The sequence below is a fragment of the Callospermophilus lateralis genome, chromosome 16 (assembly GCF_048772815.1).
Source record: "Callospermophilus lateralis isolate mCalLat2 chromosome 16, mCalLat2.hap1, whole genome shotgun sequence".
Classification (NCBI taxonomy): Eukaryota; Metazoa; Chordata; class Mammalia; order Rodentia; family Sciuridae; genus Callospermophilus; species Callospermophilus lateralis.
This window is the reverse complement of record NC_135320.1, coordinates 91376967-91603884: the sequence shown is the minus strand read 5'-3', so window position 1 is coordinate 91603884 and position 226918 is coordinate 91376967. Positions and strand designations below refer to the sequence as shown.

Below are 226918 nucleotides of genomic sequence, written 5' to 3'. Positions count from 1 at the left end.
TGCACCCTGCAGCCCTAGCCTGCAGCCTCTGGTTTGGTTCCTGGTACCCGCAGGTGGAAAAGCAGGAGACCTGGGGCTTCCCTGCCTATGGCATGGTCGTGGGCCTGTGGCTTATGATCTCATCGTTGCCGCGGCGCCGCCTGGTGCTGAACCACACGCGTGGCATGTACCACTTCTCCATCCAGGGACGCACCGTGTGCCAGGGGTCCATGCACCTGGTCTACGTGCGCCTGGCGCTCAGCTCTGATGGTGACCTGGGATGGGTGGGCTTGGGGAGGGTGTGTGAGGGAGAGGATAACCACCTGGGAGTGGGTGGGGGCAGGCAGGGACCTGCTGCTCTGCCCCAGAGACCCAGCCCTCAGAGACTCAACCCAGCTGAGTCGCTCACTGCTCCCTAGCCTACGGAAGGTGCTTCTTTCAGCTGGTCCTTTGCGGCCATAAGCTGGAACCGCTGGTGCTGGTGCAGCTGTCGGAGCGCTATGAGGTGGGTTCTGCCCTAGACACAACTCCCTTCTCTGGACATAATGACACAGACCACTGTTTAGGGTCATTGGATGGGGGATTTTGCCCGCAGAGGGTAAATATAGCTTGAGTGGCTGGGGGGCAGGGTTGGGGATACCTAAGGGCCCGGCACCACAATCTGTTTATACACTCCCACAGCAAATGGAGTACCTGGGCCGTTACATCGCTAGGAAACTCCACATCAACTACTTCGACTATCTGGCTACCTCCTACCGACATGTGGTCCGTCACTGGCCTCTGGGGGCCTCCTTTAGCCCAGGCATCGTTCTTCGCAAGAAAGGCGTCTACAGCAGGCCAAGCAGCTCTCAGTCTGACCTGGAGGTGTGACCCTGGGCCTGCCCCCTACAGTTATGGTCCTATCCCCTACACCCTCCCATCCTGCCTGTGGCTCATTCCACCCCTGCCCTTGGGTGCACTCAGGCCAGTCTGCTCACTGGTCTTTCTCTGAATAGAGCTGCCTCTAGCTTCCACCAAGTTATTTTTGTCTGTCTGGTGGGGGGAGTCCCTTCACAGTCTTCCCCTAGTGCAGGCTTCTCAGGGCCTCAGGGATCAGAAGAGGAGAGCACGGGTAGCTGAGACTCAAGGAGGCTGACGGTCACTGGTCAGGCTTAGGACTGTCGCCCCTCTTGGCCAGCAGCACTTAACTGGTCTTGCCTGGCTACAGACAGTGGGATCCAGGAGCCAGTCTGGCTAGGTGGCTATGGGATGTGGCAGAGGCAGGGAGGACAAGCCCTCAGGTACGGGTGCACCCTGAACTGCAGTGCAGAGATATTGTTGCACACTTCCTAGGGAATAGCCTCCAGAGTCCTCCCCTAGAGTGAAAGACTTGTTGACACTTGCTCTCTGGGCATGCTGGAACCCCCTTGCCCAGCAGAGCACCCCAGCTTCTACTTCAGGCATCTGTGCCTCTTGGGTGCTGGGGCTGCTTGGGAGCAGAGAAGGCGCTAGACTCATGCACCCAGGACGAGTGGTGCTTGTCATGAGCATGTGCTCTCTGTTCAGCTTTTTTTTTTTTTGGGGGGGGGGGCGGGGTACTAGGGATTGAACTCAGGGGCACTTGACCACTGGGCCACATCCTCAGCCCTATTTGTTATTTTATTTAGAGACAGGGTCTGGCTGAATTGCTTAGCGCCTCGCTTTTGCCGAGTCTGGCTTTGAACTCGTGATCCTCCTATCCTCCTGAGCTGCTGGGATTACAGGCAGTGCCGCTGGGCCCAACTCTGTTCAGCTTGTTTTTGACTCAGGGCTTGGGCATTGTGTCCCTGGAACCCAGGACCAGCTACTTAATTTGTAGGGTTCCAGACAACGACAACGTGGAGACGTGTGGTTCCATGGTAGAGCACATTTTTAGTACATAGGAAACCCTGGGTTCAGTCCTCAGCACTCCAAAATAAAGAGGGAGAGGGCCAGGGGAAGGAACCTGGGGTTGAGAGACCCCCACAGCTAGTCCTTGCAGTGGGAAATCCCTGGGGATTGTGAGCAGAGATCCAGGAAAAGAGTGATCAGGAAGATCCAGAGACTGTAGGAATTATGATTAGAAAGAAGGGACCAGGCAGGTCAGAGGGGGAGGATAAAGATTCTGCTGAAAAGCAAAGCCCACAGAATTTCCTGGCTGGATATGGGCTGAGAAGCCAAGCAATTCCCTGGGGCAGCAGGGTGTATGGCCTGGGCTAGTGGCCATGGGAGGCTGGGCTGGGAATTGGAGTTCTGAGCTAGGAGGTACTGTTTATTTTGTGGTGATGGGGATCAACCTCAGGGCCTTACACAAGTTAGTCGAGTACTCACCCTCTGTGTTTAGTTGTCATGTGGTCACACAGAACAGACTGTATTTTCCAGTCTCTGCCGCAGATTCATACAGGTGTTTGTAAAAGTCATTCCTGGCCCATGCAGTATGATAAATGTATGTGATTTCCAAAAGTGTCCTTAGGAGGAAAGTTTTCCAGTCCTTACCATTGCTTCTTTTTGTGGGCTGGAACCCCCCTGACGACTGCAGCCCAAGCAGCCAGCTGAGCCACGATGTGGAATGTTGCTGAGGATGGCAGAACAGCAAGACAGATCCGTGGAGCTGGGCAACGGGGGCTGCCCATAGAGCTGACCCTGGAGGGCTCACACTGGACACTCTGTGAAAGGGAAAACTTTCCACAGTTTAAATTGTCATCATTTGGGGGTTTTCTAGTAAGACGAGGATAGCTTTGAAGGTAGAGGGTATTAGAAGGCATTGTTTTTCTTCCTGGTGCGGGATGAAACCCAGGGCTTTGTGCCTTCTAGGCAAGTGCTGCACCAGGGAGCTACACCCTCAGTACTTTTTAAAACTTTTATTTTTTTGTAGTACTGGGCATTGAACCAAGGGGTGCTGTACCATTGACTTACACCCCCAGCTATTTTATATTGCTACATTGGTTGACCTTGAACTTGTGATCCTCCTGCCTCGGCATCCTGAGTAACTGAAATTACAGGTGTGTGCCACCACACCTAATGCATTAGAAGAATTTAAGCGGGGAGGGGGAAGAAGATGTGAAGCAGTTTTCTCGAGGAATGGGGGGCAGCTGGTCAAGGAGAGTGTAGCAGGATGGCCTGACAGCATGGCATGCCCGATGCGATGTGCTTCATCACATGAAGGGCTGTGAGTAGGGTCATGGGTTTTCTCCAATAGAGTTCTGCTGTTTAGATGCTGGTGCTTGACAAGGACTGTGCTTAGCCAGGACGATGTGAGAGTGACTATGATTCTGGCCCATGGAAGCCAATCTAGGGGAGCAAAGGGCTGGTACCAGCTCTCTTACCACATCAGCAAGCACTCTGAACACAGGGTCTTGAAACAGCAAGGGTGGTCCTCTGCCCTAACCTCTTGTGCTGGCATGGCTCAGATGGGTGGTTCTACTTCCCCTGTGGGGCTGGGATCCCCCTCGTGGCTAAACCAGCTGGAAGCTCATTGGGTCCATGATGTCCAACACAAGTCCCACCCTCCAGGGCCGCTTCCAAAATGGTGTCATACAGCAGACCCTCCTGGGCTGGCTTCCAGAGGTGTGGGACCAGAAAACAAGCCCCAGCAGGAAGCTGACTGTGGATGCCTCAGGTCAGCAAGTCCACAGGAGTGGGCTGCAGGTCTCTGCAGGGTCTTCAGGTGCAGAGACCTGTGATCCAACAGCCAAGGCTCTTCCCTACACACTCTGCGTGGATGGGGTGTCTTCCCTGCACACTTCTGTGGGGACAGTGGGGATTGGATGGTGTAGCTGGCCCAAGTACAGAAGAGGAAAGATGCTGCTCACAGTGGACAAACCCAGCAGGTGCCACCTTGGCCAGGGGTGCAGTGAGAGCCCACTCCACTGATGTCCTGTGGCCTCTTCTGTGGTGCAGTGAGAGGACGTTCCACACTGGTCTCCTCCCCAAACCCTTAGCATTACCCCTAGAGAACAGGGACGTTCGACAAAAAACCCCTTCATTCTACAAGGTTGAGCATCACTCCTCAAAACCGCCAAGGCCATGAAAAATAAGGGAAGACCGAGAAACTGTCACAGATCACGAGAGACATGACGACTAAGAGCAGTGTGCTACCTGGAGCTGACTCCTGGAACAGGAAGAGCAAAATGGTGGAAACACCAGAGAATTCCACACACTAAGTCCAGATTTTTTATTATTATTATTATTATTATTATTATTTTGGTAGTCTTACATGGACAGCATGCCTTTATTTTATTTGTTTAGTTTTGGATGTGGTGCTGAGGATCAAACCCGTGCCTCATACATGCTAGGCAGGCTCTCTGCGGCTGAGCTACAGCCCCAGTCCAGGGTCCATATTCTTTTTTTTTTTAAGAGAGAGTGAGAGAGAATTTTTTAATATTTATTTTTTTAGGTTTTCGGCAGGCACAACATCTTTGTTTGTATGTGGTGCTGAGGATTGAACCCAGGCCGCACGCATGCCAGGCAATCGCGCTACGGTTTGAGCCACATCCCCAGCCCCAGGGTCCATATTCTTGACCCGCTTTCTACCTACAGAAAGGTTGAAGCTTACCTCCCATTTTTTGAGGGGCATACCAGGGATTAAACTCAGGGGTACTCAATTACTGAGCCACATCCCCAGCCCTGTACTGTGTTTTACTTATAGACAGAGTGAGGCTTGGTGCCTCACTATTGCTGAGGCTGACTTTGAACGAGTGATCCTCCAATTGCAGCCTCCCAAGCTGCTGGGACTACAGGTGTGTGCCACTGCACCTGCATCATTGTTTGAATGATCTGTGTCCTGGTTAGTCTAACATACTGTGATTCCTTTTAGAACCATATGGGTTTCTTGTGTGTGGTGGCATATGCATGATATCCCAGAGACTTGGGAGGTTGAGGTGGGAGGATTCAAAGCAACTTAGTGAGACCCTAACTAAGAGAGATCCTGTCTTAAAAAATAAAAAGGGCTGGAGACACGGTTCAGCGGTAAAGAGTCCCTGGGTTTAATCCCTGGTGTAAAAAAACAAAACAAAAAAAAAAAAAACAAAAAAAACCAGGATTTTGATGAATCAGATAACTGGTTAATCTTTAGGTGTATATCAAGGTATGGTGGACAGTGACCCTGAGACTCCCAGAAGCCCTCAGATTAGCTGATGTGGTCTGTGAGCACTGTCTCACATGTGAGTGATCTGATCAGGAAGTTTTAAGTAACACCCTAGATTTAATCCTTTTTAATATATTTTTTGAGAATGTTTTAATATTTATTTTTTAGTTTTTTCGGCGGACACAACATCTTTGTTTGTATGTGGTGCTGAGGATCGAACCCAGGCCACACACATGCCAGGCGAGCACGCTACTGCTTGAGCCACATCCCCAGCCCCTAGATTTAATCTTAACACCTAAAATACAATTTGCTGGTGATGCCGTGGATTTGATCATTGTCCAGAGGCTATTTCTTACTCTGGAAAATCTGTAAGCTGGATAGACTGGGAATGAAAACTATTTTACTTCCAACCTGTTAAGTCCTAGATAGGAAACATTTTTTTTCCATATTTTGATTCTTTTTCTTTTTTGATCCTGGGGACTGGACCCAGGGGACCATGCATACTAGGCAAATGCTGTGCTACTAAGCTCCATCCCTGGCTCTTGTGTGGCAGGTGTTGAGGATGGAACCCAGCCACCCTACTGTCCCTAGTGTGTTTCTCCCATACTTTCAAAAACCCACAGAGCACTAACTTATGCATCCCCTTCCTCCTATGTGACCCCAGGTCACTTATGGGGAAAGGCACATTGATCAGACCTGGGAGTCTGTGTCCCCTGAAATTCATGCACTGAGACAACCAACACTGTGATGGGATCAGGAGACGGAGCCTTTGGGAATCTATGTTAGAGTAAGGCACGATGTGCATGCCTGTGATCCCAGCAAACTGGGAGGCTGAGGCAGGAGGATTGAATGTTTGAGGCTAGCCTGAGCAATTTAGTGAGACCCTATCTCAAGATAAAAAGGACTAGAGCTGGGGATGTAGCTCAGTGGTAGAGTGCTTCCCTAGCATGCATGAGGTCCTGAATTCAAACCCCAGCACCACCACCAAAAAAAGATAAAAAGTGCTGGTTTTCTGTTCTCATGGTCATGCCAGGTAAACTGGGCTAACTGGGCTGCGCAAAATAACTACACGGGAGACACAAATACCTTTTTCTTTGGGGTCACTGTGATGGCTCCTCTGACCTTAAGGGTCCGCAGGAAGAAAGAGAGCGAGAGCACGTGCTGACCCGTTTTATTGAGGAGAAGCTATTCAAATGAGACCAGGGGTCAGGTTTCAGGGGGCTGAGTATCTTCATGATGTCCACTGTCAGCAGGTTGACTGACACCTGGGTTGGCCACACCCAAGGGCACAGTAAGAGGAGGGGACACACACAAGGCACTTCCATGGAAGATTCTATCCTAAACAGGGCAAGGGGTTAGATTACAAAGGAACAGGTGAGCGTAGCTCCACCATGGGGCTGTAGCAAGACACACCCATGCACGAGGCACTGTCCTTAGAACCCAAGAAGGGTGGGGAAAGCTCTGCCACATTTCTGTGACTGAACACCTCAGCACCCAGCCAGGGAGTGTGACTCAGTCTCATGCAAGGTTGGTCTCCCACAAAAAAGGACTAGCAAAATAGTTCAGAATCAAAGTATCCCTGAATTCAATCCCCAGTATCATGCATACATGTGTGCACTACACACACACACACACACACACACACACACACACACACACGGGATTACTCTCTTTATAGAAGAGACTCCAGAGAGCTCCTTGTCCATTCCACCATGGAAGGACATAGTGAGAAGAGTCCATCTATGGGCCCTTACCAGCCATTGAATCTGCAGGTGCCTTGATCTTGAACTTCTCAGCCTCCAGACTGTGATAAAAAAAAATACAAGACACTCAGCCCATGGTACTTTGTTCTGGCAGGCTGAATGGTCTTGTCCCGGCACTCTCCACGCTTCACCTCTGGCAACAATGGGACTGGGGGAGCAGTCCTGCCTTCAACCCCACCGCCAGCCTTTTCCTAAAACCAGCTCCTGTTGTGGGTCCCAGGGAAGGAGTGTCTGAGACAGGTTCAGTGAAGGATGTGCCACTGGGATAACCCAGTGGAGGGAAGAGAGGAAACAGGCTAGTCCCGCCACCTACAGGCACTCGCGAGTCAGAATGATCTGTTCAAACTCTCCTGAGCAAAATGGCTAGGCCTTTCAGGTCCATTGGAGAGGCTGCTGGATACAGGTCGAATCTAGAAGGCTGCAGCAGTGGGCTGCAGCCTTCAGCAGGTGAGGCAGCTCCTGGGCATCCAGCTGCAGCTTGTCCACACCCTTCGCTCCCAGCAGTTACCAAGTCTTTCCTTAGAGGGTGACATGGGTCACACATCCACTACAAAGGAAAGCAGCAGTGCAGGATAGGAAAGAGGCCACCTAGGACTGAGTGGGCAGCTCCTGGTGAGGCGTAGTCCCCAGGAAGTGAGGAAGTGGAAGGGAGGCCAGAGGTGGTGGCCATGAGTGTGTGGTCAGTGTGGATGTCTCTTGGGGTGGAACTGGGGGACCCAAGTATGGGGCTGAATAAATGCTGAAAGTGTACAACCTCCAAGGAGGTGGGGATGAGGGAGGGAAGGCCACCCTGGATTAGGAATCTGGGTGATGTGGTCAGGCTTCCATGCACGCCCCCGTGGAGTGCAGGTAGGTAAGGGCCTTCTGTCCTGTGTAGGCATGTAAATATAATATATATAATAAATATAACATATAGTATATATTATATTTATTATATATATTTATTTTTCAGTTTTCAGTAGACACAACATCTTTATTTTTTTATTTTTGTGTGGTGCTGAGGATCCAACCCAGTGCCCTGTGCATGCCAGGCAAGCGCGTTACCGCTTGAGTCACATCCCCAGCCCCTCAAATATAGGATATTGAAAGGTCACCCTGCCAGAAGCAAGAAGGGAGCAGGGTCTAATCACATCTGCTGAGCTGACTCAGCAGGCTGAGGGCCCACTGGGCAGTTCCTGAGCTGTCAACCCACATACCAACTTTCCAGGTCTCCGTATTTCCCATGTCTTTATTCCGAGGGGGGAAAAAAAAAAAAAAAAGGCATTTTGTGATATTGAAGCCAGATTTAAAATTAGGTAGTCAGTGTAGTTAGGTAAATCGGGTCTAATATCAAGTGAAATCTAAATGGAGGCCATGTTGAGAATGAATTCCCAGAAAAGTTGAGCAACTCTCCTGGAATGTTAATGAAGTCCAGGAAAAAGCCCAAGGCCAAAGTCCATCCCAAAGAAATATTAATGAACAGAAAATTTGAAGATGCTGACTCGGAAGTGCCCAGATTACTTCTTTGGCCCACCTGTGTCCCAACCCTTCGGGCCTTCCCACCTACATGCCATCACTATAAAATGGGAGACAACCGCACTTCCACGGATTCCACCTCTTGGGTCCCCTTCTTCCTCTGGGAGAAGTCTTTTCTGCTGTCCTTTAATGAACTTCTAATTTTCCACTCTGACCTTGCCTTGGCGTGCTTCTCTGGTGTTATTCAACATTGGGGAAGCAAGGACTCGTCACAGGTCAACAGCGGTGACAATAATATGATTTCTGGGATTTCCTTTAAATGACAAGAAGTGGAGGGATTGGGCTGTTGGGAGCTGATCTTTGGCAAATGGTATGGAGATCCTCATTATCTGGATATCTCCACTTTCATGCGTTTTTAGGGAGGGTACTAGGGATTGAACCCAGGGGCACTTTTCTACTGAACTACATCCCCAACCCCAAACCCTGCTTTTTAAATTTTGAGACAGGGTCTCAATAAATTGTCTTGTCTGGACTCAAACCTGTGATCCTCTGCGCTCAGTCTTCTGAGTCGCTGGGATGACAGGCATGAAGTACCACACCTGATGATTTGGCTCACATTTGACAATTTCTACAGTAAAGCCATAACCCCTGAAATTTGCATTTTGTCATTTAATCTTTGGAACTAAATAATGTCTTGTACTCCTTGTGTACCAATCATCTGTTAACTTCTTTCGGATCCTGTCATCTTTTTATTTTTTATTTTTTTTTTTTAATTGTAGTTGGACACAATACCTTTCTTTCTTTTTGTCAATGGATCTTTAATTTTTTAAATCTTTATTTTATTTTTAAATTCTTATTTTATTTTTATGTGGTGCTGAGGATTGAACCCAGTGCCTCACACATGCTAGATGAGCGCTCTGCCACTGAGCCACAACCCCAGCCCATTATTTTATTTTCATGTGTTGTTGAGGATGCAATCCAGGGTCTCACACCTGTGAGGCAAGTGCTCTACCACTGAGCTACAGCCCCAGCCCGGGATCCTGGCATCTTTGTCCTTTAAAATGTTCATTTATGGGCTGAGGTGGTGGCTCAGTGGTAGAGAGTTCGCCTGTGCAGGGTGAGGCCCTGGGTTCCAGTCTCAGCACCACGTAAAGATAAATAAAAATAATAGCATATTAAATTAAAAAAAAAAATTTAAAGTTCATTTGAGGGCTGGGATTGTGCTCAGAGTAGAGCACTTGCCTAGCACATGGGAGGCCCTGGGTTCAATCCTCAGTACCACATAAAAAGTAAATGAATAAAATAAAGCTATCAAAATAAAGTCACCTCATTTAAAAAAAATGTTCATTTATGCCATTTTTTTTAATAACCAGAATATTAGCCTGATAAATTTAGTGCAAATGTTTTCCACTACTTTGGTATATGTTCTGTCTATTCTTTAAGTTGCAGATGGATACAATACCTTTATTTTGTTAACTTATGTGCAGTGATGAGAATCCAACCCAGTGCCTCCCATGTGCTAGGCAAGTGCTCTAACACTGAGTCACAGCAGAGTCCTTGCTGGTCTCTTTCATAGACACATCCTGATTGTGTTGTGACCTGAACTCTCTTCTGTGACTGTGGTCTCCAAAGCTCATGCCCCACTAGGACCAAGTCCATTCTTTTTTTTTTTTTTTTTTAATTTTTTTTTTAAGAGAAAGAAAGGAGAGAAGAGTGAGAGAGAGAATTTTTAAAAAATATTTATTTTTCAGTTTTCGGTGGACACAACATCTTTATTTTATGTGGTGCTGAGGATCAAACCCAGCACCCCGTACATGCCAGGTGAGCGCATTACCGCTTGAGCCACACCCCAGCCCCCAAGTCCATTCTACCCCTCACACTTTTTAAAGCAGAGCCCTAGTCCCGAAACTGCCTCCTAAGACTCGGGCTCCCACTAGAACCCTCCATCCTCTCCTTCCCTTCCTGCTGCTGTTAAGCTGGCCACCCTCTCTGGGGGCCGCTCTCTCCCCACCTAGGCCCCTGGCCTGGAAGTGAAGCATCAGCTTCCTTATTCTTCACTGGGATTGCAGGCTTTGTCCTTCCACTTCCCCAAGAGTCGTAGCTGGGCAGGAGTCATTGCTGCAGCAGCCACCCAGCAGCACCTTGGTACTGGCATGCCCCGTGGTGGCTGTGGTGAAGTTGCTGCCGTTGTTGGTATTCTTATGGATGATTCTGCATCTCCTGCCCCTAACAGTCTTGACCTCTTCTTCCTGCTAATGACCTTCTCCTCTGTCCCAACTATATGCTCCCCCACAGAAACTGTGTCCTCATTTCAACACAATTTCCCATTCTCTGCCTATCACTTCCTCTCTGCCCAGCAGGATGGGTGAACACTCCAGGCTAGGTTGTTCAGTGATTCCTAGATGGAGCCCAGCTGGGGCAGAGAGGAATGGGACCACAGATCTGAGAGTGGGCACACCAGGGTTTCTTGTCTTGCTGGTGATGGGGGTGCTGAGAATACAGTAGCGGAACCCCTCTCTTAAGCCTTGACTTTCTGCTATGGGGGCTGGGTGGGGCTGGGTGTGCCTGTACAGGAGAGACAGGGGGTCATAGAATCAATGCTACAACAGGAAGAGATAAGAAGCTGGGCAGTGCTGCAAGATAGCCAGGACAGCAGGAAGAGGTCCCCATAGGAAGACCTGCAGGGACTGACTAGGAGACCAGGTGCAGGCAGAGCCTGGCACATCCATCCAGCTGGGGTCCCTGACTAGCTCCTCTTTGGCAACCAAGCCTCCCAAGACCCCAGCTCCAGTGGAAGAGACACAGGGGATCCTTATGTTGGGGAGACTAAAAAGTAGTGTCATCTGCTGTCCTCTAACCTCTCCTGGTTGCACCTCCGGTCTGTGCCACCACCACAATCTCCAGATGCAGAGGGCCTAGGTGACGATGGGAAAGGGATTTTTGCAGGGAGGAGAGGCAAAAAGACCCAAGTAATTACTGCGGGGCAGCATGTGCTCTCAGTACCCAGGTCTGGGCGGACTGATGGCCCAGGCCTGGGCCCAGCTGCCTCTCCCCGCTGGGCGCCCCGGGCGCGGGGGTGGGGTGGGGGCTCAGGGATCCCCCGAGTGCGATCAAGGCCCTTCAGAATGGTACCCTCGGGAACACCTGGTCGCAGGACACATGCGTTCACGCTCTGACGTGTCGTTCATCAGGAGAGGGACCAAAGGGGCCGGGAGATGGACAAAGAGTCAGGGATGTGGACAGAAAAAGAGGATGTGGGTACCGAGATGTCGGATGGAGACAGTAGGGTGAGCGCGTAGTGCCACAGCAAAGGCATGAGAGATGAGGGAAGGGCAAAGGACCAAGGCGAAGGTGAGATAGAGGAAGGGAAGAATGCGGTGACTGAAGGGACACAGTACCAGGACAGAACGATGGGGTGACTGGGTCAGTGGGATGGGGACAGGGAGGGAGTCAAGGACAGGGAGTTGGGGGTGGAGACAGGGTCCAGGAGGATGCAAAGAGCTCCGGGTAAGAGGATGGCGCCCGGCACAGCACAGCAGCGCCCCGAGGGTCCGCCTGGTAATTAGGCCTCCTTCCAGATGGGCCCCCCAGTCCCGCAATCAAAATGCTAATTGGCCCCATGCCTCCTGCTGCGCCTGTGCCGGAAACCCCTGGGAGAGAGCCTGATAGAGCCACACGGCCGAAGGGACCCTCACCCCGCCGCGGGCCTCGCCGGCTGCTGCTCAGCGATAAGGAGGCGGTCAGGCCCGTGCCCGCCTCTTGGGGACGCCTGCCATGCAAGATGAATGTCGGGCCAGCGCCGGGCCAGGCCTCTGGCAAGGAGCCGGCGGGAGGTCTCCACGCGTCCTGCGCAGGTTGGGTCGTTCCCGCGCACTCCAACCCGGCGTCAGGCAGCGCATGCGGGAAGCGGCGGGTCGCCTGCGCAGGGGGCGGGCGCTGAGCTCAGCACTCCCGGCGCGCTTCCGTGCGCGCCCCCGCCGCCCCGCACAAGGTCACTGCGCGCGGCGGCCAGCGCGTCTCCCCGAGGCAGCTCCCAGGAGCCGCCCCGCGACCTTGGTTTCCAACTGAAGCAGGCTGTGTGAAGCGCGTTTGGCGCAGGAAGACCCCAATGCCGGGCAGGAGCGGGAGAGGGGACAATGGCGACGCCGGGCCCTAATTGAGGACATATGTACCCTCGTACGGCCATTGTGAGGCCCGAGCCCCGCGCCCCGCCATTGGCCATTGGGCCTGACGTCATGTGGACTGCAAACTCCGGGCCGGCGGCCGCGGGAAGGGTTATCCGGCTGTTTGCGGGGCCTTGAGGGGGGAAGGGGAAGCTGCAGCCGTGCGGAAGGGCGGAAACCACCAATAAAGCCAAATTTAAAGCAGGGGCATGGCTGCCCCTCTCACCAAGCACACCCCACTCGTTGGGACGCCGCAAAGCTCGACGTCCGCCTCCCAGGAGTGAGGTGGGGGCGGGGAGGCCCCTTCAGCGGGCATGGGGTCAGCCCGGGTGACCGAGTGGCCGGAGACACTGCGGCACTGGGCACACGCCGCGCTTCCACACTGCGCTTTCGCTGCCTCAGCATTCGCTTCATGGTCTCCTGCTTCCCTTCCCCCGCCCATCCCTCGCCTCAAGGCCGCAAGCGAGGCGTCCTGGGCCGGCATGGGGTTCACCTGCGTTCCCCCTAAGTGACCCCGAGTTCGGGATGCGTGGGTGTCGGGCGTATTCCCACTCTCCCCCATGGCCGATAGTGCCGCGGATCGCTGGCCCGCCATTCCCCCAGCTGCGCGGGGAACTCCCCGCACGCCTAGACGAGGCATCCCCAGGACCCTTCCCAGGAGACCCTGGCGGAGCCCGACCCAGCGCAGCCATTCCGTTGGCCTCTTCCCCTCCCCCAGCTCCTGGCTTTAAAAGCCAGAGGCTGGGCTCGGCCACCGGCAGAGGCGGCTTCGGGCTCAGGAGGCCTGCCCGCGAGCTGTCCGAGCTCCGAGCCCCGCCCCCGGAGCCCGGGCCCTCCCTCCTTCGGCCCGCCCTCCCTACGCACCCCTCCCCCCCAGGACCCCCGCCCCCCGCCCGCCGCCGCCGCCGCCGCCGCCGCTCGCTCGGGCTGCAGAACAATAAAGCCAGCCTCCTAGGGACCCCCGCCGAGGACCCCCGCCCGGCGGCCGAGCCCCCCCGCGCCCCGGGCCCGCCCCTCTCCGCCCGCGCCGGCTGAGCGCACCCGGGCGCTGGCCGTGGTGCTGTCCTGGCTGGCGCTGGCCGAGGTGCTGAAGCTGCCGGCGCTCCTGCTGCCGCCGCCGCCACCGCGTTCTCCCGGCCTGGTGCCGCCGACCCCCGGGGGCATGGGGGGCCGCTGACTGAGGCTCCGCCGCGGCGGCGGGGGGGGAGGGGAAGGGGGCCGCGGGGCCGGGCCAGCCCTGCACCCATTCGCAGCCTCCGGGCCCGGGACGGAGCCGCTCCCCCCCTCTCCGCCCCCCCCAGCCTCCTCCCCCGCCTGTCCAGGGGCGGCACTGCGGGCTGGGAAGCCGGGACCAGAGGAGGAAAGGAAGGAAGGAAGAGGAGAGGAGAAAGGAAGGAAGGAAGGAGAAGACGAAGAAGAGGGGGGTCCGGAGGGGCCGAGGAAACGCAGGGCAGGAAGGAGGAGGAGAGAACCGCACTCGAAGGGCAGCATTCACAGGCCAGAGTGGGGACGGTGCTGACTCCGCTGCTCCTCGGATGGTGACCGGGCCCCGCTGCAGCTGCAGCCCCCTCGAGCCCCGGCTCCACAGGCCCGCCGCGCCGGAGCCCCGCAGGAATCATGCCCAGGTCCTTCCTGGTCAAGAAGGTCAAACTTGACACGTTCTCTTCAGCAGACCTCGACAGCTCCTACGGGCGTGCCCGAAGCGACCTCGGAGTGCGACTGCACGATAAAGGTATGAGCTGGGCTGAGGCTGGGGTGAGGGGCCCAGGGCTTTGCTGGAATGGATGGGTGGCCCGAGTGTGGGTGTGGAAAGGGAGGGTCGGGGAAATAGAGGAAGGAACCAGAGCGGGCAGGAGGCTGAGACTGAAGCTGGGACTGTGGAGGGGGTGGGGAAAGAGGATCGCAGAGGCAGGCCAGATCTCAGCCAAGGCTGGGCAGAGAGTGTGGATGCAGGAGAGAAGATGGGGAAGAGGTGTCAGGAACAAGAAGCATTGAAGGCACACACTGACCCACACACTGACACATGCAGAAACAAACAGCACACAGCACATGGACACCTGCTGACATTACAAGGACCCAGCCATACCAGTACATGCAGACTCACACCCAGAAACCTGGACCCGCCTCACTACCCTCTTCTCTTCCTTGGTTGCTCCTCCAAGCTCCCTGCTAGTGCTAGCTGGATAATGCTGGGAGCTCCAGGGAGTAGGCATGGGGTCCATCGGATGGCCCACCTGTCAAGGCCAAGGTACCAGCAGAGGCAGCAGCAGTATCTTCCCTGAAGTCAGGGTCAGGGAGGAAGATATAGGAAAGGGAAGCCCAAGCTGCTGGAGGCAGGGAAGGCTCTTTGTGTAAGTGTGCCCAAGTTCAAGGACAACTGTTAGCATGCAGACAAGGGGACCTGAAGTGCCAGCAGCATGGGGTGGAAGAACAAATGTGACCTGCAGGAGCATGAGCCTGTGTGGGCCCATGTGACTGCGTGTGGCCATGTGACTATGTGCGCTTGTGTGTGACCCTGTGTGAGTGAGTGTGTGCCTGCCTGTGTGCCACTACATGGGACCATGTGACTCTGAGGCCGCTCTGTGCCATGTGACCCAAGAGTATGTCTGGGGTGGCTGTGTATGTAACCTTGCATGAATAGGTGGTGAGAGCCAGGGTCAGTGTCCCCCTTTGAGGGGACTGCAGGGCTGATGGTGGTTGGGATGCTGGGTATAATCCTGAAGGAGCCGGAGCCTGCATGATGAGGGGTGTGCGTTTGTGACTTTGAGGTTGTGAGATCCATCTTGTGCCTCGGGAACAACTGCAGTTGCCGGCATGAATGATGCCATTCTCCTGCTAGTTCCTGTGAAGGTATCCCCCCATGGATGTCCTGGCAGTCTCCTCACCACAGCTAGTTGGAGCCGGGTCAGGAAGGCCCCTGCAAGGAGTTAGAGTGTGGGGAGAAGAGGGCAATGTAGAACAGGGTAGGACCCAAGGGTGCAGGATGAGGGAAGGGAGTGCAGGTAGAAGAAAGTAGATGCAGGGAGATAGGTTCCAGCTGCAATGGCATGGGTCAAGTCCAGTCAGAGAGTGGGAAATGAGATGGAACTGCTTATAAGAGCTAGAGGAACTGGGGGAGGTAGCCGTCTCTAGGACTTGTTGGGAGACCTAGGGAGCCAGAGAGAGCCAGCATCAAGGCTGGGAATGGGTTCTGGGGGCTGGAGAAAGGGCCATCAGGGACACCCGAGAGGCGGGACCGCCAGGGTCCCTGAGCTGGCAGTCCCGCTTTGTGCATGGCGGGTCTGCAGTGTGTTGCATAATCAGGAAAGCTGCTGAAGTGGGGAGAACCCGAGGGGGAGGGGAGTGGAGGGGAGAGGAGGAAGTAAGGGGAAGCGCCGCCCCTCCCCCCTGACCTTGAGGCTTGGGAGGAAGGGGGGCAGCCGCGCCCGAAGATGCGCCTCTCTCCTCCCCCAGCAAGGGCGGGGCGCTCTGGCGGCGGGGGCGGAGCCCAGCCCGGCCGTGTCTCACCCTCTCCTCTCCTCTCTTCCCCGCCCTGCCGTCTTCATCCTCTCGGCCCTGTGGTCCCCTGGCCCCTTGTCCTTTGTCCTTCTTGCTGTTCGTCTCCCGCCTGTGTCTGCTGTCTCCCGTAATCCTCCTGGTGTGTCTTCCCCATTGCCCGGTTCCCCTACCTCTGTTTGTCTGTCTGCCTTGGTCTGCAGGATACCTCAGCGACTATGTGGGGCCCACGTCCGTCTACGATGGCGACGCCGAGGCGACGTTGCTCAAAGGGCCGTCCCCGGAGCCCATGTACGCTGCGGCTGTGCGGGGAGAGCTGGGTCCAGCGGCCTCAGGCTCGGCGCCGCCACCCACCCCGCGCCCAGAGTTGGCCACTGCGGCGGGCGGCTATATCAACGGCGACGCCGCGGTCAGCGAGGGTTACGCAGCTGACGCCTTCTTCATCACCGATGGGCGCTCACGCCGTAAGGCCACCAATGCCAATGCTGCTGCTGCCCCCTCCACGGCCTCAGCGGCTGCCCCCGACAGCGACGCAGGAGGCGGGGGTGGGCCCAGTGCACGAGGCTCCGGCTCAGGGCCCGGGGGCCGGGGCGGCACGCGAGCGGGGGCGAGCTCCGAGGCTCGTGCGGGGCCGGGAGCCACTGGCGCTGGTGGTCGGCACGCGTGCGGCGAGTGCGGCAAAACATACGCCACGTCGTCGAACCTGAGCCGTCACAAGCAGACGCACCGCAGCCTGGACAGCCAGCTGGCGCGGCGTTGCCCAACGTGCGGCAAGGTGTACGTGTCCATGCCGGCCATGGCCATGCACCTGCTCACGCACGACCTGCGCCACAAGTGCGGTGTGTGCGGGAAGGCCTTCTCTCGGCCCTGGCTGCTGCAGGGCCACATGCGCTCTCACACAGGTGAGAAACCCTTTGGCTGTGCGCACTGCGGCAAGGCCTTCGCCGACCGCTCCAACCTGCGTGCACACATGCAGACGCATTCGGCCTTCAAGCACTTCCAGTGCAAGCGCTGCAAGAAAAGCTTCGCGCTCAAGTCCTATCTCAACAAGCACTACGAGTCGGCCTGCTTCAAGGGCAGCGCCAGTGGCGCCGGAGGCCCTTCAGCCCCCGCGCCGCCGCAGCTCAGCCCAGTGCAGGCCTAGGGCTGCGGAGCTTCTGTCCGCCAGGTCGGCTCTCAGCAATACGAGCCCCCAGGGAAGTCTCCGCTGGCGTACTTGCTGAGGGGCTGGAGGGCGGGCCCCTCCTCACAGCAATAGGGGGAGGGAGCCGGCCCCACCCCGCCCCGCTCGCCAGGGGCCTTACCAGCCCCTTCAAGCAATAGGGTCCCGAGGGGAGACCCACCCTGAACCCCCTCCCCTCTCCTCCAGGGTGCCCCAGGCTTTCTCCCAGCAATAGGGTCGATCAGACCCAGAACCGAACCTCATCTCTTAGTTGGGTCTCTGTAGACCGAGGGTGGGGTGAGGTAGGGAGCGCCCTCCTCCCTCCTCTGCGCCCCTGGATCGAGTTGCAGAGACTCAGGTCTTCCCTATCCCTTCCCAAGCCTTCCAGGCTGGGCCTTTGGCCCAGACGTCCAGGGAGCCAGTCCCTCCCGGCAGCAGGCCGCGGGAAGAGCAGGAGAGGGGGCGGGCCGCAGAAGCATCCAGCCCTACAGGCTTCACCAAACTCCTGGGAGTCCTAGACGCATTGGGGATGGGGGAGGGAGGCTGATGGCGGCACTCCTCTCCCTCGGTTCTTTCTGGGGCCTCAGTCCGAGCCGCCCTCCTACCCTCCCCGCGTATCCTCTGCCAAATCCGAATTCTTCCAGCCCAGTATCCCGGGCTCTGTCCTCCATAACGAATAATAATGACGCATATCAACTCGCATGGACTTATCCGACCTACTCAGATCCCGTTCCCGCCCTGCCCCGGGGCCCCCTCCCTCCTACCCGGGCTTTCGGTGTTGGAGGACAGATTCCCGATCCGGTCCGGCAGGCAGGCGTGCACTGCCCTCTACACACCTCTGTATTCGCTTTGCGGGTAAAGCCCCCGGGGGGAAGGGGTTGCGGACGCGTCGGGTTTCTTTCTTTCTGTATTTGTACGTTTTATTTATTAACGGATTGCACTCGGGTCAGGGAGGAGGCATCGAACCCCTAACTTTCCCGCCGACTCCCGGGACTTGGGATGTCCAGGATCACTTATTCCGCCTCTGAGCCGGGACCCTAGTTGGGCTCTGCCTCCTGGGAGCCGAGGACCCCGCCTCCCAGAGGCCGACCCCTCCTCCGAGGCCCTGGCCCCATCCCCACTCAGTTGCCAACTTTCGCCCGTCTATGCCAAAGCCTCGGCGGCGACCCTGCTCAAGGGCCCGCCCCATTGGCCGCCGCCTTTGTGACGTCACTGCATGCAGCCCCACCCCTCCTCCCAACCCTTCCCGGGGCTGCCCGCTCTCCCTCCCTCTTAGTTAGTCCGATGCCGACTATAGAGCAATAATGCGCACTGCATGCGAAGCTGCCGCAGCCTCTAGAGTTACTAAGAATCAGGTATTCCCCGCCCTACCCAACCCATAGGCCCCTAGATCAGGGATGCTGCGCGGGGCCGGCCGCGCAGACTTTCTTTTCCCCCTTCCCGCCCCGCCACGGCAGAGCCCGCTGGGCCGGCAACACAGTTCCGCGGGCGGGGGCGGGGTGGTTGCACCAAGGCCTCTCAGTTATCAATCACTCACCGGCCATTTACTGGGCACCTACTATTTGCCAGGCCCGTTGCTGAGTCTGCCAGACACGGTCACCTTGGGGGAGGTGCTTGTCCGCGACAGGAGCCCAACCGGCTGGCGTGTGTCAAGGATACACGCAGATGCAAAGGGCAGGGACCCTGGGCCCAGATGGCCTCACTCCTCCTCACCTCTGTTCGGTCCGTGCTGGTTACAATGGGGCTCTGCTTTTGACTTGGGCCTTGAGTTCCCAGCTCAGGCGGGACAGAACCCAGAACCCAGCTTCACTAGGGTCGCCCACAGAAGCGCCCAACCTTTGATTCCCTGGCAAACGCGGCTCTGCCGTGTGCGGCCAAGGTGCAAGCTGGAGTATATGATACGAACAGCCTCATCCCCAGCACCAAGCGTGACTGCCCACAGGGGCGGACCTGCCGGCCCAGCACAGCTGTGCTCCCATCCCAAACCCCCTACACCACCCGGGGTGGTGCCTGCATAGTTTCCCAGCCCAGGCCTGCCCGCCTGTGCCGCATGCACACGCACACACAGGCGCCCTGCCCCACCCCACTCCTGTCCACCTACCTAAGGAGAATACCGAGGGCCTTGAGCCCGCCAGGTTCTCCTGCTTCCCCCACACCCTGCCGCCGTGGAAAGCCATGGGCCCCCTCCTGCCCCCATAACTAAGCAGCACAATAACCGACTTAGCGAATTCAGGTAGAAGGAACGTTTAGGTAGCACCTATTTTGTACTGATTCTACAAGTAGGGCCCGAGGTGCGGGGCCCTCGGGTGGGGGCTGTGGCCGCCGGCCCGCCCCGCCCCCACCCCTGCCTGCGCCCCGCCGCCTTGTACATTTTCCCTGCCCTGAACAGGCTGGGATTTTTACTCGGGCCGCGCCCCTCTTCCGCCCCCGTTTGGGGCCGGGCCGGCCGGACAGACGGACGGACGGACAGACCTCCTTCCTAAGCACAATAGCACCAGCTCCCCGGAGCGCCGCACCTCCACAAGGAGAATAAATGCCACTCTTGATAGAATTTGTAGTGTTGGCTGATGTCATGTGTCCTCTCTGGGGAGCTGCTGGGGTTGTCTGGGAGCATCTTCCCCATGCTGAAGGTGCAGCTCAAGCAGCTGCTGGTCCAGGCCTTTCTTCTAGTGAAGAGGACCTACTTGGCTGGCTGAGCCATAGGAACACCTTTCTGAAGGCAGAGCAGTTGGCACTTCCCTGTGGCAGGGGAATCTACACCAGGAACTGAGGGGATAGATGGGCTCTAGCCCAAGGTCAGGCTCAGCCTAGGCTGATCCAAATAGTCAGAATATGTACAGCAAGGGGTGCAGTTCTCTGCCTGAGATGTCTCCACTGCCTTTTATTTTCCTTATAGGGGCTTCTGCTGCTCCATAGGCCTGACCTGAAGGCAGCTTTATCAATAGCTCCAGGTCCCTCTAAGTTGCTATTGGAAAAAAAGGAGATGGCAGAGATTCTGCAGTGTAGCTCTCCTTGTGGCCTGCGGCCCTCATGTTGACTACCAGACTCGGGTATGTTCCCATAGCACTGGAGAAGGCAGAAGGGGCCAAGATGCCAGCAGGAAGAAGTGCCCCAGGGCCAGGGAGGCTTTCACAGCCACCCCCAGACCTTGGGCTCTAGACAGGGAAAGCAGAGTTGAAAGGGGGTGCAGGATTGTGCAGGGTAGAGAGCAGAAAGGCAAGGACCTAGGCAAGGCCTAGCAATGGCACCAGTAATCAGGTAGACAGTCATGAACTGAGTGGCTCAAAGACTTTGTGCACATGTGATCAAACTAGGTTAGCCCTAGACCAGAGTCAACACAGCTGTCCACATCCTGGCAAGGCCAGGGACCAGACCTGCCCAGTGGAGATATAGCTCTAGCAGGTAATAGCCTATGGCCTGATTCTTAGATGGGGCTATAGTAGGGGTGAGCATCCCCTTCTGGGGAGCTCCACCAGCAATAATAATTGTAGGAAGGCATGCCTGGTACTGGGAGGAGTGAGTGGCCAGGGCCTCCTATAGAGGGATCCTCACTGTCACTGCCCCTGGGCTGGGTAGGCATAATTGTCCTGTTTGCAGATAAGGAACCTCAGGGAGGTGATAAAGAGCTTCTCTAAGGTTGAAGGATCCAGGGTTGCCTTTGACACAGCCCTGCCCCAGTGCTCCACATTCCCCTATACCTGGATCTACACCATGGCAGGGAGAAAGGCTTCTAGCTGTCCACTCCTTTCTGATGGACTGATCCTACAAGTTCAGCGTCTTGATGTGCTGCTTCTGCTTCTTTAGGATTCTGAGGGTGATGGGGGTAGGAGAATGGAAGTGACCTCCCCAAGTCCTGGATGAGCCCATGTCCCTATTCTTCCCAGCTGTCCACAGACACTGCTTTCCATCCCAGGGAATGGGTAGCACAGGCCTGTGAACACGACTGACACGTACTTTCCTCTCCACACACCTGGTTGGTTTCCTTGGTCTGCCCGTGACCCTAAGGCACTGGGGTCAGCCTGAAACCATTTTTAAACCTCAAAACCCTCCTGGTCCTCTTATTCCACCAGGATTGCAAGGTTCCCCATACAGCTTGGTCCCCCTTATTTGTTGCTACTCCAGGCAAAGAGAGCTGCACCAAGATTTTCTTGCCAAGCCTACCACACCACTGTCCCAACCGACCTCACCTACTCTGACCTTTCTCCTCTTCCCTGCTGCCCTAGGCCACACCTTGACCTGGATTTCAGTGTACTGGCACTGTCTGCCAGATAACCTATCTCTTCCTGCCTCAGACTTCTACCCAGCCCCGCCCCCCTACCCAGGTCCTGCCTCCTCACCACCATTCTCAGCTCTACACATTTGGCAGGCCAAATCTTCCTCCCTGGTGGCTCTGACCCCTCCTCTGGTAGTCTCAGTCCCCAGGCCACTTGCCAGCTAATAGCTTTGAGCCAGGACATGGCAGAAGGCATCCACCTCCAACACCACTCTCCACTCCTCAGTGGCTAATGTACTGGGCCTCTCGTGGCTTACTGGCATGCTCAGAGCTCAACCTTCTCTGCCCATCAGCATAGGCACAGGCACTCTTGTTATTTCTTAGTTCCAAATTGGAGGGTGGCAGGGCCAGAGCGCAATGGAGGCCAGGATGGGAGGATTCATGGGTTCGTGGAGGCCTCCTGCTAACTACCTGAAAAGGGAGTGGGTAAGGAGTGGCAGAGCTCCCATGGCTCAGCCCTGCGATCCAGGCTCCCAAGGGGTCACTTTCTTTCAGCCTCCTTTGGGGTCCATACTCACAAAGTCCCAGCCCTGCCTGGCTCAGCAGGCCACAAGGCAGTCGCTGGAAAGGGCTGGTTCTGACCCACCATGTCTGAGAGGCTTTTCGGCCCTCAAGGCGGCCCTCTGCAGGCTACACGAAGACGCCTGCTAGGTAGTCCAGGTCTGCCTGACGCCTGGGCTGATTTCAAGCCAAGAAGGTCAGTGGCAGTAAGAACACCGTCAAGGGCGATCGGCCCTCCATCCACCGTCGGAGGAGAGGTGGAGCAGGGGTGAGCTCAGTGGGAAAGGTGTGCCCCGTTTGCTCCAGAAAGGCGCTTCCTGGCCCTCCCCTCCCTTGGGAAACGAGCATCTGTGCGTCCCGCTGCTAGAAGCTTTCCTGGGGAAGTCCCGGGGAAGTCCAGGATGCGATCACTGAGTGCCGGGTGCAGGACGCGTGTCTGCCCTAGAGGGCGCCCCGAGCAGCCGTGGTGGATGATTAGTTACTTCACTTAAGGGTCGGGCGATGGGACATGCCCGTTGTGACTTGACCTGGGCATCTCCCCCTTGATGCTCAGACCTGGCCCTTGGGGGAAGTCCCCGTAAGTCCACTCTAAGCGGTCCCTGGGTGGCTATTAGAGGGCTCTCGGAGCACGACGGCATTAGCTTCCGTCGGGCGCGCATTCGGACACCGGCTGGGGCGGCCGGAAGGTAGCGCACAAGGCGGCTCCTAAATGACTGCACTCCAAACTGCTCGCCAGGCTACAGGATGGCGAAACCCTGTGTTTACAGAGCGGGCCACGGGCGAGGCGAGAGGCCTGGGGAAGTGCGCGGCTGCCTTGGCTGGGCGCTGGCGCAGCCCTCTGGCCTCCCAGAAGCCGCCAACGAAGGAGAGTGGCGCTTCCAACGTTCTCGGTGGGGAACTGGGACCGTGGCTCCCAGCAGGCCGCGCGTCCCGGCGACCGCGGCTCCCAGCGTGCCCCGCGCCGCTCGTCCCGGCGACCGCGGCTCCCAGCGTGCCCCGCGCCGCCGCCTAGGCCCCGCCCTTGCCGGCTGTGGACTACAAATGGCCGCGCGCGGTGGCCGCCGGCCAGTCGGCGGCTTCGAAGAAGGGCGGCCGCGGGCTACGGCGGCCGGCAGGGGGCGGCAGCGGCCGTTGCCCAGGGTGCGGAGGCGGGGTCGGGGGCCTGGAGCACTGTGAGCCCGGCGGGCCACGACTGATACGGGCTGAGGCCATGAGCGACCGAGGCGGCACGGTCAGCTCCCGGCGCCGGAGGACCAGTTCGCGGCCCTCCGGCCAGGGTGGCGGCGGGCCGGTGGGAGCGGAAGAGGAGGTGCGGGACGGGGCTCCGGGCCCCGACGTGGGCGCTGGGGGCGACGCGCCGGCCCCGGCCGCCGCCTCGGACAAGGACGGAGACTCTAACGTGGGCAGCGGACACTGGGAGCTGAGGTAACGGAGCGCTTGACCCCTCGCCTATGACCCTAGGCCCCTGGACTCTCCCGGTCAGAGTGGCCAGATCAGTGAGTCCGGAGACGTGTCCCTCTTGGGCACCACGGGTGCACTGAGACTTTCAGGGGGAGGGTCACCTGCCAAGGTCACCCAGGTCAGGGCCAGGAGCTGGCCTTCCTGGCCAGACAGGGGAGAAGAGGAGCAGCCCCTTTTCCAAAACACTTGGGCTTGTGCACAGTCAACTGGGTCCAAAGGCCCTTTATGAGGGGCCAGCTGGCGGCCTGGTCCCCTCCTGGGTTGGTCCACTTTCTTCTCTAGAAGGGTGCATGGGATGGGGGGCCTTGTGGTGAAGGGGTCTCTTTTGAGGGCTGTGAGGAATATGTGCCAGTAGGGAAGGCTCCCCAAAGAGGATTGGTCTGCCAGGGAGGGTCTGGCTGGACTCGGCCTGTCTGAAGACAAGGGAATGGGTGTTCCCAGGCAGGAGTGAGTGCAGGAGACCTTCTTGTTGTTTCGGACCCTCCTGAGAGTGGTGGCCTGGCCCATCATCCCTCACCCAGTGGTTAGGGACCTGTTTACGGTACCAGAATGAGTGCTGCTATGGAGAGTTGGGTCTTGTGTGAGGACTTTCATCCCCTGGTTGTAGTACAGGAGAGGGGTTTGATGTGAACACACCTACCGGTGGGGCCCTACTTAGCTGAAAGATGGACAGGAAGGGGTGGAGGACTTGGCCTGCCTGAGCCTGGGTCTTCCCCAAATCTCCCTTTCTTGTCATGATCCTGAGATTCTCAGGGACTCTGGCATAGGGGGCAACTAAGGGGCTAGGAGGAAGGGCTGATTGGCAAGGATTTGCTTTCTCAGTAACAAGAACTGTGGCTTTCTTTATCTAGCACTCTAGGGAGGGGGGCTGAGGGAAGGCAGCTGGGGTACAGGCCCTGTCACTCTCCTTGGTGGTGCTCACAGTTCACCTGGGAGATAAGATAACCTCAGTGTGAGGCAGACATGGCACACTGTGAACAAAGGTCGGATAAGGAGGCCATGAAGATACCATGGGGGAGGAGGCTGGCCCTCTTAAGAGGGGCACTGGCTTCTTGGGGCCTGGGAATGTACTGAGGGAGGCTGGTCCAGTACCTCCTGCCTGAATAGGAGTTGAGGGCCCTATTCAGGCTCTATTCTCTGTTAAATGCCCCCAAGTTGCCCTCCAGAAGGCTGGGTGATGGCTTATATGATTTCCAGAGGGGTTGGGAATTGGGGTTATTTTGTGTGAGATTGATAGGGAGGTCCCTACTGGGCCAAGCTACAGCCTAGGGTTAGGCAGGGGAGAGCAGTCACATATCTTCTTTGCACTGGCCAGTGAGCCTTTTCTGTGTCCCTGCTGTGTGAAGCTAGTGGGAGAGGAGGACGGTCTCCCTGGGAAGAGGAATGGTAGATGGCAGCAATGGGGCCATCCAGGGCTGGAAAATGAGCTAGCTGATTATCCATTTGTGGGTCTTCAGGACAAGTAGGCTCTCAACCCTGGAGAGGCAGCAGGGCTTGAAGATTGCTGGTTGGGGTGCTAGACTCCATTCTCCCTGCTGTCAGGCCAGTCCTTGCTCTGGCTATGTTCCCTGAACTTGGCCTGTAGCTCACCCCTTTGTCACCCTTTTCTCACCAGTTTTGTTTCCTACTTTTGGCCTATCCTAGCCTTCCTCTCCCCCTTCCTTCTGACTCCTTGAGCTCTGGCCTCTTCCCCTCCCCAACACTTCCTGCTCACCTGAGACTGGGCAAGCAAGCTAGGCTCTGGGTGTGAGCTCATTTCTTCTGCCCTGTGGCAAGGTGAGGCAGTGAGGCAGGAAGGGGAGGTACTCCTTGCTCTGCCTCCTGTTTACCCTTCCAGGCTCTGCAGACTCCCACCAGTCCTTGGTTCACAGGCACCCTAGGCATGATCTTGTGGTTTTGAGGTTCTCCTAGGGTGTTTGTCCCTGGGTGTCCTACCTACCTCTCCAGCAGAGTGTGAGAGGCATGGGGAGCCTGTCCCAACCATCTGGTACTCCAGAGGTTGTTGGAGAGGAAGTGCTGAAGAGGTGGCAGCTGGAAGGGAGCCGGCACTCTGCTCCCCTCCTTGCTCTGCTTGGCCCTGGAGCTTGACTTTGTGGTTCAAGAGGTCCACACTTAAAAGCTGTCTTTGGGCATGGTATAGACCTTGGCAAGTGCATCATGGGGATGCACAATGCCCATGTGATATTGAGGGGCAAGAAGGAGAGGGCACCCCTTCCTGCTCTGCTTGCAGTTCACCTGGGTGGGCTTGGGCTGCAGGAGGGAGAGAGGGCTGTTACAGGTCCTCTTGGTCCCAGGGAGTGGGCATAGGACAGTTGAAAGGTGCATGGCATGGACAGGCTCTCTAGCAGGTGAGAGGAGGGAAGAAGTATCTTGGGCATAGCTGGACAGCACTCTCCTGCTTTGTAGCCTGCCCTCTAGCCCATTTGCTGTTGACTACACTGGCAAGCCTGGGCCTTTGTGGGCATTGGAGTAGGGGGGCTTCCTCCCCTGGGTCAGGGGCCTGCAGCAGGAGATGGGGTCCCACCTGCAGCAGCTGGTGGACCTGAGATAGGGGTGTGTGCCCTTGAGGAAGGCCTTGAAGCCCAACAAGAGGGATCTGAAGAAGCCCTTGTGTGGCTTTCTGACATTGGCCTTGGAATCAAGACCCTTTCCCTGCTACTGTCTTCATCTTGGTAATGGCCACAGATAAAGCAGCATACTCTTGGTGGCCCAAAGGGGGCAGAGGTCACACTGTTGTGAAACAGCCATGATGGTGTGAAGACAGCTCGACATTTGGTAGGTTGTAGTATAAGGAGTCTGGCCAGGCTTTGGGATAATTCTGGTGAAAGTGAATGGGCTCTAGCTTGCCAGAGAGAGGGGCAGTTGAGAGGTCCTCTCCAGTGGACAGGCCCAGAGAGGCTATCCTTCTTGCCTCATGGTATTGGGGCTCTGGGGAGGGCAGACATTTGAGTGAAGCCAGCTGGGGGGTGCCCAGGGGAAAACAGTCAGTTGGAAAAGCAGATACAGACTTTGGGTGAAGAAGGGCTCAGGTAGAGACCACAGCTTCACTGTGTGGCTTAAGGTGGATCTAGTGGGTAGATACAGGAAGTCCAGGACTGAGTTTGGGAGAGAGTGTTGGATAATGGCAGGGGCTGAAGTTGGAGTGGAGCTGCCTTGTATTCCTGCCTGAGACAGGCAGTAGGAGAGGTGTTACCACCCTCCCCGTGTCCAGAGGCTGCCAGGGGCTAGTGTGGATGGTACCAGGTGCTGAGCAGACACCTGGGGGTGCAAAGGTTGAGCCTGTTGGCACTGCCCCTTAGCCTCCTTGGTCCCTCTCCTTCTAGGTGGGGCTGTCTGATCACTGCCTTTGATCAGAACCAGACTTGCTTCTGGGGACTTGCTTCTGGGGACTGAAGCAAGCCAACTCTGAGAGGGCATCCGTGTCATAGTGCTGGTCACGGGCTCCTCTATTTTCTCCCCCTGCTTACATGCCCTGAGAGGGAGATTGTATTGGGGGAGGGAAGGGGAGGCTCTGGCTTCTGCTCTTACAAAACTGAAGCCTTACTCAATGCCACATGGGGCTTCCTGGAGGCCTAGCAGCTGGAGGGCAAGGCAGGGTCATAGTTGGTATGAGTGAGCCAGGGTACTGGTTCCTGGGGTGTGGGCTCTGGCCTTGCTCGTGTTTGTTGTTGCCAGGAGCTGGGTCTGGACCTTATCTCAGCCATATCACCTGGCCCCTTTGCCAGGGCTAGGTACTCCTCTTCACAGGCAGGGTCTTTTGGGAGTGTCTCCTACCCTAGCACTTGGTGGAAATGTTCCTGGTTTGAGGCCTGCTTCTGCCAGAAGCTTCTCTGCCATCAGGTCCTGGCCCCCCTAGTGATCTCCTCTTGGCATTCCCAGCCTAGGCAGGAACATTGCATTTTCCATAAGCACATGAGGTCTGACTCACTGCCCCCAGAAAGGTGCACGTTAGGCTGGGAGGCTGGGCTGGCCATAGGACTGGGTCACTACCCACTCAGGCTTGGGAGTCTAAATGTGGGGAGGAGGCTCATCTGGGCTCTGGTGTCTGCAGACCCCTTAGTTTATTGGGTGGGTAGAATGGGTGGACTGAGCAGGGTGGACTCCACCCCCACATCTTTTTTTCCCAGCAGTGCTGGGTGGGTCCACGGATCCCCAAGTTGTATTCTTCTGGTGGCCTGAGAGCCTGATTTCAGTCAGGGCCCTCTGGGGAGCAAAGCCAGGCTCTTGACCCAGGGTGCTCAAGCCCCATGTAACCTTGGTCAGCTCCTTCCTGTCTTTTATGAACCTTCCCTGCCTAGAGGAAAAAGCCTCTGCATGGTCCTGAGAGTTTTGCCTACTATAGGCCATATGGCTGCTGGCATACCCTTTTCTGGGTCCTTCCCCTGAAGAATAGGGCACGTGGGCAGAAGAGACAGTTGGTGGGGGATGGGTCACAACAGTGAGCCCATCTCTGCCTTCTGGCATCTGCTCACCAAGGGGCCTGTTCCCTACCTTGTCAGGTGCCATCGCCTGCAGGATTCTTTGTTCAGCTCTGACAGTGGCTTCAGCAACTACAGAGGCATCCTGAATTGGTGTGTGGTAATGCTGGTGAGTAGGATGGGGTGTGGAAGCAGGCCCACCTGTGGCCAGGTGTGGCAGAGCTTTCCAGGTGGGCCTTTTTCTGAGCTCAGGCTGTGCCTCAGGCATGTGGGAGCTAGTGCTAATGTGGGCTGGGGTGCCTGGGGCATGTTGCAGCTGCCCTGAGAAGGCTGCTGCTCCATATAGCTTATAGCCCTGGAGAGTGCGGGAAGCAAGGGTGTTCCCTGCAGTGGCCACACAGAGGTCCTGTTGGGTCCTAGGTTAGCCTTTGGAGGCCATGTGGTTAGTGGGGAGGCTGAGCAGTGCACTCTGGGCAGAAGGACTCTTCACTGAGAAAAGTGCCTCAGGAGTACAGATCCCCCTGGCTGTACTGGGGTGACATGGGAGGGCAGAGAGAAGAAGGGGAGTGTTGAGTGGTACCAGGGCTGAGAGGCTTTTGGAGACTGAGCATGGGGTGCTCTATGGGTACAAAGCTTTTCTGGAAAGGTGGAGGAGAGGTCTTGCCAGTCCTATGCCAGTGGTGTCAAGGGCATGATGTCTTTTCCTGGCCCCTCTTCCTTAGCCTTGGGTCTTGGTGAATGAAAGTCCTTTGCCATATCCAAGGTCTGCTGTCTCTAGGACCTCATTCCATTACTTTGTGGGGTCAGGCCAACAGCCCCACCCCAGAGGCTCAAAAGGGCAGGCAGCCTGTAGGGCAGGTCAGGGGCAAGCTTCCATAACTCGGGGCTGTTGAGGCCTGAGGCCTTCTGTTCTCATTCGGATGTGAACTCCTCTAGTTTGGGTACAGCTCTTATGGTTGCCCATGTGGGAGGGCTTTGTGTATACTATACCCAGCGGTGTCCTGAACTTCTAACACCGTTAGCCTGGAGAGGGCCTTTGTCTCAGTCAGCTATAGGAGGCCACAGACTCCTATAGGGTGGGTGAGTAGCTGGTACCACACTGGGGATGTGGGTCCAAGGCCAACCTGATCCTCAGGAGATGAAATGTCCCACTTATGTCCCAGGCTGGGTCTGTAAGAGTCATTTCAGCCAGCCTGGGTAGTACTGTCCGTTCTCTTGCAACCCACTGGGCCTGCCTGGCTCTTGGGCACAATCCACAGCCTTTCCCCTGCTCTGGGCCCCCACCACCTCCTCCCTAAAGAAGGTCATGCATCTTGGGCTCCAGCTGCCTGCTGTGGCCTCTCAGGTGAGGTCACGCATTGCAGTCGATGATGTGGGGTCACGTGTGTTGGGGCAGCAGGCTGGCTGTAGTTGGGGGAGGTGGCTCCTGTGTCCCCGAGCTTGTCATCTTTGTAAAGCCTTCCCTGACCACCCAGGCAAGGACTCCACTAGTGTTCCCTTGCCAATGTTGCTGTTCCATTTACACTGTGCAGGGCCTGTTCTCTGGGCAGATGGCCAAGTTGATGGCATCAGGGCCCACCTCCTGGGGTGCCGGCGGTTCTTGTAAGACAGATGAGCAGGGAGGACAAGCACCTAGTCCCAAGCCAGAGCTGGAAGCCTGTTTCAGTGGGGCTCAGCCCTGGGAGACACCACTAGGGCTGAAGTATTTCGGGAAGAGCTGAGGCAGGGGAAGGGCTAAGTACCTCTACCCTGCTCCTCAATGCCTGCACTTGCCCTGCAGGAACCAGCCTGGCTTGTGGGGTGGTGGGCAAGGATGGGCAGCTCTTCCTCTCAGCCTGGGCTGCTAGTAGTTAGTGGTTCTTGGAGATTAGTTTTGGGCAGGTTCCCTAGGCAAGCAAGTATGGGCTTTGAGACCATCATAGTAGTGACAGCCCCAGTGTGGGGTAAGCTGGGGCTTCCTCACCAGCTCAGCTAAGCTGGCAGTATGAGGGCTACTGAACATTGGGTCTGAGCCCATCACTCCAGGTGCTAACCAAGATGTGGGCATCTCCTAGATAGTGTTAGTGGGGTTGCTACTTCTCTTTGCTCCCACACAGATATGTGGTAAGGTAGATGGTGAGTTTCAGAGCTTGGCATGGAGCTGGGTCTATAAGGATGAGGCTGTTGCCTGCCTAGGGCCTCTGGCCCCAGAGGTGCTGTGGGGAGTTAGAAGGTGCTGGGTGGGTGGGTGGGGTGCCCTGGTGCCAGTACCACCATGCTGATCTATTGATTATCTGCAGATCCTGAGCAATGCACGATTATTTTTAGAGAACCTCATCAAGTGAGTATTTTTTCTCTAGGCCCCATATAACCTGCCACCAGACCAAGGCCCCACCCCCATTCAGACCTCCTTGCCCTACCCCCAGGTATGGCATCTTGGTGGACCCTATCCAGGTGGTGTCTCTGTTCTTGAAGGACCCCTACAGCTGGCCTGCCCCATGTCTGGTTATTGGTGAGCTGGGTTCTGAGGATGGCCATGGGTGGGGACCAGGCTGACCTATCCTGAACCTTCTCTATGGTATTTCTGTCCTCAGTGGCCAACGTCTTTGCTGTGGCTGCATTCCAGGTTGAGAAGCGCCTGGCCGTGGTAAGTAGTCCCTTGTGACCTGCCCCCAGGTCAGCTCTCGACTGCACTTATAGGGTGAGGGCCCTGAATGACTGTTTGCTCTTCACAGGGCACCCTGACGGAACAGGCAGGGTTGCTGCTGCATGTTGCCAACCTGGCCACCATCCTTTGCTTCCCAGCAGCAGTGGCCTTACTGGTTGAGTCCATCACTCCAGGTGTGCCCCCACCCATCCGTCCCAGCCCACACTGGGCTCAGCCTGTATGGCATGGATCCCTCATGGTGCATGGGGGCCATGGCTGAGCCTGCCTCTCCCACAGTGGGCTCTGTGCTGGCTCTGGCAGCATACACCATCCTCTTCCTCAAGCTCTTCTCCTATCGGGACGTCAACCTGTGGTGCCGCCAGCGTAGAGCCAGGGCTAAGACTGGTGAGGCTGGTGAATGAGAACTTGTCTGGGGGTGGGCCTGGGTGGCAAGGGTCCACCCTGGTGTCCCTTCTGTTTTGCTTGCAGTCTCTGCAGGGAAGAAGGCCAGTGGGGCCACTGCCCAGCGCACGGTGAGCTACCCGGACAACCTGACCTACCGCGGTGAGGACCTGTGGGGCCAGGTCCCAGGGGTGGGGGTCAGGGGCAGGGTCAAGTCTGTACTGGTTCCAGCTCCTCTCTTCCCTTCCAGATCTCTACTATTTTATTTTTGCTCCTACCCTGTGTTATGAACTCAACTTCCCTCGCTCCCCCCGAATTCGAAAACGCTTTCTGTTGCGGAGGCTCCTTGAGATGGTGAGGTTTAGGGCTGAGGGAGCCACTGGGGGTGGGAGGGATTTGTGGCTTGTGGTGCTGGGTTCTCAGCTGGCTGCTCTTTGGCTCTTCCCCCCAGCTGTTCTTTACCCAGCTCCAGGTGGGGCTGATCCAGCAGGTAAGTGGGTGAGAAGGTGGGTGGCAGGGGCCAGATGCAGCCGGGTACTGATCTGGTGTCCTCCTTTGCAGTGGATGGTCCCCACCATCCAGAATTCCATGAAGCCCTTCAAGGTGAGCAGCTGGGCTCTCCTGTGGCTGGGGTAGGTTGGGTGGGGGCCACAGCCGCTGAGGCAGCCTGTCTCTTCAGGATATGGACTACTCTCGAATCATTGAGCGCCTCCTGAAGCTCGCCGTGAGTATTAGCAGTGGGCAGGGTGGGGGAGCACAAGTGGCAGGTGGGCATCTGGAACCTGGAGCCCCCTCCCTTACAGGTCCCAAATCACCTCATCTGGCTCATCTTCTTCTACTGGCTCTTCCACTCCTGCCTGAATGCTGTGGCGGAACTCATGCAGTTTGGAGACCGGGAGTTCTACCGGGATTGGTGGTGGGTGGCCTTGAGGGTGGACCTGGGGACTGGGGTAGGCTGCAGCATGCCTTGCTCACCCCATTGTCTCTCAACCCTAGGAACTCTGAGTCTGTCACCTACTTCTGGCAGAACTGGAACATCCCTGTGCACAAGTGGTGCAGCAGGTGGGTGGGTGCTGTGTGTGCATGTGTAGGATGTGGGTGTGCCTGGGCCTCTCCCTGTACAAGGGCATCATCCTGTAGCCTCCTTCCCTTGCAGGCACTTCTACAAGCCCATGCTACGCCGGGGTAGCAGTAGGTGGGTGGCCAGGACAGGGGTGTTCCTGGCCTCAGCCTTCTTCCACGAGGTCAGTGCTGTGAGGGCATCCTGCCTCACCTCTGGGCAAGGGTGTAGCCACTGAGACATTGATGCCCTGCTCTCCCCTCACCCTAGTACCTCGTAAGCATCCCGCTGCGAATGTTCCGCCTCTGGGCGTTCACAGCCATGATGGCTCAGGTGAGCAACACCTCAAATGCCTCACCTACCTGAACCCTGTGCCAAGCCCCATTCCCTCTGGTTACTGCCTGCTAACCTTGGTCCTATGTGTCCTCAGATCCCATTGGCCTGGATTGTGGGCCGCTTCTTCCAAGGCAACTATGGAAATGCAGCTGTGTGGCTGACACTCATCATTGGGCAACCAGTGGCAGTGCTCATGTATGTCCATGACTACTACGTGCTCAACTATGAGGCTCCCACAGCTGGGGTCTGAACTGCCCAGGCTTGACTGCCCACAGCCAGGACAGCCAGCCCTCCCTGCCTGTCCAAGCCTGGAGGGAACCTGGCTGCTGAGCCTTCCTCCTGCCCCAGGAGGCCTCTCTGCCCCTATGGGGCTCCCTCCTGCTCCCCTTAGGGATGGCAGCAGTAGAGTCTAGCCCAGCTGGCAGGAGCCAGTGCCTTCTTTGGGAGTCTGTGCTGACTTGGGGAAGAGGGTGCCAATAAAGTGCTGTCTAGAGTGACTCCCCTCAGCCTCCTGGGGGCTAGTGGGACGGATGGTCCAGCATCAATTCTGTGGGGGCAGGTACTCCAGGGGTTCAAGGCCCTTCTGGTCCTCAGGCAACCAGATGAGGCTCTGGTGCTCTGTGGGGGAGTGTCTGGGTTCTGATGTCCCACTCCATTCCAGCTGGCAGTCTCCTTGTGTGCCTACAACCTCCTGGGGTGTATGGGCAAGGCCACTCAGCTGTATCAGGATAGGAGACAGCAACCCAGTTTCAGCTTAAGATAGTGAAGTTCAGAGGTAACTGGGCAGATCCACTGCTTAGGAAAACACAGCTGAGGTCACACTTCCTAACCCAGCCCTACCAAGCTGATCTTATGTGGGGCTAGGGCTCAGTGCTCCATAGGCCCCAGTGGACAACTAGCTTGCTTGGTTAATCAGAGCTCATCATGCACAGCCACAGCCTGGGAAGAAGGTGCTCAGAACTTTCTGGGAACGGGGCTTAGTCTGGGACAGGTCAGCCATCTTGTTATTGCCTTCAGTAGGAACATGAGTTAAGATACCCAGAAATGGGGTCTCCTTTGCCCCTGAAAGCATACTTTCCACGGGAGGGTTAGGCCTAGGGCACCCTTTCACCTGGCATAGAGGGCCAGGTGAAGACTGGCAGCCTCTGAGCATCCCCCCCTCTTCCCACCGCACCAGGACAGGACAGCTCAGCAAGGTGGAGTCTAGGATGCACTACAGACGGACTAGCCTGTCTTCCTCCCATCCCCATAACCCACTTCATGACACTCTGGGCATCAGGAGCTGGTCTTGTGACCCTGAGGGATGCCTTGTCCCTAGACCCTGTTACATAGTGAAGTGGTGCAGAGGCCACTTTAGTGGCACACAGAGGTGGGGGGTCATCCCAGAGCCTGTCTTACCATGGAAGGGAGGCCTTGTGTCAGTTAAAAACTTAGGCTATCGGGCACAGCCCTCAGACCTTTGAGCCATGGTGCCCAACAAGGTGGTTGCTTCTCGTCTTGCCAAGAAGGGCAGGAGCAGTCCAGGCCTGTGCTATCCCTTCTGCATTAGCAAACTGCTGGTTAAGTGGGGGCTGCTCTGTCCTGGCTGGTTCCTCTTCCAGTGGAAGCCTACAGACAGCATCTCTGTGGCCTCCCCAGGACAGTGACTAGTGGGTGAAAACCTGGGGGAGGTCGTTGGAGCACTCTGGACTCTCTCACTGTATGGGCTCCTGTACTCCCCCCAGCCCTCAGTCAGCAGGTCCTGACCTAGGAGATCGGGCATGCCCCACAGCCACTTGTGAGCTTGCCTTCCCTCTTCTGCCCACACCCATGGAAACTACTGAAACAGCGGGAGCATGCCGTCCCTGCCCTCAAATCAGTCTGTGCCTTGTGGATAGAAGGGGTCAGCCTGATGCTGACAGGAGATATGTGGAGCATGCTTACCTGTGCCCTGTCTCTGAAGGGACACCTTAGGAAGGGTTGTCTTGCTGGCAATCAGGGCCAGACAGGCCCAGGGTACTGCCACCACCATTCAGATCTGCTCTGGGCCTTTCCCCGTATCCCCACCTCCCTAAAACCCCCAGGGCAGGAGGAAACACATAGGAAGCCATAGCATACAGCTTGTCGGTTTATAGATCTCTGCCCGTCTTGTCTGTCCGTCTGTGTGTATATATTTCTCTGTGAAGGGGAAAGGGGGACCCTCATGTAAAAATCCAAAATACAATTCTATGAACAACCTGCAGAATCAGTCCAAGTGTGACTGTGAAGCCCCAAACAAGCCATGGGGATGCGGGGCTGGGCGAAGGCAGCAGGTGTGCAGGCCCAAGGGCCCTCACTCTGGACTGGAGGCACTGTCCAGCCCTGAGCCCCTCTTCCCACACTGGGGCCGTGGAGGCTGTGTGCCTGTCCTGCCTCCCCCAAACCTGTCCTAAGGGTGGAAGCAGGCCACAGACCCTCCCAGTCCCTCTTGGCATCTCTAGGAGACAGTAGGGTCCTTGGCTTTGGGGGGCTCAGAGCCCGTCAGCAGGGAAATGGTGGGATCATCTGTGTAGTCGTCTCCCTCGGAGAAGTAGGAGCCCTCCCCCAGCTCAAAGAGCACAGGTAGTTCACTGCTCCCCGTGTCCACGGCGTCCGGGTCCAGCAGGAACAGAGGCTGTGCTGTGTACTGCACCAGCTGCTTCCCTGTGGGTGGGTGGGGGTCAGGGCCATATGGGTGGTGGGAGGATGGGGGGCAGGCACAGGGCTTGGCTCACCTGAGTCAGGGCCATTGTTTTCTGCCTCAAGAGGCCTGGGGGGCTCCTGGGGAGACAGGAGCTCCTGTATCTGTGGGGTGGAAGGGACATGGTGAGGACTGCTGCTGGTGCCCCCGCCCCCCACCCTGCCCGCCTACGCACGCTGGCCAGGCTGCTGTCAAGGTCAGGCAGGCTCATGTCGGGCATGGTCACGGAGGGGCTGAACAGCTGCAGGAGGGAGGGAGGGAGGGAAGTCAGGGCTGGCTTACAGAGAATGGGGTGGAGCAGGGAGAAGATAGGGCAGACTCACGTCCAGCAGGGCGCTGGTATCCACACTGAAGCCATGGCTGGTCAGCATGGTCTGCAGGTTATCCAGGTTGGAATCCATGGCATCCAAATGGTCACTGAGCTCATTCCTGGCCCGGGGTGAGTGGGCAGGTGAACCAGAGCCCCAGACTCACTCCTGTAGAGAAGGGCTCTCCCTTGGCTATACCCATTCCCTAGACGGGGCCCTCAGCAACCCCAGCATGGGCCGGGGGACAGTGTGTGTGTGTGTGTGTATATATACACACAAGTGGAAGGTGCTGGAAGGGCAGTGGTGAGCTCTGTGCCCTCCATGACTACTGAGGGTAGGGTGCAGCTTGGCCCACAGGATACTGGTACAAGGCTGGAAGGCCTTGGGGGTGATCAAGGCTGGGGCAAGAAAGCACCAAGGGAAGAGGGGTTCAGCTCTAGTGCAGTTTTTAGGCTTAACAAGGTCTTGCCATAGCACTTGGAAGAGTGAAGAAGGTAGACAGGCTATCCTCAGCATGACTGGGTCTGCACCTCCCCTGGTGCTACTGGGTGTATCTGGGGACCATGGGAAGGACAGCCAGGATGGCTCTACAGGTGCCATGGGGCCCACCCCACCCCGAAAGTAAGCGCAGCACAGCAGCCTGGATCCTGCCTGCACTGGTGGCGGGGCCAGGTAGGGTTTTGTCCCAGTCACAGCCATTGGCCCATGCCTGGGAAGTCAGTGAGGATGCAGAGCCTGGGAAGCCCTCCCCTGCACCCTTGGCAAACAGGGTGAGTGCTGTGCACAGGGCAGGGTCTGGTTCATGGCTGCAGGAGGGGCCCGAGCTCTGACAGAGCCCTCCTCCCTCCCCAATGGGGGCCGCGCTAACCCTGGCTGGACTCGGCCATGCAGAAAGGAAGAGGAGGGGCAGGGGAAGAGGTGGGCGACCCCAGACATCTGTGGAGCGCGAGCCAAACTGCAAGATACAAAGACAAGAGCCCCCCCCATTGCAGGTGGGGGCCAGAGGGTGGGCTCTGAGCCCACCATCCTCACTCACTCAGCCTCTGGGCAGGGCCAAAGGGGTCAAAGCCAGGCCCGGCTCACCATCTCTTGCTGCTGGTCTGGGCAGCATGACAGGCAAGGGTCCTATGGTTTGCAGGAGAGGGCGATGGCAGCCAAAAGGGTGGCCAGCGGGCAGGGGCCCCAGATTGTAGAGTGATCTGGCCAAATTCAACTCCCTCCCTGGCCCTAATCCTGTTTGCTTACTATTTGCAAATCCCATACCCCCTGCAGGGCCGGGGGGTTCAGTATCCCCACCCCTCAGGACAGTCCCAGCACAGGTTCAGGCTGTGTCCTCAGGGGCAGCACTCACTTGTCCAGACAGGCTACGCTGAGGCACTTCTCGGGGGCTGAGCGGGGTGGGGACGAGGGGACGCGGCCTCCGGCATCAGTGGGGGCTGTGGCTGAGGTGGGGGCAGGCTCGCTCTCCCGCAGGATGGAGTCGATGAGGGCAGTCGGGGACAAGGGGGTGTCCACAGAGGACGGATGCCTGGGACTCGCCTCCTCCACCCGGGGGGTCCGAGGTGGACTGGGGGGCTCTTCCTTGACACGCACCAGGGGACTGCTGGACAGGGGCCTGGACATGTTGGGGGACACGTTAGCAGGAACCTCAGCGGGCACCACTCCCTCCCAACTCTACCCCAGGCTCATATGGGCTGGCCCAGTGAGATGACAGGAGGGCTGGGGGGGGGACGACACAGCCCTACCTCTCATCTATGCTCCTGCCTGGGGAGGCCAGAGGGCTGACGGGAGCCAGCTCAGTGATGTCGGAGATTATGGGTCCAGAGCTGGTAACAACGTCTGGGGTATAGAGGCTGGAGCTGCTGTAGGCTGGGGATGGAGCCTGCGAACAGAGGTAGGGGCTCGGTCACGTGTAGGGTCTGCCTGTGGCCACCCTGGAGCACGCAGCAAGCACCCTGCACGACCTGTGGGGGCCGTCCTGCCCAACCTAGTGCTTACCGAGTATGGGCCTGGACCATGCACATGCTCCAGGGAGTACTGCCGGCCATACTTGGGCACCGAGTGTGCAGAGCTGCTGTCACTCAACATCAGCGGGCTGTGGGGAAGGGGTGGGGGTTAGCTGCTCGCTAGGATGCAGCAGATGGAGCAAGGGAGGGCCCAGGGCCCTAGCAGAGGGTACAGGCACCCCCAGTGCCTCACATTTTTCTCTTCACCCCCAGGATCCGGTTGGACTGCACCAGCGAGATCAGGAACTGAATGAGCTGTAGGGCAGAGAGGATACAGTCACTCCAGCCCTGCTGTGGAGGGACCCACCACCGCCAGCCCTGCCCCACCTTGTTGACGACTTTCTGCTGCTGGGCATGCTTCTGCCGCAGGCTGGCCACCTCTCGCCACAGGGCTTCGTTCTCGCTGCAACACAGGCTGGGTCAGGCAGGCCCCCCAGCAGTCTCAGCAGGGGTATTTTGTAGCCTCCCCTGCCCTAGGCAGGTCCAAGGGGGTGTGGGACAAGGGCCGGGGCCAGGCGAGGGCTTGCACATTGCCCCCCTTCAACCTCTGGTGTGCTTCCCAGAGGACAAAGGTGGGGCTTGCAGGACACCCACTGATGATGGGTGGGGTCGAGGTGGCGACTGGGAGGTTCTTTGAGCTTGAATCCAACCCCAGTCATCTGCTCCCACCAAGGAATCAGGTTTCAGAAATACAGATTCCTCAGTTTGCTGAGTGACACCTGGGGGTGTCCTGCACCTTGTAGGGGCTGAGGGCCCTGCACCAAGTGTGGAAGTGGCCTGGTGGGGATAGGGATGAGCTGCCAAAACATGGTTCCCCCACCCAGGTAGGTAAGCATAATCTGGTGCATTCCTGATGCTCTGGTGGGCTAGTCCTGCAAAGCCCATATCTCCTTGACAAAGAAATGGCCCCTGGGCCATACTGTGAGAAAAGCCACATCCACTGGTCACAAAGTCAGTGGCTTCTGCTAGGCCTAATGTGGGGAGTGTGAACCCAGGGCCTCTTGTGCCATATGGGTAGAATTCCTGAGTCTCCAGGGACCCAAAGTGGAAAAGAGACCCGTGCCTCAGTTTCTTAAGTGCTAGGCTGCCTGCAAAGCCTCTAGAACCCTGGGTCCTGGTTGAGGAGGGGCCCCAGGTGGTCAGGTGTGTGCCAAACATACATAGGCAAAAATTCAAGAAAGATCCTATGCTGCTTCCTGCCCCAGGCCTGAGATGGTGGCAGTGGTGGGGATGTTGACATTGCGTTGAGTGATACTGTGGGCAACCAGGGGAAGGAGAGAGGCTGACCTAGCCTTGGGACTGTCCTGGTCAGTTTCCTGCTGCCCTGGCCCTCAGGGAGGGAGCTGGAGGGCAGAGTCTGTGCACCCAGATCCTGTGGAGTGGAAGCTCATCTAGCCTGTGGCTTCAGGAACCAGGCAGAGGCCTATCTTTCCGGGGTGAAGGAAGTGACCCAGCAGGATGCCTCCCCCACAGTATGGATACAGAAGGCCCCAGAGCTTCTGCCTCAGAAGTCACAGCTGGACGGTGGCTCTGCAGGAGGTCCTCCTTTTCCCATTCCCTAGCCCACAGCACACATCCACGTTCCAGAGCCACCCCCTGGACATGCAGGACCTACTGCTTCATGGCCAGTAGCTTGGAGTCCATGCACTCTTGCTTCCCCTTCATCAGCTGCACATCTGTCAGTAGCTTGGTGACGCTATCCTGGCGGATCTTTATGTCTTCACTCTTTAGTGTGGATACCTGGGGGTGGACAAGAGGCTCTGGAGGTCCTAGAGTGGGGCTGGCTCTCATGCTACAGCTGGGCCCCAAGGAGAGTGGGGAGGCCTGAGGCACAGTAGAAAGGGCCAATGGGGATGGTTAGGGGTGGGTCAGAGAGGGACAAGCAAGGAGGGACGACAAGGAGAGTTGTGTTTAGGGCCAGCCACTCACGCTGGTCACTTTCCTCTTGATGTTCTCCAGGAGCTGCTCCTGGCCACGCAGGAAGCATGGGTGCTGGAACTCAGTGTCATCCCTCTCAGGTTTAACCAGGCCTCCCTGCTCGATGTGGACCACCTTCCGGAAGCCGTCTGCACACATAGGGGTGGGAGAGCTCTTCCTGAGGGCCAAGTGAGGGAAGGCCCCTGGAGAAGGGCCATGCAGGGCTGTGGCCAGAGCCCATGCCCATGGCAGCTGGGTGCTCTTGTTATGAGGGAGACCCCATTCCCAACAGTTCCCCATCTGTGAGGGAGTATGGCTAGGGCCTCACAACTCTTTCCTCCCTGGAAACCCCAGGTTCACACTCCTGAGGATCTTCCAACAGAGAGGTACTTTGCCCCAGTCCTCATGTGTAGTGGATTCCAGGCCCTGCCCCTGGCCAATCCAGAGCATTGTCTGGGGGTGAACATGCTGGGGTCTGCCTCCCACAGACTCCTGGAAGGGGGCACCCGCCCAGCCAGAGTGGGCACTCACACATGTTGAGCTGCCGCACGAAGCTGGCCATGTTGTTGTGCTTGAAGTACTTGGGTAGCACCTCCTTGGCGAACTGGCCTTGGTCAAACACATGGAAGCTGTTCCCACTCTGTCAGGAGACACAGCAGGCCACATGTAGCAGTGACAGGGATAGTGGTCTGACTCCCTTCCCGGTGTAGTGGGCAGTGCACACTCCCACCGTACGGGGCTGCTGGAAGGTAGAATCTACCCCAGTACGCCCTGGCCTGCTTTCAGAGATGGGGTTCCCTTGACCAGTGGTTCCTGGACGCCAAGTTCACATTCATGCAACACAATATACTCTAGTCCACTCTCTGCAAATGGCATATAGCTATAATCAGCAAAAAATTCCTTAAGAACAGCTAAGAGCAGGGGCTGGAGATATAGCTCAGTTGGTAGAGTGCTTGCCTCACTTGCACAAAGCCCTGGGTTCAATCCCCAGCACCACAAACACACACAAAAAACAAAAAACAAAACAAAACAACAACAACAACAACAACAAAAACCTAACAGCTAAGAGCCCAACTGAGGCAGTCAAGGACATGAGAACCAACCAAACCTCCATTACTTTGGATGAAGGTACAGCTGGGCTCAGAACAGTCTCATCCTCTGGCAGGTGAGACAAGGACTAGATTGTCACACACTGCGTGTACTGACCTTCCTCTCCCAGTTCTTTCCTGAACTCAGCCCAGAACCCATCAGGAAGGACTGATGGGGTAGCCATGGTGGCTCAGAGGAGGCATCAAATATGGTGGGGGTCACACAGTGCGAAGGGGGTGGCGTTTTGTTGGTAGTACCTGACCCCCTGAATCAATCCCTTCAGGATGGTGGGAATAGGCTTCTCCTAGTCAGGGTCAGGAAAAAACCAAAAAGAGCCCCCTGGTGCTGGGTTGGCACTGGCACTACTTTCTTTCTTTTAAATGTTTTTTTTTAGATGTTGATGGACCTTTATTTTACTCATTTATTTATATGCGGTGCTGAGAATTGAACCCAGTGCCTCACGAGTGCTAGGTAAGTGCTCTACCACTGAGCCATAACCGCAGCCCCCTGGAGCTGCTTTCTAACATACAGAGGCATGAAAATAAGCATTAGTTAGCATCAACAGTAGCATGAGGGGAAGGGGTGGAGGAAGGGACACCAAAGGAGCAGAGCAAAAACTGGTAAGAAACGTGAAGTCAACTTCTCCAGGACTCTGAAAGGTAACCAAAGAATGGTTCACGCTGGAAGCAGTTTCTTCAGGAGGAACAACTGTGTCTTGCAAGAGCACTGAGCTCCATGGCTCTTAGCCTGCCCTGTTCTACTCCCTCTCCTGCAGCCTTGAGACCAAGGGCCGCACCCACTAGTAGGGAAGCAGGGGTGTGGGCGGGCCTGCAGCTGCTTTAAGGCCTATGAAGGCAGCTCCCTGGAAGACTCCTCGTGCAGGGAGGGCTCTGACCAGGCTAGAAGCTCTCTCTGGCTAGAAGCCATTTCCCCCGGGAGTGTTTGTTGGAACACCCAGGGGTGACTTTTAAAGGATGTGGCTGCTCAAAGCACATATAATACTAGCTAACCAGACAACTGAAAGGAACGCTGAGCTGGGAATGGTGGCACACACTGTAATCCCAGGAGGAGCACAAGTTCAAAGCCAGTTTCAGCAATTTAGGGAGACCCTGCCTCAAAATAAAAAGGGCTGAGCATGTGGCTCAATGGTTAAGCACTTCCGGGGAACCAAAATGTACAAACAAATCCCCAACCCTAACAGCAGCAACAGTGACAACAACAAAAGGAACAGCCGGTAAAGGAGGGATCATGAGGGACCCTGAGAAGACCTGCGTGTCCCTAGGAATCTGGAAGCCATGTGTATGTGCAGAGCTAGAGCTATACAGACACTCCATGGACCCCAGAGGCCCTAAGTGGTCACCTCTGGCTGGCCTTGAGGTGGGGCCTTAGCAGGAAGTGAAGGATGAAGCAGGGCTGCCCACTACTGTCTGGGCTGAAGGTGTGTCCTAACACACAGAGGCCCTGGGAGACTGGGAGACTTACTGGTTCTAGACACAGAGGTTTTTGCTCTATCCCCTGACTATACTAACTGAACAGAGACGGCAGTGTCACCAAAAAAGAACACAGGCTTTACAGATTAGTTCAAGAAAATCACCAGGCCAAAAATAGCAACAAATGCTGGGGAGAGGGAGAGTCTCACCCCAGAGGTGCTACACTTCATTAACTGAAAGTCTACTTTTCAGGTTGGGGCTGGGGCTCGGTGGCAGAGCTCTTGCCTAGTAGCATATGTGAGGCACTGGGTTGATCCTAAGCACCACATAAAAACAAATAAAGGCATTCTGTCCATTTAAAAAAAAAAAAAGGCTACTTTTCAATAAAAAAATCATAAAACATACAAAGAAACAAGAAGTTATGGCCCATACATTTGAACAAGTAGTCAATAAAAATTGCCTGAGGCTGGGTGTGGTGGTGTAGGCCTATAATCTCTGTGGCTCAGGAGGCTGAGGCAGGAGGATCCCAAGTTCAAAGCCAGCTTCAGCAACAGCAAGGTGCTAAACAACTCAGTGAGACCCCGTCTCCAAATAAAATACAAAAAAGGGCTGGGAATGTGGCTCAGTGTTCAAGTGCCCTGAGTTCAATCCCTGGCACCCCCCAACCCCCCCCAAAAAAACCCCAAAAAACAAACTGCCTACAAAAAAAATTTTTTTTTTTTTTTTTCCAGCACTGGGAATTAAATCAATGGGCTACACTCACTGAACCACTGAGCCACCACATCCCCAGTCCCTTTGATTTTTCCTTTTGAGACATGGTCTCACTGGCCTCAAACTTGGGATCCTCCTGTCTCAGCCTCCCAAGTTGCTGGGATACAGGTGTGTACCACTGTGCCCAATGAGAAAAGGATTTTAAGTTAGCTATTTTAATTACTTTCAAAGAATACATCTGGAGAACTAAAGTAAGAGAACTATATCTCACTAATGGAGAATTTCAGTAAAGAAGTAAAAATGATAAAGAAGCATCAAGTTGAAATTCTAAGGTTGAGAAGTACAACTCAGTTTAATAATTCACCAGAGGGACTCTGGTGAGATGTGAGTAGGGAGAAGCAGGTATTAACAAACCTGAAAACAAGTCAACTGAGATTACAGTGTGAAGAATAGAAAGAAGAATGAATACAAATGAACAGAATGGCAGAGACCTATGAGGCACCACTGAACCACAGTTGGGCTGCAGGTGAGGCTCAGAGGTACAGCACATGCTTAGCACCAACCCCCAGCACAGGGGAAAAAAAGTATAACTTACACATAACGTGAGTCTCAAAAGAAGAGAGAAAGAACAAAGAGAATGTACCTAAGGAAACACTGCCAGGATCTCCCTAAATTTGATGAAGAACATCCAAGAAGTTAACTGAATTACAAGTGGGATAAATAAAAAGGGATTCAACTGATATACTTTCATGAGGGAACTGCCAATCACAAAGACAGGAGGAGACGACAGACTTACCAGAGCTGAGAGCCAAAGGCAGTGGACACTAGTAAAGCTACCCTTTCAAAGTGAAGAGGGGATTCCTGATTCTTGGCCGGCAGTGTGAGGCACTTCATGGAAGTCTCCCCAGTAAAACACTGGGGAGTCTCTAAAGGCATCTAGCGAGTGAAGAGACATTTACTCCATGACACCTGCTACAACTTGGCAGGCAGTGAGCATGTGGGGAGAGCCACACCACCAGGATTTCTTTACCCCAGCACTCCAGGTTGAAGAGATCACATTCCTGCTTAGTGTGGCCAAGAGAGCAGTTGGCTCCTCCACCATGCCCCACAGATGGGGACCCCATTCCAAGTCCAGCAGTAAAGAAAATCAGTGGCTACTGCCCAGCCAGAGTAGTAGTGGCTCTAAGTCTATGCCTGGAGACAGTGCAGGAGGAAAAGCTCTGCTGCCACCCACTGGGAAGCACACTCCCTGTCCAAGTGTGGGCAGGCCGGCCTCAGTGAGCCTCTGCAGGGAAGGGGAAGCTGAGAAGAGCCTTCCAGGGCCAGAGCTAACCCAAGGCCAACCCGAAAACAGCCACAGTTCAACCAACAAACCCACCTGCCTTCTGCGGAGAGAAGGCCGTGCCCTCTCTGAGTTACTCCACAATGTACAGAGCAGCAGTTTTCAGGCTGTGCTTTCACCTTTCTCACTGCATTTTGTAAAGCAGTAGTTTGCTGTGAGCTGTTCTATTTTGAGTTTAAGGCTGAGATGCAATGAAGCCATACCTTGTTTGTACAAGTGAACCACCACCATCTGCCTGGCACAACTAAAGGCATGAATTGAAATAAGTTAATCATGCTAATGAAGAATGACCACCCATGAATTTACCAAATTAATCAAAAGCATGTACGGGCGTATCAAACTAACATTGGAAAACCAGGCCCATGAGATTACTGAATATACTAGATCACCAAATAAAACAAACCCCTCACTTGAGACCCATAAAAGGGGAGGTACCCTAACCCTGGTCACTGGTCACTAGCCTTGCCCAAGAAAATTGTCATAGCAAAGAACCTTCGGATCTGTTCTTAGGCTTTAGCAGAGTGTGGTTTCTTCTGCCTATGATGACCATGGAGTCCCACTCCAAGCTGACATGGTGAAACTGCTGGACCTTGGCCTAGAATAAGCTCCTGCATCCTGAACAAGCTCTTCAGCTGGTTCCTGATCTTACCTGACCGCCTGCAGGGACTCCGCCTTTGCTCTCAGTCCAGTCTCCCTGACCCTGTGGCTGCCTTGACCCCTTCTTATGTGTGTCACTGTGTGAAGTGTGATGTGCGACTTGAGTGCCTCAGATACTAGCAATGAAGATTGGGATAAGAACCTGTGGCTGCCTGGCTTATGACCACCAGGTGATCTGCACGTCGCCAGGGAACTGCCCCTGCTGAACGGTGCAGCCTGTGACTCGACTGTCATTCAGCAGATCCTGACCTAGTGGAAAGACAGGCACGAGTGTGGTCTATGCTGAGGACAGGGCCTGCTCAAGACACTACCCAATCAGAAACACCTCCAGAACAACAGCTGCCCAACCACCTCCCCGAGACCAGACCAAACCAAACCACCTCACCACTGGTCAGATTTAACTGCATCTGACTGCCCAACCATCTGTGCTCCAGGGCATTACAAAAAGAAACAAAACAAGACAAAACAGAACAAAACAAAACAACCCCAATGGCAGAACCAGGCAGCCAGGCAGTGAATAGAGACCAAAGAAAAGTAGTCTCCCTCAAGCCACCCAGCCAAGTCACAAGCAGACAGGAAAACATGAAGGAAATAAGCTCAGGAGGAAGGCAGAGCCACCCCAAGTCCTACAACATACCAGCTAAAATGTTTACTCCTTAATGAACAGAAACAGGATAAGAAGAGTAAAAAGGAATGAGGCAAAGCACTCACTGCATCAGCAAACAAGGTGAGGGAAAGAGAAAAGATGGGGAAACTTTTGAAAAATCCCACATCTGTGAATTCAATAGTAGATTGAAAAACAGAAAACAAAACAACAAAAAACCAAACACATTTTGAAATGATATTTTCTCTAAATTCATTCTCTCTCTCTCTTCCTTGGGTGGAGGTAATGTTGATTGAACCCAGGCGTGCTTAACCACTGAGCCACATCCCCAGCCCTTTTTATGTTTTATTTAGAGATAGATTCTCCCTAATTTGCTGAGGCTGGCTTTGAACTTGAGATCTTCCTGCCTCAGCCTCCTGAGATGCTAGGAATAGGTGTGCACCACCGCACCTGACTTCCAAAAATATTAAAAAACAAACAATCAAAAAACAAAAAAAACCTCTATTGAGGGTCTGGGGTTGTGGCTCAGTGGTAAAGGGCTCGCCTAGCACATGCGAGGCCCTGGGTTCGATCCCCAGCATCACATAAAAATAAATAAAATAAAGGTATTGTGTCCAACTACAATTAAAAAATAAATATTAAAAAAACTCTACTGAACATGTAGAGACTTTCACTTGTCATGATTCTCTAAACAATACAGTAGAACAACCATTTACATATCGTTTACATTAGGTGTTATAAGTTATCTAGAGGGATGGGGCGAGGCTCTGTAGTAGAGCTCTCAACCTAGCACCCCTGGGTCCCACCCTCAGCACTGCTTAAAAGCAGGGGAAAAAGAAAAATATGATTTGAAGTATACAGATGTGATGGCTCACACCTATAATCCTTAGAGTCACAGGAGGATCCAAAGTTCAAGGCCAGGGGGCTGGGGCTAGAAGCTCAGCAGTAGAGTGCTTGCCTCACACACGCGAGGCACTGGATTCGATCTTCAGTGCCATATAAAAATAAAGATACTGTGTCCATCTACTACAACAACAACAAAAAACAAAAACAAAAAACCCCACAAACAACCAAGTTCAAGCCTGGGTAAATCAGATCATTTCAAAATTAAAAAGGGCTGAAGATGTAGTTCAGTGGTAAAGCATCCTTGGGTTTAATCCCCAACAACCCCCTCCCCCACAAAAGTATATGGGTGTATGGCAGGATGTGTAAGTTATATGCAAACACTATACCATCTCATACAAGGGATTTAGCATCCTTACATTTTGGTATCCAGGTGGGGATTCTGGAAACATCCCCTGTGAATACCAAGGGATGACTATTTTTAACTTCCTTGAGCAACTGTAAATGGTATTTAAAAAATTGATTTCCCATTATTCATTGCTAGTATGCAAAAACAAAATTAGATTTTGTGTTGACCTTATATCTAGTGACCTTGCAAAACACATTCCTTAGATCTAGGAGGACTTCTGTGAGTCCAGGGTTTTCTATGTAGACATTCTTGTATCTATGCATACAGACAGTGCTCCTTCGTCCCCTCCAGTTTGCATGCCTTCCTTTTCCTGTCTCACATGGGATACTGGACAGAACTTCAGCAAGAGGCTGAATAAGACCAGTGAAAAGAGATGATGCACCTTGTTGGTCTCCAGGGAGGGAGAGCACTAGGTCTTCCACCACTGAGTAGTTAGTTAGGTGTGCTCTTCTTTTCCTGGTATGGGGGTGGAACCAGGGGCCTCTACCACTGAGCCACATACCCAGCCCAATTTTAAAAATTTGAGACAGGACCTTGCTAAATTGCTGAGGTTAGCTCCAACTTGTCACCCTCTTGCCTCAGCTCATTGGAATTAAAGGTGTGCACCAATGAGTCTGGTGATGTGCAGTCTTTTTCTGTAGACACTTTGTATCAGGTTGAAGAAATTTCCTATTATTTTTAGTTTTTTATTTTTTTTAAATGCCACAAATTACAATTTGATCAACTTATTTTTAGACAAATATTCTGATCATGTTTTTCTTCCTTATACTGATATGGCAAATAATGTAGCTTGATTTTCAAATGTTGACCTAATCCAGTGCTCCCAAGATAATCTCACTTGTGATTTCATTCTTTTAACATAATGCTGAACTGATCCACTATGTTTTGTGAAAGATGTTTAAAGAGACAACACTTTATAAGGGGTAATGTTGTCTGTAGTCTTCTTGGACTATTTCTAATTGTCTAATTGTGATATCAGAGTAAGGCTGGCCACATAAAATGAAAAGTAAAGCATTTCTGCCTTTGCTAATTTCCGCAAAGATGGTTCTCTTTATTTTTCAATTATTGGACTTAGCCAGTGAAGTCTTTTGGACCTGGAAATTTCTTTTACATAAGGTTTATAACTGGGAACTCAATTTCGTTAATTGTTTTTTGGACTAGTCACACGTTGCTATTCTGAGCATGACTTGAAGTTTGAGGTTTAAAGAATTAGTCCATTTCGTTCACATTGCCAAATCCTTAGTATTTCCTCTTCATCTTACCGCCTGTGGAGTCTGTACTGATGCATCTTTGCTCCCTGATATTACTAATTAATATATTCTTTTTTCTTGTATCATTTGTGCCATGAATTCATTAACTTCTTTATTATTTTTTTTAAAGACTCGGCTTTACAACTTCTAGTCACACTGCTTTCTTTTGTTGTCCTCACTTTCTTCTTTCTTGCTTTGAGTTTACACTGCCCCCCTTTCCTGTTTTTTTTTTTTTAAATAACTTTATTTAATTTATTTATTTATATGTGGTGTTAAGGATTGAACTCAGGACCTCACAAGTACAAGGCAAGCGCTCTACCACTGAGCCACAGCCCCAGTCCCCCTTTCCTGCTTTTTAAGGTGATTGCTTAGAAGTCCACTCTCTTGTAGAACAGGGAATGAACCCAGGACCCCATGCTAGGCAAGCGTTCTGCTGCTGAGCTACAGCAATGGCCCCTTCTTCGCTCATGATTCCCCCTAAGCACTGCTTTACTGTTTGGAGTCTCCTACTGCCAGTCTGTTCAATAGTTTCCAATTTAATTCCTTTATGTTCAGAAAACACGTTAGTTCTCCTGAGCTTGTTTTCAGGGCCTTGAACACACTCTATGCCGGCACAGGTCCATGGGGCTGAGAAGAGGTTGGGCTCTGTTGCTGGGTGGAGTATCTTCAGCTGTTAGCAGGTTGAGCAGCTTGATGTGTTCAAGTCTTCTCTATGTGGAAATTCTCTCAACCTCAATCAAGACATTGAGAATTGTTGACACGCATGACTGCACTTGCAATCCTAGCTCTTCTTTCAACTCTGTCCAGCTTTATCTCATTTCTTTTACTGCTTTGTTGCCAGGTGGACACAATAGACTTCAAGTCTCCTTGGTGCACTCACCCTTTATTCTACCCGAGTTACAACCTCAGTCCCAATAATAATGCCCCTCTTTAAGGTCAGCTTCTTTGCTCTTAGGTCTATTTTATTTTATTTTATTGTTTAATATTTATTTTTTAGTTATCGGCGGATACAACATCTTTGCTTGTATGTGGTGCTGAGGATCGAACCCGGGCCTATTTTAATTGATAAATCATTTTGCCTTTCTTTTGGTTCGTGTTAATAAGTACAGTAGTCGCCTCATATGTGTGAGGGATACATTCCAAGACCCCCAGGGGATGCCTGAAACCACAGACAGAACTCAACCCTACATACACTATGTTTCCCTCTATATACACACCTATACTAAAGTTCAATTTATAAGTTAGGCACAGGAATAGATGCATAACAACATATAAAACAGTACACTCATAGTGCAATAGGAGTGATGCGCTCCATCTCTGCTTGTACTGCACCTAACTGATGGAAACAACATGGGGTGAGGTGAATAAGCAGGTGTGTAAAGGAGTGCTGGGCTACGCTACTCAGGCACTGTGATATATGACGGTTGGCGTGGCACTGCAGATGGCAGTGATAAGCAACTACTGGGCAGGCCGCATGCATGCTGCAGACCCACTGACTGAAGGGATCGTTGGCATCTTGGGGGGATAGTGTGAGGCTGCCTTACACTACTCAGAGTGGTCTAAACAAACCCACGAGTTGCTTATTTCTATAATTTTGTATTTACTATATTTGGCCTTGACTTGACCATGGCTAAGGGGGAGCCACTGTGCTTTTTTCTTTTATTGTTTTGACTGACTGACTGACTGATTTTGGTACTGGGGATTGAACCCAGGGGCACTTCACCACTGAGCTGTAGCCCCTAGCTCCCCTTCTTTTAGTTGTAGATGGACATAATCCTTTTATTACAGGCGTGCACCACTATGGCTAAATTGACAAGTTCCCTTTATTGGTTTAATTTCCTTTTGGCTTCCCTGTTTTCTTTCTTTTTATTTTTATGTGGTGCTGAGGATTGAACCCAGGGCCTCACACTTGCTAGGTGAGCGCTCTGCCTCTGAGCCACAACCCCAGTTCTGGCTTCCTTGTTTTCTGATAGGAAATACAAAGTCACAGGAGTCATTGCTACCAGATGGTGCCGTTTTTTTCTCTGGATGCTTTCAGAATCTTTAGTTTGCCTCTAGTTTTCAGGAGTTTGGTTACACCTTGGTTTCATACTTCTTTGCAGTATATTGAAATTGAACTTACAGGTTTATTATATCTTTTGCTTAATTTGTAATTGTTTATTTTTCTTGCAGTTTTTTACTCTCCTTCCAGGACTCTGATGACATGAAGCAGACCCCTGAAGCTGTCTCAAGTCTGTGAGGCTCTGTTTGTTTTCCCTCCCTATTGTTAGATTGGGGACAGTTTTTGCTGTCCTATGGCCATATTCACTGACTTTCTTCTGTCACTTCCATCTTACACTGACTCTGTCCAGTGTTCCTTACTTTGATTACTATAATTTTAAGTTCTAAAACTTCAATTTGGTTCTTGTATGTAAGTTATATTTTCTTTTGGTTGTAGATGGACACAATATCTTTATTTTTATTAGTTTATTTTTATGTGGTGTCGAGGATCGAACCCAGGGCCTCATGTGTGCGAGGCAAATGCTCTACCACTGAGCTACAACCCCAGCCCTAAGTTATATTTTCTTGCCAAGACTTACTTTATACTCATTCCAAGTGTGTCTACCTGAGTTCTTGATGTAGAGTTTACAGTCATTCTTACCTCTTGTTCTATTGTGTGCAATTTCCTTTCTCTTTCTGCTTGCTTTTAGAACATTTTATTAGTCTTTTTCGGAGATCTGAACATGCTAGGCCTTGATATGGCTTTCTTTGTTCCTATTCTGGTTGGGATTCATTGCTATTCTTAAGTGTATGGGTTTACTGCTCTTCAAAGACTTGGGAAAAGAATGCACTCCTATAATCCCAGCTATTTGGGAGGCACAGGTAGGAGAATGGCAAGTTGCTGAGGTTGGCTTTGAACTTGCAATCCTCTTGCCTCAGCCTCCTGAGCTGTTGGGATCCCAGACCAGGTCCGTGGCTTTATTTTCTATACCACTGTTGACAACTTGAAATGTATACAAAATTCTCCAGGTATACCTTTTGTATAAAGCAGATTGGTGACTCTGCTTATCTTCTCAAAGGGGTTGGCTCTGTGGTACCAAAAGGCTAACAGCCATATATTTTATGAGGTGGCTTATCTGATCTTTTCAAGTTACTGCCCAGCCACAATCCCTCCCTGTCTCAGCCCCCCTGCAAACCCAAGCACAGATGGAGCTTGTAATGTACTCAGGTTTCCTGGCCTTAGTTGCCTGACCACTTTCTGTGTCCCAGGACTGGGACTAGAGCAGCAGGAAGTCTGTGGGCACTTGGTCTCATTGGAACCCATAGCTGGCCTGGCTTCGTGGTCACGAGAAGATGGAGTGAAGAAATACAGTCTGGAGGGTGAGCTTGATGGAGGGTCCACGAAGGTACAGAAGAGCAGCACCCCTTCTGGGCCACCTCCCCCAGTCCTGGTCTGCTACTCTCTGAGGGTCCATTGGTACTTTTCCCAGGGGTGCTTTCTTGCTTCTGCTCAGGTTAGCTTTGGAGCTCACACCTGCAAGTCAGGAGCCATGACCAGCACACACCTCCACATCCCCGGTGCACTGAACACATGCAGGCTGCTCAACTCTGCTCACTGTGGGGCCAACACAGTTGGAAGGGGGTTACTGACTACAGCTACTAGTGCTGCTAGGAACAAGGAAACCATTGGGGGCTAAGCTCCTCGCTTTTTACAAAGGCCAGCCTCTTCCTCCTGCCAGACCTTGGTTTTGCTAGGCTCTAGTTTTCCCTGCACACAGGCCAACTCCTCTGAAAACAAGCAACCCCCAGGTGCAGATTGCTCTCCCTGGTCCCTTGATAAAGAGTTATGAGCCAACACTGGTTCTATGGTGTCAGATGGGCCTAGGTTGCTGTGGGGATCTACTTTCCTCTAGACCAAGTCTACCACAACCCAGGCCTGCAACTCCCTCAACACCTCAGGGCAGGAGGAAACACACAAGAGGCCACAGCATAGAGCTTGCTGGTCTAGTCTAATTTTTCTCTGTGGATGGTGAAAGATGGACCCTTGAGGTGTGCACAGCTGGCAAAGCCAGGCAGTTTGCAACATCTGGGTGATTCTGGACTTACTCTTACCATTTTCTAGCTCTTAATTTGTTAAGATTTTGATGTCTTTGAGCCTGAGTTTTCTATTTATAAAATGGAACTTAGGTCACCCACTTGAATGACTGTGGGCAGAAGAGTGAACAGGCAAGAAGCACAACCTTGTCTGTAACACAGAGACACCAAACATGCTGTGCACCATTCAGTGGTTAATGACACGGCAGCACACAACACAACCAGCTTGAGGTGTGTGGCTTCGAACACTTGGGGCCCACTGCCAGGTCTTCAAGGGTGGGGCCAGTGGGCCTGTCAACTCTTGTTGGCTCTCTAAGAATGAGCTCACCTGGCTGAGAGAGCTCAGAGAGCAGGGGTAGCCGTGGGGGTTCTGGACACAACTTGTGGCTGAGAGTTCATCTCCTTTCAATTATAAAACACGTTTACTTTTTAAGAACTAGAAGAAAAACTTAAAATAAAAATTAACTGTAATCTTACTAGCCAGATATAACCAAGATTACTTTTCATATTTCCTTCTAATCTTTTTTAAAAAAGACTACATGATCTTATACAAAATTGGCATTATACTGAACCTGGGCTATGAGCCTTCATTTGTTTGGACATTTCTCTCTGCTTTGAGGGACTGTAACTCCAGAGTTGTCCTGAGTCCTGTAAGGCCCTATCAAGAGCCTACTGGGGAGGACAGAGGAACCACTACATGAAGAGGAGGATGCAAAGGCTGAGAGATGGTAGGAGGGTGGAAAGGTCTCATGCTTTATTTATGGAGCTACCTATTTATCCAGGTATTTAGTCCCAATCTTCGTATCTCTGGGTACTGGATCCAGGGGCAGCTTTGGGACAACTGTTGAGAAGCTGGCTAAGGGAAGATTACCCATGCCTACACTTACATGCTCTTGTGGTTCCTACTTGGATTCTAACCTGGGTCACCAAATTCCCTTCACAGGGCATATGGAGCTGCACCGTCCTCCAGGACCTGTCTGGGGAAAACTCAGATCTCTTGTAGCCCTTCCTGTTTGGGTAAGGGATTTGGAACTAAATAAGGGCTTCAGGTGGGAATGAACACAAGGATAAACAGTGCCATAACCTCCATCACAGTTTCCAGGTAGTGACCTATTCTGTCCCCTAGTAGTCTAGCCAGGGTTCTGAGACTGGAAGGTCTTCCCCACATATTCAGCCTTGGGAATTAGCCAACATTCTCCCTACAAAGGGAGAGTACTTTTTGGCAGAATAAGGAGAAGACTTCCAGCACCAAGGAGAAAATAACTGAGTGGGGGCCCCCAAAGCCTTCTGAGGCATCTGAAGGCTGAGTCAAGGGCAGTGAGCCTATAGGAGCGTCCATGCTGCGCTTTGCTGACAGAGGCCACAGGGCCTGTATGGGTGCCTTCAAGGTCATGGGGACAGAGGCATCATCTTCTTTCTCTGGGCCAGGCAGTCAGCTCCAAGAAGCTCTTCAGCCCCTCCCTGATCATGCTGACAGGGGCTTCCTTCCATTCCAGAGTCAGAGCTTGTTTCTGTACTTGTTTCATGATAGCACCCACTGCTATGTCCTGATGTCCTGCACCAATTACAGCTGCTTCACACAGGAAGAACCAAAGCTTGAGTTCCAGTCAACTCCCTGTCCCTCCCCAGGGAAAATATGTCAACAGGTAGTGTGCTGCTGTGGATGGGAGACTGTTTACAGGTTGAATCAGACCTGACTTCCAACTCAAAGGCCCTCCCCAGAACACCCTATAGGTCCTGGGAGAATGCACACTGGAACTTCACCCACAGATCTCTCAATCAAAAAGCAAAAACACCAGGCAGATTACCAGGCAGAATGGACTTTCCTAGCAGAACAAGGCTCAGAATATTCCAGAGGATCTCCGATGCCCTCCCCCACCTGGGTAAGATCACTTCCTATGAGTTAAGGGTAACAAGTCAGAAATGGAAATAAGTTAAAGAAAGTCAGAATGTGGTGTCATTTCCTGGTGGTCAGGAGAGTTCAAAATCTAGAAGAGGTGGCTGAAAAACACTGCTCCTCTCTGGATCTGGGGAGCAGGGAAGGCCCACACAGAGGAGGTACCATGGGGACAAAGTGTTTCTACCAAGAGTGAAGGTGCATGGTTTCTAATCTTCTCTTTATTTCCACACACATTTTTTTTTTCTTTTGGCACTTGGGATTGAACCCAGGGATACTCTGCCACTGAACTACTCTCCAAGTCCCCCCTTTTTAAAAATTATTTATTCTTTTGAGAGCGTCTTCTCTTGCTAATTTGGTTAGGGCCTTGCTAAACTCCTGAGGCCGGTCCTGAAGTTTCAATCCTCGGACCTCAGCCCTCTGGGTTGCTGGGATTACAGACATGCACCAACATGCCAGGCATATTCCGAAAGCTCTTTACAGAGGGCACACCATCAGTAAACGCACGACCCGGAGGCAGAGAACCGGACCTCCAGATCGAGCTAGATTCACGTCCAGGCTTTTCTTCTTTACTGACGGGCTGAAGGGACGCGTGTGCGATGGGTGTGCTCTCGGCACAGGCTGAGAAGCCCTGAGTTTTGGCTTGCAGGAAGTCAAGCAGGTTTGGTGGCACCACGCCTGTCACAGTTCCTCTAAAAGCTCCCGCTGGATCACTGTGGCCTCAGGCCACCATGTGCCAGTCCCGGGCCCTGACCCTCTCGCGGCGCGATGTCACAGCCAGGATGTGAGCAGGAGGCGGGAGTGACCTCTGCAAGCTCGAGGTCTGCGGTATTCGCAGCCCGCTCCGACAACTCCAGAGGGCCCAACGCGCCCCGCTGCCCTGGCGGTGGGGCCAGCCCGGACCGTGCGTCCTGCCCGCTGCCCGCTCGCCCTTCTCCTTCCCACCAGCGCACGCCCTCCGATTCGCGCCACGCCGCGATCTTTCCCCGACGCGCGGGCTGTGCACCCGGCCGTCGGGGCGCGGTCCCTCCGCGAGCCACGAGCGGAAGCACCGGAAGCCGCATCCACCGCGTCCCAGGCAAACTAAGGCTCTGGGTCCGGCGGGTTCGGACCGCGCGGCCCCGGGTTGTGAGAGGACGGCGGCCGCCAGGCCCTCCGCGGCAGGCCCCCTTCCCGTGGCGCCCTGCTCCCGCACCCGCCCCTACCGGGCTCCAGCAGATGAGCGCGTCGGTGTCCGGGTCGCTCACGAGGGTCCAGAGCTTGGTCAGGAAGGCCGGAACGTTGCTGGGCCCCGCCGCGCCGGGGCCCACAGGAAGATCCATCTTAGGCTCAGCGGAGGCGAAAGTGGCGGCCAAGAAGAGGGGCCTAGCCTGGGTTAGCGCCGTCGCCGCGCCTGCCCCCCGGGCCGCGTCGCCGCCCGCTGCGCACACACTGCCCTGGAAGCTCGCATGGCAGCCGCCATCTTGTGACGGGCGCGCTCCCGCAGGCGCCCCGCCCGCGCGCACTCGCGTGCGCAGGCGCCACAACTCGCGCCGACGCCGGCCCGCCCCCGGGCTATATGCCTCGCTGCGCGCCTGCGCGGGGTGGCCCCGTCCCCGACGCTCACCAATCAGAGTTGGAGGGGCGGGGCTGGCCGCGGCTCACGAGGCGCGCTCGCTGCCGGAAGCGGCGGTCTGTCGGGAGCCCGGAGCCGCTCGGCATGGCTGGGGAGAGGGGTTCCAGGCGCGAGCAGCTGAGAGTGCAGCCCGGAAAGCGTCGTCCGGAGCCCGAGCCAGAGCGCGAACTGGAGCCGGAGCCCGAAAAGGTGACTGCCGAGTGGCCGGGCGCATGTCGCGAGGGCCGGGGATGCACGTGGCAGACGGCGCGGCTGGGGAGGCCGAAGTCGCTGGGGTGGCCGGGCCGTCTGTCACCCTGGGCGCGGCACCGTTTGTCCTGCGAATCGCCTGGAGGCTCGCGGAACTAGTTCCGCCGGGGCCTCAGTGTGAGTCTCAGTGGATCTCAGCCTGAGCCAAGGGGCACGGGAGCCCGGGGCAGCTCTGTGGATCGAAGAGCCGTGTCAGGCTGGAGACTGGCAGGGGAGCAGCCTCCGAACCCTTGAACTGAGTCCCATCTTTGGGAGGGCTTGAGCTTGCACCTTCAGTATCACTCGCCTTTTGTACATTACCTAGTTGTGGTACTGTCCACTGTGTGAGATATATTGCGAAGTTAAAAGTGGACGTGAGAACATGGAAGTCAGCAGTGAATCCAGTGCCCTGTTGTAACGGTTAGGGTTGTGGAGTGCATCAAGTTTGGTAGAAAGCGAGCACAGCCGAGCCTCTCTGCCCACTTTGCTTTCCTGGATCCTTTAAACTGTCCCTTTTTTCTGAGAAATGTTCTGAAGCTGCTCCCCATGATCAGCTGAGCTAGCAGTCTGGATTCCAGGTCCTGAAGAGGCAGTGAGCCCTAACCCTTTGCCCGTTTTCATTTGCTGTTGTAATCATGTAGCAACTGAATATTGGTGATACCTCATGATTGCGTGTGTGTGGGGTCTCTTCTATGAAAAAACTCAGTTGTGTGCTGTAGCACAGTTGGTAATGTGATAAGATGAGGCTTATAATCTATTAGAAAAATAGTGAAATCAAGAATTTTGCCCTCATATGCTTCCTGAGAGTCTTCAAATTCTTGTTCTACTTTTTCAGAAGCCAGTGCACAGTGTGTTGTGTGTCATGTTAGTTGGGCACGAAATGGTCTCCAGTCAGCAGGGCTTTGCTGTGAATAGCCATGGTTCTGCTCCAATAGCAAACAGGTTTAGCTTGCTTATAATTAAGTTTGCCTCATTTCCATTACTCTTCAACTAACTTTCCAATTTGTCCATTAACTGTTGGTCCTAGTGTTGTAGGGACAGACGAGGCCAGGCACCGAAGACTGCAGGAAACAGTTTTATCTGGCTGCAGCCAGGTTCAGAGGGCACAGCCTTTGCTGTAATCAATCAATCCCCTGAACCCCGAGTTCAGGGAGTTTCAGAGTTTTATACCCAGCATGTAAGGGGAGGGGCGCAGAAGTCCACAGTCTGCAGAAGTTCACATAAAAGCAGCGTTTTCTTTCACTGTTCTGGGCAAGTTAACTCTTCAAGGACAACACCTGAGAAGGGGAGAGCTTCTTCTCCCCTTCTTTCCTCCCCCTGCCAGCTGTTACCATGGAGCCCAGTTGGTAGCTTATCTTAAAAATGTAGGCATCTCTGTGAAGCCCAGCTCAAGGCCAGAGGCCTTGTTTGCACATTTCTACAAACTACTATACGGGATACATGTTTGTGAAAAACTAGTAAGGGGGTGTCCAGCACCTGGAGTGCTGATACCTTCCCGGTCAGTGGCCAGGTAAAACAGGGCGACATGAAAATAGGAAGTTTATCTTCGCAGAGACTCCTTTGCTGACAGTCCTAAAACCAGCCACGGTAAAGAGGGCTTTTCTGTGGAGAAAAGAGGGTGCCACTTCACTAGTATTTTTGGATGAGGTGACTTCTCCTCAGGGATTCTGATCCTCTTTGGCCCCCAGCTCCTTCCCTAGGTAATGCCCTCTCAGCTATGGAGCCTTAAGTGCCAGGTTGGGTACAGTGTGTCTGTCAGTAGAGGGAAGTTGGTTTGGGTAATGCAGTGGAAACTGAGCTCTAAAATGGGGGTGTTGTCCTTCAAAATTTCCTCCCTTGTGAGATACTAAGATTAAAATGTAGGTGGCTGTGCTGTGTGTAGAGACAGAAGATGGGGCCCAGGTTGGATGGGTGGTTTTGGTAGAGGTGGAGGCTGTTTTGCAGAATGCTAGGTCAGTTGCCCCCATGGTGTCTGCATAGTCTCTGCCTTGGTGAGCCTGTGGTGTTAGCAGTCACTAATTTTGTGCTTCCTTGTAGCCATCCCTTCTGTGCAACCCTGCTCCCAACCACAATGATGGCAGTGATTCCGGCCTTTCTGACAGCGAGGAGAGTGTATTCTCAGGTCTGGAAGATTCTGGCACTGACAGTAGTGAGGACACGGAGGAGGAAGACAGAAGCAGCTGTTGCGAAGGCGAGGGCAGCAAGGAGGAGACCTCTGAGGAGCAGGCACAGGTGGGTGAGCAAGGAACCCCTCGTGGGCTCCCCAGTGTGGGCGACAGTGGCCAAGAAGAGGAAGCACTCGCTGGGCCATTGACCCCCTGAGGGGTGTATCATGCTCCCTTCTGCAGGGTTCCCTAAGGAATCCAAGCCTTGTCTCTCCTTCACTGCATCTGGGCCACATTTGGGCTCTAGGGCATTGGGGCCCAGGGTACTCCAGCGCTCAAGGGCACCCGGGTGTGTGCGCCATTCCTGAAAACTCTGAAAACCATATGCCTGGGTCTTCTCCCCTCAGATGATTTTTGGGCCATTCTCTATGGGACACTGCCTCTCAGCCTTGCTATAGGCTAGTCCTTCTCTTAGAGCCCCAGACGGGGATTCTGTTGCATGGGGCATTGGCAGGCCATGGTTGCAAGGGAACATTCTAAGTGGCATGGGCAAGGTGGCTGAAGTCCAACCCAGCCACCCTACATGGCCTAGGAGCTACAGAGACCCATGGGTTGCACTGGTGTTGGGTAATGTTGCACCCACTCACTAAAATGCCAGAGTTATTTAAAGTTTCCTGGAAACTAAGGTGATAATTTATACTTGAATGGCTGTGGTATTCTGAAGTCATGACTTTGGCTAATAAAGTTGGCTGCCCTAAAGAAAGCCAGAAAGCCACGGTTTGTTTGTGTTGTGTTGTGTTAGGTTGGTTTATTTACTAGGAAAAAAAGTTTTAAAGCCAGATATAAACCTTATTTAAGCTATAATTATAACTTTGATATGCACAGAGAGGATGTGTTCACTGTGCTGAACTTGATTTATAAGGTTATGGGCCACTCTTTCAGTTTTTTTAGTTTTTGATATGAGAGATTGAACCCAGGGGCACTTTACCACTGTGCTTTCAGGGTCTTGCTGAGTTGCTGAGGCTGGCCTTGAACTTTTGTTTCTCCTGCCTCATTCTCCTTAGTTACTGGGGCTATATCCACAGTCCCCACCCAGCCATTTTTTAGGTTTTTTTTTCTTCCCCTTTTTGGTACCAGGGTTTGGACCCAGGGACATTTTACCACTGAGCTACATCCCCAACCCTTTTTATTTTTTATTTTGAGGTAGGGTCTCACTGCTTAGGGCCTCACTAAACTGCTGAGGCTGTCTTTGAACTTGAGATTTTTCCTGTCTTGGATCACAGTTGTACCTTTTTCTTTCTTTCCTTTCTTTTTTTTTTTTTTTGTACTTGTAGATGAACAGAATGCCTTTCACCTGGCCAACCTGTTCCCCCTCCCTGTTCCCTGTCCTTCTGGATGTTGTGAGTCCCTTTCTCTTGCCAGCTGTGTAGGTCGAGACCCTGCTAGTACTGCCTCTTGAGTGTTCTTAGCTTCCCATGAGCTTGGCTTTTTTTTTCTCTCTCTCTCTCTCTGTTTAATATTTATTTTTTAGTTGTAGTTGGACACAATACTTTTATTTGTTTGCTTTTTTTACGTGGTGCTGAGGAGTGAACCCAGGGGCTCGCACATGCTAGGCAAGCGCTCTGCCACTGAGCCACAGCCACAGCACTGAGCTTAGGTACCCCCATGTTTCCCTTGGCATCCTGCCACACTCTGCATTGGTGTCTTGTCCCAGCCATCTGCCACCCCTAAGGATGCTACACCTGCCATGTTGGGGGTGTTCCACTGAGTCAGGGCCCTTTGGGGGGGTCTGCTAGCCTGCCTTCACCTACCACAGGAGCAGCTTGTCACTTATCACACCACCTGCCTCAAGTCCTCATGCCAAACCCTCCATGAAGCAGTTTCTAGAATTCTTGTTTTTCCACCCTGGTAACCGTGGAGAACTGCCAATAGCACTTCGTAGCCCCTGCCCTGCCTCTGCTAGGTGGTCTGGTTCTTTAATGGGAACTCAGGCTCACGGGTGCCTGGTGTGGTCTTGTGAGTCCTCCTTGTCTTAAGTGAGGCTCTGCAGGATGAGGAGAGCACTCTGTGAGGCAGAAAACAGGCCTGCTCCCCTCTCCTCTTCTAGGCTTTCTCCTGAAAAATAGTTTGGCGCCTTGATCCCTCCCAGCTCCTTACCTTGGCTGGATTGGTCCAGCAGCACACATGCTCACATGGACCTGTGTATGATGTCGGGAAAGCCACACTCAGCCCTGTTGTCACTTTGGCCTGAGATGCTGGACCAAGAGCCCTTGCTGTCTGTTACCTGTCACTGGGAATCTCCTGCCATGGTGGCCTGGGAGGTGTAGCAGGGTTGGGGTCACCATGCCAAACCCCTCACCTACCTGATGCCAGGAGGGCTCCGATGAGGAGGATCGCAGTGTTTCAGGGCTGAGAGGTGAGTGGGAATGAGGGGTGGACGTGGGCCTGCAAAGGGGGGCAGGTGCGGTGTCTCCCTCCCTGTCCCTGGAGGAGCTGGGTTTTCAGGGTCCAGCATGTTCAAGGAGGCCTGCAGCACTGTGGGTGCAGCCTGCCTACAGGCAGTGGGCTTTGTTGTTTGACTTTGTGTGTAGTTGTGGTGTGGGTAACCTGTTCACTACTGAGTGGACAGGCAGATTTGTTGTGCTCCTCATTTAATGATGTCACCTCGTTAAATGTCAGCTTGCTCCCATGGTCCCCCATGCAGTGATTGGACCCTTTGCCTTCTCCCTGAGTGCCCACTGTATCCAGCTGTAGGGGGCTGCTCTGAATGACCACGCCTTCCAGTTCTCAAGCACAGGGCTTTGACCAATCACTACATTTCATGGTGACTTGGGCATGGTCCCACCTTGGATAGCAAAGCAGGTCTTCAGGTGTAGGCCTCACCCGTGGGGATTGGGGTACACTCACCTGTTCCTTTGTAATCCTAGCCTTTGCCTCATTTGAATATCTACTTCCCTATAAAAGAGTTCAGCACAAGCTCCTCTCTCTCTCTCTCTCTCCACATATCCTTAATATCAGAGCAGCTATCACAGGACCCAAAGAAAAAGGTATTTTCTATCTCTGTGTGATCATTTCATGCAGTCCAGTTCACTGGAGTGACCCTGAGTGCCTCTTCATCTAGGTCCCCTCAGAACTGATGACCCTGACCCTTGTTCCTGTCCCTCTCCACCCTGATGATGTGGTGCCTGTGTCCCAGTTCCCAGGGCACCCTCAGCCCCTCATTGTCTGCAAGCCTGCCCTAGGAAGCCCTGCTTCATGCCCCCCGTGCTGCCAGGCCTGGTTCCTCTAAACACAGCTTGGTGCTCTCCACTGCCACCCTGCCAGCACATTTGTCCCCACCCTCTGCCAGCAGCTCAGGGAGAGGCTTTGCAATTCTTTCTGGACTCATGGTTAAGAGGACTTACCTGTCATGATGCCTTTGCTGTCTTTCCTTTCTTTCCTTTTATTTTCGTGCTGGGTATTTGATCCCAAAGTCTTGTGCATGCTGGGCAAGAGCTCTGCCTCTGAGCTACCCCTGACCCGTGCCTCCTCCTCATTCCTGGTGTGATTGGTCAGCTTATAGCCATTTCTTCCCCTTTGTGCCCATCTGACCCATTTTTTTCTTATTGTGCTTGGCTTTGGTTGTTCCGTAGCTTTGTCTTTTTAGTGTTGGTTTTTTGCTGTCTTTTGTCTTCTTATTTCTTTGTGTAAGAGTCCCAATTCCACCCACTCACCTTGCTTGCCGTCTTCCAGAATGTGAGGATGGGCCTGTCCTGGTCCTGTATGTAAGAAGCATCTCTCCGTTCATTTGAGCAGAGTTTTGTCTGTATCTGGACTTGATGCCACTTTGGGTGATTGGGATCTCAGCATCACTCTGGGGGTGGTAGCTTCCAGGAGGTGATGCAGAGGCCATGTGAATCTTGGACTGGCTGAGGTGTCCCTGTGGGCTCTAGTGTCCAGGTGTTGATGCCCTCTGATGAAGGATGGTATGAGGGCCCTAGCTCCCCAGGGTTGGGACCAGGCCACCCAGGGCTTTCCCCAGCTAGTTGATGGAGTGCATCTCAGGTAGGAAGGGCCTGGGTATATGCCAGAGCTGTGCATGGGGCCCAGAGTCCAGACTGGAAGGAATGGCCTGCCTCTGTCCATGCTCTTGTCCTGGCTTCTCCCACCATTGAGTTTCTCGGGCTGTTTCCTGGCCCTCCCAGTGCTCGGCATCAGGGCCTCTCTGGGTTCTGGAGCTCACCAGGGGTGGTACATTTCACTTTAGGAAGGTGGTCACTCAGATTGTGTCTACTGTCTTCTGGGGCTTGGTGATGGTGGGGTCCTGGGTGAGGATAGAGGGGCCTCTTCACTAGTGTCTGGGCTGGCCCTGAATGCTGGTGCCACTGGACGTCTCTGTTTGTCCCTCTCTCACAGGGGTCACTCTTCACAGAGTGGCTCAAGGGTCTGAGGTGAGTGGTCCAGGACACTGGGCAGGGCTACAGAGCTTCTATGTCCTGTGCCCAGATCACACACTGTCAGTCTGGGCTTGCCTCCCTCTGATGGGTAAAGCAGCCACAGGCCCCTCCAGATCTGGACAAAGGGGAAAGACTTATCCTCTTGATGAGAAGAAAATAAAGGTTTGTAGTCTTGTTTTTAAATGGCCACAGTAGCCGGGCGTGATGGCACACACCTGTAATACCAGCAACTTAGAGGCTGACGCTGGAGAATTGCAAGTTCAAGGCCAGCCTCAGCAACTTAGTGAGAACCTGTCTTGAAATAAAAAATAAGAAGGGCTGGGGATGTGGTTCAGTGACAGGGTGTTTGCATACATGTGTAAGACCCTAGGTTTAGTTCCCAGCACCACAAAAATATGAATAAAATGTCCAAAGCCATATTCCCACAGTGTGCAAGTACTCTCCTCCCCCAGACCCACCAGACCCTCATGACACAGGTATGTGAACTCTGGGCCAGTCCCAGGATCTCATCCAAGTGAGGCTGGTGTGAGAGGGGGTCACTCTCTGTTCAGGTCTGGGGGACAGGAGTGCAGGGCAGGCACTTTCCCTAGTGTTTGTGAGGCGTGCATGGCCTGCTGCTTTTCAGGGCAGCAAGCGTGCCGAACTCAGGCCCTTCTAAGACTCTTTCCTTCTCCCTGAAAAACAAAGACATTTTCCATCCCATGTGTGTCTGTTCTTTTGGTCTCTAAAGAATTCTCTTCTTTTAATGAGACTGGGTGTTACCCTTTCCCCTTGTCTGACCTTGAACTTGGGATCCTCTGTTCTCAGCCTCCAAGGTAGCTGGGTTTTCAGGCATGTGCCATCATGCTTTGTTCTGACTTAATTTCTTTAAAACCATACTGGTTTCTGAGTATGTTTTTAAAGAAATCACTGGACCTCCTCGCTCACCTGGCTGGTAGTGGCATATCAGTTTCTCCATCTTTCCTACGGATTGGGCCATGTGTACAGAACTCTATGATATTGACCCTTTCCATCTGTGTCCAACTACTGAGGCTGATGTGGGCAGTGCCCCGGGAAGCCTGTGTTGTCCAGCACAGGGGCCTGCAGGTATTGCTTTCTTTTCGTCTATCTTGTGCTTAGGGTCCTTTTTTTTTTTTTTTTGGTACTGGGGATTGAACCCAGAGGCACTCAACCACGGAGCCACATCCCCATCCTATTTTATATTTTATTTAGAGACAGGGTCTCACTGAGTTGCTAAGCACCTCGCCATTGCTGAGGCTGGCTTTGAACTCACGATCCTCCTGTCTCAATCTCCGGAGCCACTGGAATTGCAGGCATGTGCCACTGCCCCTGGCAGCATAGGGTCTTTGTGTTACCAGCAACAGTCTAGATTTGACCTTTGCCCGACGATGTTAGGGATGTGCTGTGCCTCACGTTGACCTGGGTGTGCAGCAGCAGTGCTGCCTTGTGCCTCTGGAGATGTGGATGCCAGAGGGAAGGAGTGCTGAGAACAAGGTCTGGCTTGCTGTCCCAGGCCTGCTTCCCAGAAGACAGAGGGACCTCCCCGCTCATCTGGCTGGTAGTGGCACTGATGCTGGACAGAAGAAGCTGCTGCCCCGACAACAGGAAGCTTGTTCACTTGAGGTTGTCCCAGGCTGTCATGGTTTACTGCAGTCCCTCTTTTTGGTCCTCGTGATGCATTCTAGCCCTAAGGCTGGGCAGCCACCCGTAATCCAGGATGGGAATCACCTCTCGTGGGCCTCCTAGGCACCCACACTGCTGCTCCTTTGTCCAGGTGCACCTTGCTAGCTCCTTCTGGATGTCTTCCTGGCCTGCTGCCTGATCCTAGTGCAGCCTGCCCTGTGGTCAGCCTTCCGTGCCCCTCCTTGCCACTCCATGCTCCCTCCTGGGCTCCAGCTGCTTTGCCTCCAGTTGCTGTTCTACTGATGCCCGGTGGCCCCTAGGTGGGTGTGGCTCCCTGTCCACTGGTCCTTCAGTCCTGCTCTGCCTCTGTTCCTATTGTGCACACCATGCTGCCCCCAAGGTCTTTGGGTTTTTCCACCCCATCCTCTGTCCTTCCAGCCGCTGGGCCTCCTATGGGGCTGCAGGTAGCAGTTAGAGTTTGAAGCTGTACACTGCTTCACCCACTAGGAGGTACCTGTGTGGGATTCCTGGCTTCAGATCTCTGTCCCCTCATCTGGAGAGCTTACCACAGAATCCCATGTTCCTTTGACTGGCTGAGGTCCCTGCAGTCAATCTGCCTGTGATCTCCTTCAGGGGCAGCTCAAGACAGGGATGACCCTTTCCTCAGGTGGGTGTTTGCGGCCTGTGGTCAGCTAACTGCGTGGGTCTGGGCAGACCTTGCCACCTGGTGTTTTCACCTGAGAGTGAGGGGTGCAGACATCCAGGCTGCTTAGGGTCCCCTGTTCCAGAGAAGACAAACTGCTGTGAGCAGGTCACACCTACATTCCATTTGTGTTTTGGATATTTTAGCAGTTTTTTTCTTAAAATTTAAGTTAAAAAAAGGTGTTCAATGACCAACTGCAAAGCATCTGTCTCCAAAATTCAAATGGATGAGGCTTTCCTAAATCTGCTATTCCAGGGTGACCCCTGTTCAGGTGGCCCCAGTGCTGCATCCTTTGGGAGCTGGGCCCAAGGCTGTCATGCACATCGATGCTGCCATCTGGTGGAAGCCAGGTGCCCTGCAGCCATTGAGTTGAGCGGGAATGCTGTTCCTTCAAACCCTGTGTGCCCTGGAAGTTCTTCCACTGAGGCACCCCTCTCTTTGCTGAGGGCTTGCCAGCGCCAGGTTCCCCTGGTGTGCCTACAATGCTGTACTCATGGTCTAGCTTTGCCCAGCTTGGCAATAGTGACACACAGTGACAGATGATAAGCTTATGGTCTCCTACAGGACTCTGGAGGCTTGGGGGCGTTGACATTGGGACTCATGGGGTGTGGTGCTTGGCAGGGTACCTTGGGCCCAGAGGGCCCCTGGAAAGAGATTTGAGACATCTGGGGCCTGGCCTGAGACCAGAGCTGTAGATGCATGCATGCTGACTGAGGTTGGTGTCTGACTGCCCCCATCCAGGGGTCTGCTGGCCCTGGAGGTGGCCTACCAGATGCTGCCTCTGAGTGTGGGGGCCCTGCTCCATGCCAGTCTGTTGGGGGGGGGTGTTCTGGGCCGAGGCAGGAGCTTAGGACTCACCCACCCTGTGTCCCATGCCAGTCAGTGCTGACCCACTTTCAGCAGGCAGCAGGGAAGTTGGAGGTGGAGAGATGTGGAAACTGAATCCCGCCTTGTTCCTGGCCTGGAAAAAAACTTACTCTTCCATCTTTCTTTATATTGAGGGAAAAAACAGGCGAGTGAAGAGCCAGGCCTTTGGCTCCTGCCCTGGCAGGAGGGAGAGGGGCTCCGGGTGGGGGGCGCCCGCGCACAGGGGTTCCTGCTCTGAGCACTTTACTGCCCCCAGGGGTGAGAGGTGGGCCTGTTTTCCCCATTAGCCCTGGATCCTCCAGTAAACCCGACCTGACTGGAGCCGTCGCCTCCTCGGTTGTGGTGAATCTGTTTTCCAGGTTAGGGTGTGGATCCTCTGTGGCGCCCACTCTCTGACCCAGTGGGATGGGGTCAGCCTGGGGTCGTGGACATGGTGGGTGGGGAGGGTACCTTGGGGGGGCACACAGCTGGCCCTTACTGTAGCTCCAGGCATTCTGAGGATTTGGGGAACCTCTCTGGGCTCTTGGCACAATTGAACATGGCTCTTAGCAGCTACTGGCAGTGGCCAGACTGCCTAGGGGCGAGGGTCTCACCCTGAGGAGTGGGCTGCCTATGGCCCATGTGACAGGTCAAAGGCATGTAACACTTGTGCCCCCTCTGACCATTGCCCCCAGTGGTGGCTTTGCCTCTCCAGCAACCTCCTCTGCTGGATCTGGGCCCAGTGGGGGCCAACATGGGGCAGATGTGACAGGGGCCCTGCAGCAGGTTTTCGAGGGAGGGGGCAGATGGGAGTGAAGCCTTGCTGCCAACTGCTCTGGGAGACTTGCTCCTTTCCTAGTCAGGCACCTGGTGTCAGCCCTTCTGTGGGCTACAAGAGGGTGTAGACTGGACCAGCCTTGAAAGAGAACCAGGGAAGACCCCTGTTGCCAGCCATGGCAGCTCAGGTCCCGAGAGAGCCACTGGGAACTGGGTGGCCTCCATTCTGCACTGAGGTCGAGGGCCAGGTGGAGCTGCTCAGAGACTGGGGCAAAGGGCTTCCTATGGCTGATGTCCCAGGCCTCAGCCTTGGGTGCAGATCCTCCCAGGGACTAGGGCTGCCTGATGTTAGAGGACATCTTGTGCCTCCTGAAGTAACACTCTTCCTCTTTCTCTGCAGTCTCACGCCCCTTGCCTGATGACAGAGATGGCCGGAGTGTCATGCAGGGACGAGTATGCAGAAGACAGCTCTGATGAAGAGGTGGGGCTCGGACTTGCTTTCCTACCATGGCGGTGGAGGGGGGAGTGGGGTGGCTTGCACCATGCTCAGAGTGGGCGCTAGGTTTCGGGCCAGGGTGACCCTGGAGTCTGTTGAGGCATTCCCACAGGTGGGTGGTGCTGCCTGGGGCACAGGAATCCAGGGCCTTATGAGGCTGCTGGGCTGTGTGGGCGTCCTGGCTTGGGCCCTACCCCCATCTGGAAGAGTGATTTTGGGGTCCAAGACAGATGATTACAAATGTGTCATTGCAGGGGATGGGAGAGGAGGGTTGGATGTGGCTCAGCAGCCCAAGCCTTGTCCTGTAGACAGGCCCTGTGACTCCTGGGCATATGTGCCTCAGGGTGCTGGTGCTGCCCTCACCCTATCCCGGGTGCTTCCTGAGGGCTATGCTTCTTATCCACTTGGGTGTGGAGGGGCCAGGACATGGCTTGAGCACAGACCCCAACTCCCGTGGGTTGGGTCACAGGAGTGGCAAGGCTGAGGGCAGCAACTGGCTCTGGCCCTCCCTTCTCTGGTGGCTGTCGTGACCGGGCCACTGCCTTTGACCTCTGATTGAGTTCCAGGGGCTCTCGGGAGAGGCAGGGAAGTCTGCTTGTTTCTCCCACAGAATTTCAAGGGTAGAGGTTAGTGTGGTGCCAGTTGGGGTCAGTGGGAGCTCGAGAGACTGACGGGCTGTGTCCAGGAGACCAGGGCCGGGAGAGTCTGGCAGCTCTGAGGAGCGCTGAGCCCAGAGGTGGTGGGGCTGGCAGCCAGTCCCCTCCCTGGTGTGGCCTGGCCACAGGCAGGGCGGTAGCCCTGTGGGGAGTTCCAGAAAGTGAGCCTAGAGCCTCCTCTATGCCTGGGGGTTTTGGTGTGAGGCCTACAGGGACAGGCCCTCCTCCTCAGGAGCTCTTCCTGCCTGCCTGCCTGTTAGGAGCTGTCCCCAGGGTCTGGGGGGGACACGCGCCCCTCCATGGCTGGGCTTCCTCCCCCATCCTGTGCTCTCTTGGCAGTGTCTGCAGGAGCCTTGGCTGCCGGCCCAATCCCGTCTCTGCTGCGCATTCAGAGAACAGAGACAAAACAAAATAAATTGGTTTCCTGGCCGGAGCAGCGGGTGTACTTGGAGAGGGGGCCGCGCGGCGCAGCTCCCTGCCTGCCTCCCCTCCCCCAGGGGGCTCTGGCTGTCGGCAGCCACATCCTGTCGGCTACTTTTTTATATTTGGTATTTTGAGAAATCAATGATGATTGTAAATGGAGTGCAGAGGCCATGGGAGGGCCTTCCAGAACTGGGCAGGACCTCAACCGGGCCTGCCTACCCCTGCCTGCCCCTGCCTACCCACAGGGGGCATGCCTCACTGGCCTGTCCAGGACCTGTCCAGTACCACTGCAGAAGGGTTGGGTGGCCCCCACTGTGCCTTGAGGAAGCTCTGGACTGCGGGGGCTGCTTCCTCCGGTGATGACTATCGCATGTGTCAGTGTGAGTGACAGCTTCTGCCAGCACAGCCGGCCAGTGGCTCGAGGGGGCGGCAGAGCTCAGCTTTCAGGAGCTATGCCCGGCCCAGACAGATGCACCGCCTCTGTGCATGAGGGGCCCGCCCATCCCATGGTGCACCTGGCCTCCTCATTCAGCAGAGCAGGGTGCTGCAGGTGGGCTGTGGATGGCCGTGCCGGGCTCAGGGCCAGGCCAGGTGAGGAGAGCCTGACCCTCTCCAAGCTGCGCACCTCAGCTCTGCCCTAGAGGCCTGTGCTCTGCGTGGCCATGCTCTGGTTGGCTAGGACCCACGAGGGCTGCAGCCTGCTGCTGAGGGTAGCCCCTGCTTGGACTCCCAGTGGGTGGCCCCTTCTCTTTTTTTTTTTAGAATTTTTAATATTTATTTTTTAGTTTTCGGCAGACACAACATCTTTGTATGTGGTGCTGAGGATCGAACCCGGGCCGCACGCATGCCAGGCGAGCGCGCTACCGCTTGAGCCACATCCCCAGCCCCCGGGTGGCCCCTTCTCTTGACAGTGTCCTCAGAGGGGGCTGGTTATAGCAGGATCCCAGGGCATCCCCAGTCCCCAGCCAGCCACAGGTACCTGGCAGAACTGGCCAGGTAAGTGAGTCCTGTCACCAGAACTCTAGAGGGCTCTGGAGGGGGCAGAGAGGGTCCCCCAGGAGCAGAGGCCTCAGCAGGCACGGAGAAGGCTGGCAGCCACACTGTGTGAGGGAGGCCTGCATGGCTGCTGCTGGGGCTGGACGTGCCACCTGACCATCCCTCCCCACTTCTTCCCTGCCTACTCCCTGGGTCGCGCTTCTGGGCCCTCTGACTACAGGCATCTGCCAGGGCCCCCTTCAGGAACATCCTTCCCCTTGGGACACTTACTGGGGGTCAAACCCAGAGGTGCTCTACTACCAGCTCCATCCTCCAGTTCTTTTTTATTTTGAGACAGGGTCTTAGTAAATTGTGGAGATCGGCCTCCAACTTGCAGCCCTCCTGCCTCAGCCTCGGAGTTGCTGGACCACCAGCCCCACTGACCTTGCTAAGTGTGGAGCAGATTCCTGGTCCTGTTCACTGGGCCTCTGGTTCCCTCCCCCCAGATTCACAGCCAGGCTGCCTGGAGTGTGGGCTGAGTGCAGGCAGGAGGCGGGGAGCCCCTGGATGAGTTGCTTCTCCTGGCGGGGGTCCTGGCGTGGGGGGAGCCCCTGAGGAGCCTCTGCACTGCGCTGCCCCACCCCCGCACAGCCACCTCACCCCTCCCCACAGCACCCGGGTTCTGTAGACGTGATCTCATCCAGCGTCGGGACCCCTGGGAAGGGGGCTGGGGTAGAGTTCGGGCAGATGGCCTGGTTTCGTCCTTTCTTTCTCTGCATGTCAACCACTGGGAGAAACTGAGGCTGGGCCTCCTGGTGGAGGAGCCTCCAGCCCTCCTCTTTTCCTGTCCAGCAGGCCTGTGGCCCTGTTTGTCTAGGAAGCCTGGCTAGGAGGAGGGGTTGGAGGCCCTGACTGGGAGGAGCCATGCCCCTCACTAGTTTACCCATCCATTCCCCACAGGCACTGGCCTGGGACCATCCACTAGAACCCTCTGGTGGACCTGGACCTGGGGCTGGGGGCTGGGCCGCAGCCCTGCCTGGCTCCCCAGCACCCCTGGCTCTGCCTGGGCTATAGCTTTGGGATCCCGCGGGGACGCGCCCTGCATGTCTGCATCCAGAACCCGCGATCCCCTCTGCTCTCTCGCCAAACACCGTTAATGGCTTCTCCCAGCTACTGAACGGCAGCTGCCTCCAGTGCTGGCGGCCTCCTGCTCCTTCGGGGCCGCCCCCGCCCGCCTGCGTCCTGGCCACCGCCCCACGTACTCTGGCGTACTCTGGCGCTTGCTTCCCTTGCTGCTGGCAAGGGGAGCCTGTCGGCTCGGGTTTCCAGTGAGTGAGCCAGTGAGTGGCCCTCCCTGCTCTGTTCGTGGAGGGCACCCGAGCCTGCAGAGTGCCCTGGCGGCCGTTCACCCAGGGCCAGTCTGTATGCCTGCCTCTGAATGGGGTTGCTGCTGGGCATCAGACCACCCCACTGGGCCTGGTCCCTTCATGTACCTGGGCCAGCCTTGCCAGCCCACTGATGCCAACCCAGGGGCACCACCAGCAGCCCAGGGCATGGGTGTGGGTATGTGGCTTTGACTGTCCTGGGCCAGGGAGACAAGACTGCCAGCTCCCACTCTTGTCCTCAGCCTGGTGGTTCCCAAGAGCCACCCTTTGTGTCCTAGTACCCCTGCTGGCTGAGGATTGCCATTTCAGGGGTGGTCAGTGAGGAGGGGTAGATGGTGGAAGCCAGCTTCCCCTGGTACTGAGTACTCTCTACAGGGTTCCTGCAGTGACCTTTAGAACTGCAGAGTTGACCTTTAGAACTGCATCCTGGCTTGTGCTGGGCTTGGTGGGGTGAAAGCCCTGGCCTATCACACTGGACTCAGGCAGGGCCAGTTTCTTGACAGCAGTCCCCACCGAGTGGTGGTGTTGGTGCGGGCTCTTGAGGAGGACATCTGGAGAGCAGGCCTGTGGAGCGGAGCCGGGTGTTGGAGGGTGAGGGTGAGGGTGAGGGTGCTGGGGCATAGGGCAAGGGCCCATCCAGGAGGCGGGCATCTGGAGCTCTGTGTATGGGGGTGCTCAGGGTTAGGGTTTTCCAGAGGAGATTCAGAGGCCTAGAGCCAGGGAGTGGGCTGAGCAGGTGTGGAGCTAGAAGCAGCACTGTGTCTCTGAATATGCCCCTCAGCTCACAAAGACACATGAGGACGGCCTGAGCCCATGTCCCCCAGCCCAGCATTCCTGCAGAAACACCTGGGACGCATCTGCTCTCCAGAGTAGGGGTGTGTGGCACAGGAGCACCCACTGGACCTGCCTAGCTCTGGGAGAGGGCCAGGCTGACTGGGCCTGGGGCACCCCCTAGGTGAGGGGTGCTTCTCCCTACCCTGCAAACTCATGTGTGGCTCACTGTCCCCACTCCCTAGCGGGAATCTGGGCAGTGGGGCCACATGTGCCTGATGACTGAGGGATGGGCCAGCAGATGGTGGGAGGAAGAGGGAGGCCAGGGTGTCTGGGCACAGACTGTGGGGCAGTCTGACAGGAGGTGGGAAGGTGGCTCCTCCTGCTGGCCCCAGCCCCTTCTGGGTTCCCTTGACGGGTTTGGACTTGGGTCAGGAAGAGGTTGTCTTCCCTCTGGTCTGTCGCGAAGGCCTCTGGTGTGGGCTCTATGGCCCAGCGTCCCTACTGGAACCTTCATGGGGTCAGTGCTGCAGGTGAGAGAGCTCATGGCGGCCCGCAGGCCCTGAGCACTTTGACAGAGATAAGACACCTCGGGAGGGGGAGGCAGCAGCAGAGGCACAGGAAGGCTGTAAGCTCCGAGGCGGGCGTTTTGTGCAGGGGGAGCTGAGTGAGCACTGAACACTACCCGCATTGTAATCGGAGAGGGGCCAGGGGAAGAGAGAGACTGAGCAAGGCTGCTGACCCCGAGCTCCCGGGGGACAGGTGGGAGAGGCGGAACGAGGAGAGAGTGAAGGATTCCAGAGGTGGGCCGGCTTCCTCTCTCGCAGACAGACACGGGAGGGAGGTGGGCAGCGGGCCAGCCCCGTACCTGCAGTTCCAATCTGCGGTCCTGACAGCTGCAGCCACTTTGGGGAGGGGGAGGGGATAGGGCTCATCGAGAGCGGAAAAGTCCCAGCCGACACATCAGCTAGTTGCTGCTGTGTCCGGTGCAGTCTGGGGTGGGGGGACCCCTGCCCAGCTCTATTCCACAGGCCTGTCTTTGGGGCTATGTTGCCCCCAAGGAAAGCCCTGGGCTTGTGTCTGTCTGTGCCTAGGCCAGCCTGGGCCGGGGTCTTGTAGTGTGGTGCCTGACCCAGAGGGGTCACATGTGTTTCCTGGCAGCCTGCAGGTGCTGAGCAGGGCGGGGTGGCTGGTCTGGGGCGCAGGCAGCCTGGTGATGAATCATGTGGTGCTGCCAGCGGCTCGTTCCCCAGGCTGGGGACGGGGAGCTGACAGCCGATGCTGGACCAAGCGTTTCCAGCTCAGCTTTGCTTGAGGGGCCTCCCGTCCTTGCCAGCTGCCTCTGTGGGGCATATGCAGAAGGAGCCCTGAGTCCTCATCCTACAGCCCCCCAGCTTGGTGGAGGGCAAGGCCAGACTCTGGAAGGGAGCCAGGGTCCGAGGCAGGGAGCACCTGCCATCCTTTAGCTGCCAGCTGTGCTGTGGGACTCGTGTGGGGCCACAGGCTGGGGAGGCCCCCGCCACCCCCGGTCTGGCTTGAATCTGGAGTGGTGGAGGGTGATGGAGTGTTCCTCCCAACCCCTCCCTTCCTCCTGCTGGCTGTTGGGCCAGCCCCTCGGCTGCTGCTACCGGTGCAGCTTGGGGAGCAGCCGGGCCGGCTGCCCAGACCTGAGGTTGGCCAAGCTGCAGCCGCTGCCGGAGTCAGGCCCCACAATAGAGGCCTTGGCCGGGCGCGTGCCGCACCCTGACTATCTGGGCCCCTGGAGATCCTTCCAACCCAAGGCCTGTTGCTGTCCCTGTCCCCTTCCACCTGGCCCTGCTTAACCCCCCAGCCATAGCCCTCCACTCAGCCTTGCTCAGACCCCATGCCTGCACTCCCTGTCCTTGTGCTGTGCCAGGTCTTCCTGCCTCGGCTGGCCCCTCCTCCTGTACTTGGCCCAGGCTGTGTGGTGCCCACTGGTGCCAGACATCAAGCCCCCATTGCTCCAGCCCCTGGCTGCCTACACAGTCTCCAGTCTTGCCTGCTGTGTAGGCTGGCAGTCTCTGCTCTCCAGGGCTGTGCCCCTTTGTGCCCCTGGTTTGGTCTCTGGGGGCTTTCCCTCTTGTCCCCCTGGTTTGGTCTCTGGGGACTTTCCCTCAGCGCTCTCTGCAGTACATATCCTCTGGTTTATCCCGGACACTGCCCAAGCCACTCCAACCAGAGGTGGCTGTCTGCACCCCTGCCTGGCCCAGATCTGTGTGTGAGAGGGGAGGCAAGCTGCAGTGCTCACGGGACCTGCAGCGGGGACTGGCACCTCTTGCCAGGTCATGCCCTGCACTCTGCCCAGCATCATACAGTGATCTTGTTGTTTGGGAGGGCGGCTGGGCAGGGTGCTGCATGGAGAACACATGGGAGGGAAAGAACCTCCCTCAGCCCCCAGCTGCACCCCTGGTCCCCCGGGCCTGGCTTCCCTGGGCAGGCAGGGGTTTCTGCAGCAAATGTGCCCTCTCCTCCCCCCTCTGGCCAGCTGTGGGCTCCTGCAGGATTAAGGGGAGGAAATTTGGGGTTGGGTTTCTCTCTGAATGAAACCTGCCGCTGAGACTTTTTATCCTGTTATATTTCTATCACATTGGACACAGCCCACCCCCCATCCGTAATGGCTCTGGCTTTGAGAATTTCCTACAAAATTACACCACTGCTTCCTGCTCCATGTTCCCTGGAGCCCATCATACAGAGGAGGGGTAGCTCTGGCCCTGCCCTGTGATAGTGCCCAGGGCTTCAGCACCTGGGCTCCCCAGGGCAGGGGTACAGCAGTGCCTGTGCTGAAGGCCAGGAGGGCAAGGGCCTGAGGAGCATCCTGGGACACCAGCCTCTTGCACCTGGCAGCCTTACCTACCACCCGGCCAGAAGTCAGGCTGCTGGCTGCCCGGATCAGTGGGGAAGGTGGTCTGCATGGGACTGCCTGGCTTTTCTTCTCTACTATGCCCACAGAGCTCTGCCACTAGACTAAATTGTCCCCTGTAGGACTGTAACAGTTGGCCTGCTGGGCAGGAGCCCAGTGGGGGCTAAACTGATCCCTTTGGAAGCCAGTGGGGTCTTTCAGGAAGTTGGGTGGGACAGATTGGCAGATATCCAGGAGTCCTCCTCCAGTGTGCTGCTCAGGGCCGGGTACCTAATGGCCCAGTGACAGCTTACAGAGGCAGGAGAGCAGGGTGGCCCTGGCAGGCTGTGGGTCCAGGTGGGCACCAGTGTGGCACTTATATGGCTGTCACCTGGCTGCTATCAGGCCAACCCTATGTCCACTCTGAGGAGTACTGTTTGGCCAAGCCGCCTATCTATAAGCCAGCCTTAAGGCCCCACACTGCGCCTGTCCTGCTGTCCCTGCAGGGCAGTGGGCTTATTACTCCCTCCTGGGTCCCTCTCCTCTAGCCTGTCCTCAGCCCCACCCCACAGTTTCCCAAGTCTAGTCCTCAGTCTAGTCCTTGAAGCCGGGGCTTCTCAGAGAACTGGGGCGCCTCAGGCAGGGAAGGATGGAGCTCCGGGGTGGGAGTGCAAGCTCAGCTGAGGGCGCATGGTGAGTTCAGAGGATAGTCTGCCTCCAGATTTGGAAGGTAGTGTTCCATTTTTTAATTATACAAAATTTCCACACTTTATATTATCACATCAGAGATGCAGGATGCCAACACTTAGCCCAGGTAGGGAGCCAGCATGGAAAGTTCCAGTGGCCGGGCGAGTGCTGAGCTACTCAAAGTCAGGCCGCTGCCTGTCTGTCCATCTGTCCGTTGGCCCTGCTCACAACCAGGGGCGGGTCTGGCCTGGTGGGTACTCTCTGGGCCCATGCCCCGGTCAGGTCCAAGTTGGGGCTCTGGGCATCCCCGCTGACATCCACCTTCGCCAGGCATCCGCCTTGGCTGCTCGGGCCCTCCTCCTAACTCCGAATTGCCGTTTTTCTGTCTCGGTCCTTGCTCTGCAGAGGGAAGGAGGGGTGTCAGGGCCAGGGCAGAGGCCCTGTGTCACCGAGTGCCAGCCCTGGCCTCTCTGGCTTCCTGCTGGGTGCTGTCTCAGATGGCCAGTGCTAAGGCACCCCCTTCCTGGCTCCCCCCCGTGCATTTTGGGGAGGGGCGTATCCTGCTGCACAGCCGAAACTGTAAAATTAAATTTCCCAGATGTTCAGGCCCCAGGAGCTCGCGCGTGCTGTCTGGAGAGGAAATGGGGATTGGGAAAAGTCGTTGTATTTTCTCCCTGCTCACCCTGCTTTTCCGGTGCCACCAAGCTGGGCTGGAGCTGTAAATCAAGGCTGGCCAGCATCTCCCAGAGCCTGGCCCTCACCCCCAGACCCATGTCCCTTGTGGCCTCTGCCTTCTGCCTCCTACGGGTCAGGGGGAGGGGCAGCAGGTGCTCACTGAGCCCTGGGGGTGGGTGGTGGGTTGCAGGGGCTAAGGAGTGATGATAGCTGGACCCCAGGGGTTCCCTGCAGAAAAGTGCCTTATTGCTACCCTTTTGCCAGAGGGCAGGGCTCATATGTACTTCCCTTCTCAGCTTGCTGAGGAGTCCTCAGCATCTCCCAGGTTGGTGTTCACCCAGCTTTCCCCCTGGGCTCCCTGCCCTAGAGTGACCCCTCCTAGCCATCCCTACCTCCTGGTCCTACATCTGCAGATCCTGATGACCTATTCCAGCCAGAGCCAGTCTCCTAGGAAGAGGCCCCAAGAGAAAACAGCCCTTCCTTCCCCAAAGGCAGCTTCCATGTGTCGGTCCCTCCCTGGGGCCCAGCTTGGGTGGCTGATGTCCTGTCTGTGCCCTGCTGGGGAGTGCTGCCTAGCCTGGCTCTCTGTAAGGCAGGTGGGTGGAGGGGTGAGGTGGGCCCCCTGGCGCTGGGTCCCTGCTCACCAACTTTCTCTGGTTGCTGAGGCAGAAGGTGCAGATCTGTTTGGGCTGCGCATTCTCGCCATCTCGGGCTGGCGGCGGCGGAGGCGGCGGGGGTGGGGGGCTGCCCGTGCGCGCCGCATGGAAGAAGGTGGGTCCGGAGTGGCACGGCTGCCCGTCGCCGCACGCCTCGCCCACCAGCAGCACGTTGCCCAGGTGCGAGATATAGCTGGAGGCCAGGCGCAGCGTCTCGATCTTGGAGAGCTTGCGGTCGGCGGGTTCGGTGGGGATGAGCGTGCGCAGCGCCGTGAAGGCCGTGTTCACGCTGTTGGTGCGGTCCCGCTCGCGCGCGTTCGCCGTGTGCCGCTGCCGGGGCTCGCGACCCGGCCGCCCCCCGGGCCCCGGCCCGCCACCCCCGGCCCGCCGGCCCACGGCCCGCCGCCGGGCGCCTTGGAGGCCGCAGCGCGTCGCATGCACACGGCAGGGCTTCTCGTCCGAGCCCGAGCTCTCGCTGCCGCGGTCCTCATCCTCAGACAGCGGGCTCACCTCGGGGTACAGGTAGCGGCCCGGCGGTGCCGAGCGTAGCATGGTGAAGGACACGGGCCGGGGGCCAGCGTCAGCTCCGCCGTGCGCCGCTCATGCCGGCTCCTGCGGCGGCCACGGGCCTCGCGGGCCGCCGGCCGGGCGAGGCGCGGGTCTCGGCTGCGCCCCGCGGTGGCGGCTGCCGGGCGCCGCGCGCACACGTGCGTCCTGGCTGGAGCGGGGCCGCGAGTTGCGCCTTTATAGCGCCGGCCGGCCGGCCCCTCCCCCGCGCCGCCGCCTCCTCCCAGGCCCAGCCCGTCCAGGCCCCGCCATCAAGTGAGGCTGGGCTGCCTAGCGGGGGGTGGGGTGGGGGCTCCGCGCCCATTCGTGCCATCTCGTGGCCGCCCCCCTGTGCCTTGGAGCATCTTTCTGGCTCTGGGATGCAGGCGAAGTGGAAGCCCCAGGTGCGACTGGACCCCTCAGGAACTCGTTCCCTCTTGGTGCTCAGGGGGAACCCATGAGCAAGCAGGCTTTCCCTCTGTCTGCCCAGGTTTACCCAGATGCCCTGGCCCCCTTGTTCCTCCTGCTTGCACATGGCCTTCTGTGCCCAGCTGTGTGCCAGCCACAGGAGTTTAGAAGGACCAGAAGTCAGCCCCAGCAGTTGCTGCCCAAAGACTTGTGTGTGGGGTGGCACAGTCTGTGCCCTGCACCTGTCTGCTCCAGGTCTGTGCCTTCTGCCAGCATCCATCCTCTCTTTATCCTAGACCACTGCTGCCCCCCTTTCCCCTGCCTGGTGCTTCTGGAGCCACCTCAACACCAGAGCATACCCAGATGAGACCAGCTCCTTCTAGGGACCCTCCAACTGGGGATGGCCATCCCATCCCCCAGGCCCACGGTGGAGGACGACTGGCTGACTGTGTAGATGTGGGGGGTGCTGGAGACCTCTTACCCCATGGGACCACAGGGCCCAAGGAGAGGGCCTGGTCAGGCCTGCTGAGAGGGGCTGAGGGCCCAAGAGGTCCTGTCCTGCTGCAGAAGGGCCTTGAGCACCCAGCTGTACTCAAGTCTTGTCTGGGCCCCTCCCCCCATGGCTACTGTTGCAGGAAGCGGCTGCCTGGGCAGGAGTCCTCGGTCTGGAGGAGTGAGGGTGGTAGCTGGCAGGGGCCGAAACCAGGAATGTGAGTCCAGGAATGTGGCTGCTCTGCCCACCGAAGGAGGGAGGGGGCAGGGCCAGCAGGGGCAGGGAGGTCCCCAGCTACCCGTAGAGCAGAGCGCAGTGCCTTCTGTCACCTTGTGGAGTGGGTGGGGAGGGGTCTCCCTCCTGATCCCTGTCTCTAGCTACCCATTTTGGCCTAAGGCCCCTGCCAGGGGAGGGAGCCCATGGGCGATGAGGTCATCCCTGTCTGTGGCTGCCCAGAGCCCTGGCCAAGGAATCTGACGAGGGGGAGGCCAGGGCTGGCACCACTTCAGTGGAAAATGTGAAGGTGCGGCTGTGGGCCTCAGAGGCCTGGGGGGGCGGCAGCGCCGACTGCTGTGCCACGTCAGACCCTAGGGCCAGGGAAAGGGCACATGTGGGGTCTGCCAGACTCAGGTGCTTGAGGCCAGTTCCTTTGCTCTTGCTCTCTCTCTCTAAACCCAGGGTGGCTTAGAGGGAGGGAGAGCATGGTGGGACAGGTGCTGACATGGTGGCCCTGGCTACAGGACATCCGGAACACAGTGGGCAATGTGCCTCTTGAGTGGTACGAGGACTTCCCACATGTGGGCTATGACCTGGATGGCAGGCGCATCTACAAGCCCCTGCGGACCCGGGATGAGCTGGACCAGTTTCTGGATAAGATGGACGATCCTGACTTCTGGTCAGTGGGCCTCTGGGTGGGGCCTGGGGAGTGTCTGGAAGCAAGGGGTTTGGCTCTAACTGGCTGTCCCCCAGGCGCACGGTGAAGGACAGGATGACAGGGCATGACCTGCGGCTGACGGATGAGCAGGTGGCCCTGGTGCAGCGGCTACAGCGAGGCCAGTTTGGGGATGTGACCTTCAACCCTTATGAGGTAAGTTGGGACAGCTGGCCCTGGGGACCCGGAGCTGGGCTGGGCCCCTGCCTGGACACCACACCTGTCTCCCTAGCCGGCTGTGGACTTCTTCAGCGGGGACCTCATGATCCACCCAGTGACCAACCGCCCTGCCGACAAACGCAGCTTCATCCCATCCCTGGTGGAGAAAGAGAAGGTGGGAGCTGCTTGCCCCCAGGCAGGGTGAGGCCTGTCCCCCAGGCAGGGTGAGGCCCTGTGCTCTGTCCTGACCTGAGGCTCCCCATGTAGGTGTCTCGCATGGTGCATGCCATCAAGATGGGCTGGATCCAGCCTCGCCGGCCCCGAGACCCTACCCCCAGATTCTACGACTTGTGGGCACAAGAGGACCCCAACGCTGTGCTGGGGCGCCACAAGATGCATGTGCCTGCCCCCAAGCTGGCTCTGCCTGGCCACGCCGAGTCCTACAACCCCCCTCCTGAGTACCTGCCCACTGAGGAGGAGGTGTGTCTGTGGGGGTGGGGGTCTGGGCTTGGGGTGCCCTCCTCCCCGCTCACCCCACCTGCCGGTCGGTCTCCACAGCGCTTGGCCTGGGCACAGCAGGAGCCTGGAGAGAGGAAGCTCAATTTCCTGCCACGGAAGTTCCCCAGCCTGCGGGCCGTCCCTGCATATGGCCGATTTATCCAGGAGCGCTTTGAGCGCTGTCTTGATCTGTACCTGTGCCCACGTCAGCGGAAGATGAGGGTATGTGGGGTGGCATGCCCAGGGGCACTGGGGCAGGGCCGAGGCCAGGGCCACGGTGACCAACTGCTCTCCTGCCCCAGGTGAATGTGGATCCCGAAGACCTCATCCCCAGACTGCCGCGGCCAAGGGACCTGCAGCCTTTCCCCACGTGCCAGGCCCTGGTGAGTAGGGCCCGGGGTGTGTGGCCAGCACCCTGGCATCTGTCTCCTCACTGTTGCTTCTCCTCTGCAGGTCTACCAGGGCCACAGTGACCTTGTCCGCTGCCTCAGTGTCTCCCCAGGGGGCCAGTGGCTGGTTTCAGGTAGGCCTGGGGGGGGGGTGCGGTCAGCCCCGTGCTTGGAGGCCGGTTGGGGGGACCAGGCACTGAGCATCTTCCCTGCTCTATCCAGGCTCAGATGATGGCTCGCTGCGGCTCTGGGAGGTAGCCACTGCCCGCTGCATGAGGACTGTGCCTGTGGGGGGTGTGGTGAGGAGTGTTGCCTGGAACCCCAACCCCAGCATCTGCCTGGTGGCTGCGGCCATGTGAGTGTGGGTCCTGGAGGGCTCTTCGTGTGGGGGGAGGGTACGGGGGGGGGACACTGCGCTGAGGGGCTGCCTTTGACCCTGTAGGGATGATGCAGTACTGCTGCTGAACCCAGCCCTGGGGGACCGGCTGCTGGCAGGCAGCACCGACCAGCTGCTGAGCTCCTTCACCCCACCAGAGGAGCCTGCCCTGCAGCCTGCGCGCTGGGTGGAGGCCCTGGAGGAGGAGCACCCAAGGGGCCTGCGGCTGCGCATCTGTCACGATAAGGTGTGTGGAGGGAGGGCGGGGGATGGGCTTGCCCCAGCCAACAAGCCAGCCTCATGTTCTTTCACAGCCAGTGACGCAGGTGACCTGGCACGGGCGTGGGGACTACCTGGCCGTGGTGCTGGCCACCCCAGGCCATACCCAGGTGCTGATTCATCAGCTGAGCCGACGTCGCAGCCAGAGCCCATTCCGCCGTAGCCACGGGCAGGTGCAGCGCGTGGCCTTCCACCCCACTCGGCCTTTCCTGTTTGTGGCTTCTCAGCGCAGTGTCCGCATCTACCACCTGTTGCGTCAGGAGCTCACCAAAAAGCTGATGCCCAACTGCAAGTGGGTGTCCAGCCTGGCTGTGCACCCTGCAGGTGAGGAACACGTCCCTGCGGTGGGGCTGGGGAGTGCACCGTAGGTGCACTGGGCATGTCCTGTTGCTGCTCTGGTCCCTAGGTGACAACATCATCTGTGGCAGCTATGACAGTAAGCTGGTGTGGTTCGACCTGGACCTCTCCACCAAGCCGTACAAAGTGCTGAGGTGAGGGGCGCGGCAGGCAGTGGGGCAGCAGGGCCCCTCCAGCCTGCACCTGCTAGCAGTCCCATCTTCCCCCAGGCACCACAGGAAAGCTCTGCGGGCTGTGGCCTTCCATCCTCGATACCCACTCTTTGCGTCCGGCTCAGACGACGGCAGCATCATCGTCTGCCATGGCATGGTGTACAAGTGAGTGTTGACCCTTGTCTGGCTCCCCGTAGGCTCTTGTGTCCAGCTGTGTCCTGAGTCCTTCTCTTCCACAGTGATCTGCTGCAGAACCCACTCCTCGTGCCAGTCAAGGTGCTGAAGGGGCATGTGCTGACGCGGGACCTGGGTGTGCTGGATGTGGCCTTCCACCCCACGCAGCCGTGGGTCTTCTCCTCAGGGGCAGACGGCACGGTCCGCCTCTTCACCTAGGCTGCTGCCCTGCGGCGGGGTGGGGGCCAGTGCCCAGCATCTTCTCAATAGAGGCTTCCCCCCGATGCCCGCTGCTTCCTCCTCCTTCCCACCAGTGCCGGACTTCACCTCATTGCTTTTTCTAAAATGGGAGTTGGGGGACATCTGCACCAGGCTGGGACACCCTCCCGGCCTGTCCCAGAAGGAGGGGCCACATCACTACACCCTGTTACCCACTGAGGAGCAAACAGCTTTATTGGGAGACCTGTGGGGGCTCACTGGCTTGCCCTGCCCAGTCTGGCCCCTGGCACCTTCCCCACCAGCAGGGGCTGGGTCCGGTTAGTGCCTGGCAGCAGAGGGTCCGAGGAGGCCTTCCTCTGGCAGGTGCAGGCACGCTGCGCTGCTGTCGGGCTGCTGGTCTGCCTCAGGCGAACTTCACCAGGCGGCCCAGCGTCTCTGCAGACTTCTCCCGGACCCCGGGTGCTGGGTCCCGCAGCAGGAGCTGCAGTGCTGAGACGGAGAGAGAGGCGGCTGTGTGCACGCCCTGCGCCTGCTCCTGGGGCCGCCCACAGCCTTCCTAACGGAGCTCTGCTGGAAGGACTTGGGAGCCAACGGAAAGATAGTTTTTCCTTTTTTAGTGTTTTTTAAGCTCTTTTGGAACAGTTAGGAAGTTTCCGTGAATTACTAGAGACGATGAGGTCACCAGTGACAGGGAAAAAAATCTTGAAATCCAGGAAAATCACTTAGTCCCCACAGATGCCCACAGGGTCACTGGGCCCCAGCAGAGCTGGGCAGGTTGGGGGGTGGGGGGCTCAGGCTGTGGGGGCACACACCTGCAATCAGTTGCTCCAGGTCCACCTGCGGCTGCTGCTCGGGCTCTGCATGCAGCACCAGGAACCCTGCAGCAGGTGGGGTTAGGTGTGTGGCAAGAGTGGAGGTGGGCCCCAGGGTCCGGGGACTAAGGAGGTCAGCCAGCGCTCACCTGTGAGCATGGGGGCTGCAGCGCGGACCTCTTCCAAGGTGCTCTTAAAATAGAACAGGTTGGTGCTCACCAGGCGGCCCAGCAGATCAGGGAAGTGATGCATCTGCAGAGGCAGGCAAGGCAGTAAGGGTGGACAGCCTCGCCTGGGCAGGGCCTCCCCCCGCGTGCCCATCTCACCAGGTGCTTGCAGGTTGAGTTGAGGAACTCCCCGAAGTGCAGGCTGCGTCCCTCCTGCAGGTGCTTGTGGAAGGTGGCTGCCAGCTCCTCGCACTCCAGGTTGGGGACGCACATGCACAGGGCAAACCTGCAGGCCTACAGGGAGCCACGCTGAGCCCCATGCCCGGCCCAGGCCCCACCCCTCCCCCACCGGCTACTCACACTGGCCACAGGGGCTTGAGGGTCCTGCAGGTGTAGCAGCAGAGGCACCAGCCCACCCACAACCTGCTCCAGGAAGACTTCTTCACAGTCCCCATGGCAGGCCTTGTTGAGGTGCCCAAAGAGGCGGATGGATGCTTCTCGGAACTCCACCTTCTCCTGGCGGAGGTGTTGCCCTGTCACCGTACAGTGCTCCTCCCCCTGGCCCTCCTGCAGCCTGTAGCTATGGGTCCCTGTCAGGTGCCATCCTTCCTGTCCCATGTAGTGGGTGGGTGTGGGAAGAGAACTCAGGTTGCCACAGAAAAACTCCTTGTTAGGGGCTTGGGGGAGACAGTACCTGTTGGGGCCTAAGTGACAGGTGGAAGTATGGCTCAGGGGACCCATGGGGAAGTGGCAGGGACTGGCCAGGGGCCATGAACACTGGCTTCAGTACCCAACCCCACCGTGGCTGGCCTACACTGTCGAAGAAGGGCCGGATCCGGATCACTGTGTGCAGCAGCACCAGGCGCAGGTCCCAGGGTGCCACCAGGTCCAGCAGTCGAGCCAGGCCCATCATGGCCTCCAGGGCCACCAGGCCATGCGGGTCATCCCTGTCGTCCAGCCCACTGATCATGGCTGTCAGGAGCTGAGGGCCATGGGCCCGCACCTGGAAACCCTGCATTCAGTCTTTGCTCTGCTCCTGGCCCCTGCAGGCACTGTCCCCCAGCCCCAAGCAGCTGCACACAGCCACCACCCTTGTCCACTTCCACCTGGATCTCCACAACCTACCCATGGCCTGCTGGACCCACCTTGTCCGGGGAGCCAGAGGCCACATTGGCCAGGCCACGCAGCACCAGTCTCCGCACACTGGTACTTGAGTCCTTCTGTCGAGCTGCCAGGTTGTCCAGCAAGGACTCCAGAAGCATCAGGTCATTGACCACATTGCTACTGAGCAGCTAGGGGCAAAGGCACCGTGACCACCTGCTGCCTCCTACCAGAATACCACAGCAGAACCGGGGGGGGGGGGGGGGGGGGGGTCCAGACAGGCTGGGGATCCCCTTCGTCCCTCAGGTCTGCACTGACAACTGACATTGCAGGCCTGGCCAAAGTGTTAACTTCTACGGTCACTGAGGAGGACCAAGGCAGCGGCCACCAAGGGCCTGAGGAGCTCTTGTCTGCCAGTCTATGGGCTGGGCCCACCACGGGCAATGCCAGGAAGAGTGAGCGGGCTCCACAGGGGCTGGGGAGGCAGCACCGCCTGTGGGCTCCTATTCAGTTATGAGACAGAGATGGTGTCTCCCTAATGCCCAGCAGGAAGTCGTGACCACCCCCACCTGCCTCAGGGTCCTACCTCAGCCAGGAAGGCGGTGGAGGTGACTCGCTGGATCTCGTACAGGCTGTTCTGTGTGCACACAAGCGCCTTCACCACTAGGGGGAGCCGGGGCCCTGCACACCGGGCCATGGCACTGGGGAGGGAAGCCCCCAGAGGCTGAAGCAGCCTGCCTGGAGCCCACAGGCCCCGTCCAGTCCACTCACGTGCACCTAAGGGCGCTTTCACCCCTCACCCCGCATAACCAGAACTCTTGGCAGCCCTGCCCAAGCCTTCAGAGACACCCCCTCCCACAGCCTCCTCTTCTGGCTCACAGATGCCCCTCCTAGGCAGCTCCAGGGGTCCTGCGCCCGCAGATGTCTCCTGAACAGAACTCAGCCTGCTTACCTGGCCAGCCGGGTGACCCCCTCCTCGTGCCCTGCTGAGGTCCTGAGCAGCTCCCAGCCCCCTTCCAACTGCATACACTGTGCCACATCCTGGCTGCCACCTCGGAGTAGCAGGGCCTGGAGCGCGTCCACTGCAGAGCTGTGGGGGTGTGAAGCTCAGCTGCCCAGTGGGCCCCGCCTGGAGCACAGGGGCTCTGTGTGTCTTTTCCCACTGGGGGCGCGCGCACGCACACACACACACACACACACGACGGAATTCCAGGGCTGCCCCTGCCTGCCAGTCCACCCTTTAGGGAGCAGGCTGCTAGGACTGCAGGGAGGTCCTTGGGTGCCCAGCATGACTGATGCAGGGCCTGAGACAAAGACCACCATCTCTTGGCCTAGTGGGGAGCTTCGGATCAGCCACAGCCACTGGTGGGTGCAGGCAGAGCCACCTGGCCACACCAGCCTTTCTGGATTCCTCAGCCATAACTGCAGCAGGGACATCGGAAGAGGCCACATCTGGCTTCCAGCCACTCCCAAGCACCTTTGCTGTGATGTGCCAAGCCACTGTTGGGCCATGAGAGTAGTGGCCCCAGGTCTGGACCTGCACACAGCCAGTTCTTGCCCCTCAAAAGCCTTGTGTAATCCTGTCTCCAGGGCCTTCCATAGGGATGGCAGGCTGGGCCTCTGCCCCACTCCCAGGGATTAAGCAAGGCCACCAGGTGAGGGAGCAAAAAACGGCCCCAGTGCTGGAGCAGTGGGCAGAGAATCATCCGGTGCTGGGGGTCACAGGCAGGGGGCTGGGCCAGATCTCTGGCTCTCCAGTTTCTTGCAGAAGACCTGAGGCTCACAGGCCAGCAGCTAACAGGAAATGAGACCGAGACCACAATCCCCAGGGCCTTGCTCCAATAAGCCCTCTGCAGGTAGCTCTGGCATCCTCACTAAGGCCTGTGGTCTCGCCCAGACCAGTCCACCCCCGGCAGAGGTCTGGTTCCCACGCCACTGCCTTCCTCTGCTCACTGGCCACTCAGGTTAGGCCCTACAATGGCTTGTACACAAGTCAGAGGTACACATCTGACTCCATGAGGCATCATCCCCATGAGCTCTTGCCCTGCGGGCAGACACTCAAAGGGCAGTGTGAGGAACCCACCATGGGTGACACCATAGCCATGTGACAGCCTGTCCACTACAGTGGTTGCCTCTTGCCAAGTGCTGGGCCTGAAGAGCCTTCTGTTTGCCCTGATAGGCTGTGATTGTGTTGGGGGCTATGGTGTGCTGGGGTGTGGGGAGCAGTGGGTTCAGGTGTCCAGCGGGTGGGCAGGGGCACTGCTGAGGCTTCAGGGCAGGCCTTGCCAGCCCAGGCATGTGGGACCCCCTCAGCCCCTGGGGGCAAGGACCCTGGGTGGGGCTGGAGAACCACAACCTAGAAACCCAGGCAGAGGCTCCAGGAGGAAGCAGATGCTTGGGACTTCCTCCCAGCCCAGCCACCTCCCTGGGGACATCCTGAAGTGGTTCACTGCTGGCCACCAGCTGGACCAGTGCCTTGTGTGCTCGGGGTGGGGAGGGGGTGCTTGAGTGGGCACCCAGGAGTCCTCGGTTCTAAGGAAGGTCTGGTCTTTGGGCTTGGGGGTCCTGGGACCTGGATGTGGAGCAGCCTGCACCAACCACAGGCCGAGAGCTACACCAGCTGCTGCAGCTAATGCAGAGCACCCCACCTCCGTCCACACGGGACAGGGCCAGCAGTGGGCCACAAGGGAGCCAGGAGCAGGGTGCTAGGCCAAGTGCCGGAGGGAGACAGCTGGCTCCTGCTCAAGGAACCTCGTTTGTGAGCTGATGGCCTGTCAGCCAGGCTTTGCAAATGTCTGGGGCCCAGGGCTCCCGGGGACACTCACAGGCGGAGCTGAGTCCAGCATGCCAGGCCCGGGATTGGCCGGGCCAGCAGCTGCTCCTTCCCATTCAGTTTCCACTGGGTCTTCAGAGAGCCAAGCCAGCCCTGGCACCCACCCCTGCTGGGTTTACAAGTGGGTCCTGAGGCTGAGCAGCCCCTGGAGGTGGTGGTGGGTGACTTGAGGCTACCCCTCCATGTATCCCTGGCAGAGGTACCCACCCAAACCTGGACACCTGGGTGGGCTGGAGGCAGGGCAGTCAGGGTGGGGGCATGGCAACCCAGGGCTCGCCAAAAAGTCCAGGCTCATGGTCCAGGGGTCACGTGGCACTGCCAGGCTGCCTCATGGAGCGTCTTCTTCCATTGCTCAGACTGTTGGTAACCCTGAGTGTCCCCACGCCAGCCCAGAAATGACCCCAAGGACCAGGACCAGCAAGCCCGAAAGAGAGACACGTGCTGCTAGATCTTGAGGACAGCGCAGCCCAGCCTCGAGTCCGCTGGCTGGTTCTGCCTCACCCGCCCCTGGTCACCCGCCCTCAGACTCAGGGCTCACTCCACAGAGATGGCAGAGCCCAACCCCTGACAGCCCAGGGGCTGGGCAGGAGCGCTGCACAAAGCTCAGGGCAGCCTGGCGACTCCTGCTCAGCACCCCGGCACACCCCGAGGCTGCTCTGCTAGGGCAGCTTCCTTCCATGCAGGCTCCAGGCCATGCCCAGAGACCCCCCCACCGCCCCACTGAGAGAGTAACATCCTGGACCACAGGCAGCTCCCTGCGAAGTCCCTGGCAGCCACCCATAGTCAGCACTGCTGCACAGGCTTGCAGTACCCCTGTCCCCACCCAGTGCCGACCCCAGTCCTGTCTGCACAGGTGAGACGAGACCAGGGGACTGTAGACAGGGGGGCCTTCACCCCCAGCACAAAACGTGTCTGGGCACCACAACGACGGCCCGACCCTGCACCGATGGGCAGTGCCAGCCCTGGGTGCAGACTCTCCTGGGCCCTCCCCTCAGGGCCAGGCAGCAGGCACACTACCCTCCCTGCCTCCAAAGCACACAGCATACGGCCCTTACCTGCAGGGCTCCAGGCTCCTGGCCGGGGCTGTGCCAGTGTTCCTCCTTTCCTTGACCTGCAGGTTCCGGGGCAGCTGAACACCCACAGTGCAGCTGACACGCAGCAGCAGCGCCACCAACAGCTGGGGGTAGAGCTCTAGCACCGCAGTCCCCGAGGCGGGAGCAGACAGGACCTCGTACAGTGCACAGGTGGCCTGGGGAGAGGCCCCAGCAGGGTTGCAACCCATAGGACACAGCAACCTCTGCTCTCTGACCCCAGGACCCCACAAACCTCCGCCCCTTGGCATGCACCCACGTGCATGGGTTCTACAGAGGAAGGCAGGAGGAATCCCGGGGCCGCCGCACGGATGGTCCTGGGCAGCGCGGCTCCCAGGACAGGAGGCATGGTGGCCCTGGGAGGGGCCTTGGGTCACCCATTCTCGATTCTTTAGGAAGAGGAAGGAATTCCCACAGCTGCTTTACTGCTTAAAATGTGGCCAGGCTGGGTTATTTTTTTCACAGGATGAAACAAAGTGACATGGGCTCCCTTGGGGGCCAACACCTGCCAGGCTTTACGAGCCTGGGCCGGCGCCTGCAGCCCTGGAGCCCCCATGCAGCTGCCAGGTGCCTGCCTCCCTGTGGGGTGGGGAGCTTGGTGCCCTTGGAGCTCCCACTCACCACCAGGGGCAGCAGCGTGGCCACCCGGTGCGGGCTGCTGCCCAGCAGAAAGGCCCGGCTCTCTTTGAAGGGGACGTCCCTGCTCATCTTCTCCAGGAGCAGTTCCAGGACCTGCGTGGTGAGGCTGGGCTGCACGGCCAGGGCCCGCCACAGGGCACAGGTGTGGCTGGAGAGGCGAGAGGAGTGTCACCATGAACCACAGGCACTGGCACCCAGGCTGGGCCTCTGCCCAGCAGCACTAAAGCCCCCAGCTCCCCGGTGCTCAGATACAGTAGCCTCAGCTCCAGCTAGATGGCAAGCAGCATCCTGACCTGAGATGTGAACTCCCCCTTCCTCGACCTCAGAGGTCTGTAAACAGGGGCAGTGAGAGGCTGGCAGAGGGCTCCAGGCCTGCACCCAGGGCCCGAGGCAGGAGGGTGCAGGCACTGCTGGGGCGCCGCCAGAAACAGCAGCCTCTCAAGGAGGCAGGGTCCAGGAGCAGCTCATGGTCACAGAGGACCAGGACACGGGGGTGAGGCAGCACAGGAGATCACCTGGATGCCATGGGTAGCAGAAAGAGGCCCGTGCATTCACAGATACAGGTGTTTGGACTCAGAAGAATCAGGTTTGTGATCAGAGAAATCACTATAAAGTTCAAAATGTCTAATGGGAACTAGAAACTCTAAAGATATAGCAAAGTTGAAAGAAAACCAAAGAATCAGCCTGGGAGGCTGATGCAGAAGGGTGGCAAATCTGAGGCCAGCCTCAGCAACTCAGTAAGACTCTGTCTCAAAAAGTAAAAAGGGAGGCTGGGGCTGGGGCTCAGCGGTAGAGCGCTTGCCAAGCACGTGCGAGGCGCTGAGTTCGATCCTCAGCACCACATAAAAATAAATGAATAAAATAAAGGTATTGTGTTAAACCACAACTAAAAAAAATTAAAAGGGCTGGGGATGGAGCTTGGTGGTAGAGAGCCCCTCGGTACAATCCCCAGTATCAAAAATAAACAATCTGTAGGAAGATAAGGAAGGCCAAAGACACCTTCAAGTAAACATAAGTGGATTCGTCACTAAAGGATTCTTGCCAAAGAAATGCTAGAAGTCACACTTGAGGTGAGGCAAGTGGTGGGGACCCCAGAGCCAGGAGCAACAGGCTGCGGGGTGCACGGACCCGCCCACAGCACAGGCAAGTCCCCGGGCAGCTCAGCTCAGAGAAGCCAGGCCCAGCTGGACCAGGGGTCCTGGGCTGTGCCAGGGCTGTACACAGTGGGCCAGCCAGGAGGTGCCAGGGCGTGGGGGAGGCCCGGAGGCCCTGAGCCCTCCCAGGCAGGCACTGAAACTGGAATCTCCTTGTGACCTTCTCTGACCTTTACAGACGGGAAGCCCACTCCTGGCACGCAGGGTGCACACCCAGCTGATGGCCAGCCCGGCAGCTTGCTGACCACCCACAGCCACCCCACCTGTACCCTGCAGGAGATACGCAGGTATTAAAGATTGTTGTCCCTAAAAGCTCCACACTACAAACAACCCAAGATGTCCACCACCTGGAATCAGGAAAGTGAGCTGCACAAGACACAGCCCTGAAGAACAAGCTGCCCCCAGCACCCCCAGCCACACATGGTGCAAAGAAGCCAGGGGCGTCCGTTCTGTCCCACCCATTTCCAGGAATCTCAGGTCGCGCAATCAGCCAGCAGCGAGGAGGCACTCGGATGTCAGGAGGACGTGTCTGAGCAGTGCTTGGGGCCCTGGAAGGCTAGGTGCTGTCTCTGCCCCCGGCGGGGGGTGCTATGGTCTGCAAGCATGGAGTAGCCACAGAAGGGACCAGGACACATGTGCCCTCTGCACATATTTACACCCCCACAGAAAAAGAAATAAGGAATGCAAAAAGAGCAAGCCCAGTGGTAAATATGTAGTGAAGTTCAACTAAATGAAGACTGCACAAGAGAGTGACTTGAGAGGCTGAGGCAGGAGGATCACAAGTTGGAGGCCAGCAAAACCCCGACTCAAAATAAAACGTGAGAAGTGCTGGGGGAAAGCTTGGTGGTGGAGTGCTTACCTGCACTCAACCCCAGCACCCCCCCCACACACACACACGAGAAGAGCAATGCCACGCCGTCTGAAAAGCTGGGCACACAGGTAGGCTGGGGGCTGGGGAGCAGGCCCTGAGCCACACAGGACACTGTGCTCAAAGTAACAGTGTCCCCTGTCGAACTGTGGGATGGGAACAGCAGAGGTGAGGAGACCCTGCTGGTGGGGTTCTCACAACAGGCTGGCGAGGGGCAGGCGCCAGGGCACACCCGCCCTGCCAGGGGCAGATCACAGCTCCGGGCCACCTTCAAGGCACTTGTCAGAAACAGCTGTGACTCAGGGTGACATGGAAAGGAGGGACACAGGCACGATACCCTTGGCCCAGGGCTGTCCCTGTCAGCACCGCAGCCAGGACCAGGCACGGCAGCTCACGGGTGCGCCCCGGGTGCAGTGGCCCCAGAGGGCGGGCAGTGGTGGGTCCCAGAGGCAGGGCCAGCGAGCCCTCGAGAAGCTCAGGGTGCCTGCGGTCAGGAGCCGGGAGGAGAGTTTGGGGAATGTCCTGTGAGGACACAAGTCCCTCAGCTTCTGGAGGGACCCAAAGTGAGCATGGCCATGGGGGGCTATTCCCAGGGATGATGGGTGCCCTGCAGAAGACCAGCCCCGGGAGGCCCGGACGGGGACGGCCTGCGGACCAGCCTCTAGCAGCCATGGCAGTCAGAGCCGGCGGGCAGCCCCGGGGCCACAGAGGAGGCCAGGACCGGCCCGGTGGGGAGCTTGATGGAGCCCTAGCAGCCAGGCGGACCTGGGAAGGGCCTCAGCCAGATCCTGAGCAGCTGTGAGGGACAGCCCCAGTGCCCAGAGGCAGGCCTGTCTTAGAGCACTCCCGTCCCCACGGCCCGGAACTGAGGACCCACTCAAACGCTGGGCACACAGGTCGGCTGGGGGCTGGGGAGCAGGCCCTGAGCCACACTGGAAGGACCTCCCATGCTGGTCGACAAAGCTCCACCTAAGGGCCTGCCGGCACTGGGTACCTGTCGAAGGGCAGGGGGCTGCCCAGCAGGCTGGACACTACAGCCGCACAGTGCTGGGAGGCCAGCAGGTACAGGCCGTGCTGGGCGGCCGGCAGGATATGCTCTCCCTGGGTCTCCTGCAGCTTGGAACGCAGCACACTCACGATCTCCGGCACCTGCAGAGGGGACAGGACAGGAGGGAGACGTGGAGGTCAGGCCACAGACCAGGACAGATGAGGGCACACCCAGGTCAGGTCCATGCCACAAGGACAGCCTGGCTGTGGGAGACAGCTCCTGGAAACCAGAGCGTCCAGCTGCTGGCCCAGGCCCAGGCCCAGCTCCTGTGGTCCCAGTAGATGGAGAGCGGATTCCACGGGGAGAGCAGCTGAGCTGGGCTCAGTGACAGCACTTGCCCATGAGGCCTGGGTCCACCCCAGCACCAGGAGCAGGACAGAGGAAGGGAGACGGCAGAGGGACTGACAAGGCGCGGAGGGCAGGTGCGGGCCAGGAGGCACAGCGGACGCTGCTGGGCCCCTCAGACCCACAGACTTCTGGAGGCCCAACTCTTGTGACTCCGACCGCTCCCCTGGGCGGCGCGCTGGGGGCCGGGGAAGACAGGAGAGGACGACGGCACCTCAGAAAGGAGGGGTGGGACCTGGACACAGCCACCAGGGTCTGCAGGGTCCTGCTGCGGCCCAGAGCAGTGAGCAGTGGGGAACACGGACAGGTGGGTCCCCAGGCTCAGGAGTGCTGGCCGGCAAGTCTCTGCTCCAGCCTCTGCAGTGACCGTGCCCCACCGCCAAGGTCGAGCCCCTGGAAAGCACACAGCAGGCCAGCGGCACACTGTCCAGGCTGGGTCACCTCCCAGCTGCGGCAGAGGGACTCACCAAATGGCCTGAGCAGCTGGAGAGGAAGAAGGGTCTGCCCTGGCCAACAAGGACACTCAGAGGTGTTGGGGGAAGCCCACAGGCCGGGTGCTGCCCACTCCCGAGGCCCGGGAGGCCCAGTCACTGCCTGGCCCCAGCTTGGGTGGCAGCTCCCTGGCATCTGAACTGCTGGGCCCTTCTCCTCTGGCCGCACCTGTGCCTGACAGGTGGCTGCCACAGCTCGGTGGACTCTGGCTGGCCCAAGAGTCCCACCTGGAACAGCATGTGGGCTCTTGACTGTGTGCCTCCTGTGCTCTGCCACTGGGCACCTCTGGCCCCTGGAGGAGGCGCAGAGCTGCCAGCAGGGCTCGTCCACACTCGGTGAGGCCGTGCAGGGCTGTGGCAAGCTGTGGAGGCTGGTGTGGAGGCTGGGGATGGCTGGCCTCCACACTCACTGTCCCGCTCACAGCCCCAGGACGCCTCACACACCCAGGTCCTGCATAGACCCTGCCCCCTGAGTGAGGGCTACAGCCCACTGCCCGGTGGAGGCTGTACCCCAACCTTCCAGGCTCTTTTGGGCTCGTGGATCTTCACCAGCCTGGCGGAGGGTCCTCCCCTCGCCGTGCACCCCTGCAGAGCACCCTCACCTCTCTGCCCACCTCCACGGAGAGCTTCGTGGAGACACAGTCCAGGAGCCACTCGAGAACACTGCCCACAGCAGAGTCCCACTCTCTCCCCAGCCCCCAGCCCCCAGCCTCCCTCTGTCTCTGTGGTCGCCGGTCCCGAACGTTCCAGGTCAACGGAGCTGCACGGCACGTGGCCTGTGTCTGACTTCCTTCACGTGGGGCTGTTTCCAAGGTCCAGCTACTGTCCATTTGTTCACTGACATGGACATTTAGGTGCTGCCGCCATGAACATTTCTGCACAAGGTTCTGAGTGAACCCGTCTTCATTCTCCTGGGGATGCGTGCACCTGGGAGTGGGCACGTACTACCTTTGTGTCGGGCTTCCTTCCTTCTTTTTCTCACATTGTTAGCACTGGGAATTGAACTCAGGTGCTTCACACTGAGCTACATCCTCAGTCCTTTAAATTTCTTTTTTTTTTTTTTTTTTTTTTTTAATTTTGAGACAAGGTTTCATTAAGTTGCTGAGGCTGGCCTGGAACTTGCAATCCTCCTGCCTCAGCCTCTCAAAGTCACTGGCTCACAGGCGTGGCCACCGTGCCCGGCTGTCCATGTCTGACTTTCTGAGCACCTCCCAGACAGTCCAATCAGCAGCACCTGCCCTCCCAGGGGTCAGCTTTAACTGGGATCTCCTCTTTTCTCATGTTCCCTGCGCGCCCAGTGCACACTCCCAGCCCACAGCAGGCCGGGCTCCCAGAGCGCAGCACGGCCGAGCTGGCCCCAGTGGCCTTCCCAGCCCTGCTCCTCTGACCCAGGGGGCTCTACCAGTGAGCACATCCTCAGCCCTTGGTATTCATTATTTTGAGACAGGGTCTCACTAAGTTGCTGAGGCTGACCTGGAACTTGCTATCCTTCCTACCTTAGCCTCCTGAGTCACTGAGATCACAGCGTGTGCCAAGGTGCCCAGACAGTCTCGGTTTCTACGAGGTCCCCCTGTTAGGGTATCGCATGGCAGGGAAGAAAACAGAGGGTCACCGAAGCACTAGAGGCCCACGGTGCCAGAGCCCAGCTGCAGGAGCGACTGCGGCCGAGGCGCAGACCAACCAGGCGCTAAGGCTGGGTCAGCAGCACTGGCCCTGACGGGGCCCTGACCACCACCTGGTCAGGTCCATGGAAGGACCTGCCTCTGTCCAGAACAGAAGGACCCAAGGCTAAAGAAAGCCCCTAGAGGACAAGGCAGGTCAAGGCTTCTGGACAGAAGCCCTTTCTTGCAGGTGACAACAAGAGCACAGGCCGCAGAACCAGCAGGAGCTGGAGGACGTCCCCAGCAAGACGGTGACCCACAGCACGAGCCCTGCGCCTGCAGGTCCTGCGCCTGGAATGGAACCTCTCAACCCAGGAAAGCCCGGCCAGAGAGCGTGCGGGGGCTCAAGTCAGCCTTCTCCCGAGATGACGGGCAAATGGCCGAAAACCACGCGGGACCCTTGGCCTCAGTCACCGTCATAGGAACGCAAATTCAGACCTCACGTCCTTCAGGGGCCACTACAAAAAGGACAAACAGAAGCTGACGAGCACTGATGCCCACACAGCAGGCTCGGGCACCGCTGACGAGAACGTGGACGTGACGGCCACGTGCAGAACAGCAGGGAGGCCCCTCAGGACGTCACACAGGCCACCCCAAGACCCAGGAACCCCACTCTGGGAATCCCCCCAGAAGGACCAAGGGTGGGGCCTGCAGAGGCGCCCACGCAGCACACTCGCTGCCGTCCCCCATGACAAGCAGGAGGACCAACCAGTGCCCACCGCTGGACAATGGGTGACAGAATCAGGCACCTGTGGCACTGGACCAGCCACAGGCCCAGCAGCCTTGACCTCCAGCTGGTCCTTCCCCCTCCAGACCAGCAGCGGTGGACCTCCGAGCCTCAGCTGCACCCCTCCGACACCGGGCCCACTCACCTTCTCCAGCAGCGCGGAGCCCCGCTCCTTCAGCAGGCAGTTGATCATGACCGTGGCTGCACGGGAGCAGTTCTTGTCGGGGTCTCCCAGACCCTCAAACATGGTCAGCAGGAGGCTGATGAGCTGGTCTGGCGGAAGGCGCTTGGCAATGATCTAGAAAGGGTGATGCGGAACCAAGAGGCGAGGCCCCTCCAGACACCACTCACTCAGGGAGGCCCCAGGGGATTGGCAAGTCCCTCCTCCTGCGCAGTGGCCCCTGAGCCCCTGCAAGGACCTGGCTCCCCTGCAGCTCAGCAGCCGACAGGAGTCCCTTTCCTCCTCCTGTGGGCACGAGGTGGCCAGAGGTCAAGGCGAGGAGAGCAGGGGAGGGTCAAGAGGCAGCAAGAGCTGCCTGAGCCAAACCACCGGCTCCCACCACCCTGCCTGGCCCCCGCTGCGTCTCTGTTCCCCTCAGAAAGGGTGCAGGTGACCACGTCCTTCCTTTTTCCTTTGTCAGACTCAGACCCATGAGGGTCCTCCCAGGGAAAACGGGAATGCAGCAACATGGGGCTGCAGAGGGGCAACCTTCTTCATCCCCTGGAGCCCGGCTGGGCCTCTGAATAGCCACCAGGAAAGCTAGGGGCAGGAAGGGACAGGATAGCTCAGGCTAGTCACAGGGCCCAGGGAGTACAGGAGATGGGGGCGAAGGGGACACCCCCCACAGAGCCACGTGCAGGCTGCTGAGGGATGAAGGCCTGGGACAGGTAGACAAAGGACCTCGGCCCCTGCACAGGCCAGATGCCAAAGGCAGCCCTCCGCTGTCCAGAGAGGCCATCGGGCTTCTGCTCGGGAGCCTACAGTGCAGGAGGCCTGGCTGTGAGGCTCCCTGCCCCAGGCCCAGCCTCACCACACGGAACACCACTCTGCACGGCCGATGGTGCCTCAGGAGGGAGGCGCTGGGGCACGGGAGGTGTGGGCCCGAGATTGGGCCAGACAAATTGTCTGAAGGCAACATGCCCCACCCTCGTCCCCTGCTCTGCGCTGGAGCACAGCCTGGAGACGCCAGGCAGCCCCAGCCCTCCTCCTCGGGCACATGCTTCGCAGGTACCTGGGCTACGCTGTGGCAGGTGTGGAAGAGGGTGGCAGGGTCAGGGTGCACCAGGCCGTCCTTGAGGCCGAGAAGCCGCTCGGCCACATCATCGCGGTAGTCTCGGGAGAACCCTGAGGGGCCAGAGGGGCCAGGCTGAGGTCCTCTGGGACGAGTAGCCTGAACTCCAGGCTAAGCAGGCGGGGAAGGTCGAGGGACAGCAAACCGTACGTAGGTGATGGAAAGGCATCGGACTGCCTGGCCCAGGACTGCCCGCTCCCACTGCCCGCCTGCCTGGCCGACAGCCACCTCCCCTGCCTGCCGAGCTCACCCTCGTGGCCCAGCTGCAGGTAGAGCAGGGTGTAGACGCAGTCCACGGCCTGCTGGCGGGTGGCGGGGCACAGGTCGGCACACCGTGGGGAGAAGAGGCCAACGAGGAGGCCCAGGTTGTGGAAGGGCACCAGAGCCTGGGGGGAGATGGTAGGCCAGGGAAGGCAGGTACAGTCCCCACCGCTGGCACCCAGAATGGGCCTCCCTGTGGTGGCATGGCCCCACACCCAGCACAGGGGACCTGCTCGGCTCCACTAACCACCTGGGCCACCCAGCACCCCGAGCACAGCAGTTGCTGGGGAAGCAGAAGGGTGGTCAGGGGATCAGGGGGAGGCCCCTGCGTGGGCAGCAGAGGGGGAGGAGGCACAGGACTCTGGTGACTCAGCCACATCCTTGGGAAGTCCCTCCTCTGGAAGACCAACGCCCTGGGACAGAGCAGGCCCCCGGCCGGCTCTCATTGGTCTGGTCGCTCCTCCACGCTGACCCTCGGCCCTTCTCCACTTCCCAGGGCCTGGCCCCATCAGCTGCCCCTCCCCCGGGCTCTCACAAGCCCCCGGATCCCGCTGCTCTTGCACCCCAAGAGTCGCTGCTGCTGAGAATGCAGGGCTTCCGGAAGGCAAGACGGGGCTGTGGGCCTGGGGCCGCACATTCTCAACAGGGACGAGATGAAGTCAGGCAATGACAAAGCAAGCGGGAAAAGCCCGTCTGACTGGCGGCCCGGGCACAGACCCCAGGGTCACTCCTGGCCAGGACTGTTCCCAGCAAAAGGACGAGACACGAGCCGGGGCACCGAGGGGGAAGGCCAGGGAGCCTGCAGGGTGCTCCGTGGATGAGGGCCACATGCAGGGGCTCCCAAGCCAAGGAACCTACAAGGGGTGGGGCAGGCGAAGCTGCGGAGTGGCCGTGCCCTCCCCTGCCCACAGGGGCCGTGCCCTCCCCTGCCCACAGGGGCCTGCACTCACGCTGACGTGCAGGTGCTGCCGGAAGTGCCGCAGCAGGCGGGTGCTCAAGCCCAAGGCCCGTGCCCGCTCGTGGCCCTTTGGGGACTTGATCCACGGGCTCAGGTGCTGAGGAAGAAGGGACTTCACCTAGGTGCCAGCTTGGGGACCGCCCAGAAGAGCAGAAGCCTGTGTCCTGAGTGCCGGCTCGGAACCCTGCGGAGTCAGCCCTGCCCACCCCTGCAGCTCCCGTCCCAGGGCACAGCAGCTCAGCCCTCCCCACCCCTGCAGCTCCCGTCCCGGGGCGCAGCAGCTCAGCCCTCCCCACCCCTGCAGCTCCCGTCCCAGGGCACAGCAGCTAGCCCTCCCCACCCCTGCAGCTCCCGTCCGGGGCGCAGCAGCTAGCCCTCCCCACCCCTGCAGCTCCCGTCCCGGGGCGCAGCAGCTAGTCCTCCCCACCCCTGCAGCTCCCGTCCCAGGGCACAGCAGCTCAGCCCTCCCCACCCCTGCAGCTCCCGTCCCAGGGCACAGCAGCTAGCCCTCCCCACCCCTGCAGCTCCCGTCCCGGGGCGCAGCAGCTCAGCCCTGCCCAGCCATGCAGCTCCCGTCCCGGGGCGCAGCAGCTCAGCCCTCCCCACCCCTGCAGCTCCCGTCCTGGGGCGCAGCAGCTCAGCCCTCCCCACCCCTGCAACTCCCGTCCCGGGGCGCAGCAGCTCAGCCCTGCCCAGCCCTGTGCTGTCTGCTCACAGACGCTGCCCATCCCAGGTGACCAAGAGTAAACCAGGCCTGTTAGGCACAGGTAGAGTCCACTTTGGCCCTAGAAGGGTGTCCTCCTCGACCAAGGGGTCCACCCCAGCCCACTATGACCATGAAGGGAGAAGGAGACATGCTGCAGCAGGACAATGTCCTGCCATCTTGCTGGCCCCCAGTGGTCAGGATCAGGACCCATGCTTCTCCATCCCAGCACCACGCAGTGGGGGAGAGGGACAGGCCGCACCCCCTGCATGGCTGTCCAGACGGGAGTGCTGCCTGCCTGCTCAGACCACCCACTGCAGAGGGTATCAAACTGAGGTACCCTGTGGGGAGAGAGGGCCAGGAAAACAGGGGGGGCCTGGCAGACTGCCCTCCCACCCCCACCGCACACCTCGACCATGATCTGAAGGCCCCGGGGAGTCATGTCCCGCTGCAGGAGGCCCGCCAGCAAGTCCTCCAGGGCGCGGACCGTGTCCTGATACAGGGGCTGGAAGGAAAGCCAGGACACCGGGCTGCACAGGTGACCCACCACCTCCAGTGGTCTTCCCATTGCCCCATTGGACACATGCACCTGGCAAGAGACACGGCAGTACCTCCTGGCTGCCGCCGTCCTCCCGGTCCGGCTGGGGAACCAGGGCCATGACACTGTGTAGGCAGCCACGGATCATGTCTGCCCGCGCCTGCTCCTCTAGTGCTGGCTCCAAGGAGCTGAACGGGGAGTTAAGGGCCCCATGCAGTCACCCTTGCAGAGGGCCCTCTCCAGCCCAGCGACGCAGAAGTCTCTGGTCCTTCAAGGATGGCAGAGCTGCTGACAGGCGTGGGCTCAGTCCTGTTGGCCGCAAAAGTGGCCACCCCTGGAGATGAGCAGCACTGGGGCGGGCGTTCCTCCAGGACCCAGCCCTGGAGACCCAGCGCGGCCTGCCGACGCACGGCCAGGAAGGATACACCAGGTGGGTGCAGGCGAGCATGGCCTTCTTGCGCAGGGGTGTTCTCAGGGAGTCCAGGGGCTCTGCCCTGATGAATTCCTGGCAAGGCAGCCGCAGGGCTTGGTCATCAGGAGGCGCCCGCCTTCCTCCCCGCTTAGCCTACCCCTCAGGCCACGTGGCGGGCTGGGGCTGTCTGTCCCCACAGAACCCTGTGTTCCGTCCCCAGGCCACATACCTGTGTCCCCCCTCAGTCTTCCCCAGGCCTCGCCCACGCTGCCTGTTGGCCATGCCCCAGCCGGCCCACCTGCTCCCCTGGATCCTGGCTCAGAGCGTGCTCTGCCCCAGCTCACCATCATCTGTGCCACCAGCTCTGCTTTCCTTGAGAAGCAGAAGGAGCTGGCCTGCACGCTGCTGCAGATGGCCTGGCTGACCATGCACAGGCTCTGGACAAGGCATAGCTTCAGGGCTGGGTCCTGCAGGAACACCCGCCCCCAGTGCTGCTCAGCTCCATGGGTGGCCACTTCTGTGGCCAACAGAACTGAGCCCAGCAGCAGAGGCTAGCCCACGCGCTGTCCTTTCCTTTGCAGCCATTGACACGGCCACTCTGGGCCTCAAGGCCCTCCAGGCAGCCTCCTTGTCAGAGAAGCCCCAGGCCCTGAAGTTCAGGTCTCCAGGGCAGACACTGGGCAGTGTGGTCAGACGGGGGTGGGAGCAGAGCTGGTGGGGCCCCCCCTGCAGGCCTCAGAGAGTGAGGAAAACCGTCCTGGGGACAGAGGGCGTGCTCTTCAGGGTGGCCGGCTGCCCCCACCCCACTGGGGTCTGGTCAGGTTAGTGCAGAGACGCCAGAAAGGAGGAGGGTCAGCAAGACCAGGGGGCCTCCAGACCACCTCCTCTGGTTCTGGCTCAGCCCGCCCACGTGCTGCGGGGACCCAGAGATCGCAGCCCTGAAAGCAGCAGGGAGCAGAGCCAAGGGACCTGGTTGTCCCTGGGATGTGGGGACTGCGCCTCAAAGCGGGTGGCCCACCTGTCCTCCGGGCACGTGGCCCGGGGCTGGCCGCTCAGAGGTGACAAAAGCCCAGCCCTCCCGAAGGCAGGAGCTATCCTGGCCCTGACGGGGGGCTGCTCCAAGGGGCCAAGGGCAAGAGAGGGCGATACTCAGAGCCTCCCTCAGGGCACCACCAGGTGGCCGTGAGCTCCGGCCTGGCTCTGCTCCTGCAGCAGCCCAGCCCGGCCCGGCCCAGCCCAAGGAGAGACAGGAAAGCCCAGGCCACCCCCGAGTCCTCACACTGTACCTTGGTTTCTACCTTTATTCCCAGAACCTGACAACAGAAAGTGAGACCAAGTAAGACACAAGACGGTGTCAGTGACCAGCCCCCAGGGGCTGCGGCGCCCACCTTGGTGCTGAAGCACTGGAACATGTTGCGGAGGACCTCCGACTCCACCTTGGCCAGCACCAGCTCGTGAGGGGCCCGCGCGGCCACATGCCCGTAACAGAGGATCAGCGCGCTCTTCACCTTCTCCAGCTCCTGCTCGCCCCGATCCTGGCGGGCGGAGAAGCAGGAGGTCAGCACGCGCCTCTCATTCTCCCACGCAGAGTCTTCAATGCAGACTCTATTTCTAAATCCCTCGGTTCTCGCAGAGGAAGGGCCAGGGCCAGCCAGTGACACCAGAGGAATAACTCGGTGCTACCTGGGGACAGCAGGAGGACAGGCCAGCTGGCCAACATGGGCCCACTGGGAAGGAGGCACAGAGGAAGGGTTGGGGTAGTGGTGCCCAGGGGAAGGACCAGCAGCAGGAGAGTGGGGGAGCCCCGCTGCCGGAGGTAGCAGAGTCTGAGGCCCTGCTCTGGCCCCAGCAGCTGCAGACCAGTCCTCTGTCCTGGAGGCAGTCACTGGACCAAAATGAGGGACAATGGCCAGGTCGCAGACCAGAGTGGGGACTGGGAGGAGGGGACTAGTCCTTCCTTAAATCCAGCCGTGGTTCTGAGCAGCCGCTGCAGGCCAGAAGGGGAGAAGGTTGGCGTGGCCTGCGGGCAGCCCCAGGGCTTCCACACTGCTCCCAGAGGCCCCTCCGCATCACAACTGGCAGAGGGAGGAGCGCCTGTCAGCCCCACGGCTGCAGGACACGGGTGGACTTCCTTCCAAGTCCAAGGACACTGTACCCCACAGCCTCAAACTTGTGAAAAGACAAAGCGCCCTCAGAGGACAGGACCCCTGCCCTCCGCCCCAGACCTCCAAACATACGGTGGCGGCCATACAGGGGAGCCCTCCTGACGGTCCTCCACCCTTACCTTGAAGATGCTGAAGATGCCGCTGGATTTCCTGAGCACATCTGACCTTATGAAGTCCTCCAGCTGGGTCAGAGTGTCCTCAAGGTGGGCAGTGGCACAGATCCCAAAGCAGGAGGCCAGGCCCTGGGATAGACACTCAGTGGTGCTCAGGTCTGGGCAAGGAGGCCCCAGCCCACCCTGCTGCTGGGTGTGGGAAGGGGCACACACACGCCGGGGTGCAGACGGGGCGCCACGCACACACCTGCACCTGGGGACAGGGCTCTGTCCTGGGCGCCCACCTCGTGCTCCGCCTGCTGCTGGTAGCTGGCGGCTCCCAGCAGCTCCTGCAGGCTCTTCCTCACCACCTCCCTGCTCGCAGCCGCCGCCAGCGCGGTACCCAGGCACTTGTACAGGAAGTTCTGAAACAGAGCCACAGGGCTCAGCTGCAGCCGGCTCCCTCACACAGGGAGATGGTGCTGTCCTGCCCAGGGGATGTGGCAGGCCCGAGGACAGAGGGCAGAACCCAGAGTGTCTAGGCAGCAGGAGGTGGGCCTCAGGCTTTCCCCTCTCCCAGGGGGACGCGCCCCAACAGCGACCCGGCACCTTCTCCTGGGGCACCCTGTTGTAACTTGGCAGCTGCTTGCGCATCTCCAGGCTCAGCTGGCAGGTCCATGTGTCGTCAGAGACGACGGCCAGGGTGTCCCGCAGGAACTGCCAACGAGGGAGCCATGAGGGGCGGCTGGGGGGCAGGCAGCGGCCCTGCAGCAGGCGCGGGTGGGGGGGAAGGCCCTCCCTGTGTCCTTGGCTGCTGGGGCAGAGGCCAACTGCCATCCTCAACCAAGATCCCCCTCCCTGTGCCCCTCACCCAGCCACACCACCAAGTGGACAGACAGTGTGGCCCCGGGAAGGCACAGCCCATAGCCTGTCCCCCAGCCCGCCCTGCCCAGGACAGAGAGGCCACTCTCACTCGGCTCCTCCTCTCACCATCAGCAGCTTTTCCTCCCACTCCTGCAGGGACAGTGTCTCCTCAGTGTGCGCTGAAACCACCGGGCACCCCGTCAGCCAGGCTGCCGAGCAGGCCCTCCTCAGCGGCTACCCACACCTCCCAGGCTGCAGCCCTGCGGCCCAGCACCCTATGCCCTGGCTGCAGCCTGTACTGACCCTGCCTTGGACCACAGCCAAGAGGGTCCATCCAGACTCACAAACCCGCACACCCCTGGCCAAGGCGAGGCCGGGCGCTGCTGCCCTCACCCGCTGGTCTCACCCTCCAGGTGCTCCAGCAGCAGAGGAATGGCTGTCTCCCACGGCTGAGCCAGCAAAGGGTGGATGCTCTGACGCATGACCCCCAGGAGGCGCAGCGAGGCGGCCCCACGCCGGTCCCCCAGGTAGGGGTGGGAAGACACAACCTGGGGGGCGTGGGGTGGGAGCGTCCTGAGCAGGGAGCTCCTCGTGACACCTGCCCTGCAGATGTGCTCAGCTGGACGACGCCAGGGCCACAGGGATCTACACAGTGCCGGCTGCCCAACCCGGAAAACAAAGCCTGTGGCCACAGGGGGGGTGGCTCCCCACCAAGAAGGCAGCCCTGGCAGCCATGTGGACAGGGACAGAGATTCAGGGACACAGGAGGCAGGCGCTGGGTTGGGGGTGGGTGGGGGTGCCCGCTGGGGTGCTGGGAGAGCGGCGCTTACCAGCAGTCTGGTGGTCACAGCGTAGGGAGACGGGAGGGTGGCTGGACAAGAGACATGGAGAGAGTCACTCAGGGGGACAGGCACAGGGCGGGGTCCAGTGAAGGTGGGCCTGGGGAGTGCGCACCGTGGGCCTCCAACTGAACCAGGAAGGCATCTGCCCCCGCCTCCTGCCTCTTGAGGGCCAGATGCACCAGGCTCCGACAGAGCGGGGTCAGGGCCTCGGTGAAGGGCACGGGCACCAGGAACTCCATCAGGTAGGGCCAGAGGACCTGGAGCAGAGGCCCCAGAGGCCCGGTCAGTGCCGGGCAGCCAGCACCCAGCAGGGCCGCTCCCTGGGGCTGCCCAGGACTCCCTCTGAGCAGAATTCAGGTGTGGACGTGCCGTCCACTTGTCCTGCTGTAGGTCAGGGGACCCTGAGCACTGCCCTAGGGCAGCCCTGAGCAACGCCCGCTCACCTGTCACCAGGACTGGGGTGGGCAGGTGAGGGCGGGGCCGCAGGGAGAGCCAGGTGAGGGGCAGCCCAGGCAGGGCCTGCTGAGGTGTACACTCACGTCACTCATCCTGTCCACCGTGGTGCTGACCAGGTAGAGGGTGCGGACACTGACGGCCCGCACGCTGTCAGCGGCTGCCAGGTCTTCGCCGTCAGGGCCTGGCTTCTCAGGCTGGGTTGGGTGAAAGGCCAGAGTGTGCGTGAGCCAGGTTGAGGGCACTGCCTCAGGCAGTCCCACAAGGGCCACCTGGCCGGCCTCCTACACCTGGGGACGCCTGCCTCAGCTGCCACAGTCAGGAAGAGGCGCTGGGCTGAAGTCTCCCCAGGCCACCGCGCGAGGGCCAGGCGGCTCAGGCGCTGGGTGCTGCGGTCCTCTGTCTTACGGAGAGGCTCCCACAAGACGACGACTCTGTGCTCCCAGGTGCTCTGAGCCGTCCACTCACTTTGAAACTCCAGACGCAAAATGTGAACAACAGAGAAAGGGCAAATCGGCGCCAGACCCAGGAGCCTCCTGCTACCCTCGTCTTAGGAACCAAAGGCCACATGGAGAAATAGTGATGTGAAGGCCCGAGCAATGCTTCTAAATCACGCTACGAAAACACAGAACTTCCTAGGAAACCCTGTGAGCAACCCTGAAAGTCTGACTGTTAGGCCAGAAGGGACATTTCAACAAACTTGAGGAGCAGAAATCAAGCAGGCCAGACTCACTCTGATAGGCAGTCACACAAGTCACAGCAGCCGTGACATCCACCTGGAGACTTTTAAAGATCACAAAGAAAACACGTGGGTTAAAAAGAAACTAAACCGTCAGAAACGAACACTACAACACAGTATCAGGCCGAGTCCAGGACACGTCTCAGCTGAGACTCACCAAGGAAGGGACCCAGAACCAGAAAGAATCCCAGAAATACTGTGTGAAAGATCCTCGCGGTGGACACAGAGGAACCAACTCAGGAAGGTGACGATGTGGAGGGGAACTACTGGTTGGAAGAAGACGGGGACATATCGAATGAAAAAGGCTAAAAGACCAACGGAGGGACGCACGGTCAGGCAGACGCAGAGCAGCCATAAAACAGCAAGTAAAAATGGGACACAAGGACTGTTGAAAAGGACTAAGCGGAGACCTTCCCTATAGAGGCGAGGTGACAAGGGCCTGTGTGGAGAGGGCCAGGGCTGAGCAGGGTGCCAGGTGTCACAGGGCCAGTGCCCAGGCCCAACAGGCACACTCAGTGGTCACCCCTCCCCTGCCACCCTCCCCACACCGCCTCATCACCCAGACTGCCGCTCCGGGCCCCACTGGACGCCAAACCCTCCCTGTTCCCAGCCCTGCCTGTCCCCGGGGGTGGATGTGGCTCCTAGGGACCTCGGAGGAGTGGGCTCACAGCAGGTGCCCTTGTCAACAGACACCCTCTAGGCCACCCACGGTGCAGGGGGCAAGGGTTTCCTCCCTCTTTAAGGACAAATGGTACTCCACTGTACGGACACCTGTTGTGTCTGTCCACTTACTCTTCCTTGGACACTGGGTTGCTTCCACCTGCGGCCACTGTGAACAGTACTGCCATGACCATAGGTGTATATGAGAATCTCTGAGAAGCTGCTCTCGATTCTCTTATGCATCCCAAACCGCCATGCTGTTTTACATGATGTCCACGGACACCGCCTTCCCTCAGGGCCTGGAGTCCTGGTGCTGCAGCTGGGGAACCTGTCCCTCAGCCGAGGGAGGCACTGCAGTGTCTGCTGGGCTAGGAGAGCACAGGAGGTGTGCCCGTGGGCCGCAGCCCTGCCGGCGTCACAGCCGAGTTCTCCAAGTCCTTCCAGGGAATCAAGCTCACTCCAGAAACAGAGGGAACCAAACAGTGCTGTGGCGATCAAAGAAGGTGACTTCACCAGGTGCAGGGACACATGTCCCTAACCCCAACCACTCAGGAGGCCAAGGCAGGAGGGAGGGCAAGTTTGAAGCCAGCCTGGGCAACTTAGCAAGGCCCTAAGCAACCTATTGAGACCACGTCTCAAGATAAAATGTAAAAAGGGCTGGGAATGGAGCTCAGTGGTTAAGCACCCCAGGTTCAATCCCTGGAACCCCCAAAAGAAGGTGACTTCATAGTTAAAAATGTCCTACAGCCAGGTGTGGTAGTGCACTCCTGTAATCCCAGAAGCTCAGGAGGTGAGGCAGAGGCAGGAGGATCGTGAGTTCAAAGCCAACCTCAGCAATTCAGCCTGGTGCTAAATAATTCAGTGAGACCCGGTCTCTAAATGCAATCCAAAACAGGGCTGGGAACGTGGCTCCCGGGGCAAGGCCCGAGTGTTCAATCTGCTGGGCCCAGTCTTAACAGCAACTGGGAAGAAGGGAGGCTGCAGACCCTTCCAGGAGCCAGGGGAGGAGGGAGCAGGACCAACTAGCCACAGGGGCCTGGGCACGGGAAGGCCTCTCAGGGAAGGCCAGGCTGCGTCCCTGTGGGGAGAGCTCGGCTCCCACCACGGGGCCAGCACTGGACTGCAGGCCCTGACTGATGACGAGGCAGGAGGAAAAGGAGCGGGGAAGCCATCATTTCAAGGAGTCGTGATGTTCCATGTAGAAAACTGCAAAGAATCGACAAAGATGCAAAGCCACAGGATAAAAAGTCAACACCTAAAACCAACCGTCTGCCCATTTCTAACTCCATGCCATCCGAAATCCAACCCAGGAGGCCGAGGCAGGAGGATCCCAAGTCCCAGGCCAGCCTGGGCAACTCTGTGAGAACCTGTCTCAAAAACAGACCAACCAGGGCTGGGGATGTGGCTCAGGCGGTGCGCGCTCGCCTGGCATGTGGGTGGCCGGGGTTCGATCCTCAGCACCACGTACCAACAGAGATGTTGTGTCCGCCGAGAACTAAAAAATTTATTTATTTTGCTCCCTCCTCCCCTGGCTCTCTGTCTCTCTAAAACAAAACAAAACAAAAACAGAACAACCAACAAAAAAAACAGAAGAAGGAGAAAAAAAAAAAGAAGGGATAAAGAAGAAAAGGGAACGAAGAAGAAGAAGTCAAGGTGAAAAGGAAGAAGACACTAAAGTGAGGGACGCAGTGAGCTCAGGCCCAGACCACGGAGTCCAGGACAGAGACTCTGGGTCTCGCCATCTGTAAGATACTAAGGAAAGAAAGGCAAGGATCCGAATGAGCACGGAGACATGATGTCCCCATGCTGGAACTCTCTCCCAAATGTTCTACAGACAGTCCCACTCAGAATCCCACCGTCTGTTCCACAGAGACCAACAGGATGATTCTGAAGTCCACACAGCAAACAAAGCCAGGGTGGCGCCAGAGCACGGCGGGGCAGGGCCAGAGCAAGAGCCGCACGCGGCCTTTGCAGCCAGAAGGCAGCACAGGGCTTGGGAGGCACTGTCACCGCTGGACTGCACCAGTGTCCACACAGCCACCAGGTGTGCAGGGAAAAGAGTTGTCGCCACTCGAGGTGCTGGGACAGCTGGGCGGGCACCTGCAGAAGCCAGCCCAGGCCAGGCCTCACTGTGCAAAGAAGTGCCGTGGCACGGGCCGGGACCTCTCAACACTTCTAGGAAAGAACATGGCAGATCTGTGTGACCTTGAGCTCAGCAAGGGTTTACCAGACAAGACACCAAGAGTATGATCCACAGACAAAAACCAGGTAAACTGGTCTTTAAGAAATTTAAACTTGTAGCTGGGCACAGTGACACATGCCTGTAATCTCAGTGGCTCAGGAGGCTGCGGCAGGAGGATCACAACTTCAAAGCCAGCCTCAGCAACTCAGCAAGGCCCTAAGCAGCTTAGTGAGGTACCCAGGTTTGATCCCTGGTACAAAAAAAAAAAAAAAAAAAAAAAAATTAGACTTCTACTTTTGAAAGACATTATTAAGAATTAAAGGACAGGGCTGGGGCTCAGGGGTAGAGCGCTTGCCTAGCACGTGTGAGGCACTGGGTTTGATTCTCAGCACCACATAAAAATAAATAAAGTCCTTTGACAACTAAGAAGATATTTAAAAAACAAAGAATTAAAAAGACAAGCATGCAACAGACTTCAAGAAAATACTTACAAGCCATAAATCTGAGAAAGGGCTGGCACCCAGAATATACAAACATCTCTTAAAACTCAGTAAGAAAAGAACCCAATTCAAAGAGGAGCACAGGTCTGAGCAGACTGGATCAAAGCAGCAGCACAGCCTTAGGTAACGGAGCCCACGGGAGACGCGGACCGCTCAGCACCCACCGCCCTCAGGAGACAGGTCAACCCAGGGTGAGGCCCACCCCAGCAGGCCCTGCAGAAAGGCTGCCCGAGCCGCTGCAGTGCACACATCATGGGGCTGAGGCAGGAGGGGTTCAGCCTCAGTCTGCCTGGGCAAGGGAGTGAGACCCTGTCTCAAAATAAAAACGCCACTGGGTTTGATTCCCTGTACTGGAAATAAATAAGATAAATACTGCCTGGGCCAGGGGTGTGGCTCCTGCCTAGCATGCATCAGGCCTCAGCTCAATCCTCAGCACTGAAAAAATAGACCTGTCCTGACCCAAAGCCCCAGCACTCGCAGACAGAGAGCAGAACCCCCGCCAGCTCTGGGAGCGCCACACACCTCCTCTTTGGAAAACAGCTCGGAGTTTCTCATGGAGCTCAATGTACATCTCCCCCAGAGCCCCTTGTCCCTCCCTTGTCCCTCCCCCGGTGTTACGGGCTGCATAACACGCTTCAAAGACAAGGGCTCGGGAGAGTCCAGACGGCAGAGCAGAGTCCAGGGCTCAGGTTCCAGTGCTGGGACACAGGTCCTTAGTGAGGTGGTGACATTCAGCACCTGACAGTCTAAATTTTAGAGACTCAGAGATTTGGGTGCATTAAAAAGAAAGAAAGGAGCACACTGGAGCCAAGGAGTGGCAGCAGGGACAGTGGTGCTGGCTCACCTCAGGGGACACATGGCACAGGGTCCTGTGGATCACAAAGGCAGCTTGAGCTCAGCTGACCCAGAGCCTGCACAGCCATCTGGCGTTTGGAAGGTGCAGCTTCTCACCTGGCCGTGGGCAGCTGAGGTGGGGGCCGTCTTGAGGAGGCCACACTGCAGCTTGCTGCCATAGAGCTGGAGACCCCAGCAACCTGTCCCAGCAAGTGCCCAGCGCGTGGCCCAGCAGAACGGGACTCGGGGGGTGTCCACCAAGGGACACAGAGGGGAGCCCAACTCGCTTTCCAACTTGCTTTCCCCTGGACTCTGGTGGCTCATGTGACCAGCCGAAGTGGGTGGGGATCTGGACAGGTGGGTGTGAGTACACATGGGGACGACCCTTCGCTGCCCGCTCTTGTTCCGGGCCTGGTCTTGTCTGTGTGCTTGCTGGCCCCGCACGTGCACACACACGGCTTCCATCTTCCTCATTGCCGCATCTCTGAGCTCTCTGCCTGTCTTTCCGGGGTCAGAGTTTGGGGTTCGTTCCTCTTTCTCTCCTTTCCTCTCCCTCCAATAGCAGATCCCCTGTCCTCTCTTCCTTTGTTGTTTTATTTTTCTTCCCTCCTTTTTTTATAAAAATCACTTTTTCTTTCCTTTCTTTCTTTTTTTTTTTGGTACCGGGGATTGAACTCAGGGCACTCGACCCCTGACCCAAATCCCCGCCCAATGCTGTGCTTTACTGAGAGACAGGGTCGGAGTTTGCGTAGCACTCTGCTGCTGCTGAGGCTGGCTTTGAACTTGTGATCTCCTGCCTCAGCCTCCCGAGCCGCTGGGATGACCCGCTGGGATGACAGGTGTGGGCCACCAGGCCCAGCTGAAATCACTTGTCACATCTCTTTTGCATTCTCTCTGTTCCCATTTTAAACATCCTAAACTTTCTTCTACCTTCCCCACACATTTTCCTTTATCTTAATGAACTATATTTTACCACTGTTTTGGAACTAGTTTCTATAGTTCCTCACCCAACACCACTCATGCTGTCAAGAGTCATTAGCATCAGGGATGGCAGAGTCGACACTTACTGTTTACTTAAATGTTGGAGCCAGTTCTGGGCTATTGATTGTTTTCCTTGTTGGAAGCTGCCGACCCTACGTTCCTGTTTTGTGTTCGTTAGTACTGAGATAGGACAGTGGGTACTGGGAATTTATCATAACACTGTGTATTGTCTGCTTCTGTTGTTTCTGTTTTGTTCCCCCACCCCCTGCTCCGGCCCCCGGTACCAGGAATTGAACCCAGGGACACTTAACCACAGAGTCACATTCTTAGCCTTTTCTTAAAAATTATTTTATTTTGAGACAGGGCCTTGCTAAGTTGCTGAGGCTGGCTTTGAATTTGCCATCCTCCTGCCTCAGCCTCCCGAGCGAGCCACTAAGGTCATGGGCATGGCCACCGGGCCCTGCCTGTCGGTTTTCTGTTTCTCCTTTTCCTGTGAGGTGCTCAGGATCTACTGGAACACTGCAGCCTCACAGGGTGGAGAAGCTGCTGATCAGCTAGACCCAGGCAAGAAAAAGACGAAGCCAGCCTCAGTGGCCCACACCTGTCATCCCAGCGGCTCGGGAGGCTGAGGCAGGAGATCACAAGTTCAAAGCCAGCCTCAGCAACAGCAAAGTGCTACGCAAACTCCAACCCTGTCTCTAAATAAAATACAAAATAGGGCGGGGGATGTGGGTCAGGGGTCGAGTGCCCTGAGTTCAATCCCTGGTACCAAAAAAAAAAAAAAAAAAAAAAGAGAATGGTTGGAATTGAAGAGGGTTGTAGAATGAATAATCTCTTCAGGGAAATAATAACAGAAAAAATCCCAAACCGTGAGGCTGAGACGGACCTCCAGATACAGGACACATTCAAACTCCAAATAGACAAGATCAAAGAAGAGCTTTTCCAAACTCATCATGATTAAAATAAAACAAAAACAGAGACAAGGATAGGACTTCAGGAGAAGAGTGCAGGTCACATCTAAAGGCAGGACGATCAGAGACCCTTCTGACTGTTCAGCACCAACGCTGGAACCCAGGAGGGTGTAGAAAGGTCTGTGTGAGTCCTGAAAGAGACAACTGTCAAGCAAGATTTCTGTCTCCAGCCAAGTCACCCTTCAAGTCCCTGAAGATTAGCAGAAACTAAAAGAATCCACGGTGACTCAGCTGGCACCCCGGGAGGACTCACCCACACAGAAGAAATGGGCCTTGGACTCCAGCGCTCCAGGACAGACCTCGGCTGAAGCACAGCTCAGCGAATGGGAAACAGGACAGGTGAAGGCTAGAGACCAGTCACAAGGGCAGGACTGACAACATCTCCCTGTGATAAGCCTGAATGTGAATCTTCTTGACTCTCCAGTTACAGACGTAGGTCAGCCAGGCCTGGCGGCACACTCGGGAGGCTGAGGCAGGAGGATTGCAAATTTAAAAATAGCCTCAATGACTTAGTGAGACCCTAAGTGACTTAGTAAGACCCTATTGCAAAATGAAAAATAGAAAGGGCTAGGGTGCCATTCAGTGGTAAACTAACCCTGGATTAAATCTCCAGAGCCAAAAAAGAAAAAGACCTAGGCTGGCAGAATGGATTCAAAAAAACAGACCAACTGTCTGTTGTTGGCAAGGACAGCCACAGGCTGAAAGTGAAGGGGTGGAAACTGATCTCCCACGGGAATGGAGCCCTAACCAAGCAGGAGTAGCTGCTCTCACACCTGACCACGCAGACTTCAGCCCAAAGTCAACCAGAAAAGACAAAGACCTAAAGGGACAATCCAACAAGAGGGTTCAACAACCGTGATCGTCTGCATCGCCTTGTGACACCAGCAGACACCCGTTATGACCTGATAAGTCAACTGGGGGACTCAGGCCTCATACAACAGCCGTGGACGGTCTCCACCACCTCTCACCAACACCTAGGCCACCCAGACACCAACTCAGGGACGGCTCCTCAGACCTTAAAAATAAAAATAAAATGGACTTAATAAACGTCCAAAGAATATCTGACCCAACTAGAGCTGAAGGCACTTTTTCCTCAGATGCTCATGGAACCTTTTACAAAACAGACCACATTTTAGGCCACAAAGCCACTCTTAGCAAATGCAAAAACAAACAAACAAAAAGAACCCAATATGATTCTTTGCATCTTATCAGGTCATAATGGAATAAAATGAGACACTATCATGAAAAACCACCGAGATCCTCTAAACACTGGAGATGGATGGTACACTTCAGACGGGGTGAAGAGAATGAGACCGTCGTCCAACACACCTGGTGGCCTCTGGGACCCCAGCGAGCAGTTCTGAGAGGGAAGTCATGGCCATGAAAGTCTCCATAAGAAACCAGAAAGATTCAGAATAAGCCACCAGCAAAGGGTCAGGACTCAGAGAGCTGGTTCTTTGAAAAGGTAAGTAGGTCTGACAGACCCTCATTCAGACTGAACAAAGCAAAACAGAGAAGACACAAATTAATAAAAAAAAGTAATGAAAAACCACCACAGACATCAAAAATCCAGAGGATCATTAGGGGCTATCTTGAAGATCTAGACTCCCATACATTGAAAAAGAGAAGAAACGGATGTATTTATAGACACAGATAGCCTGCCACAATTAAATCAAGGAGACATGGAAAACCTGAACAGACAATAACTAACAATAAGACAGAGGAAGCGATAAAAAACCTTTCAACAACAACAAAGCACCCAGGACCAGATGGATTTTTACCTGAATTCTACCAGAACTTTAAAGAAGAATTAATCCTAATGGTCCCCAAATTATTCCATGAAATACAAAAGGAAGGAACACTTTCTTTGTTTCTCTTTTTTTTAGAATTTTAATATTTATTTTTTAGTTTTCGGCAGACACAACATCTTTATTTGTATGTGGTGCAGAGGATCAAACCCAGGCCGCACGCATGCCAGGCGAGCACGCTACCGCTTGAGCACATCCCCAGCCCAAGGAAGGAACACTTTCAAATTCATTTTATGAAGCCAGTATCACACTCACACCAAAACCACATAAGGACACATCAAGGAAAGGAAACTACAGATTAGCTGAGCACAGTGGGTCATGCCTGTAATCCCAGTGGCTAGGGAGGCTGAAACAAGAGGATTCCAAGTTTAAGGCCAGTTTTGATAATTCAGTAAGGCCCCAAGTAACTTAGTGAGAACCTGTCTCAAAAAAATAAATAAATAGGGCTGAGGTTGTGGCTCAGCAGTAGAGCATTCGCCCAGCATATGCACAGCCTGGGTTTGATCCTCAGCACCACATAGAAATAAATAAATAAATGAATAAAAAAGATATTGTGTTCAACTACAACTAAAAAATAAATATTTAAGTAAATAAACAGAGCTGGGGGACATGGTAAATTGCTCTTGGGTTCAATCCCCAGGAAAGAAAGAGAGAGAGAAAGAAAGAAAGAAAGAGAGAGAGAGAGAAAGAAAGAAAGAGAGAGAGAGAGAGAAAGAAAGAAAGAGTAAAACTACAGACCAATATTTCTGATGACCATAGATGCAAAGAAACCTTAGAATCAGCAAGCTGTGTTGAACATATTAAGAAGGCTGTACACCATGCACAAGGTGGTTTTATTCCAGGGTTGCAAGAATACGGTGCACACCTATAATCCCAGCAGCTCGGGAGGCTGAGGCAGGATGGTCAAGAACTCAGAGCCAACCGCAGCAACTTGGAGAGCCACGGCCTGCCCTTGACAGCACTTGCTTGAAACCTGGAGGGAGACGGGTGTGCACTCTGCCCACTCTGCTTAATACAGCACCGACACTCTAGCCCCAGGCAGGAGAGGAAGGAAAGGGACAGAAACACAAAAGGAAGAGGTCACGCCACCAGTGCTTCAGATGGTGGGTCCTGTACTCAGACCATGCAGAAAGCTCGAGCCGATGAACATGTTCAGCAAAGAACAAGTTACAAAATCAACATACAAAGATCACTAGCTTTCCTCTACACAGATAATGAATCTGCTGAGAAAGAAATCAGGAAAATTATCCCATTCACAAAAACCTAGAACACACACACACACACTCACGTAGGAGTCTGACCCAGGAAGTAAAAGACCTCTACAGAACTACACTGAAGAAAGAAACGGAAGGAGACACAAGAAGATGGGAAGCCCTCTGTGCCACAGACGGGCAGAATTAACCCTGTCCAAATGGCACCTTTCCAAAAGCACATACAGATCAGTGCAATCCCGTCAAAACACCAATGACATTCTTCACAGAACAAGGGGGGAAACAGTCATAAAATTCCTTTAGAAGAATAAAAGACTCAGAGTAGCCAAAGCAATTCTGAGCAATAAGATCCAGGCTAGAGGCATCAAATATCTGACTTCAAATTATACTAAAGAGCTATAGTACAAAAACAGCATGGTACTGGCATAAAAACAGACACACAGAACAAGAGAACAGAAGACACAGACAAACCCACACAGATACCATCATCTGACCCTTCACAAAGGTGCCTAAAACAGATTGGAGACTTTTCTCAAATGGTGCTGATAAAACTGGTCATACATATGTAGAAGAATGAGAATGGATCCCTATTGCTCACCCTGCACAGAAGTCAACTCAAAATGGATCACAGACCTAGGAATCAGACCCCAAACCATGCAACTCCTAGAAGAGAATGTAAGATCAACACACCTGTATAGGTGGATGCAGGCTTGGACTTCCTCAATAGGACTCCTAAAGCTAGAAGGAATACCCAGGATCGATAAATGGGATGGCATCAAATTCAAAAGCTTTTGCTCAGCAAAGGCAACTAGAGCATGAAGAGAGAATCTACAGAATAGGAGAAACCTTGGCTGACTCCTCTTCTGACAGAGAGTTAATATCTAGAATATGTAAAGAACTCAAAAAACCTCACAAGAGAAAAACAGCCCAATCAACGAGTGGGAAAATGAATTAAACAGACACCTCTCCAAAGAAGAAATACAAAAGGCCAATAAACATGAAAAAATTCTCAACATCTCTAGCAAATAGGGGCATGCAAATCAAAACTACACTGAGACTTCCTCTCACTCCAGTCAGAATGGCAGTCATCAAGAATGCAAACAACAAGTGCTGGAGAGGGGACCAAGGGGACACTTTATGCTCTTGCTGGGATTTAAATTGTTACAACCACCTCGGAAATCAGTATGGAGGCTCCTCAAAAGATTAGGCATGAGGGGCTGGGCGTGGCTCGGCAGAGGAGCACTCACCTACACACAAGGCCCTGGGTTCAATCCTCAGCATCACATAAAAATAAATAAATAAATAAAGGTATTGATAACTACAACTAAATATAAAAAAAGACTAGGCATGAGACCACCATAGGACCAGCGGTACCCCTCCTCAATATTTACCCTAAAGCATTAAAATCATCTTACTACAGCAATACATGCAAGCCATGTTTACCTGATTTTTTTCTTGTGGTGCTGGGGATCAGACCCAGGGCCTTGTGCATGCAAGGCAAGCACTCAACCCACTGAGCTAGCCCATGTTTGTAGCAGCATGATTCACAGCAGCCAAACCCTGGAACCAGCCTAGGTACCCACCATCAGATGAATGATAAAGAAAATGTGGTGTAGTCTCCGACTCTACCCATTTACCTGCAAATGCCATAATTTTATTCTCTTTTAACGCTGAGTAGTATTCCATTGTGTATAGACCACATCTTCTTTATCATTCATCTAACTGAAGGGCATCTAGGTTGGCTCCACAGTTTAGCTATTATGAATTGTGCTGCTATAACACTGATGTGGCTGTGTCCCTGTAGTGTGCTGATTTTAAGTCTTTTGGGTATAGTCCGAGGAGAGGGATAACTGGGTCAAATGGTGGTTCCACTCCAATTTTCCAAGGAATCTCCATACTGTTTTCCATATTGGCTGCACCAGTTTGCAGTACCACCAGCAGTGTAGGAGCATAACTTTTCCCCACATCCTTGCCAACTCTTATTGTTGTTTGTATTCTTTTTTTATATACTTTTATTTATTTATTTTTATGTGGTGCTGAGGATCAGACCCAGAGCCTCGCATGTGCAAGGTGAGCGCTCTACCACTGAGCCCTAGCCTCAGCCCCTGTTTGTATTCTTAATGGCTGCCATTCTGACTGGAGTGAGATGAAATCTTAGAGTAGCTTTGATTTGCATTTCTCTAATTGCTGGAGACGTTGGACATTTTTTCATATATTTGTTGACTGATTGTAGATCCTCTTCTGAGAAGTGCCTGTTCAGTTTCTTGGCCCATTATTGATTGGATCATTTGTTCTTTTGATGTTATCTGATGTGCGTGTGGTAAAAATTTGCTCCCATTCTGTAGGCTCTCTGTTCACCCCCCTGATTGTTTCTTTTGCTGAGAAGAAACTTTTTAGTTTGAATCCATCCCATTATTAATTCTTGATTTTAATTCTTGCACTACAGGAGTCTTATTAAGGAAGTTGGGGCATAATCCAACATGACGGAGATTTGGGCCTACTTTTTCTTCTATTAGGCACAGGGTCTCTGGTTTAATTCCTAGGTTCTTGATCCGCTTTGAGTTTTGTGCATGGTGAGAGTTAGGGGTTTAATTTCATTTTGCTGCATATGGATTTCCAGTTTTCCCAGCACCATTTGTTGAAGAGGCTATCTTTTCTCCAATGCATGCTCTTGGCACCTTTGTCTCATATAAGATAACTGTAATTATGTGGGTGAGTCTCTGTGTCCTCTATTCTGTACCATTGGTCTACAAGGCTATTTTGGTGCCAATACCATGGTGTTTTTGTTACTATTGCTCTGTAGTATAGTTTAAGGTCTGGTAGAGTGATGCCACCTACTTCACTCTTGCTGCTAAGCATTGCTTTAGCTATTCTGGGTCTCTTATTTTTCCAGATGAATTTCATGATTGCTTTTTCTGTTTCTGTGAGGACCGTCATTGGGATGTTGATTGGAATTGCACTGAATCTGTATAGTGCCTTTGGTAGTATGGTCATTTTGACAATGTTAATTCTGCCTATCCAAGAGCAAGGGAGATCTTTCCATCTTCTAAGGTCTTCTTTAATTTCCTTCTGTAGTTTTCATTGTAGAGGTCTTTCACCTCTTTCATTAAGTCGATTCCCAACTATTTAACTTTTTTTTTGAGGCTATTTTAAGTGGGGTGGTTTCCCTCATTTCCCTTTCAGAGGACTCGTCACTGAGGCACAGAGATGCCTTTCATTTTTGGGTGCTGATCCTGCTATTTTGCTGAATTCATTTATTAGTTCTAAAAATTTTCTGGTGGAGCTTTCTGGGTCTTCTTTGAGACCACCATGACCAAACACCAGGCGGACAGAGGGACTGCTGAGCAGATCAATTTACCAAAGTTTCATTCAATACTTTACAAAAACTACTTCAAAAAAACGTTATTTCATTTTCTGCCTAATGGCAATCAAGGGCCGTTGGTTGATTCTGCCCATGCGGCCAGCAGATGTGCACTGCACTTTCTCTGCATCTACTGAGACGGGACGGGCGTGGATTCTTATCTTCGGTCTGTTGATGTGATGAATCACATCTCTTGATCTCCGTTATGTCGGACCCACCTTGCATCCCTGGGATGAACCCCATGCCGAATGCTTTCTGTGACATGAGGAGGTGATTCACATGGGGCTGGAGGGGAGGGAGAGGAAGGGAGGGGAGTGGAGGTAGGAAAGATGGTGGAATGAGATGGACATGGTCACCCTAAGTACACGTATGGAGTCACGAATGGTGTGATATAAAAGATCATGCTCTATATGTGTACTATGGATTGAAACACATTCTGCTGTCATGTATAACAAATTAGAAAATGTGGTATACATATACAACGGAGTTTAATCCAGCCATAAAGAAGAATGAAATTGTGTCTTTGCAGGAAATTGGATACAACTTGAGACCATTATGTTAAGCAAATAAGCTGAACTCTGAAGGTCAAGATTGATATTTTCTGGCACATGTGGAAGACAGAGAGAAAAAAGGAACAGGAAGTTGAGGGGATCTCATGAAAACTGATGGGACATCAGTAGGGGAAAGGACCAAGGGGAGAGAAGAGGGGGCCGGGAAATACTGGGGAGTGACATGGCCAAATGATCCTGTGACACTGTGACACCTAACAATCTACAACCACAAATCCCACTGTGTACAGCTAGTGCACTGAGAAAAAAATATGGAGACTGTGCCCAGCGGCACACGGCGGAGGTTCCTAACTGCTGAGCCTGCCCACACTTCAATGTGAGTGGACGACTCACAGTGGCACTGCATGTGATGGAATGCACTCAGCAGTGGACAGGAACTGCAGGGTGACCTGAGAGTCCAGCTCAGCAGGACTGGGTGGCTCAGTGGCAGAGTGCTTGGTTAGCAAGCACAGTGCCCTGAGTTCAATCGCCAGTACTTGGAGAAAAACGCCTGATACAAGGGGAGGAGCTGACTTGAGCTACACTCCGTCAAGTCCACCTAGGCATTCTGGAAAAGCAAAACCAGAGGGACAGCTGGCTACCAGGAGGCAAGGGAACGTGGGGTGCCAGATGTCCTGTGTCTTGACACAGTGCTTATGTGACTGTCATCAAAAGCACATGTGGCAATTTAAAGGGTGCATTTTCCTGTATGCAAATACACCTTAGTGAGACTGACTTAAAGAAAAGTAAGAGGGCCGGGGGCAGTGGCACACGCCCCGTCATCCTCAGTACCCCCCCCCAAAAAAAGATAAACACAGGCAGTGGCTGTTACCAGTGTGAGAGCTGACCTCAGGGACAAACCCAGTTTTTACTAAACCTTCCCAGGCCACACCCAGCTTCTAGATCACTGCAGTGCTCTGGAGGGACCCAGGGCCTCCCCACCTGCCCTTCACTTTTACCAGTCACCTGCTACTTTTCAAGAAGAAACTGACTTATTTACTAGCTTTTAAGACAGAAAAGCCCCAAAGAGAACCACGTCTCTGCTTTTTGCCTCTTCTGAGTTTTGGGAGCTGCCAGTGGACTCAAGGTGCAGAGACCCCGACTCAGAAACAGGGAACCTCAGTGCACAGACTCAGGTCACATGGCCACCTGCTGCTGGGACAGCAGCTCCTGGTGACGAGCACTAACAGAGGTTGGGGAATGTAGGCCAAAGAGCCTAGCAGCTGCTGGGCCCAGAGCTGGTGGTGAGGCTGGTGGGTGACGCTGGTGGGTGAGGCGTGGCCCTTACCTCCTGCTCAGGGGGCAGCGCACACTGCTGCACGATGTACTCAATCATCACCTCGCCTCCAGGCTGCTCCAGGTAGCCATGGTGAGCCATGGCGCTGATCACCTGCACCACAGCCCGTTTCACCTGCCCAGAACCAACAGGTCAGGAAGGGGCCAGACAGAGACTGTCATGCCAATCCAGCCGGCAGACAGGGGCCTTATTGCTCCCCCTGCACTGCACACAAGCCTGCACCTACACCCACCTTGGAACCACACCCACACCTGCGCCTGAGCTCCTAACTGTGCCAGTACCCACACCTGCACCTGCACGCATGCTTATACCTCTACCTGTGCCCACACCTGCACCTACACCTCTATCAGTGCCTGCAGCTGTGCCCTCACCTGTACTTGTGCTGTTTGGTCCCTGGGCTGCAGAAGCCCCATTATCCCCTGCAGCATCCTCCTCCAGTGGTGGACGAGCCCAGCTCTGTCGGGGGCCTCTCTTCCTTCTTCCCCACAGCCCCCACTCCCACAGCCCTTCATCAGTCACCCTGTCTCACTCCTTCCCTTCTCCGTCCACTTCCATCGGCCTCACCCAAGTCTATGCCAGCAGTCCTGCTGAAGGGCCCACCCCAAATCACCCTGCCCTCAGCCCCTGAACACTGGCCAGCGGCGCCCGGACCACTCAGCCTCCTGGTGTCCCTGCCTGAGGTCTGCCTGGCCTCGGGTGCACTGCTTCAGGGCGGGCTGCTCTTGGTACATGGTTTCCGGGGGCATCACTGCCCTGGCCATGGTCCCTGAGGTGAGCCTTCACCCAGACACTCCTGGGAGTCCTCAGCGGCATGTCCAGCCCTGCTCCATAAGCACTCCTGGTGGCTCGAAGGCGTGGCCAGTCCAACATGCTGAAACAAGCTACACTGCCCCCAGAGCCAGCACTGCCTCCATCCCAACGCCACACTGTCCCCAGAGACATTGGCCTCTGCTCCCACCCAAAGCCTCTGCACATACTGCTCCCTTGGGAGGCTTCTCCCTCATCTTGAGAAAGTCTCTGCAGAGGTTGGACATCATCATCCCAGCGAGGCCTCTTCAGAGCACCCCTAGCTCACACTACCCCAGTGACACGCGTGCCTACAGGAAAAGGTGGGTTGGGCTGGCAGCTGACTGCCTAGAGAGCAGCAGATGGCCTAAGTGACCTGCAGTAGGGGCAGGTGTGGGCACAGATGCCCCTGGTACTGCAGATGTCATGTGAGCCCCATGACAGCTGCAGGGCCTTGTAAGGGAGGCATCAGGGGACACCTCTGAACACAAGGGTTTGTGCACTATGGAGCGTGACCCTGCCACAGGGGTAACTCGGGACCCAGGCCAGAAGCTCCAGGGAAAACAGTGAGAGGAGAACCCAGGGAGCAGGCCAGAGCCAGCAGAAAAGGCTGGAGCAGGCCCCAGAGGAGCGCAGGTCCCTGCTGCCCCTGAGTAAGCAGGCCCTGCCCACTGTAGCAGGTCCTGACCGCACTGAGCACAGGAAACCTGCATGGCCCAAGAGGGGTCTTGACCCTGGAGATCACCCATAAGCCACCAGAAGGTCCTGCTGATAAGAACGCCCACTGGGGCTGGGGCTGGGCTCAGTGATGGAGCGCTTGCTCTCACATGTGAGGCCCTGGGTTCGATCCTCTGCACCACATAAAAATAAACAAACAAAATAAAGGTATGGTGTCCAACTACAACAAGATATATTAAAAAAAAAAAAAAGAATGCCCACTGGCTTAGGCCACAGGCCAAAACACATGGTCTAACAATGTGATTCTGACCACAAGAGGTCCCTGTCTATGGGTCTGGACCTCGCCTGCACTCTGTCCCACGAGGTTCTGGCTCGGGCTGATTTTATCCTGCATCTTCTCCCTGCAGCAGACTAACTAAAAACATAACAGCTTCATGAGTTCTCTGAGTCCCTCAAGTGAGTGCTGGACCGGAGGGTGGTACTTAAGAGCCCTGGACTTGCAGTTGGCCCCAGCAGTGAGTTGGTCCCTGGCATTAGGCCTGGTTAACTGTGTAAAGAGTATGATGAAGGCAGTTGCTGGCCACACACTAAACCCATGTGCTCCTCATGCTGGTGGCCCAGGGCCTGGTGAGGCAGAGCACTCTTCTGTGGCTGCTCAAGGTGGATCCCAGCCTGACCTGTCCAGTTTACCTTATTGTTGGTGTCCAGAAGAGGAAGCCTCATGGCAGAGAGAATAAAGGGCTTCTTAACTTCCATTTGAGCAGCTGCAAGAAATGAACACAATGGCTCAGTCTGCACCATGGCCAGAACCAGCCATCCCACCCACCTCTGTCCCAAGGCCCAGAACACTCCTCTAGAGTCTGGCCTTACCAGGCCTCCACGTGGGAGAAGGAGAAGGCCTAAGTCCACTGCTCTCTAGGGGACAAATGATTTTCCCCCAAATAACATTATTTTACCCAATTAAAAAGCTAAAATGTTGGCAGTTCAGGGAAGTAGGTTAAAAATATGGGCCTGAGCCAAGTATAGTTGTGCTCACTTGTAATCCCAGCAACTCAGGAGACTGAGTCAGGAAGAACAAGTTCAAGGCCAACCTGGACTACTTAGCAGGACTTTGTCTCAAAGTAAAAAAAAAAAAAAAAATAGGGGCTGGGGTTGTGGCTCAGCAGCAGAGCGTGTGCATGTGTGAGGCACTGTGTTCAATCCCTAGCCTCACAAAAAAAAAACAAATAAAATAAAGGCATTCTGTCCATCTACAACTACAAAATTTTTTTAAATAAATAAAAAATTCACAAGTTTTTTTAAATTAAAAAGTGTTGGGCATGCTGCTCAGTGTTAAGGAGTACTTACTTAGCATGTACTAAGCCCTGGGTTTAAACCCCAGCACCACCAAAAAAAAAAAAAAAATTTAAAGAGCCTGACAAGAAGATTGCAAACTTAAGGCAAAACGCCCCAGACACAGAGGACTGAGGATGTAGGTCAGTAACAGAACACCCTGGTTTCAATACCCAGGCAGAAAAAAGGAAGGAAGGAAGGAAAAAAAAGAGCCTGGGAGAGTTGACCAAGCCATTGCCCACTGGACGGCATGGACTCTCCATGGTCTCACCAGGTGGAGTCAGACGCCCTGGGCTCAGCACACATCTCGCCTGTTCCCAGGAGACGTGCGGCTGCTGGTCTGGGGACTCCCTCTTGCTGAAAACCAGCAACCTGACCCCTCTTTTCCTGATATATATATATATATATTTTAGAGAGAGAGTGTGAGAGAGAGTGTGAGAGAGAGAATTTTTTAATATTTATTTATGTTTTTTCAGTTTTCGGCGGACACAACATCTTTGTATGTGGTGCTGAGGATCGAACCCAGGCCGCACGCATGCCAGGTGAGCGCGCTACCACTTGAGCCACATCCCCAGCCCCTCTTTTCCCGATATCTAGAAGAGGTTAAAAAATGGCATCAGGAAGTGGTGGGATGGATCAAAGTGAGCGCAGAGGACTTGGGCGGGTGCAGCGACCACTACTGCACTGCGGGGAGCCAGGCTTTCATTCAGCGAGGGAGGCGTCATCCTGACATTTTAATCCACAGTCCAGAGCCCTGAAGCCACAGGAGCCACAGCACTGGCCAAACTGAGCTCCACGCTGCAGAAGACAGAGCCTGAGGCGGGGCTCGGCCTGGAGGCTTACCCCAGACCTCTGGGAGCTGCAGAAAACAGGCCCCGAAAAGAACAGGGAGCAGAGACAGACTCGCAACAGGGCATGTGCCCGGGCGGCGGGCGGCACGGGTGGGCCGCGTGAGAGCTAAGCTGGGCCAGTGAGAGGCAGTGGGAGCGCCTCCTGGAGGGGACCCCGTGTCAGGCAGGGAGGCGCAGGGCGTCAGGACCACAGGGGACACGGGCAGCACAGCCACAGCAAAGAGCAGGGACTCTGCTCCACTGCAGCAAGTGCCCTGAAGTGACCAGCACCAGGAGGTTCTGGTGGAATCACTGGACATTAAAGAAAAAATACTTGGATATCTGAAAACAAAAGCAGACAGAACAGGAGAGAAAGTTACCTACGTCAGGTTTGGATGGCGAACTCCAACAAAACCCAGGACTCCCCCTCCATTGGAATTTCAGATAGACAACAAACAGCATTTTAGCACAAGAACGTCTCAGTCATACTGGGGGCCTGCTGGTCTCTGCTGAATCTGGCAACTCCTTGCCAAAAGCAAAGGAGTGACCTGCTAACCCATGAGACTGGAGCCGGGGGTTGGACACGCAGCCAAGTGTCCGTCACCCACACAGAGCCAGACAAGCAGGCAGGCAAGGCTGTGCTCACGAGCCTCCCCGAGCCAGCCGACAGCCACACGCATGCAGCCCCTGCAGAAAGAGCCAGAGGAGGGCGGGAAGGAGGGCAGACACTGTGCAGGGGGAGCCAGGGCAGTGGGAGAGACACGTTCGCAGCTTCGTGCTCAGTCACCCTACAGGGGAAGCATTGTGACTCTAGTGTCAGTGCTCTGTGACAGGGTGAGAAAAATAAGGAATGGCCAGGCAGGGTGGCACAGGCCTGTCGTCCCAGGGCTGGGAGGCTGAGGCAGGAGGATCTCAAGTTCAAAGACAGCCTCAGCAAGGCCCTAAGCAATTCAGCGAGGCCTGCCTCTAAAAGGCCAGGGTGTGGCTCAGTGGTGAAGCAGCCCTGGGTCCAATCCCTGGTACCAAAACGAAAGTAAAGATAAAAAACACCCAAAAGGGGCTACAGGACATTGTGATTCCATCAGCCCCGAGAGCCAGAGAGTCCCAAGGGGAGGGACCAGAGGGAGAACCTGCCACTCAGAGGGACTGCGTGTGGGCCAGAGAGCGGCTCGCCACGGGCTGTCACTTCTACAAGTGGACGTGCTGTGGTCTGGATGTGAAGTGCCCTAAGAGCTACAACACTGACACAGGAGCGTCCAGCGGTGCTGTGGGGGGTGAGGCCTCACTGGTCCATTGGTTTGAGTGGACCAACTGGTGGTGACTGCCAGCAGGCAGGAAGAGGACGGGGGAGGGCAGGTCGCTGGGCATGTCCTGGAAGTGGGCATCTGCCCAGTGGACCTTCCCACTCGGCTTCCCACTCTGCCCTGGCAGGGGCACTTCTTCCTTCAGGCCCTCCTGCCGTGACCCTCTGCCCTGCTGCAGGCCCCCGCAGTGGACTCAGCAGCCGGGGGTGGACCTCTGAAATGGGAGTGAGGTGACCATTTCCCCCCAGAGTCGTCCTGCCAGATATTTGGTGACCATGATGAAACGGTGACTAACACAGCACAGAAAATGACGTCAGAGGACAGAGCAGAAATGCAGGTCGATGGAGGGACTTCTCAGTGGGAGAGTGTGTGCGGGAGGGGAGGGCCAAGGAGCCGGGCCAGCCACGGGCACCGTGAGCCTAGGGTGGAGAGAGGCCTGGAGTTCCGTCGCCTGGCCTGGGCCCTGCCTAGGCTAGCCCCCAGGCCAGGTACTCGGCCTTTCTGCACCTCCTGCAACACACAGGGGCCGCTGGTGACGGACAGGAAGTGCTGATCTGGGAGACTACTCATCAGGGTGGAGAGTCCTGCCTTCAAACTCCCTCCCAGCCCAGATGGCCACTAGCAGCACCACAGGGACGCGAAGCCAACAGGCCCAGGCTGACTGTGCCGGCAGAGGCCCGTGTCCCATGCCCTCCCTGGACTCCTGGGTCCAGCACCGTTCCTGCCCCTGCCCCATCTCAAACTGTCCCTACATCATTCCCACAGCTCTGCGGGCTGCCCCAGTCCCACGGCCACTATCTGCAACCCGGCACTGGTAAAGAGCTGACCTCACAGGACAGAAGCCAGTGCACATGTCCCGTAACAGGCCAGACAGGCTTTGTGGGGTGCAGATCCTGCCTCACACGTGTTCCCAAGTTGCTTAGCAAACGCAGCATGCCCAGCCCTATTTGATTTTATTTTGAGACAGGGTCTTGATAAGTCGCCCAGTCTAGCCTCACACTTATGGTCCTCCTGGCCTCCTGAGGAGCCATGATCACAGCACCACCACACCCAGCCTTGCACTTGCTTTTGGAATCTGTTAAGAATGTAACCTAGGGGCTGGGGCTGGGGCTGGGGCTCAGTGATAGAGCACTTGCCTCGAATGTGTGGGGTCCTGGGTTCCATCCTCAGTATCACATAGATAAATAAATAAGAAAAGTATTGTGTCTATCTACAACTGAAAACTTCAAAAAAAATTTTAATGTAAACTATCACCAACTTTCAGCCTAAGGTGGCTCATGGTCTGACTCCTCTAAAAGGAGATCAATAAGACTCACCAAAAAACAAACCCACAGGTAAAACTGTGATTCGTTTTTTCAAACTTATTGTTGATCAATTAAATCAGCCTTAAATGCAGGAAACCTGAATCTTCAACTGTGTAGAGACCATCAGGCACAGCTACTCAGGACATACTCCAGAAATGGCCTCGCTCCTCAGAGAAAGGACTCTGCATTAACAAAGTCTGAGAACTAAACTAAGCCAGAGTGTGGCTTCAACTAGATCCCACAGGAGAGCAAGCCACACCAGGCAAGTGTGTTTACTGTCAGGCTCTGTGACTGGGTCCTGTGCTGACGGGGTCAGGGGAACACACAGGGAGTCAGGCAGGGCCTTCAGGGCACTGCGGTCTGCAGCCTATATCAAGGCAGGTACCAGAGATCCACGTCCAGTGAAGGGCAGATGGACACTGCTCTTGTAGGATTTTGCAAAATAGAAAGGTGGAAAAAAATTTTAGGAAATTCAAAATAAAGGCCCAGCACAGGGGTGGGTACCAGAAAGAAGTCCCGCTTCTTGGGAGGCTGAGGCAGGAGTATCACTTGAGCCCAGGGGTTCAGGGCCAGCTGGGCAACACAGCAAGACCCTGTGTCTTAATGAACGAAAAATGAAGCCCAAGTGCAATGCTACTTTTCACCTAAAAGGCCATCTCCACCTTCCAAGCACTACCCCACACCGGACACAGTGCAGGCGTGGAGGGCACTTACCAGCTGAGTTGATGAGGTGCCTCAGGATCTGCAGGGTACCCACACGCAGTCGCTCACTGCTGGTGTCCAGCCTGGGCAGCAGGAAGGCCAGCAGCCGGTCAGGGAGGCAGCAGGCTGTGGGACAACATGCACATCAGGCGGGGTCTAACAGCCTCTCCTTTATGCCTCCGAATCCTCAGGGCCAGCGTCCATCTGTCCTGGCCATCTTGCTCCCAGCAAAACACAAAGACTCGCTTTGGGGACCGAGGGAAGCTGGAACCCAGGCCACCATCTCCGCCCCACAGCCTTCTCAAGGGCGCCAGTCTCAGGGCAGGCATTGGAGCACACCCTCCTGCCAGGGCAGAGGCCCAGCAGGCAGCACCAGCTGGAGCACAGGAGATCCAAACCTTGCGCCCACAGGATCTGAGCGCCCACTCAGCTTCTCAAACTCACAGGGCCCCCAGAGGCCTCAGCATCCCGCTTGCTCTGGGCAGAGCTGCACCTGGGAGCAGCTCTTCAGCATTTGGGCCCCAGGCCAGTGCAGATCTAGGCAACCCAGGCTGGAGCCTCCAGCCCGGAGCTCTCAGCTGCCAACAGGAACAGGGGGCTATGACCCATGCAGATGCCTTCACCTTGGTGAACCAGGTTGTCAGGAGCAAGGTCTGCCTATGTCCTCATCAGACCTGCTGTCCTCCTGCACACACACCTGGTATTGCCTCTCCTTCCATGCCCCAGGGGGACACTGGTATCGCTGGCCCTGAGCATGCATGGATGCAGGGAACAGAGCTGGCACAACAGCCTCTGCTGTGCAGGAGATCAGGTGATGACATCTCTAGCTGGAGTCAGGTAAAGTTGGAAGGATGGCCAGGACCAGGATAAGAGGCACCATGGAGCTGGTCATGGTGAGGAGCAGGGGCAGAGCCTCTAGGACGGGCAGGACCATAACATGCATCTACCTGGAAACTAAGAGGCTGGGGCAGTGGTGAGGGCTCAGCCCACTGGGGCCTCTGGGACGCTGGGCAGAGGTAGAAAGGCGGCCTCCTCTTCCCGTCACACCATCCTCTACATGAAGAGGCAACTGGCGCAGTGTGTCCCTGAGGTACCTGTTCAAGGAGGAGCCTGCCACTCACCCAGCACCGTGAAGCAGCGCAGCACCTCCTTCTGGCTGCTCATCACCAGGGGACTCGAGGACTCCACGGGCACACAGATCTGCTCCAGGGAACAGGACAGAGGTCACAGGGGACAACGCTTGCTGCCCTCCTGGGGCTCAGAGCCCCAGCAAATCACTCTCCAGCTATGCCCAGGTGCCAGCTGTGGGACACACATGCTGTACCATCAGAGGTGCCTGGGTGGCCAGTCCCTTGCAGTCGGGGGGGGGGGGGCGGGTAGAGAAACACCACACCACACAGACACAGGCAGAACGAGTCTGCAGGACAGCAGCATGCCCACGTCCCTGGGTGTGCACTCCCAGCCATGCGCTGGAGCCAGTCCCCTCTGGAATTAAGCACCAGAGACATCCGGAGCTCACGCCTTCAAAAGGTGCCTTGATTAAAAAGTAAAGACTAAAAGAAAAACCTCTGGGCTTCACTGAGCCTCACTAACGCAGGCACGCTCAGTGGGCCCGCAGGCCCCGCCCACCTCCTCAGTGTTACGGCCCGGGACCCAGGTAGGGCCTCTGGACGAGGCTCTAAGGAACCTCAGGGCCCACCCTGCAGCCACGAGAGGGACCCCAGCACAGAGCAGCGCCCAGCCCAGGGCTGTCCCTTGCCTGACAGCACGCCTCCTGGGAGTTCAGGGAGGAAGCAGGTGAGGTGCAGGGCAGAGGGCCAGACCTGAGCCCTCACCACCTGACAGGCCCGACCCTTGGCCTCTGAGGAGGCCTGGGAGGACCACTCCGGAGAGTCAGGTCCCTCTCAGAAGCAGGCCTTCCAGCCCAGCAAAGCCTCTGGATGACAGTGCCTGCAGAGGGCAGGTCCACAGGGGAAATGGGGCGGCTTCCATGGTAAGTGGTGCACAGCAACGGGCAGTCGCCTGGGAAGAGGCAAAGCAGACTCCCACCGTCTCCTCCAGACACAGGCACCAGACAACGGAGGGCAGAGGGGGACCCACCCGTCTCCTCCAGACACAGGCCACCAGACAACGGAGGGCAGAGGGGGACCCACCTGCCTCCTCCAGACACAGGCACCAGACAACGGAGGGCAGAGGGGGACCCACCCGTCTCCTCCAGACACAGGCACCAGACAACGGAGGGCAGAGGGGGACCCTTAGGCAATCACTGAGTGCAGAAGGCTTCTGTCCATCTGAACCTGAACCATGGCATAACATAAGCTGCTGGGGTGCAGCTTGGTGGCAGAGCACTTGCCTAGCCTGTGTGAGGCCCAGGGTTCAGTGCCAAATACAGCAAAAAAAAAAAAAAGGTTTTACAAGGAGGGGGCCGGGTTGTGGCTCAGTGTTTGAGAACTTGCCTAGCATGCGTTAGGCCCTGGGTTCATCCCTGACACCCACAAAAATAAACAAATAAAATAAAGGTCGCTGGGGACATAGCTCAGTTGGTAGAGTGCCTGCCTTTCATGCATAAGGCCCTGGGTTCAATCCCCAGCACCACAAAAAAAAAAAAAAAAAAAAATTGGGGGGGTTGGGGCTGGGGCTCAGTGGTAGAGTGCTTGCCTAGCACACATGAGGCACTGGGTTCAAACCTCAGCACCATATTAAAAAAAAAAAATGAAATAAAGATATTATGTCCACCTACAACTTAAAAAAAGTAAATATAAAAAACAAATAAATTAAAGGAGGATAAATGATAATACAAATATTAAACAATTTTTATGGCAAAAAATACTAAAGAATCAAAAAAATAAGATAGTGCTTGTCTTGCATACATAAGGCCCTGAATTCAATCCCCAGCACCAGAGAGAAAGAAAGAGAAAGAGAGAGACAGAGACAGAGAGAGAGAGAGAGAGAGAGAGAGAGAGAGAGAGAGAGAGAGACACTAAAGTAGGAGCGGGCTCGTTAGTGCATGCAATTCAGGAATCTAAGACAGGCGATCGCAAGTTCCAGGCCAGCCTCAGCAATTTAGCAAGTGACTTAGCAAGGCCCTGACTCAAAATTAAAAATCAAAAGGACTGGGGATGTAGCTCAGTGATAGAATACCCCTGAGTTCAATTCCCAGTACAAAAAAAAAAAAAAACAGGATGAAACAGAGATAATATTTATTCATATAAAACAACAAGGCTGTAAGAACTGCTACAGATCAATATGGAAACAAACTGAAAATAGAGAAACAGGACATGATGGACAGCACAAAGCAAAGGAAGTGACCGGTTTTTCTTTCTTTTTTTTTTTTTTAATAATATTTATTTTTTAGTTATCGGCGGACACAACATCTTTCTTTGTACGTGGTGCTGAGAATCGAACCCGGGCCGCACGCATGCCAGGCGAGCGCGCTACCGCTTGAGCCACATCCCCAGCCCTGTGACCGGTTTTTCTATCTTCTCAGTTTTTGCATATTTATATTCCCCCCTCCTATGCCCACCCCCACAGATAATCATTCTTGGCTTTTATAGTTTTGACGAATACATGTGGTTTTGTGGGTTTCTATATCAGGTTAGTGACACTGCATCGCGTTTCTGAGTTCTCCCTCCTTCTTGTGTGTTCTTCAGTGAGGTCTTGGGCTCTGGTCAGGCTGACTTCCAGACACCTCGTGGTAAGTTCCTGCTGCTACAGTCCACAGTACTTCAAATAGGTCCTAGCTGGCCGTACTCCACCCGCACCCTGTCCCACGAAGAGATTCTGGCCTCCTGCCCATGCTGAGCACCCCACTGCGGACAGCGCCCAGCTGCTGTGCACCACAGGAGGCTCGGCGGGTGTCTCCTTCAGGACTTCTTTGTCCTTCTTCTAGATGAGTGACTGAGCATCCACAAAACAAGTGTGCACCCAGGAGGGGTGCAGCTGACCTCCAGCTGGGCAGGCAGGAAGTCACTGAGCACATGAGGAGGGCCAGTGCCCCAAGACAGCAGGGGGCCAGCAGGAGCAGGGCCTCTCCTGCAAGATGTGCACCTTCCTTACACAACTGGCACAGGCTCCCTGCTGTGGGAAGCGGCTCTTCCTCTTCCACGTTCCAGGGAGTGTGTCTGAGGTCTCAGTCAGGACGTCAGGGAAGGCCTGGGCAAGCCATCCTCATCAAGTTGAGGGAATTTCTCTTCAATCTTTGTTGCTAAGAGTTTTAATGATGAATAGAAAAATGTCACCAAAGCTTTTTCTTCATCGACTGAAGACAGATGACATTTTCCTTTTGTGTGTCGCTGTGATGACCCAGTGCACCCCAGCCGCTGAACAAGTGGCTGAACAAGTCTGGTGTTTCTCCAAGAGCACGCCTCTGTGAGGTCCTCTGACAGGGGCAGTGCTGGACTCAGCCTGCCGTTTCTTTACACAAGGTCTTCACAGTCATCCTCCTAATCTCCACCTGCCTTGTCCTGTGTGGTTCTAATTTAGATTTGGAATCAAGGCCAGCCCCCAGAACGACCTAGGCAGCTCAGGATCTTTCTCTGATTTCCAAACCAACTTATAGGACAGGAATTGTTCCGTAGAAGTTTGGCAGAAGCTGGGCATGGTGGTTCACACCGGCAATCCTAGCAATTTAGGACACTGAAGCAGGAGGATCCCAAGTAAGAGGCTAACCTGGGAAACTTAGCAAGAGCCAGTCTCAAAATAACAAAAGGCGGACACACACACACACCCCCCAGTACGGTAGAACCCAGGCTTGAATGCATGCGGACCCTGCCCCGGGGAGCAGGAAGCCTGCCACGTGACTTCCCCCGTCCTCCTGGGCACACTCCGGTTCTGCTCTCTCTAGAGCCCAGCTGCCCACGCAGTTTCACCTCGTCACCCCAGTGCTTACACCACCTCCAGCATCTCAGCTGCAGCCCTCCCCGCTTCCCACTCCTGGACCAAGGTGAGTGACCTTGCCAGGTGGCCAGTGGGCCCACTGATGCTGGAGTGGGAGCAGAGCAGGTGAACCCACCCCCTGCAGCTCCTCCCTCACACCCAAGGCTCCATCTGTGTACTCTGGTCTGCAATAGCGGCCAGTTCCCAGGCCCTCTTCATCATGCCTTGGGGGGCCCAGCTGGACAGCCTCCCTTGGAGCACTTCCTCCAGTGGGGTCTCCAAGGCCCCTTCCCATGCCCATCTCCCTGCAACTCTGGCCTCTGCTGGCTGCAGCCAACTGCATCCCTGGGCCTCCTCCATGCCCAGGCCCCTAGGCCACCTGTATGCACCACAGCGAGACTGGAGGAGGCCTCACCACTGAGGACCACACCCACAGCACCCTCAGTGTGGCCACTCCTGGCCACCCAGACCCTTCCCCACCCACCACCCACACCCTTCCCTGCACTCCTGTCAGTGACCTGACCCCACCTCTGCCTGCAGCCCCTGCCCCAGCCTACCTGAGTGTGCAGAGTGGCCAGGAGGGCATCAAGCTGGACCTCCAGGGTGCGGCTGCCCACACTCACTGCTGCCTCCAGGATCTGGCCCAGGCTCTGCATGAGACAGGCAGGAGAGGCCTTCAGTTCACGCCCTTTCCCCAGGAGAGCCTCCAGGTCCCAGGGAGAAGTCCAGGAAAACATGCACTCTGCCTGGGGCTTCCAACAGGAAGCCCTAACCTTACCAACAGGATCTGGGACGGCTGGCACGGCACCCTGGGCGGGGTGGAGGCGGCAAGGAACCACCCCCCGGGCTCCTGTCTGGAGCGGAGCAGTGGGGGTCCTTCCCTTCAACCTAGCACTGAGTCCTGTCTCAGGGCTGACCTAAAGGTCCTCAGAGGTGGACATGCCCTCCCCGCCTGCAGATACCTTGGACACGTGGAAGGTCTCCGCGTGCTTCTTGTAGAGGCTGAGGACTCCAGGAAGGAGCCTGGGGAGCTGCTCCTCCAGCTTCTCACTGGGAAGCAAGTGGCTCATGGGCCCCAGAGCCGCCACCACTGCAAGCCGGAGCTGAGGAGACCGAGGGGGCAGTTGGTCTGGAGTTACAGAGCCGTCCACAGGAGAGGACAGCAGGGCCCAGTGCGGCCATCAGGGCTGGAAGCAAGTCCAGCACCTAGAGGTCAGGGCATGGCTGCAGAGTGACCACGGCAAGGGGCTGGGTGGGGGCGGGAGGACTTTAGAGGCAGCAATGGAGCCTGAGAAAGAGGACGGTGACCACAGCTCCCAGGAACAGGACAGATTTTAGAGCAGGCTGGAGCCAGTGTGGAGACCTGCAGGTATGGCAACCTGCAGACAAGGCCCCCACCAGCTCCTGAGCACCAGCTGTGGGTGGGCACCAGGCAGAGGGCACCTGTCAGTAGGTATGGACAGGTAAGTTGGGCCCTCTTCCCCACCCCAGGATCACCTTCAACAGAGCTGGCAGAATAGCAAAGCACAGTCCTGAGGCCAGGCCTTGCCCATGGGAAGCAGCGGTACCTTGGCATCTCGACTCTGGAGCCAGTGGTGGAAGAGAATGTCATAGGCGCTGAAGATGTCAGCAGCAAAGGCGTCCCTCCTGACAGTGGGGTCCGGGGCTTGGTCCAAGTTGGCCAGGTACTCCAGGGTGCTCTCACTGAAGTGCTGTAGGGCTGAGATGGCCCTGGTGAGCTGCTGCAGGCGATGCTGCGCTGGGTCTCCAGCCTGTCCTTGGAGATCCCCACACAGCCTGCAGGACACCTGCCCAGCACCTGGCCAGACACACTCTCCCAATTCAAATCCCCCTGGAAACCTCAGAATGCGGCCTTATCTGGAAACAGGGTGGTTGCTGGTGTAACTGTTAACATGAGATCACATCAGAGCAGAGTGGAGCGAGAGGACAGTGTCCCACAAGAAAAGACAGAGACAGGAACAGGGAAGATGGCCGTGTGCAACAGAAGCAGAGACTGAGGGTGAACCAAAGCTGCTAAGGATCGACGACGCCACCAGAAGCAGGGAGAGGCAAGGAATGGTGCTCCCTGAACCCAGAGGGAGCCAACCCACCAACACCGTCTCCTGGACTTCTAGCTTCCCAAACTGGCGGACCGGCAGCTTCTACTGTTTTACATCAGCCAACTGCTGGAGGTTTCCGATGGTGCCCTCTGGCAACCTCCCACTGGCTGTGGAGTCAGCCCACTGCCCTCACAGACAGCTCCTGCCACACTTTCCAAGGGCAAGAGGCAGAGGAGAGGGGTGGCAGCACCAGGCCTGGGCAGGACAGATCTGAAGGGAGGGTGGTGTGGCCCTGGGCACCAGCCACCCAGGCCTTCCCAGAGAGTGTGCTGCTGCCTGTATGTCCTGTAGGCTGGACAGTGGCTTTCACACCACTGGGCTCACAGTGACCATGGAGGTCAAGTAAAAAGTCCAGCAAGAGGTGAAGCTGGAGGCTGGAGCCAGGACACAGACCTGGCTTAGGCACAGATGTGGGAGCGGTCAGCAAGGGGCCCTGGGTCAAGAGAGAAGGCGAGCTGCTGAGGCCAGACTCTGCAGACGCCATGTCCTAGGATGGAACCAACAGAGCATGGGCTGCTGAATCCTACAAAAAGTGGTCTGTGGGCTGGGCTGGGCTGGGCTGGGCTGGGCGGTGGAGCAGTCGCCTCACCCGTGTGAGGCCCTGGGGTCGAGCCTCAGCACCATGTAGAAATAAATAAATAAGATGTCTTATCTTAAAAAAAAAAAAAAAAAAAGTGAGCTGTTCACAGGTTTCCACAGCCATCTGCCCCCGGCCTGGGCACAGGCACGTGGTGGTGGGCTGGTGTCTGAGTCCCCTCAGTGTAAATGTGGTCTTCAGACAGTAAACAGAACCTGGACACTGTCTTTTTCCTTTGTGCTCTGGGTCACACAGCCCACGGCAGGGAGGAAACTGGACAACAACGTCTACCCTGGCGGTTGTCCCCAAGTCACGTGGCACTTCTCTCCCCATAGTGCAGGGCACACAGCACCAGCTTCCTCCTCCCCGCGGTGAACCTGAGAGGCCCCAGAGAGGCCCCAGAGAGGCCCCAGAGAGCCCGAGAGGCCCAGGGCCAAGTGGCTACTTTCCTGCTGGTGTGCGCCCCACCCCACTTACCCTGCTGGCCTCCCCGCCTTTTCCAGCCAAGTGGTGGCTCTGCTGGTAGGATCTGCTTCAGCCACATGTGGCCATCCTCCCTGGTGATGGGCTTAGGGTTCCAAGGGGGTCAGCGGTGAGTGGCTATGCTTCCAGCAGACATGGACTGTCTGGGTTCACTTCACACATCCTGGCACCCACAGTTTGACAGGACACCCTGGGACGGGCGGACGTCCCCTCATTCAGCACTCTGAGCCTGCTGCGCTTGGCAGCATGAGGAAGGTCCTCTCTTTTGTGGAGGCAGATGGTCAGTAAGCCTGACCATCCAATGCCTTCTCTCCATCCTGTTTGTTAGTGCTGCCCCTCGGGTGTCTTCAGACCTGCCCCCTGTCCATTCTCCTCCAGGTCTTCAGACAGATGTCCACGGTACCTGCTTCCTCTTCAGTGGACATAGTTTCATTTCAAAAAATCATATTTGGCCTTTTCTTTTCATAGAACTTGCTCTTTTCTTATGTTTGTTCCTTCTTTCATCCCTTCCCCTATTCTTCTGCATCCCACGTCGGATCATTCCAAGACATTATTTTCTGCTCTGAGTCTGCTGTCTGAACAGTGACCACTGCCCTGCGTGCTCAAGCTGGAACCCAGACCCAGAGCGCACTTTCCTCGCCGAGTGCCTGGAAACACCACGCTGGCTGGCTTCACGGACGCTGCCATCTCCAGGAACAGTTCTAACTAGCTCACACAAAGCTAGTGCCTCAGCCTGGGGCTCTGCAGGCCAACTGAAGGGACAAGCCTGAGCCCCCCACCAGCACAAGGGCAGGCCATAGTGACAAGTTCTTAGGAAGGAGAATTTAGAAGAAATTTTGAAAGAAAACCACCTCCTGGCCAGGGCTCATGGTGGATGGCTTCCCACTGGTCACCCTTTGTTGAGGGCAAGAGCTAGAAGTCTAGTGCAGGTGGGGTCTGAACTGCTTGGTGCACAGAAAGGCTTTCTTCCCCATCACCCTCGTCTCTCCCAACCTTTACTGACACTGGGCAGGCGACAGAATCCTCTGCCCGCTGCACTCCTCTCATACCCTCTGAGGACCCAGGATTTCTTTCTGATCAGAAGGATGTTTGTCAGACTGGTCAGCATGTCTAGGTCATCCATAGCAGGAAGGTTTTTGCAAATGACAGGTCACCATATTGCCAGAGGCAGAATCCATTTACCCACCTGCTGGTATTGGTGAAGGGTGCTAGGAACTGAACCCAGGGCTTGACCACTGAGCTACATCCCTAGCCTTTTTAATTTGAGACAGGGTCCACTAAGTTCCTACACTGATCTTGTGATCCTCCTGCCTCAGCCTCCCAAGTGGCTGGGAATGCAGGTGTCACCACTGCAGCCAGCCCAGCAGGTTTAACCCAGGGGTGCTTAACCCTTGAACCACATCCCCAACTGCCTCCCTTCTTTTAAATTAAGAGACAGAGTCTTGCTAAGTTGCTTTGTGCCTCGCTAAACTGCTGAGGCTGGCTTTGAACTCAGGTGTGCACTGTGCCTGGCACTCCCTATGGACATCCCCCTTTCTCAGGAATCAACCATCAGGGAGTCGGCTTCTCTCTAAACGACGGTCATCATCATGCCCCTCGCCAGGCGCTCCTCCCCTTGGCACTTCCAACCCCACTGAAACTTTGGCTGGCCTGGTGGGGCCATAGTGCTGCTCAGAGCTGGCTGCCCCAGCCAGGGCTTCTCCTCCTCCTGGCATCACAAAGTTCTCCAGGTGTGTGTCACTCCCGTAGCCCCAGCCTCCCTGCAGGTCAGGCCATTTGTGGGCCCCTCAGCCATGCAGGCCGACGGCCACCTGGCATCTTCCCCTCAGCTCAATCCACTCCTTGGCGCAGCAAACCTTCCTGTGGCTCTGCGGAGGCACAGGGGAGGTGCACGTCTGAGCCCTCACTCTCTGAGAAGCCTTTATTCTACCCTCACCGCCAGATGGCACCGGGGCAGACTGATGCAGGACAGGGCTCCTGGCGGACCATGTGGCCCAGGCCTGAGGCCAGGCCATCTCTGCACTGCATCCCAATGTGCTGGGCACTCTCCATCCCCGCTTCTGGGGTCTGCTGTGGCCTATGCTCCTTGGTCTGACCTGTCAATCTTCCTCCTTTCTCTATTTTCCACCATGAGACCTTTGGCTTTGTACCCAGGGGCTTCCTTGGCCCTCTTTTCTGGCCTTTCTCTGGTGTCTTCTACTTGCCGCCTGACGTAGCTTCTCTGTGGAGCTCGCCCACGTCTCCCTGCGTGCTGGCCATGGGCCTTCTCTGCTCCCTTCTCTTCCCTGAATGCAGTCTTTGCTTCTGTCAGACTCCTTTGTGGGGCAAGAACCACCAGCTGCCGGCCCTGTGGGGCCTGTCTCAGAGCCTCCCCACTCCTCTCCTGCCTGGCCACAATGCCAGGCTGTGACTGGCCCTCCCACCTGAAGGCTGCTGTCCCCACAGGACCACAGTGTCCTCCAGCAGCAGGGAGCGGCTCATCCTGTGAGCAGCACAGATGGAGGAGGCATCCTCATGGCTCCCTGTTGAGCCAGTCCACCTGCTTCAGCAGAGAGCACTGACGGGCAGGAACTGGATGGGTTCAGGCAGCTGTGGCCAAACAGGCCAAGAGCAGGTACTTCCCCGGAGAGCCACCAGGAGGCAGCAGCCAGCACTCAACACCAGGCCACACCAGGGTTGTGCAGTCCTCACAGAACACCTGCTGCCTCTGCCTGGGAAAGCCCTCCTCCTACCAGTCCTCTGTCCTCAGGGTCTGCACATAGGTACCCAAGGCCACACCCTACTCACTGTCACGAACCCCATGGTCATCCAGAGCTAGGTCAAGTGGTATTTTTCCTGCTCACACAGGATTGCAGCCCCAGCAGGCGTGAGAGGCAGAGCAAGGAGAGGGGGTGCAGGGCTGTGAAGGGAGGTGGCGGGAGCTGGAGCCATTAGAGCTCTGCCGCTGCAAGGTGAGACAGGACCCCAGACCCAAAGACACCAAGAGCACAACAGAACCCGGGACCCAAAGTACCAAGTCACCCTCTAGCCTGTCACCCTTTCCACACCAAAACCAGGCCCACCCTTGGCGCCAGGCCGCTCCCAACCTATCCCCAGGGGAAGTGGCAGGGAAACTCCTAACATACCCCCACCAAGAAGGACCTGAGGGCACAAGGTCCTGTCTTCCTGGGGAACTGGAAAGGCCCAGGTGTGCCCCCTTCTCACAGGGCACCAGAACCCAGCTCCCGCCAAGCTCACCGGGCCTTCTTCTGCAGGGTGGCCTCCACCCCAACAGACTCACCTGGCACCTGCGGGCTGACACATGGCACACCAAGACCTACGAGGGCCCCGCCAGACACACGGGAGGCCATAGACACAGGCTGCAGGGAGCCTCTCCATCACCACTGAGGTGCCCATGGGGTGGTCACTGCCAGCTCACAACAGACACAGGGCAGAGGAGACATGCTCCAGGGAAGCAGAGCTCCCTTCCAGCCTGAGCCGTGCAGAGACGGTGGTCCCAGTGGCAGAGAAGCAGCAAAAGGCAGAGCAGCGTCTGCTGAGGGCAGGACCCTCGAAGCGGCAGTGGCTGGGCCAGGAAGATCCTCTCTCCAAATGCCCACCTGCCTTTCTACAGCTACTGGACTCCTGAATCTCCAAAATAGATATTTCTTAAGCAGACCCCCCCAAAAGGGGCCCCTGAGATAAAAGTGAATGAGGTGGGCAGCCGTGCCCAGTCATCTTACCACAGCAGAACACCACCCTCAATGCATCCTGCTTCGCCATGCCCAGCATGGGCAGCATGGTGCTCAGGATGGACGGCAGGAAGGGGACCATGCCAAATGCTGCAAGAGAGGAGCCGACATGAGGCTGCAGCCAAGTCTGACCTGCACATGCCTCCGGCAGGGAAGGCCACAGACCACCATCAGCATGGCCTGAGCAGGTGGCAGAGTGCCAAACCCAAGGCCCAGGTATTCCCCAGATCAAGCTGGCACCTACCATTGGACACTGAGAGGCTGGCAAGAGTCTGCAGCACAGAACAGTGTGGCAGGACCCCGGGCTGGAACCTGCCGAGCACCTCCTCCATCACCTGGTTGATGAACCGCTTTCCCACAGCCACCAGGACGCTGCTCGCAGCCCGCTGCCAGTCACAGTCCAGGCCCTGCACCCCAGAAAGCCATAAGGCAGACCTCTCCCTGGATCCTCCCCACAGGCTCCAGCAAGAATTCTGCCCCAGGTGACAGCTGGCCAAGGACAAGCCACCTTGTTTCAGTGTCCCTACTAGGTTACTAAGTGCAGGTCAGAGGGACCACATGGTACAGCCTCCCCTCCAAGGGCCCTCAGCCTGCAGGAGAAGCAACAGAGCCAAGAGAAGTCGGGCGAGGTCTGGAGGAGAATGTGGCTCATGCCTGGGGAACTGGCAGACACCAGGCCAGGAGTGCACAGCACCAGTGCCCTTAGTGCCCTGCATTAAGACACCTGGTCCTCACTTTAGCTTCTGCCTCTGAAAATCATAGGGTGGCCATCCCCTGACCTAGAGGGTGTGCACAGGACCAAGGGGTCTCTGCCAGCCCTGAGCCAGCCAGACACAAAGACCTATGCCTGAGATTCCTGGACAGAGGCCAGGGAAAAGGAGTCTCCTCCCGAGGGCAGGACTGAGCCTGCAAAACCAGAGGCCCATACCTTCGTCCTGGTCATCTCGCTGGAGGCCAGGAGGATGAGAATGCTGGCTGTGTCCTTGTCCAGCTGGTGGATGTGGCTGCTCAGGACCATCTCCATGGCCCTCAGGATTAGAGCGCGATAGGGCTGAGCGAGCTGGGAAGAGAAACCCCCAGGAAGGTTTCTGAGGTGAGGATCACCCCAGCATTTGCTTACTCACGGGAACTCAACTACACAAGGCCACTTCCTGCCTCAAACACAGCACCCTCCTGAGCCCTCAGAACCTTCTCAAGTGCCCACATCTCTTTAGAAGGGCTGAGAAGAGGCTTCTAATGAGTTGGTGCTTCTGCTTTCCCAGTACGGCCAGCAGGGTCTCCTGGTCAGGAGTTCCAAAGACCCTTCTCTTTCCCTGCCTGGGCCTCCATCTCTTCCTCCATCTCTCTTTGCAGACAGGACTGTGCTTGCCTCTCACTGCTATGCCCCAAGGCCACCATGCCGCATTCTCTGTGCTGGGCCTGCCGGTTCCTCCTAGGTGTACTTGCCATGGTCCTGCCACTCACTCCCACCGTCCATCCTGGCAGCTCAAGTTGTCCTCACCTCAACTGAGGACACCAGTGGCATGGGCCGACCACCGGGTAGAAGACAGACCAGTAGAGATGCCCAGCAGAGTGGCAACCGCCAGGCCCCAAGGGCAGGCCCTGGGGCTGCTGCTGCTGAAGGCATCCAGCTTCCCAAAGGAGCCTCTCCCAGCAGTGCCTGCCCCCAGGGCAGCCCATGCCAGGTGGCATGGGGACCAGGTGGGCAAGGCAGGGCAGGACAGGCGGCACTGCTGCCCTTCCTGGGTGACGGCAGCAGCTGTGGCCACTGGCCACAATGGCAGCACAGGAGTGGGGGCGCGCCTGCAGGTGGGCACACCAACTCTGTCCCTGTGGGACAAATGGCAGCTTGGTGGGGAAAGGAATTCCCAGGCCCCTGGGCCCCAGGGGACAGGAGTGTCTGCTGTGCCACACAGTGACCCTCTGTCTCCGGGCCCACAGGGGATGAGACTTCTGCCCCTGGAACTAAACAGTGCACACCCCACAGCACCCAGGGCCCGCCAGGCTTCTAGGGAAACTCCAACCTTGGGCTGTTTTCAGCACGAGATTTTCCATCCTTGAGCCCTGGGCCTCAGTGGTGGGGACACAGGCCCCCAGGCAGTCCCACTGCGCTGGCTCCCACTGCCTGCCCTCACAGCCTTGGCAGGCACCGGGCACTCAGTGCTACCACAGACGGCGAAGCGCCCCTTCCGGGGAGAGCTGCCTTCCGCATGCCCACGTAGGGAGAATAAGGAAATTTAGGGTGGAAAATTGGAAAATTAACGCTAATTGGTATGACTTTATTTAATCAAGAGTATTAATTAAATACTGGGAGACAACTCTGATAAAGCAGGCAGACACTTGTTCCCACCTGATCTAGAGCCACAGCTTCAGCCACTTCCTGGCTCTTGGCCTGGACATACCTCCAGGAGCCCACGTGGCCTTCCTTGGCAGCTAATTCTCCTTACGTACACAAAGGAGCTTTGGGGGGAATCTGCCTTTTTCCCAGCAAAGGGAAGAAAAGGAATTCCTGGGCCAAGTCCTCAGGTCCCAGCTGATGGCACACCCATCGGCTTTGCGGACAGGCCAGTGGCAGGGATGTGTGGCCAGGAAGGGGTCTGTGACTAGGGAGTGGGAGACAATACTCTGAAAACTGTCCCAGAAAGCTGCTTTTAAAATAGAGTATGCAGGGCTGGGGTTGTGGCTCAGTGGTAGCGCGCTCGCCTGGCATGTGAGAGACCCTGGGTTCGATCCTCAACACCACATAAAAATAAATAAACAAAATAAAGATATATATTAAAAAAGTTGTCAAGCACTCTCGAGTTCCATCTCAGGTCCCAAAAAATAAATAAAAATCAATTAATCAAGGACGGACTCCTCTGCCCTGGGGCTGGGGCTGAGTGGCCCTCCCACTCAGCATCAGGGCCCTCCAGTGGCGGAGCGCTTGGGTGGGCCGGGCTGGCGAGCTCTTTTGGTTGGTGCATTAAGTCCTGCCTTTACTCCCTCAGTCCTGGGGCTGGCACCGGCTGTGCTCTACTGCTAGGCTACATCCCAGTCCTTTTTGAGACAGCGTCTTGCTAAGATGCAGAAGTTGGCCTCGAACTTGTGATTCTTCTGCCTCAGCCTCCCAAGGTGCTAGGATTATAGGCATGTTCTGCCATGCCCAACTAAGGGCCGCTCCTGACGAGGAGGCGAAGGCTGCCGAGACCTCAGGACATACAGGACACAACTTACATATGGAAAAGTGAAAACCGGGGATCCTTCCTTGCTGCTCATTCTTAAGGAAAAGGTTTCATTTCCATTTCTCTCTTGAAGACTGCCACAGGCAGAGAAGCTGAGGTGGGTGGTGGTCAAGGGCTTGGCCTTCCTGGTTGTTTTCCACCAGGCCCCACCAGAGAGACCGGATTACAGTGTGGGGTGACAGAACCTGGGCACTGACCACATCTTCCTCCGTGGTGCAGAGCTGGGACAGGAACAACTGGCTCACCATGAAACAGACCCAAGGCGAGGTCCGTCAGAGTGCGGCTCCATGGCTCTCAGGTATTTGTGGGTGGCCACAGGGGCAGCCCTTATGGGGTCTCCTCTTGCCCTGAATAAATCCTGTTCCTTTCACTATTGAAAAAAAACAAATGTGACCACAAAAATCCCCCTGCATAAAAGCATGTCAGCACAGTCCTAAGGCTGTGAACTCAGCTATGCAAAGGCCCAATGCTGACCCCACAAAAATGTGATAACCTGAGCTATATCTTTAGTTTCCAGGTGCACAACTCCTAAAATCCTTGGATTCTCCACATGGTGGTTTTTGTTTGTTTGTTTTGGGTACCAAGAATTGAACACAGGGGCACTTAACCACTGAGCCACATCCCCAGCCCTTTTTTACATTTTATTTAGAGACAGGGTCTTGCTGAGTTGCCTAGGGCCTCACTAAGTTGCTGAGGCTGGCTTTGAACTCACAATCCTCTGCCTCAGCCTCTCCAGCTGTGAGTGCCACTGCCCCAAGCTCCAAAATGCCTTTGTATGCTGAGGACATGACTTGGCTGGGGCCCTTGGCAGCTTCAGGATGGGCGGGGCTGGTCACTGGAAAGACCAAAGAAGGATTAGAGGCTGGGGTCTTGCTACCCCACCCCAACCACCAGGGACGGGAGAAGAGTGAAGATGAGCTGATCACAGAGTAATTATCCTCCATAAAACCTAAGAACAAGGTTCAAGGAGCTTCCAGGCAGCCAGCAGGTGGCACACCCCAGGAGGGCATGGGGGTCCTGCGCCTGTCCCACCCCACCCTGTCCTCTGGGGTCCACCTGCAGCCTTTGTCATATCTCTGATAAACAGTGAACACACGTGCTTCCTGACTCCAGGAACCATTCTAGCAAAGTCACTAAACCCAAGGAGGAGGCTGTGGGAATCCTGATCTGTAGACGGTGTCCAGCATCAGGACACAGAGCGGGGCTTGACACTGCCACCTCAAGGGCGGCTACCCTGGGGACCTGACTGCCTCCAGGCAGACAGGGTCAAAAAGCAACGAACTGGAGGACATGCAGTCGGTATCCAGAGGGACTGACCAACTACATGGAAAATGCCCCACACATCCAGTCCCAGAAGCTGGGCTGTGAAAGTGCAGAGGAGAACCAAGCGTATCCGTACCTCCGTCTCTCATAGGATACCCCAGGACTGAGGCCAAGTCTCCACTCCAGTCCAAACAGAATCCAATGGTCACTTCAGTTCTGAGGTTGGGCTCTAACACCCCCATATGGCCCTGGAATCAATTCCACTTCTAGCCAAATAGTGGCTGATGCGAAGAGACCAGCCCAGCCCTGCACCTGGGGGCCCAGGCCCTCGCAGCCTTGTGTAGAGCTTAAGTCCCACACAGAGATGAGCAGTCCCCACAGTCCTCTTGTGTGGGGAGGAGACTGTCAAGAGGCTGGAAAGCAGACAGGAGTTTGTGACACAGAAACTGGCAGAAGGGAGGAGATCCACCACTACTGAAAACTGTTTGACTATTTGTGCATCTCTTCCCACCACTCCTCAGGGCCTGACGGCCCCAGGTGGAACCTGTGGTCCTGTGCCAGACCTTGGTGGATGTGTGCAAGACTGGCCATGCCCCACAGAGCAGCAGAGCTGTGCCCAGGGCCCCCTGCACTGAGAGGCAAGTGGCAGTCACAGGCCTCCGGGTCTGTGGAAACAGAACCGCAAACACCTAGCCCAGCCAGGAGCTGAGGCCATAAAGCCCCCAGGTATAAAGAATACTGACCGGCACCTGGCAGCGGCAGGTGAGTGCTGGGTGGTTTCCTGCTACTGCATCCCTGGGATTGAATTTTGGAGTATCTGCCTCTGAGGTACGACCCCAGCTCCCTAGCACTTTTTTTTCTTTTTTATTGAAACAGGATCTAAGTTGCTGAGGCTGGCCTCAAACTTGGAAGGCAAACAGCAGAACCTACAGGCAGTCACTCAAACCTCCTGGAAGAAGCTTACAGGAGCAGTGTGAAAGGGCTGGGGAAGGGTCAGATGCCAAAAGATAAGGTCAGCACTCACCATGCACGTGCAATGGGAAGGGGGATTCTGTTCACAGTCAGCTAAACTACAGGTAGAAAAGAGGTGAAGTCAGAGGCCAAGTGGAATGGAAAGGCACCCAGGTCATAGGGGCTCTGCAGCAAGCCACACAAAGGAGCTCCTTCCCCAGGGCCCTGACCAGGTCCTCAGCTGGTCAACACACCTTCTGTCCCACAACTGGATGCTGATGTCAGTGTGCCACATCACACAGAGTAGTGCCTGGCACTTCAGTGCTGTATCTGGCCCTCAGAGAAAGAAGCACCAGGCTCAGTGAAAGCTCCAAGAAGCACTGCAGGTAAAGACATGTGCAGCGCTGACCTGGGCACAAGTGTGGCCCGTCAGTCCCCCTGGCTCACCCAGCTCCTGAGCAAGCAGGAGGGGCAAACAGAAAGGGACCGGTCCTCCACGAAGTGTCCTGAACCCCAGCACCTTTGGCAGTGCTCTCCTGAAACAGGCAATTTCCCCAAGAGTGGCAGTCAGCAGATAAGAGAGAAAAACATGTCACACAGACATCCCTTTTCACATAGCAAAACATCAGTTAAAAAATAACAGCGGGGCTGGGGCTATAGCTCAGGAGCAGGGTGCTTGCCTAGCATGTGTGAGGCACTGGGTTCACCTATCAGCACCATATTAAATAAATAAATAAAAATATTATGTCCATCTACAACTAAAAAAATAAAAATAAAAAAATAATAGTGGAGACTGGGGCTGTAGCTCAGTGGTAGAGTGCTTGCCTTGGATGCATGAGGCCCTTGGTTCGATGCTCAGTAAATAAAATCCACATTAAAAACAAATAAATATCAAGAACTATGTAATATTTTGAACAACCAACAATAAAAAAAAAATAAAAAAAACAAATAAAAATATTGTGTCCATTTAGAACAAAAATAAATAAATACATAAATAATAAAAATAACAGTGGTCTTTTGAAACCGTGAAACCGAGGAAAACCAGAAGGTGCGTGTGATGATTTCCAATGGCAGAGCTATGTGGTCCCACAGGGCACCACTGTGCCAGGGCGCCTGCACCCGCAGAGAGCTCTGATAACCCCGGATCTTGGGACAGTAGCCTCACATCCACACAGGGCTAAGGGAGAGTCCTGAGTGTCCCAGGCTGTGGTGAGTCAGCCACACCTGCAGGAGGATGGGACTCTCCAGGGCTACAAGAGAAGGACCTGCTCCTTCCTGGGAGAAGCTCCTCTGGGAGTGGACGTACTGGTGGCCTCCAGGATAAGGCAGAGCCTTGGGGACCCTCGCAAGCCCTCAACAAAGCACTCAGACACTTGAATCACACACTTTGGAAACAGCCTTCCTCTCCCTGGGCAGAGAGCCACTCAGGCACCGCAAATGGCGCGCACAGAGCAGGACTGCTGCCGCCCAGCCCAGCCTGACCAAGGGCCTCACCCCAAAAGTGGCCATTATCCTGAAATGCCTGGCCTTGAGGGAGCCCAGAAGCTGCTTTCCGCTGACAGCCAAGATGGGAACCTACCCTGCAGCTCTTGCTGCCATCTCCTCCCAAACTGTGGCACAGATGAGAGTGTTCCTGAAGCCCCCATGCCCAAGGGGAGAGGTACCTTGTCATGCTGTCGCAGGTACTCGTTACAGGCGCGGAGCATCTCCCTGGGACGTGCCTCCCCGAGGGAGCACAGAGCGCTGCAGACCTGTTCCTGCACCACAGGCTCCTTGTCGGTGATGGCATCCAGCAAGGTGAAGGACAGCTCTGCAGTGACAAAGCCCAGTCAGTGGCTTGAGTCTGAGGCGTCCCTGTCAATGACATTCCTGCAGCTGACGCCCCAGACTCAGCAGCAGGAGATAGCACATTGGCACCACCAGCTTGAGGCCTCAGGACCCAGTAAGTCTGTCCACAAGACATGGCTCCAATGGGCAGTGCTTGCACAGGTGGGAACTGAGCAGAGGGGCAGGGACCTGCAGTGAACAATAAATGAAGCAATGAAGCCACAGTTCCTGTCCCACAGCAATCTGCCTAGCAGGCCCAGATGTGAATGAGCAATCAACAGACCAACGAGGCACTATGCAGACCAGATCAGCAACCGCAGCCCTTCCACTGGGCCCAGGGCAGGTGGGGCATCTGAGCCAGCTGGCCATCCCGAGAAGATAATCCAGGCTGGGCTGGGAATGCCCCAGGCCCTCTGCTCTACCAGCACCATGCCCAATGCCCACGCTGCTAATGAGGACAGCCCAGGAGGCACTTGCCATGGCAACAGAATAGACAGGCATGGGAATGAGGCTCAGGCTCCCCTCTGGGGAGGAATTCCAGAGCAGGAAGCTGGGCTTTTAACAGCCCTCCCCACCCAAGATTCAAGAGTTGGCTGGGTGCCGTGGTGCATGTCTATAATCCAGACGCCTGGGAAGCGCGGCACAAAGATTACAAGTTCAAGTCCAGCCTGGGTCACTTAGCAAGACTCTGTCTAAAACAATAAAGAGGAAATGTGGGGGATTGATACGATCTCACTGTATCTAAGGCCAAGTTCAACTCAGGAAACCAAACCTGGAACCTCTGACGAACACCCTCACCTGTTTCTAGGCTCTGGACTACACATGCAGACCATCCTCTGTGGACAAGTACATGCCCTTCCTCTCCCTCTTCCCAACAGCTCTGTGTCCCTGTCCTGACCTGGCTGGGCCTCGGATCTCATAGGTATCCAAACCCATTCCCATCCACCTCCATCTGTCAATGCCCTCACACTGCAGGCCTCTCAGCATCCCTCAAGCTGAGGATGCAGCACCCAGAGTGGCACTTATAGCGCCCAAGGGACGGCTCAACCATCAGCAGAGCTCCAGGAGGCAGAGCCACGTGGCCAGAATCTCACCCGACACCTGCAGTAGGCCATTGGTGATGTGCCTTGTCAGCTGGGAAAGCTGTGGCCAGCCAAGGCAGACTAGGGTCACGGCAGGTCTTGTTTAAAAGGGAGTGAGGATGGGCTGGGATTGTGGTTAGAGGTGGAGCGCTCGTCTAGCATGCACGGGGCGCTGGGTTCGATCCTGAGCACTGCATAAATATAAAGATATTGGGTCCACTATAACTAAAAAATAAATATAGAAAAAAAATGGAGTGAGGGCCAGGCACAGCGGCACACACCTGTAATCCCAACAACTTGGGAGGTTGAGGAAGGAGGATCAGGAGTTCAAAGCCAGCCTCAGAAGATTAGCAAGGCACTCAGCAACTTACCAACACCCTGTCTCTAAATAAAATACAAAATAGGGCTGGGGATAGAGATCTCTGGTGGAGTGCCCCTGAGTCCAATCCCTGGTACCAAAAAATAAATAAATAAATATATTCTTAAAAGAGGATGAGTGTGCCACACTGCAGAGAAACCACCATTTCAGGTCCACCCACACTGTTGCCGTAGCCTGAATATTGGCCTCTCCAAACTCACGCTGGAACTTGACCTCCAATGTGGTGTTTTAAGAGATGAGGCCTCTGGGTGGTGACCATCCTGACAGCAGGTGGCATTTGTGCCTTACCAAGGGTCAGTGGGATCCCTAGTCCCTCTATCCCTCGGTCATGTGAGGACATGGCAAGAGGTGCTACTGAGGAAGCAGAGAGCAGCCTCATCAGACACAGAGCTTCAAGTCTTGATCTGGGTCCTGACAATCTCTAGAGCTATTAGGAGAAAAAGAATGTATTATCTGTGAGTCCCCCAGTCAGAACAGCCCAAGCAGGACAGGACAATTACCGCATTCTTACTTCTCTTTAATGAAAACTTGGGAAAAATCTGTTCTTTCAACAGTCATTCCCACAAACCACATTCTGAATGCCATGGCTCATGTGGATCCTAAACCCCAACAGGTGAGCTCCACATCCTTGCCCAGACCCCACCAGGCTCCCAGGTATCGAGTGGACAGTCCATGTTGGCTTTGTCCTGTCCCAACAGCAGAGGGCTGGAGGTACCTGGCCATCTACCCCATGTCCTGAGCACTCACTCTCCACGTAGGACTCTGCCATTTCTGAGTTCTCAGCTTCCACTGTCTGAAGTGCACATGGAGAGCTTCTCCAGCCTAGAAGACAGAAACACAGGATTTCATTCATAAGCCTCCATCATACCAAGTTTATGTGCAGTTACCATTTTTGTGCAAAACACATTTAAATGAATTTCCCCTGGGAACTATCTCTACTGCAGCTGGTAAAATCATTCAGAGAGTCGAACAGACCCCCCCACACACAGAGATGGCAGCTCAGGGAAGTGCTGCCCACAGAATGGCCTCACCATCCTGAGTCCTGCAGACAAAGCTGCTCCCCCACCCAAAGCACCTGTCCCTTCACTGAGGAGGCAGTGGACACTGGGCCTCTCACACCACAGTCCTCAAAGCACTTGCAGAGATGGCCCCTCCAGCACACAGACTACTCATCCACTAGTCTCATGCTCATGTCCTGTGCCTTGTCCTCCAGAGGTCAGAGAGGCCACAGCTCACCCTCGCCGGGCAGCCAGCTTCACCCTGACCACTTGGCCACCGTTCACTGAGGATCCATGAGCCCCACGGTTCCCTTCATCTCCCATCCAGCATTCCTTCCTGATGCGCTTCAGGGAAAGTAAGGAGAGATGCCTGACCCCACCGCCCTGGCATCTCAAAAGACTGTGCCCACATGGAGAGCAGGCAAGGTTAGAAATGGTGTCAATCTTGGGAGTTGCAGAAATTAAAAATAAATGAGAGGTTAGGGATGTGGCTCAAATGGTAGCACGCTCGCCTGGAATGCGTGAGGCACTGGGTTCGATCCTCAGCACCACATAAAAATAAAAGATATTGTGTCCACCTAAAAAGAAAAAATAAATATTTTAAAAAAATAAAATAAGTGACCCCAAGCATTTACCGACCACACCAAAACTCCAATAAAATGACAGAAAAGATGCATGTTTTAAAAGGGAAAACCCTTAGGAGCAAGAAAAGACAGCTAACAGACAGAAACTCCCAGGGACCCAACACGACAGAGAGGCAGAGCAGGCTGCTGTGACACTGGGGGCACCAGCGCAGCACTGCCCCTTCCTTCCTGGAAAGCATCTAAAAGGAACAAGGAAACGGGAAACAGACACACTATTCCATCTGCAGCCAGCAAGGAGAGGGGCAGGGCACAGGGCCGACTCAGAAGAGCCCACACAGCACTCTTCTCAGGGGAGGGGACGGCTGGCGTGAAACCCCAGACCCCAAGTTCCCAGACCTGGACCGAGTCCACGCGGCAGAGGAGCCAGGGACAGAGCTTTGCCTGTGTAAAGCCACCACTGCTGATTTCCACCATTCAACAGAAGGTGACCTAATCACATGACCTAAGGGTGGCCCTGACCCAACTCAAACAGGAGCAAACTAAGATGGCTGGGCACCAGGGGCCATCTGCCCCAGACAGGTGAGTGTGACAAGAGCCACCCAGCCCTTCCGCCAGAGCACCTCAAGAACTAGACAGGCTAGGCATGCAGCACACGCCTGTGATCTCACCAACCTGGGAGGCCAAGGAAGGAGGATTGTGAGTTCAAAGCCAGCCTCAGCAATTTAGTGAGGCCCTGAGGAACTTGGTGAAACCCTGTTTCAAAATAAAACATGAAAAGGGGTGTTGGGGTTGTGGCTCAGTGGTGGAGCACTTGCTTAGCTTAGCATGTGTGAAGCACTAGGTTCAATGCTCAGCACCAAATATAAGCAAATGAATAAAATAAAGGTCCTTCAACGTCTAAATTTTTTAAAATAAATAAATAAAACATTAAAAGGGCTGGGGCCAGGCGTGGTGGTGCATGCCTGTAATCCCAGCAGTTCAGAAGGTTGAGGCTATGAGTTCAAAGCCAGCCTCAGCAAAAGTGAGGCGCTAAGCAACTCAGTGAGACCCTGCCTCTAAATAAAATGCAAAATAGGGCTGGAGATGTGGGTCAGTGGTCAAGAACCCTGGGTCCAATCCCTGATACAAAAAAAAAAAAAAAGAAAAGAAAAGAAACTGGACACAATAAATGAAAATGTATTTCTTAGAATGGTAGACATCAGAAATGAAGGCTAGTGAACCCTAGGGGTGGGAAATGAGGGCCCCTCAACTACCCCAGGGAACTGCGAGGAGGAAGAGCCCCAGGCCTTGAAGCAGGCCAAAGGGGCTGAGAAACAGAGCCAGGAGGGTGGCCGACTCCAAGACAGCTAGTGTACAGGCTCCAGGAGCAGAGAGTTGCCCAGGGCTATGGTGACAAGTGTCCCCAAAGACACAAGTGCTAAAGGCTTGGTTCCCAGGGTAGAGTTATTGGGAGGGTGGAACTTTTAGGAGGTGGGACCCAATGGGAGGTCCATAGCTTACTGGGGGTGTGCCCCAAAAGGGGATTATGGGACCCTTGCCCCATCCCTTTCCTGGCCACAGGGTAAGCAGTTTTCCTATGCCACTTGCTCCCCACCATGTCTACCCTACCCTCACCAGAAGGCTAAAAGCAACAGGTCTGTCTGATCATACAATGGAACCTCTAAACCATAAATTAAAATAACCTTTTTGCTTTTATAAATTCATTATCTCAGGTATAATCTTACAGTGATGGAAAGCAGACTAACACATCCAGAGAGAACTCTGGAGACCTGCAGAGGGTCTTCCAGGCACTCAGTGAATTGTAATCAGTGCTGGGTTGGCAGAATAATGTCCCCAAAGATGCCCATTCCCAAATACACAGAATACATGGACACTTTCACTTATATGGAAAAGGGATTTAGCAATGAAATTAAAGGTATATACCCAGAGACTAGATTATTGTGGATTATCAGGGTGAGAGCAGATCCTTCAAAGCAGAAAATTTAGCCAGGCATGGTGGCACCTACCTGTAATCCCAGTTACTCAGGAGGGTGAAGTAAGACATGTGCCAATTTGAGATCAGTCTAGACAACTTAGTGGGATCTTAAAGAAATCAAAAGGCCTCGGGATGTAACTCAGTGATAGAGCACTTGGCTAGCATAAACAAGGCCCTAAATTCAATCCTCATACTCCACCCCCACCCCACCCCCACCCACCCCACTAAAAAAAGAAAACTGTCTCACTGAGTCAAAGAGAAGAAATAAGAGAGTAAAAAAAAAAAAAAAAAAGTTCAAGGCATGAGAAACTCTCAACCCACCACTGGTGGCTTTGAGATGCAGGAAGGCGGCTTTGATACGAGAAGCAGGGTGGCCTGCAGATGCCCTCAGCTCATAGATGGAAAGAAAGCAAGGACTTTGGTACTATAAATGCAAAGAAACAAATTTTGTAGACAACCTGAAAGCAGGACTGGGGATGTGGCTCAAGCGGTAGTGCGCTCGCCTGGCATGTGCGCGGCGCTGGGTTCGATCCTCAGCACCACAGACAAATAAAGATGTTGTGTCCGCCGAGAACTACAGAAAAAAAAATATTAAAAAAATTCTCTCTCTCTCTCTCTCTCTCTCTCTCTCTCTCTTTAAAAAAAACAACAACAAAAAAAAAAAAAAAAACAAAAAACCTGAAAGAAGAAACAGATCCTTCCCAGAGCCACAAAAAAGGAACGCAGCCCTACCTACATCTGGATCTTCACCTAGTGAGACCCATGTCGGATTTCTGACTTAAGCAATTTAAGATGATGAATCTGTGTAATAACTTTAAGTCTGTGGTAATTTGTTACAGCAGCATTAGAAAACTAATACAAGTGCCACCGAAGGAAAAGTAACCGAAACTGGGGAAAACCTACCCAAAGGGATTGGCAAAAACAGCATCCAGAGCTTACAAAGGGCCAGGAATGTGCCTGGTCCCAGGCCAGAGTGAAAAGCACAGAAGTCACCAGGTACAGGTACCAGGCAGAGTGCTACGGAAGGGTCTTACCTTAGTAATGACATAAAACTTCCCCTAGACTAAATGCTGCTCTGTCCCCTCACAAAGCTAAAAGAAGCCCTGAATGGACTCAAGTGCATCCAAGAAACTTACCACATCCTAGCACAAAGTTCAAGGGGGATGACAGGGTGCAGCAAGGTGAGACGCAATGGCTGGTATCCAAAGTTACCAGGAGGCTGAGGAGCGGGAAGAAGAAGGGGGGAGGGGGAGGGAGGGAGCACGGAAAAAAAGAAGACGAGACCCATGACGAAGATGAATGGCTTGATGCCAACTGACCTGGACAGGCACAAAGGAGAGACTCAGCAGACAAGGTCATGCCAACAGTCACTGTGACTTACGTCACATATTCAAACACTGCAGGAAAGGTACTGTGTTCACAAGAGGTTCAGGGTAAAAGTGTGGGAAAAGAAAATCAAGCCAGCCAGACTGCCGGTCTCATCAACACGACAACTCTGGACACTCTGTGGACACATAACAGAGCCCCAAAAGGCACAGAGCAACCTGATACGAATGGAGGGAGCACAGACAGATCTGAGTAACGGGGACAGAGAGGACAAGGGGAAAACCAGCAAGACAGAGGTGTGAATGGCCACACTGTTGACCAATTTGACCTGAGCAGCATTCACTGAATGCTCCCTTCAATAACATTAGGATACATGTGTTGTTTTTTCCCAAAACACAGGAACATTTGCCAAGACTGACCATATTCTGAGCAATAAAACAAATCTTATAAATGTCAAAAATTCAAGACATACAAAGTACATTCTCTGACCACAATGAATAAAATAAATCAATAAGAGAAAAATAACTAAGAAAGTCTCAAGTATTTAGAAACTGTTCACTATGCTTTGAAATCATGCAGGTATCACAAAAGGAATACAAAATGGAATTACAAGGTGGGAGGGTGGCCCACACCTGGGATCCCAGTGGTCTGTGAGGCTCAAGTAGGAGGTGACAGTTCTAGCCCGGCCCAGGCAACCCAGTGAGACGCCGCCTCAAAATAAAAAACCAAAGGGCTAGGAATGTGGGTTAGTGGCAAAACACCCCTGGATCAATTCAAAAAGTTATAAAACATGTTAAAATAAGAAGTTATATTGAATTCTGTGGGAGTTTACAGTACAAGTCTATATTAAGAAAGAATGAAAGGGGCTGGGGCTAGGCTCAGTGATAGAGCGCCTGCCTCCCACATGTGAGGCACTGGATTCGATCCTCAGCACCACATAAAATAAATAAATAAAGATATTTTTAAAATTAAAAAAAAAAAAAAAGAATGAATGAATGAATGAAGCCCACACAGTGGTGCACACCTGTTATCCCAGTGGCTCAGGAGGCTGAGGCAGGAGGATTACAAGTTCAAAGCCAGCCTCAGCAATTTAGGAAGGCCCTAAGCAATTTAGTAAGACCCTGTCTCAAAATAAAAAATAGAGAGGGCTGGGGATGTGGCTCAGTGGTTGAGTTCCCCAGGTTCAATCCCTGGTACCAAACCAACCAACAAAGACCAGTGGGTAGAAGATGGAGAGGGAGGGAGGAAATGCTGGGAGTGATACTGGCCAAATTATAGACAATGCAGGACAAATCATTCATAATACACATGACAAGACTATTTCCCTAATACAATATGCAAAGGAGTTTGTGCATTACTAAGACAAACAAGAAAAAGGGCAAAGAACATATAGGATTTCTTAGGAGAAATAGCCCACAGATAAATGGAGGCTGTGCTGATCACTCCTTCAGACCAACAGCTCCATCCACCCTTTCCAGAGCAGAGGGACAGTGTGGTACAATGGTCAGTCAAGGGACTCAGTGCTGCCAGCAGACACCTTATGAGACTGTGGCACAGCCATCAGCCCACATAGAATCTCCCTGGGCCCCTCCACCATCTACAAGTGCTGATGACCAGCACCTCTAGTCACACTCTGACTTGGAGAGAAGCCAGGCACATGGTAGGTTCCGAGAGCATCCGAAGTCATAAGGGCAGGGATGCTGGGTGCTAGTACCCTGGCAGAGCCAGAGGAAAGGCCACTCAAGCCAGATGGTCTCTCAACAGAGACCCTCACACTAGTGCACAGATATCAAGAAATGTACAGACATGTTAAGAAAAATAGGGCTGGGGACATAGTTCAGTTGGTAGAGTGCTTGCCTCACATGCACAAAGCCCTGGTTCACTCCCCAGCACCACAAGAAAGAAAGAAAGAAAGAAAAACCACCAGATGCCCACCACGGGTATGGGTGAATTTTAAAAAAATAAAACAAAACTATGGAAGAAGAGGTAGGAGGTCGAGTTGATGGGGCCTGTCCTACAGAATGGCACTCTTACATGAATGATGAAGCTGTGTCCTCTCGGTTCCACATTTAGTAAATGCCCACTAGGCCCTGTCTGAGGCCCACAAAGTCCTTGTATGAGGGCTCTCTTTGCCACAGAAAGGACTCACAGGAACCCAGGACAGCAGCACAGGCCTATAATCCCAGCAACTTGGGAGGCTGAAGCAGGATAACAAATTCAAAGCCAGCCCCTCAGCAACTTAGCAGGACTCTCAAAATAAAAAATGAAAAGCTCAGTGGTAGAGTTCTCCTGGGTTCATTCCCCAGTACTGCAAAAAAAAAAAAAAAAAAAAAAAAAAACCACTCATAAGTATTACAGCCGCTGCATGTGTGGACACAACAGAAGTATTACCTCACCTGCACTGAGCCCAGGGGAGGCAAGCACACCACAGCCCAGAGGCTATGATGAGCTGGCCTGGAGGGTCAGACATATATGGGGTGGTCATGGACTGCCCTAGCCAGACAGGGAGTCCAAGGGCCCTTTTTCCCTAGCACAGGGACCAGAGAAGAGTCAACTTCTAGAGTCACCAGCAAAAACTTAGGCTGGGTGACTGCTTACCAACCCCCAAGAACACAATTTCTCAACATCATCCAAGTGGAGCTATGTCACTGGGTTCACATACCAACTCCCCAAGCAAGGTGGCCCTCTAGTTTAGTGAAGAAAGCATGATTCTCACGATTTATCAACCATCATTCTCTGACACTTCCCAGGACCTCACAAGAGCCATGGGAGCCTCATCTGGTGCCCCTCCCCAAGGGAATCAGACTCTGAGCTGCACTGGCAGAGAACATGCTTACACTCAAACAACTTAGTTCACAGAAAGAGGGTCCGAGGCCTGGTGTTGCTGATCACAGAAAGCAGCAACTCTGCTTCTCATCTGGGCTTCTGTGGACCCTAGGAAAGAAGGGCAAGCACAGACATCTACCTCTCCAAGTACACACCAATGGCTGTGAACTTGAGCAGGCACATGCCCCAAAGTTCCACCTCTGCCCCCTAGTGTTCCACAGGATAGCAGCAATTAACCTTGGGGGACAGAGAAGTATAGCAAGATTCAGATCTGAAAAGCCACAGCAGCCTGAACATCTATTTCAAGAAAACAAAGACAGCTCAACCCCAGGTCATTCCTCATTCCCATCAGAGACCAAGTTCACCTGTTTACCTGAGGTGTGGGAAAGAAGATCTGCAGACAGCAGCATCCTCAAGCCTACAGGGTGCAGAGACTGTACAGTCAATCACATCATTAGCATATATGCCCATGAAATACCCACAACCAATGATTCCCAGAGGGGAACCCAACTTCACCTCACCAAGGACCATATGCCTACTAAGGGTCTCCTCCAGATGGTCATGGCCACTCAAGCCCAACAGCTCTAAGGCTCAACCCACCATCTTCACCCCTGACCTCCCACAACTGCTACCCCATCTGCTTCTTTCCTGAGTTATCATCACTCAGCTATCTGGTTCAGAAATCAAAACCACCAGCCCCTGGTCCTCCATCTCTCCTACACACACCTCCTCCACTTCGACCACCCCACCATCTTCTTCCAAAGTGGTCTCTGCCTCCTGGACCAGCTCCTCTAAGCTGCTAGTTCAGCAGCTCCCCAACAGCTGCTCCAGTTCACATCCCCAGGCTGGGCTGCTCTCCTTGCCAGGCCCTCTTTCCTTCACTCCCTGATGCTGACCTCAATGCACTAGCGTTTATGGCTCTGTCCAATCTCTAGCCCGAGCTGGCAATGGGGACCTCTGTAGGATGTGCAGAAATGAGCCCTGCACTGCGGCTGTACTGACACTGCAGGAAAATGGGAACCCAAAATCCATGGGCCAGTTCTAGCTAAGCATCGCCTAGCTCTAGCCTTGGCCTGGTTGCTGGACTCCCCACAGCCCTTTCAGTTTGTGCCCTACACTGTAAGACTAGTAGACACTCCTGACTCTGGACAAATCACTTCCCTGCTCTAGATGGCCTCTAAATCATGGAACACTAAAAGACTATGGCCCCAATGCACTGGGAACACTAGGGTTTAGGCTTAGCTTCAGAGGCATAAAAGGAAAGGACACCTCCTCTGAAAAACCCCTCAGTAGGCCACAGAAACATGGACCACCCAGAAAGTAGGGACAAGGGCCGAAGGCCACCGTGCTCCCCACAAGGGCAGGCAGAGACCAACGAGTTAAGTTCCCCCGCAGGGGCAGGCACCCGGGCCGGTGACAGAGGCTCCCCAGGAGGGGCAGGCACCGGGGCCGGCGAGTTCCGAGAGGGACATGGACGCGGATCAAGCGCCTCCCAAGAAGCAGACCAAGGAGGAATTGAGTCGCAAGCTCCCAGGTCTCTTCCGGTAGCGACGCGGCCAAGCCCGTCCCGCAGGGCCGTAGGGTGCACCTGAGCCCCGGCCCGAGAAGAACAGGACCTCCCGGCGCTCGTCGCTGACCTTGGGGTGGCGCCCCAACTCGACTTGCCGCTCTGACCAGCAGAAGGGACAACTTCCAGGCTCTCCAGCTCAGACACCCGAAAGGGCGCTTCCTCAGCGTCGCCGAAGGCACTCCCGCCTGCCCTTTACCTGAGGAGGAGCCACAGCCCAGACGCCGGGACCTGGACACCGCCCTCCAGCCCTGCCTCGGCCTAGAGTCAGCGGAGTGCGCCTAGCCCCGCCCCGCAGCCCTCCGACCAACCGCGTCCCTGCGCGCGACAGCCTGGCCCCACCTCCACGCATTCTCTGCGCTCATTGGCCGGAGGTACGTCCCTCACGCTCTACCCTGCGCATGGCCCCCCCAGCGCGAGTCGTGCGCAGACTCCGCCTCGCGCTGGGCCCCGCCCCTGGGCGCCGCGTGATGGTCGCACCTGACTGTTGGGCGCGAGCGTGGCCTGGAGGCTGGGACACCTGCGGGCCCGGCGCTAGGTGTCCCCTTCACCCCACACATCCTGAGGGCGCAGGTCGGTGTGTCATTGCATCCAGATGTGCACAAAGCCCACAGGTTCACACAAACACGTACCTGTCCAGAAACACTGGGCATTGTCGGGCTCTCTCTCACAGAGAACATCCAACAAACGCCCCAAAGACCTAGGTTGCGGACCCCTCAGCGAATGCATACACACGCATGTCCATCAGAGGTGCACAGTCCAGTTACCAACTGACCATGCAAATCAAGATGGTCAGGTCCCTGCCCTAGGAACTTCTAAATCTGAAAAGAGACAAATAAACTCCTCCCACTTATAGTGGTCACCTCTCCCCTTCCCAAGCACACAAACTGCCCAGCATATATTTCATTATTAAGCACAAATACACAAATGGATGATTGATAAGGCCAATTACAGCGCACGGGAAGTGCTGTGAAGAGGCGTGAGCGGCTGGGAACTTAGAGCCAAGGTGGGAAGGACCCAAACCGCTCCCGCCCCAGGTGGAGGAACGCCAGGGGCAGACTCCCTACTGCAAAGACAGGGAGGCCAAAATCACCTGGATAAGTTCACAGCTCAAAGAAAGGAGTGTGTGGTGTTCTGGAAGCACAGGAAGAGAGCCATTTGAGAAAAAGGAAGCAGCAAACTGACTGATTCCAAGCCTGTCAGAGTGGTTAGATGTGGAAATCAAACCGCCGGTTGGGTGGGGTCCTGGGAGGGCAGTGGGCTGAGGGTCGAGGAGGCAAAGTAGGGACAAAACGTTCTTATCCCACAGCAAGAGAAATTTGACCTGTTTCTGTGGGGATGGAATCCAAGAGAGTGGGACAAGACATAGATGGTCAAGAGAGTTAGATGATAGACATATGGGGGCCTGGTTCAAGACACTGCTAGGAGGGGCTGGGATTGTGGCTCTGCATTAGAGGGCTCACCTAGCACCTAGCACGTGGGGGCCCTGGGTTCGATCCTCAGCACCACATAAAAATAAAATAAAGATATTGTGTCCAACTGAAAAATAAGTATTTGGGAAAAAGAAAAAAAAAAAAAAAAAGACATTGTTGGGAGATGACTCCCAGCAGGCAGGAGAACTAATCAGGGAACCTGCCCAGGAACAGAGCTTTTCCAAGTTCATGCCTGGACTCACTGCCCTGCTTAAAGCCTGTAGTGCTCTGCTCCAAGGCCAAAGTCCCACATGCCCCAGTGGCCTTGTACTCCTCCCATTTATAGTGGTCACCTCTCCGCTTCCCAAGCACACAAACTGCCCAGCATGCATTACATTATTAAGCACAAAGCCCAGCAGGTAATGATGTTGATGGGTTTATAAGGGTGCAGACAAACAGAAGGATAAATAAGACTTTGCAGAGAGGATGGACAGAGCTGATGACCATTCTGGATCTTGCCTGTCACTACTCAGCTTAACACTTGTTGGCTTCCAGCTGGGTTCTGGCACAGGTGAAAGCCAGGAAGGTGAGGGAGGGGTGCAGCAAGGATGTACGGGCTCCTGGCTGGGGCCATGCAATTTTCCCTTTAGTCTCCAGCTCTAGAAGCACAGGTTTTGTTGTTGTTGTTGTTGTTGTTGTGAATGACTGTGAATGACTGGCATTCTCCTTCCTGTGATCAGAAGAGGCTCCCTCAGTCATTTTTGTGGAGACCTCAATATTGCCCCATCCTCGAAGTAGCAGAATGTGTCTTCAGGCGTAGGCGAGCCTTCCTGCAGCCCCAGGGGTCGAATTACGCTCACCTGTTCCTTTGTGATCCCACCCTTTTGCCCTGTTTGGGATAGAATGTTCCATGGACATGCCCTCTGTGTGCCCCTTCTCTTGCTCTGCCTTTGGGTGTGGCCTCCCTAGATGTCAGTCGCCCTGCTGACAGCAGACATCAGGAAGCTGGACTCACCCCCTGACACCTGACCCCTGGCCTCTTTTGAATGGCTTCTCCTCAGTAAAAGGGTCAGCACGTGCTGGCTCTCACTCCTTCTGTGGACCCTTAAGGTCAGAGGAGCAGTCACAGGACCCCCAGAGAAAAAGGTCTCTCTGTCTCTTGTGTGGTTATTTTGGGAACCCAGTTCCCCTGGAGGGGCGCTGAGTGTTTTTGTAGTGAGGAATGCAACATGTTTTATTTTGTTTTTGGCTTTCTTTTTTTTTTTTTTTTTTGAGAATTTTTTAATATTTATTCTTTAGTTCTCGGCAGACAGACACAACATCTTTGTTTGTATGTGGTGCTGAGGATTGAACCCGGGCCTCCCGCATGCCAGGCGAGCGTGCTACCGCTTCAGCCACATCCCCAGCCCCTGTTTTTGGCTTCCTTAATGTGGTGCTGGGGAATTGAACCCAGGGCCTTGATGCATGAAAGGCAAGCACTCTACCAACTAAGCTATATCCCCAGGCCCAGAAGCAGCAGTTCTTGAGGCTATCCACCTTCACCTGACTTCTCATGTGCCCCAGCCCTTCTAATTCCTGGGTAACCAACCCACATTAAATTCTCAGGAGTTGTCTTTTTCTAAACTCCAGATCAGCCATAGGCCAGGTAGTATATCCACATTTTCTATATTCCAGGCACTTTGTCAGGCAAGGTGGGAATATCAAGCATGAGCCTTGAGCCTTGTGTTAGGAATCACATGGGCCCGGCAGTGCCTACCTGTGATCCCAGCAGCTCAAGAAGGCTGAAAAAGGATCATGAATTCAAAGCCAGCCTCAGCAACTTAGGGAGATCCTGTCGCTAAATAAAATATAAAAAAGGCAGGGGATTGCCGGGCATAGTGTGCACACCCATGATCACAGCAGCTTGGGAGGCTGAGGCAGAAGAATCACAAGTTAAAGCCAGCCTCAGCAAAAGCGAGGTGCTAAGCAACTCAGTGAGTCCCTATGTCTAAATAAAATACAAAATAGGGCTGGGGATGTGGCTCAGTGGTTGAGTGCCTCCGAGTTCAATCCCCAGTACCCAAAAAAAAAAAAAAGGCTGGGGATGTTGCACAGTGGTTAAACCCACACTGGGTTCAATCCTTGATACCAAAAACAAACAAAAAATCTAATGGGTTGCATGTAGTGGCATAGGCCTGTGATCCTAGCCACTTGGGAAGCTGCAGGAGGATCAGAGGTTCAAGGCCAGCCTCAGCAACTTAACAAGAACTGTCTCAAAATAAAAATGACTGGGGAATGTTGCTCATTGGTAAAACACCCTTGGGTTCAATCCAAAGAAAAAAGAGGGGGTAGGAAGGGAGGAGGAAGAGGAAGAGGAAGAAGAAGAGGCTCATGATCCAATAGGGATGAGAAAATGTGTCTGATCAGCCCAGGCCAGCCTATTCCAAGGCCTCTACTACTTGCTCACCACATTCACCCATCCATCTCAGTGCAGGAATGATGCCAGCCCCCAGACTCACTGGGCCTATACCACACATCAGGCCCTTGTGGAAACTCCCAGGCTGCCCACTGCCTGCTGCACCAGACTATCTGGCTCACAGCTGAGAAAGTTCTGACATTTGGGCTTGGGCTCTGCCACTGCTGGGTCTCAATTTCATCGTGTGTGAAGACGTGTTGTTTAGTTTTGTTCAGCTTTACAATCCTGGCTGTGAGCTGCCTCCTGTGGAATGGGTACCTTAGAGTGTCCTTGGGTGGGGCAGCTAACATCACTGTCTAGAGTGGCACTTGGCAAGCAGGCACTCAGTTGTGCCAGTTACTGCTCCTCCTGACAGTACCAATGCTCAAAGGACTCTGGGGGCCAGAAGAAGGGAGAGATGTTGGCCCCTATCTGCTGGTGAGTTGATGGTCTCGGAGGGCCCAGGCCCAGGGCAGCTTGCCCTAGGGATGTGTGGTCAGCTTACAGAGAGCTCCAGCTGGGAGGCTTCCCGCACCAGTCCCGTGTGCTCCCCCAACCCGGCCTGTTCTGGTGCAGCCACAGGGGGTGTTGGAGGAGTCACAGCTGAAACAGCAGCCGGCACACGTTCCCCCCTTTTTCCCTGCCTGTATCCTTGGAAGGTTGGCCCTCCTGCCTTTGCCCCCAGAGTCCCCAGTTTCTGTAAAGGTCTTCAGTGGCCAACACATTCAGAGTGGCTCACAGAGGCCTCACCCTGGCTCTAGCCCTTGAAGGGGGTTCTCCCCACCTCAACAGAGTGGCACCACACATGACAGGACCGGCTGATCCAGCAAGCCATTCTCACAGGGGGAAGGTTCTGAGACGACACATGCTTTGGGGCACAATGAAGGTACAGTTCTAGAATCATCCATTCTAGAATGTGTCCCCAGCTTCCCAGAGCCTGTGCTCCCCACCCAGTCTATAGGTGTGTTAACCTCCCACCTCCAGCAAGTCTCCAGAAACTTGGTTGCTGCCTCGAGGGGTGCAGCTCCTTCTCAGTCCCCTGCTGCCCCAGCCTTTGCCCTTTGACACAGCTTGTCTCACCCTGTGACTGAAACTGGCAGTGAGCTGGACTGCCACGCTCTCTTGGTAGCACCCTGCCCTCCATGAAGGGCAGTGGTAGGCTCAGATTGGACCACAGAACCTTCATAGAACAGGTGCGAGAATGCATGGACAATGGCTACTTGCTCTCCTCCAAGAGGATCGGCTCTGGAGCATTCTCCAAGGTCTACCTGGCCTATGCCACACAGGAGCGCATGCAGCACAACCCCAAGCTGTCATCTGACTTGCGGGGCAAGCACCACACCATGGTGAGGCAGGCCTGTCTCCTTCCTGTGGGCTCCTTGGGGTGCCTTCTGCCCCCCACAACAGTCCCCTGTCCTGAACCAACTCAGGCACCTTCTAGAAACCCCAGTTCCCTCCAAAATGCCTCCCCCCAGGTCCTGCTTCTTCTGGGTTTTCCCATGACCACTCCCTGTTACCAAACCTTGGACATATAAGTGCCCAGGAAAAGGACAGGGAGGTCAGCACCGTCCACAGACACTGTTTACCCAACTACACCTCTGAGAAGTTCAGCAACGTGTACCAAGGACAGTGAGCCTGTCCTGCCACAACCATCTACTACCTCCCACAGGTAGCTATCAAGATTGTCTCCATGGCTGAGGCCCCTGTGGAATTCTCTCAAAAGTTCCTGCCCCGTGAGATCTCATCCCTCAATGCTACCTATAAGCACCTGAACGTGGTGGGCAGTAGTCTTGACAAAGCCTGTCCTATTCTCCCCATCCTCAAGGCCAGGCCTTACCATACCTGCTGCCCAGCATGGCCTGTCCACCTCCCCAACTTTTGACCTTTAAGTCTTTAGGCTTAAAGCCCAACCCCATTCCAAACCCCAGATCCAGTACACTCCACAGTCCCTGGACGTCCTTGGCCCAACCCCTCCTCAGGGTAATGGTGGTGGGGGTCTGGCAGGTACAGCTGTATGAGACCTATCAGAACAGTCAGCGCTTCTACCTGGTGCTGGAGTTGGCTGCCCGAGGTGACCTGCTGGAACACATCAATGCTGTGTCAGACTACCGACACTGCCCGGGGCTGGAGGAGGAGGAAGCCCGAAGGCTATTCTGGCAGTTGGTCAGCGCTGTAGCCCATTGCCACAATGCTGGCATTGTGCACCGGTAAGGGTGCCACCTGGCCATCCTGCCCACCTTGAGTCCCCTTGAGCCCAGGCCCAGCCCCACCTTCCTTTTCCCTGCAGGGACCTGAAATGTGAGAACATACTCCTGGATGATCAGGGCTTCTTAAAGCTGACAGGTGAGCCAGGCACTGCCCCCAAGCCTGCTCCACTCCTTCACTACAACCTTCAACTTCTTTCTGCCAGTCTCAGGCAGGCCCTACACTCAACTATGACCTAGCCCTGACCTTTAGCTCTCTCACTGCAGCCGAAACCCACTGGCCTAATCCCATAAATGCCTTCTGCTCAGCCCCACCCTAATTCACCCACTCGGTGCCCCTGCCTTCCCCAAGATGTCAGCGCAGACCCATATCCTTCTGACCCATGGGTCCCTGACCTGTCTTTCAACTGCTGTGCGGCCCCGCCTGTATGCCCCATGCAGATTTTGGCTTCGCCAACCACTCAAGCCTCAAGAATTCACTGCTGAGCACCTTCTGTGGCTCTGTGGCCTACACAGCCCCAGAGATCCTCATGAGCAAGAAGTACAATGGTGAACAGGCCGACCTATGGAGCCTGTGAGTGCCACCCCACAGGCACCTCTGCATGCAGGACCTAGGGGAGGGCTGGGAAGGGGCACCACCTAGAGGAGCCTTTGTCTCCAGAGGTATCATCCTCTACGCCATGGTGACTGGGAAGCTGCCATTCAAAGAGAGCCAGCCTCACCGCATGCTGCACCTCATGCGCCGTGGACCTATCTTCCAGCCTGGCCTGTCTCCAGGTGAACACCCCTACCTCATGCACCACCCCCCCCAAAAAAAAAAAACCAGTTCAGGCCCAGAGAAAAAGCAAAGACCAGTGCGCCAGGAAGGGTCAACCAGTGCAATGGAGAATGATCTGGACTCATCTTCCACCTCATTTGGAAGTGCATGATGGGGAAGCTGGGCTGGGGGAGGGCTTGACTGGGCACCAGGAAAGGCAGTAGCTCCACCAAGCTGGTTTGAGCTCAGAACTAATCCCAGGAACACCACCTTGCCTCTCTTTGCTCATCTCCCCTTCAGTGACACATGGACTTTCTCAGACTTTTGCCAGGACCGAAATGGGTTGACCTAAGTGGCCTCCATTACTGGTGGTGGTGGGCATGGACCAGGGGTGCTGGGAGACAGCTGGTGGGGGCGGCTGCAGGCCACAGCTGAGTTTTTGCCTGCAGAGTGCCGGGACCTCATCCGGGGACTGCTCCACCTGCGCCCACGTGCACGCCTGGGTCTGCAGCAGGTGGCTGCACACCGCTGGATGCTTCCTGCTGTGCACACACTCTTCCACTCGGTAGTGGGTCCCACATCAGGTGGGGCAGGGTCTGGGGGTGGAGTTGGGAAGCAGATAGTCCTCTACACTCCATCTGACTCCACTGCTGTCAGTTTCAGAGAAGCTGGCGGGTTCACAGCTCCTAGAGCCCCAGGAGGATGCAGAGCATGGTGCAGACTCAACCTACCCAAGGCGGCAACAGCAGCAGCACACCTGGGAGGAGAGCGCCTTGGGCCTGGCGCTCAGGACCTCCAATGTCTTCCCCAGACAAGAAGCAGGTTCTGCAGGGCTGGGGCTCCGGTGCACCAAAGCAGGGAGCCAGTCACTGTCTCTGTGCTCTACCTATGCTGTCAGGAACATTCCTGGGCACTACATGATCAATTGAGGGTGGGTGGGTGGGTGGGTATGGGCAGATAAAATGTTTATTCTGTGGAGCTGGGAGTGCTGCTGTCTTAATGCAGGGAAAAAGAAATGGCCTCCAGCTGCCTCCCTGGTGGAGGCTCTGCCACCACTTTCTGGGTCTCCCAGTCAGGGAAAAACCAGCACATGTATCACACTTGCCTAGGTTGCTAGGCTTTAATGGGGGCGGGCTAGAGGGCACCCTGGAGAGGGAAACCAGTGTCACCTAATGAAGCACCTAGCCACGTCAGAGAACATGAGGCAGTGCAGTCATGGGTTTTGGTGAGGTGGAACGGGGCCTGCAAACTTCCGGAAGCTAAGCGCCTTCATCAGGGTCTCTTCACTGGTGAAGAGGGAATAGCACTCAAGAGTCCCACGCAGGGGGCATGAGGCTCAGGAAGGAAACAAAGTGGGGTGAAAGCCACTATAACTGCTCCAAACTTGGGGGCAAGGGGAACACATATGAAACTAGGATAAAAAAGCATGCCAGGCCCATGTGGGTTAGGGCAGGGGTAGATGGTGGTGGGAAGAGAGGCTTGAATGGGACAAGACTGCAGGCACATTGGGAAGGCTCTCTGCAGAGGTAGGCAAAGGGTCTGGGAGCAGCGTCTAGATGTCTTGAAAGGCAGCTGAAACTCGGGGAAGCTGACCAGGAGAGCAGGCCTAGTTAGAGAGCTATGAGAGAATACCAGATTGACCTGGGACTGGAAGAGCTGACCAGGCGCAGAGGACCCTGAGGCACAGATCATGCAGAGATGGAGATCCCAAGAGAAAGTAGGACCCAGCAAGTGGCTCCAAAGACAGGCCCAGGGGCATAGTCCTAGGAAGATCCCAGGATCCAGGTGTGGCTGGGTCAGTCCTCTGAGGCCAGGTCTCAGGCAGAGCAGGCCAAGGGCCCCAAGGGATGGGGCTGACAGCAGGAGGCTCTACTTGAACCTCTGAACCTACCCATGCCCAGACTTTATAGAGGATGCTCTTCAGGATGTGCAATGCTTTCTGTCAAGTCCACCACTTTGCCTGAGAACAGGTTCCTCATGGCTCCACTGGCCCACCTATCTGCCTCATGTGAAGGCAGTTGTGGCACAGGGCCTGGCGGGCTTTGGCTCAACCTTTATTCTTATTGGTATCAACAGGAGACATAGGGTTGGGAAGTGTCCTCAACCCTCCAACATTTACTGAGCATTCACTCTAGCCTAAGTATAGTTCTGCTTCTCAGCAGGGCACAGGGGATTTGAAGGCCTGTAGGCAGGTCTGGTCTAGCAAGTCTGGCAAAGGTGGCTCTGGACTGCCATGCTGAAGGGACCTCAGGTAGGTGCTGTCCCTTCCACCCTTGACTCTTGGGCCAGCTGCTGCTGCTCCCGGTCCAGCTGCTGCTGTTCCTGGTCCAGCTGCTGCAGCTGTCGTTCCACATCCTCAGGCACCTGCACCTCCAGCAGGTTTTCCATGCCACATTCTGGCTCATCTCCAATTAGTACCTGCCAGGAGAAGAGGCAGGTGAGTAGAACAGCTGGACAGCTGTGGGCTCCCATTCCTCAGCCTTTCCAACCTTGCACCCACCTGGATGAGCTTTTCACAAGCCAACCGCACATCAGGCTCTGGTTCCCAGCTATGCAGCTCTCGAAGGATCAGGTAGGTTCCCTGGTCTCTTACCTGCTGCCGCCCAGGTGCAGTGGCTGTCAGCTGGGGATATTGAAGAGGTTACTCATATGTCAGTGTGCTCCTATGTGTGTGTAGAACAGTGGCATTAACATAGCACACCCCTGCTCACCAGCATGATGGCTTCAATGAGCATCTTGCGGATGTCAGCATCAGGTTCACGCTGCTTCTCTGGCGGCAGGTACTGCAGGTCAACAGGCAGCCCTGGGGGTGAGTGTGGGAGGCACTGGGTGCCTTGACTGGGCAGTTAGACCTGGCTCTACCTGGGTGAGCCTCATCTGTGCTCAGCAACTCTTTCCTGGAAAGTTTCAGAAGGGGTCTGGGCACTTTCTCGTCCCTCTCCTGGGGCTGACTTCCTTCCTGCCTGGCCAACCCTTAGGCACCATCAATCCAAGCCACTCACGGTTCATCTCTTCCTCCGAGAAATCCTCAGGCCCAGCCAGAGGCAGTAGCAAGAAGGGAAGAATGTCGACTTCAGGCCCAAGCAGCCACTCATGGTGTCCTGGGGGTGGGGACAAGAATAAGGTCGGGGGCCTGGGACTGTAGCTCAGTGGTAGAGCGCTTGCCTCACAGGTGTGAGGCACTGGTTTTGATCCTCAGCACCACATAAAAATAAATACATGAAAAAATACTGTGTCAATTTACAACTAATAATAATAATAATAAGGTCGGTTCGTAGGGGACCCAGAGTCCAGTCCCCACCCCAGAAACACCCAAACCTTCCCCCGCCCCTCAACTCACGGTGCTCAAAACAGCAATTCCGCAGCGTCCCTACCACCCCTCCCCTGCGCACTGAGGAGTCTGAACGCTGGATAAGGGGCAGCAGCCGCTGGACCACGCACCTATTGGAAGAGGCCATTAGTTGTCATCCCTGCTCACTTCCACCCGCTCCCCACCCGCGCGGTGCCACAGGTGGTCTAGGCTTCACCTGTCAGGGTCCAGCAGGAAGTCACGTGCGGCAGGCCGCTGGCTAAGGTTGGAGAGCAACGGCCCCAGGTAATGTAGGGGCGCGTGCGCGTTGTAGTCGCGCGTGCAGAGTGCACACACCAACCGCTCCAAGCTCGACTGCCCTGGCTCGACTGCTGCCAGTGCCGCCATCAGCGCGGCACACGGCGCAGGCTCGCGACTGAGGTTGGCCAGCGTGGCAGCCGCCTCTTCCGCCCAGGGCCACTGTGGGTCCAACGCACGACCCAAGAGACGAGCCGGCAGCCCGGGGTCGGCTGCCAGGAGCGGCTCGTGCAGGCTGGGGTCAGCAGCCAAGTTCACAAGCGCGCGGGCGGCGTCGCGGGCTGGGGCAGGAGCCGGAGCCGCCGCCAGCTCACTCAGCGCCTGCAGCAGCGCCTGCTGCCCAGCCAGCAGCTGGCGGCCTGACTCCGCGCCGGTCAGCGCCAGCACGTGCTGCACTGCTGCGGCCTGCAGGTCCGCCCGCGCACCAGGCGCCAGGAAGGGCAGCAGCTTCGCCGCCTCGGCTTCGGGGCAGGACTCCCACCTTCCCCGCACGTGGCCGCTGGACGCACCTGGGCTGGCTCTGCCCTCCCGCATGGCGATCGGCTCGGGCGCCCGAGCCGTAGCTGCGGGAATCAGCCCCAGACGGGGGCCGCAGCACCGCCCACCAGGGAAGCGGAAGTCGCGCGGCCAATCGGAGGCTGCGGTGCAGGGGGCGGGGCCAGGCAGGCGCAGGGCATTGTGGGTCGCGGGGCATCGAGGGCGTGCGGCTGGCCCTGAAGTTCCGCTCAGGCCAAGCTGAACCTCGACCTGCCTGTTCTCCTGTGACCTCGAGGGTGTCAGGGCTTGCACAGGGGTGGGACCGAGTCTGGTCAGGGGAGTGTGGCTCCAGGTCCGCCTGGAACGAAGGCCTGCCGAGTTCTGCAGGCTGCCGCCGCGGTCCTGGAGCCCGGTGCGGAGGGCCACCAGGAGGGCCACCAGGGAACCCGGGGCCGTGGGATGAGGCCTAAGGAGGCAGCCTTAGGGCATTTGTGGGAGGTGCAGACACAGTGACGCGTTCAGCGCCGAGATAGGACTTAAGTGGCAACAGGAAGCGGCAGCACATCCGAAGGCTTGGTGAGACCCATGCTCCTAAAGGGGCTGCAGTGACGACAGTGTTAGGTTTCTGCCATCTGAACTTGCTTTTGTGAAATTCCTGTTTTCTATTTCATATCACATTGATTTGTAGAATCCTTCTCTTATGTGTTCTGAACTGTTTTTAGTGTCAGTATCGTAGATATCTCCTCCCTATGCTGCGTGTCTTTTTCATGTCTTAATGGTGTATTTAAATGTGTTAAAACAATTTTGGGGGCTGAGGTTGTAGCTCAATGGTAGAGTGCTTGCACGTGTGAGACACTGGATTGGCTCCTCAGCACTACGTAAAAGTAAGTCAAATAAAGGTATCGGGCCAATCTACAACTAAAAAAAAATTAAAAAAATAAAATTTTATATTCAGTACTACTATATATGATTCTTGATGTTTAAATTTTCCCTACTTTCTCACACTTGTATTTAAAAAGCATTTCTTGTTTTTATCATTTAAAATGTGAAACTCTAGTAGAGGGAGTCCACCATAGCCTTGGGAATTCTTTAGTGTGCACAACTCTTTTATGAAAAAAGCAATCTTCCAGGTGCTGGCTTCCTAGTGAGCACCAGAGTACTGCTGTGTCCAGAGCTGGGATGGGTGGCACTGGCTCAGGGTGATTCTGGTGCCTGGACAGTCAGAATAGCAGCCCCCAACATGTTCACTCTGCTGCTTCTCCTGCATTTTGTAGTATGGAACAGCAGCTCCCAGTTTCTGGTAGAATTTGCCTGGCACCCTGTATAACCTGCTGCTCACCCAGGACTATTTGTTTTTTCAAGGATAAATTTGAAAGAGGCACCAAATTCAGCTTTTATGTAGATCCAGCCTAATTTATTTTAGAGACTAAATTGCCACAAGTATGAGAACATTCATGTAGATGTTTACCATCTTTGCTAAATTTCCTAATTATGTTAATTATGGATGTGAATACTTAAAGTTAATACTGATATGGTACAAGTATTTTTGTGGAAATGTATCTGGTTAGTGTGATTATTTAAAATATTATGAAATTGAGAATACTCAAAAAATTAAAATATTTACTCTTTGTAAAAAAAAAAAAAAAAATCTTCCAATTCTTCATTCCTGGAACCTCTCAGCTTCACAGTCTCACAGCAAAAGCCCCTGCAGGCTTGCAGACTTGGGGATTATGGGTAAGGGATGGAAGACCAGTTCTAACCCTAAAGCCATTAAGAAGACAGGTCTAAGGTTGGAAGCTGAGAATTTACAGGAAAGGAAATCACTATGGAAGGATGTAAAAAGCTAGGGGAACTTCTCAAACAGTGCAAACAGGGCTGGAGTTGTGGCTCAGCCTTAGAGCGCTTGCCTAGTGTTGAGAGCCTCAGTTTAGTCAGAATGACGCCTGGCATTTTTGCCAGAGGGAATGGTTGAAAGGTGACCCTGCTCCAGGATTAGGGTGGATCCTGCTGGGAATAGGGCCACTCCAGGATTAGGGTAGATCCTGCTGCCTCGGGCTCCCGCTGCTTTGGAGCTGCTTTGGAGTTCCCTCTCGCGGGGTTCTGAGAGAATTGGCGTGCGGAGCCTGTGGAAGCAGTGTGTTCCCGGGAAGTGTGTGTAGAGGGCTGGTGAGAGTTCGGGAATAAAGGTTGCTGTTTGAACCTACAAGGCTGTGTGGCGGCTAGGTTATTTTGTGCCCAGCCAGACTGCGGCAGCCTAGCATGTTCGAGGCCCTGGGTTCAATCCCAGCACCACATAAAAATAAGTAAATAAAATAAAGGTATTGTATCCAACTACAATTAAAATATTTAAAAAAAAAAAAAAAAAAAAAACAGTGCAAACAGCTAATGTGTGTGGAGACCCTCAGTGGTCCTGTCAGTGACCTGCCAAGCTAGCTTTGAAGGATGTGGGTGACTCTGAGATTAGGTCAATGTCCATTTCCTGGGACTTCTATGTGGAAGGATCCAAAGGATGCTGCTGCCTTGTTACTTCCCAGGTAAAAGCCCAGGTGTATTCTCCCAGAATACAAGTAAGGAAAACCAGGTCCCAGCAGACTGCTGTTCAAACATGCAGACTCCTCCCCACACACAGATGTACCCACTTGGAAAGTCCCCTTCATATCTGGTCAGGGATATGACCCAAGGAATCGTCTCTAATGTCAATCACCCATCCTAACATCCGGTATTTGACCGGCACTATGGACCTCCTTTCCAGGTTTACAGGCTCATCCCACCAGGAGTGCTGCTCCACCCCATGACCATACCCCAGATGTTGTCCCATCCCAGAGACCCCCAATACTTGACATCACATGCCACCCATCACCAGTGAATTCAGACTACTGCCATGCCTTCCTGCCCACTCCCAAGCCCTGGAGAGACAGAGGTGGCATCTGTCGTCTTGCCAAAGCCTCTGGACTTTATTCCAGATGCAGGTCTATGCCAGGGAACATAGAAGACAAGTGTTGTTGCAATTCAACTTGGCGGGATTGAGACACAGGACCCACCATGCCTGCCAGGTTAGCTGTAGCTGTCAGGATCTGCATCTTGGGGCAGAAAGTAGCGCTGCAGGGTGGGCTGCAGGAGCAATGGGGGCAGGGCACGAGGGGGTGCGGGCCAGCCTGGGGGGAAGGGCTGCAACTCCACTCTCGGCAGGGGCAGCTTTAGCACCCGGATGGAACGGTCCAGTGAACGGGCACAGTGGGTGCTGAGATGTGACATCACAGGGCCTGGGGGCAGGCAGGCAGGCCAATGAGACCACCAGCCAAGGCTGGGATGAGGAAAGGGTGTGGGACCAGGGACCAGTCTCCACCCTTGAGCCCACTCACCCTTCATTCTCATCCCAGAGCTCCGAGCCTTGGCTTCCTGCAGTCTAAGAATGGGGTAGTGCCTGGGAGAAGGAGTCAGGTCAGACAATGCTCAGCTGCCCATGCCGGCCAGGGGGCCCCCTTGCTGCACTCACCCTTGATCCCTGGGTGGCGCCACCACAGTGTTAGGCACAGGAGGGCGTGGGGATGCAGAGCAGGGTGGCTGTTCAGTTTCCTTCTGGATCAAACTCTGCTGCTGTACTTGATGCTGCTCGCAGAAGTAGTTGAGTGCATCGATGTAGCCCAGGTCCAGCATCTGCCAGTGGGACCAGTCAGTCTTTTCCAGCGGCTGTGGCAGGCCATGTGGTGCAGTGGGCATGGAGGGCTCAGGCACCGAGCAGAAGCTCTTCAGCGTCTCTGAGAGCGACCGCCTGGTCTGCCCAGTGCAAAAGTGAGCCTGGGGCTCTGGGGCTCCAGCTTTAGATTCTGTGGGGGACACCACAAGCAAGGGAGGCTCCAGGACATGGAGGAGTGCCTGAGAGGCTTGCGGCCAGAAGACGCTCGAAGGAGCCCCTGAGACTGCTGAAGCCTGTGACTGGTCCTCCCTGGGAGGAAAGGAAGGCGGCCAGGTACCAGAGCCTTTGGGCAGCACCACTGACAACTGAGCTGTAGATGGCTGTAAAGTTTCCATCTGTAGAGGAAGTGGCCAGTCTAAGAAGCATCCTTGCTCCTTGGCTACTGAAATTCCCTTTTGCCTAATTCCCAGCCCCAGGGACAGGGTGCCCCACCCCTGAGCAGGAAGCCAAAGCAGGCATCCCTGTAGCCCAGGGGACCCCAGGGCTGCCTCTGGAGGAGCCCAGCTAGGCCATGTGCACCAGACCTTCAGCTGCTGGATCATGCCCTCCAGCTTCTGGCAGCAGTGTAAGCGCAGCTTGGCCTTGGAATTAAGTTTGGAGCCCCGGACCCAGGTCGTCATCTCCTTGAACAGGAAGCCCTCTGGGTCCCGGAGGCCCAGACCATTCAGCAGCTTCTTGAGCTCTGGCCTAGGACAAATGCATGTGGCTTATTCCAGCCTCCCCAGCTGGAAGGGAGGATGGGTCAGGAGTGTCACTTGCCGGTCGGAAGCTGGAGAGTAGAGGAAGTAGGACATGAGCTCTAGCACCACATCACGGGAATCCAGGGAGCAGGCCAGCAGCAGCTGCAGTGCCAGCATCACAAATTGCTTCTGAATGTGGTCCTGTGCACAGATGGGGACAATGGTTGGTGGCAGAAACACGGTGGGGGAGGAGGGTGTCAAGGAACTCACCTGGAGGCTGGGGGGGTTGTCCAAGTTGAGCAAGTGCAAGAGGTTGCTCTGTAGCCGACTGTGGAGGTCACTGCTCACATCAGGCAGCAGTCTCAGCAGTGCATTTAGGATATGCACACGGTCTTCCCAGGTGGCCTCTGCCAGCAGGTCCACCAACATGGAGGCCAGGCCCTCCACTGTGCCCATCTCAGGGTAGGCCTACAGAACGGTATGCTGAGACCCTGCTCCCTATTTCACATTCAGGCAGGCTCCTGCTTTCTCCCCACACCCCATCCCAGACTACGTTTCCCAGCTTCCCAGGCGCCCCCACACCTCCAGGGTGAAGATGGGGAACAGCTTCTTGAACCAGTTCTGGATGACGAAAGAGTGCAGGAACCTGGGCAGATGCCCATAGCGCTCTTCCCAAAGTGAATGCCCCTGGTGGTACTGGGAGCCAAAGTAGGTTTTGGTCCTGGGGGCCTCATGGAAGCTCTGGGACTCGCCAATCAAGTCCATGGCGCTCTAGGGGAAGTGACAGCAACTTCAGCCCCACTTCTCTGGGTTTTGGGCACTGAGCCCACCCCACCTGTGGCAGCCTGGGATGCATACCCCAGCCTCTGCCTCCCAGTAATCTAACTGTTGGTCAGAATACATCCTGGGTGAACTCAGAGAAGCTGAGATCCAGTCTATTTTCAGTTCCTTCTCCTCCTCCTCCTCTTCTTCCTCTTCCTCCTCAGACTTCCCATGAAGCCACTGCATCAGCCTACTGTGCCACTTGGACCACCTGTGGCGCTGTAGCCATAGGTCATCCAGGCTTGCATCTGGCTATAGAGGAGAGGGCACAAGAGGGGGCAACTGGCAGATGGTGGGGACAGTGGAGCCCTCCCTGAGCCCCCCAGCTCTGCCTCTTGCCTTGAGTCTGTTCTCAGTATAGGAGGTGAGCGTGGTCAGAGGTCTAAGATAGCTGATCTCTGTGGACGGCCACATCTGCTGAAGCACCACGGAGTTGGGCACACAGCCAGGGAAGCTAATGGGTCGTGGGCAGTACTGGAGGCAGAGCACAGCAGGGTGGCTGAGAACTTGAAGCCACCCCAACTGGGATACCACCCTGGGTCACACCCATGATCATGTAGAGTCCCAAGACATGGGCCCAGTTCTGCCTGCCAGGCCTCCATCAGACTGGACAGACAGCCCATGCTCTTAACATACAGGTGAGGGGAAAGTCTGGGGTGCCGAAGGAGGAGTGGTCCATGGACATTAACTGGAAGATGAGGGAAATCTGAGGGACAGAAGGCCTTTGGAAAGCCCCAACCCCCACATGTTCTTCTTGGCACTTGGTCTCAAACCCTGAAACAGGGAGGCCTGGGGGTAGGGGACAGGATAGAAAGGAAGTAACTAGAGAGAGCTCAGTGGAGAACTTGAGTCGATATGCTACAAAGCTGGAAGGACAAAATGGCATGCCTAGATAGGAGCCAGCATGTGCTAAGCAAGGGGCTGGGCCTGCTGGGCACCCACTGTGAGCAAGTGTGGGATTTTATTTTATTTTTTTAAGAATTTAACCTTGGGGAGCTGGGGCTGTAGCTCAGTGGCAGAGCACTTGCCTTGCACATGTTAGGTACTGAGTTTGATCCTCAGCACCACATATAAGTAAGTAAAAAAGAGAAAAAAAAGAATTTAACTTTGGGGTTGGAGTTGTGGCTTAGTAGTGGAACACTTGCCTGGCATGTGTGAGGCCCTGGGTTCAAATCTCAGCATTGCATATAAATAAATAGAATTAAGGCCCATTGACAAAAATACAAAACAAATTTTTGAAAGAAGAAAAAAAGAATTTAACCTTTATTTTTCATTTGTTTTTTATGTGGTGCTGAGGATCGAACCCAGAGCCTCACCCATGCTAGGCAAGTGCTCTGCCACTGAGCCACAGCCCCAGCCCAAGTGTGGGATCTTGAAGGGCTAGCTCCCCTTGACTTTGCTCCCCTGAAAGGTGGGGACTCTGGTCTTGCAGGATAAGCCCACTGGCGACCCATCTACAGAGTGCTCCCACTGAGGAGAGGGGTGGGCAGGAGATTCAGTGGCAGGGGATCTCTGGCTCAGACTCAGGCCTCGTAGGCAACAAGGTGCTCCTGCCCACAGACACCACCACACCATAACTCCAGGAAAGAAGGCCGGGGCGGGGCAGGGCGGGGGACTCTGGAGCTGGCCTCTGAGCTACAGGTGGCCATGGCCCTTAGATCCAATTTGGACACAGAGGTTTGCAGCAAAGGGGAGATAGGGTACACAGGAAGAGTAACCCTAGGGGGGGGTGCCTCTCTGGGAACCCAGAAGGCCTCACCTTGTGGGACTGCACAGTGGCAGGAAAGAAGCCCTTGAGATTTGAGAGAGGATCCTTGGGCTGTTTCTGCAGCCAAAGTGGGACCTGGAGATGGGACAGAGACTCAAAAGTTGAGCACAGCCCCTAGAGCCCCTCAAGTACTGCTCTTGAGTAGGTGGTATCCCAGCTCTCACCTGTGCTGTGGGAGGGAGGACGGTGGGTCCAAGGCCACGGTCATCTCCTCTCTGAGCTGCTCCAACTGCATCTGCAGATCCAGACTGAGGCCCAAGTCACAGCTCAGGGAAGAGCAGGCAAGAAGCTGAGGCAGCCAAGGAGTCAGGGGGATTCAGCCATGATGTCAGGAAGGGGGTGGGAGGGGAGGCAGGCCTCACCTTGGACACTTTGCTGTGGACCTTCTGGTGGTGGGTGGAATGGGCAAGATCACTTGGGGGGGTGGGCAAAATGCTGGCCTGGGGCCCCTGGGGTCTGGGGGTGGAGAAGGGCTTTGGGAACTGTCTGGGCCTCACTGCTGATGGTAGCCTGTCCAAAGCAGGAGGCAGTTCTGGACAGGGTACACATGTCTTGTCTTGGAGCTCTCTTTCTGTGGTGAGGGTCATGATGCTCCCCTGCTGGGGCTCCCTTTTGAACTGCATGTCCTGAGACAGGTGGGAACAGTGGCAGTGTCAGGTCTGGGGTGAGAGGATTTGCCAGGGTCAGGGCAGAGGCTGGAGGATGGCCTCACACCCACCAATAGTCCAGGGCCATAGATCAAACGTAGGTAATTGTCAAAGGCTTCCTGGCGCTGCTTCCAGGAGGGTGGGGGCCGGGCTGCTGGGATGACCTGTCCCAGCCTCAACTCCTGAAGATCTTGGTCACGGGCCATTATGGCCTCCAAGTCCTGAGAGGTGGGGGTCAGAGGTCAGGTTTGCTTCCTTGGAAGCCATGTGCTGCCCACATAACCACAGGTGTCCAAGCCAGCCGTAGGGACCAAGGGGTAATGGCCTGGGCCTGAGCCTGAGCAGGGACAGGGCTAGGCAGTGGGGTGGCAAGAAGGTCAGTATCCACCCCACCTCCTTCATCACTAGCTGCTGAGGTGCTGCTGTCTGGCGACGGGTGGAGAGCAGGGCCGGGCTGCAGAAAGGGAAAAGAACAGGTGAGATACAGTCCAGTAGGACAGGGCAGACAGCAGGACAAGGACCAGCCAGGAGAGGGAATGGCAGGGCTAGGATAGGTGTGGCAGCCTCTGAGCAGTCCAGGAGTCCTGAGTCCTCATGCAGGGGGCACACAGTCAGGCCCTGACCCCAGGGGCTAAATGGGAGTCTCAAGGACAGCTGAGACCTGCCAGCAGACCTGAGACTGAATGCCCCCTGCAGGTTGGTGAGCCTCTGCATCTGGATGGAGGTCAGTGACTCGTGGCTGGTCAGTGGCAATGGAGGGTCATCCACCACGTCAGGAGCCTTCTGGCACAGGTTCTGGGCAAGCAAGAGAAGCTTGGTCCCTGATCCTCAGGGCCTGTCCTCATGCAGCAGCCCCACTTTGCCCATCCTGACCTCACTGCATACCTTCACTAGGTAGGCTGTGGGCAGATAGAGCCTGTGGGAGACCAGGCAGAGACGGGAACCCATTGCCAGCACCAGGTCTCCACTGTTGCTGGAGAAGGCCAGGGCCTGAGGGGAACCATCCAGCTGCAGGAGCCTGTGGGGGTACCCAGAGGCCACTCCTGCTTCAGAGAGGGAAACTGAGGCAGTATCAGGGGCAAGGCCCTGTGTCATCCCACTCCCTAGCCATTGGGCTGTGGTGTGAGGCAGAGGTTTGGAGAGCCCAGTGGCTATACCCCAGGCCCCAATCCCCTCCCCAGGGCCCCAGCCCACCGCAGAAGGCGATTCTCAGAGGTCCAGATGCGGATGGTGCAGTCCAGGCTGGAGCAGGCATACAGCTTGAGTGTGGGGCAGCAGCACAAGCCTGGAGACAAGGTTAGGTCAGGACCAGACTAACATGGAGGCCCAGGCTTTGCCTTTTTGTTCTGTCCCCTCACCAGTGATGTGGTCCATGGGATCATCCTGGGGCCGGTGGTCACAGCGCCGGCCCTCACCCAAGCCAAACTGCACCAGGCCATAGGTGGCAGTATTTGGGTCCTCAAAGCCTACAGTGATGCGTTTACCCAGAGCACAAAGCACCACAACCGGGTGGCAGCAGGAGAAGGTGCGCAGCAGGCTCAGGCTCTCCTCTGCATAGGGGAAGACACGCCACATCTTCACGGTCAGATCTCCACCTGTGGGACAGCGGGAGCAAGGCTGAGCTGCCCGGAAAGGCAGGGGCTCCCCAGCCGGCTTCATGAAGTGGAGGTACTAACCCGAAGAAACGATGCTGTTCCAGGTGGACGCAATGGCTGTAACAGGGCCTGGGCTGTGCGCCTCTGTATGGAACACAGTTTTCGAGGAGAGCCAGTCAAGCACCGAGAGTGCGCCGTCTGTATGCCCTATCACTGGCAGGTACCTGCGGGTGGTGACGGAGCCTGTTGGTATGAGCTCAGTCACCGCTCCCCTCCCGTCTGGATCTCGCTGGCTCCGGCGCCCACCGGTTCTTGTTCTTCCAAGCCCAGGCCATGGCGCTGCGGCGCAGATCGCCCTCGTTCTGGCGCACAATCTCCCAGCAGGCTAACGCGCTACCGGGGTCTGTGAGGTGGCTGTACAAGTGCAAGCAACAGGGCTGTGGCGCCGGGGGCGGTGGCGGGCACACACGATGCAGCACGCTCATGGGGCAGCATGCTGCGTTGGCGCGCACCAGGTGTCCTGTGCGCGTCAGCAGCCACAGGGCCTCGCGCGGAAGGCAGTAGGCCACCGCAACCGCGCAGTCCTCGGCCTCGAGCAGTAGCGCGCTCACTGTTCTCCCTGTTGCAGCTGACACCAGGTAGACGGAGCCATCCACACAAGCGCATACGAGGCGCGCGGGCAGAGATGGGTTCACGGGCGCTGGTAGCGCAGGCGCCACCTGGAGGTGGAGCACCGGCGCGGGCAGCTGCGCCAATGGCGAGTAGAGCTCGCTCAGGCGCCAAAGCTCCACGCTGCTCGCGCACAGTGAGAGCACCGGCCAGCCCCGGGCCGCAGGTGCCAGCAAGCGGCTCACGCGCGCGGACAGCACGTCCTGGCCCCAGGAGCACAGCGCCACCTCTCCCACCTGCGCCGCTGCTTGCAGGTCCCATGTGCGCAACGTTCCATCCTGAGAGGCGGAAGACACTCTGGTGGTGTTCGGGAGAATGACCATTGCTGTCACCGGGCCTGTGGGAGCGCGCAGATCTCAGGCACACCAGGGAATGAGGGAAGGGAGCTGTTGGCCAGGGATGCAGCCAACGCAGAGAATCTTGGTCAGACCCAGCAGAAATCTCCAACAGCTCAGAGCTCAAAGGCAGAGGGCCGAGCTCCGGGTGCAGAGAGAATACACTACAAGAGCATCTTGGGAGCAGCGCACCTGTGTGACCCACGAACACCATGCGGATCTGCCAGTTAACCTCCCACACCTTCACCGTACTGTCTTGGGAAGACGTCACCATGGCCTTTGCCTCCTCGAAGTAGGCCAGGTCAGAGATGGTGCTGGGGATTAGAGAGAATGGGGAGGCCCCGTGGACTCAGCACTGCCCAGTGTGTTGCGGCCTCTGCACCCCTGCCATGACCAGCTCTCTCTAGGGGACCACCTTGTCTTCCAGTCCCCAGCCCCCCTCACGTTTTGTGCAGATTTTGGCGCACATCTGTGAGATTCCAAGCTTGTAGATTGAAGGTGAGCACAGCTGAGCCGTAGGCTGCGAAGCAGTGTGTGTCTTGGTGGGTAGACCCTGGCCCCAGAGCCAGACGCTTGAGTGTGCCCACCAGGCCTGGTGGTGGCTGCAGGGGTAAGCCACGCAGCACCAGGCGGCGACCACCTGAGCGGAACTTAAAGAGAGCCAGGCTGCCGCCCACCTCAGCCACAAGCAGCAGCCCCAGGTTGGGCACCGGCAGGCAGCAAGTGGGCTCACGGCCTAGCACCCTACCCACCTCGGGCTGGCTCAACCACAGCAGGCTGAGGTCTGGCCTTAGTATGGCCAGCCCTGTGGGGCCCCAACCTACAAAGCGACCCACCGCTCCCAGAGGGCCCAGCACAGCTACCAGACCAGTAAGTGCCACAGGGGCCAGCAGTGTCTCCTGAGCCCAGCCATCCTTTTTATGCAGGTGCAGGCAACCTGCCCCATCCAGCACCACGAAACGTCCTCCCACTGGGTCTTGTGCCACGGATCGCAGCCCAGCTGGCACCTCCAGGCGGCGCAGTGGCTCCAGCCCATGTGTCAATCGAGCAACACGCAGCTCAGCTCTCTTTTCCTGCGGGCCAGGATGGGCAGGATCTGCAGTTAGGGGTGGGGGCTGGGCTCGTCTGCAGAGGGAAACTGCAGATCCAGTGGAGCTGGTGCAGAGGACCCCCAGGGGAAGGGCCGGACTGGGAAGAGACCAGTGGCAGATGCTGGGCCAAATCACACCTTTTCCACAACGTTGTGGAGACCAGTACGAATGAGCAGCCACAGCTGGTGGGCGCGGGTGCACAGGGGCATGTTTTGCCACCGCTGGGTGCTGGTGAAAAGCTGCAGGACCTGTGACTGCTCCAGGCAACACAGATCTGTGGGCCAATGGAGGGAGTGCTGTTACCTGTGGCCTTGGGCCCCAACCCTGGAGGTCATGGGCAGCAAGGTGCCCTTCTCCAAGTGCCTGGTTGAATCAGTTACTGCCCAGAGTTGTGTTCCCAGAACCAAGTCCAAATGAGTCCTGTTTCTGGCCAGGTGCCTAGGGGGTAAGGCCAATCCCCCTCACCATTCTTTTCTGACAGCAGCCCAGGGTCTGGGTTATCAAAGCCGTCTACATCATACAGGTCTGAGTCCAGAAGCAAGTTATCGCCTTCTGATGATAAGGGCTTGCTTGTGTCCAACATGTTAGCCTCCATTTTCACAGCTGTGTGTCCAGATGACCAACAGCTCTGGGAAACTAACCGTTTCCTGGCAGGTGGGGCAGCATCGGTTGCTAGGATATGAATGACAGGCCCCGCCCACAATGCAGGCCCCGCCCACACGACGCACTGAGGTCCAGAGTCACAGAAACTTTTATTGGAAACAAATGAGCTGCAGCAAAGTGACACTCAGTGCACACGGCCCACCTGGTGAGGTGGGGGGAACAGGTAGGCACCAGGGGCCACGGGCTCAAGACAGGAGCCTGCTTGCTGGGTCTCAGGCCAGGAGTGTACAGACCCAGTATGAAATACAAAAATAAACTCTGTGGTCCAGCTGTCCCTGCTGTGGCAGTCTGCTTGGGCAGGGCAGTCACTCTTTCCAGCAGGCCCCGTGCTGTCTAGTCCAGTCACAGCATGGGCAGTAGGAGCCTTCGAGGATGAGTGCACATCCACAGGCTGGAGCCAAAGGGCTAGGCAGATTTGGCCTTGGGCAGCGCCAGGACAGTGATAGTGCCAGGGTATGGCCAGCAGCTGGGGAGGCCCTGGGCCCCTCAGGTGGGTAGGTCCAGGCACTGGTTGAAGCTGGATGAAGCTGGGGCCTCTGCTTCTCCTCATCACATACAGATCACTGGGACCCTGGGCAAAGGTTGACATACAATGAGTCTGAGGAGCCACCACTCAGACAAGGCAGAAGAGACCCTGACCTGGCCCAGGCACTAGAGGCTCCAAGGACTGGGACCACCACCACCATCACATACCTGTCCTCCTCCATGGTGCTGGTCTCTTCAGCCCTGCCCTCACTGCCTCCGCCTCCACTCTCTTCCTCCACTTCTTCCTCCCCCAGTTCCATGTCCAGCTCATTGCCTGCTTCTGAGGGTGTGTAAGTGGAACCACTGGGTGGGAAGTGGGGAAACAATCTTAGGACCGTCTGCCCCAGGCCTGCTGATGGCCCCAGGGAGGATGTCCAGGCAGCACAAAGTTGAGAACAGATGGGCAACCTGAGGAGATGGTGAGGCCCAATAGGAACTGGAGGAAGGGAGACAGGCAGCACCAACCTGATGGAGCGGCAGCTGAAGAAGACAATTCGCTTGAGCCGCTTGTTGTAGAAGAAATAATTGAAAGACCAGAGGCTGCCATCCTCCCCAAAGGGGTCCGAGTCTAGGTCTGGGTTATAGCTGCAGAGTAGGCCAAGACATAGTATGAGACTCTCCGTGTCACATATACCTAGGGGTCTACCTGTGAAGATACAGACCCACCTGTAGATGTCACATTCAGCTAGACAGATCTCCTCATCCACTGCATCCCACAGCTGCGGCTTGAGGGCCTTGAAGTCTTCCCGCACAGCTGAGAATAGGCTGCAGTTGACTGCATTCACCACCTAGGGCAGGTCACATTGGGGCTGATAGGGGTCCAGGGCAGGGTCCAGGACCAAACAAGGCAGAGCCCAGGCTGATGTGGGGAAGGCAGTGGGAATGGCTGTGGGGTGGGGGGGTGGGGCTCCCTCCCAGTCCTCACCCAGCTCAGGCTGGGCTCCCGGCTGAATTCGTGGCTTCGGGCTGTGCTGAAGTCATAGTCTGGTCTGAAGGACTCATTGAGTGTGGCAATCAGATAGAAGAGGGTCTTGCGACTGCACTTGTCACTGAGGGGACCCTCATCGTCACCACCTTGGCTTTTGCTCAGTCTGCACAGAGACAAACATCAGCCTAGACTGCCATCCCACAGACCCAAAGAGGCAGGTCCTATCTCAGCTCACCTGCTGGGGCTGAGGCCCGAAGTCTGGGGTGGGGATAGTGCCTCCAGCACATGGGGCTGACCCTCCTGGCAAAACTGCTTGAACATGTGTTTGTCATCTCCTGCCATCTTACACGAGTAGCTCTCAATCCTATGGGATGCAGGCAGGAACATGGAGCATTCTGTCGCTTCAAGTTTCAACTCAGGGGCCAGGGCAGTGACCTCTGAGATGCTGGCCCCCAGAGCTTCCAGCCTCACCTGCCAATGATGTGGGCATCTCCAGTCTCTACTGTCAGTTGTGAGTTGATGGCCTCAAAGCTCGAGTTCTCCAACAGCTTCATGTCCTTGGGGAAAAGACTCCTTGCTCCAGAAGAGCTAGTGCTGCCTAAGGATATGGGAAGCCAGGTCATGGGTATCTGATCGTATGGGGCTCTACCTTCAGTCCCCCTACTCCAGAGCTCTCTGTACACAACTGGGTCTAGCCTTTGCCCAGGCTTTGCACAGGCCTTCTCTCTCCTCTGACCTGCTCTCAAACACTAAGGACTGGCTGAGAGATGAGATCCTGTCATACCAAAGCAGCAAGTCCAAGATCCAGCTCAGCCACACCCCCCTGTATAACACAGGCTTCTGGGGCCAGGCTGGGGGACCTATCCCATCCTGCTCACCCTGGGGCTAAACGAATACGGTATTCAAGGCTTCCCTTTCCCATCCAGAGGAACAGTGCCCAAGGAACACGAGGATCACTTTAGCCTGCGAAGGGGTATGACTCCTGTAGTAGTCCTCAGGCTGGGCTGGGCTACCCTCCATCCTGGGGCTCTTCCCCTATTCTAGGGTCTGCTTTTTAGCAAGGAGAGGAAACCTATAGGCTCCACCGTTCTGCTCTGCAAGTACGCCTGATCTCTTCCGATAACAAGGAGCGGAGCGAGTTGCTACTGCCTAACCAGAAAGCTGCATCCTCTGCCCTGTCGCGCGAGGGGGAGCCTGCCAGGCCGCGGCAGAACTACAAGTCCCAGGAGGCAGCGCGTCGGGTGCGGGGCATCTGCCAAGCCGTGGCGGAACTACAAGTCCCAGGAGGCAGCGCGCCCGCGCCAGGCCCGCCGGGAGCTGTGGTTCCGGCGGCCCCGGACGGCACGGGGCACAGGACAGACACCCACCTGTATGGGCCTGGCAGATCAGGCCGGACCGGTCTGGTCGCTTTGCGTCGGTACCGGGGCGAAAGCAAGGCGGACTCCGCGCGGTGCGGCCTCCTCAGGGGCGGAAAGCGGCGCCGCGGCCTCCACTCGGGTCGCACTGTATCTGGGAGAAGCTCCGCGGCGACGTCCCGTTACTCCCGGCCCTGCCGGCCCATCCGGGTTGCCACCGCGACATAGCCTCGCCCCCCTGCACAGCGCCCGCTCTCGCGACCGACCTGCTGTCGACCGCCACAGATCGACCCAGCGAGCGAGCGAACCTGCGACCTCCGCCTCCGGACAACAACAAGCGTCCGCCAGGCCCGGCCCCACGCCTCTGAGTGGCCCGCTCCAGCTTCGGAGATCCGCAGCGCAACTAGCCATTGGGGGTGGTCCCTGCCGCTCAGTCCTGATTTCCACTCCTGCTGGCCGTGGGGCCTGTCTGTCACTGTCCCGCGTACTAACCCACCTCCTCCCCGGCGCTCATTGGTCAGGAGCCCGCCTGCCCCGCCCCAGGGGTCCGCCCTGGTTCCTTGAGCGGCGCGGGCCCGCGGAGCGCGCAGTGTGGGCGTGGCGGGGCTGAGGTTACGAGGGGCGGTGGCCCGCTGACCCGGGCTACTGGGAAGTGCCGCGGACTTGCCTTCCTTCTCCATCCTGTCTCTGAAGAACGTTTCGGGCCAGGCTGTAGCCTACCCTCACCCGAGCTTTTGAGGCCAAAAGCCCGCGCCAGGCCGCGCTTCAGAGCCTGACACTTTGCCCCCGAGACCCGGCTCAAACTTGACGGCCGCGGCCGGAGGTGTCCGGAGGCCCTAGGGCCGTGTCCATCCCTCGGCACGGCAGGCGGATCAGGCTCGGCAGCAGCGCTGCCCTGCATCCCTTCTGGGCCCTGACGATCTGCCGCCCCCGGAACCCAGGCTCACGATCTGAGTTTCTGGCCGGCGGAGGCGCTCCGCAGCGCGATCTCACGGAAGTCGGCTCGGAAGACCTTGACCCGCCGGGACAGGAGATGGCGCCGCCGGCGGGCGGGGCGGCAGCCGCAGACCCGGGCTCAGCCGCAGTGCTCCTGGCTGTGCACGCCGCGGTGAGACCGCTGGGCGCCGGGCCCAACGCAGAGGCGCAGCTGCGGAGGCTGCAGCTGAGCGCGGATCCCGAAAGGCCCGGGCGTTTCCGACTGGAGCTGCGAGGCGCGGGGCCCGGAGCGGTGAGTGCGAACCGGGGCTGGAGCCCAAGACCGGGCGCCTCCGCTAGCCCGCAGCGTGCCCTTAAGCCGTTACTTTTTTGTTGTTTGGTTGCCTTCTGGTCTGTAAAATGGGGATGGTGCTGGTTCCTACCTTACCAACTGTTGTGAGGATTTGGTAAGATAATAGGTGCAAAGGGTTTAGGACCGCCTAAGTGATCTACAAATGTTTTCTTGTCTTTCTTTGATTAGCATGTGGTTCAGGGTGGGAAACCACTGATCCTGGACTCTCCTACTCCACAGGTCAGTCTGGAGTGGCCCTTGGAGTCAATCTCCTATACCATCCGCGGCCCCAGTCAACATGAGTTGCAGCCTCCACCAGGAGGGCCCGGAACTCTCAGTCTGCGCTTCCTCAACACTCAGGAAGCTCAGCAGTGGGCAGCCTTGCTGCGAGGTGCCACCGCAGAGGGACAGAATGGTCAGTGCCCTGGAATGAAGTATGGAGTAGCTCTGTCCCCCCAGGACTGGGTGGGGACAGTGATGGGAAAAGCTAGGGGCCTCGAAAGGCGCTCAGGAGGAAGAAAGTGAAAGAAAGAAAAGGCTGAAGAGCTGGAGCCTGGATAGACTAGGGTGGAAAGAAGAGCAAGTAGGACTGCAGGACCCTAGTGAGTTCAAGAGCAAAAGTGTTATTTAGCAGAGTGACAGGCTCAGATTGAGACTTCTGCAGTAGGATGGGTTTGTGCAAAGGGCAGGAGAGGATGATTCCAGAGAGTTTTAGGAGATGGAATTAGCTAAGTTTCATGGTCATTTAAATAAAAGAGTTCAAGACTGAAACATGGGGGCTGGGGCTATAGCTCAGAGGCAGAATGTTTGCCTAGCATGTGTGAGACACTGGGTTGGATCCTTAGCACCACATAAAAATGAAACAAATAGGGTCTGGGGTTGTGGCTCAGAGGTAGACACTTGTCTGGCATGCGTGAAGCACTGGATTCCATCCTCAGCACCACATAAAGTAAAATAAAGACATTGTGTCCACCTGTATGTAAAGATAAAAAATAAAGAAACAAAGGCATGCTGTCCATGTACAACTAAAAAAAAAAAAAAAAAAAAAAAAAAATTGGGGGAAAAAAAAAAGGGTGAAACCAGGGGCCAGGTAGTGCAGGGCTCCTAGACAGGGCCTGTTTATTATTATTATTTTTTTTTTAGTTGTAGATGGACACAATATCTTTATTTATTTATTTATATGCGGTGCTGAGGATAAAACCCAGGATCTCACACTTGCAGGGCAAGTGTTCTACCACTTAGCTACATTCCCAACCCGGATGTTCTGGGTTCTTAAAACATCTTGGCTGGAGCTGGGGCTCTAGATAGATCAACCAAGTCACTAATAAAGAACCTTAAAGAGAAGAGGGCTGGCATGCAGAGATGCCTTAGGGAAAGAAAAGAGAAACCACAAATGGTATAGAGGAAGACAACCAGACAGTGTTATTCATAAGAGGCCCTGGCAAGTCAGCTTTGGAAAAGGGAGACAGCACTTTTCAGTCATTTATTCATCAGTATGTGTACCCAGTGCCTGCTCTGTACTGGACACTTATTTAACATGAATAAACCTCCACCCTCTTGGAGGCTGCATTTCTACATGGGAGACATGTGAAGTAAGAAAATTCCTATTAGACAGTGGAGAGAGTCAGTGCTGGAGCTAGGAGGGAGGGAACACTATTTAAAGTAGGGTGACAGGACCAGGTACAGAATAATCCCAATGATGTGGGAGGCTAACAAAGGAGGATGACAAGTTCAAGGCCAGCTTAAGCAGTATTTCATTTATTTTGAAATAGTGGGACCCTATTTCAAAATAAATGAAAGGACTGGAGTAAATAGAGGTGGCAAGGAAGGCCCCCTTGAAAGGGTGACACTTGAGTAAAATTTGAAGATCAGTCAGTATCTAAGAAGTGGGTTGGACTGTGTTCATTAATTAGTCAATTAATCAACATTAATTTATACAGTTACCAGCTCTAGAGATTGTAGTTATTTGTATGATCATCTATTTAATACTGTCTCTTTCTTTACAATATATGTTCTATACAGAAATGCCTAAGAATATCTTGTCCACCTCTGAATTCCCAGTACCTCATATATATTATTAGATGCACAATAAACATTTGTTGAATGGAAAAAAAAATTAATTTGAAGGTCACAGCATGAGCCTTGTGGTCTTAGGAGCAGCAAATACAAAAGCCCTGAGGGGAACATATGCAAGCAACCCTCAAGACACAGGCATAGGGCTGGGTGCTTGGAGGACTCTACTTATTTTAGTGGGATAAACAGTTCAAGAAGTCAAGGGCCGGAGGCCATCAAAGAAGCTGTGTCAGCACTGGCTGAGAAACACCCCCCCCCCCATTGCAGGGAGCTAGCCTCAGTGGGAGGTAAGAAAGGAGAGAGCAGTTATGTCCAACTATGTATCTTTACCATCATCCTGGAAAGGACAGTGTGTTCTGTGCAGAAGGGCTAGCCAGGAGAAGGGAGATCAGGGAGGGCAATCACTGACTACAAGGCTACTGTTGGGCAGGAGGGGGAAGGCCCCTCTGACTGAGGACCTGCTGTGGTTCTGTTGTGTGGAGGAAGGGCACCTGCAGGACAGGCAACAGAAGAGTTCAGAAAGACTCCAGGTCCCCAACAGGAATCCAGGGCAGTTCCAACAAGTCAGGCAGGGGGAGGGGGAGCAGGAACCTCTCAGGGGTTTTTAAGGGCAAGCTAGGAGGCGGAGGGCTATTTTGAAGTGTAAGCTGAGGTAGGGCCTGACATGGGCTGTGATGAGGAAAAAGACAAAGGTCCTAGAAACCCCAGGGCAGAGAGGCTTGGGCAGGGGCCAACAACCACTCCACTTTTTCCCTCCTAGGCAGTGGCAGCCCACTCCTAGCCCTGGGCCCAGAAACATGTCCTGTTTCCTCACCCAGTCCCCCTGTGGTCCCAACACTCAAAGTGCCCCAACCTGAGGTGGATCTTCAGAACCCTGGAGACTTGATGGAGAAAGGTAAGGACAGCCAGCCAGAGGGGTCTGAAGGAAGTGGCTGGTGTGATTTTGACAGCTATCCTCCCTTTAGAAGAGCTGACTGGGCTCCTGGCCCAGGCCATTGCAGGTGGGGACGAGAAGGGGGCAGCCCAAATAGCAGCAATCCTGGCCCAGCGTCACGTGGCCCTCAGTGTCCAGCTTCAGGAGGCCTGCTTCCCGCCTGGTCCCATCAGGTGAGGCCTGATCCTCATCTTGCCCTGCTGATTTTCTCAGGTTCCCCAAACAACCTCTGACCTACATTCTGACCCAGGCTGCAGGTCACAGTTGAAGATGCCACATCCGCTGCATCCTCGGCATCCTCTGCCCACATCTCACTGCAGGTCCACGCTCACTGTACTATCTCAGCTCTCCAGGAACAGGTGAGCATGGGGTCCAGAGAGCCCTGTAGTGGTGGTGGGTGATCTTGGGTGACACTCCCCAGCCCTGATGCTCTGACCCTAGGTGTTCTCAGAATTCGGTTTCCCACCTGCTGTGCAACACTGGGTCATTGGGAGGTGGCTGTGTGTGCCTGAGCGCAGCCTTGCTTCCTATGGGGTCCAGCAAGATGGGGACCCTGCTTTCCTCTATCTGCTCTCCACTCCCCAAGAAGCCCCAGGTTGGTCCTTGATGGGGGTAGGTGAGGGAGGTGGGGTGTGGCCCAGGATAGTCCTAAGCCCCTGTCCTCTGCCACAGGATGCAGCCCTCAACGCTTGCAGAAGGTGGAAGGGGAACTAGGACGGTTCTTTCCTCAGTCATTGGGGCTGTCCCGTGCCCTGCAGCCAGCCAGTTCCAGCCTCCCCGGCCCCCTTCAGGTGGGCAGTGGGCATGAGTGGGCAGTGGGCAGGGGTTGGCTAGGCACACTAGAAGTGAAGAAACAGCAACGGTCTTCCATCTCCCTAGCCTGGCTGGTCCTGTCCTTCCTGTACCTTCATCAATGCCCCAAATCGCCCTGGCTGTGAGATGTGTAGCACCCAGAGGCCCTGCACCTGGGACCCCCTTCCTACATCGTCTACCCAGTAGCCACCAAAGGTACAGGAGGTTGGGTGACTGGAGGAAGGGGGTGCACACAGTAGAACAAGCAGGAATGATCTCTCTTCCCCCTGGTTACAGAACATGGCCCTTCCCTGGAAGGCCTAAATGCCTGGACCATCATCTGATCTCAGGAGACCTCTGCTGGCTGCTCACTGGGGACAGACAAGAGGGTTGCAGGGAAGAGCTATAAGTCAGACACAAAAGAGGCTGGGGGTGTGGCTCAGCGGTAGAACACTTACCTAGCACAGAAGCCCTGGGTTTGATCCTTAGCACAACATAAAAATAAATAAATAAATAAATAAATAAAATAAAGGCATTGTGTCCAACTACAACTAAAAAAATTTAAAAGTCCCAGTGTCCCTTCACTGTGTCTTGGTGCAGAGCTGCCCCAGCCTATCCAAGGCTGCTGGGAGAAGACAAGACAGAACATTAGTCAGTCCAGGTATCTGCTGATCACAGGATCTTGGCACTTAAACCTCTTCCCAAGCCCCCCAGACCTTCAGGGGTTCTCCTAGCTGCTGACCACTGGGATAGGGTCGCTGGGGGCTCCATGCACTAAGGCAAATCCTATAAGCTCTACCCCTACTGCTGGTCTTGCCTTCTGCTGTTTATCCTGGCCCCCCAGACTCTGGCCACCACTCCCTCCAGCCAGGATAACACCAACATGAGTGTTTCCCCTCCCCACTTAGGGACAGGGAAGCTCAAGCACTGGGAGTCCCAAGTCAGGGTATTATGCTATTACTGGTTCATGATGCCTTGACCTTCCTGCCACAGGTACAGGACTACATGAGCCCACTCGGCTCTCCTGTGGGCTGCCAGGTGCCATTCCATGATGAATACCCTCATACCTCCACATAAATCCTCAGTGTGACACTCAGCGTTCCAGCTGAGAGCAAGGGGATGTCCCAGGTACCCTCTTCTGCCTGTCTACTGATTTACCAATATGGCTGGCAGCCATCCCCCTCTTCTTGGCCTAGCCACTCCAGGCCTTGCCAAAGGCTCCCTGACCCTCTTGAAGTAACCAACAACTAGACACTCAGTAGTTCCTCCCAGCAGGTCTCTGAGATTCTGGGCCATAGCCAACCTGGCCAATTCTTTTTCATCCCTGTTCAGGAGACAACCTACTAAGTGCTACTACTTCCTCTCATAGCCAGTACCCTTTCTGTCCCAGATGAGGACAGGACTGGGATTTCCTGGGAGCGCTGAGGGTATGAGTCTTAGTTCCAGAGTCCTTTGCAAGACTACACTCTTGTCAGATAAAAGTTCAAATGTGTATGTTGAGAAACTTAATTTATTCCCATGATGAGGCTAAACGAAATCTGGAGCCAAGGCCCAGTCTACTGCCCCCTCCCTCATCCCAGAGGAAGAGGGGCCGGGCCGAGTGGCCAGGTAAGGCCTGAACAGGCCTATGATGGCTCCTGGGCTTGAGGGTCTGTTCAGGCAAGATGGCAAGTGGATGCTGGACAGGGTCACTTGGGTGGCCTATATGCCAGCTTTCGACTCTTCAGGACTGACCACTTATGCCGCTTCATGGCGTAGATCAAAGGCAGCAGCAAGCCCATCATCATCAACATCTGGGGACAAAACAGGCTCAGAAAAGGGGGCTGGGAAGGATCCTTCCCAACCGTTCTCCCATACTCACTGTAGCCCCCTTGCCCAACCCTTCACCTTGAGTCCCATGCGTTTGCGATGGTCATGTTCTGGCTCAGACGCCCAGCGCAGAAAAGTACACACATCCTTAGCTACCTGGGACATGGTAGCTGGAGTACCTGGGCCAAGGACACACAATGAAAATTACCTTTTGGGGCTCATGCCCAACCTGGGGTAACCCTCAGTGCACTCTGTTCCATGGAGGTAGAGACTGACCTCTACCCAAGGTTTCAAAGGGACAGGACCCCACAAGACTGTGAAAATCTCCTCATGCATGCACAAAACACCCCAGCCAAGAAAGGGGCAGGATCTCTCAGGCCCAGAAATATAAGGCAAGCATCCCTGGGGGATGGGAAAGGATTCATGGTGAAGGGACTCTCACCATCATCAAACTCCAAGACATCAGTGTAGATGGGAGGGGCCATGCCGATGGCCTGGCCAGGGAAGTAGGGGTTGAAATAGAGGCCTTCTCGTAGAGACACGCCAGTGGGTGGCTCACAGTACCCCGTGAGCAAGGAGAAGACATAGTCCTCACCACCATGCCTGGAACCAGATTCATGGCTTCTTAGTCCCTGACAGAAGTCAGTTCCCTTCTCCAGTTCCACACTGTGGGCAACCCCTTTACCTAGCTCGAACGATATAACTGAGGTCAGGGGGCAAGGCTCCATTATTGGCAGCCCTGGCAGCCTCAGGGTTGGGGTACGGTTTGGGGAAGTAGTCAGACAGTTTCCCTGGCCGCATGAACATCTCTCCATCCTCATTGGGGCCATCCTGGATCTCCATCTGCCACCAAGAGCCTCATTACAACCCTGCCATCACATCACAGTGGGAGCCCCAACCCCGAACCCTCTGTCTCCAGGTTCCACACCTCTTCAGCTAGGGCCTTAGCTTCATCCTCAGTGTAGCACACGCCCACCAGGTGGCGGTAAGCTACGTAGTCCATGCTGTGGCAGGAAGAGCACACCTGCTTATATACCTGGAAACCCCTCCGGATGCTAAAAAGAGAGAAAGTTTTAAGGGAACTGAAGATTCCACTCCACCCAGAAACCCCAGGCCAGCAAGCCGGCCAGCTGCGCACCTGGTGTGGTCCAAGGAAGAGAGGAGGCCACGATGAGACCACGGATAGCTGGGGGGGTGCAGCTCCAGGTCACTGGCATTCACAGCAGAATGCAGAGCCACTGCCAGCCCTGCACTACCCGCCGCTAGCATGCCCAGCGCTGACAGCATCACCTTCCGCCCGCGGGAAAGGCCAGACTTCGAGGACAAGGATACTGCCTGCAAGAGCCCCGCTCAGCGCCTGCCAGGACACCACCCGCCGGGCTGGGGATCTGACTAGGTGCCCACCTCTCCCACTCATCCACCCAGTACTGGCGCACCAGCATCATGGCCTGCGCGCTGCCCACCGCATCCCTCTCCGATGCCGACCCCTGGGCCGGAATTTGACTCTGAGGAGGTGGTGAGGAGTGCTCTTGGATCCTGAGCCGGGGGTCAGGCCGTAGTGACCAAGGTCACCGGCAGCTGCCGAGGTCAGGCTAGAGGTTACTTCAGGACGCGGGCCCAGTCTGGACAGCGTGCGGCGGGGGCCGTCCCAGGCACTCCCTGAGCACGAAGACCCTTGCCCCGACCCTCGCGAGCCCGCCCGCCACCCCCGTGCCAGGTCCGAGGCGCCCTGCCGCTCCGAAGCTTGCGCAAAGCTCCCGGGCTGTGCCGACAGGCAGCAAGGACCTGGCCCCAGGGGGACGTTGCGTGCGGGCCCATCTCGCCCCGCTGGCCGCGCGCGCCCGGAGCCTCCCCGCCGTGACCTTCACCGGCTGCGGGGCGCGCGAGGGCCAGGACCCGGGCCAGCGCTTACCTGAGGCGTCCGCAGGGGGAGCTGCCCAGGCCGTGCGCCGCCCAGCAGCCTCCGGGCATGTGCGCCCGGGAGGCCCGCGCCCCGAGGGCCCATCACCGCCCCGCGAAGCGAAGCCGCCGCCGCCGCCGCCGCCATGTCGGCCCCCTTCAGCGCGGCTGACGCTCCCGTCGGCCCCTGCGGCGCCACGCGAGCTCAAACCGCGCGAGAGCGGGGCCGGGGCGGGGCCAAGAGCTGTCCGTCAGGGGCTGGGCCCCACCTCCTGGCGGTCCTCTGGTTGCCGTGGAAACCGGGGGTTGGGCGGACCCCGGGGTCTCCAGCTGTCAACACCACGCCGGATTTCCACTGGGACCCGCCCCTTTCCGCTGCGGTAGCTTGTGGACCAGGAGACGCCGGCTGGCTTAAGAGTATTCCCGTCGCGCACGACGGCTGTGGGGACCCTGCCTTTCCCGCTGTGCTGGGCAAACCTACGGAGACAGGACGGAGCGTGCCAAGGCAGCTCAGCGCGGGCCTCAGGCTGGCCCCCGCCTGGAAGCGGCCGGCGCAGCGCGAGGCAGAGGTCTGGGGTCAACGCCCACGCGCGCGCACCTGGCTGCTCCTGTACTTGTTCTGCTACTGTGGCCGAACGAGTGCAGGAGTTACCAGCAGAACAGCCAAGGGTCCCTCGGGAAACAATCGTCAGCTGAAGTTGTCCTTCTCCCCGTATAAAAGTAAGGCAGAAAACTAGCATAAGCTGTCTGAATCAGCTTTTTCAGAATTCTAGAAATTAACCAGAGGCTCCCCTACCCCCAGCATCCCAGAGAGTGTGTATTCAAGAAAATAGGTGACCAGCAGCAGTTACCTTGGTAGTTTTCCTGGTCCAGCTGTGCTCACAGTGGCAACGTTGGAACTAAGACCTCACATCCCTGTTACTGGAGGGAACAGAATGCCCCATTCTCAGAGAACTGTCATTATTTTACTTGTCTGATGGATTTCTGGAAGGCCCCACTTACAAGGCTGACTGAGCACCAACCCAGCACAAACAGCTTCCTGGGGTTGTTAGTGGACAAATGTAACTCTGCAATTACCCAAGGTGATGGATAACAGCTGGAGTTCACAATAGATTAAACAAAAAACTTAACAGGGAAAAGCAAGGGTACAGATATGTTCACAGGGGCTTAGAAAATCCAACATACTTCCAGGAATGTAGGTCACATAAGTAGGATTGGGGTCTGAGGAAAAACCTGAAAAGCCCTGAGATCTCACATCTGGCTGACACTGGGGCTCCTGGTAGAGGAAAGTAAGTGCTCAGGCAGAGCAGCATGCTGTCTGCTGAGTGCTAGAGTCAGGCTAGATCACAAAGCCACTTAGGAAGGAAAGGGACATTCATTGTTTCCAGGTGTTTAGGGAACTCTCTGTCCAATGATTAGCTGGACACTAAGGAGAGACTTTAGTAGCCACACATGACAACTCAGGCTTGAGAGAATTAGTTCAGAAAGATCACTAAATAAACACAGCTACTGGGCTGGGGTTGTGGCTCAGTTGTAGAGCGCTTGCCTCGAACATGTGAGGCTCTGGGTTCAATCCTCAGCACCATATAAAAATAAATAAACAAAATAAAGATATTGTGTCCATATATAACTAAAAAAATATTATTAAAAAAATAAACACAGCTACCACAGCAGCAGTAACAAAACCTAGAGAGAGGAATGAAATCTGATCTCCAGAATCACCATATTATGTTTGCACAGTCCTCCTTCCACCTGGCTTTCTGGGTCCTAGCTGAGAAATACAGAGCACCTTGATGCTCTGACATCATATTTTCCCTGCAGGCCTGAACCCAAGCCAGGGCCTTGAGTATTCCCAGGTGATGGTAAAGGTGTTTATATTGTTGCTCCAAAACACTGGGAGATTGATGCTGTTGCTAAACTCAAAAAAATTAGCTGAAATCCTGAGCAAAATCCATTCAGCTCTCATATAAAATGCTGTTAGGCTGAGCACGGTGGCACATGCCATAATCCCAGTGGCTCAGGAGGCTAAGGCAGAAGGATCATGAGTTCAAACCAGCCTCAGCAAAAGCCAGGTGCTAAGCAACTCAGTGAGACCCTGTCTCTAAATAAAATATGAGAGGGCTGGGGATGTGGCTTAGGGTTGGAGTGTCCCTGAGTTCAATCCCTGGTACCAAAAAAAAAAAAAAAAAAAAAAAAACCCCGTTAGACTCCCTCATTGAGAACACACATGGGTAGAACAGCCTTCATCTCGCTATCTATCACAAACCCCTTCTGTGCATAAGTTCCCCTAATAAATGCTGTGAACTGCTAACATTTGGGTATTTTTCTTTGGAATCCCACCAGACCCCAACTATGAAAGTGTTTTTGCACTGTGTTGCAGGAACTCCCCTACTGTCTTTTTTTTTTTTTTTTTTTTTTTGGACTGGGGATTGAAACCAGAGGCCCTTTACCACTGAGTTACATTTTTATTTTTTATTTTGAAACAGATCTAAGTTATTAAGGGCTTCACTAACTTGCTAAGGCCTCAAACTTGAGATCCTCCTGTCTCAGCCTCACAAATTGGGATTATAGGAGTGGGCCACCAAACCTGGTTCCCTGTTGCCTCTTTCAAAATTATTCCAGTGATGGATTTGGTCAGACAAAACAATGTTATTTAAAATATTCAGTGTTTGGGCTGGGTTGTGGCTTAGTGGTAGAGCGCTTGCCTAGCATGCATGAGGCACTGTGTTCAATTCTCAGCACCGCATATAAATAAATAATGGTACATTGACAACTAAAAAATATTAAAAAAAAATAAGAGGGAGTGTTGGGGCTGGAGTTGTGGCTTAGCAGTAGAGCGTTCGCCCGACACAGGCAAGGCCCTGGGTTCAATCCTCAGCACCATATAAAAGTAAAATAAAGGTATTGTGTCCAACTACAAGTAAAACAACAACAACAACAAAAGTTTTTAAAAGAGTGAGTGTCAAATAAAGAGGCAGAATACCTAAGGGAGTCAGAAACTGGAGTTGAAAAGTACAATATGGAAATTAAAATTTTATTTCAGGGTCTCCACAGCAGATTTAAGCAGGTGGAATAAAGGTAAATTGAAGTTAAATTGAGAGTGTCTAGTGTGAGAAAAGGAAATAAAAGGACTAATAAGCCAGATGCAGTGGCCCACACCTGTAATTCCAGCTACTCAGGAGGCTTACGTAGAAGGATTAAAAGTTTGAGACCAGCCTGGGAAACTCAGTAAGACCCTGTCTCAAAAAATTTAATTAAGTCAGGCTTGGTAGTGCATGCCTATAATCCCAGCAACTCGGGAGAGAGAGGCAGGAGGATCATAAATTCAAGGGCAATTTATCAAGACCCTGTCTCTAAAACAACAACAAAAAAAGATGTATCTCAGTGGTGAACAACCTTGGATTCAATCCCCAGCACCAAAAAAAAATAAATAAAATAAAAAGGGCAGGGATTAATTCAGTGGTAGAGGACTTGCTGAGCATGCTTCAGGTCCAGGGTTCAATCCTCAGTACCTCCCCCACCACAAACACACATACACAAAGATGAACAAGACAAATGAACAGAGCCTCAAAGATCTGCAGCTCAACATTAAGTGTACCAACATATAAATGGTAGTTCCAGGTCAGAGAAGAGAAAGGGGAGGAAACAATACTTAAATAATATCCTAAAACTTGCCAAACTTCATGAAGAACATGAGTCTACACAGGCAGGAAGACCAAGCTCCAGGTGGGATAAACTAGAAGAGATCCATACCTAGACACATCATATATTGTTAAAGAGTAGGGCATGTGCCAAAGTCTGGCTGGGCACAAATCATGAGCCACTCAAGCAGGAACAAACTTTACTTCTGAACTCCACCAGCACACTCCACACAGGCTCCCTGGGAACTCTCCCGAACACCACCCGCGTGCCGCTCCTCCAGGAACACACCACCAACTGGAACTTCACCAACCAACTCAAACTCTTCAGGAATCCCCGCTAGAGCTCAACCGCGAACTCTCCAGGAATCCCTGCGAGAGCTCAAAAGTACTGGCAAAATGCTAGGCGCCATCCCAACTCGGCTGTGGCTCTCATCAGGTAAGGTGGCACACGCCTACAATTCCAGCAGCTCAGGAGAAGGCTCAGAGAGGAAGCTCCTAGGTTCAAAGCTAGCCTCAGCAATTTAGGGAGGCCCTGAGCAACTCAGCAAGACCCTGTGTGTAAATAAACTATAAAACGGGGGCTGGGGATATATATCACTTGGTAAAGTGCTTGCCGTGCATGCACAAGGCCCTGGGCTCAATCCCTAGCACTACACACACACACACACACACAAAAAAAAAAAAAAAAAAAAAAGAGCTGGAGATGTGTCTCAGTGTCTAAGCACCCCTGAGTTCAATCCCTGGTACCTAAAACAAACAAATGAAAGGCAAAGATGGGCCAGAGATTAGATCAGTGATAGAGCATTTGGCTAATGAACACAGGACCCTGGTTCAATCTCTAGTGCTTCTGCATACTCATACACACACACACACACACACACACACACACGGCTAAAGGAGTGTATTTATAGTATGCTCTAGACTTAACCTAAATTTCCATCTCATCAATTTCAAGACAGTACTCAACTGATACCTTCTTAAACTTTCACTAAAAACCCAATTATCATGCATCCAAGATGTGTGTAACAAGACTAAAATGACATTCTGCTGTAAGTCTTTGACCAAGTTGCTTAACCTTTTTGATATCCACTTGCAAAATGGGGACAGTATTTATACTTGTCTGACCCCAGGGAACTCATTCCAGGTTACCCGTTCTGTTTTTGTGATATCGGGAATGGAACCCACAGTATCCTGCATGTCAGGCAAGCACTCTACTAGTGAATTATACCCTCAATCACCTTTGCCCCTTCAGTACCTCCCCACCCCCACCCCAGTACTGGGGGATTGAAAACAGGAGTACTGAGCTACATCCCAGCGCTTTTTTGAGATAGGATCTCCCTAAGTTGCCTAGACTGGCCTCAAACCTGTGATCGTGCTGCATCAATCAGAGTTGCTGAGATCACAGGCCCATGCCTGGTCACTTCTAAAGCCACCCAGCTGGCAATCATGAATCCTCACACATCTTTATAAATCACAGGTGGTGCACATCTGTGATCCAGTGACTTAGGTCAATGAGGCAGAATCATAAATTCAAGGCCAGCCTGGGAAACTTAACAAGACCCCACCTCAAAATAAAAAATAAAGGGCTGGGGATGTAGCTCAGAGGTGTCACTGGAGGTCTAGGTATGTAGCCCAGTGAAAGAGCACCTGTCTAGCATGTGCAAGGCTCTAGGTTTAATCCCCAGTAAAAAAGGGAAAAAAAACCAAACTATATTACTTATATATATGGAGCTGGGGTGTATCTCAGTGGTAGAGCACTTGCCTAGCATGAGTGAAGCCCCAAGTTGAATTTCCAGTACTGCAAGCAAAACAAAACAACACTGGCTTCAATCTCTAGTACTTGGGGGAGGGGCAGGAGAATCCAGTCATCCATAGCATAACCCAGTGATGCCTAGCTGAAGATCTGGAACTATCTTCAATCAGGAGGGCCAAAAAGAGATACCAGAGATACAAATACTGTGACAGCCCCAAAAGACACATTTAAGACTTCACTCCCATTTTATATTTCCACTACAGATTTGTGTGTGTGTGTGTGTGTGTGTGTGTGTGTGGGGCACTAGGAACTGAATCCAGGGCCTTGTGCTGTAAGCAAGTATTTCTACAACTGAGCTACATCCTTAGCACTTTTTTTCCTAATTTTTAAAAAACATTTTTTATTTTTTACTTATAGTTGGACACAATGCCTTTATTTCACTTATTTTTATGTGGTGCTGAGGATCAAACCCAGGGTTTTGTGCGTGCAAGGCAAGCATTCTACCGCTGAGCCACAACCACGCCCCCCCTCCTTTTATTAGTTTTAGGACACAGTATCTTTACTTATTTTTATGTGGTGTTCAGGATCCAACCCAGTGCCTCATGCGTGAGGCAAGCGCTCTACCACTGAGCTCCAGCCTGGGGCCAGCACTTTCTTATTATCCAGACTGGCTCCACATTCCTGATTCCCCTGCTCTGCTCCCCTAGTAACTGGTAGCTGGCATCACAGGTATGCACCATCACACCCAGACTGTTTTTTGAAGAGGAAGCAGCACCAGCCTTTTCTTTTCCTTTTTGTTTTTTAGTACATTCTAGAGTTCCCTCTCAATAGAGGAATAATTCATGATTCTGCTGGGATGTATCCAGAGCACAAGTAGGTTGATCTTTCAGTTTTCTTCCCACCTATATGTGTCATGGTTCAATTTCCATTTATGCTTTAAGAGACTGCCATTGCCCAGTTAATAACAACTGAGGCCAAAGACCTGTTAAAACACCAGGAAGGGAATTTCCTATCACACAGCTGCTTACAAAGATACACAAAGGACTGAATCTCCCTGTAGCAGAAGAGAGCCTAGGATGCTTCCCTGGGAGGTACTCCTAGGAAAATGAGAGGACTGGGTTGGAGGCCACAGGTCTCTACCTGGCCTTAGTCCTTTGGAGATTCTGGCCTTGGAAACAAGGGGACAAAGACGCAAGTCAGTGATGAGGCCACCCGTCACAGTGTGGTTCCCCCACTCCTCACTGCACACAGGGTATAGACCCGTACCCAACAAGGGGATCAGCAGCTTCCTCTGGAGGACTCAGAGAGAAACTCTTCAGGGTCTGATTCCCACTTGTGGAGCTGAGACAACAAGCCCCAGGGTAGAGAAGCCTCCCAAGGGAAGTCTAGGTCCTACCACAGGAAGAGGAGCCCTGAGGGTGGGGTACAGGCAGGGTGCTCCCCTCAAGATCGTCTAGATCACATGATGCTCAGGGACATGACACCGAGGGCTGAGGCATGGCCCTGAGCTGACTAGATGGATCCTTCCACTTCTCTAGGCAAGGTAGTCAGGCCCACTTTCTAAAGATGCCTGCATGTGGCTGTGTCTGGTCAAGTACTTTTGTCTTTCCCTGACATTTCTCCAGCCTCAGCACCCACATGACCCTGAGTTCACCAAAGGGCCACACTCTTTTCCTCCAGGATGGACTCTGAAGTTCCTTTTAGGGTCTTAATACAATAATCTGCTTCTCTGTGCTGCCTGTCAGGACCTTCCCACTTTGGGGCCCCATCCCCCATAGCCTGTTGCTCCTGGGTACTGGCTGGGCTTCAAACATTGCTTCTGCCAAACTATGCTGCTGCCCTGCTCCTGGTAGGCACCTTACTTAGGTTGCTTCAACAGTGTTCATATAAAGCCCATATGCTCTGGCCTTGGTTGGGCACATGGCCTGAACCCTAAGCCTCCTCTGTAGGGCTCCAACCCCTTTGCCCACTTAACCCCAGCATTGAAGATGGCATGGTGTGGTCTCTGGGTGCTCCTGCTCCCATCAGGCTCCCAAGAATTTCCTCATCCCAGCTTTGTTCCTGGCCCTGCCGTGACTGTTGATTCACAGAGCACAATGGGCTGGACGTATCTTCCCGGGGCCAAGGTGTGTGAGAATGGGTTCCCCACAAGGTCAATGGGCCAGAAGCCCAAACAACAGCTGAAACAGACACTTGTTTATTTCCCAGGAGGAGGAAAAATGGTGAGGGCTTGGAGAGCCCTACCCCAGCCTTTGTGCCCAGGTAGCAGACCTCACTTCCAGAAGAGCACATTCCAGAAGAGCAGCCAACAAGGGTACAGGCCCAAGGAGAGCAGTGGGAAGAGCAAGGCACCATAGGTGTGGTGCTCCAGCACGCCCTGGGCCAGTGCCACGAGGAAAAGCTGCCACCCCTCAGCAAGTGACAGCGGTGCCTCCTGTAGCTCCCGCCACAGGAACAGGCTGCCCAGGAGCATGGCTGCTGGGCTTGTCAGCACCAGTAGGGCAGCATAGAGTGGCCTGGGTGGAGAGGCATCGTCAGGGTATGTTCCACAGATGGTGGGGACGGAGAACAGAATGACAAAGGACTCTGGGTGAAGGGCACAGGAACTGGGGGAGGTGGGGGCTGATGAGTACATACCGAGGCCCATAGGGTCTGGTGAGTGCAGCAGCAGGTACCATGGTGGCAGCTAGCAGGAAACCCAGGGAGAAGTTGGTGAGGGTGATACAACCTAGCTGTAGCGCTAGGTAGATCAGAGCCACCAGTTTCAGTGCCATCCATCCCCTGTCTGAGGCCTGTGTGCTCATTACCCTAAAAGGCAAAAGGCTCAGAGGAAGCCCAAGAACTGTCTACATGTCCAGGGGGGCCCTGTGCCACCTGCCCAAGCCTAGTCACTCACCGGTGGGTGTTGTGAGGAAGAGCCAGGCCAGCTGCATAAATTGCCAGCAGTGTCAGCACCACGGCCTCAGCCTCAGCCACTGGGAAGTGTTGGGCGGCCACATGTTGACCCAACACAGGCAGGATGTAGAGGGCCAGGCCCATGGCCTGAGAGATCAGCAGGGGTGCTACAAGCGAGGCCAGCCCCACACCCTGCAGGGTATAGTATACGGGCACCTTGAGATAGGCCCTGGGGCCAGAAAACCACTATTCCAGCTGAGGTTGAGTGGCAGTAGAAGACACTACTCAGGATCCTAGAAGCCCACCCAACAGCAGATAGGGGCATCATCACCTGTGCCGGGGGAAGTTGGGTACTCGGTCCAGGAGCACCCCCAGCCTCTTCAGAGCCCACTCCAGCTTCATGCAGCTGCATCCACAGCTCCAGAGCATGGCCCAAGTCAAGGACCTCAATGACAGTATGATGAGATCTGCCAGGTGGGGAACCCAGGACTTTCCCACCCCAATCCCAGAGTAGGATGATGCAGAGTTGAGGGGCTCCAAGGCTGTCCATGAGTGAATAGTTGCGGAACAGAGGATATCTTGAGACCAAGGACCAGGAGCAAGAAGCCAGCAGCAGGCATGTAGAGACCAATGGAGACAAAGCGAGATAGAGCAGGAAGCAGGTAGAAGAAGAATGACTGGTGTAGGCGCTCCAGCAGGTGGTTGAGCTTTCGGAACATGCCCTCCAGAGCCCTGTCAGGTGCATAGCAGGACAAAGTCAGTCACTCTCTCTGTGCACCAGTTGGACACTTCCCTGAGAACGCAAAGAGGGAATCAGAGGCTACTTACTTGCCAACAGCCACCAAGTCATACTTGTACTGCCGGAAGCTATTGATGCCCCGAAGGGTCAGGGCCTCTACCCGGTACCGCAGAAAGAGGCCATGAGGGCCATGGGGGCGGCCAGAGGCCTGCCGCAGAACCATCAGCAGCAGTGTCTGCAGGCCCTGCAATGGCCCATCCAGCGTTGTCCAATCCTGGAGCTGAAGCTTTGGAGGGATGGTGAGAGGGAAGAGTAGGGATGGGAACAGGATTAGATAAACCCCTCACCAAAGGCCCTATACCTTAGCAGGTGGTCAAACCTTGCCCTGAAGTGTGCATAGCAGCCCCCCTTTCTGGCAGAAGGTCTGGAAAAGGTTGAGCAGGTCAAGGTTGGGCAGCTGTCCATTGAGACCCTCCACAGTCACATCAAGGCTGGTAACCACATCACTGCTCAACTCCAGGGCCACAGCTGCCTGAATGGCTCCAGCCCGGCCCTGCAATGGGGATGACTGCATGCCTGTAGGGGCAAGCAAATAAACACCAGAGAAGACACTGGTGAGAACAGTTGACCCCAAGAGAGACCAGGAGAAGACAAGAGCACCCACCAGTTACATTAACGTCGTGGTAGGCTTCAAGCCAAGCCTCAGTGCCCAGAAGATCATGTTCTGTCACCAGAAAGATGATATCTTTGGCCCAGTAAATCTGCCCTGGAGGTCAGACATAAGGTAAGCAGGACTGAAGCACTTGCCAAACCCTCCCTGGGCAGCAGCCCTAGAGTCTCACCTCGGAAATGGGCAGCAAGTGCCAGCAGCAGTCCAACAGCCTGGCTATTGGTGGAGTCAGAGTTACAGGGTACAGTGAGCACCAGAGACTCGGTGCTGGCAGCACGTGGGGCCCGCAGGATGCCATACACGTTGGTACCTGATACCATCTGTACAATGCATTGGTGAAGGAGCCTCAGAGTAACCCTAGTGTAGAAAGTCAAAGCCTCCACCACCACCTTTCCTTGGCCCAACAATCTGCACAGCAGGGATTTCCCTGGCCCCAGATCATCCCTCCCATTAGGATTCTTGGCCCCAGGTGACCCCTTCAAAACGCTTTTCTATCCCAAGCACCCTCACCCCCTCACCCCCACCCTTCCTCAATACATAGCGTTCGTGGGTCTCATCCGGGAAGGGCAGTTTCCGAGAGAAACTCTGCGTGTAGACCTCCAGCCCTACTGTACGCATCGTCCGCTGCAGCCAGGCCACTGGCAGAGCCCTGGAGACACAAAGACAGCCTCTGAACGGAGCTCCCTGGCCTTGGCCACCACTACTTTTCCCATACCCGCTGCTCTGCGGCTCACCCCGACTTCCTGCGGTGGGCAGCGAAATCGCGGGCAAAGCCCCGGGCACGGTCTCCGCCCACAAACTGCTCCTCCACCATGGTGGATCCCATGGCGTTCTCCGACATGTAAGTACGCTGGGTCAACGGCGGGAAGGCCAGAGCCAAGAACCAGGCGATGCCCGCCAAGTAGCTCAGCACGCTGCGAGGGGTCAGAGGGAGCAGCCGGAGAGTTAGCGCGATCTGGGACGCCGACTGTGGCCACCAGCTCCAAACCAGGGATCGAACGGGCAGGTGTGAGGGGCCTGGAAACCTAGACTCCGGGTCCCCGCATCCCCCGCGGGACGTGGACCGAAGGAGACGGGCGCGAGGAGCGCAGGGACCCCAGCCCAGCCCACCCTCACCAGAGCGGCGCGTTGAGGCGTAGCACGAGACGGGCGAGCGCGCGCCGGCGCACGGGGTCCGACAGGAGGCCCATGGCGGGAGGGCGACGCGGGACCCTGCTCTCGCAGCCAGCTCCAGCCGCGGAGCGCGAGTTGCTCCTGTCAGACCCCGAACCCAAACCTAGCCGCACTTCCGGTCCCACTGAAATTCGCGCCGCTGCGCGTGCGCAAAGCAGAAAGAACCTTTCTCCAGCTCAGCTGCTGGAGGCCCTAGGGTTGCAGGGAGCCGGAACCTGTGCGGCTGGAGTCTGGTCTCCGGGATCGGCATCCGGAAGGGCTGGACCGATCCTGCGCAGTACCAGCAGGGAGCCGGAACCTGTGCGACTGCAGTCTGGTCTCCGGATCGGCCTCCGGAAGGGCTGGACCGGCCCTGCGCAGTACCAGCAGGGAGCAGAGACAATGCGGACACCAGGGTATCCGGATAAAGCTCCCGTTGGAAGGCTCACAGAAGTCGGAGATTGTGAGGGAAGGTAGGTGGAGGTGCTCAGAGCCCACACCTGCCAGAGAGGCTGTGAATGACTACAGTGTGGACTGAGGTTCAGGCGTTTAAGAATCATTCTTATGGATGTCAGTCACCGAAAATGAAATCACAGTGGTGTCACATGGGTTCTGAACTAAGGTCTTCATGGGTAGATATAAGACCCACAGGGAAGGTGCAAATCTACTAATAAGACAGGACTGTGTATATGGAGTAGCTAGTAAAGAGCGTACTGTTTTGTCCAGGCCAGCAAGTCCCTGGCATAGTAGGAGATTTGGTGGCCAACGCAGGCGGTGGATGAAGGGGAGCTTACTGAAGGGGGTACAATTTTAGGCTGGGGAAAATGTCGAAACTAAGGAGAAAAGACCAAGTGAGCAGAGGAGTCTATTGTAGTTTAGAGCCCAAGGTAAGCAGTAGGAAAAGGCCCAAGGGGCTCCTAGGGAGAGGCATTAGCCCTACCTATAGCCAGTCAAGGTTTCTTTTAATCCCTGTACTCAGGTTCTGGAGGGACTGGACTGAGGATGGCAAACTCCTTGGTCTGAGGCTTGATTTTTCTCACCTCTCACCAACAGATTGCTTTCTCCACCCAGATACCCCCACACCACCCTCTCTATCCTTCTGGAGGTTTGAGTCCTGAGGCCACAAGAGATATAATTCATGTGTGGAGTTGGCTCCCCAGTCATTCGCCAGAGCCAAACTGTTTGCAAGTGCTATACAGCAAAGAGTGATGAGCAGAGGAGCAGGACTTTATTCTGGACAAAAGTGGCTGGGTGTTCAGTCCCCCAGCAAGATAGATGCCTCACGCACATGCTGCCGTACCACATGGTCCAACAAGGTGTGCACATCTCTAGCTGCTTGGGCAGCGGCCTCAAGCACCTGCTCCAAGTGGTCCTCATGCAGCCGGGCATCCATTTCAAGCAATGCAATCTGGCCTGAGGCTGGCAGCAGGGCCAGGGCTAGTTGGGGACCACCAGCTGCTTCCTCCACATGGCTGAGGTCTGCCAGGGCTGTGCCTTCCACAAAACCAGCTGAACATGCACACACGAAGTCCCGCATGGGTATCCCAGCATCCAACACTGCCAGCGTGGCGGCATTCACACAAGCTGCGTAGGTTCCACCATCAGCCTGCAGCACCTGCAAGGACCCCCCCACGCTATTATCAGTCCATTAAACTGCCATCCCACCCTCCAGTTCCCTTCCCTCAGTGGGTTGAAAACTGCAGCCAGCTCACCTGCACATAGATGTCAATCTGGGATCGTGGGTGCAGCTGAGTAAGAATGGCTGCCTCAAAGGTCTGGCGCAGCTGTAGGCCCATTTCACAGGACTTACGGTCTCCATGTGGCCTCCGCTTGCGCTCACCTGTGCTGAAGGTTGCTGAACTATATTGACAGTTCACCAGAGCGCGGTCAGGCAGGGCTCGAGACCTGGAACCCCGGATCTAGAAGAGAAAGGATGCATAAGTCAAGCCTACCCTCCCAGCTCACACTCCCTAGTCCTTTCAACCTCCTTCTCAAGAGAGTGGCAGCAGCCTTTTCTCCAAAACATCCAAGGGAGATCCATTTGTCAGTCTAGGCCATCATCACCTCTGGCATGCATGCCTCACTTCATTTCCTCCCAACTCCTCCGAGTGGTGGCCACAGTATGTTTAAAAACATCAAGCCGATTCTGTCTCACCACACACTCACATTCTACTTACCTACCAAAGGCTTCTGTTATGCGGGAAATAAAATCCCAAATCCTTTCCCCAGTCTACAAAGCCCTAGGTCCTCACCTCCCTGGAAACCGTTATTTGGAATTATCTCCTCTCCCTCCACCGTCATTCTTTCGGCTTTGCAGACGTGCCATATTTGTTTCTACCCATTGCCTTCATCCTGGCTTCTTTCACCTAGAAAATTGGGCTCCCACATTAATTTGCTAAGCAATTAAAAATTATCTCTGCGTTGGGGAGGCACTGTTATAGCGTAGAACGTAGCAATAAAATCAGAGAGTTTTATTTAAAGTCGCTGCTCTCAGAGAGTTTATCTTCCCGTGGGAAGACAAACGAGTAAGATTAAGTAGAGCTGACGTTCGGGTGGTAGACACAAAGGCAACAGAGCGTGTTGTGGCCTGGAGCGGCAGCATCCCAAACATGACGCCGGAGGAGAACAGCGGGGAAGTGACCGAATGGGCGAGAGCCTGGCACGATTTGGAACCCGACAGGGGAGAGCGGGGCGCAGGAGAGAGACAGGACATACCCAGAGATGCACCTTAAGAACTTGGGCATTTACTCAGCCGATATGCGGCTTCGAGCATTCGTTGCGTAAACGGGAGGCGCGACCGCGACCCCGCCGATCCCGCGCGGCCCACTCGCCTCGTGCGGCCCATAGACCACTGCCAACGCCTTGGTGTTGCCCTGCTCGATGTAGGCCGAGCCGTCGGCCTGCGCGAACACGCCCATGCGCGCCTGGATCTTGCGCAGCTCCCCGGCGCGACGACCGTCCACCCGGTAACCCTGGTCAGACAGGAGCTCCAGCCCCGCCATGTCGCCGGCCCAGCTCTCGTGGAGAACACTGCACCCTGAGACCCGGGCTTGGCAGACCCAGTTTCCGGCGGTCCGGCCCCCTTCCGGGCCCGGGGACTACGCACTCTTTCCGGGCCCGGTCTCCTTCCGGGCCTGGGGACTAGGACTCCCGGCTGTCCGGCCTCCTTCCGGGCCTAGGGACTACGACTTCCGGAAGTTTTGGCTTCCTTTCGGCCTAAGCCATAAAGGCTCCCGCGACCGTGCTTTCCCCTCTCCGACCGGGGGAGGGCGGAGCTCTCCGGTGCGCCCCGGCTCTGCCCTAGGCCGGCTGACCTCTGGAGCCGACTTCCGGGTTCGCCCGTGGGCCGGGGCGGTGCTTTTGTGTGTCGGGTGTTTGCGGGGCCGCAGTGCAGGCGTTCATTCCAGCTGGGACATTTTTCCGTTCTCTTACTGTTTTATTCATTTTTTTCCCAGGGGTTGAACCTGGGGAGGCTCCACCTGAGCTAGATTCCCATTTCCCCACCCGAACTTCGACGGGATGGACCCGTGCTAGGCAAGGGCTGTCCCGTGAGCCGCACCCCCGCCCGAGGCAGGTCTTAGGGAGTTGCTAGGGCTGGCCTGGAATTTGTGATCCTGCCCCAGCGTCCGGGGTAGCAGGACTAGGATGTTGGCTCCACAGCGGGCTAGACACGCTTTTTGTCACACACACGTGTGATCAGATTTTCTGTAAAGCAGTCTGATTTTCCCTTTTCACTTGGTTCTTCTGTCGTCCACCTTAATACAATAAACTGTCCTTTCTGTGGTTTCCTCCATAGCCCGACTTCAAACAAATCCTGGACAAACACAGCTAGACATCGGCTTCGGGAACTCTGATTAGTTTTTTAAATACCATTTCATAGGCAATTATTTTGTGGTTTTTGAAGGGTTATGGAAAATAATATTCCTACAAGATAGTGCTCCCCCCTCAAAAAAAAAATGGAGGGACAGTGTGATTCAGAGGAGGAAGGGGAAAGTTCAAATTCTGATACATACACACACACACACACACACACACACACAATTCCTGTTACACACACACACACACAGACACACAAATATTAGCCAAATATTAAACCTCTCCCAATACATCCTTTCCCAGTAATAATGGGCCCTGAGCAAACTTTGGTCCTTTCCCAGGCTCATCCCCAGCATCTCCACCAAAATCATTTACCCCTTCCCAGGCCCAGAGGGTCCTGAAGGCAGGCGGCAAATACTGAAACGCTGGGCCCTGGACTTTGACCCTTTCCATTGCAGATGAGTCCTGAAGGAGAAAAGGAACAGTGACCCTCTAGGTAACGGTGGGTCCCAGAGGAAGGAAGATAAGCAGTGAACACAGCTCTGGGCTTTTCCCAGTGACAGTGAGTTTAGACTTTTCACAGCTGCTTTCCTGAGTTAAAATCTTAACCTGAACCACCAGGTCCCCAAGTGTCCAGACAGCATGCTCGCAGTGTCCAGTGATTAATTCACCCTCACCATAAACTCTAAAGCCTAGACTCCTTCTCCTATCTGGGGCCAGTCCTATACCCAGAAAATGAGCCCTCCCATGCCTGATGGATTGACGTCCTGCAGACAGGAAAGCGCGCTGGTCTGAGGTTTGCTTCCCATCTCCTGTCTGCATCATTTGTGAACCATGCACTTACATTTTTCACCGGAAAAAAAAAAAAATGCTGGGCATGGTAGCATATGCCTATAATCCCAGCAGTTCTGGAGGCTGAGGCAGGCAGATCACAAATTCAAAGCCAACCTCAGCAACTCAGTGAGACCCTGTCTCAAAATAAATTTTAAAAGGGGGGAGAAGGTTGGGATTGTGGTTTAGTGCCTAAACTCCCCTATTACACACACACACACACATACAGCCTTATGAAATTCCTCCCAAGTAATCTTGCAGAGTTAATAATTTTTTGTTGGCTGCTTGATACCCAAAAGTGGGGTGGTATTTCCACTACTGCTCAATGGTAGACAATTGGTTATATTTCAGAGATGGAGTCCCAGGAGCAGAATTTCTGAGTGCAGGCTCTAAGTATGAGAGTAAGTTCCTTCATCCTTCCTTTGCCACAATGAGTAAATTACACTTTTTAGAATAAAACTTTCCAACCTACACAGCATGATTGACATCATGTTATTACTCTTATTTCTGGTTCTGGTGATCTCAGCCTCTCCTGGCAGTCCCATCCAATGGAAAGAAGGAAAGCTGGGAGGCTCTCCTCCCTTGAGGTCAATGTCATCAGCAAGAACCCCTTCCGTTGCAGAGGAAGAGGCCCTGAGGTGTCCTAGTGAGATGGGACCATCATAGGGACAAAGGACAAATGCATTTCTGGGCTTTGACTTATGGCCTGACTCAAACCCCAAGAGGCTTGGAGTGTGCCACCCTTAAGAAGATGAGTTTTGCAGGATTGAGGTCAGCTTGCCTGGAATGTGTTCTCTTGAGCAGCTTCAGAAACTTATCTATCTTTAGCACAGGGAAAAATTCTTGAATATATCTAAAATCAATTAACATTTCCACCATTGCAAGTAGTCAATAAAACTACTTGTTTAGGGAGCCAGCCCAACATCTGTTTGTGAGAACTGTCTCCCTAAACGGAAGCCCCAGTAAACGCACACTCATTCACCTGACTCATTTCAGTATTTCCACCTTCATCAGGTCAAAAGATCCCAGTGTCCAGCAACACTAGAAAGACCATCAGGTCCGCTCCCAGCATGGCCATGCCTACACCTCTCCTTAGATCCAGCAGCTAGGCTGCAGTCAAATGGGCCCCCATTTCTCCCACTGAGAATACAAATGCCGTCCCCCTTTCCAGAAAGGAGTTGTATATTTGTAGTATTTCTTGCTACTTAATCTTAGTGGCTTAAAATAATGAAAATCATTTTATTGCTATCTGCAGAAATTCTCAAGGTTCCCTAGCTTTGGCTAGACAGTTTGCACTTTCTTTCCTGCAGTTGTCACCAGATGCTGCTGGGACAGGAGCCATCTTGAAGACTCCCTCCCTCATGTCTTTGGTGGTTGACGTGGGCTGTTGGCCAACACTCTCCGGGCTTTTAGGTAGCATGTGAACATGGCTTCTCCTTGTGTTCTGGGCTTCCTGGAAACATGGCAGCTGAGCTCTAAAATTAAGCTTCCAGGGGGATGTGTATGGTGTTTTACGACCTTGCCTCAGAAGTCACAGAGTGTCACTCCTGCAGGGCCATTGGATAAGATCATCATATGGGATAAACTCAAGGGGAAGGGACATGGCCTGCACTCTTCAATGGCAGAAGGGTCACCGTTGTGTTATAAGAACATTATGCCAGGGCTGGGGTTATAGCTCAGTGGTAGAGCACTTGCCTGGCGCAAGTGGGGCACTGGGTTCCATCCTCACTACCATATAAAAATAAATAAAGGTGTTGTGTCCATCTACAAAAAGAACATCGTGCTGAAGTGAGCTGGGGCTGCAGTTGGCTGCAGGTGCCCAAGACAGTGGTCACAGCGTCCCTCCACAGAGACTATGCTCTGAAGACTGTACACCAGAGTTAGTGAGTAAGCCACTGCCCTGATGCTGATATCACCTATTACTGGTGACAAGGAGTTCCATTTTTCCAGGTGTTGAAGTTTCAACAATGGAGAAACACTGAGGCAAGAGTAAAAAGCAAGTTGAATTGTTGTATAGACCTCTCTACAGAGAAGGGAACACAGAGTTGGTATCCAAAGAAGTGAGAGTGTCCTGCCCCTTTAAAAAAATTCTACATTTTATTAGTTCTCATGCTCTCCTTGCCCCTTATCTCTCCCCATCCTGCATCCATGACCCGTGGTCAGGGCGAGCCAAAAGGTGGGAAGCAAACAGGTAAAGAGAAAGAGCCAAGTGGTGGAGTGATCCAAGCAGTAAGGTTTCAATTAACAACTCTCATGACTGCCTGCAGGAAGGAAGGGTTCCTGGACTAGGTCACCTCAGCAACCAGTTGGAGCAGGAGAGGGAAAGAGCAGCATTTGATTTTCTTCCCAGATGACTGTCCTCCAGTGTGTAGGCCACATACTTTTTTTGTGCCTCCACTCAAAAAGAATGTCAAGAGGCCACTAGAGAACTTCTAAACTCCTTAGCTGATAAGGGGTCTAAAGTCTCAAAGAAGAAAGCTCAATTGTGCCCAAAAGAAGTTCAATATTTAGAATTACAGCTGTCTCAAGGAACCTACAAACTAGGACAGGAAAGAATAACTCCTGTAGGACAATGTCCTCTACCTCAGACCATGAGGCAACTCAGAGACTTCCTGGAGGTAACTGGACACTCGGGCGTTGGATTCCTGGATATGGGGAATTAGCTAAGCCTCTCTATAGCCTCTTCAAAGAAGCACTACCCAAGGAACAACTTCCCTGATATGGGAACCAGAACAGATCAAAGCCTTTAGGGCATTAAAAGGGGCCTTACTCCAAGTCCCTGCCCTCAGTTTACCTACTGAACAATAAATGTGACCTGTTTGTCACTGAGAGAGGAAGAATAGCCTTGGGAGTGGTCATACAAAAGAATGAGTCTGCTCAACAGCCAGTAGCTTAACTCAGTAAGGAGCTTGATCTCCTGCCTGGAGAACGGCCTCACTGTTTGAGAGTGACAGTGGCAGTAGCCCTACTAGTCCCTGAGGCAGCCAAGACCATCCTGGGAAGAGACCTATTGTCTGCACCTCCCAGGATCTCCCAGGGGTTCTAAATACAAAAGGAAGAGTATGGATCTCAGGTGCCTTCTTTTTTTTTTTTTTAATATTTAGTTTTTAGTTTTAGGTGGACACAATATTTTATTTTTATGTGGTGAGAATTGAACCCTGTGCCTCAGGCACACTACCACTTGAGCCACATCACCAGCCCCTAGACAGGTGCCTTCTAAAATGTCAAACCTTATTCTAGATGGACCCATAACTCAAATAAGGACTTGCTCCAATTTAAACCCAGCCACCTTCCTTCCAGAGACTTTAAAGGGAAATCCTGAACATGACTGCCAATAGGTCCTAGCTATAAATTACTCAGTCCAGAAGGAATTTTCAATCTTTCCCCTGTCTAATCTAGACCTCATCATGTTCACAGATGGGAGTTTCTTTATGGAACAAAGAGAACACAAAGCTGGATATGCTGTGGTGACTTTACATGACATCATAGAGGCACAATCTTTGACCTCAGGCATATATATCCTAACCAGAGCACTCGATTTAGGGAAGCAACAAAGAATTAATATTTACACTGACTCTAAATATGCCTACCTAATCCTGCATGCACATGCAGCAATTTGGAAGGAAAGAGAATTTCAAACAACTGGGGGAACATTCATTAAAACACTATGAGCAGATCTTAAAACTGCTATAAGCTGTTCCTTTACTCAAAGAGGTAGCAGTAAATCACTGTCAAGGACATTATAAAGGGTTAGATGAAATAGCAGAAGGAAACAGGCTAGGAGATCAACAAGCCAAAGAGGTCGCTAAGGGAAGTTTATGGATCACAACCTTAGCCCCTTTAATATGGACAGGCCCTCCCCCAGAGATAAGACCTCAATATGCCCAGGAGGAAACACAGGAGGCATTGTCTACAGGAGGTATTCTTTTACCCTCTGGGTTGATTCAAATGGAAGATGACAAACTTTATTTACCAGCTAATTCCCCGTGGAAGATATTACACATCCTACACCAGTCTTTCCACCTGGGAGAAGAAAATACTCTCAAATTAATCTGAGATAGGGCTAGGATTGTGGCTCAACGGTAGAGCGGCTGCCTAGCACAGGTGGGACCTGGGTTCGATCTTCAGAACCACATAAAAATAAAAGCATTGTGTTGTGTCCATCTACACCAAAAAATAAGTATTTAAAATAATTAGTCTGAGATATTTGAAGGAAAAAATATTTAAAAGACCATCCACCAAATAGTCAGAGCTTGTGAAACATGCCAAAGAAATAACCCACTTAATTCTGCTGAAAAGCCCCTAGGATTACAAAGGATAGGACAGTTCCCTGGGGAAGACTGGCAACTTGATTTTACTCATATGGTCAAGAGCAATGGATTCCAATATTTACTAGTTATGATAGGTACTTTTACTGGATGGACTGAAGCCTACCCCTCCTGAACTGAACAGGCAGGAGAAGTAGTCAAAACATTATTACAGGAAATAACCCCATGATCTGGGTTACCTTGCAGCCTACAGAGTGACGATGGAGCAGCTTTCAAGGCAGCTGTCACTCAGGGAATATCCAAAGCCTTAGGCATCAAATACCATCTCCATTGTGCATGGAGACCTCGATCCTCAGGAAGGGTAGAAAACAAATGACATCTTAAAAAGACATCTGATGAACCCAGCCTAATTCCATTTTAAGATTGGGAGCCATCTCGTCACAAAGTCATGAAAAGTTAATTTCTGTTTTACTATAAATGACTGCAATTTCTAAACTTGCTTGGGATGCCTGCCCATGCCTTGAACTCACCCATGCCTGGCTTTCCCCGACCAGATAACAACCCTCTCTGAAACCTTAGTGGTGCCTTATAAATTCTGATGTTGGGATCTAAATTTATTCCCTACCTTGAAACGTTAACCTATATAGATCATTAACCTGCTATCTGCCTTTGTATTATGCTTGTCAAGATCCTGTTATCTGTAAGTTCTCAAGACACCCCTCTTTTGCAACTTTTTGTGCTATAAAACTGCACTCCCAGAGAGCTGGGGTACTGTTCTCTATCCCAGGGTTTTTGGGAGAGACAGTCCTGGCCAGTTCCAGTGTATACAAATTCAAGCTTGCTTTAATTTGATTTAAAATTGGAGTTGGTGGTCTTTTATTTGTGTCTCAAGAAACCCACCACCCATGGCCTAAGGTGCTTCATTTGGCACTACTCAGAATTAAGAACACCCCCCAAACATTAGGGATCAGCCCATTTGAGCTCTTATTACGGGCAACCATTCCTAAGAAATGATATCCTTAAGGATCAGGGAAATAGCAGATCTAGTCAATCATGTCACAAAGTTGGCCAAATTTCAAGCTGAGATTTGTAAATATCCTATATCTCAGCCAGTCACTTCTCCACTTCTCTATGAGCCCGGAGATCTATTTATGATCAGGACCTATAAGGATGACCTGAGGCCTGAGCCTAAGCAACTGCATTTTAAAACTCCAGTTTGAAACCTGCAGTCTCACCAGGCACACCTAACAGGGCCCCCCAGTGTGACCTCAGACACAAACAAGTCACTTTTCCCCACCCTGACAAGCTCAGAGTGAAGTTTCTGGCAGGCTGTCCTTGGCCCGATAAAGGGGAAAGGCAAGAAAATCAGGGTGGGGACCACCAGATCAGATGCTTTAACCCCAATGTAAATGATGCCACTGAGAAACCTGGTGGCTGCTGACAGGGATTGAAAGCCTTAGGCTAAAGTCCAGCAGATGCACACTCACTCAGGCCACAGTGATCAGGTCTGGAACCAAGGCAGACTTCTCCCGGGGTGGAGCTGACGGCTGGCTGAGGAGAGAGTCCTAGGGGAGAAGTCACGGCTCTCACCAGGGTCTCTTAAAAGCTAAGCCTTGAGACTTTTGACCTGACACTTGAGCTTAGCCTACAGAGGGAATGTCTGTCGTTAGCCTGTCATGATTAGGTGTGTTTGCAGTGCTTAGAATTAATCTAGAATTGTTTGCTGTGAATTGATTATGTCTATTGCAGTGTCCAGCATTAAGGATTGTCATTTTCTTGATTAAGAACCTATAGAGTGAAATTACATTGAGTGATTTGAGTGAATGAAGCATTGACTAGGGCAGAAGCATGTGGACATTCTTTATTTCCTCCCCTCAACTGCATAAGTTGCACCTTTCCCCATCGTGGCAAGACCATACCTTCAAATTCCCCAAATTTAGACCCTATTTGGAAAGGAACTTTTCTATAATATCATCCACTCCCTCTGCAGTAAAAGTGCTGGGACAAGAAAACTCTCTGATTAAAGCCGACATCCTGAGTAGATACCCAAAGAGACTTCTTCCCAAGGAACTGAGGAACTATACTCTGCACTCCAATAGAAGACTTAAAATATCTCTTCCACAGAGACAATGGTGATATGGAAACTTTTATTTCTCTCTTTCTGTATTACTATAGATAGATTCACCAAAACTAACTCTTTTCTGTGGGTAGCCAGTTTGAATGAATTCACATACTCTTTTCTGTGGTCACAGAGGTTCTATCGGTCACTTTTGTAGTGACATGGATATTGCCCCATCCTCAAAGTAGCAGAATGTGTCTTCAGACGTAGGCATGTTGCCCCCTGGATTGAGCTACGCTCACCTGTTCCTATGTGATATTACCCCTTTGCCCTATTTGGGATAGAATGTTCCGTGGAATCTCCTTTTGTGTGTCCCCTTCTCTTGCTCTGCCTTTGCGTGTGGACTTCCTAGATGTCAGTCAACCTGCTGACAGCAGACATCATGAAGCTGGATGCAACCCCCTGACACCTGACCCCTTGCCTCATTTGAATGGCTTCTCCTCAATAAAACGGTTCAACACTCTCTCTCTCTCTCTCTCTCTCTCTCTCTCTCTCTCTCTCTTTTCTGTGGACCCTTAAGGTCAGAGGAGCCATCACAGGAACCCAAAGAAAAAGGTATTTCTGTCTCTTTTGTGGTATTTTGTTCAGCTTAGTTCCCCTGGTGTGACTCTGAGTATTTTTGTCATGAGGAACGCAACACTTTTATAATGTGGGCCCAACAATATGCCACTAGGTTACAGAAAGAAAATTTCTGGATATGTGGACTATTACACCTTTCCAGCCCTTCTGGACTGCCTTGGTAGGTATCGCCCTTATAAAGAAATGATTGGATAAATTTACAGTCTCTAATATTAGAACAAAAGGGAGAAAGACCTTCTTTACAAATTGCCTGTCAGGCCAATGTTAATTTATGGCCTATAAATGAAACTTTATCATAACCAGGTCATGGAAAGATTTTCACTTTAGGACAGACCAATCTTCAGACTTCTATCACTGTTAAGTCCCATATAGGCCCATGCAAACCTCACCTCCCACCATCAGCACCACCAACATGTCGAAGGTATAAGGATGGTTACTATCAGATCTGGAATGGAGTTTTATGGCTTACTCCCACCATTGGGCATCTAAATCAAGAAGCCCCAATCTCTTGGGAACAACAAAAACCACACTTATAGCAAATGGCCTAATGCAACTCGAGAATTAGGATGGACCCCAGAGTCACTAAGACAACAAATTGTGACTTTACAAGCCAATGATTGGTTTGGGATGGATTGGCTCTCTAGCCCTAAAATTATTTGGCCAGAACCCAATGGGACTCAATAGATATGCGGAATTAAATATGGCCTTGGCTTCCCCCAGGCTGGGTAGGGAGATGTACTATTTGGTACCCCTGGATGCAAGGGAGATGAACCCCAAGTATAAAACACCAGCAAACCTCCCCAATCTCAAACATAGATGGGGATGATCTGTCTTTTTTTAGTATCATCATCTAGCGTCACTGTTTATTCCAAAAATGGGTTTAGAAGATGTAATGTGGCATGTGGAAACCTTAAACAATTATACTCAAACTGCCCTCCACAAGGTTGAGGAAAGCGTTTCTCTCCTTAACACTGAAGGAGTAAGGAAAGCCATCTTACAAAATCAGGTGTGAAAGGCTAGTGACTCACCCAAGATGGAAATTCAACCAAGAGATTTTATTGGGGGGCTGCCCAAAGGTGAAGAATGGAGAGAAAGAGCAGAGAGCAGAGAGGAAGAGAGCAGAGAGCAGAGAGGAAGAGAGCAGAGAGCAGTGGAAGAGAGCAGAGGAAGAGAGCAGAGAGCAGAGGAAGAGAGCAGAGAGGAAAAGAGCAGAGGAAGAGAACAGAGAGAAAGAGAGCAGAGGAAGAGAGCAGAGAACAGAGAGGAAGAGAGCAGAGAGGAAGAGAGCAGAGAGCAGAGGAAGAGCAGAGGAAGAGAGCAGAGAGCAGAGAGGAAGAGAGCAGAGGAAGAGAGCAGAGAGGAAGAGAGCAGAGAAAGAGAGCAGAGAGCAGAGGAAGAGAGCAGAGAGCAGAGGAAGAAAGCAGAGAGCAGAGGAAAAGAGCAGAGGAAGAGAGCAGAGAGCAGAGGAAGAGAGCAGAGAGAAAGAGAGCAGAGGAAGAGAACAGAGAGGAAGAGAGCAGAGAGCAGAAGAAGAGAGCAGAGAGCAGAGAAAGAGAGCAGAGAGGAAGGGAGCAGAGGAGGAGAGCAGAGGAAGAGAGCAGAGAGGAAGAGAGCAGAGGAAGAGAGCAGAGAACAGAGAGGAAGAGAGCAGAGAGCAGAAGAAGAGAGCAGAGAGCAGAGAAAGAGAGCAGAGAGGAAGAGAGCAGAGAAAGAGAGCAGAGAGCAGAGGAAGAGAGCAGAGAGGAAGAGAGCAGAGAAAGAGAGCAGAGAGCAGAGGAAGAGAGCAGAGAGCAGAGAGCAGAGGAAGAGAGCAGAGAGGAAGAGAGCAGAGGAAGAGAGCAGATGAAGAGAGCAGAGAGCAGAGGAAGAGAGCAGAGGAAGAGAGCAGAGAGGAAGAGAGCAGAGAGCAGAGGAAGAGAGCATAGAGCAGAGAGGAAGAGAGCAGAGAGCAGAGGAAGAGAGCAGAGAGCAGAGGAAGAGAGCAGAGGAAGTGAGCAGAGAGGAAGAGAGCAGAGAGCAGAGGAAGACAGCAGAGAGCAGAGAGGAAGAGAGCAGAGAGGAAGAGAGCAGAGAGCAGAGGAAGAGAGCAGAGAGCAGAGGAAGAGCAGAGAGGAAGAGAGCAGAGGAAGAGAGCAGAGAGGAAGAGACCAGAGGAAGAGAGCAGAGGAAGAGAGCAGAGAGGAAGAGAGCAGAGAGCAGAGGAAGACAGCAGAGAGCAGAGAGGAAGAGAGCAGAGAGCAGAGGAAGAGAGCAGAGAGCAGAGAGGAAGAGAGCAGAGAGCAGAGAGGAAGAGAGCAGAGGAAGAGAGCAGAGGAAGAGAGCAGAGAGGAAGAGAGCAGAGAGAAGAGGAAGAGAGCAGAGAGGAAGAGAGCAGAGGAAGAGAGCAGAGAGCAGAGAGGAAGAGAGCAGAGGAAGACAGCAGAGAGCAGAGAGGAAGAGAGCAGAGGAAGAGAGCAGAGGAAGAGAGCAGAGAGGAAGAGAGCAGAGGAAGAGAGCAGAGAGCAGAGAGGAAGAGAGCAGAGGAAGAGAGCAGAGAGGAAGAGAGCAGAGAGCAGAGGAAGAGAGCAGAGGAAGAGAGCAGAGAGGAAGAGAGCAGAGGAAGAGAGCAGAGAGCAGAGAGGAAGAGAGCAGAGGAAGAGTGCCGCAGTCTGGCTGGGCACAAATCATGAGCCACTCACAGCTTTGTAGATTCAAACAGCAATTCTTTATTCCCGATCTCACACCGGCCTTCTACAAACACGTTCTGGGGAAATCCACGTTCTCTGCCCAAATCCACCTCCACTGGGTTTTTGTCTCCCAAATATATTCTGGATCCCGTGAGAACTCAAGGGGAACTCAGGCAGCAGGATACGCCCTATTCTAAACTGGGAATGCCCTAAACTCGGATTATCCTAAACCGGGAACACCCTAAACACAGATCCGCCCTGGTCCTTGAGCAAGGTCACCTTACATGTAATGTCGCTGCAAAATGTCCTATTTCCACGAGTCCTTCCACTAAAGAAACATGGGGGTATGCTGGCAAGGAAATTGTCATACCTACTTGGCTGATGGCTCCCAGCATCTCCCCCCTTCTGATTAATTAAACAACAAGTAATGTGGCTTAAGGACCGTGCCTGGTAGGTTGTCCAATTCAACATATGGTTCTTACCCGTCATCGGAAAACTGACCTTTAGGCGTTAGCCTCCTGTCTTAGGTTGATACCACTGCAACTGGATCATATTCGTCACTGACTACCGGTCCAGCATACAGCCATACATGTGGATAGGTCTATGCACCAGTGGGGGGGGTGAGGTTCTTTGCCTCATCTCTGTTGGCCCCCAAATTTGGCCTTGGTGCCAGTGGGGGAGTGAGGTTAATGTGGCTTAAGGACCGTGCCTGGTAGGTTGTCCAATTCAACATATGGTTCTTACCCGTCATCGGAAAACTGACCTTTAGGCGTCAGCCTCCTGTCTTAGGTTGATACCACTGCAATTGGATCATACCCATCACTGACTACCGGTCCAGCATATAGCCATTGGCTCCCAAATTTTAGACCATCACTAGCAGAAGGGAGGAGGATACAGAAATGCCACGACACCAAGCCAATTGACAGCTCCTTTGGAAAAATTGCATCACTGGTGACACCATCAGCAAAGATATGCCAGCATTACCACAATTCGCTGTACCAAACGATAGTTACATAGTCCAGGCAAGTTCTGTAAGCAGTTCAAAGTGGAGCAATCTATCAATATGTCCGTTTCCTCCCAAAGTCCGTTTCCTCCCAAAGTAAGTTGACTCTTTGATTGAGCATTACTTGTCGAGTTATATTTATTGATGTATCAGTTTATACAGTTTACTGTGATAGCTATCATAGAAGCTGTAGTTTGGTTTTATCTTTGTCTTCACTGGCACTGGGATGAAGATAGGAATTCTGGCAATGATGCTAAAGAGACATTATCCTGAACAGAATTATTAAATATAATGAAAAGGAAAGGTGAAAGTAAACAAACAGATCTGTTAACTTCCTTTAAAAACAATCCTTAACAGCTGTTTACCTGATTTAAATTAGTAAACAAGCAGATCTCTTAACCACCTTTAAAAACAATCCTTAACAGTTGTTTACCTAATTTAAATTAAGCCATTTAAATCACGTGAATAAAAAATAAATAATTTGGATCCATATTTTCATGAGCACTCCTCATATATGATATATGGACATATGTACACACAGTCATACAACACAAAACACAAATGTGCAAACAAATGTACAACACATAAGATAATAATAAAGGCCTTGTAGCTTTACCTAGGTGAAATCTCCATTGCAATGTTTAAAAACTCCACAGTCAAAAAATAAAACTGATCAGAAAAACATTAACCTAGGTTTGTATGAGCTCAAAAAATAAAATAGAACTTTATGATGTGAGAAAAATGCAATAATAAAATAGATATTGAAAAAAGCATCCTGATTAATCACTGTCACAGATGTAAGAATGGCCAAGCTGGAGTTTTGGATATCAGCTGTTATGGATTTGAGTCAAATAATCTTCTTTTTGATCTGTAGAAATTGTTTTTAGTTAGTCTTTCTGGAATCCAAATCGGTTGCTGTTTTCCCTGTGGAAAAACAAACAGAACCCCAACTCCAGACAATCATTGGGTTAGGACCTTTTCATTGTCCTGTTAGAATATCTTTCCAATGTAACTGAGGCTTATGTACATTTTTTGGATACATATGTCTTTCCGCAGCACTAAGTCCTGATGAATCCAAATTTTAAGTTTAGAGTAAAAAGGGTTATTTTAAGTTTATCTTTGGGGGATATATACCCTTTTTCAATTCTCTCTTTTTGTTTTAATAAGTATATGTCTGTATCTAATAGTTGTCTTAGCTTTTTTGCATTTTCTATCTGAAATACCTTTACTTGACATATTCAACCATTTTCTTTATCTTGTTTCTATCCTCTAGTTTTCTAAGGTTTGTACATTCACCCTTAGTTGCTTTTTTTCCTCCTAGTTTTTTTTTTGTTTTTTATTTTGTGGGTTTAAAATTTTTGTTTTTTTACATCTTTTTTATATTTTTATATTTTTTTTAACTTTTTATATTTCTGTCTTTAAAGTTTTTCATTTCAAATTTTTAATCTTTTTTATCTAAATATTTTTTATCTTATTATTTTCCCATTTTTATGGTTTTTTATTTAAGTAATTTTTTTAAGATTAACTAGGCTTTGAACAACGCAATCTTTCCTCCGTCATGAAGGCATCTTGACCACCTTTAATTTAACCTTTTAAAGCCTTTCAATTATCATCTATACTGTACTTTTAAATGTACTTTTTTACCCTCTATAGCTTCATTCTTTTAAGTGAGGTTTAGATTTTGTTTAAATCGCTTAGTTTACATGGCTGTCCTTTAACCAAAGTCCTTTTTTACTCCATTAAGAAGCTTTGTTTCAATCTGTCATGTACAAATACCTTTTTTTTCCTTTCTCAAGCTTTTAAAGTAAGTCTAGTTTCCTCAGAATCTTTTTAAATGGCATTTTACAACTTTTTACTTTACCACACAGAGATTATCTCATCTAGAAACATTTTTTTTCTTTTAACCTTCCATATTAAAATATATTTTCACATCTTTAATCTTTTAATATCTCTTTTTTAGCTGTTAACCCTTTTTATAAATTCACATTCTGAAACAACTCTTATAAAATTTCTGATTTAGATAAATTACTTCACTTTAATAAGATGAAATACTTTTATGTTTTTTTTTATGGTACTATAATATTATAATTGAAACCCAATGGAAACTTCCTATATTCTTTGTATATAAATTGTACCTAATAGAATCTTAACACTTAGTAACCTTGTTTCAGCAAAGACACAGACCAAAGCAATATTAAACCTTTTTCCCATTCACCAATTTATGAAAACACACATAATGTTTAAATATATTACCTTATGGAACTTAATAAGTAAAGAGTACTTGATTTTATATTTAGTGGTTGACATTTTAACACTTTAACTTTGTAGATTAATCAGATGTCTATAAAAACCAAGATCTTAGACAGTTGTAGTAAACAGAATTAGCCATCTCTTTCTTGTTGAAGAAAAATCCTTCTACAGGATACCATGATGGTCCCATTGAAATATTTAATAACTCGTCTTTAAAAAGCCATGGGCTACATTTTTGTATTATATCAACATATGTCCTAATTGTTCTTGGTCTTACTGGGGTGCCTCCTTTCTGTAACAATTTCTCTTCCATGGAGGTGAACAACTTCAAACTTTGAGACAACCATTTTCCCCAGTTTCCCTGAGAAAGTTCTAGGAACAGGCAACTTGAAATAAAAACAAAATAAATCACAACAAGAACGCATTGTTTTTTGAAATGGTCACCCATTCTTTCGCTCTCCTTCAGGGGTGAGTAATTTCACTTACCTCCAAATTTAAGACGTTCCCCGTACGGGCCACCAGATGCCACAGTCTGGCTGGGCACAAATCACGAGCCACTCACAGTTTTGTAGATTCAAACAGCAATTCTTTATTCCCGATCTCACACCGGCCTTCTACAAACACGTTCTGGGGAAATCCACGTTCTCTACCCAAATCCACCTCCACTGGGTTTTTATCTCCCAAATATATTCTGAATCCCGTGAGAACTCAAGGGGAACTCAGGCAGCAGGATACGCCCTATTCTAAATGGGGAACACCCTAAACTCAGATTATCCTAAACCGGGAACACCCTAAACACGGATCCGCCCTGGTCCTTGAGCAAGGTCACCTTACATGTAATGTCGCTGCAAAATGTCCTATTTCCACGAGTCCTTCCATTAAAGAAACATGGGGGTACGCTGGCAAGAAAATTGTCATACCTACTTGGCTGATGGCTCCCAGTAGAAGAGAGCAGAGGAAGAGAGCAGAGAGGAAGAGAGCAGAGGAAGAGAGCAAAGAGCAGAGAGGAAGAGAGCAGAGAGCAGAGGAAGAGAGCAGAGAGCAGAGAGGAAGACAGCAGAGAGGAAGAGTGCAGAAAGGAAGAGAGCAGAGAGGAAGAGAGCAGAGAGGAAGAGAGCAGAGGCAGAGAGCAGAGGAAGAGAGCAGAAAGGAAGAGAGCAGAGAGCAGAGGAAGAGAGCAGAGGAAGAGAGCAGAGGAGGAGAGCAGAGGAAGAGAGCAGAGAGGAAGAGAGCAGAGGAAGAGAGCAGAGGAAGAGAGCAGAGAGGAAGAGAGCAGAGAGGAAGAGAGCAGAGGCAGAGAGCAAAGGAAGAGAGCAGAGAGGAAGAGAGCAGAGGAAGAGAGCAGAGAGCAGAGAGGAAGAGAGCAGAGGAAGAGAGCAGAGGAAGAGAGCAGAGGAAGAGAGCAGAGAGGAAGAGAGCAGAGAGAAAGAGAGCAGAGAAAGAGAGCAGAGAGGAAGAGAGCAGAGAAAGAGAGGAGAGAGGAAGAGAGCAGAGAGGAAGAGAGTAGAGGAAGAGAGCAGAGAGGAAGAGAGCAGAGAGGAAGAGAGCAGAGGCAGAGAGCAGAAAGGAAGAGAGCAGAGAGCAGAGAGGAAGAGAGCAGAGAGCAGACAGGAAGAGAGCAGAGAAAGAGAGCAGAGAGGAAGAGAACAGAGGAACAGAGCAGAAAGGAAGAGAGCAGAGGAAGAGAGCAGAGGAAGAGAGCAGAGAGCAGAGAGGAAGAGAGCAGAGAGGAAGAGAGCAGAGAGGAAGAGAGCAGAGAGGAAGAGAGCAGAGAGGAAGAGAGCAGAGAGCAGAGGAAGAGAGCAGAGAGCAGAGAGGAAGAGAGCAGAGAGAAAGAGAGCAGAGGAAATGAGCAGAGGAAGAGAGCAGAGGAAGAGAGCAGAGAGGAAGAGAGCAGAGAGGAAGAGAGCAGAGAGGATGAGAGCAGAGGCAGAGAGCAGAGGAAGAGAGCAGAGAGGAAGAGAGCAGAGAGCAGAGGAAGAGAGCAGAGAGCAGAGAGGAAGAGAGCAGAGAGCAGAGAGGAAGAGAGCAGAGAGGAAGAGAGCAGAGGAAGAGAGCAGAGAGGAAGAGAGCAGAGAGGAAGAGAGCAGAGGAAGAGAGCAGAGAGGAAGAGAGCAGAGGAAGAGAGCAGAGAGGAAGAGAGCAGAGAGGAAGAGAGCAGAGGAAGAGAGCAGAGAGGAAGAGAGCAGAGAGGAAGAGAGCAGAGGAAGAGAGCAGAGAGGAAGAGAGCAGAGAGGAAGAGAGCAGAGGAAGAGAGCAGAGAGGAAGAGAGCAGAGGAAGAGAGCAGAGAGGAAGAGAGCAGAGAGGAAGAGAGCAGAGGAAGAGAGCAGAGAGGAAGAGAGCAGAGGAAGAGAACAGAGAGCAGAGGAAGAGAGCAGAGAGGAAGAGAGCAGAGGAAGAGAGCAGAGAGGAAGAGAGCAGAGAGGAAGAGAGCAGAGGAAGAGAGCAGAGAGGAAGAGAGCAGAGGAAGAGAGCAGAGAGCAGAGGAAGAGAGCATGAGCTTGCAAGCTTCAGCTTAAGAAGGGCTGCTAGGTGACTTAGCAGGTGCTGATTGGTAGGGTGACTCAGGAACAGGTGAGGTGACACTGTGTCCCACGGGGATTGGTCAAGAAAACTTCTGACTTTGGAGAGGAGGGGGAGGAGTAAGGGATTATGTGATGTTCTTCTCAGAAACTGGAGAAACCGGATGGGAGAAATAAAACCAAAAGGCAAGGTCTCCCACACACCCGCCCAAGGTGGTACTTGTGCCATTATTAAAACTGAATGCTGTGTATATATCCCTGATAATTCTGGCAACGTGACTACATCCTTAAAAATTTACATGCTCACAAAGAGGTCATGGCCTCGCCAACCTTGTCATGGGAGTAATTTCTTACCTCTTGGTACTCTGGTGCCTCCTGTGAGAAACATTGTTAGTCTCTGACATTGTCATCATTCTTGTTGGCATACTCCTATGCTGTGGCATTTATTGTTTCATTAATCTCATTCCAGGACTGATAATTTCTTATTTCTCTTATAGACCACCCATCACTCAAATGGCCTTACCAGCTGTTACTTCTCAGTCAGACTTCTTCGATGGACCACTAGATAGACCCAATTTTAAAAAGGGGAACTGATGAACCCATCCTAATTCCATCTTAAGATTGAGAGCAGGGCTGGGGATGTGGCTCAAGTGGTAGCTCGCTCGCCTGGCATGCGTGTGGTCCGGGTTCGATTCTCGGCACCACATGCAAACAAGGATGTTGTGTACGCCGATAACTAAAAAATAAATATTAAAAAAAAATTAAAAAGAAAAAAAAAGATGGAGAGCAATCTTGTCACAAAGTCATGAAAAGTTAATTTCTGTTTTACTATAAATTACTGCAATTTCTAAACTTGCTTGGAATGCCTGCCCATGCCTTGAACTCACCTATGCCTGGCTTTCCCTGACCAGATAATAACCCTCTCTGAAGGTGCCTCATAAGTTCTGGTGTTGGGATATAACTTGAAATGTTGAACCATTTAGATCATTAACCTGCTATCTGCCTTTGTACTATGCTTGTTAAAATCCTGTTATCTGTAAGTTCTCAAGACACACCCCTTTTGCAACTTTTTGTGCTATAAAACCATGCTCCTAGAGAGCTGGGGTGCTGTCCTCTAATCCATGGATTTTGGGAGAGATAGTCCCAGCCAGCTGGAATTACAAGCTTGCTTTAATTTGATTTAAAATTGGAGTTGGTGGTCTTTTCTTTGCATTGTGGTTTAACAGAACTCCAAACTGCTTGCTCCACACTGCCCCCTTCCAGCTTGAAGAAGCCAGAGCGGTCATAATCCCATTTCCTTATAGAGTAAGGAGTTCCTAATTTAGAGGGGAGGATGAAGCCAGATTTAAAGATAGGTAATTAGTGTAGATAGGTAAATTGGGTCTAATATCAAGTCTAATAAAGAAAATGGAGTCCATAAAGAAAATAGAGTCCAATCTGAGCCTGGGAAATCAGAACTACACCTGGGAGATTGAAATGTTAATATACCCCAAGGTCCAGGCCCATCCTAAAGAACTGTTAATGAAGTAGCTACCAGCAAATGTGGAGGTGCTAATCAAATCACCCTAGGCCCTTCCTGCCCAGATCTCTCTTCCTCCTCCCCATCCGTCCACCCATTTTCCACCTTTTGGCCTTCCCACCTGCAACCCATCTCATCACAAAGTCATGTCCCCCATCACATGCAGGATAGAGGGAAATAAGCAAGATAAAGGACAGAAATGTAGGGAGGGCAAAAGAAGACCTTAGATATAAAAGGGATAAGACCTCCCCATCCCAGGAATTTTTGCCTTTCAGATCCCCTTCTTCCTTGGGGCGGGGGGGGGTCTTCTCTGCTATCCTTTAATAAAGCCTTTATTTTCCACTCTACACTTGCCTCAGAGTGCTAACCAGCTGTTTCACAATCACTGGGATAGAAATTTAAATGTATTTTTAAAAGATAATGAGAGGTTGGGCACAGTGGCACACACCTCTAATCCCAGCAACTTGGGAGGTTGAGGCAGGAGAATCACGAGTTCAAAGCCAACCTCAAAAACTGTGAGGTGCTAAGCAACTCAGTGAGACCCTGCCTCTAAATAAAATACAAAATAGGGCTGAGGATAGGGCTCAGGGGTCGAGTGCCCCTGAATTCAATTCCCTATACAGAAAAAAAAAAAAAAGATAATTAGAGCCTGATCTGTTTAAAGTGGGTATTGTAAAACATGGAGACATTTTACCACTCCCCCCCCACATACACACACACAAGGGTTAAAAGCTCTCCAAGCTTTTCTTTAATTTTGTATTTCAGATGTAAAGATGTATTGTGCTATTTGGAAGAGCCCTACCTTACCTGAGATAAAGCTCTGCTCCCCCCTTTACTCCATGTCAGAATGGCTCCAAAACAGGCTAGACTTCAGCTCATTTAAAGTTCTGTTCAAAAGACTGATTTTTGTTGTAAAGATTACTGTGATCTCAAACATGGGATATAATGAATAACTAAGTAAAGGTTCAAGATTATAAAAATAATTTTTCTTGGTTCATAGCTATTATACAAACTGAATATGTTTTTGCTGTTAATTTCATTTTATATGTTCCTTGTAAACTTTATAACTGTTGCCTGTTAGTGTTTTGCAGAGGTACTAATTCATCTTCTTCTTGTTTTTTGTTTTGTTTTGTTTTTTGTGGTGCTGGGGATTGAACCTAGGGCTTTGTGGATGTAAGGCAAGTACTCTACTAACTGAGCTATATCCCCAGCCCTTGAGGTACTACTTTTTTTTTTTTTTTTAGAGAGAGTGGAAGAGAGAGAGAGAGAGAGAGAGAGAGAGAGAGAGAGAGAGAGAGAGAGAGAGAGAATTTTTTTAATATTTATTTTTTAGTTCTCGGCGGACACAACTGAGGTGCTGAGGATCGAACCCGGGCCGCACGCATGCCAGGCCAGCGCGCTACCGCTTGAGCCACATCCCCAGCCCCGAGGTACTACTTTTAAAAGAAAAAAAATCAACTCGGGTTAATTTGAGAGAATAAGCCATCACCTACAGGACAAATGTATATAATGTTGACTTCCAGCATTAATATTAACACAATTAAATGAAAGGGGTAATGTAAAATTATAGGTAGTGAAGTGATAACCTATTACTCTTTCTTTAAGACTGGTGAAACTGACTTGCTGGGTGTTTTTTTGTTTGTTTGTTTTTGTGGTGCTGGGGATTGAACCCAGGGCCTTGGCCTTGTGCATGCGAAGCAAGAATTCTATCGACATAGCTGGATCCCCAGCCTCACTTGCTGGGTATTTAAACCAAAACTTGGAGACCACAAGTCAAGGAAATACAAGAGCCAAGGGAAAAGCACCCAATATTTAGCCTTTGCCCTCTAAGGTCAGTCAGCACCCAGAGACCGCTGGGACCTCTCTAAGGGCTCTGAGACTGGTGAGTCACCTGATCTGCCTATCAGGGAGACTGAGGGACCCTAGGGGACAGAAAGCCAGCCAGTGGTGTGTATTCTGCAAAGAGGAGGGTCCCTGGAAAATGAAATGCCTAAAGCTTCCAAGAGAAGCCACATGTGTGGTCATCAAGACCCCGACCTGGCCCATGTCACCACTGAGAGGAAACCTGAAGGATCCCAGATGAGGCTTCACACATGTCCCCCAGAGTGACATTTCCCTGAGGGTGATCTTTGAGGAATCTCAGCTGACTTTTGAGATTAGATTAGAATAAGGAAGTTTTAACTAACTTGATCTTAAACACCTGGCAGGAGAGTACAACCTGAGCACAGTCCTACAGGGACATTTAAAAGGAAAAACAGTGTGTTGTGTTTTTTAATGCAACTTAAAAGATACACTTGTGTCAGCCCTAACAAAAGTAAGTAAAGCTGGAGGCTGTAAAGGAAGGGTCCTTTATGAGATTGCCTAATATTTAACCATCACAAAGGACTTCAGAGACACAACTTGTCCTGCATTCCAGAGACTGGCTGAAATACTAATTGTTTTCATATTATTTATTTACCATAAAAGTAATGCTTTGCTCTCTTGTTATTGTCATTCTAGCACAAACCTTGCCCTGTGTATACCTTGGATGTCTTGTCTGTGTCATCACCTATCTGGAACACAAACAGTGGAACTTGGAATATCATTTTATAGCATTCATTGAAAATAGCTTCCAAATTCCTGTTTATGCTAGCATTGTGAATTATATTGATTGTAACAAACCTTATGATTCATGAAAAATTGTTGTGAACAACCTTAATTTAGATTTATAAGTTTACTGTAGGCTACTAGGTTTGAAATGACCTTTAGATACTGTTGCAGATATTTCATGATAGATTCACTAGGAAATTGAAATATTTAAAATATAGGAATAACATGAAATAATGAAAAACAATACCATTTATCAGGAGGTGCTTAATTCTATAATAAGGAATGTAAATCAAGCTCATGTCATTGTAACATATATACAACATTGTTGCTTTCTACAGGACAAGTATGTACATCAGAAATAAGCTTGTTTCTAGATCCTTGGATTTCACGCAAAGCTTATGCTGGGAAATGGGTATATCCATACAAATTCCCACATACTTGTGATAACTTTAAAAATCAAATAACCCATCTGTTCATATCTAATTTTCATGCCTGTAACTTAGAATCTTTGGAGTGCAAAGACCATGTAAAAGACACAGTGCTATTAGAACATAATAGATTTGCAACTGCTGTCATTGCTTCACAAAAGCTTAATATTGAGCCATTTACCTACTATTCTACTACAACCTGATCCACCAATGAGATAGACTCAGCTCTTGTCCTTAGATACAAGGGACCAAAATGCAATACTTATAAATGTATACTTTTATGCATAAAGCATATTTTCCAGAAGAAGTACTGCAGGCCAAAATACCTAAACATGCAAAAATATTGATCTTAATAGCAGGACCAAACCAATATCGGCACATTCAGGCCAATATCCACATTTTACATCAATATTGAATAAATAATAAAGATATTGAAACAAACTAAGAAAAATAAAATCAGAATCCAATCATTTAATGATTATTTCCCTTACTACATGATATATGCATGTGCAAACTGTCAGGTCAGTGGCGGTGACTTAGGACAAAGCAGCCCATGCGGGAAAGAAACATCAATCAGGCACCAATGGAAATGCCTGTCAATCAGTGGGATCTCCTGGCTGACGCCTGTCAATCAGCGGGGTCTTCTGGCCAATCCTGGATCTCAGCCAGCTCCCCCACCAACTCCAGCAGGACAAGGGACTCTAAGAACACCTTTTCCTGTCCCAAGCCCTTCCCTTCCTGCCTAAGCCCCATAAAATTCCAGTCGGTCCGAGCCCCCCACGTGGTTTCTCCTCAGACCCTTCTTCTGTCCCCTCTGTCAGTCTGATGAGTTCCACTCGGGAGCGAGTCTCAAATAAAGCCTCCTTCAGTGACCTTTTTTTTTTTTTTCCCTGTAAATATTTATTTTTTAGTTGTAGTTGGAAACAACACCTTTATTTTACTTATTCATTTTTATGTGATGCTGAAGATCGAACCCAGGGTCCTGCACATGCGAGGTGAGCGCTCTAGTGCTGAGCCACCACCCCAGCCCCCTTCAGTGGCCTTTTAAAATCTGCCTCCTTTGGTTGCCGCTCGCCTTGCCTGATCTCACACAAAACTGTGGAAATACACTGACCCAGACCTTAGTAAACTTCATGAGGATTTTGATCTATTACAATGGATAGAACCAGGATGGGTTCCAGAAAGACTAGGCACTGTTTTTTCAGGATGGATGTTTGTATTATTATGAAAACAAAATGCCAAAAACAAGTATTGTAACACCAATGTATGTCAATCCTGAGGGACCACCTACGTTTGTTTTCTTCAGCCAATACTTAGATTCAATGTGTCTCAGAGCATTTGATAACCTTGTGGTGACTATTGTCATCAACTGGGCAAAACAAAGGAAGTAGTCCATTGGGACCTATCTAAGAGAAACATAAATGTTTTAACCCAATTGTACCACCTAGTTATGATTACATTGTGATTACAATTCTAGATTACATTGCTACCACATTAGTCTAAAACAGATGTAATTGGACTATGGCCACCATTGGTGCTTATGAAATGATTCAACAATCCACGGTGAGGAGTGACTTTTGGACATGTGTGGAGTCCAGTCTTTGGCCAGCAGAATAGGTGATGCCTCTATATCAATTCATAGCACCCTCTTTGGGCATCCCCCAAGCACGGGCACTGTGAATCAAGGGGGTGGACTGAAAGGATGGCCTTAGGCCTTAGCCTAAACAACTCCATTTTAAAATGAAATTGTAGTCCTCACCAGGCAAGCCATGGATCCCTCCAATATGTCAATCAGGCATAGCCTGATGAAACAAGTCACTTCCCACCACCCTGGTAAGAGTTGGGGTAAAGTCACATGTCACTTGTCTTAACCCTGGTAAGAGTCAGAGGTGTGACATCAGGGTGGAAATCACCAGGCCATACGTCCAGACTCTAGGAGGCAAGAAGTCACTAAGAAACCTGGTAACAGCTGATAGAGACCCAAAGGGTGAACAGAAGCTCCCCAAATTTAGTGTAAATAATAGAGCAAAAGGACAGACATTCAGCCAGCTGACACGGATGCACACAGCCTGAGAGCCTGGTGAGGACCTGGGCCTGGCATCCCTACTCTTCTCATCTGCCTGATCTTCTGTGTAGTCCTCACCACTCTCAGACTCTACAGCAGCTTCTTGACTCTGGTGAGAAAAAAGACGTCTCTGGTCTCCTCACGACCTGATCGTCTCCTCAGCCAGCCGTCAGCTCCACTATAATCTGAGTGAGTGTGCATCTTCTGGACTTAAGATCTTAAGACTTAAGACTTTAAATCTAGCACTTAAGCTTAGCATACAGAGGGAATGTCTGCAATAGGCCTGTCAAGATTAAGTGTGTTTGCAGTGCTTAGAATTTAACATAGAATTGTTTGCTTTGAGTGGATTATGTCTATCGCAGTGCCCTGTAGAGTGAATAAAATATTGAAAAGGGCAGAAATGGGCTGGGGATGTGGCTCAAGCGGTAGCGCACTCGCCTGTCATGCGTGCGGCCCAGGTTCGATCCTCAGCACCACATACAAACAAAGATGTTGTGTCCGCTGAAAACTAAAAAAATAAATATTAAAAAAAAAAGAAAGAGAAAAGGGCAGAAATGCATGGACATTCTTGGACTCTCCCCTCCATGCGGATGTTGCACTCTTGCCCATCGCGACACTGTTTCCATTGAACACAAAACTGTGCCCCACTATGTCCCATGTGGCAGGGGTGGGAGTGACTGAGAGCCCAGCTGTGGGATGAGGAAGTCACAACTGATTGCGGTTAAATGTTTAAGCTTTTGTAAATGTTACTAGATGATGGGGGTGTGGCTTTCACCTGTAGTCCCAGCTACTTGGGAGAGTAAGGCAGGAGGGTCACTTAAGTCCATAAGTTTAAGACCAGTCTGGATAACGAAAAACCTACATCAAAAAAAAATTTTTTTAAACTAAACTTAGGACCCTGCAAACACCTTGCTAGGGCCCCAACCTGGAAGGAATTGGTCCTTGTGACTTCACAGTGAGCCTGACCCTGGAGCTCCAGTCCCCTAGGCAGCACAGACACATCCTGGCAGACAGTGTCTCACCTGGAGGGGTCCACGCAGGGCCTTGAACTCCTAGTGCCGTTCCATTGGGCTGCTGGGGGATTTGGGAAGACCAGGGCGTCCTGGAACTGCAGTGCCACTGCCCACAGCATAGGCTGTGAGGCGAGTCTTTGGTGTGCAGCACTGTCCCTTGGAGGTAAGGTATCCAGGGATCTTGGAATGGAAGTGCCGGCAGAGGAACTTTAGGTAGGAAGGCAGAATCATGTCCAGGGTAGGTGGTAGTGAAGTCAGAATTTAAAAAGCAGGTGGTCAGTGTAGACAGAAAACTCTAGCCAGATTTAAGAAAACTGAA

At 54.2% G+C, this 226918-nt stretch overlaps 15 protein-coding genes across 22 annotated transcripts in view; 6 read left to right on the top strand and 9 right to left on the bottom strand.

The window, feature by feature from the left end:
- The window catches only part of Catsperq (catsper channel auxiliary subunit theta), a 1481-nt gene extending 591 nt beyond the window's left edge, over positions 1-890 (top strand). Inside the window, exons 4-6 of the mRNA XM_076835799.2 lie at positions 54-249; positions 399-484; positions 661-890. Of these exons, the coding sequence (XP_076691914.1) occupies positions 54-249; positions 399-484; positions 661-849 (471 nt within the window). The 3' untranslated portion in view covers positions 850-890. The remainder of the gene's footprint in view (positions 1-53; positions 250-398; positions 485-660) is intronic.
- Positions 891-14060: 13170 nt separating this feature from the next.
- Positions 14061-17082, top strand: Scrt1 (scratch family transcriptional repressor 1). Its single transcript, XM_076836341.1, has 2 exons — positions 14061-14175; positions 16142-17082. The coding sequence occupies exons 1-2, from the start codon at positions 14061-14063 to the stop codon at positions 17080-17082; spliced, it is 1056 nt and encodes a 351-aa protein (XP_076692456.1).
- A 5847-nt stretch (positions 17083-22929) lies between these two features.
- On the top strand, positions 22930-32674 carry Dgat1 (diacylglycerol O-acyltransferase 1). 2 transcript variants are annotated; one of them, XM_076836112.1, is made up of 17 exons: positions 22931-23299; positions 27835-27922; positions 30033-30073; positions 30159-30244; positions 30327-30379; positions 30468-30573; positions 30677-30784; positions 30869-30943; positions 31032-31135; positions 31233-31271; positions 31343-31384; positions 31461-31505; positions 31585-31697; positions 31778-31843; positions 31938-32025; positions 32112-32174; positions 32272-32674. In XM_076836112.1, the coding sequence occupies exons 1-17, from the start codon at positions 23085-23087 to the stop codon at positions 32425-32427; spliced, it is 1488 nt and encodes a 495-aa protein (XP_076692227.1). In that variant the 5' UTR covers positions 22931-23084; the 3' UTR covers positions 32428-32674. The 2 variants fall into 2 exon arrangements, with proteins under 2 accessions (XP_076961700.1, XP_076692227.1); XM_077105585.1 differs by lacking the exon at positions 31233-31271 and having other exon boundaries at positions 22930-23299.
- Positions 32675-34271: 1597 nt separating this feature from the next.
- Hsf1 (heat shock transcription factor 1) lies at positions 34272-54939 on the bottom strand. 2 transcript variants are annotated; one of them, XM_076836110.2, is made up of 14 exons: positions 54618-54939; positions 39638-39746; positions 39119-39255; positions 38805-38929; positions 37517-37592; positions 37383-37444; positions 37182-37278; positions 36929-37065; positions 36535-36798; positions 36052-36138; positions 35199-35304; positions 35051-35116; positions 34910-34979; positions 34272-34838 (listed from the first exon to the last, which is right to left on the bottom strand). In XM_076836110.2, exons 1-14 carry the CDS (start codon positions 54732-54734, stop codon positions 34633-34635), a joined length of 1659 nt encoding a protein of 552 aa, XP_076692225.1. In that variant the 5' UTR covers positions 54735-54939; the 3' UTR covers positions 34272-34632. The 2 variants fall into 2 exon arrangements, with proteins under 2 accessions (XP_076692225.1, XP_076692226.1); XM_076836111.2 differs by lacking the exon at positions 36052-36138 and having other exon boundaries at positions 54618-54938.
- Positions 54940-55047: 108 nt separating this feature from the next.
- Bop1 (BOP1 ribosomal biogenesis factor) lies at positions 55048-80375 on the top strand. Its single transcript, XM_076836105.1, has 16 exons — positions 55048-55216; positions 57293-57487; positions 66146-66226; positions 77517-77671; positions 77746-77863; positions 77940-78041; positions 78134-78346; positions 78425-78586; positions 78667-78747; positions 78818-78887; positions 78976-79108; positions 79196-79376; positions 79444-79732; positions 79815-79899; positions 79975-80082; positions 80157-80375. The coding sequence occupies exons 1-16, from the start codon at positions 55112-55114 to the stop codon at positions 80308-80310; spliced, it is 2232 nt and encodes a 743-aa protein (XP_076692220.1). The 5' UTR covers positions 55048-55111; the 3' UTR covers positions 80311-80375.
- Scx (scleraxis bHLH transcription factor) lies at positions 74079-75887 on the bottom strand. Its single transcript, XM_076836158.1, has 2 exons — positions 75318-75887; positions 74079-74397 (listed from the first exon to the last, which is right to left on the bottom strand). The coding sequence occupies exons 1-2, from the start codon at positions 75879-75881 to the stop codon at positions 74359-74361; spliced, it is 603 nt and encodes a 200-aa protein (XP_076692273.1). The 5' UTR covers positions 75882-75887; the 3' UTR covers positions 74079-74358.
- A 143-nt stretch (positions 80376-80518) lies between the features above and the next one.
- Mroh1 (maestro heat like repeat family member 1) lies at positions 80519-153911 on the bottom strand. Of its 5 annotated transcripts, none has more exons than XM_076836096.2 (43): positions 153711-153911; positions 145112-145186; positions 142741-142886; positions 136570-136701; positions 135886-136048; positions 135633-135731; positions 130299-130450; positions 129693-129833; positions 129288-129380; positions 124977-125055; positions 123868-123981; positions 119074-119147; positions 116911-117033; positions 101914-102024; positions 101487-101631; positions 101363-101403; positions 100939-101080; positions 100659-100711; positions 100278-100385; positions 99974-100093; positions 99696-99818; positions 98800-98946; positions 98698-98724; positions 97756-97878; positions 97425-97504; positions 97073-97187; positions 96871-96966; positions 95751-95855; positions 94790-94925; positions 94480-94592; positions 93393-93545; positions 89970-90124; positions 86936-87101; positions 86279-86472; positions 83343-83480; positions 82977-83091; positions 82435-82581; positions 82104-82292; positions 81650-81898; positions 81449-81583; positions 81272-81374; positions 81123-81188; positions 80519-80799 (listed from the first exon to the last, which is right to left on the bottom strand). In XM_076836096.2, the coding sequence occupies exons 2-43, from the start codon at positions 145131-145133 to the stop codon at positions 80714-80716; spliced, it is 5019 nt and encodes a 1672-aa protein (XP_076692211.2). In that variant the 5' UTR covers positions 145134-145186; positions 153711-153911; the 3' UTR covers positions 80519-80713. The 5 variants fall into 5 exon arrangements, with proteins under 5 accessions (XP_076692211.2, XP_076692213.2, XP_076692212.2 ...); XM_076836098.2 differs by having other exon boundaries at positions 81650-81805; XM_076836097.2 differs by lacking the exon at positions 98698-98724.
- On the top strand, positions 153544-161376 carry LOC143381992 (testis-specific serine/threonine-protein kinase 5-like). The gene is made up of 11 exons (XM_077105570.1): positions 153544-153617; positions 153906-154014; positions 157863-157924; positions 158616-158832; positions 159156-159263; positions 159491-159693; positions 159774-159829; positions 160132-160264; positions 160352-160467; positions 160897-161031; positions 161111-161376. The coding sequence occupies exons 1-11, from the start codon at positions 153544-153546 to the stop codon at positions 161374-161376; spliced, it is 1479 nt and encodes a 492-aa protein (XP_076961685.1).
- A 1011-nt stretch (positions 161377-162387) lies between these two features.
- Positions 162388-164644, bottom strand: Hgh1 (HGH1 cochaperone). Its single transcript, XM_076836028.2, has 6 exons — positions 163975-164644; positions 163788-163888; positions 163450-163548; positions 163159-163250; positions 162948-163070; positions 162388-162865 (listed from the first exon to the last, which is right to left on the bottom strand). The coding sequence occupies exons 1-6, from the start codon at positions 164586-164588 to the stop codon at positions 162695-162697; spliced, it is 1200 nt and encodes a 399-aa protein (XP_076692143.2). The 5' UTR covers positions 164589-164644; the 3' UTR covers positions 162388-162694.
- Positions 164645-167554: 2910 nt separating this feature from the next.
- Positions 167555-176496, bottom strand: Wdr97 (WD repeat domain 97). Its single transcript, XM_076835797.2, is given in 26 exon segments — positions 167555-167794; positions 167894-167955; positions 168028-168563; positions 168753-168915; positions 168988-169109; positions 169179-169376; positions 169491-169679; positions 169767-169982; positions 170070-170204; positions 171490-171586; positions 171681-171787; positions 171861-171891; positions 171893-172059; positions 172062-172124; positions 172217-172366; positions 172539-172599; positions 172819-172940; positions 173031-173163; positions 173340-173430; positions 173504-173740; positions 173822-173964; positions 174047-174746; positions 174937-175058; positions 175189-175817; positions 175973-176109; positions 176301-176496. Coding segments are annotated over 26 exon segments (4950 nt in total). The 5' UTR covers positions 176431-176496; the 3' UTR covers positions 167555-167585.
- Positions 176497-176568: 72 nt separating this feature from the next.
- Maf1 (MAF1 negative regulator of RNA polymerase III) lies at positions 176569-179678 on the bottom strand. Its single transcript, XM_076835411.2, has 8 exons — positions 179319-179678; positions 178423-178549; positions 178187-178315; positions 177949-178114; positions 177690-177811; positions 177489-177608; positions 177192-177326; positions 176569-177069 (listed from the first exon to the last, which is right to left on the bottom strand). The coding sequence occupies exons 2-8, from the start codon at positions 178503-178505 to the stop codon at positions 177048-177050; spliced, it is 777 nt and encodes a 258-aa protein (XP_076691526.1). The 5' UTR covers positions 178506-178549; positions 179319-179678; the 3' UTR covers positions 176569-177047.
- Sharpin (SHANK associated RH domain interactor) lies at positions 179279-184898 on the top strand. 2 transcript variants are annotated; one of them, XM_076835410.2, is made up of 9 exons: positions 179279-180534; positions 180814-180988; positions 183407-183541; positions 183615-183753; positions 183831-183939; positions 184022-184175; positions 184253-184371; positions 184460-184588; positions 184670-184898. In XM_076835410.2, the coding sequence occupies exons 1-8, from the start codon at positions 180340-180342 to the stop codon at positions 184577-184579; spliced, it is 1146 nt and encodes a 381-aa protein (XP_076691525.2). In that variant the 5' UTR covers positions 179279-180339; the 3' UTR covers positions 184580-184588; positions 184670-184898. The 2 variants fall into 2 exon arrangements, with proteins under 2 accessions (XP_076691525.2, XP_076691523.2); XM_076835408.2 differs by having other exon boundaries at positions 179281-180534; positions 183612-183753.
- Positions 184899-185864: 966 nt separating this feature from the next.
- Positions 185865-188269, bottom strand: Cyc1 (cytochrome c1). Its single transcript, XM_076835589.2, has 7 exons — positions 188094-188269; positions 187320-187516; positions 187110-187236; positions 186867-187024; positions 186624-186784; positions 186260-186360; positions 185865-186165 (listed from the first exon to the last, which is right to left on the bottom strand). The coding sequence occupies exons 1-7, from the start codon at positions 188226-188228 to the stop codon at positions 186061-186063; spliced, it is 984 nt and encodes a 327-aa protein (XP_076691704.2). The 5' UTR covers positions 188229-188269; the 3' UTR covers positions 185865-186060.
- A 7386-nt stretch (positions 188270-195655) lies between these two features.
- Gpaa1 (glycosylphosphatidylinositol anchor attachment 1) lies at positions 195656-199185 on the bottom strand. The gene is made up of 12 exons (XM_076835660.2): positions 198895-199185; positions 198513-198692; positions 198316-198427; positions 197951-198098; positions 197773-197874; positions 197488-197684; positions 197198-197394; positions 196948-197101; positions 196701-196796; positions 196371-196561; positions 196112-196282; positions 195656-195990 (listed from the first exon to the last, which is right to left on the bottom strand). Exons 1-12 carry the CDS (start codon positions 198966-198968, stop codon positions 195747-195749), a joined length of 1866 nt encoding a protein of 621 aa, XP_076691775.1. The 5' UTR covers positions 198969-199185; the 3' UTR covers positions 195656-195746.
- Positions 199186-200136: 951 nt separating this feature from the next.
- Exosc4 (exosome component 4) lies at positions 200137-202044 on the bottom strand. The gene is made up of 3 exons (XM_076835862.2): positions 201762-202044; positions 200643-200849; positions 200137-200545 (listed from the first exon to the last, which is right to left on the bottom strand). Exons 1-3 carry the CDS (start codon positions 201930-201932, stop codon positions 200186-200188), a joined length of 738 nt encoding a protein of 245 aa, XP_076691977.1. The 5' UTR covers positions 201933-202044; the 3' UTR covers positions 200137-200185.
- Between the last annotated feature and the right edge of the window lie 24874 nt (positions 202045-226918).

Bases quoted from the DNA above. Each gene is read 5' to 3' on its own strand.
- Scrt1 (XM_076836341.1), top strand. From the start codon at position 14,061: ATGCCCAGGTCCTTCCTGGTCAAGAAGGTCAAACTTGACACGTTCTCT. The intron at 14,176-16,141 runs GTATGAGCTGGG...CTTGGTCTGCAG, and splicing joins AGTGCGACTGCACGATAAAG to GATACCTCAGCGACTATGTG.
- Dgat1 (XM_076836112.1), top strand. From the start codon at position 23,085: ATGAGCGACCGAGGCGGCACGGTCAGCTCCCGGCGCCGGAGGACCAGT. The intron at 30,944-31,031 runs GTGAGGACCTGT...CTTCCCTTCCAG, and splicing joins GGACAACCTGACCTACCGCG to ATCTCTACTATTTTATTTTT. The intron at 32,175-32,271 runs GTGAGCAACACC...ATGTGTCCTCAG, and splicing joins TCACAGCCATGATGGCTCAG to ATCCCATTGGCCTGGATTGT.
- Hsf1 (XM_076836110.2), bottom strand. From the start codon at position 54,734: ATGGATCTTCCTGTGGGCCCCGGCGCGGCGGGGCCCAGCAACGTTCCG. The intron at 38,930-39,118 runs GTGAGTGGCTGG...GTCCACCCCCAG, and splicing joins TCAAGAGGAAAGTGACCAGC to GTATCCACACTAAAGAGTGA. The intron at 37,066-37,181 runs GTAAGCACTAGG...CTCTGTTCGCAG, and splicing joins ATGGTCCAGGCCCATACTCG to GCTCCATCCCCAGCCTACAG.
- Bop1 (XM_076836105.1), top strand. From the start codon at position 55,112: ATGGCTGGGGAGAGGGGTTCCAGGCGCGAGCAGCTGAGAGTGCAGCCC. The intron at 57,488-66,145 runs GTGGGTGAGCAA...CTTTCTCTGCAG, and splicing joins CCTCTGAGGAGCAGGCACAG to TCTCACGCCCCTTGCCTGAT. The intron at 79,733-79,814 runs GTGAGGAACACG...TCTGGTCCCTAG, and splicing joins CCTGGCTGTGCACCCTGCAG to GTGACAACATCATCTGTGGC.
- Scx (XM_076836158.1), bottom strand. From the start codon at position 75,881: ATGCTACGCTCGGCACCGCCGGGCCGCTACCTGTACCCCGAGGTGAGC. The intron at 74,398-75,317 runs GTGAGCAGGGAC...TTCCCTCTGCAG, and splicing joins TCAGCAACCAGAGAAAGTTG to AGCAAGGACCGAGACAGAAA.
- Mroh1 (XM_076836096.2), bottom strand. From the start codon at position 145,133: ATGGCAGAGTCCTACGTGGAGA. The intron at 135,732-135,885 runs GTAGGTGCCAGC...CCTCTCTTGCAG, and splicing joins CAGCCTCTCAGTGTCCAATG to CATTTGGCATGGTCCCCTTC. The intron at 97,505-97,755 runs GTGAGCTGGGGC...CTGCCTTGCCAG, and splicing joins AGCTGGTGGCACAGATGATG to GAATTCATCAGGGCAGAGCC.
- LOC143381992 (XM_077105570.1), top strand. From the start codon at position 153,544: ATGGACGCGGATCAAGCGCCTCCCAAGAAGCAGACCAAGGAGGAATTG. The intron at 157,925-158,615 runs GTGAGTTGATGG...CTCTCTTGGTAG, and splicing joins ATGTTGGCCCCTATCTGCTG to CACCCTGCCCTCCATGAAGG. The intron at 159,694-159,773 runs GTAAGGGTGCCA...TTTTCCCTGCAG, and splicing joins AATGCTGGCATTGTGCACCG to GGACCTGAAATGTGAGAACA.
- Hgh1 (XM_076836028.2), bottom strand. From the start codon at position 164,588: ATGCGGGAGGGCAGAGCCAGCCCAGGTGCGTCCAGCGGCCACGTGCGG. The intron at 163,071-163,158 runs GTGAGCAGGGGT...CAATATCCCCAG, and splicing joins TCATTGAAGCCATCATGCTG to CTGACAGCCACTGCACCTGG. The intron at 162,866-162,947 runs GTGGGTGCAAGG...TTCTCCTGGCAG, and splicing joins CTTGTGAAAAGCTCATCCAG to GTACTAATTGGAGATGAGCC.
- Maf1 (XM_076835411.2), bottom strand. From the start codon at position 178,505: ATGAAGCTGTTGGAGAACTCGAGCTTTGAGGCCATCAACTCACAACTG. The intron at 178,115-178,186 runs GTGAGCTGAGAT...GTCTCTGTGCAG, and splicing joins TCGGGCCTCAGCCCCAGCAG to ACTGAGCAAAAGCCAAGGTG. The intron at 177,812-177,948 runs GTGAGGACTGGG...GACCTGCCCTAG, and splicing joins GGGAGCCCAGCCTGAGCTGG to GTGGTGAATGCAGTCAACTG.
- Sharpin (XM_076835408.2), top strand. From the start codon at position 180,340: ATGGCGCCGCCGGCGGGCGGGGCGGCAGCCGCAGACCCGGGCTCAGCC. The intron at 184,176-184,252 runs GTTGGTCCTTGA...CCTCTGCCACAG, and splicing joins CACTCCCCAAGAAGCCCCAG to GATGCAGCCCTCAACGCTTG. The intron at 184,372-184,459 runs GTGGGCAGTGGG...CCATCTCCCTAG, and splicing joins GCCTCCCCGGCCCCCTTCAG to CCTGGCTGGTCCTGTCCTTC.
- Cyc1 (XM_076835589.2), bottom strand. From the start codon at position 188,228: ATGGCGGCGGCGGCGGCGGCGGCTTCGCTTCGCGGGGCGGTGATGGGC. The intron at 187,517-188,093 runs GTAAGCGCTGGC...GGGCTCTTGCAG, and splicing joins TCCCCCTGCGGACGCCTCAG to GCAGTATCCTTGTCCTCGAA. The intron at 186,166-186,259 runs GTGAAGGGTTGG...TTTTGTCCCCAG, and splicing joins GCAAACGCATGGGACTCAAG to ATGTTGATGATGATGGGCTT.
- Gpaa1 (XM_076835660.2), bottom strand. From the start codon at position 198,968: ATGGGCCTCCTGTCGGACCCCGTGCGCCGGCGCGCGCTCGCCCGTCTC. The intron at 197,685-197,772 runs GTGGGTGCTCTT...TTGCCCCTACAG, and splicing joins CCACGACGTTAATGTAACTG to GCATGCAGTCATCCCCATTG. The intron at 195,991-196,111 runs GTATGTACTCAT...CTCTCCACCCAG, and splicing joins ACCAGACCCTATGGGCCTCG to GCCACTCTATGCTGCCCTAC.
- Exosc4 (XM_076835862.2), bottom strand. From the start codon at position 201,932: ATGGCGGGGCTGGAGCTCCTGTCTGACCAGGGTTACCGGGTGGACGGT. The intron at 200,850-201,761 runs GCGAGTGGGCCG...TTTCTCTTCTAG, and splicing joins TGGTCTATGGGCCGCACGAG to ATCCGGGGTTCCAGGTCTCG. The intron at 200,546-200,642 runs GTGAGCTGGCTG...GGGTCCTTGCAG, and splicing joins AGATTGACATCTATGTGCAG to GTGCTGCAGGCTGATGGTGG.